At 40.5% G+C, this 261021-nt stretch overlaps 2 protein-coding genes across 2 annotated transcripts; both read left to right on the top strand.

Annotated features, from left to right (window-relative positions):
* The first annotated feature begins 22819 nt into the window (after window positions 1-22819).
* DTWD2 (DTW domain containing 2) lies at window positions 22820-138045 on the top strand. Its single transcript, XM_007527910.3, has 6 exons — window positions 22820-23071; window positions 49678-49768; window positions 58803-58897; window positions 65444-65636; window positions 126668-126796; window positions 136324-138045. The coding sequence occupies exons 1-6, from the start codon at window positions 22884-22886 to the stop codon at window positions 136492-136494; spliced, it is 867 nt and encodes a 288-aa protein (XP_007527972.1). The 5' UTR covers window positions 22820-22883; the 3' UTR covers window positions 136495-138045.
* A 1463-nt stretch (window positions 138046-139508) lies between these two features.
* LOC132536911 (uncharacterized) lies at window positions 139509-150865 on the top strand. The gene is made up of 7 exons (XM_060186385.1): window positions 139509-139646; window positions 140601-140762; window positions 143425-143574; window positions 144440-144481; window positions 145071-145155; window positions 147730-147796; window positions 150257-150865. Exons 1-7 carry the CDS (start codon window positions 139582-139584, stop codon window positions 150652-150654), a joined length of 969 nt encoding a protein of 322 aa, XP_060042368.1. The 5' UTR covers window positions 139509-139581; the 3' UTR covers window positions 150655-150865.
* The last annotated feature ends 110156 nt before the right edge of the window (window positions 150866-261021 follow it).

Below are 261021 nucleotides of genomic sequence, written 5' to 3'. Positions count from 1 at the left end.
CTAAACTTTTACTTTGCATGTCTAAATAAAGAATTTATAGGGGTCCAGCGGTAGCTCAAGGTTAAGAGCACTTAGCGCAAAGCACAAGGACCCGCATAAGGATCCTGGTTGGAGGCCCAGGCTCCCACCTGCAGGGGGTCGCTTCACAAACAGTGAAGTAGGTTTGCAGATATCTTTTTTAAAAAAATATTTATTTCCTTTTGTTGCTCTTGCTGTTTTATTGTTGTAGTTATTAATATCGTCATTGTTGGATAGGACAGAGAGAAATGGAGAGAGGAGAGAAAGACACCTACAGACCTGCTTCACCGCTTGTGAAGCGACTCCCCTGCAGGTGGGGGGGGGCTCGATCTGGGTTCCTTACGCTGGTCCTTGCGCTTTGCGCCATGCAGTATCTTTATCCCCCTTTCTGTATTCCCCTACTCTCTCGATTTCTTTCTGTCCTATCCAACAACAACGACAGCAATAACAACAACAATAATAACAACAACGAGGGCAACAAAAAGGGAAAAAATAGTCTCCAGGAGCAGTGGATTCATAGTGCAGGCACCGAGCACCAGCAGTAACCCTGGAGGCAAAAAAAAAAAAAAAAGAATTTATAAATTATACCCCTGAACTCGTGTCCCCTGGAAATTGTTTTTCATGGGTACCACGACAGACCCAGCGTGACCCTGCTCCCAAGTGTGACCACATGTGTGTCCCCGCCTATATCTGAGAAGTTCCAGATTACCTCTAAGTCAATAGAGAACATAATTTTTTATTTATTTTTGTCACAACTGAGACTTTACTACCCTGGGATATTTATTTATTTACTTATGACTTAATAATGAGTCTTAATAATGATGAACCAGATAATTCCACACAATTCCCACGATCAGACTTCTGTATCCCATCCCCTCCATTCCATATTCTTTATCCTCTTTAGGGGTATGGACCAAAATTCTTTATGGGGTGCTATAAATAATGTCCAATTAAAATTATTTGTTAAGGCAAAAGATAAGGAGTTGAAGCAAGGTGATTATTCTCTTTGCAAGAGGGCGTGCAGCCAACAGTGGCCATCAGACAGCAGCCTGTACCCCTCTCACACTTCTGGGGTCTTCTCTGGTCTTTATACTTGACAAAGAACTGTCTCTTCCACCCTTGGGCTGGGCTTCAGAGCTCACAATCTATTCATTGTTTAAATAAGGAAAGGAAGAGAGTCTGAGGATCTCTATTGGAGGATTAGCAAGCACTGCAAGTAAATATTATCTGACCTGAAGAATACAGAACTAGTGAGCACAGGTGGTTATAGATAACTATTTAAAAAAGTTTTTTTTTTTTGTATGAAACAATTGTTCTATTCATGTTCCTTTGAAGAGAAGACCTAATCACCTCTCAGGTAGACAGTCTGGCTTCTGTAATTGCTTCTCCACTGAACATGAACATTAGCAGATTGATCCATACTCTCAGCCTGTTTCTATCTTTCCCTACTGGGTTAGGGGTCTGGGAAGGTGAGATTCTAGGACACGTTGGTCAGGTAATCTGACCAGGGAAGTCAGGTTGGTATCATGGTCGCATCTGCAACTTGGTAGCTGAAAAGTGGTAAGATATCAAGAAGGACAAATTGTTTAATAATCAGGAACCTAAAGGCAAGATTAGAGCAGATGGAAGTAAGGGTCTTGGTGTGAAAGATAGGAAATCCATTTTAGGTACATTTCAAGAGGCCCATGAGTTTACTAATTATTTCCTGAGCCCAATAACTAACATGCAGCTGGGTTAAAAGTATTGTCTGGGAAGTTGGTGTCAGAGTTGATAATTAAGACTAGAAAGTTGGATTAGGGCAGAAAGTAGCTCTGGTCTCTCTCTCTCTGTCTCTGTCACCCTCTTTCCCTTTCCCTCTCTCCATTTTTATCTAAAATCAATTTAAAAAAATGAAAAGGTTCTCCCATAAAGCCTGGGAATTGAAAAGCTGGTCTGGGAATAGTGGACTTAAGCATGAGTTAGGACCAGGAACTGCACAAGTGGTGGGGGGGTGGGGGGAAGAAGAAAGAAGGAAAACAGATGGGATCAATGAAATTCCTGGATGTGTTGAGTGGAAAAGAAATTAGTCTTCACAGACAACTGGCTTCTGAGCTCAGACAACTTGGTGCTGTCAGGGAGCCAGACAGGCTGCTTTGATATGTGGGTAGGTACTGTTGAGTCCCAGGCCACTGGGACCCAGCTGACCCCAAAGGACTTTATTTTGCCTCTCCTGTAAATGCCTCAAGTCATCTAGATAGAGAGCCTGATGCAGGAATAATGCCCTCCCAAAAGATAACTACAGACCTATGGGCTGAATATGGCAGAGTCAGAGAGAAATGAGTAAGACATGTTTGTTCAAATTCTTCTCTGTGGCCCTCTGTCTCTGAGTATTTGATTACCAAAACATATGTTTTCAGTCTTTCATTTTTATTATATTTTATTTTACTTTGTGCAGAGACAGAAAAGTGAATGAGAGAGAGAGAGAGAGAGAGAGGGAGAGAGAGAGAGAGAGCGACAGAGAGATAGCACCTGTGAATTGTCCCTCCCTGCAGGGTCTTGAGGCCAGGTCTTTTCACACTGCCAAATATGTGCTCAGCCACTGCCTCCAAGCCCCAACATTTGTTTTCTCCATCTTCCTATGAATTGTCTTGCTCCTCTTGGAAGTTTCAGACTGTAGGGAAATTGTGAGGATATGGTTGAGCATAGTGTGAGACCTCCTGTTGAAAAGTGGGAGTCTGGATGACACAACTTTTCCTATTAGTCTCTCTCTACTTGAGATTGAACATGGAGGGAAAACGACCACCAGGAAATGTCTCTTCTGTAAGCCTCCCTGCTTCACAAAGAACTCTGCATGCAGCCCATTTCCTTGTTCTCAAACCAGTTGGTTTGATTACTCAGAAGTTAATAGAAGTCCATCTTCTTTGATCATACATGGCCCACACATCATTGTTCTGCTCTGTCAAACTATAACCAAAAACATCCTCTTTACTCATCCACCCACTCCGGACCTTCTAATCCTACATGATCTATCTCCTCTCTTAAGGCTCCTCTCTGTCTGCTAGTTATTGATAACCCTACTTTCTTTGTTCCTTTGATCAACTAAACCCCTTGTTCAATATTTACTAGGGATGCTCTGACCTTTTCTCAACCCCCTATTCTCTTTGTCCCTCTTCTCCAAAACCATATATGGAATGGATAACTTGCTTCCTCCTACAACCCCTTATAAATGGATTGTGCATAAAACATTCCCCTGGTGATCTCTAGTAACGTCTCTTGCTGCTTACACAGGGAAAGATCCGGTCTGCTCACTCCTACTGCCCCGGAACACTCCTTCTAGCCGCCCCCACACACACACACACTCAACAGAGCAGGTAAGCCAGAGGTTTGTGCCGGGAAGAGGCCTCCCCAAAAAGTCCAACATCAGATCTGTGTCCTCTTTTCTCTGGCTCAGGTCAGAGAAGGCCCACTTAGCAGACTGGCAGGAGCTTGATGTATTCTCTGGGTGTTTCTGACATTTAGGAAAATAGATTTTTTTTTTCTGCTGCTAATCTCTTGCAGGTTCTTTTAGTTATTTGGTCTATTGAAGGATCCAGAAGGGCAAAGGGACATGTTCTCTGCCCCCACAATCTTCAAGACTAGCCTGTATGTCCATTGTTTGCATGTCCACTTTCATCTTACCCATACAAGGAAGAGAGAGAGAGGAGAGGAAGAGGGAGAGGGAGAGGGAGAGGGAGAGAGAGTGAGAAAGAGAGAGAAAGAGAGAAAGGGAGAGAACAACAGAGAATGGGTTGCCTCTTTGAAACTCTATCCTGTTGTTCCTCTAGCAGCATTCTGGTCCTACTTAGTTCACCTCTCTGCAAGGTGCTCAGAGCTAGGACAGGGAGCCAGCTCACCATGTAGAATACACAGCTTGCTGTTCATGAAGCCCTGAGTTTTAGACTTGTCACTATGAAGGAGCACCAGGGAGTGATCTATGAAATGATGGAGCTGTGCTATGATGTCTCTTCTATGTCTTTCTTCTCAAGGAAATAAAAAAGAATAATGAGAGGTTTACAGTGAGTAGAACACCAGAGTTGGATGTGTTGAGGGCTTGTATCTGAGTCCATCCACCACATAAACCAGAGTGGTGTTCTGACACTCTCTTAAAATAAATAAATAAACACATAAATTGAAAGGTTACATTAAAATGGAAGGCAGCTATACTCACCGTTACACCACCAATGAGTACAATAAAATGGAAGGACAACTCTAAGAAAAAGCAAGAGAAGGCCAGGAGACATTTTTCTCTGTAGAACACAAAGACCTGGGCTCAAATGTCTAGCCAACTCATGGTGTGTGTGTGTGTGTGTGTGTGTGTGTGTGTTTGTGTGTAAGGGGGAATTTTATGAGCTGTGGAGAGGTGCTGTGGTATCTTTTCTCCACTCTTTTCTTTCTATCATTCTTTTTATCTCTATTTTTCACTAAATGAATAAATTATATATATACATATATATGTGTGTGTGTGTTTGTGTGTGTGTGTGTGTGTGTGTTCACCTGGAGTGAAGAAATCCTGCAGGCACAGAGTCTCAGCAATAACCTTGGTGAGGAGAGGGGGGGAGTTGGGGGGGAGAAGGAAAAGGGAAAGGAAGAGAAGAGGAGGAAAGAGAAGGGGAGGGAAGGGAGGGGAAGGGAAGGGGAGGGGAGGGGAGGGTAGGGAAGGGGAGGGAAGGAAACCCTGTTTTCATTCTCTGGTGCTTCCGTTTTTATTTTTATTTTGAAATAGAGGTATAGAGGTAGTAGAGAGAGTGTGTGAGATCACATCTTTGAAGCTTGATTCAATAAGGTGGGAGCCAAGCCGGAACCTGAATTGTACACACCACACAGCAAAGCAGTGCACTATCCAAGTGAGCTATTGCTATTTTTCCAGCTCCAGAGAATGAGGTGGATGTGTGTGTGTGTGTGTGTGTGTGTGTGTGTGTGTGTGTGTGTGTGTGTGTGTGTGTGTGTGGCTGGACAAGGGTCCTCTGCTGCCTGGGGCACATATCATGTGATTCCTATGTTGCTGGCTTCCACTGTGCTTGTGAACTTCTTTGACCCTTAGTTTCCTTCTTGGTGGAAAAGGAAAAAATACCACATAACTCACTAGATTACTTTTGAAAAGTTAAGTTTTTTTTCTCCATTTAACCAAGCCTGGATACACTTTGACACACTTCTGAGTTTGCTCTTGTATAAGTGCTTCCTGCACAGAGGAAGCAAAGTTGCCTTCACAAGAGTTGTGACCTCAGGCAGAGGAGATAACTTAATGGTTCTGCAAAAAGGCTTTGATGCCTGAGGCACCAAAGGTCTCAGATTCAGTACTCAGTACCATCATAAAGCTGGACCTGAGTGGTGTTCTGGAAAAATAAAGAGTTGTGACTTCAAGAAAGAAAGAGACTTGGGCCTTTGAGCTACTTTGACATAGGCTGGAATTTTCATTTCTGCTTTGATACTTTGTACACCTATATCCTAGAAGTAAACCCTCAACCCAGAACTTCAGTGAGGGCTTTAAATGAAGGGATGTCCCCATCAGGAAGTACACACTTGGTACCTAGAACATGATCAGTAAATAGAAATTTTCCTTCCTAGTCCCTTCTTCCCTTTTCTTTGTACTTCCATCAGTGCTTGCTTGCTTTGTAGACCATACTGACTTTTTTTTTTTATTCTGCCTAACTTAACCCTCTTCCCCTTGATTCCTCTCAAAATGATATGAAATGTTTTGCTAAATTCTTCAAAGTCCTAAGCCACTACATAGAATGCAGGAGTGACTCCTTGCCTAATGTAGGCAAGGACCTGAGTTTGTTCCTGGACCACACCATGGAGTGACACAGTCCAGGAGGAGGGCAATTAGCAGGGGTCTTGGGAGTAGTTGTTTCGAGTTCATCAAACAGTGTAGTTCACTATCACTGGGTTTCTATCTTCAGACAGTTCTTTGGCTTCCTTCTTCTGGTGAGTTTCTTTCTCAATTTCCTTGGAGTGCAGCTAAGACAGGAAAGGCTGTAGTAAGCAAACCAATGGTTCGAGAATAGCATCCAAACATGGGGCCAGGACATGGTTTACAGTCAACAGGAAAATTAAATAGTTTGTATATGTGTAACATTTTTTCAGTTTTCCACATAACAATTCAACCCCCTCTAGGTCTTCCTCTGCCATCATGTTACAGGACCTGAACCCCTCCCCCACCACCCCAACCTCAGAGTCTTTTACTTGGGTGCAATACACCAAACCTAGTCCAAGTTCTGCTTTCTGTTGTCTGATTTTTTTTTAGTGATTTAATAATGATCGACAAGATTGTGGGATAAGATGAGTACAATTCATAGAATTCCCACCACCAGAGGGCCATATCCCATCCCATCCTTTGGAAGCTTCCCTATTCTTAATCCCTCTGGGAGTATGGACCAAATATCTCTATGAGGGGCAGAAGGTCAGAGATCTGGCTTCTATAATCACTTCTCTGCTGGACATGACATTGACAGGTCTATCCATGCCCCCAGCCTGTGAGAGCTGCCACCATTATACTAAGCTTTTTGCTAAAATCTCTCCTATGTTTGGAAGTTTTTAAAAGAGCCTATTGATTGCCTTTTTTTTTTTTAAGTTCATTCTTTTTATTATTTTATTATTTTTTAAATTTCTTTATCAGGGATTAATGTTTTACATTCAACAGTAAATACAATAGTTTGTATGTGCATAACTTTTATCAGTTTGTCAGTTTTCCACATAACAATACAACCCCCATTTGGTCCTCTGTCATCCTTTTTGGATCTGTATTCTCCACTCCACCTATCCCAGAGTCTTTTACTTTGGTGAAATACACCAAATTCTTTTTATTTTATTTTATGTACTCATTATTGGATAGAGACAGAGAGAAATTGAGAAGGGGGGAGATACAGAGGGAGAGAGACAGAGAGACACCTGCAGCACTGCTTCACCACTTGTGAAGCTTTCCCCCTGCAGGTAGGGACCAGGGGCTTGAACCAGGGTCCTTACACACTTTAATATGTGCTTAACCCAGTGTGTGCCACTGCCTGGCCCAAAAACACTTTTTAAAAAAAAGTTTATTTCTTTATTGGGGAATTAATGTTTTACATTTAACAGTAAATACAATAGTTTGTACATGCATAACATTCCCCAGTTTCCCATTTAAGAATACAATCCCCACTATGTCATTTATTGTCCTTCATGGACCTGTATTCTCCCCACCCACCCCAGAGTCTTTTACTTGGGGGCAATATGCCAATTCCATTTCAGGTTCTACTTGTGTTTTCTTTTCTGATCTTGTTTTTCAACTTCTGCCTGAGAGTGAGAGAATCCCATATTCATCCTTCTGTTTCTGACTTATTTCACTCAACATGATTTTTTCAAGGTCCATCCAAGATCGGCTGAAAACGGTGAAGTCACCATTTTTTACAGCTGAGTAGTATTCCATTGTGTATATATATATACCACAACTTGCTCAGCGACTCATCTGTTGTTGGACACCTGGGTTGCTTCCAGGTTTTGGCTATTACCAATTGTGCTGCCAAGAACATATGTATACACAGATCTTTTGGATGGATGTGTTGGGTTCCTTAGGATATATCCTCAGGAGAGGGATTGCAGGGTCATAGGGGAGGTCCATTTCTAGCCTTCTGAGAGTTCTCCAGACTGTTCTCCAGAGAGATTGGACCAATTTACATTCCCACCAGCAGTGCAGGAGGGTTCCTTTGACCCCACAACCTCTCCAGCATTTGCTGATGTTACCTTTTCTGATGTATGACATTCTCACAGGAGTGAAGTGATATCTCTTTGTTGTCTTGATTTGCATTTCTCTGACAATCAGAGACTTGGAGCATTTTTTCATGTGTTTCTCAGCCTTTTGGATCTATTCTGTGGTGAATATTCTGTCCAAGTCCTCCCCCCATTTTTGGATGGGGTTATTCGTTGTCTTGTTGTTGAGTGTGGCAAGCTCTTTATATATGTTGGTTATTAAACTCTTATCTGATGTATGACATGTAAAGATCTTCTCCCATTCTGTGAGGGGTCTCTTGGTTTGGGTAGTGGTTTCTTTTGCTGTGAAGAAGCTTTTTAATTTGATGTAGTCCCATAGGTTTATACTTGCCTTAGTCTTCTTTGGAATTGGATTCATTTCATTGAAAATGTCTTTAAAATTTATGCGGAAAAGAGTTCTGCCAATATTTTCCTCTAAGTATTTCATAGTTTGTGGTCTAATATCCAATTCCTTGATCCACTTGGAATTTACTTTTGTATTTGGTGAAATACAGTAATTCAGTTTCATTCTTCTGCATGTTTTAACCCATTGTTTCCAACACCATTTGTTGAAGAGACTCTGCTTTCCACATGTAATATAGTCTGGGCCCCTTTTTCAAAGATTAGATGTCCATAAGTGTGGGGCCTCATTTCTGGGCTCTCAATTCTATTCCACTGGTCAGTGTGTCTATTCATGTTCCAGTACCAAGCAGTTTTGATGACAATGGCCCTATAATACAGTTTGAGATCTGGGAGTGTGATGCCTCCAGTTCTGTTCTTTTTTCTCAAGATTGTTTTGGCAATTCTAGGTCTTTTCTGGTTCCAGATAAACATTTGTAGCATTTTTTCTATGCTCCTAAAAAATGTGCTTGGGATCTTGATGGGGATAGCGTTAAATTTGTAGATGGCTCTGGGTAATATATTCATTTTGATGATGTTAATTCTTCCAACCCATGAACATGGAATATCTTTCCATTTCTTTGTGTCTTTTTCAATTTCTTTGAGTAATGACTCATAGTCTTTTACTTTTTTGATTAGGTTTACTCCTATATATTTTATTGTTTTTGTTGCTATAGTAAAAGGAATTGATTTCTGGATTTCAATTTCTTTTAACTTAGTGTTTGCATAGAGGATTGCCACTGACTTTTGAATGTTAATTTTGTAGCCTGACACCTTACTGTATTGCCTGATGATTTCCAAAAGCTTCTTGCTGGATTCCTTAGGATTTTCCATGTATACTATCATGTCATCTGCAAATAAGGAGAGTTTGACTTCTTCTCTTCCAATCTGTATCCCTTTAATTCCTTGCTCCTGCCTGATTGCTATGGCAAGAACTTCCAACACTATGTTGAATAGTAATGGTGATAGTGGGCAGCCCTGTCTAGTACCTGATCTGAGGGGAAATGCTTCCAGTTTTTCACCATTGAGTATGATGTTGGCTGTAGGTTTGCTATATATAGACTCCACTATCATCAGGAATTTTCCATCTATTCCCATATTTTATAGTGTTTTGATCATAAAGGGATGTTGTATTTTGTCAAAGGCTTTCTTTGCATCTATTGATATGACCATGTGGTTTTTGGTCTTGCTTTTGTTGATGTGGTGGATCACATTGATTGATTTACATATATTAAACCAACCTTGCATGCCTGGGATAAACCCCACTTGGTCATGATGAACAATCTTTTTGATATACTGTTGTATCTGGTTGGCTAGAATTTTGTTCAATATTTTAGCATCTATGTTCATCAGAGATATTGGTCTGTAGTTTTCTTTTTTGGTTGTGTCCCTGTCTGCTTTTGGTATCAGGGTGATGTTGGCTTCATAGAAGCTGGAAGGGAGTATTCCAGTGTCTTCAATCTTCTGGAAGACTTTTAAAAGTAGAGGTATTAGTTCTTCTTTGAAGGTTTTGTAGAATTCATTTGTAAAACCATCTGGTCCAGGACTTTTATTTTTGGGGAGATTTTTGATAACTGTTTCAATTTCATTAGCTGTGATGCGCCTGTTCATGTTATCCACTTCTTCTTTACTTAGTTTTGGAATTTGGTAGGTATCTAGGAAATCGTCCATTTCTTCCAGATTCTCTAGCTTGGTGGCATATAGTTGTTCATAGAAGCCTCTCATGATATGTTGATTTTCTGCAGTGTCTGTTGTGATATCTCCTCTTTCATTTACTATCCGATTTATTTGGGTCTTCTCCCCTTTTTGTTTTGTGAGTCTGGCTAAAGGTTTGTCTATTTTGTTTACTCTTTCGAAGAACCAACATTTACTTTCGTTGATCTTTTGTATGGTTTTCCTATTCTCAATGTTATTTATTTCTGCCCTAACTTTAATGATTTCTGTCCTTCTAGTTGCTTTATGGTTCCTTTGTTGTTCTTCTTCTAGGTCTTTAAGATGTGCAATCAGGCTGTTTATTTGTGCCTTTTCTTGTTTCCTAATGTGTGCTTGTATAGCTATGAACTTCCCTCTTAGGACTGCTTTAGCTGTGTCCCAAATATTTTGATAGCTTGTGTCTTCATTTTCATTGAACTCTCGAAACATTTTGATTTCTTCCTTGATTTCCTCTTTGACCCAGAAGTTGTTAAGAAGTGTACTGTTGAGCTTCCACATTTTGGGACTGTTACTAATCTTTTGTTGATTGTTAAGTGTTAGTTTAATTCCACTGTGGTCTGGGAAGATGCTTGGGATGATTTCAATGCTCTTGAATTGGCTGATGCTGTCTTTGTGGCCTAACATATGGTCTATCCTTGAGAATGACCCATGTCGATTTGAGTAAAATGTGTATTCCAGTTTCTTGGGATGAATGACTCTGAAAATGTCCAATAGTTCTAGTTTATCTATCTCTTCATTTAGCTCCCTTATGTATTTCTTGATTTTCTGCCTGGATGATCTGTCAAGTTGAGATAGTGGGGTGTTGAAGTCCCTTACTATGATTGTGTTACTGTTAATATATTGCTGTAGCTCTTTCAGTAGAAGTTTGATGTATTTAGATGGCTTCTCATTGGGTGCATAGATGTTAATAATTGTTAAGTCCTCTTGACTAACTGATCCTCTGAGCATTAAGTAGTGTCCATTCCTATCTTTTTTAATCTTATCTATTTTAAAGTCTATCGTGTCAGATATGAGTATAGCTGTTCCTGCCCTTTTTTGTGGGCCATTGGCTTGTATGATAGTTTTCCATCCTTTCACTTTAAGTCTGTGTTTGTCTTGTTGAGTTAGGTGGGTTTCCTGTAGACAGCATTTTGTTGGGTTGTGTTTTCTGATCCATCTTCCTACTCTGTGTCTTTTAATAGGTGAATTCAGGCCATTGACATTTATTGATATCAAAGATTGAAGATATTTTAATGCCATTCTTGTAGAGTTTTAGAGTGTTTTGATATATGTCCTATTTGTGGTGGTCTGGTTGTTCATAGGAGACCTTTCAGAACTTCTTTCAGGGCAGGCTTGTTGATGGTTGATTCCTTCAACTGTTGCTTGTCTGAGAAGGTTTTGATGCCTCCATCTAGTCTGAATGACAGTCTAGCAGGATATAGTATTCTTGGCTGAAAGCCTTTCTCTTTGAGCACTCGATAGATACCTTGCCATTCTCTTCTGGCCTGTAGTGTTTGTATGGAGAAGTCTGCTGCTAATCTTATGGGTTTTTCTTTGTAGGTGACTCCTTGTTTTTCTCTTGCCGCCTTCAGGATCCTTTCTTTATCCTTATTCCTTTCCATTCTAAGTATGACATGTCTTGGTGTCTTTAGGTCTGGGTTAATTCTGTTTGGGACCCTCTGTGCTTCTTGAATTTTTATATCTTTGATGTTGTCTAGACTAGAGAAGTTTTCAGCTACTATGGCCTGGAAAATGCTTTCTTCCTCTCCTTCTCTTTCTTCCTCTGGTATGCCAATAATGCGTATATTGTTTCTTTTGAAGTCATCCCATAGGACTCTGTTGTTGTTTTCAGCATCTCTTACTCTCTTTTTGAGATCTCTTACTTCTTTTTTAGTTGTCTTTAATTTGTCCTCGATCTTGCTAATTCTGTCTTAGTCTCATTGATTCTATTCTCTCTGCCCTCTACTGTTTTCTGGAGTTCATCTATTTTGTTTCCCTGTTCTGATACTGTTTTAGCTTGTTCAGCTAGTTGCATTCTTAGCTCAGTGATTTCAGCTTTCAGCTCTCTAATAACCATGAGATAATTAGTATTTTCTTCCATAGTCTCATTTGTTGTTCCTATATTTCTGATTACAATTTTTTCAAATTCTTTACTCACTCCTGTGATTATTTCCTTGGAGCTAATGTTTGGATGTTGAACTCGTTATTTTGTGCTTCACCCTCTGGGGGACTTTTAGCTGGACTCTTGTCCTGGTTCAATTCTCCAACATTTCTTCTTGTTGTTTTAACCATTTTATGTTATGCATTCCCTTTTTCAGTACTTTTCAAATTACTGATCACTATTGCCTGGATTGATTTGCGTCTAAGTAAGTTAATTAAAGGGTTCACAGTGGTGGAAGTTAACAGTTGTTTCAATAGTATTTTAATCCCCGAGTTGGAGCTCAGTGGTTTAAAAGCCTCTTTCTTTTTCTTTTTTCCTTCCCTGTAGGCTATGGGAGCCTGAGGGCTTTTAAACTATCAATAGGCTTCTTAGCTTAATCAATGACTCCTGACCAAGAGATAAAGCAGGATGTGGCAGAGATAATCCAGTGGTTATGCAAAGAGACTTTCACAGCCCCTCAGCTATGCCACCGTGGTATAGGTCTTCTGAGTTTCGTGGTTATATCTCTGTCCCCTGGTGTCCCTTCCTTTTGCTGCTCCAGATTCTGAGGGTAGTAGCAATGAAGACTCAGAGTTGCACTTGGTGAGTCTCTGGGGAGTCCTCTCCTCCCTTCAGCTGTCTCCTTGTTGGTGGAGCAGACTGGAGGTGGTGTCTCAACTGATAAACTGCTGGACTGTTAGCAGTCACTTAATCTCTCCCTACGCTCTCTCTCCTCTCTGTCACCAGCCACATGTGTTTGTACTCACTGGTGATTTAGTGGGTTCCTTTGGTCATTCTAGTCCTGTCTTGTTTCGGTCCCGGGTGGTCTCCTTTGGTATTCCTAGTTGATCCGGGAGAGGAGAGCAGAGGAGAGAAAGTGATCTGCTGCTCGTAGCTCCACCTCCGGAAGTCTAATTCAAAAACACTTTTTAATCAAAGCATCATTTATGTACAATTATTGCATTCATCTCAAAGGCACTAGTTGATGAAATTTGTCATATGTATAGTCCCTGTGAAGCTTCTAACGTTCAAGCCTCTCTAAAAGTTCCTTAAGTCACTTTGAAAACGCCCTTTTTACTACCCTTGACTCTGTGCAAATATTGATCTGTCTTCTGTCACTGTTTTGCAGGTGCCAGAATTTTATATATGTGGAATCATATGGTGAGTCTGACTTCTTTCACTCAGGATAGTGATGCTTAAACTCAACCATATTGCTGAATAAACTCAGAATTCATCTTTTTTAGAGAGAGAGAGAGAGAGAAAGAGAGAGAGGGAAAGAGAGAGAGAGAGAGAGAGAAAGAGAGAGAGAGAGAGAGAAGAGAGAGACTATGTCAGCATTTAGCTTTGGCACATATGCTGCCCTGGCTTGAACCTGCAATCATGCATACACATATTGGATTCTACCACCGAATTCTCACCACCATGCTCTGCTCTAATGGAAGTTTCTTGAAAGTTAAATAAATATTGGGGGCTGAGAGAGAGCACACCCAGGAGAGCACACACCTTACCACATGGAGGACCCAGGTTTGAGCCACTCACCACATAGAAACATCTGTACAAGGGAAGCTTCATGAGCAGTATCTGTCTTCTCTCTGTCTCTCTTCTTATCTCTCACTCTCTCCCTTTCTATCACCCCTTATCTAAAAATAACAATGACAAAATGTCTATTAACTGGCAGAATTGTACTACTTGAAAGCCTTAGCAAAAACTTTACTAGTGGGGATCGGGCAGCAAAATGGAATGGGGGGGAATGGCCTCCAGGAACAATGGATTTGTAGTGCAGGCACTTCTTCTAGTGTTTGCCAGTGCAGGCACTGAGCACCAGCAATAACCCTGGAGGCCAAAAAAAAAAAAAAAAGAAATATATATATATATATATATATATACCTCTACTAGTAAAAATAATTAAACTAAAGTAAGTTAAGTAACTACATTTATCTCTTTTACTTCTCCACCAAGAAGTATATGTTTACCCTCAGATCTGTATTTGAATGTTCATAGAGGCTTATTCAAAATATCTAAAAGCCAAGGGGAAAATAGGACCACTCATGAATAAATTAGTAAAGACACAAAGAAAGATATTCTAATGAAAAGAACAGAATAAGAATGACTCGTGCAGGGGAGATAGCCTAATGGTTATGCAAGAAAGACTCTCATGCCTGAGGTTCTGAGGACTCAGGTTCAACCCTCTTGCAACACTATTAGCCAGTGCTGAGCATTTTTCTGGGTATAAATAAATAAATGAAAATCTTTTCTAGACAAACTAGACTCTTTTCTAGACTGCCTGTGAAGCGATTCCCCTGCAGGTGGGGAGCTGGGGCCTTGAACATGGATCCTTACTTGGGTCTTTGTGCTTTGTGCCACCTGTGCTTAACCCACTGAACTACTGCCTGACTCCCAAAATGCTTTTCTGTGTACAGAAAAATTACAGATATTATAAACAGATCCAGTGCTCAGTTTCTCTGAGTATTAACATCTTACATTATTATCATACATTTGTTATAATGAGTAAGTCAATGTTGATACATTACTGTTAAGCAGAATTTGTTTTTGATTTTTATTCCAAATTCTAATTGTTGATTAAGATCTCACTCAAAGACCAGTGGTTCTCAAGTCAAGACACGAGTTAGTATCTCCATCTCTAAAAGAACTCTGGGTAGTCTGCGGGGGTTCTCTCACTACCCGCGACCCTCAGGTGGTTCCAAAGTAAGCCAGGTTGCAGAAGTACCGTGTTACATGATGTTGAAGTTATCACTCTGCTCTAAAGTCAATGTTTCTGCAGGCTGGGGGTATGCGTCAACCTGCCAATATCCACGTCCAGCAGAGAAGCAATTACAGAAGCCAGAACTCGTACCATCTGTGCCCCTAAAACAACCTTGATTCATACTCCCAGTGGGGGAGAAGTGATAGGAGGAAGAAGATAAGAGGGTTCTGAACTCCAGTTCCATCAGCACCCAGAGAGAGAAAGAGAGAGAGAGAGGAGGATAAGGAGAGGGACATATGGAGGTAATAATGTTGTGATGTGGAGGGGAAGAGAGGGTTGGATTAAGAAAAAAAAAGGGGGTGATTATGTATAAATGTAGACAATTGTGGAGACGATGGTTGACCCAAGTCTACAACCTTAGGGGAAGTGCGGTGGCTTGCAGTGGTGGGAAGGGAGTGAATTTATAACCCTGTTGATATGTAATTTTTTAAATCAATATTAAATTACTAATTAAAAAAGTCAGATGTTTTTGACAATAGAGATAATTTTTTGTCTCATTCCAATAGCTTGATAAAAATTTGTGCGTTGAAGTTTTGTGTTTTAATTAACTCTCAGTGGATTTATTTGACGCAAGATGTAAAAAATGTCTCCTGTTATAAAACTAACTGATAAAAACAAACAGAGCTAAGCAAATAAACTATTTTTTAAAAAAAAACTCATGAGGAGAGTATCAAAATGGCATGTGTAGATAGAGAATAATATATCTCCAAATTAATTAAACCTAGAACTTTAAGACACCATGAAAGAAAAACTGCTCAGCTAGAAAACATAAAAATTAGAGTATATCTCCATGGAAAACCAGGCAGAAAACAAGGACATTTTAATATGTGGTTTGTGTCTAGAGGCTAAAGAAAGAAAAAGACAAGCAATTTTATGTTGGTATGCTTCTGGTTCTGCTTCTGGGATCCCTTCTGTTACATTGCTTGATGTTGTGGTCTATTTACATGGTCCTTCTGTTACATTGGTTTGGTCTCACTCCCCCTGCCTCTGGGAGATTTTGGTTTAGTCTTTACCTTTTCGCTTCTTGATTCTCCCTGCCCCCTATCCTAAGTACTTACTTGGTTTCTGACGCTGCCGCTGCCGCTGGAGGAGAAGGATGCAGGACAGATTTGGGTTGTGATTAGATTAGATTAGTTTTTTGAAGTGTTCGCTCATGAATAAAGAAATACTGCTTCTCCGCTCAGCCGTGTGTCCCTGGTCTCTGTCTCCCACCCACGAAGCTAGCCCAGCATACTGGCACGCTGGACTTTGATTACATTTTTATTTTATTTAATTTTTAATTTTTTATTTATAAAAAGGAAACATTGACAAAGCCATAGGATAAGAAAGGTACAGCTTCACACAATTCCCACCACCAGAATTCTGTATCCCATCCCCTCCCCTGATAACTTTCCTATTCTTTAACCCTCTGGGAGTGTGGACCCAAAGTCATTGTGGGATGCAGAAGGTGGAAGGTCTGGCTTCTGTAATTGCTTCCCCGCTGAACATGGGCATTGACAGGTCGATCCATACTCCCAGCCTGTGAAAGACAAGCATTTTACTTTGTTATCGTATAAATGGTATAGGTGATCTGGGAAACAAAGCATGATACATGTACATATACCCTATCTTGTGGGTCCTGGTCTATATCTATGTTTTGAGGTTTTGTTAAAAAGTGTGTCACCTGAAACAGATTTAAGAAGTCTATGAGCTAGGAAAGGTCTCACCAGAGTAATGAAGCTGAATGGTTAACATTCCACACCTCAAGTCTCTTGACAGTCTGAAGTGAAGCATGCTGAGGTGGTACTCCATGAGTTGATTAGGTTGGGATCAGCAGATGCAGTATCAGTTGGTATGACTTGAGAGAAGCATACAAGAAAGTGAGCCCCACCCATGAAGTTCCAGGACTAGGAGATGTATGGCTTTATGGAGAAAAGAGAAGGTTCCTTCTGTCTTAGGGCTTAAGAAGGGAATAGATAGTGATTGCTATAACCAAATTATTTGGCAACTGGGTTAACTTTGAAAATCTCATTGTTAGGATTTGCTGTATCATACAAGACCTCACCATAATTAATATCTTTTGATGTTATTTATATATAGCTGTATCTTATAAATTAACATCACCAGTTGCTTCTGTTCTCCTTGGTTTAAGCTTTTAGGAGATTTAATATATTTAAAAAAAACAAGTAATTATTAGAAATGAATTAACAATTTGAGCCCACTGTTAAAATTCAGTCTATTAATTTGAAGTCGTAAGTGCTTAGATTGAAGGAACATATATATATATATATATATATATATATATATATATATATATATATATATACTCAGCCTATGGTCTATGCAACAAAAAGTTTGAGACATTCAATTTATTTTCCCCCTCTTATATTAATTAAATAGTTATATGTGAGACTGTAAGTTAATCGCAGTGTATACTAACACCATTCCCACAACCAAAGGCCTGTGTCCCTACCCCCCCCCACCCCTGCTATGAAGCTGAACATCTAACCTTATCCTCCACCCAGAGATTTTTTTGCTTTGATGCCCTACTCCAAACTCAGTCAGATCCTGCTTTGAGTTTCCCTTTCTGTTATTCTTTCTCAACTTCTGTTTATGAGTGGGATCTTCCCATACTCATCTTTGTCTTTCTGACTTAGCTCACTTAATATAATTCCTTCTAGCTCCATACAAGATGAGTCAGAGAAGGTGGGTTCATTGTTCTTAATAGCTGTGTAGTATTCCATTGTGTATATATACCACAACTTTCTCAGCCATTCATCTGGTTTGCTTCCAGGTTTTAGCTATTACGAATTGTGCTGCTATGAATATAGTTGTACACAGATCTTTTTGGTTGGGCATTATGGAATCCTTGGGGTATATCCCCAGGAGAGGAATTACTGTGTCACATGGGAGGTCTATTTCTAGTCTTGTGAGAGTTCTCCAGACTGCTCTCCACAGAGGTTGGACCAATTTACATTCCCACCAACAGTGTAGGAATATTCCTTTGTCCCCATAACCTCTCCAGCATTAGTTGCTGCTGTCCTTTTTCATGTATGCCATTTCACAGGGGTCAGGTGGTATCAATGTTCTTTTTATTTGAATTTCTCTGACAATCAGTGACCTGGAGTAATTTTTCATGTGTTGTTAGCCTTTTGGATCTTGTCTGTAGTCAATATTCTGTTTATATCCTCTGCCCATTTTTGGATGGGGTCATTTGCTTTTTTGTTGCTAAGTTTGCTGAGCTCTTTGTATATTTTGGTGATTAGTCTCTTGTCTGATGTATGGCATGGGAAGATCTTCTCCCATTCTGTGAGGGGTCTTTTTGTTTGTGTGATAGTTTCTTTGGCCGTGCATAAGCTTTTCAATTTGATATAGTGCCATTGATTTGTTTCTGCTTTAGTCTTCCTTGCAATTGAGTTTGTATTAGCAAAGATGTCCTTGAGGTTTAGGGTGGAAAGTGTTCCACCAATGTTTTCCTCTAAGTGTTTAATAGTTTCTGGTCTAACATCCAGGTCCTTGATCCATTTGTAGTGGACTTACGTTTCTAGTGAGATAAAGTGGTTCAGTTTCATCCTTGGGCAAACGCTAGTAGTAGTAGTTTCATCTTTCTGCATGTTTCAACCCAGTTTTCCCAGCACCATTTATTGAAGAGAGTCTCCTTCTTCCATTTAATACTTTGGACCCCCTTATCAAAGATTAGATGTCCATAGGTATAGGGGTTTAGTTCTGTGTTGGTCAGCATTTCTCCTTTGGCTAGTTCTGCTTCTGTTTCTATCTGTGTCATCCAGGTTCCCCTGCATTGCTTAACACTGTGGTCTATTTACATAATCATTGTTTTGTTTGAGACCTGCCCTGGTTTAATCCCCATTGGTTTAATCCCCACTGGTTTGGCTCTTTTTCCACCCCGCCCCCTTATCCTATGTACTTCCTTTCCCACCCTACCACTTCCATCTCAGAAGATATTTAAAGGCAGACCTGCTTCACTGCTTGTGAGGCATCCTTGCTGCAGGTGGGGAATCCCCCTGTTCCGCACCTGCCACCCATGTCTTTCTAAGTGAGAAGTCTATAAGACTCAACATACTTTGAATATGCCCACTTTTCCACTGGGTACAATTGCAGGGTGCACTTTTAGACCTTAGTCTTACGTTTGTTAAAGTTGTGTATGGCTTGGGCATGAATGCACTCCATTAGTCCTCTCTTCTGTTTTGTTTCTAAACAAACTCTGTTTGTTGTTGAAATTCCTCATTACTTTGGCTTGAGTTAACATGGGGGAAGGGAAATGTGCCTCCCCAAGAAGTCCAAGAACATGAGTGACCTCAAGAAGCCTGGAACAGGGTCGAGTCTATTGTCATCAAAATAAGGACAACCACAAGGAAGTCTATTAGCAGCTTGTATGAAAAGCTAGCAAATGGATTCTGCCTGAGAGGCTCCAAAGGAATGTTCCCTGCCAATACAAAGATTTTCAGTCCTCTGAGGTCGTAAGGTTTCTGACATACAAAATGGAAATAACAAAAGTGTGCTATTTTAACTCACTCACTCAGTCAGTGCTTGTTATAGTAACAAGAGAAAATGAGCATGGCAGAAATATTCCAACTTAACTTCACTTCCTTCACGTAATGTTTAATCTTGAGGACTGACAAAGTGGCTCTCTTGGAAAGTACACTGATTTACCATGTGTGTCACCCAGGTTTGAGCCTAGGCCACATTATATTGAAGGAAGCATCAGTGCTGTGGTCACTTTTACTCTCACTCAGTCTCTACATAAAATAATTTTGAATTTTATTTATTTATTTTTAAGTATTTTATTTATTTTATTTTTGAGAGAGATGCAGAGAAAGACAGACAGAAACACCAGAGCACTGCACAGCGCTGGCTTATTGTGGTGCGGGGCATTGAACCTGAGACTTTGGAGAGTCTCTTTGCATAACCATTATGCTATCTACCCCCACCCCGAATTTTAAAAGTGTTATTTCTTTTTAAATTTATTTTCAGAAGAGGGACTGGAACACCATTCATCAGCTTTGGTATATATGGTGTGGGGATCAAGTTAGGGCCCTTAGCCATAAAGTCCTGTGCTTTACCACTGAGTTATTTCCCTATACTCTTTATTTCATCTCAGTGAAAGTCTAGGGTCTGGGAGGTAGAACACCAAATAGAGCACACACTTTACTATGCATGGGGAAAGTGGCTGGAGCCCCATGTACCATAGGAAAGCACTAAGAACAGCATTGGGGCTTAGCTTCATGGATGATAGAACAGAGTTGTGGTGTCTCTGCTTTCTCTGTTTCACCCTTCCTCCATCTCTTGAATTAAAAAAGGAAAAGAAGGGGGAGTAATGTCTGACTGAAGTAGCAGAACTGCTCACCCATAGGTCTATGGTGGGGAAAATAACTCCCAAAATATTCAATGCCAGGTATCAGTCTGTTGGGCTAGCAGGGCATTTAATCCTAAATATTGAGTCTCCTTCCTCTATCACTGACATTCAAGGATCTAACTCTGTGCCAAAAAAAAAAAAAATCCTTTGTCATTATTTTCGACCAAAGACATGCCACATCCCTATCTCCTGTTCTCACATATTTTGGGTATGACAGCTGACTCTTTACAAGACCAGGAAATGTGGGAGATAGTTTCTCCACTCAAGGGACACCTACAGCCTTCCTTCCAGTCTCCAGTTTGTATGCCTATCATTTTAGGGGAGCACTGTGCACTCAAACTAGGGTGGGGCCTCATTCTATTTTCTACACTGTGAAAATATTTTTCTCTCTAGCAGTTTTTGATCCTACCCTGGGAATACATTCTTTTAAAACATATGTCTATGAGAGAAAAAGGTGGTGGGTTATTACAGCACGGCCCAACTTTAGTTTATGGTTAAACTGTGAATTCAACCTTCATTATTTCCTTAGTCTGGGAAATAGTCTCTGCAAATATTTTCCATCTCTCTCTCTCTCCAGATAGGATGTTTAGTTTTCCAGGGCACTTTATTATTGTTGAGCTCAACATGCCCAACTTCACTACTTCATAGAAGATGCGAAGTCTTGTAAATCAGTATTTCCCAGGTAATGTGATTAAAATATATGTACTTTTGATAGAAAAAAGGTATATAAATGTAAATAAATTAGAAACGCCAGAGCTGGGGGTCGGGAAGTGGCACAATGGGTTAAGTGCATGTGGCGCAAAGCGCAGGGACTGGCATGAGGATCCCGGTTCGAGCCCCCGGCTCCCCACTTGCAGGGGAGTCGCTTCACAGGCGGTGAAGCAGGTCTGCAGGTGTCTATCTTTCTCTCCCCCTCTCTGTCTTCCCCTCCTCTCTCCATTTCTCTCTGTCCTATCCAACAACGAACAACATCAACAATGGCAATAATAATAACCACAATGAGGCTATAACAACAAGGGCAACAAAAGGGGGAAAAAATGGCCTCCAGGAGCGGTGGATTCATGGTGCAGGCACCAAGCCCAGCAATAACCCTGGAGGGGGGAAAAAAAAAAACAACAACGCCAGAGCCATTTGATCTAAGTAAACATTTTCGATTTCACTGTTACTTGCATTTCCTTTGTCTTTTTTTTTTTTTTTTTTTTTAGAAAACTGTAGGCTATATTTAAGTTATCCAAGAACTGTAAAAAAAAAAAAAAATTCAGGTAAAATAGTTCTCTTTTCATGTTTTTTTTTTTTCCATCCAGAAGACCTGATATGTCAGTTCTGATATGGTCTCTTGGACTTGGAGGGCTTGAGCAGTTAAAAACAAACAAAACTAATTTAAAAAACATTTGATGTTTAGTGAAAAATAACATGCTTGATGTTAAGAAATGCAAGAATGGGGGTCCGGCGGCAGCGCAGCTGGTTAAGTGCACGTGGCACAAAGCACAAGGATCCGGGTTTGAGCCCCCCGCTGCCCACCTGCAGGGGAGTCGCTTCACAGGCGGTGAAACTGGTCTGCAGGTGTCTATCTTTCTCTCCCCCCTCTGTCTTCCCCTCCTCTCTCCATTTCTCTCTGTCCTAACAACGAACGACATCAACAATAACAACAATAACCACAACAAGGCTACAAGGGCAACAAAAAAGGGGGAAAAAAGGCCTACAGGAGCAGTGGATTCATGGTGCAGGCACTGAGCGCCAGCAGTAACCCTGGAGGCAAAAAAAAAAAAAAAAAAATGCCAAGAAGCACAAGACATATGACATGTGTCTCCTCCAAAGGAGGGAATCTGGGATCAGCTGTGAGCTCAGTTTGCAGGGACCTGCCTTTGCTAGACCTATGACATCAAGTACATCAGCAGCAGTCACAGCTTTGCAACTGAACTTTAGCTCAGCTAATTCTTCAGATGCTATTTCAAAAGCAGAAATCTCACTTTGTTTTCACTGTCAGTGCGGTGAAATTTAGGGAGGTACATTTGGATTTTCTTCTATGTATACATTTTATTTACTTATTGGATAGAGACAGAGAGAAATCCACAGGGATAGTGGAAGATAGTGAGGAAGAGAGACACCTGCAGCCCTCCTTCACCACTTGTTAAGTTTCCCCCCTGCAAGTCGGGCCCAGGGGCTCAAACCTTGGTCTTTCAGCACTGTAACATGTGCGCCACCACCCGACCCCTGGGTTTCTATTTAGAGTGATTTTAATAAGTGTCTAATTTTTTTAAATTAGTTATTTAACAGTGTTTTACAAGATTATGAAATATTAGGGGTGTAATGCCCGGCCACTCCTCACTACCAAAATTCTGTGCCCCCCCCACACTTGTGGTGCTTTCAAAGGCGACTCCTTTATTTTTAAAAGTTTAAAAAAAATTTATTAGTGGCTTAATATTGATTTACAAAATTATAAGATAACAAGAGGTATAATTCCGCACCGTTCCCACCACCAGAGTTGAAAGGCGCTTCCTTTACATCCCTGGGTGAACACACCTGTGACTAGCACCCCAGTTCAAAAGACATTTTCCTTCCTAGTTCCGGGTACAATGAGACTAGCCTGACTGACCAATAGGGGAGCGCCTTTTTCACTAGGGGCGGGACTTGGCGCCGGAGCCTCCCAGACCCGCCCCTTTACATCACGAACGTGCTTGCGTACGTGGCGCTGCGCCGACTATTTTCTCCAGCGTGTGGCGCCCCCCGGCGGCAGCGGGCTATCAATGTGACTGCCGGAACAGAGCGCACAAGCCATGGAGCCGCAAGAAGAGGCGCCAACACCCAGGGAACCCGTCGCGCAGCCGCCTGGGGCCTCCAGGTCCCAGATGCTGACGCAGGCGGAGCAGAGGGAGGGCGGCGAGGTCGACGACGCCAGCGCGGAGGGGCTGTGGGAGCTACCCGTGGAGCTGGTGGAGAGGAGGCCCGAGTGTGGCCGCTGCAGGTGAGCGCGGGGCGGTGGGCGGGGACTGCGGTGCCGGGGGAGACTGCTGCGCCCCCTGGCGGGGAGGCGGCTGCCTGCTGCTTCTGCCCCGGGGCCGCGCTGACAGCTGGCCGCTGGGGAGGCGGGGTCCTGGGTGCACCTTATTATCAGTGTCAGCAACTGGCACCGCTCCTTATCCGGTTCATGACTATTTAACATTCCCAACTGCGAAACTTTTTAGTGACAGGAGTTTTGCTGCCTAGAAACTTTGCAATCCCATGGGGGGGGGGAAGCACAACTATCCCATAGTTAGAGTCCTTAGTTAGCACTTTCACACCGAAATGGCTATTTTAATAGTTAAAGAGTGCATTGAGATCAACTGCTGTTCATCTAGCCAGAGTCAATAGTTAGTGACTGAAATAGAAAGTAAGACCCACGAAAATTCAGAGGTGAGTCCTCTGAAACAACAGTTAGAAAAATTTAATTTATTTTATTGTTATCACATAGAGACAGAGGGAAGTTGAGAGGGAAGGGGGAGACAGAGAGACAGAGAGGGAGAGAATGAGAGAGACACCTGCCGCACTGCTTCACCACTCATGAGGCTTCCCACTTACAGGTGGGGACCAGAGACTTGAACCCAGGTCCTTAGGCATGGTAGTATGTTTGCTCAATAAGGTGCACCAACACCTGGCCTCTGGAATTTTTTTTCTTTTTTTTTCTCCTTTTTCTTTTCTTTCTCTTTCCTCTTCTTTTTCCATTAGTATGGCTTCAGAGCCTCATACATGGGTAATACCAGAAGCACTCAGGCCAACATTTTATTCCATAGAGAGAGAGAGGGAAGAAGAAAGGAGAGAGTCCATAACGTTGCTCCACCATCTATAGAGTGTCCTTTTTGTGTCATGTTTCTCCCATGTAGTGCTGGGATTCAAACCAACCCATTTTACTAGGTGAGTTATCCACTAGACGAGGAAAAATTTTGTACTTATTTTAAAATCCTCCATGACTGTTGCCACAATGACTGTTGTTTCCCCCTTTCTATTATCAAATGTCACAGAATCCTATATTTCTAAAAGTTTTTCAAGACCAAGATGTAAGAATAAAGATGCCAATAATAATAAGAAAAAGACTGCATTGAGAATTCTGAATTAACTATTTTTTTTGTTGGCTTTTCCCTTTCCTGTTCTTTCTTTAAAATACATTCTTTGCGTATTACTAGATAGAGACTGTGAAATGGAGAGGGTAAGGGGAGATAAGGGAAAGAGATACAGAGACACCTGCAGCCCTGCGTCACCACTTTTGAGGCTTTTTCCCTGCAGGTGGGGACCAGGGGCTCAACCTGGCTTCTGGCACCCTGTAATGTGTGCACTTAACCAGGTGCACCACCTCCTGGCCCCTCTTTTTTTCTTTTTTGATAGGACAGAGAGAAATGGAGAGGGAAGGGGGAGTAGGAGGTGGGGGTGAGAGAGAAGAGAAAGGGAAAGAGGTAGATAGATAGATAAATAGAGAGACAGACCTGCAACACTGTTTCACCTCTCCTGAAACTCCCCACCCTGCAGTTGGGGACCCAAGGCTTGAACCCAGGTCATTGCACTTGGTAACACGTGAATTTACTTTTAAATATCTGAATACCTGCTGTATTCCAGGGCAGTGCTCTAAGCCCTAGGAACAGAGGGTTTAGAAAAACAGACTATCTTTGACCTCTTTGGGGCAATCCCCCCCCCCTTTATTATTTATTTCACCATTCCCATCACCAAAGATTTGTATCCCTAGCCCCACACCCGTAATTAACTGATATAGTTCTCCCACAATCTTTTGGGCAATTTATTGGTGTTAACCACTACCAACAGTAGATGGAGAAACTGATGCCTGAATTACCACAAAGGAAGGTAAATATGTTTATTCAGGACAGCAGCTCAGATAACACAGTAGTGAAAGAGGGTCCCAAGAGGATGCCGAAAGAAACATGTTTCAAATATGAATCCAGCAGTAAATTACTGTGTTTGGTCTATCATCTTGTTTCTAGCCTATTCAGAACAGGTAGTTAGAAATGCTACAGAATTTTTTTTTAAATTTAGTCTTCTTTATTTTTAGCTAAGAGTTCTGATTTTTGGGTTTGTGTTCCCTTTGCTCAATAGACTATTATTTTATTTTATTTTTGTAATATAATTTTTATTTATAAAATGGAAATACTTGTTGGGTAGTATGCCAGCTCCCCCGGCTTAAAGCCTCTGTCTCTAATCCTTCTTAACTAAGCACCACCATGCCTGCAGGGCATTGGTTTAATCCCACTTAAAGCTGCGGTCTGTTTACATAAACCACCGTTAACTAAGCACTACCCTGCCTCCAGGGCATTGGTTTAATCCCCACTGGTTCAGGATGTCTTTTTGCCCCCTCTAGTAGTCACCCTGATTTCCACCAGTCTCTTTTCACTCCACCCTCTCTACCTCACATCCTGTTTCCACCCTACTTGGTGAGTATATATACAGCTGCTCTTCTGTTTTAACACACTGGGAATTGCCTTCCTACTCCGAGAGTCCCAGAGTCACCTACGAAGCTAGTCCAGTCCGGCAAATGGCGCCCTGAACAGGGACTGGCAAATACTGACAAGACCATAGGATAAGAGGGGTACATGTCCACATAATTCTCACCACCAGAACTCCGTATCCCCTCCCCTCCCCTGGTAGCTTTCATATTCTTTATCCCTCTGGGAGTATGGACCCAGGGTCATTATGGGGTGTAGAAGGTAGAAGGTCTGGCTTCTGTAATTGCTTCCCAGCTGAACATGGATGTTGGCAGGTGGATCCATGCTCCCAGCCTGTCTCTCTTTCTGTTGTGGGTTAGGGCTCTGGGGAGGTGGGGCTCCAGGACACATTGGTTGTCTGCCCAGGAAAGTCAGGCTGGCATCATGGTAGCATCTGGAACCTGGTGGCTGAAAAAGAGTTAAGATATAAAGCAGAACAAATTGTTGAGTAATCATGAACCTAAAGGCAAGAATATTGCAGATAAAGATTTGGGGTCTCTGTTTTGTAGATAGTTAGTAGGTCTATTTTAGGTCTATTTTAGGTCTATTCCAAGGGGCCCATGACTTTACCTGTGCCTTATATCTAATATGCAGTTGGACCCAGGTTATTGTCTGGGGAGATGGTGTTATACTTGGAAAAAGGACTAGAAAGCTGGATCAGGGAAGATAGTAGCTCCCAAATATGTGAAAAGTATATAAATGTATATAAAAATGTGTTAACTGTAAACCCCATGGGTTTGATCTGGGGCCCATATTCAGCACAAGAGCTTATATAACCTCTGCATCCCTGTAGGTCTGAGCTCGCATTCTGTGATCATGGCTAGGAACATTCCAGGCAGCACTAACTTCAGGAAATAGACTTTATTTTTAAGCAGTTTTAGATTTCCAGTGACATGAAGTGGACAGTACATATATCCCCTGCAGCCATTTTCAAAATCTCCCACCAAAGTGGGACATGTGTCATAATTTGACCCTCCCTTGGCACATCCTCATCACTCAAAGCTAGTGTTTATATTAGGATTCACTTTTGCTACATAATTCAAGTTGGAACAAATTTATAATTACATGTATCCATCATCACAGTTTCACACCGAGTGTTTTTACTGCCTTAAAAATTCTCTTTGATCATCCTTTTCATCCATCCCTGCTCCATTACCTGACCTACTTTTAAAATAAAAATGGCTGGCTGTTTCTTGTTATATTTAGTGTTATAACCCATTATAGAATTTCTGTACTTTGACTTCTTAGGTTTACCTACTTCATAAGAGAGTAAGAAGGAAAGATCTGAACCAGTCTGCCATATGCAATACTGGAGGCTGAGCCTGGGGCCATAGAGATGCAAGCCCTATGCTCTACTCACCGAGTCTTCTCTCGGGCCACTCACTGTTCTTCTTTCTAGTGAAAAATTACATTTTCTAAAAATATTCCACTCCTTTAGGATGGTGGCAGTTTACTTGTTTGACTTGGTTAGATCATAGTTCTAGAAATATGAGGGCCATTTTGTGTTTTGAATAAAATACAAACTACTTGATGACTATATATATGTGTATGTGTATACACACACACACACACACACACACACACACACACACAGTGTTGTTAGGATTTTCTTTCTTGGGTAAATGTTTTTTTTCTAAATATATTTTTTGTCTTTTTTTTTTTTTTTGGTGATTTCATTTTGGTTTACAAAATTACAAGATAACAAGGAACAATTCCACTCCATTCCCACCACCAGAGTTCTTTGCCTCCATTGCCTGCATTGGAAACTGCAGTAGTTATCCCAAGGACACAGATACTGGGTTGACTGTTAATTCTATAATGATCTGTCTGTCGTTCTGTTTATCTTTTGGCCCATTTTTTTTTTTTCCTATGGTCCTTTCTTCTTTTCCTTTCTAAGTTACACCTACACCTATTACTAGTTCCGAATATCCTTCCTTTCCCCCCCTTTCTTCAGGTTCTGATGGGATTTAATTAAAAAAAAATTTTTTTTTTTATTTAAGACAGGATAAATTAACAAAACCATAGGGTAGAAGGGGTATAACTCCACACAATTCGCACCACCCAATCTCCATATCCCATCCCCTCCCCTGATAGCTTTCCCATTCTCTATCCCTCTGGGAGCATGCACCCAGGGTCATGGGTTGCAGAAGGTGGGAGGTCTGGCTTCTGTAATTTCTTCCCCGCTGAATATGGACGTTGACTGGTCGGTCCATACTCCCAGTCTGCCTCTGTCTTTCCCTAGTAGGGTGGGTCTCTGGGGAAGCGGAGCTTCAGGGCACATTGGTGGGGTCTTCAGTCCAGGGAAGCCTGGCCGGCATCCTGATGGCATCTGGAACCTGGTGGCTGAAAAGAGAGTTAACATACAAAGCCAAACAAATTGTTGAGCAATCATGGACTCAAAGGTTGGAATAGTGGAGAGGAAGTGTTGGGGGGTACTCACTGCAACTTTAGTGTACTTCTGCTTTCAGGTATATATTTTGCACTTGTTTATGGATACTTGTGAACATATGCTCTCTCTCACAGAAACTGGTATATATCTAGGTTTTGGGACTTTGTTAGAAAGTGATCCACCTAGGATGGAATTAGAGAATTCTATGAAAGGAAAGGTCTCACCCGAGTAATGAAGCTGAAGGGTTGTCATTCCACACCTGAAGTCTCTGGACACAGTCTGAGCTGAAGCATGTTAAGGTGGCAGTCTTTGCGTTGATTAGGTTGCGATCGGCTGATGCAATATTATTTGCTATGAATTGGGAGAGGCATGAGGAAAAGTGGACCCTATCCTAAGGTTCCAGGACTGGGGAAAATATAGGCTCTATAGTAGAGATGTGAGGTTCCTGTTGTCTTAGGGTTCAAAAAGACAATGGATAGTTAATGTTATTATCACATTATTTGGTAATTGGGGTAATTTTGAAAAGTCCTTTTGTTAGGGTTTGTTGTATAGTACCCAGTATCTTGTAAATAGCTATGCCACTGGTTGCCTCTGATCTACTTGGTCTAGGCTTTTGAGAGAGTCCGCATATCAAATACACAGCCTATATATTAAGAAGACTCAGTCTGTGTTTTAAAAACTTTGAGACATACAATTAATTTTTCCCCTCTTATATTAATTAACTAGTGATTTATATGACTACATTTTACTAGGAGTGTACATAAACACCATTTCCACTACCAAAAGACTGTGTCCCATCCTACCCACCCCCCCTACACCCTCCCACTGGTCCAGGAAGCCACATGTCTACCCCTCACCACAGGGTTTTTACTTTGGTGCCCTACTTTCAATTTAGTCAGATCCTGCTTTTAGTTTCCCTTTCAGATCTTCTTTCTCAACTTCTGTTGATGAGTGGGATCATTCCATACTCATCTTTATCTTTCTGACTTAGCTCACTTAACATAATTCCTTCTACCTCTGTCCAAGATGGGTCAGAGAAGGTGGGCTCATTGTTATTGATAGCTGTATAATATTCCATTGTGTATATATACCACAGCTTTCTCAGCCACTTATCTATTGTTGGGCATCTGGGTTGCTTCCAGGTTTTAGCTATTACGAATTATGCTGCTATGAACATAGGAGTACACACCTCTTGTTGGTTGGGTGTTATGGAGTCCTTGGGGTATAATCCCAGGAGAGGAATTACTGGATCATATGGAAGGTCCATGTCTAGCCTTGTGAGAGTTCTCCAGACTGCTGTCCACAGAGGCTGTACCAATTTACATTCCCACCAGCAATGCAAAAGGGTTCCTCTGTCCCCACAGCCTCTCCAGCATTTGTTGCTGCTGTCCTTTTTGATGTATGTCATTCTTACAGGAGTGAGGTGGTATCTTACTGTTGTCTTAATTTTCATTTCTCAGACAATCAGTGACCTAGAACAGTTTTTCATATGTTTGTTAGCCTTTTGGATCTCCTCTGAGGTGAATGTTTTGTTCATATCCTCTGCCCATTTTTGGATGGGGTCATTTGCCTTTTAGGTGCTAAGTTTGCTGAGCTCTTTATATATTTTGATGATTAGTCTCTTGTCTGATGTATGGCATGTGAAGATCTTCTCCCATTCTGTGAGTGGTCTCTTTGTTTCTTTAATAGTTTCTTTGGATGTGCAGAAGCTTTTCACTTTGATGTAGTCCCATTGGTTTGTTTCTGCTTTAGTCTTTCTTGCAATTGGGTTTATTTCATCAAAGATGTCCTTGAGGTGTAGGTGGGAAACTGTTTTACCAATGTTTTCCTCTAAGTATTTGATTGTTTCTAGTCTAACATCCAGGTCTTTGACCCATTTGGAGTTGATTTTTGTTTCTGGCAAGATAAAGTGGTTCAGTTTCATTCTTCTGCATGTTTCTACCCACTTTTCCCAGCACCATTTATTAAAGAGAGCCTCCTTCCATTTAATGCTTTGGGCCCCCTTATCAAAGATTAGATGTCCATAGGTGTGGGGATTTATTTCTGGGCTTTCAGTTCTGTTCCATTGGTCTGTGTGCCTATTTTTGTTCCAGTACCATGCTGTTTTGATGATGATGGCTTTATAATATAGTTTGAGATCTGGTAGTGTGATGCCTCCATTTCTGTTTCTTTTCCTCTAGATGGTTTTGGCAACTCTAGGTGTTTTCAGGTTCCAGATAAATGATTGTAGTGTTTGTTCTATTCTCTTAAAGAAGCTTGGTGGAACTTTGATGGGTATCACATTAAATTTGTATATGGTTCTGGGGAGAATATTCATTTTGATGATATTTATTCTTCTAATCCATGAGCATGGCATGTCTTTCCATTTCTTGGTATCAGTTTCTATTTCCTTGAATAGTTACTCATAGTTTTCAGTATACAAGTATTTCAATTCTTTGGTCAGCTTTACTCTTAGGTATTTTATTGATTTTGCTGCAACAGTGAATGGGAGTGATTTCTGGATGTCTTCTTCAGATTTAGTGTTAGCATAAAGAAATGCCACTGATTTTTGTACATTGGTTTTGTAGCCTGACACCTTGCTATATTGCCTAATAATTTCCAGTAGTTTTCTGCTGGATTCTTTAGGTTTTTCTATGTATACTATCATATTATCTGCAAATAGTGAGAGCTTGACTTCTTCCCTTCCAATCTGTATTCCTTTGATTTCTTTCTCTTGCCTGATTGCTATGGCAAGAATTTCCAATACTATGTTGAAGAGTAATGGTGATAGTGGACATCCCTGTCTACTTCCCGATTTGAGGGGGAATGCTTTCAGCTTCTATCCATTGAGTATGATGTTTGCTGTAAGTTTTCTATATATGGATTCCACTGTCTTGAGGAATTTCCCATCTATTCCCATTTTTTGTAGGGTTTTGAGCATGAATGGGTGTTGGATTTTGTCAAAGGCTTTCTCTGCATCTATTGAGATAATCATGTGGTTTTTGGCTTTGCTCTTATTGATGTAGTGAATGACATGGATTGACTTACGTATGTTGAACCAGCCTTGCATTCCTGGGATAAATCCCACTTGGTCGTGATGAACAATCTTTTTGATATGCTGCTGTATCCAATTGGCCAAGATCTTGTTTGATATTTTGGTATCTATGTTCATCAGAGATATTGGTCTGTAGTTTTCCTTTTTTGGTGTGTCCCTATCTGCTTTGGGTATCAGGGTGATTTTTGCTTCATAGAAGGTGGAAGGGAGTGTTCCTGTTTCTTCGATCTTATGGAAAAGCTTTAGAAGTATGGGTACTGTTTCCTGAAGGTTTTGTAGAATTCGTTTGTGAAGCCATCTGGTCCAGGACTTTTGTTGTTGGAGAGATTCTTAATAATGGTTTCAATTTCTTTGTCTGTGATTGGTGCATTTAGGTTTTGTAGTTCTTCTTGGTTCAGTTTTGGAAGGGCATATGCTTCTAGGAATTCTTTCATTTCTTCAACATTTTCTAGCCTGGCGGCATATAGTTCTTCATAGAAGTTTCGCATGATTCTCTGGATTTGTGGTGTCAGTTGTGATATCTCCTCTATCGTTTACAATTATATGAATTTGAGTCTTCTCCCTTTTTTGTTTAGTGAGTCTGGCTAGGGGTTTGTCAGTTTTGTTTAGTCTTTCAAAGAACCAAGATTTGGCTTCATTGATCTTCTGTATGGTTCTATAATTTTTGTTGTTGTTTATTTCTGCTCTTATTTTAATGATTTCTGTCCTTCTGTTTGCTTTAGGGTTCCTTTGTTCCTCTTCCTCTAAGTCCTTGAGGTGTGCAGTAAGGTCATTTATTTGAGCTTTTTCTTGTTGTTTAATATGTGATTGTATGGCTGTGAGTTTCCTTCTCAGTACTGCTTTATCTGTGTCCCAAATATTTTGATAGGTTGTGTCTTCATTTTCATTTGTCTCCATGAACATTTGAATTTCTTGCTTGAGTGACTCTCTGACCCAGTGGTTCTTAAGCAGTATGTTGTTTAGTTCCCAAATTCTTTGTCTTTTAATAATTTTCTGTTTGTTGTTAAATGTTAGTTTTACTCCACTGTGGTCTGATAAGATACTTGGGATGATTTCAATGCTCTTGAATTTATTGATGCTGTCTTTGTGGCCTAACATGTGGTCTATCCTTGAGTATGCGTTGTGTGGATTTGAGAAGAATGTGTATTCCAGTTTTTTGGGGTGAAGAACTCTGAAAATGTCCAGGAGGTCTAGTCTGACCATCTCTTCATTTAATTCTCTTGTTTCTTTGTTGATTCTCTGCTTTGCTCATCTGTCTAAGTGTGAGAGTGTGGTGTTAAAATATCCCAGTATTATTGTATTACTATTGATGTACTTTTGAAGTTCTTTCAGTCGGTGTTTGATGTATTTAGATGGTCCCTCATTGGGTGCATAGATGTTAATAATTGTTAAGTCTTTTTGGCTGATTGATCCTCTAATCATTATGAAATGTCCTTGCCTATCTTTTATTCCTTTATTTAATTTAAAATCTATTGTGTCAGAGATGAGAATGGCTGTTCCAGCTTTTTTTGTGGTCCATTAGCCTGTATGATAGTTTTCCATCCTTTCACTTTGAGTCTGTGTTTATCTTGTTGTGTCAGATGGGATTCTTGCAAGCAGCATATGGTTGGGTTATGTTTTCTGATCCATCCTCCCACTCTATGTCTTTTGATGGGTGAGTTTAAGCCATTGACATTTATTGATATTATGGATTTAATGTATTGTAGTGCCATTGTTCAATGAATTTTTATTTTCTCTGATATATGGCAAGTATTATAGTGAAGTTCTTGTTTATAAGAGGTCTTTTAGAACCTCTTTCAGGGCCAGTTTGGTGATGGTTACTTCCTTTAACTGTTGTTTGTCTAAGAAGGTTTTGATCCCTCCATCTAGTTTGAATTAAAGTCCAGCAGGATCTATTATCCTTGGTTGAAACCTTTTTTCATTCAGGGCTTGATAGATATCTTGCCATTCTCTTCTGGCTTTTAGAGTTTGAGTGGTGAAGTCTGCAGATAATCCTATGGGTTTTCCCTTGTATGTGACTTTTTGTTTTTCTCTTGCAGCCTTTAGGATCCTTTCTTTATCCTTACTTCTTCTCATTTTGACTTTGATGTGTCTTGGTTTCATTTCCAGGCATTCTGATAGGTGTGTGATTCCAACCCACAGGGCTGAGGTGGCTTCCCTGGTGCAGTGAGTGCATTGCCATACATGAGTGAGGACTTGGGTTTCTTCTCAGACCACCGCATGGAAGTACCATGCAAAGTGGGGATGTGGGGCAGCTTCAAGAATGGTAGAGTGGTTCTGTGAGGCCTCTCCTACTACCTCTTTTTATTATTATCATTGTTGTTGTTGTTATTGTTATTTTTGCCTCCAGGGTTATTACTGGAGCCCAATACCAGCTCTACAAATCCACTGCCCCGTGGCCTTTTTTTTTTTTTGGATAGGACAGAGAAATTGAGAGGGGAGGGGAAGATAGAGAAGGGTAAAGAAATGCAGACATCTGAAGACCTTTTTCACAGCTTCTGAAGTGACCCCCCTGCAAATTGGGAGCCCGGGGCTCGTACCAGGATTCTTGCATACCTTTGTGCTTCTTACTATGTGCACTTAGCTCAGTGCATTGCCCAGATCTCTTTCTCTTTTTATTAATTTTTATTAGAGAGTTAATATCGATTTTCAAAGTTGTAAGATACTAGGGGTGTAATTCCACATAGTGTCCAACACCTGAGCTTTGTGTTCCATCCTCTCCATGGGAAACTACAGTAGGTCTCTCACAGTTACTGATATGGGCTGAGTCTACAAATATCTGTATCTGTATTTATCTATTCCCCAGTTTTTTTTTTAATTTAAAAAAAGGAGACATAAACAAAACCATAGGATAAGAGAGGTACAACTCCACACAATTCCCACCACCAGAACTCTGTATCCCATCCCCTTCCCTGATAGCTTTGCTATTCTTTATCCTTCTGCGAGTATGGACCCAAGGTCGTTGTGGGGTGCAGAAGGTTGAAGGTCTGGCTTCTGTAATTGCTTCCCCGCTGAACATGGGCGTTGACTGGTCGATCCATACCCCCAGTCTGCCTCTCTCTTTCCCCAGTAGGGTGGGGCTCTGGGGCTATTCCCCATTTTCAACAGTCGTTCCTTTTTGTCAAGTTTACCCCTACACCTGCTACTGCTTCAGCGTGTTCTTTCTTTCTTTCTTTCTTTCTTTCTTTCTTTCTTTCTTTCTTTCTCTCTTTCTCTCTTTCTTTCTTTCTTTTTTTTCTCAGTGCCAGACTTCCTCTGGTGTTTTCTAGATTCGCTTCCCTTTCCGTGATAGTATAAAATCAAAATTCTTGGTGATCAGTAATTCAGGTCCTGGTGGAACAGGGGTATGACTCTCTGGTTTACCTCTTAAATCATTTATTCCTCTGAGAGTATGGACAAGAATTCTTTTTGGGGTGCAGAAGGGGGAGTTCTGGCTGCTGTAATAGCTTCTCCACTGGACATGTGTATTGGCATGTTGATCCATACCCCCAGCCTGTTTCTATATTTCCCTAGAGAGGTAGGGCTCTTACTTTCTCTTCCTCTTTCTTTCTTTCTTCCTTTCTTCCTTCCTTCCTTCCTTTCTCTTTCATTTATTTATTTATTTATTATTGCATAGAGACAGAGAGGAATTGAGAGGGGATCGGGAGACATAATGGGAGAGAGACAGAGAGACACCAACCCTGCTTCACTGCTCTTGAAGCTTTCCCCTGTAGGTGGGGACCAGAGGCTTGAACCTGTAGCCTTATGCACTGCAGTGTGTGCACTTAACCAGGTGCGCCACCACCTAGCCCCTCTCTTTCTCTTTCATCTCCCTTCCACCACCTACCCCCCTCTCTTTCATCTTCCTTCCTTCCTTCCTCCCTTCCTTCCTTCCTTCCTTCCTTCCTTCCTTCCTTCCTTCCTTCCTTCCTTTCTCTGTCATGAAAATGGAAACAGTGAGTTCACCAGGGTCAGTGGACTGGCATAGGCAGTGAAATCCCAGAGAAGCCATGGTGTCAATAAGGGGGGGGGGGAGAGGGAGAGAGAGAGAGAGAGAAACTTTCAAAGGTGAATAAAGTAAAGGCTTCAACTCTTTAGAACCTTACCATGTAGTGAAAAATGGGAAGCTAGTTGAGTAGGAAACACTTGTGTTAAAAATCTGATGATTTAGAACTTTTTTCAAATTGTTAGGAATGAGCAAGGTGTATGGTGTGGGCATGAGTGCACACATGCACATAGTACATGTTTATATAAATATGTATACACAGATGTTTTTAATACAGAATATATATATTTACTGTGCGTTATGGTCCAAATAGTTTAAAAACATTGCATTTTTGAGGCCATGAAGGAAATCTTTTGCATTTTCAAAGTAGACATACTTGCAAAGCAGTTTTGTTCAGATTACAAAATGTTCTGCTACTTAAAGAAATCTGATTACTGAGCTAGGGAGATCGATGAAGATTAGAGCACAGGACTTTCATGTCTGAGACCCAGAACACCCAGGAGCAGTGCCTGGCGCTGCCACATACCAGAGCTGAGTAGTAGTAGGCTCTCTTTCTCATAAAACAAAATAGAAAGAAACAGGCAAACAGAAAAATTGGTAAATCAATCTTTAAAAATATTTGAGGGCCAACAATATATATCTCTCACCTGGTAGCCCGGCTGTTTTACCATGTGTATGCCCTAGGCTTCAGTCTGACTCCCACTACACTGGAGGAAACCAGCATCGGTGCTATGGTTTCTTTCCCTCTTTCCCACTGTTTCTCAATCTCTTCTCTTCTCTCCTCTCCTCTCCTCTCCTCTCCTCTCCTCTCCTCTCCTCTTCTCTTCTCTTCTCTTTCTTTTTGCCTCTTAGCATTATCTCTGGCACTCCATGCCTGAGCTACAAATTCATCACTCCTGGTGGCCATATTTTTTTTTTGCTTTTTTTTTTTGGTTATTGGATAGAACAGAGGAAAATTGAGAGAGGAGAGAGGAGGGGGAGAGGCAGAGAGGAAGAGAGATACCTGCAGACCTGCTTCACCACTTGTGAAGTGTCCCTGCTGCAGGCAGGGAGCAGGGGAGGTGGAGGGGAGCAAACCCACGCCCTTGCACTGGCCCTTGAGCTGATCCTTGCACTTAGTACTATGTGGGCTTAACCGGCTGCACCATCACCTGGCCCCAGCTCCATGTCTTTCTCTATCTGAATTAGCTCAGAGTAGTAAAGCTCTAGAGATGACAAAAAAAAAAAAAGTTGTTGTTGTTAAGATTTGAGTGCTGGGGAGATAGATCAACATCTTAAAGCACAGTACCTGTGTTGCCCCAGGTTCCCAGGTTCAGTCCCTTGTACTATCACAAATCAGACCTGAGTGGCACTCTGGTATGTCACCCTCCCCAGTATATCTTTAAAAAATATTTTGAAGGCTGGAAGATAGTTCACATGCTAGGTATGTGCTGTGTCATGTGCTCGACCTGGGTTTGGGCCCTAGTATCACCGAAGAGTACTACATAGTCACTAAACTGGGTATTATTACATTGCCTGGATTTATACATCTCTTAATTGCAAGTTTCTTCTTTTTAAAATTTTTATGGTATTTATTGATTATTGGATAGAGACAGCCAGAAAATAGAGAGGGAAGGGAGAGATAGGGAGAGAAACAGACACATGCAGCGCTGTTTCTCCACTCACAAAGCTTTCCCCCTGCAGGTGGGGGCACCGGGGACTTGAACTCAGGTCCTTGCACACTGTAACGTGGGCTCAGCCAGGTGCACCACCACGTATCCCCCCCCCGTTGCATGTTTCCACCCTTTAGTAATATCTTAATATCTTTAGTAATATCATGTCTTAATCTTTTCCTTGTTCTTTAAATTAAAAATAAAAAAAAATTTAAAGGTGAATGTTTTTTATTTTTCATTTAAACCCTAAAGAAAAATAGGTGTATGGCTATAAAAATCATAATCAAGGGAAGAAAATTATAGATATTTAAGAAGAACACAGGAGTCCCCAGACTGATTGCAGGGTGCTTTGTTTGTAATTATATTTTACTAGTTTTAAAACTGCTTGCTGGTCATTGCTTATAGTTAAAAAGTTAATATGTTTTATATATATATATATATGGGCTTCTGTGAGAACAGGAAAATTTGTGAGCTTGAAGACTACCTTCCTGAGCAAAGGTGGACTGAGCTGAGTATTCATTCACACTGCTCTTCCATTGAGTTGATTTGTTCTTGTCACAAAAGCTGCAAGTTATTCCTGCTTCACTGCTTAGGTGCCAGTTTATGGTAGGTGTTTTTTTTTTTTTTTTTAAATAGTGATATAATAAGGATTAACAAGATAGTAGGATTAACAGGAACAAGGTTGTAGGACAACAGGGGTACGATTCCATGTAATTCCCATCACTAGAGTTCTGTATCCCATCTCCTCTATTAGAAGGTTCCCTGTTCTTTATCCCTCTAGGAGTATGGACCAAAATTCTTTATGGGGTGCAGGAGGTGTAAGGTCTGCCTTTTGTAATTGCTTCTGTGCTCAATATGGGCTTTGGCAGGTCTATCCATACCGCTAGCCCGTTTCTGTTTTTCCCTAGTGGGATAGGGCTCTGGGGAGTTGAGGTTCCAGGACATATTGGTGAGGTTGTCTACTCAGGGAAGTCACCACTTGGTGACTGAAAGGCAGTAAGATATAAAGCAGGACAAATAGTTTAATAAACAGGAACCTAAAGGTAAGAACAGAGCCAATGAAAATAAGGGTTTTCATGTGGGAAGAATCTAGGAAGTCTTTTAGGTATATTATAAGGGGCCCATAACTGAGCACTAAGGTCAGTTATTTTGCAAGTTGTGTTGGCAAAAGTAAAAACAAAAGGGGGGGGGAATTCCCAGAGCAATTAGTTTAGAATAATTATAGACTTTTGAATTGTCAACATTTACAATTAGAAAAAAAAATAGCAAAAACCTTTGGTAAATTTGGAATCAACTAGATTGTTAATGACATTTTTCAGGGTAAAATTTAGGTGTTCTACAAATGTAATTCTTTGTGCATATCAGAAATATCTTCTCAAGAGAAAATTATTAATTCATTCTATCTTGTTGATATAGAAAATATGTTTTCCTTTGAATGTTTAGTCTTTGAAGAAATTTATTCAAAATATATGTAGAAAACTAACTGATTTACAAATTACTTTGCAAGCAAATTGCATGTTCAAAGTTGAGCAAAGATGATATATGTCGAGAGGGAATTTTTTTCCTTAGTCTTAATTAAATCTCCAAAGAGGAGTGACCAACTTTAAAATTCACATTAGAGCTTTCTAAATGTTTGATTTACTTCCCCAAGAAAAATAATTATATCATTTCCCTCTGATAGATAAAAGTCTCTTTCAAAGAACATCAAAGCACACTAATTTCTCAAGTTCATTTGTCCAAAATTAATAATTCATAGTCCTTTTAATGCTTACACAGCTAGAGAATATTTTCAGAAATGTTCTAAAATTTGGTACTGTTTGAAAAAGAGTTCACAGGTTACAAACTGCTTTTCATGTACAGCTTCATTTGCTACTAAGACAACCTGGTGATTTATATAGCTATTTCCTTTTCCTGTGTTTTCAAGGTCAGGTTACTGGTAAGAGGAAATGTTGTTTTAGCTTTAATTTTTTTATAATTATGAATTTGCTGATATGAATATGTTTTCCTAGGCATTTCTTGACTTTCTTCTGTCTTCTGTCCTAGAGAATCTTTCCCTTATCTTTTTCCTTTTTTTTTTTTTTTTTTTTAACCAGAGCATTGCTCAGCTCTAGCTTGTGGTTGTGTGGGAGATTGAATTTGGGATTTTGGAGCCTCAGGCATGAGAATCTCTGCATAACCATTATGCGATCTCTCCCACCCCCCCCCTTTTTTTTCTTTCTGTTCATGGCTATTTTTAATAACTTTGGGGGGCACATTCAAGTTTTTGTCTTTTTTAAAGATATTTATTCCCTTTAGTTGCTCCTGTTTTATTGTTGTAGTTATTATTATTGTCGTCGTTGTTAGATAGGATAGAGAGAAACGGAGAGAGGAAGGGAAGACAGAGGGGGAAAGAAAGACAGACACCTGCAGACCTGCTTCACTGCCTGTGAAACGACGCCCCTGCATGTGGGGAGCCAGGGGCTCAAATCGGGATCTTTATGCTGGTCATTGAGCTTTGAGCCACATGCGCTTAACCCGCTGTGCTACCGCCAAGTTTTTGTCTTTTTTTAAATTTATTTATTTATTTATTTATTTTTTCCCTCAGAAAGATAAATGATGATATAAAATCAAGTAGTAGAAATGTAGCGGAAGGTCTACAAAATGTGTAGAAATTATCTAGGATGAAAGTAGCACCTTTTAGAGGGAGAGAAAGGGAAGTGGACTTTTTTTTTTTTTTTTTTTTGTTAATTAGTACATTTCTTTCTTTCTTTTTTTTTTTTTAATTTAAGAAAGGATTAATTAACAAAAACATAGGGTAGGAGGGGTACAACTCCACACAATTCCCACCGCCCAATCTCCATATCCCACCCCCTCCCCCGATAGCTTTCCCATTCTCTATCCCTCTGGGAGCATGGACCCAGGGTCATTGAGGGTTGCAGAAGGTAGAAGGTCTGGCTTCTGTAATTGCTTCCTCGCTGAATATGGGCGTTGACTGGTCGGTCCATACTCCCAGTTTGCCTCTCTCTTTCCCTAGTAGGATGGGTCTCTGGGGAAGCTGAGCTCCAGGACACATTGGTGGTGTCTTCAATCCAGGGAAGTCTGGCCGGCATCCTGATGACACCTGGAACCTGGTGACTGAAAAGAGAGTTAACATACAAAGCCAAACAAATTGTTGAGCAATCATGGACCCAAAGCTTGGAAAAGTGGAGAGGAAGTATTAGGGAGGTACTCACTGCAAACTCTAGTATACTTCTGCTTTCTTACTTTGGTGCCATACTCCAAACTCAGTCAATTTCTGCTTTGCGTTTCTACTTCTTTTTTTTTTTTTTTTACATGCATAACATTCCCCAGATTCCTATTTAGCAATACAACCCCCACTATTTCATTCATCATTTTTCATGGACCTGTATTCTCCCCACCCACCCACCCACCCCAGAGTCTTTTACTTTGGTGTAATACTCCAATTCCATTTCAGGTTCGACTTGTGTTTTCTTTTCTAATCTTGTTTTTCAACTTCGGCCTGAGAGTGAGATCATCCCATATTCATCCTTCTGTTTCTGACTTATTTCACTCAACATGATTTTTTCAAGGTCCATCCAAGATCGGCTGAAAACGGTGAAGTCACCATTTTTTACAGCTGAGTAGTATTCCATTGTGTATATATACCACAACTTGCTCAGCCACTCATCTGTTGTTGGACACCTGGGTTGATTCCAGGTTTTGACTATTACAAATTGTGCTGCCAAGAACATATGTGTACACAGATCTTTTTGGATGGATGTGTTGGGTTCCTTAGGATATATCCCCAGGAGGGGAATTGCAGGGTCATAGGGTAGGTCCATTTCTACAAGTTTTTGTCTTTGAGATAAAGCTTCTACACTCTGAATTCTCTTTACCTGCCTGTAGTCAGCTTCTTATCCACTCAGCTCTTCATTTTTTAGTCTGAAAGTCAGATTTGAAGATATTATTGCTAGTCACTTATTTTTGTGTTCTCTGCTGAGATTTTTGTTTATTTTTGACTGTTGGAAGTTTAGTAGAACTGTTGTGAGAAAAGGAGCAGTGAAAGGGAGTCGGGCTGTAGCACAGCGGGTTGAGCGCAAGGACCGCGAAGGATCCTGGTTCGAGCCCCTGGCTCCCCACCTGCAGGGGCGTCGCTTCTCAAGCGGTGAAGCAGGTCTAGAGGTGTATATCTTTCTCTCCCCCTCACCCTCTTCCCCCTCCTCTCTCCATTTCTCTCTGTCCTATTCAACAATAGTGATTACAACAATAAAAAAAACAAGGGCAACAAAAGGGAATAAATAAATTTAAAAAAAGGAGCAGTGAAGTAAGTAGAGATATGAGTATGGGATTGTGAACAGTTTATTTCTTGTGTTATAATACAATACTATTGCTATTTATCTTGTTATTTTTTTTTAAAGAATTTAATTATTTATTCATGAGAAAGATAGGAGAGAAAGAAAGAACCAAACATCATTCTGGTACATATGCTGCCATGGATTGAACTCAGGGCTTCATGGTGCTTTATCCAGTCCAGTGCTTTATCCAGTGTGCCACCAACTGGACCACTTGCTATTTATTTGTTATTCATACAGTCCCTCTTTGGTATTGGTTACTCAAATTAGCCTCTGGACTCTTACAACATGCTAATACTTTATTGAGAAATTTCTGTTTTTGTTGTTTGTTTATTTTTGGTAGAGGCAGAAAGGCAGAGAGATAGTAAAAGAGAGAGCACAACATCAAAGCTTCTTTCAGTGTGGTGGGAGGACGGGTCACACACATTGCAAAGCAGTGCTATCTCCAAGTGAGCTACAGTTTGCAGGCTTGGACTTTCTTACTTTCTAGCACCATAAGTTGTTCAGACTGATCTTGGATCTTCAAGATAAAAGCAAAATCCATCACTTCTCCAAGAGGTTTTGGCTTATTGCAGAATGGTCTTAGATACCAGGATCTGGATTCCAGGTGTGCTTATTACTTTTTGGAGGCTCTTACGTGGTCAGAGCTAGAATATAAGCATATTGCAGGGGTAGATAGCATAATGGTTATGCAAAGAGACTCTCATGCCTGAGGCTCCAAAGTCCCAGGTTCAATCCCCTGTACCACCATAAACCAGAGCTGAGCAGTGCTCTGGTAAAAAAAAAAAAAAATATATATATATATATATATATGCATATGTACGTATACACACACAACATACCAACTCACGGCTGCATCTACATTTCTGAATCTATGTGTATCACATATGGTTATGCCTCTGTGTGCATATACAGGGAAATGCATATGTCTGTCTGTCTGTCTATTTTTTTTTTTCTACAGGGTTATTGCTGGGGTACCTGCACTACGAATCCACTGCTCCTGGAGGTCATTTTTTTCCCATTGTTGTTGCTGTTGTTGTTGGATAGGACAGAGAGAAATGGAGAGGAGGGGAAGACAGAGATAGGGAAAGAAAGATAGACACCTGCAGACCTGCTGCACCCCTTGTGAAGTGACTCCCCTGCAGGTGGGGAGCTGAGGGCTTGAACTGGGAGCCTTGTGTGGTCCTTCTGCTTTGCAGTATGTGCACTTAACCTGATGTGCCACTGCCTGGCCCCCAAAACCCATATATTGTATAAGTTCCATTCAACAGGGAGCAAGAGGGAGAGGACATGCAAAGAATTTCTTTACCATTCATGAAACCTGTCCCCCCCCAACCCCTTTTTTTGTCCTTAGTGCAATCTACCCATGTTATTCCCATGCAGTACCAGGGATCAAACCTTGGGCCTCACCCATGGAAGGTATGTGCCCTACTGAATCTTTATAGTTCTGTACTGACTGAAGTTCTTTCCAGCCTGTGTTTTCATTATCTATTTAATTCACTTTCAACATAATTTGCTAGATTAAAAAAAAATTATTTATTTCCTTTTTGTTGCCCTTGTTGTTTTATTGTTGTTGTAATTGATGTCGTTATTGGATAGGACAGAGAGAAATGGAGAGAGGAGGGGAAGACAGAGGAGAGAAAGAGAGACACCTGCGGACCTGCTTTGGGGAGTGGCGGGGCTCAAACCGGGATCCTTAAGCAAGTCCTTGTGCTTTGCGCCACATGCGCTTAACCCATTGCACTACCGCCCGATTTCCAGTTTGCTAGATTTTTAACATTTGGTCTGCTCATAATCATTTTCTGGAAACCTTCTAAACTTAGATTTTAGGTGAAAAATGCAGCTCAGACTCCAGTATGGCATCCAAAGTCTTGGAGGTCAGACCTTAGACTGATCTGTATTATTTGTGGTTTCCTTTACAGCACCCCCCCACCCCCCAGCTATACTGACTGCTTCCCTGAACCGGGTGTTTTACATTTTGCTTTATAGCTTCATTTTGCAATTCCATTATCTCTGTTGTGTGAAGCCCCGAGCTATTTCAAGATCCAGCTCAAACACCAGGTATGGTGTGGATGAGGAGCTATTTCTCATCCTTCCTACTGTCTTGTAAATTTGTATTGTTTTTTCTAGTTTTTGTCTTTGTCTCCCCGCCCCCCACGTGGCACTCTGAGCTTTCTGTGGTGGAACTCTTTTATGTTTTCTTGTCTCAGTAAGCACATATCCTTGGTAGTCATATACCGGTGAGTTTTATGCAATTTTTAAATTTTACCTTTTTTTTATTTTTCTGATTCTATCTTGTGTTTCTCACTCTCCTCTTCCTCCTTCCCCTCCGCCTCTTCTTTCTTCTTATACCTGACCCATATTCTCTACACTCCTGAAAGTGGTTGAGATGAGTGAATACGTGGGTAAGGTAAAATAACAAGTTTTGGTGGGAGAGGATTGCTACTTACACTTGAAGTAGATATGCTAAATGTAATCTATCTTCTATTTATGAGATCGAAATTTATTAGTAATGGAAAGTTTTCTCCCTTCATTGCTTTTATTGACTGTAACTCCAGAAACTTAAAAAAACAAAACCAAAAAACCCTAGAATTGGTAACAGATTAAATTTCTTTAAAATGACAGCAGAGGGCACTATGGTATTTAATTTCATGAAGCTTTTAAAATGAGAAAGCTGTAGCATTTTTAGGTGTATCTATCTGTTCATCTAATCTACTGAAAATCTTTGATATGTTTTTGTGTGTGTTCAGTACAGTTTTTGTTGATTGGGAAATTTAAAGTGCATTGTTATTTTGGGCTTCACATTTGCTTTTGTTTGATAGGTAAAATAATTTCTTTTAAAATAACAGTTTTTGTAACCTATTCACTAATCTTTAAAGTTTGCCTAGGTGAAATTATCTTGATTCAAATCAACACATCTGAAGCCAGCTCATCTTGAATATTATATAAGAAATTAAATCAAACTTGTGAAAGCTTTTTTTTTTTTAGGCCCTGGCATCACTAGTTATATGTCAGATATAATTTTATTTGCCTACAGGCTGTCAGATATAGTATGCCCAAAGTAACAGATTACCTGTGTATTACACATTCATTTCAGAAGCCAGTCAATCTTAGCCTGACAGGAATCTCACATATTTATTCTTCTGTTTTTAATGAGAAAAGAAAAAAATTTCATAAAGTTCCTTCTAGGAAATTTATTGAAAGTTCTATTTGTATTTTAATATTATAATTAATATTCATAAGACTGTATATTGAAGAAGATAAGCCCCAATGATGAAAAGCAGTATGATAATACATTTACAGTGCAGTGTAAATGGACAGGAGGAGAAAAAAAAATCAGCTCCTACTTTGGTCATTGAATTGCAGATTAAATGAAAAAAAATAGTCATAAATGTTTATATTTCTACAACATTTGTCTGTGATTCAATAGTTATTTTCCAGAACCATCATGGTGCTTTATTAGAGGAAATTGAACACTATGACATGTTCAAGGTCACATAGCAAGACAAAGACATGACAGTGACATATCTTAATAGTTATTTCCCACACCTACACCCAACTGACCAGTTTATCTTTCTTCAGATATTAACTTTCATTCCTTGGATCTATGTACATTATAAAAAAAGTTTGATGTTTATTTTAAAACTAACCTCCATCATTGTTTACAAATAATCAGTTTTGATGTTTAGTTACCTTCAGCCATAATAGATCTTAGGAAGTAAGGAATATTTATTATTTCATTTCACCAGAGCACAGCTCAGTTCATGTTTTATGGTGGTGTCAGAGTTAGAACCTGGGACCTCTGGTGCCTTAGGCACGAAATTCTGTTGTGTAAATCTTTGTGCTATTTCCTGGCCAAGAACAGATAAGCTCCATGAGGGCAGGAATCTGTTTTCCTCATCTTCCTTCAGGTCTGCTACCTGACATATTAGTAAATTTACAGGAAATGTGTGAATATAATTTCTTTGGATTTAAACATTATTTAACCCATTATCAAATTGAAACAGTTAAACCTTCAAGAGTTAAGTTTGGGTGTGAGGAAATTTTTGTTCTTTTGGGGGGAAAATTTTTACAATGAAATTAGAGGCCAGAGAAATATTTTAATGGGTAGTGCTAGGCTAGCATGCCTGAGGCTTATGATTTGAACCCCAAGAGCTGCATGTACCAGAGTGTTGCTCTGACTTTGCCTCTTTCATAGGAAGACAAGAAAGATGTAATTTATATGGAATGAAAAAAGCTCCTAGGTACAGAGAAATGTAGAAGACAAATGCCATATAATCCCACTCATGTGAAAGATAAACAAACAAAGCAGATGAACAAACAAAACAACAACAGAAAGCCTCTTAGATTCTGACAACAGAATGGAGTTTAACATAGGAAAGGGTTTGGGTGGTGGGTTAATAGTAAAGGGGTATTTTTTTTAGTAGTAGGTAGAAAGTTAACTTTGGGGGGATTGTAATGTAGCTTATGCAGATGTTGAACTATAATGGTGTATACCTGACATCTATATAATGTTATCACTTCAGTAAAAACAATAAACCTTAATAAGAATGTAAAGATACTGTATATTTGAAAGTTCCGAACAAAGTCGACATTAAAGGTTTTTATCACAAGCAAAATGTTGTAACCATTTATGATGATTTATTGTGATGGTCATTCAACTCTCCAAACTAGCTCCCAACTCTCCTTAAAGTGAAAAATGTTTCCTTTAAGGAAATTACCATTCCAGGCAACTCACAGTCCTTTGACTCTGTTATGTGGATGCTTCTTGCATAGGTTATTCTTGCACTGTTTAATATTCCCGATACATAGAGTTTATAGAGATTTAAATTGATAGCCAACTGAATTATGAATTTTAAATGAGCTTTAGTTCTGTTTTGTAAAAGAATTCTGACATCTGATTGTACACTTCAGCTATAGGGACTCAATGCACAGTGGTGGAAGAGGATCTTGGGTGGTGGTGGGATTGATGCTGTCACAGAAAGATGAGAAATCAGAGGTGGGGCAGTAGCACAGCAGGTTAAGCACAGGTGGCACAAAGTGCAAGGACCCGGCATACGGATCCCGGTTCAAGCCCCCGGCTCCCACCTGCAGGGGTGGTCACTTCATGGGCGGTGAAGCAGGTCTGCAGGTGTCTATATTTCTCTCCCCCTCTCTGTCTTCCCTCCTCTCTCGATTTCTCTCTGTCCTATCCAACAACAGCAGCAGCGGTGACAACAATAATAAAGACAACAAGGGCAACAAAGTGGGATAAATGGCCTCCAAGAGCAGTGGATTTGTGGTGCAGGCACTGAGCTCCAGCAATAACCCTGGAGGCAAAAAAAAAAAAAGAAAAAGATGAGAAATCATACCTGTGTGACAACTGTCCTGCAAATCATTATTTCCTTAATAAAAAAACTAATTTTTTTGTTTTTGGTATATTGTATCAAAATAATGGACTTTGGGGTAGAGATGGGGTGCATGATGATGGAGGAGGGCCTGTGTGTGGGGGGGTTGGAGTGTTATGCAGAAAACAGAAGTTTTATTGTATTGACTGTCAACTGTAAGCCATTGACCCCCTCAAAAATATTTTAAATTTTTAATCAGAAAATTATATGACTATAGAATGTGAATAGATCTGTTCACCTGTTCATTCTTCTAAGAAGAGAGGACTTCTAGGACTTCTTTCTAATTGCAGTTGTTGATCTACTTGTCAGTATACCCAGTTCGAGCTATCACTGTCAATGCCTCTCTTATGTTTCCTCTTTTTGTGATCACCGAGATTCTTTTTCCATCTCTACAAATTTGTTCAGATTCCCGAAAGGGCAGCGTAAGACTGAACAATCAACCAAACCATGGGAAAGTGACTGAATTGTTTTCCTTAGGCTCACTATCCATTCTTTATAATCAGTAGGGGGAGGGGTGTGTGGTCATATTGTGCAGTGCATTTCTTCAGCGAGATCACAGATACGGCTTTTTAAAAAATTAACATGATGAGGTGACATATATTGCAGATATTTGAACTAGTTTATTCACATCTGTAGTTTTTTCTTTTTTTTTTTTTTTTTGCCTTCGGGGTTATCGCTGGGGTTCAGTGCCAGCAGAAGGAATCCACTGCTCCTGGAAGCCATTTTTTTCCCCTTTTTGTTGCTTTTGTTGTTGTTATTATTGTTATTGCTGCTTCTGTTGTTGGATAGGAGAGAGAAATCGAGAGAAGAGGGGAAGACAGAGGAGGAGAGAAAGATAGACACCTGCAGACCTGCTTTACCACATGTGAAGCGACCCCCCCTGCATGTGGGGAACTTGGGGTTCAAACCGTGATCCTTAGCCAGTCTGTGCATTTCACACCATGTGCGCTTAACCCACTGTGCTATGGCCTGGCTCCCATACTCTGTAGTTTTTTATTTATTTATTTATTCATTTATTTTTAATTTTTTTATTTATAAAAAGGAAACATTGACTAAACCATAGGATAAGAGGGATACAACTTCACACAATTCCCACCACCGTACCCCATCCCCTCCTCTGATAGCTTTCTTATTCTTTAACCCTCTGGGAGTATGGACCCAAGGTCATTGTGGGGTGCAGAAGGCTGAAGGTCTGGCTTCTGTAATTGCTTTCCCGCTGAACATGGGCGTTGACAGGTCGGTTCATACTCCCAGCCTGTCTCTCTCTTTCCCTAGTGGGAAAGGGCACTGGGGAAGTGAGGTTCCAGGACACATTGGGGGTGTTGGTTGTCTGTCCAGGGAAGCTTGGTTGGCATCCTGCTAGCATCTGGAACCTGGTGGTTGACAAGAGAGTTAACATACAAAGTCAAACAATTGTTGAATAATCATGGACCTAAAGGCTGGAATAGTGCAGATGAAGAGTTGGGGGTCCTCCATTTTGTAGATAGCCAATAGGCATATTTTAGTTATATTCCAAAGGGTCTGTGACTATACTAGTTTTTTTCTTTTCTTTTTTCCTCTGAGCCTGAAATCTGATATGCAGGTGGATCCAAGTTATTGTCTGGGGAGATGATGTCATGACTGGAAAAAGGACCAGAAAGATGGATCAGGGAAGAGAGTAGCTCCCTAATATGGGAAAGGGTTATAAATATTGTTCACCATAAACCCTATCAATTTGATGTGATCTGGGACCCATATTCAGCTTAGGAGCCTATGTGACCTCTGCATCCCTATAGATCTGAGCTCACATTCTGTCATACTCTGTAGTTTTTATTTTGAACATTTCTTCTTCAGGTTTTAGGTCTATATATATAAAATTGAGGAGAGAGTTGACATCGGTCAGTTTTATAGTAGTAAATATGCTATTGAAAATTACCTTTAACATTTATTTGTATACTGTTGTGATTGCATATAGTTTTTGCCTGAAATAGTGATCTGTTGCTATTTTTTTTTTTACTCCCATGCTATACTATATCTGGCCATTCAGTTTCACATTTGTACGCATGCATATTAAATATGGGATTTATGATAAAATATCTGCCCATATTCAAGGCACACAAGAAACTAGGCATTACTTTTCTCTAGAGAAAGGCATACACCCTAAGCTGGAAGAGTGAGATGGGAGATACACCTGTTTATTCCTCCTGAATTTTGTGTGCATGTGTTACTTGGACAATAGAAAAGCACTGAAGAGTAAGTAAAACCAAAGCAACAGTTAGACAATAACAAAAAGAGAACAGTATATGAATAGCTCAGGCTTGCTGGGGATAAACTAACTAAATATAATTTGACAGTCCTTGTTTGTACTTTTTTCTAATAATTGGCAAGCTCTTTACATTGATTGACAGCAAATTTTGATTAGTGCTTTTTTTTTTCAGATGGTAATTGTATTTTAATGTTTTATTATCATTTCATTTTCTCCAGACTTCAGATGATATAGGAAGGGTTCTCTTTGATACAAGATCTCTTCATGATTTGGAATGCAAATTTGTAGAAGGATTGCTTCACAGAGAGAAATGGCATGATGATTTATGAGTATTTTTCATGAAAATTATCCACAATACGACCTTTATGGGATATTTTACACAAATGTATAGAATTTGGTTATTGAATAGTCTTTTGCATTCTCATAGTTGAAGTTTGGCTAAATTCCTTCCTGGTGTCTCATTGTAAAAGTATGCAACTCCAGGGCCAGGAACTCCCCACCCTGTGTAGGGTGTGCTTCTTACCTGTTTGCGTGGCTCAGTCTGGGGAGTGAGCACCACATGGGGAACAGAGCAGCACCAGGGGGAGCTCTGGAGAAGTGATGTCTCAGTCTTTCTCTGCTTCCTTATCAGAGTGAAAAACCAGGCTTGAAGAGTACAAGATGGCACACCCTGGTTTGGGGGATAGGAGAGGGATATTAAACAAAAGAATACATTCTCAGCAAGTATATCTGCTAAATGGAATGGATTATGTCCAAGTTTTAGGTTATTTTTATATCACTGTATTTCTTTCTTTACTCTGCCTCCTGGCATCTCAACATATGTATGCATGAGCCCACTGATTCCAATGAAGGTCTTTTCCCCTTTCATATCAGGAGGGGAGGGGAGGGAGGAGAGAAGCACCACAGTGCTGTGGTACTGGTCACGGAGTTCTCCTGGTGGTAAGCATGGTACTTCCTTGTGACCCTCCAGGCACGGGAACCCTCACCTGAAAATGTGTGTGCTTTACCAGTGAGCTGTCTCCTGGTCCCTGCCATTATATTACAGTTTTTTTTCCAAGTGATCTTTTTGTTTCTCTTCTTTAGCCGGCCTCAGAAAGTGTGTTTGTGTCCATTTCTACCAGAACATCCTCTGCACATCTCTACCCACTTGTACATAATTCAGCATCCAGCAGAGGTGAGTGAGATCTGTAATATACACACTTTCTTTTTTTTTTCTTTTATTGTTGTTGTTATTGATGTAATTGTTGTTGGATAGGACAGAGAGAAATGGAGAGAGGAGGGGAAGACAGAGAGAGGGAGAGAAAGATAAACACCTGCAGACCTGCTTCACCGCCTGTGAAATGACACCCCTGTAGGTGGGGAGCCAGGAGCTCGAACTGGGACCCTGGAGCCAGTCCTTGAGCTTTGCCGCCATGTGCGCTGAATGCGCTGAGCTACTGCCCAACTCCCAATACACGCACTTTCAAACAGAGCATTAGTAGACAAGATGAAGACCCTCAGTCTCCCCAGCTCTTCAGCATTGCCGAAAACAAACACATGATAAAAGGCTTTCTCTTTTTGGAAAAACTGCCTCTTAGATACTATATGGTAGTATCAAGTTATATACTTTAGAGACAGATTAGAAACTGTTACTTCATAAAATTGTATTGGTTTTACTTCACAAAAGCTGTGTTATTGACTAGAAATTTAGGACCCTAGCAATTGCTGTATGAAGAACAAATTAAGAGTTTGTAATTTGGGTGCTAAGAAGATTATTGCACTCATTATTTTGCTTATCTGCTTTGCTGTATTTCCTTGCTAAAGTAGAAATAGCTCAATATTTTATTTAATGTCATGAGATGAATGTATAACATTAATTTTTTTCTCTTAGATGAATAGGACAAATATGTGCATTTTGTTGCATATATGTCATACATAAAGACTTAAATAAACATTTTTCTATATTAACTTATTCATATGTTATGCATATGTGCCTGTAGCTCTTAACAGCAAAACACGAGGAGAGTAAAGGAAACATGGAAAGTTGCAAATTGTAATTGTTACCATGCTAGTCAGTATACAATGCATGATACAAAATAGGTTTACTATAGCATGGCATTTAGACTGTAAGCATTTTAGAATCCAGAACATCAAAAGTCAAGTCAGGTTTTTGAAGAAGGAATTTTTTTCTTTATTTTACCTGCAAAGCCTGGAGAGAAGCCCAGGTTCATGTGTGATACACTCCATTGGCTCCCTTACCTGTTTTCTACTTTTATTTTCTTGAGAAAAAGAGGACATTGGGAGTAGGTGGGGAGAGAAGATGAGAAGGGAAGGGAAGGGAAGGGAAGAGAAGAGAGAGAAGAGAGGCCAGGTGGTGGTACCCTGGTTGAGCGCACATCTTACAATGTGCAAGGACCTGGGTTTGAGCCCCCAGTCACCATCTGCAGAGGGACAGCTTTGTGAGTGTGAAACAGTGTTACAGATGTCTGTCTGTCTCTCTCCCTCTGTATCTCTCCCTTCCCTCTTGATTTCTGCCTGTCTCTATCCAGTAAATAAAGATAAAGAAAAATTAAAAAAAGAAGAGAGGAGAGAGACTACAGAATCGCTACATGTCTGGTGTACTGCACCAAAGTAAAAGACTCCTGGGCGGGGGCTGGAGGAAAGAGAGTTCAGGTCCTGGAACAGGATAGCAGAGGACCTAGTGGGAGTTGTATTGTTATGTGGAAAACTGGGAAATGTTACGAATGTACAAACTATTGTATTTACTTTCGAGTGTAAAACATTAATCCCCTGATAAAGAAATAATAATAATAATAATTGCTCCATGTCCATGGAGTTTTCCCTAGTGCTTCCTGTGTGGTGGTCAGTGTGTCCAAGCTACAGTGTAACCTTTTTGAATCTATACCACTCTTAAGACTCTACCAAAGATGTGTAAGATAATAATTTATTTATTTTTCTTTTTACAAGTGAATTATTTTTGTATCATCTTATACAAAAAGTATAGGTCTTAATTATTCCATTTGTTGGGCAACTGCTTTTCCTAGAGTTAATAGCTACCTGCTTTATTACATTGCTTGATCATGGTCTTACTGTGTTTAAATCCTTTATACCTTAATGTTACTGATCCATACTATGGTAGCTTCAGTGTCCATAACAGTTTTGCCCAGAACTTGACTTTTGATGGCAAGTGTAGTTATTTATTTACTTCCTATTCCTATTATTTTTATTTACCTTTTTATTACTGTGTGGTTCTAGATGTAAAATAATTTTTCAAATTAATGGTGTTTTGTTTGATCTATGGTAATCTTACTATTTTCAAGTATATTTCTTTCTGTCCTCCTTCCACCTCTACTTCTTCTCTGAGCTGGGAATTAAACCTTTGTATCACATCTGGGTTTCATTCATTTTTCCTTCCATGGCTATATAAAAATTTTTTATTATTTATTTTCCCTTTTGTTGCCCTTGTTGTTTTATTGTTGTTATAACCGTCGTTGTTGGATAGGACAGAGAGAAATGGAGAGAGGAGGGGAAGACAGAGAAAGATAGATACCTGCAGATCTGCTTCACTGCCTGTGAAGCGACCCTATTGCAGGTGGGAGCTGGGGGTTTGAACCGGGATCTTTACGCAGGTCCTTGTGCTTCACGCCATGTGCGCTTAACCCCCTGCACTACCAGCCAACTCCCCCATGGCTATATTTATACAAATATATATTTATGTATATACAAGTCCATCTACCTTATTTTTCCTATGAAATGAGGATGTTGGCAATAATGGACTGCCATATGCCATAGTATTAACACACTATTTTCTTTCAAGTTCATATGTTTTCTTTATCTATATTACACATATGAGCAAAATCATCTATTAGCTGTCCTTCACCTCCTTACTTACTTCTAACATAATTAACACCATTTCTATCTGTTTTGTTCTAAAGGGCACAATATAGTCTAATTGCTGAATAGCACTCCATTGAGTACATGTCCCATGACTTTTTTTTTGTATTTATAAGACTTGAATTATTATTATCCCTTTGTGAAAGGCTTTTTTTTGACCCTTACTCTCAATCAAAGTATCCATCATGGGGGTGTTTATTTTTCCAGATATATATATTTTTAAAAATTTATTTATAAAAGGGAAACACTGACAAAAGCCATAGGATAAGAGGGGTAAAACTCCACACAGTTCCCACCACCAGAACTTCGTATCCCATCCCCCCCCCTGATAGCTTTCCTATTCTTTATCCCTCTGGGAGTATGGACCCAAGGTCATTGTGGGATACTTAAAGTGGAAGGTCTGGCTTCTGTATTTGCTTCCCCGCTGAACATGGGCACTGGCAGGTCGACACACTATTTTTTAACAAAAGAACATGTAAATTTGGTGACTTCCTGGCAAAGGTGATTAAAAAAGACTAGAATAACTAGTTTAAAGAGGGAGGTCTTGGACAAAACAGGCTTATTGGAAGTTGGTGACATCATGATATTATGCTGGGGGATTTTGCATGTATGAAGAAAATTACTCAAGCATAGAAGTAAAAATTATCTCAAAAAATACTGAAAAACTATAAGAAATATTCTGTTAATCTGTTTCATTTTTTATGAACAAGGTTATATAACCATGATGATGTAAATCCTACTTAACTGAAAATTTGGAAGACATATGAAGAAAAAGAATGATGGAAGAAGACTAACCCATCATCTATGATGAGAGACTGTGGTTATGGAGTACAGAAGCTGGAGTCAGGGCTGTGGAACCAGATTGCTTGAGTTCACATTCTTAATACCTCTTTACACTCTTTAACTTTGGGAATGTTAGCTGTATGCTTCATGTTCTACTTTAAAAAAAGTTTTTTTTTTATTACCTTTATTTATTAGATAGAGACAGCTAGGAATTGAGAGGGAAGGGGGTGATAGAAAGGGAGAGAGATAGACACCTGCAACACTGCTTCACCACTCATGAAGCTTCTCCCTTGCAGATGGGGACCACCAGGTGTTTCAACCTGGTCCTTGCGCACTATAACATATGTGCTTAACCAGATGTGCCACCACCCGGCCCCCATGTTCTACTTCTTAAAATTTCTTTAAATTATTATCTTTATTTATTGGATAGAGGCAGTCAGAAATCAAGGGATAAAGGAGAGATTGTGTGTGGAGGGGGAGATAGCATAATGGCTATGCAAAGAGACTCTCATGTTTGAGGCTCTGAAGTCCCTGGTTCAATTCCCCAAGCCACCATCAGCCAGAGTTGAACCGTGCTCTGACAAAGAGAGAGAGAGAGAGAGAGAGAGAGAGAGAGAGAGAGAGAGAAAGAGGTACCTGCAGACCTGCTTCACCACTCATGAAGCTTTCCCCTTGCATGTGTGGACTGGGGGCTCGAACCTGGGTCCTTGTGCATTGTAATGTGTGCGCTCAACCAGGTGAGCCACCACCCAGCCCCAGTGCTTCAATTTTAATGAGTAAAATGGATATGATAAAAATGAACTTTGCTGGTGCATTGTGAAGTAAAAATCAGCCAGTGTAGATGCAATGTACTTTATAATTATGTACATTAAAGTTACTATCATAACGTGTTAGTTTGTAGAGGATATGTGAAATTAATAAACCAAGAAATAGCAAGTAGCCAGAGGAACAGCCCAACTGGTAGGGCATCAGACTTACATACCTGAATCTACTGGTTTAGCCTCCAGTGTCCTATGTTTCAGGTAGTCTCTCTTTTTCTGTCTGATGTCTCTTATCTTTTATGTCATAAATAAAAACTAAATATTTAAAAAATGGAACAGAAGGGTGTAAATGAAAACTGATGTGCTCCTTTAGAAAACTTGATGGAGAATTCTTAAATAAAATGGAATTTCCTTCTAATCCGACAGTATCATCTTTAGGCATTTTTCCAAATGACATGCAGTCACTGGAAGAGTCATATGTACCTCTATGCTAACAGCTACATTATTCACAATAGCCAAGAAGTGGACACAGCCTAAGTGCCCATCAACAGATGACTAGCTAACCAGAAGTTATGGGGTATTTACTTCATGGAATACTACTCTGCAGTAAAAAAAAAAAATGACATTGTGTTCTTTGGGACAGAATGGATGGAACTAGATGATTATGCTTAGTGAAATAAATAAAAAGATGAAAGACAACTATCAGATGGTTTCACTTGTATGCAGAATTTAGAGACCAAGAGACCAAATCCAAGAGGAGAGCATGGATCCCAAGAGAAAGAGAATCCTGTTTCTGCAAAATGCTGGCTTAAATAATCTTCAGCTCTCTCATCATTACAGTTCATTTTCCCCCATGTTACATTGTGTGCTGATGCTGAAATGATGTCTGCTAATCACACCCATGTGGCTCTCCTTTCCTCTTAGTTTGCTGGCTTTGACAGTTAATAGGCATAATGAATATTCCCAACATTATATGAAAAATATGGAGATAACAGAAAGAAATGTCTAGGTGATTGCCTCTGAGAGGTGTATGGGGGAAGCATGTCTATGAACATTGTAAGTCTTTGGCATTATTAACATGACATTAATATATATGTGTTATTTCAGCTAAAGTTTGGGAGGTGATAGAAGTATGTGTCTTGAGTCTCAAAGTGCTGGTAAGACAGGCAGGAAACAGTATGCAATTATGGGAAATGTACTGAACTCTCCTTTTAGTCCAATTTGTCATACTAATTGCTCAGACCACTGTTTTCAGCCTCTCTCCTCCCACACATTATGTTGTGTTTTTCTTTTTTTTCTTTCTTTCTTTTTAGATAGAGATAGACAAGGCAAAGAGACAGAGAGAGGAACAGGGTCAGGGACACACACACACACGCATACACACACACACAAACAGAGGGGGCAGAGGGAGAAGGGGGGAGAGAGAGAGAGAGAGTGAGAGAGAGAGAATAAAAGAGATCAAAGCATCCAAGCTTCCTTCAATTTGGTGAGGGCTGGGTTTAAACCTGGGTTGTGTACATGACAAAGCAATCCACCTCCCAGTGAGCTATTTCACCAGCTTATGCCACATCTTTTTAGTTAAGATGCCAGAAAATTCTGACATTCCTCTTTTCATTTTTAACTGTTTATTTTGGGGGTGCCTGGGGTCATATATGGAAAACACAGGATTTTTTAAAAATTAGTTTATTATTTTTTTTATTTTACTAGGGAAAAGACTTGTACCACATCCTGGGCCCTTTCCCACCTTTCTGTTAACATCTGCTTAGCGGCTCTTAGTATTTTCAAATTATGTGGCATTCCTGCTTGGCCTGTGGAGAAGAGCCAGGCAGTGACTGAGCACTAGAGATAAAAATAATAATAAGGAAATATTGATATAAAGCTAATGGAGAATAGCTAATCACCTGGCATTTATTTCTCAGAATACTGAGAAATTCCTTTCTCATTTATTTATTTAATGTTTGTTGCCAGGGCTTTTGTGTCTGTCTGCATAATTCCACTGCTACCAGCAAACTCTTATTTATTTTTTAGGTAGAGGGTGAGAGGGAAAGAGAGGGACACAGAAAAGAGATACACGATGGAACTGCTCCACGGCTCAGATAATTCCCTTTTGCTTGGTGCTTGCCTGCAGTAGCTAAGGGTTCGAATGCAGGTCCTCATGCATAAGAAAATGTGTGTTCCATAGGGTGAGCAGTTTTCTGGCTCTCACAGATAATTTTTTTTTTATTTTTTGAGAGATAACACTCATTTTCAATACTGTATATATTTTAGGAATTCAGGTTCACCCTTCTACAAATGTATGTTGTCAAACCCCACCTACCATCATAGCACTAACTGTACAGGAGCACAGTCCATTGGCTTCTCTCCTCCCTTTGCTCCTACCCAACAATTAATCTTAGTTCTGTTGTAGAAGTCAAGGTTTTTGGCTTTATTTTCCTTTTTTTATTCTGTTTATTTGCTTTGTCTCTTTATTTTCCGCCTGGGCCCATGCCCATGGTAATGTGTATACTCTCCTAGGAGTGCCACCCCCAAACCCCGTCTCATTTGTTTTTATATGTTTTGGTTTTAATGCGATACTGAGAATCCAGTCCAAGTCCTTATACAGGTAAAGCAGATACTCTATCCCTGAGCCACCTCCATGACTTCTTGTTAAACTTCTTTTTAGACTTCTTGTTAGACTTCTTGTGATGGGGCTGGGATATGAAGCACTTGGTAGAGTGCATATGTTATCACAGGTAAGGACCCGTGTTCAAATCCCCAGTCATCACCTGTGTATCTATGTGTGAGGGAAGACTCAAGACTGGTGGAGCAATATTGCAGGTATCTCTCTTTTTCTCTATCTCTCCTGCTTTCTCCCTCTCTTCTCTGCCTTTCATTGCTATTACAAAAAGGGAGGAAAGATGGAGGAAGAAAAATGAAGGGAGGGTGGAAGGGGGGAACAAAGGTCATCAGTACAGATGGAGTCATGTGGATGTTAAGCCCTGGGGACAAAAAAAATAGAAAAAGAAAAGAATTCTTGTGACAGTCAAAAAAGATGTTTTACTTATTTATTTATATTTATTTATATTGCTAGGAGCTAAGACAGAATAAAACCACTCATGATAATTAATGGAATTTAGAGTAGTGGTCACTAGATTTCTTCATTCTAAAGCTTTTTTCCTTTCTTTTCCCATAGTCTGTTATTTGTATGTAAGGTCATAAATCCAGTCCATACTTAGCAGGGAGGGAAGATTAAGTTCCCCTTCCTAGAGTGGGAGTATTTATAGTTATCGCTTAGAACTCTTCTTACAGTAAGATTTGTCTCTTCTTTTTATTTATTTAGCCCTTCATCCCAGCCTGGATTCTGTTTTCTCCTTTGAGTTATAATCCAAATATAGTGTTACTTATTTTGTTATTCAAATTGTTCCAGTTTGTCCATTGGGAACTCCTTAAGATTGGTTTCTGAACCCCTTTGATCTGCTCCATAGTTCATTAAATACATTATATAATTCATTTTTAAGTAAATCATGGAAGGATAAATCCTGGCCTCATATATGCACAAACTTGCCAAGCAGCACACGAACTCAACTTTGCTCTCCTCCTCCTCCAGGAAGGAAGAGAGACAAACAGGCAAGAGAGCATACACTAAGTTTTTTTTTTTGTTAAAGCATTTTCTTGGCTTGTTTTCTGGAAACACAGATCTAGGCAATTGTATTTAAGTTGACAGACTACAAGATACTGCTACTCTTGCAATTAAAGGTTTATCAGAAGTACTAATTCAACTTCATTAATAATTCATATACATTTTTATGATCGCAACTGTTATGTAGATTCACGTTATTTGGTCAGTAAACTAAACACAGCAGACAGGGTAAATATACAGTTGTATTATACTTTAAACTGATAAACAAATGGTGGTACTTTTTATTTATAGATTTAATTTTTTAATTAGTGATTGAATAATGACTGATAAGATTGTAGAATAAGAGGGGTATAATTCCATACAATTCCCACCACCAGAGTCCCATATCCCATCCTTTGCATTGGAAGGTTCCTTATTCTTTATAAACCTCTGGGAGTATGGACCAAAATTCTTTATGGGGTGTAAAAGATGGAAGGTCTGGTTTCTGCAATTGCTTCTCCACTTAGACATGGACATTGGCAAGTTCATCCATATTCCCAGCCTGTTTCTGTCTTTCCATGATGGGCTAGGACTTTGGGGACGTAGGGTTCCAGGACACCTTGGTGAGGTCCCCTCTCCAGGGAAGTTAGATTGGCATCATGATAGCACCTAAACTTGGTGGCTTAAAAGCAATAAGATATGTAAAAAGTAGAACAGATTGTTTAATAATCAAGAACCTAAAGGTAAGAATATAGCAGATGGAACTAAGGGTCTTCGTGTGGGAAGAAGCTAGGAAGTCTATTTTAGGTATATTCCAAGGGGCCCATGGCTTCAGTGATTTTTGCCTGAGCCCAACAGCTAACATGCAGGTGTGCTGCAAGTATTGTCTGGGGAGATGGTGTCAGAGTTGAGAATTGCACTAGAAAGCTGAATCAGGGCAGAGTAGCTGCCAATTATAGGGAAAGTATATAAGTAGCATTAATTGTAAACCCCATTGATCTGACCTAGGGCCCATATCTATTCATATTTAGCACAGGAGCCTGTGTAACTTCTGATTGAACTGATGTGTCATATTAAGACTTGTGAAAATTATATATGTAATGCTGTGAATCAAATATTCGACAAGCACTTTTTAGGTGTATTTGTCTTAGTTGAGACCGTTTTTTTTTTTTAATTCATTTTTTTCTTTTAAGGAAAATAAAGTGTTACGGACAGTTCCTCTGCTAGCAGCATGCCTTCCCCGGGACAAGTGTAAAGTCAAGATAGGCCGTCGCTTCAGTGAAGAAAGGTAAACTGTCAGGGACATTTAGTTCTTTTCTACACAGATCTTTAAAAGTGGTTTCCTTCAGCTTATCCATTAGACCTAGAAGATGATACACTGAAAGTGATCAAAAGATTTAAGTCCCACTTGTACCCTTAGAGTGACAGGAGATAAAAAAAATACTAAACAGGGCTAAGGGTAGTACATACAGTTGAGCAAATGTTACAATGCATTAAGACCTGTGTTCAAGCCAGTTTCTCTTTTTTTCTCTCTTTCTTCTTCTTCTTCTTTTTTTTTTTTTCTTAAAAGTTCCTTAAAGAATGTAAGTGTTTGTTTTTTTTAATACTTGAGGTTCTTTATTACATTAAGCCATGATGCTATTCAAACAGGTTGTAACCCATCCTGAATTAATTATTCTCCATAAGGGTAGCTGGTAATCAAACATTTTAAATATAATCTTCTAGCTGAGATGAATCCATTCACTTAATATTACTAGGATCATTTTTTTTTTCCTTTTTGCCTCCAGGGTTATCGCTGGGGCTTGGTGCCTGCACTATGAATCCACTACTCCTGGCGGCTGTTTTTCCATTATTGTTGTTGTTGCTGCTGCTATTGTTGTTGGGTAGGACAGAGAGAAATTGAGAGAGGAGGGGAAGTCAGAGAGCAGGAGAGAAAGATATCTGAAGACCTGCTTTACCATTTGCAAGGCAACCCCCTGCAGGTGGGGAGTTTTGGGGAGGCTCAAACCCGGATCCTTGCTCCAGTCTTTATGCTTTGCGGTATGTGTGCTTAACCTGGTGCACTACTGCCTGGTCCCCAGGATCAGATTTTCAGCTCAAAGAACGACTAAAGTGACTTCTAAAGTACACATATCACAGTCTTAGACTTTCTTCTGCTTCCTATTCTGCAGTTGGCCTTATCTAGTAGACTTCAAAGAGACACTGAGTAATTTAAAAAAAATATTTATTTATTCCCTTTTGTTGCTCTTGTTTTATTGTTGTAGTTATTGATGTCATTGTTGTCAGATAGGACAGAGAGAAATGGAGAGAGAAGGGGAAGACAGAGAGGGGGAGAGAAAGATAGGGACACCTGGAAACCTGCTTCACCGCCTATGAAGTGACTCCCCTGAGATGGGGAGTGAGGGACTCAAACGGATCCTTAGGCCCAGTCCTTGCACATTGCGCCACGTGCATATAACCTACTGCGCTACCGCTCGACTCCCACAATGAATAATTTTAAAAAATTGATTATCAAACATTTATTAATTCTGTGTATTAATACCTTTTGAATTCTGTTTTTCTTTTTATTTATTGAGAGAATTTGTGGTTTAAAGTAAATACAGTTTTTGATACATGTATAAAATTTCTCAATTTTCTGCAAAACTCTCTCAACCCCAGCCAAGGTCTTCCTCCAACTTTATGTACCAAGACCTGAGCCCCTCCCCACCCCCCAAGATTCATTTACTTTGGTGCAATACACCAGTGAAGTGCTTTTATTTTCCTGTTTTTCCCCCCTATATTATGAGGAGTAGTATAGTGTTCACTCAGAAAATATTATTTACTGACGAATTTTAAACTAAACCTCATTAAGATTATTTATTTAAATTACCTTCAGTAATTGAATGACTAATTTAGGCTTTTGTTAGCTGATCTGATAAAGCCATGTAGGAATGGCTAAGAGATTTACTGCTTTTGGTAGGTATCCTGTGTAGATGAAATTTGAAAATGCTCATTTAAAATTTTTTTAAAAATTTCTTTATTGGGGAATTAATTTTCGGGGTATCTCTCTCTCTCTCTCCGGTGGGGTGGTCTCCAGGGGAAAGGTAACGGGCTGGTTCTTTCTCGCTCACGACAGGGGTGACACAAAGTAAAAGACACCAGGGGACTCTTAGCGTGCCTAGAATCTGAGTCCTAGAATCCCAGAATCCTAGAGTCCGTTTATTAGCAAAGTGGACATGAGTTAAATAGAAAAGCCATGAAGTTAATTATTGTTGAAATATGACAGAAATTACAGGTTTCTTAACTGGTCAGCATGCCCCTAAGGTAGGGGGCTGGTATGACAGGAATTGATGAGATATAAGACAGTTATTCTCCATGACACAAGCAACTTAATTATCCAAAGGTATTTGAGAGAAGCATAGGGGTTAAACCCGTAGGGTGAGACAGAAAGAAGACAGATATCAAAAGGCCATGTAGTTTGGAATTTATCTTGTCTGGGGTCTGAGGTGTGTGATGAAGTGTGTGATAAGGTGTGTTCTTCTGTGATCAAAAGGTGACTTTGAATGAGTGAATCTGCGGCCATGTGGCCTGCAGTTAATGGAGGGAAGTACTGGGGTTCCTGTGGGCCTGAGAGTCAAGAAGGAAAGAACCAAGTCTGAGTTTCCCCCTTATGCTCACCTCGGTTGAGAGAGACTTACCAAGAGGTTATCTTCTCAGACCTCCATCCAAAGATGGGGGTGGTTCTCCCTAAGCTCTATCAGGCTTACACATGTTCCTAACAATTAATGTTTTACATTCAACAGTAAATACAATAGTTTGTACATGCATAACATTTCCCAGTTTTCCACATAACAATAAAATCACCACTACGTCCTTTGTCATCCTTTTTGGACCTGTAGTCTCCCCACCCACCCCAGAGTCTTTTACTTTGGTGCAATATACCAACTCCAGTTCAGGCTCTACTTGTGTTTTCTCTTCTGATCTTGTTTTTTTTTTTTTTTTTTAAAGAGCCTTTATTATTTATTCTCTTTTGTGGCCCTTGTTTTATCGTTGTAGTTTTTATTGGTTGTTGGACAGGACAGAGAGAAATGGAGAGAGGAGGGGCAGACAGAGAGGGGGAAGAGAAAGACAGACACCTGCAGACCTGCTTCACCGCCTGTGAAGTGACTCCCCTGCAGGTGGGGAGCCGGGGGCTCGAACCGGGATCCTTATGCCGGTCCTTGTGCTTTGCGCCACCTGCGCTTAACCCGCTGCGCCACCGCCCGACTCCCTCTGATCTTGTTTTTCAACTTCTGCCTGAGAGTGAGATCATCCCATATTCATCCTTCTGTTTCTGCCTTATTTCAGTTAAAATAATTTTTTTCAAGCTCCATCCAAGATTGGCTGAAAATGGTGAAGTCACCGTTTTTAATAGCTGAGTAGTATTCCATTGTGTATATAGACCACAATTTACTCTGTTACTCATCTGTTGTTGGACACCTGGGTTACTTCCAGGTCTTGGCTATTATAAATTGTGCTGCTAAGAACATATGCATACACAGATCTTTTTGGATGGGTGTGTTGGTTTCCTTAGGATATATCCCCAGGAGAAGAATTGCAGGACCATAGGGTAGGTCCATTTCTAGCCTTCTGAGAGTTCTCCAGACTGTTCTCCACTGAGGTTGGACCAATTTATATTCCCACCAGCAGTGCAGGAGGGTTCCTTTGACCCCACAACCTCTCCAGCATTTGCTGCTGCTACCTTTTCTTATGTATGACATTCTCATAGTAGTGAAATGGTATCTCACTGTTGTCTTTATTTGCATTTCTTTGACAGTCAATGACTTGGAGCATTTTTTCATGTGTTTCTCAGCCTTTTGGATCCCTTCTGTGGCAAATATTCTGTCTATGACCTCTCCCCATTTTTGGATGGGGTTATTTGTTTTCTTGTTGAATTTGGCAAGCTCTTTATATATTTTGGTTATTAGCCTCTTGTCTGATATATGGCATGTAAAGATCTCCCATTCTGTGAGGGGTCTTTTGGTTTGGGTAGTGGCTTCTTTTGCTGTGCAGAAGCTTTTTAATTTGATGTAGCCCTATAGGTTTATACTTTCCTTAGTCTTCTTTGTGACTGGGTTCATTTCATTGAAGATGTCTTTAAAATTTATGCAGAAAAGAGTTCTGCCAATACTTTCCTCTAAGTATCTGATAGTTTCTCATCTAACATCCAAGTCATTGATCCACTTGGAATTTACTTTTGTATTTGGTGAAATATAGTGGTTCACTTTCATTATTCTGCATGTTTCAATCCATTTTTCCCCAACACCATTTGTTGAAGAGACTCTGCTTTCCCCATTTAATAGTCTGGGCACCTTTGTCAATGATTAGATGTCCACAGGTGTGGGGGCTTACTTCCAGGCTCTCAGTTCTATTCCACTGGGCAGTGTGTCTATTCATGTTTTAGTACCAAGCAGTTTTGAAGACAATGGCCCTATAATACAATTTGAAATTTGGGAATGTGATGCCTCCGGTTCTGTTCTTTCTTCTCATGATTGTTTTGGCAATTCTAGGTCTTTTCTGATTCCAGATAAACATTTGTAGCGTTTGTTCTGTTCTCCTAAAAAATATGTTTGGGATCTTGATGGGGATAGCATTAAATTTGTATATGGCTCTGGATAGTATATTCATTTTGATGATGTTAATGACCATCCAACCCATGAACATGGAATACGTTTCCACTTCTTTGTGTCTTTTTCAATTTCCTTGAGTAGTGACTCATAATTTTCAGTATACAAGTCTTTCACTTCTTTGGTTAGGTTTATTCCTAGATATTTTATTGTTTTGGTTGTTATAGTAAAAGGAATTGATTTCTGGATTTCAATTTCTTCTAACTTAGTGTTTACATAGAGGAATGCCACTGACTTTTGAATGTTAAATTTGTAGTCTGACACCATACTGTATTGCCTGATGATTTCCAAAAGTTTCTTGCTGGATTCCTTAGGTTTTTCTATGTATACTATCATGTCATCTGCAAATAGGGAGAGTTTGACTTCTCTTCCAGTCTGTATGCCTTTAATTCCTTGCTCCTGCCTGATTGCTATGGCAAGAACTTCCAACACTATGTTGAATATTAATAGTGATAGTGGGCAACTCTGTTTAGTACCTGATCTGAGTGGAAATGCTTCCAGTTTTTCGCCATTGACTATGATGTTGGCTGTAGGTTTGCTATATATAGACTCCACTATCTTCAGGAATTTTCCACCTAGTCCCATTTTTTTGTAGTATTTTGATCATAAAGAGATGTTGTATTTTGTCAAAGGCTTTCTCTGCATCTATTGATATGACCATGTAGTTTTTGTTCTTGCTTTGATTCATGTGGTAGATCACGTTGATTGATTTACGTATATTAAATCAAACTTACATCCTTGGGTTAAAACTTACATCCCCACTTGGTCATGATGAACAACCTTTTTAATACACTGCTATATCTGGTTGGCTAGAATTTTGTTCAGTATTTTAGCATCTATGTTCATCAGAGATATTGGCCTGTAGTTTTTTTTTTTTTTTTGGTTATGTCCCTGTCTGTTTTTGGTATCAAAGTGATGTTGGCTTCATAGAAGCTGGAAGGGAGTATTCCAGTGTCTTCAGTCATTTGGAAGAATTTACAAAGTAGAGGTATTAGTTCTCCTTTGAAGGTTTTGTAGAATTCATTTGTAAACTATCTGGTTTATTATTGGGAAGGTTTTTGATAACTGTTTCAATTTCATTAACTGTGATGGGCCTGTTCATATTATCTAGTTCCTCTTTATTTAATTTTGGAAGTTCGTAGGTATCTAGGAAATTGTCCATTTCTTCCAGGTTCTCTAGCTTGGTGGCATATTCATTTTTAATTTTTTGCTCAAGTATACAAGATAATATTTTGGGATTATATATATATATATATATATATATATAAATTTTGTCAATGACTTCCTAAATTTCTTTATTCATTCTAGCTTTCCCAGAACTTTTTTTAAAAAAAATCTATTTCTGGCTATTAACTCACAGCCTTGTGCTTCTATGGTACTGCTCAGAGGCCTCTCAGGTCCACATTTTTCTTTCTTTTTTTCAATATGAGGTGACAGCATAGGGTGGAGAGGGTGGGGAGAGCCACACATGTGCGAGCTAGGAGAGAGATGGAGGGAGAGCTAGAGAGTGGAGTGACACCACAGTACCAGTCTAGCCATCCATGATGCTCCAGTGTGGGGCTGAGATGTGTTGTTATGCATGCTAAGATATGCTGTACTGGGCCTGGTATTTCCCAGCCTCCCCTGGTACCTTCTTTATAAGTAGTATCAACATTTGCAAATTGGATCATTTATACTTCTTCCTTCATGCCACTTTCCCCCACCCCTACCCACACCCATTGCACTAAGTAGGCCTTCAGATTATATATATTAGGATTTGTGAAATTCAACATCTTAACCTTGATCCCAACCTCAAGGGACAACGTTAAAATGTGTTACTTGCCAACACTGTCGATGTGATTTGACAGTGAAGAAAATGCTATTTATTTTATCACGACTTTAACTTGTCTCTGTCCCCCCTCGGTGGTTTTGTTGCTTACAAAGTCTCTCACTCATTAGTACATCTCCAATGCCAAGATGCTTTTAGATGTATTTCTGAATGAAATTCAATTTTTTTTTTTTTAAACAAGAGCACTGCTCAGCTCTGGCTTGTGGGAATGACATTGATTGATCCAGGGACCCCAGAGCCTCAGGGTTAAGAATTATATGTATAACTGTAGGCTATTTTCTTGGCCTGTTTGAATGAAATTCAGTAAGAATTAAAAACTTTTCCTTCTGCATGCTAATACTTTTTTTTTTTTGACTTTTAGAGATCCTGAACTTTCAGCTATTTGTCGGAGTTCTGGTACATTAATACTATATCCAGGGGCTGAAGCTGCTAACTTGGAAGAATTTATAATAGATTCTCCTATTTACCCTTCCACAATTGTCATCATTGATGGCACATGGAGTCAGGCTAAGGATATTTTCTATAAGAATTCCTTGTTCCGACTTCCCAAACAGGTAAACTAGTACTCTAAAACAAACACACACAGCTATGTATGTTGTATGCTTCCCGTGGGGAGGTATACATACATTTTAATGTGTGAACTTGATGGCATCTGTATATGTGAATATGTATATATGTGTATATATGGATGTGTTTGAGTATATATGTAGAAAGTGTCAGATTTGCCATTCTCAGTTCCTGCTGCTAATCTTCATCATAATGGTGGGAGTTAGTTATATTGGGTCCTGAGACATTCAACCAGAGAAGTCTAGGATTAATGATTTCTGTATGTATTAATATTTTTGTTAAGAAGCATTATGTTTAAATTCTTTTACTAACCAAAATGCCCTGTTTTTACTAGGAATGACTAAATTTTTATGAAGGGCTTTTTTTTGTTGTTGTTTTGTCATTCATTATTAGATCTGTGGTTTACCCTTATCCTTGTTGATATAAGTAACCATTATACATTTTCTAATGTTAAATCATTCTTTTGTTCTAGGAATAAACTCTAGTTGATGATATTATACTAACATTTCAATATATTGCTAATGCTCAGTGCTTTACTTAATGGTATTGAATTACATAATTCAGGTATTTTAAAATCATTTTTTAAAGACTTTTTATTTACTTGTTATTGATAAGAGACAGAGTGAAACTGAGAGGAGAGGGGAGAGGTAGAGAGGGACAGAGGCAGAGAGACACCTGCAGCCCTGCTTCACCACTCGTGAAGCTTTCCCCCTTCAGGTAGGGACCAGGACTTGAACCCAAGTCCTTGCACACTGTAATGTGTGCACTTAATTCAGTGTGCCACCACCTGGCCACTAAGGTATTTTTTTACTTAAAAAAAAATCAGATTCATGTACTAATAATATCACCAAGTAAACTGGAAAGGTTTTAATATTTTTCTATGACCTATAATAGTTTAAATAATACTGGAATTCCTTCTAATTCTTGAAAATTAGGACTCAGGCATGACAAGTAAGCTCACTTGGCTAGTGCACCTGCATTGTTCTGTGTATGATACAGGTTCAAGAGCACCTCCCACTGCACTGGAGGAAGTTTTAGTGCTGTGGTATCTACCTGTCGGGGCCCAGGTTATTAGAGTATCCTGAAAAATGAGGGGTGTCGGCAAAAATGAGATGAGAGAGAAACATGTCAACTGCTTCAGGAGCAGGAGAGAGGCACCTCTGCCATGCTCAGGCAAAACTTTACTGTATAGTTTCATAAGGCTTAGATCATTCAAACAAAAATCACCAAGGTATAGATTATTAAAACAAAAATCACCAAGTAAGAACAGCACAGGTAGGGAACACCTCCTGCTTTGTGGAACATTCACACTCCAGGGGCACTTTTCTCCCTAGAGATCACATCACAGTTTCTATGTCTCTTGTTATTCCTATATCTGTGTGCTAGGCAGATGTCCTGTTGATTAAGATTCATATTCTCCCTGGATGTTTATGGCATCCTCTTGCCCCTATGCATCAGAAGTCATGGTTCATAGAACGTTCAAGCTTGTTATGTTTCTAGGGGTCTTAAACAAATTGAACAGCCCATTTTTCATAAAAATCTGTTCCATTGTTTGATCAAGGAATTTTGTTTTGTTCCTTACTGAGAAGGCACTAAGGTGGTGCTGACCTGGCCAACCTCTCCATAAAGTTAAGCTGTCTAGCTGGAATCCATCTTCTGTGTATGCTCACTATGTGACCTAGGTTTTTGTGTACTATTCCTGCATAAGGAAGTGGAAGCATAGTGGTGGGTGGTAGATTAAAAGGCCCATTGTATCTAGGTGGGTACCATAACTTTCCGTTTATTAATTATGCTATGTAAGGTGGCCCCACCACTGTGGGAAGCACCAATCTTTCCCTATATTTTGGTGGGAATACTAAAGGCAGTGGTGTAGATAAAGGGAGAAACAATTCTTCCTCTAGGAGTTCCCTGAAAAATTCTGCATTACTGATATTGCTTGTTCCATTATGATCAATCTTAGAGTACAGTGCAGGTTTTGTCATTATTTTTGTTATTGGTCAGGCTCTGAGTCTGGCCATAGGTAAAGATTATTAAGACCACACAGAGTTTAATCCCAACCCCTATACATGGCAAAAGGCAAGATGGTTTCAGTTTGACCTGGAGAGTCCAGCTGTGCTGAACTTCCTGCGAAGCTGGCACCATGTCAAGCAGTTCTCATGGCAGCACCTGTGCCATCTACCTCTTCTTCTGTCTGTCTCTGCCACTCTCTTTCTGTTTGAAAAAATCGACCTGGAGCAATTGAAGTCCTGGTGATGACGGAGAGGAAATAATAATGCAAGTCACTGGTGAAACCACTTAATGCCTGGTTACCTAAAAGATGCTACATTTTAGGGTTGGGAGATAGCTCACTTTGTGGAGCACGTGTCTTGCTGTGTGTGAGACTCTGGAGGCAAGGCCCATCACTGAATGGGAGCACCATGGACAGCACCACAGCACCAGAACTACTCCACGCATGTTGTAGTGGTGCTGTAGTGTCTCTCCTTTCATGTCTTTCTCTCCTTTCCTCACAAAAAAAAGAAAGAAAGAAAGGAAGGAAGAAAAGAAGAGAACAACAAATTGAGTCTGGGAGACTTCTCAGTAGTTCTGCACATGAATAGAGTCTTGGGTTCATTCCCCAGTGCCACATACAGAGTAAGATAAAACAAAGCAAAGGTGGTAAACTGTTAGATCCTTCTCTCACACTTCTTCATGGAAATTTTTCAAGCTTTCTACTTCTGTTTGGCTCAGCTTTCAGTAACTTCTGTATTTTATAAAGAATTATTCCTTTTCCCTGAGTTAGCAAATTGGTTGCTTTATACCTGTATTTATTTATTTATTTATTTTGTGAAACTGGGGCCTCAAGCATGCATGATTTCACTGCTTCAGGTGAATTTTTTTTCCTTTAGGGATAGAGATGGCATAGACAGAGAGGAGAGAGAGCACTGGAGCTTCTTTTTTAAAATTTCTTTATTGAGGGATTAATGGTTCACAGTCGACAGTAAAATATAATAGTTTGTATATATGTAACATTTCTCAGTTTTCCACATAACAGTTCAACCCCCACTACTAAGCAGTGGAGCTTCTTTACTGCCACAGCACTGCCCCTGTGGTGTGGGAACTTGAACCTGTGTCATATTCATGGAAGTTCACCTACCAGGTGAATGAATTCTCCAACTTCTACTTAATTTATTCTCACAGTGATCTTTTTCCTTTCTTTTTTTAAATTTACACACACACACACACACACACACACACACACACACACACACACACTTTTTTTTTGTCTCCAGGGTTATCGCTAGGGCTCAGTGCCTACATTGCATACAAATCCACTGCTCCTGGTGGCTACTATTTCCCCCCCCCCCCCCAATTTTATTGGCTAGGGTAGAAAGAAATTGAGAGAGGAGGGGGAGGGGGAGGGAGAGGGAGAAAAATAGACACCTGCAGACCTGCTTTACCGCTCGTGAAGTGTCCTCCCTGAAGGTGGGGAGCCAGGGGTTCAAACCTGGATTCTTGCATGGGTCCTGGAGCTTGTACTATGTGCACTTAGCCAGTTGTGCCTCTTCCTGCCCCCTCCCACCACTTGTTCTTTGTTTTAATGAGAGAGAAAGACACTGAGAGAAGGACCAGAACACTGACCAGCTATAGCTTATAGTGGTATTGGGTTTGAATCTGGGACCCCGGAGCCTCAGGCATGAAATTTTTTTGCATAACTATAATGCTATCTCCCTATCCTGTTTGTTCTCCTTTATTTTTTTAAAATTTAAAAATTTATTTATTTTCCCTTTTGTTGCTTTTATTGTTGTTGTAGTTATTATTGTTGTTACTGATGTTATCATTGTTAGGACAGAGAGAAATGGAGAGAGGAGGGGAAGATAGATATGGGGAGAGAAAGATAGACACCTGCAGACCTGCTTCACCGCCTGTGAAGTGAACCCCCTGCAGGTAGGGAGCTGTTCTCCTTTCTAATCAGACAGAGACACAGACAGTTTTTGTTTAACCAATGAGCAGTTTTGTTGATTTTTGAAGCTTTTATCCTTTAGGTTGTTTTTTTTTTAATGACTATTATACTTTATTATGTTTCATTAATTTGAACTTTTATCTTGATTGATTTCTTCACCTTTTTAAGCTTGTGCTTTTCAGATTTTGTGAGATTAATATTATAAGTACAACTTCCTTTTTTAAGGTCATTGAGTTTCTTCTTTAATAATAAAAGGAGAGAATGTCACTCTCTTTATTCTTAGTACAGTTTTGGGTTTTGTGTTCTTCTATCTGTAGCATTGGTATAATTTGTCATTGGTTCTGCTCTCCTGCATCCCTGTGTCTCCTGCATCCCTTGTGTAACAATGACGCCAACTCCAGTCCAAGTTCTGCTTTGTGTTTCCTCTTTCTGTCCTTATCTCTCAACTTGTGTCTATGAGTGAGATCATCTTATATTCTTCGTCCTGTTTCTGACTTACCTCTCTTAACATGATTCCTTCAAACTCCATTCAAGATGTGGTGAAGAAGATGGGTTCACCATTTTTAATAGCTGAGTAGTATTCCATTGTGTATATAGACCACGACTTACTCAGCCATTCATTTGTTTTTGGGCACCTGGGTTGCCTCCAGGTTTTGACTATTACAAATTGTGCTGCTACAAATGTAGGTATACACAGATCTTTTTGGATGGGTGATTCCTTAGGATACATGACCAGGAGAGGAATTGCAAAGTCATAAGGTAGGTCCATTTCTAGCTTTGTGAAAGCTCTCCACAGGGGTTGTACCTATTTACATCTCCACCAGCAATGCAAGAGGGTCCTCTTACTCCTGCAACCTCTCCAGCATTTGTGGAGTTTCACCTGGTGGTGTTCATGCTCCCATGTGGTATCAGGGCTCAAACACATGACTTCAAACATGGAAAGGCTAGTGCTCTACCTGTTGAGCTATCTCCCAAAACTCTAGACCAGCTCTTATCTAAGTGTCTCAGATCTATAATCTAGGGATTTTTATTAAAATTTTTATTTATTTATTTTGAGGTGTATCTGTGCATATGAGAGAGAGGAAGGAAGAGAGAAAGGGAGAGAGGAAGAGAGAGAGAGAGTGTGTGTGTGTGTGTTTTAGATATCAGAGCATTATTATTAATATAAATGCAATACTGAGAGACCTGCTCTTTACAGAGACACCTCTTTGACTGATAAGTTACTTAGGTTTTATTTTCAAATGTTATTTGGGATGTTTTTTGTACTACAATGAATACACTCACACACATGCTTTTTTTTGGGTCTAGCTTACCCATTGACTTGTAGTGTTGTGTGAATATTGCTCCTAATACAGGAGAGAAATGGCAGAGAAAAAACAAAAATCAGAACAACATCCACATTTTTGCCTTCTTTATAGATTTTTTTAAAAAAGATTTTTTTTTTCAAGTAAGCTAGTAACCATATGTGAACTTCATGCTTACATAATTGAGGACTTCACTTGGCCTTCTTTTAATCTGGATTTCTAATATATCCAGACCATTTGGCAGTAAATCTTTCCTCAGAGGAATTTGACACAAGAGACTCTTGACATTTGTTAGGAATAAATCCAAGGTGAATATGGAAATATTTGTGAAGGTTTCTGGCTTTCTTCATAAACAGATTTCCAGCAAGTATTTGCATATCCTTGCTGTACTGTTATTAAAACTTCCACTAAAGCTTAATTTCTCACTTGATGAACAGAGTACTATTGGGAACCTTTACTGGGTAGGACATTTTAATGAAAACTTTTCCTTGTGTACATGTAGAGCTATTATATACTGGTTTATATTACTTATCTAGTCTCTTGCCAAATTCTAGTTCATCGTTATCCTTTACTTATTATCTAAGACTTGAGTTTCTGTTACTGTCACCAGCACTGAAAGTCTGCTTGCTTTTTATTGCCCTTTCCCCTAATGATGTAATTCTCCACCCCACCCCCAAATATCACAGTTACCGCATAAAAAATTCTGGAAGAGGGCCAGGCTGTGGTGTACCAGGTTGAACACATATATTACCATGCACAAGAACCCTGGTTTGAGCCTCTGCTCCCTACCTCATCTCTGTCCCTCTCTCCCTCCCTCCATTTCTCTCTCTCTTCCCCCCTCCCTTATCAATTTCTCTCTGTTCTACCAAATAAAACTGAATGGAAAAGAACTCTGGAAAACTAGGGACTAATACAGCTTCACTGAGATGCTGATTCTGAAGAGCATGTTTTACTTTTTGTTTGTTAATTGACTCCAGTACTGCACCTTTCATTAATGTGCTTCAAGTTAGTGCCACAGCAAAATAACCATTTCATGTCACGAAAGCTCACTATTCTTGGGGCCCAGTCAGAACAATTGAATGTTAAGTGCAGAATGCCAGGGTTTTCCTTTGACCTTAGATTACTATATTCTGGATCTTCCTGTCTCAAGCGGGGTGTATGCACTCCTCACAGCCTGTGGCATGTATCTCCAGGCAAGAACTTACAAACTGTTTCCCCAAGATTGTAGAAAGAATTAATATTTACACATTGAGCTTGAGAGTTAACTTGTTTCTATTGGGTGTTAGAACATGATGTGATAGAGATGGTGGCCTTGCTGTATATAGAAGCATAATTCACAGGAAGTTATCAGAACACTTGATAGAGATTTTATTGCCTTTCTATTTCCATCTGCACTCTAGTGAGTTCTGAACTCTCAACTCACTTCTTTGTCTGGGTGGAATTCTCATATTCCTTGGCGACTAATAATATTATTTATTTTTTAAAATTTCTTTATTGGGGAATTCTTATTTTATATGCGATAATAAATATAGTAGTTTGTACATGCATAACATTTCCCAGTTTTCCATATAACAATACAACCCCCACTAAGTCCTCTGTCATCCTTTCTGGACCTGTATTCTGCCCCCCCCCCCCCCCCCGCCCCACAGTCTTTTACTTGGTGCAGGAAACTAGTAATATAATTTCTGAAGTGGAGAGAATCTTAAAGATTAATAAGTTTTCAGAATTCAGAAGTGAGGAAGTGAAAGGACAGCGATAAACAACTCTTTTGAAGTTATAGCCAGCTGGGGGGGTGGGAATGAAGCAGGAAGCAATCTGATTATTTTGCATTTGAATTCAGTGTATCACACTATACTAAAAATTCTAATTAAAATGTTTCTTCTCCTCCTCCTCCTTGTTCTTCTTATGATTATCATTATTATTTTTATTGCCATTGGGGTTATCATCGGGCTTTGGTGCCTGTCTGACAAGTCCACTGCTTCTGGCAACCATTTTTTCTATTTTTTCTTTTTTTATATTTGATAGGAAAGAAATTGTGAAGGGGAAGGGGAGGTAGAGAGGGAGAGAGAAAGACACCTGTAGCCCTGTTTCACTGCTTGCAAAGTTTCTTCCCTACAGGTGGTGATGGGGGGGGGGGAGTTGAACTCAGATAGGAACATGTGTGTTCGACGTGCTGTGCCACTGCCTGACCCCAAACATGTTCAATTTGTTTTACTTTAAAGTAGATGTAGGGATCAGGCATAGCTAATGCTATAGAATGCTTTCCTTACTACGCATTGAAACTTGAGTTAAAGCCCTGGCACCATATGGGATCACCATAGACAGCACTGGGGAAGATTCATGGATGCTAACACATGTACTCTGTCACAGAGCTACAATCCCAATTTTCCTATTTTTTTTAGATACTCTTTTTTAAAAAAAAATTTTATTATTTATTTAAGAAAGGAGACATTAACAAAATCATAGGATGGGGGGGGGGTACAACTCCACACAATTTCCGCCACCAAATCTCCATATCCCATCTCCTCCCCTGATAGCTTTCCCATTCTCTATCCCTCTGGGAGCATGGACCCAGGGTGGGAGGTCTGGCTTCTGTAATTGCTTCCATGCTGAACATGGGCGTTGACTGGTCGGTCCATACTCCCAGTCTGCCTCTCTCTTTCCCTAGTAGTGTGGGTCTCTGGGGAAGCAGAGCTCCAGGACGCATTGGTGGGGTCTTCAGTCCAGGGAAGCCTGGCTGACATCCTGATGACATCTGGAACCTGGTGGCTGAAAAGAGAGTTAACATACAAAGCCAAACAAATTGTTGAGCAATCATGGACCCAAAGGTTGGAATAGTGCAGATGAAGTGTTGGGGGGTACTCACTGCAAACTCTAGTGTACTACGCTTTCAGGTATAGATCTGCCCTGGTTTCTGGATATGTGTGAACATATGCTCTATCTCCTGGAACCTGGTCTATATCTAGGTTTTGGGACTTTGTTAGGAAGTGAACCACCTGGGATGGAATTAGAGAATACTATGAAAGGAAAGGTCTCACCTGAGTGATGAAGTTGAAGGGTTGTCATTCCACACCTGAAGTCTCTGGACACAGTCTGAAGTGAAGCGTGCTAAGGTGGCACTTGTTGCGTTGATTCGGTTGCAATCAGCGGATGCAATATTATTTGATAAGAATTGGGAGAAGCATACGGGAAAGTGGGCCCTACTCTAGGGTCCCAGGACTGGGGGAAGTTTAGGCTCTATAGTGGAAATGTGAGGTTCCTGCTGTCTTAGGGTTCAAGAAGACAATGGATAGTTGCTGTTATCATCACATTATTTGGCAATTGGGTTAGCTTTGAAAAGTCCCTTTGTTAGACATACAATCAGTTTATCCCCCTCTCATATTAATTAGTGATTTATATGACTGCAATTTAATAGGTGTGTACTTAAGCACTATTCCCACCACCAAAAGATTGTGTCCCATCCCACCCACCCAACCCCCCGCTGGCCAAGGAAGCCACATGTCCACCCTCCTGCTCACCACAGGGTTTTTACTTTGGTGCCCTATTTTCAATTTATTTCAGATCCTGGTTTTAGTTTCCTTTTCTGAACTTCTTTTTCTTTTTAAAAAAATTTTTTTATTTAAGAAAGGATTGATTAACAAAACCATAGGGTGGGAGGGGTACAACTCCACACAATTCCCACAACCCAATCTCCATATCCCACCCCCTCCCCTGATAGCTTTCCCATTCTCTATCCCTCTGGGAGCATGGACCCAGGGTCATTGAGGGTTGCAGAAGGTAGAAGGTCTGGCTTCTGTAATTGCTTCCCCGCTGAACATGGGAGTTGACTGGTTGGTCCATACTCCCAGTCTGCCTCTCTCTTTCCCTAGTAGGGTGTGTCTCTGGGGAAGCTGAGCTCCAGGACTTATTGGTGGGGTCTTCAGTCCAGGGAAGCCTGGCTAGCATCCTGATGGCATCTGGAACCTGGTGATTGAAAAGAGAGTTAACATACAAAGCCAAACAAATTGTTGAGCAATCATGGACCCAAAGCTTGGAATAGTGGAGAGGAAGTGTTAGGGAGGTACTCACTGCAAACTCTAGTGTACTTCTGCTTTCAGGTATATATTTTGCAGTAGTTTATGGATACGTGTGAACATATGCTCTCTCTCACAGAAACTGGTGTATATCTAGGTTTTGGAACTTTGTTAGAAAGTGAACCACCTGAGATGAAATTAGAGTGTACTATAAAAGGAAAGGTCTCACCCGAGTAATGAAGCTGAAGGGTTGTCATTCCACACGTGAAGTCTCTGGACACAGTCTAAGGTGAAGCATGTTGAGGTGGCAATCGTTGCGTTGGTTAGGTTGTGATCGGCGGATGCAATATTATTTGATATGGATTGGGAGAGGCATACGGGAAAGTGGGCCCTATCCAAGGGTTCCAGGACTGGGGGAAGTAGGGGCTCTATAGTGGAGATGTGAGGTTCCTGCTGTCTTAGGGTTCAAAAAGACAATCGATAGTTAATGTTATCACATTATTTGGTAACTGGGTTAACTTTGAAAAGTTCTTTTGTTATGGTTTGCTGTACAGTACCCAGTATCTTGTATATAGCTGTGTTATTCGTTGCTTCTAATCTACTTGGTCTAGGCTTTTGAGAGAGTCCGCATATCAAATACACAACCTATATATTAAAAAGATTCAGTTTGTGTTTTGAAAAACTTTGAGACATACAATTGATTTTCCCCCTCTCATATTAATTAACTAGTGATTTATATGTCTACATTTTGCTAGGAGTGTACATAAACACCATTCCCACCACCAAAAGACTGTGACCCATCCCTCCCACCCACTCCCACCCCCCACTGGCCCAGGAAGCTGCATGTCTACCCCTCACCACAGGGCTTTTACTTTGGTGCCCTACTTACAATTTGGTCAGGTCCTGCTTTTAGTTTCCCTTTCAGATCTTCTTATTCAACTTCTGTTGATGAGTGGGATCATCCCATACTCATCTTTATCTTTCTGACTTAGCTCACTTAACATAATTCCTTCTAGCTCTGTCCAAGATGGGTCAGAGAAGGTGGGTTCATTGTTCTTGATAGCTGCATATTATTCCATTGTGTATATATACCACAGCTTTCTCAGCCACTCATCTGTTGTTGGGCACCTGGGTTGCTTCCAGGTTTTAGCTATTATGAATTGTGCTGCTATGAACATAGGAGTACACACCTCTTTTTGGTTGGGTGTTACAGAGTCCTTGGGGTAGATTCCCAGGAGAGGAATTACTGGGTCATATGGAAGGTCCATATCTAGCCTTGTGAGAGTTCTCCAGACTGCTCTCCACAGAGGCTGGACAAATTTACATTCCCATCAGCAGTGCAAGAGGGTTCCTCTGTCCCCACAGCCTCTCCAGCATTTGTTGCTGCTGTCCTTTTTGATGTATGCCATTCTCACAGGAGTGAGGTGGTATCTCAATGTTGTCTTTATTTGCATTTCTCTGACAATCAGCGGCCTGGAGCAGTTTTTCATATTTTTGTTAGCCTTTTGGATCTCCCCTGGAGTGAATGTTCTGTTCATACCCTCTCCCCATTTGTGGATGGGGCCATTTGCTTTTTTGTTGCTAAGTTTGCTGAGCTCTTTGTATATTTTGGTGATTCGTCTCTTGTCTGATGTATGGCATGTGAAGATCTTCTCCCATTCTGTGAGGGGTCTCTTTTTTTGTGTGATAGTTTCTTTGGCTGTGAAGAAGCTTTTCAATTTGATGTAGTCCCATTGGTTTGTTTCTGCTTTAGTCTTTCTTGCAATTGGGTTTGTTTCATCAAAGATGTCCTTGAGGTGTAGGTGGGAAAGTGTTTTACCAATGTTTTCTTCTAAGTATTTGATTGTTTCTGGTCTAACATCCAGGTCTTTAATCCATTTGCAATTGATTTTTGTTTCTGGCGAGATAAAGTGGTTCAGTTTCATTCTTCTGCATGTTTCTACCCACTTTTCCCAGCACCATTTATTGAAGAGAGCTTCCTTCTTCCATTTAATACTTTGGGCCCCCTTATCAAAGATTAGATGTCCACAGGTGTGGCAGTTTAGTTCTGGGTTTTCAATTCTGTTCCATTGGTCTGTGTGCCTATTTTTGTTCTAGTACCATGCTGTTTTGATGATGATGGCTTTATAATAAAGTTTGAGGTCTGGTAGTGTGATGCTTCCATTTATGTTTCTTTTCCTCAAGATGGTTTTGGCAATTCTAGATGTTTTCTGGTTCCAGATAAATGACTGTAATTTTTGTTCTATTCTCTTAAAGAAGCTTGGTGGAACTTTGATGGGTATCACATTAAATTTGAATATTGCTCTGGGCAGAATATTCATTTTGATGATATTTATTCTTCCAATCCATGAGCATGGGATGTCTTTTCATTTCTTGGTATCAGTTTCTATTTCCTTGAATAATGACTCATAGTTTTCAGTATACAAGTCTTTCACTTCTTTGGTCAGCTTTACTCTTAGGTATTTTATTGATTTTTTTTGCAACAGTGAATGGGAGTGATTTCTGGATGTCTTCTTCTTCTTCAGATTTAGTGTTTGCATAAAGAAATACCACTGATTTTTGTACATTGATTTTGTAGCCTGACACCTTGCTATATTGCCTAATAATTTCCAGTAGTTTTCTGCTGGATTCTTTAGGTTTTTCTATGTATACTATCATATCATCTGCAAATAGTGAGAGCTTGACTTCTTCCCTTCCAATCTGTATTCCTTTGATTTCTTTCTCTTGCCTGATTGCTATGGCAAGAATTTCCAATACTATGTTGAAGAGTAATGGTGACAGTGAACAGCCCTGTCTAGTCCCCGATCTGAGAGGGAATGCTTTCAGCTTCTATCCATTGAGTATGATGTTGTCTGTAGGTTTTCTATATATGGATTCCACTATCTTGAGGAATTTCCCATCTATTCCCATTTTTTGTAGGGTTTTGAGCATGAATGGGTGTTGGATTTTGTCAAAGGCTTTCTCTGCATCTATTGAGATAATCATGTGGTTTTTGGCTTTGCTCTTATTGATGTAGTGAATGACATGGATTGACTTACGGATGTTGAACCAACCTTGCATTCCTGCGATAAATCCCAATTGGTCGTGATGTACAATCTTTTTGATATGCTGCTGTATCCAGTTGGCCAAGATCTTATTTAATATTTTGGTATCTATGTTCTTTTGGTATCAGGGTGATGTTGTCTTCATAGAAGGTGGAAGGGAGTGTTCCTGTTTCTTCGATCTTATGGAAAAGCTTTAGAAGTATGGGTACTGTTCTTCTTGGTTCAGTTTTGGAAGGGCATATGCTTCTAGGAATTCTTTCATTTCTTCCATATTTTCTAGCTTGGTGGCATATAGTTCTTCATAGAAGTTTCACATGAATTTCTGGGTTTCTGTGGTGTCAGTTGTGATATCTCCTCTACCGTTTACAATTCTATGAATTTGAGTCTTCTCCCTTTTTTGTGTAGTGAGTCTGGCTAGGGGTTTGTCAATTTTGTTTAATCTTTAAAAGAACCAAGATTTGGCTTCATTGATCTTCTGTGGTTCTCTTATTTTCGATGTTGTTTGTTGGTATGCATGAGACCCCTTCTGTTTCATTTGGTTTAAATCCCCCCTGCTTAACACTATTCTATTTACATAACCACTTCATTCTATTTACATAACCGCTGTTAACAAGCACTACCTTCCCTCCAGGGCATTGGTTCAATCCCCACTGTTTCATGATATGTTTTTGCTCCACCCTGATCCTCTCCTTTTCACACTCTGATTTTCACCAGTCACTTTTCTCTCCACCCTCTCTATGTCACATCCTGTTTCCACCCTACTTGACAAGTATATATAAAGACAGCATTGTGAGTTTTAGGGTACCTTTAGTTTAGCTTAGCTCGGCTTAGATTGTGCTACGTCCTGCATGAATAAAGAGATACTGCCTACAGCTCAACCATGAGTCCCTGGTCGTCTGTTACCCGCCCATGAAGCCAGCCCAGCGAAAACAACATAGCCCGTTAAAAACAACAGTTGTTTATTTCTGCTCTAATTTTAGTGATTTCTGTCCTACTGGTTGCTTTAGGGTTCCTTTGTTCCTCTTCATCTAAGTCCTGGAGGTGTGCAGTAAGGTCGTTTATTTGAGCTTTTTCTTGTTGTTTAATATGTGATTGTATGGCTATGAGTTTCCCTCTCAATACTGCTTTAGCTGTGTCCCAAATATTTTGATAGGTTTGGTCTTCATTTTCATTTGTTTCCAGGAACATTTGAATTTCTTGCTTGAGTGACTCTCTGAACCAGTGGTTCTTAAGCAGTATGTTGTTCAATTTACAAATTCTCTGTCTTCTAATAATTTTCTGTTTGTTGTTTAAATGTTAGTTTTACTCCACTGTGCTCTGAGAAGATAATAGGGATTTGTTGGTAATATGTGTAAGCCTGATAGAGCTTAGGGAGAACTACCTCCATCTTTGCATGGAGGTCTGAGAAGATAACCTCTTGGTAAGTCTCTCTCAACTGAGGTGAGCATAAGGGGGGAAACTCAGACTTGGTTCTTTCCTTCTTGACTCTTAGGCCCACAGATACCCCAGTACTTCCCTCCATTAACCACAGGCCACATGGCCGCAGATTCACTTATTCAAAGTCACCTTCTGATCACAGAAGAACACACCTTATCACACACTTCATCACACACCTCAGAGCCCAGACAAGAGAAATTCCAAACTATATGGCCTTTTGATATTCATCTTCTCTCTGTCTCACCCTACGGGTTTAACCCCTATGCTTCTCTCAAATACCTTTGGATAATTAAGTTGCTTGTGTTATGGAGAATAACTGTCTTGTATCTCATCAATTCCTGTCATACCAACCCCCTACCTTAGGGGCATGCTGACTGTTAAGAAACCTGTAATTTCTGTCATATTTCAACAATAATTAACTTCATTGCTTTTCTTTTTTTTTTTTTTTTAATTTTTTTTTTTTATTAAAGAAAGGATTAATTAACAAAACCATAGGGTAGGAGGGGTACAACTCCACACAATTCCCACCACCCAATCTCCATATCCCACCCCCTCCCCCGATAGCTTTCCCATTCTCTATCCCTCTGGGAGCATGGACCCAGGGTCATTGAGGGTTGCAGAAGGTAGAAGGTCTGGCTTCTGTAATTGCTTCCTCGCTGAACATGGGCGTTGACTGGTCGGTCCATACTCCCAGTCTGCCTCTCTCTTTCCCTAGTAGGATGGGTCTCTGGGGAAGCTGAGCTCCAGGACACATTGGTGGTGTCTTCAATCCAGGGAAGTCTGGCCGGCATCCTGATGACACCTGGAACCTGGTGACTGAAAAGAGAGTTAACATACAAAGCCAAACAAATTGTTGAGCAATCATGGACCCAAAGCTTGGAAAAGTGGAGAGGAAGTATTAGGGAGGTACTCACTGCAAACTCTAGTATACTTCTGCTTTCTTACTTTGGTGCCATACTCCAAACTCAGTCAATTTCTGCTTTGCGTTTCTACTTCTTTTTTTTTTTTTTTTTACATGCATAACATTCTCCAGATTCCCATTTAGCAATATAACCCCCACTAACTTCATTGCTTTTCTCTTTAACTCATGTCCACTTTGCTAATAAACGGACTCTAGGATTCTGGGACTCTAAGGACTCAGATTCTAGATTCACGCTAAGAGTCCCCTGGTGTCTTTTACTTCATATCACCCCTGTCGTGAGCAAGAAAGAACCAGCCCGTTACCTTTCCCCTGGAGGCCACCCTGCCAGAGAAGGAGAGAGACACCCTGAAAGGGATGATTTCAATGCTCTTGAATTTATTGATGCTGTCTTTGTGGCCTAACATGTGGTCTATCATTGAGTATGTGTTGTGTGGATTTGAGAAGAATGTGTATTCCAGTTTTTTGGGGTGAAGGGCTCTGAAGATGTCCAGGAGGTCTAGTCTGACCATCTCTTCATTTAATTCTCTTGTTTCTTTGTTGATTCTCTGCTTTGTTAATCTAAGTGTGAGAGTGTGGTGTTAAAATCTCCCAGTATTATTGTATTACTATTGATGTATTTTTGAAGTTCTTTCAGTAGGTGTTTGATGTATTTAGATGGCCCCTCATTGGGTGCATAGATGTTAATAATTGTTAAGTCTTTTTGGCTGATTGATCCTCTAATCATTATGTAATGTCCTTGCCTATCTTTTATTCCTTTATTTAATTTAAAATCTATTGTGTCAGAGATGAGAATGGCTGTTCCAGCTTTTTTTGTGGTCCATTAGCCTGTATGATAGTTTTCCATCCTTTCACTTTGAGTCTGCGTTTATTTTGTTGTGTCAGATGGGATTCTTGCAAGCAGCATATGGTTGGGTTATGTTTTCTGATCCATCCTCCCTCTCTGTGCCTTTTAATGGGTGAGTCTAAGCCATTGACATTTATTGATATTATGGATTTAATGTATTGTATTGCCATTGTTCAATGAGTTTTTATTTTCTCTGATATATAGCAAGTATTATAATGAAGTTCTTGTTTATAAGAGGTCTTTTAGAACCTCTTTCAGGGCCGGTTTGGTAATGGTTACAATTTTCCTAATTTTTTAGATACAGGTTAGAGTTGCTGGACAGAATAATCTTTAAATTCAAATGACTTGAGAAACTCCTTTGCTACAGAGAAACGTGTGTAAGTACAGCTTTATCATAACGGATACAATGGGCTGGTTTTAGTCGTATCTTAGCACACAGCCCTTACACTAAATGCCCTATTCTTGAGAATGCTTTCAGTTATGTTTGTTGTCTTGATAAATAGATGCTCTGATTCAAAATCTCTTGCCCTCTAGCCTTGTAGATGAAAAGGACTTGAGAATCTCTTACCTTCCCAAGATTCTTTTCACTAACAACTGCTAATCAGGACTGTATTCTCAAAGATAAGCCAGAAATTCCATTAGATATTTCTTGGACCAAAAACAGGAAGCCTGAGACACTTTATTGTTGAGGTAGTCTGCAAAAGTGTTATGATTACTCCTTTCTCTGCGTTCCTACTCTGCGATACTGTTACCTGTCAAGGGTCTTTCCTCTTCCTGGTTCTGTGTGTATGGAATGGTATCCTACAGTTTAACCCACATCAGTCACAATAGTCAATTTCTGTGTATACATAGTGGGCTCTGATGTATGTTTAGGTAGGTGAAGTGGCAGCAAGGGGGAGGCTTATATAAAGGTGAGCTATTTAGTTATAATTCTGTTGTGGGTGGCAGCAAAGTAGCTCACTTGGATAGTGTAACTGCTTTGCCACATATACAACCAGGTTTGAACTCAGTCCCCACCACATTGAAGCTTTGGTACTTTGGTCTTTCTCTGCCTTCTCTTTTTTTTTAGATTTTTTATTTATGAAAAGGAAACATTGACTAAACCATAGGATAAGAGGGGTACAACTTCACACAATTCCCACCACCAGAACTCTGTATCCCACCCCCTCCCCTGATAGCTTTCCTATTTAACCCTCTGGGAGTATGGACCCAAGGTCCTTGTGGGATGCAGAAGGTTGAAGGTTTGGCTTCTGTAATTGCTTCCCCACTAAACATGGTCGTTGACAGGTCAATCCATACTCCCAGCCTGCCTCTCTCTTTCCCTAGTGGGGAAGGGCTCTGGGGAAGAAGAGCTCCAGGATCCTTGGTCCCCACTTGCAGGAGGAAACCTTTGTCAGTGGTGAAGCAGTGCTGTAGGTGTCTCTCTGTCACTCTCTACCGTCCCTTTCCTCCTTGATTTCTTATGGTTTTTATCCAGTAAATAAATAAATAAAAATAACAGGGAGCCAGGCAGTGGCGCAGCAGGTTAAGCGCACATGGCGCGAAGTGAAGGGCCTGCATCCTGGTCTGAGCCCTCAGCTCCCCACTTGCAGGGGAGTCACTTCACAGGCGGTGAAGCAGGTCTGCAGTTGTCTCTCTCTCCCCCTCTCTGTCTTCCCCTCTTTTCTCCATTTCTCTCTGTCCTACCCAACAATAATGACAGCAATAACAACATTAATAATAATAGCCACAATGATAAAACAACAAGGGCACCAAGGTGGCGACTTGGACGCAGCAGCTGGCTGAGCTCCAACAAGCAGCAGCCTGTGACCGGGGATTCTCTGGATAGGGTAGGATACTGGGCCATCAGTAAGAGGGTGAATAAGGGGTCCTAAGAGTGATACCACTCTTGGGTTAGAAAACAGAGGCCAGGAAGAAAAAGAAAGGAAATCTTTCGATTATTTCTGAAGCTCACCCTCTCCCACCTCCCCCCAGAACCAGCCCCCAGGGGTGGGACAGCTGCTACTAGCAGGCTCTCCGCTGAGCTATTTTCTTTACCAAAATTCCTGGCTCATTAGGGATGTCATTCTAAGCCTTTTCCTTTCCTTCTCTTTCTCTCTCTTTTTTTTGAAGTGGCTGGAGCTCTATTTGAGTGACAAAATACCTGTCCAATCAGAGCCTCACCCCTGCCAGGGAAAGGCTACCTGGAGTTTTTTTTTTTTGGATATTCTTACAATTGGCTGTCTTTGCTCAGGCTTCCTAGAGCCAATCTGTCCGGAGCAGTCCAAGCTGCAGACTGACAGGGTTTTTTAAACTATATTCTATTATTACTGTTATTATATACGTGTATCCCCTTTGCCCTCTTCTTATTCAGGTTGACCAAAATTAACTGTTGTTTTTTCCATTGCTAGGTGACTGGGTGTCCTATCCAGTGTGAGAGGAACTTCCCTCCACTCTCTTTTTTCCCACCTCCTAGCTAATTAAAAAACAAAACTCTTTCCTTTCACTGCTCTTTTTTTCTTGTTCTTGTCTTCTTTTCTTCCTTCCTCCTTGTTTTGCTTTCTAAATTCATTAATACTCATTTGTGAATTGTTTTGGGGAAGAAATCTGACTAAGAGTGGACTCTGTGTGTGTATGTCTCTCTCTCTCTTCTCTATGTCCCTTTCTTCTCTTGCTATACCTAGAATTTATAGTAGACATTAGATTTGCATAATTGTCTATTCTTGCTTTCCCTTTTTTCCTTTGGATTTGGTTGCTATTTTTTTGTGGACTGGAGGTGTTGTTTGGCTAACTGGTATTGGTTAAACTGCATCAATCCTTGCTTCAGTTACTATTGTTGTAATTTCTGAGGTTGGGTGACTACATTTGTCATAAAGGTATTTAACATAGCATGGCTTGTACTCGAAACACAACAACTGAAGAATGAAAGAACAGAAAAATAAAAAAACACATCAATGAAAAAAAAAAGATTGAATCAATAGCAAATAAAATTGCTGACACAATGAATCAACACAGGAACCCAGAAGACATTCCAAATCAGTCAGAAGTAACCATAGATAAGAAAAATATGCAAGCAATAATAAACCTAAAAATCACAGAAATGAAGACAACTGAGGAAAGGGCTATCAGAATTAGGGAAACAACAGATGAGACCCTCAAGGAAAACACAAGCTACCTCGAGGAAATTAAAGAACAGAAAGCTGAAATTGCTGAACTAAAAGGTTGATTAGCAGAGTAATCTAATACTATAACTGAACTGAAGAAAGAAGCTGAGGGGAGGGAAAGCAGGCTAACAGAATCAGAAATCAGAATTAGCCAGACAGAGGATGAGCTAGAGAAAACGTCAGAAAGAGGTAAAAGAGCTCAAAAAAAGATTGAGAGACACTGAAAACAACAACAGAGACATATGAGATGATCTCAAAAAAAGTAACATTTGTATAATTGGCCTGCTAGAGGAAGAAAGAGAGGAAGGGGAAGTAAACATTCTAGAGGAAATAATGAAAACTTCCCAGACCTAAACAACAGAAAGGACATTAATATTCAAGAAACTCAGAGAGTCCCAAACAGAATCAACCCATACCTGAAGACACCAAGACACATCATAGTTACAGTGAAAAGAAGTGATAAAGGATCCTAAAGATTGCAAGAGAAAAACAAAAATTCACATACAGGGGAAAACCCATAAGACTATCAGCACACTTCTCTACTCAGACTCTAAAAGCCAGAAGAGAATGACAAGATATCTGTCGAGCCCTGAATGAAAAAGGGTTTCAAACAAGGATAATATATCATGCTAGACTTTCATTCAAACTAGATGGAGGGATCAAAACCTTCTCAGACAGACAACAGTTAAAGGAGGCAACCATCACCAAGCCTGCCCTGAAAGAGGTTCTAAAAGACCTCTTATAAAGAACAACATCACCATAATACATGCCATATATCAGAACAAATAAAACTTGTTGAATAATGGCATTACAATACATTAAATCCATAATATCAGTAGATGTCAATGGCTTAAACTCACCCATTAAAAGGCACAGAGTGGGAGAATGGATCAGGAAACATAGCCCAAACATATGCTGCTTGCAAGAATCCCATCTGACCCTTACAAGACAAACACAGGCTTAAAGTGAAAGGATGGAAAACTATCATACATGCTAATGGTCTGCAAAAAAGGGCAGGAACAGCCATTCTCATCTCTGACACAATAGTCTTTAAATTAAATAAAATAATAAAAGGTAGGCAAGACCATTACATAGTGATTAGAGGATCAATCAACTAAGAAGATTTAACAGTTATTAACATCTATGCACCCAATGAGGGACCATCTAAATACATCAAACACCTACTGAAAGAATTACAAAACTACATCAATAGTAATACAATGATAGTGGGAGATTTTAATACTCCATTCTCACACTTAGTTAGACAGATCAACGAAGCAGAGAATCAACAAAGAAACAAGAGAATTAAATGAAGAGATGGTCAGACTAGACCTCCTGGACATTTTCAGAGTTCTTCACCACAAAAAACTGGAATACATATTCTTTTGAAATCCACATAGCACATACTCAAGGATTGACCACATGTTAGGCCACAAAGACAGCATCAACAAATTCAAGAGCATTGAAATTATCCTAAGTATCTTCTTAAACCACAGTGGACTAAAGGTAGCATTTAACAATAAACAGAAAATTACTAAAAGTCACAGAATTTGGAAACTAAACAACATACTCTTTAAGAACCACTGGGTCAGAGAGTCACTTAAGCAGGAAATTCAAATGTTCCTGGAAGCAAATGAAAACGAAGACACAACCTATCAAAATATTTGGGACACAAGCAAAGCAATACTGAGAGGGAAACTCAGCCATACAATCACATATTAGAAAAAACTCAAATAAATGACCTTACTGCACAGCTTAAGGACTTAGATGAAGAAGAACAAAGGGACCCTAAAGCAACCAGGAGGACAGAAATCACTAAAATTAGAGCAGAAATAAACAACATTTAAAATAAGAGAACCATACAAAAGATCAATGAAGCCAGATGCTGGTTCTTTGAAAAATTAAACAAGATTGACAAACCCCTATCCAGAATCACTTAAAAAAAAAAAAAGAAGAAGAAGAAGACTCGCGAACCTTCTACAAAGAATGATACGCCACCAAGCTAGAGAATCTGGAAGAAATGGAAGAATTCCTGGAAACATATACCCTTCCAAAACTGAATCAAAAAGAACTACAAAACCTAAATGCACCAATCGCAGACAAAGAAATCGAAACAGTTATTAAGAATCTTCCCAACAACAAAAGTCCTGGACTACATGGCTTCACAAATGAATTCTACAAAACCTTCAGGAAATAGTTAATGCCTTCTCTGTCTGAAACCACAACAAAATAGTGTTCTTGTCTACAGGCTCCCAGTTCTTGTCTTTCACCTTTTTTTCTCTCTCTCTGCACTGCTTATTTGTTCCTATTTTCATTTTTGTCTCTTACCTTGCCACTACTTTCAAATTCAGGAAATTTAGGGCATGGTTTTCATTTATTTTCTGTGGTTAGTCTTTTGTCTAAACACAGGTAGAAACCTTAAGGCCATCTCTTTAAACAGGCAAAATTGTTTTTTTTTTTAATTTCTTTATTGGGCAATTAATGTTTTATATTTGACAGTAAATACAATAGTTTGTATATGCATAACATTTTCCAGTTTTCCATATAACCATACAACCCCCATTAGGTCCTCTGTCATCCTTCTTGAATCTATATTCTCCCCATTCAGCCACCCCAGAGTCTTTTACTTTGGTGCAATATGCCAATTCCAGTTCAGGTTCTACTTAAACAAGTAAAAATGTTTTGTTCCTAATACATAAATGTGTTTTTAAATAATGGTGCCAAATGTGTACATATACCCAAGGAATTGTATTTTGTTTTTGTTTTGTTTTCTGATCTGGGTCAGAAACTCTTCAGAGCTGGATAATGAAATCTTCTGAGCCAGGGAGATTCAGAGGGGCTCAGCCTGGGAGTGCCTATCCTGGAGTTCTGGGTCTGGGTGCCACTACACCAAGGGCTTAGGGTCTAAATCTGGAGCTGGATGACTGAGCCTTGAGATTTCATTTGGAAAGGGGCAGTATGGGAGCCTCATTGCCTAGGATTGGGGATATGGGCTAAGGGATCTCAGGACCTGCAGTGCAGCTGCTCTCTACTTCATAATACTGCTCCCCCCCCCCCCAGAGCCCTTCCAGTGCCTTACCACACCTCCACACGAGGGGGAAGGCACTGTTTGGGATGGCCAGCTGCCTTTTATCTTTCATTCTGGTAGCAGAGGATGCCATCCCCATGTGTGCAGGTTGAGCAAGTATGCGGGTGAGAGCAGCTCACTTCCCTGACTCCATCCCACCATCCTTGTCTGGGCCCAAACTGAAGCTAGGCCTATCCATCTTTCTCAGCTCACTCTCTGAAAAATATCCCATGCCTTAAAAGGGAGACTCCTCCCAACTATCCTCTTCCCCTTCTTCGCATCCATGGCCCTCCCACTGCAAGGCAGCCCACCTGCTACTCCTGACCTGGTGAATAGGCTGAAATCTCGAGCAGGAGATCTAGAGGCAGGAGAGGAGATAGGGAGGTTTAAGAAGCTTCTGTGATAGACTGGGTTAGGGATAGGAGCCTGGTTCAAGCCTCATGTCCCTTCTGCAGGGAGAAGCTTTGCATGTGGCAAAGCAGTGCTGCAGGTGTCTGTCTTTCTCTTTTCCTCTCTATCCCCTTCTTCTCTCTCAACCTTTTTCTGTCTCTATCCAATACATTAGATAAATGAAAAATTTAAATACAACTATAAGAAACAAAAATGAGAAAAAATGGCCCTCAAGGAGCAGTGGAATTGTGATGGAGGCACTGAGCCCTAGAAATAAACCTGGTGCCAAAAAGGTGAATAAATAAATAAAAGACAAGTAAGAATAAGAAGTTGTTTACTTTTCTTACAAAATATGGTGTAAAGTACCCATGTTTCATATTTTTGTACCCTTAACAATGAGTATTGCCACTCTTGATACCATGAAAACATGTTGATACTGCTACTTATATAGCAATTGATAATTTTCAAAGTTTTTCAAAGTTTATCTCATTTGTTTCCCAGAAAAATCTTCTTAAGGACTACTATTATCCTTACTTTGATCCAAATCTTAAGTATTATTACTTAGGGCAACAAACATTAATAACCAGATTTTTGGTGAAAAAGTTTAGGATATATTACTTTCATTATTGTTAATAATATTCAAGACATTTTAAAAGAAATATTTATTTATTTATTCCCTTTTGTTGCCCTTGTTTTATTGTTGTTGTTGTTGGATAGGACAGAGAAGTTGTGAAGCGACTCCCCTGCAGGTGGGGAGCCGGGGCTGGAACCAGGATTCTTATACCAGTCCTTGCGCTTTGTGCCACCTGCGCTTAACCCGCTACACTACGGACCTTCCATATGATCCAGTAATTCCTCTCCTGGGGTTATACCCCAAGGACTCCATAACACCTAACCAAAAAGAGGTGTGTACTCCTATGTTCATAGCAGCACAATTCATAATAGCTAAAACCTGGAAGCAACCCAGGTGCCCAACAACAGATGATTGGCGGACTCCCTTAAAGACATTTTAACTACTATTATTTGGTAGTAAAATGTAATTTAATAATATAGTACATACTGACTCAAAATCTGTAACATAATGTCACAGATAGAAAGATAATACATATGGGAGTCAGGCAGTAGCGCAGCAGGTTAAGTGCACATGGCGCAAAGTGCAAGGACTGGCGTAAAAATACCTGTTCAAGCCTCTGGCTCCCCACCTGCAGGGGAGTTGTTTCACAGGCAATGAAGCAGGTCTGCAGGTGTCTTTCTCTCCCCTGCCTGTCTTCCCCTCCTCTCTCCATTTCTCTCTGTTCTATCTAACAATGACAACATCAGTAACAATAATAACTACAATAACAATAAAAAACCAAGGGCAACAAAAGGGAAAATAAATATTTTTTAAAAAAATGAAAGATAGTATATTTTTATGGCATAAAAGAATGTCAACAACTTTTTAATGATTTATAAGGTTAAAGCATCTGGTTCTTTGAGGTCATTAACAACTTCATGTGTAGTGCAGATCTCAAGAGCCTTTTAGCAGTGGTTTGTGTATATGTGATAGAAGTTATCTCAAGATTTTTATAGATTCATAAGCTCTAGTAGATATTAAATGTATTGTGATTCATTTGTTGGCTAGCCATAGGAAATAATGTCCTTTCTCTAAATGGACTTGTACAGATCTCCTCATGTACAAAAATATGTAATTCTTGTGTTTACTCACAAACATTAAACAGAAATTAATTCAAAAACATTGATATGATCTATAAGTGTGCATAAAAACCACTAAGATAATTATATTGAAGAAATATTATGATAAATATTTTATTTATTATTTATTCCTTTTTGTTGCCCTTGTTCTTTTATTGTTGTAGATATTATTTGCTGTCATCGTTGTTGGATAGGACAGGGAGAAATGGAGAGAGGAGGGGAAGACAGGGGGAGAGAAAAACAGACACCTGCAGACCTGCTTCACCACTTGTGAAGTGACTCCCCTGCAGGTGGGGAGTTGGGGGCTTGAACTGGGATTCTTATGCTGATCCTCATGTTTTGTGGCACGTGTGCTTAACCCGCTGTGTTACCACCTGACTCCCGATGATAAATATTTTATGGACATATGAATTAAACAGGAAATATGCAGTCTCACCTGCAAGTATAATTCTTTTTTTTTAGAAATCTGAGTACTGCTCTCCTGGGGATATATCCTAAGGTACCCAACACACCCATCCAAAAAGATCTGTGTACACATATGTTCTTAGCAGCACAATTTGTAATAGCTAAAACCTGGTAGCAACCCAGGTGTCGAACAACAGATGAGTGAGTGGCTGAGCAAGTTGTGGTCCATATACACAATGGAATACTACTCAGCTACTTAAAACGGTGACTTCACTGTTTTCAGCTGATCTTGGATGGACCTTGAAAAAAAAATCATGTTAAGTGAAATAAGCAGAAACATAAGGATGAATATGGGATGATCTCACTCTCAGGCAGAAGTTGAAAAGCAAGATCAGAAGAGAAAACACAAGTAGAACCTGAACTGGAGTTGGTGTATTGCACCAAAGTAAAAGACTCTGGGGTGGGTAGTGGGGAGACTATAGGTCCAGAAAGGATGACAGAGGACCTAGTGGGGGTTGTATTGTTATATGGAAAATTGGGAAATGTTATGCATGTAGAAACTATTGTATTTACTGTCGAATGTAACACATTAATTCCCTAATAAAGAAATTAAAAAAATAAAATAAAATTAAAAAAAGAAATCTGAGTACTGCTATCATTTTATGTTACATTATTTAATCTGATTTAAGATTTAAGATAAACCAGTTTTAGTTGTCAAATATCCTTTTATTTTATAATTTAAGCTGAGTAGCCACAGCTGTACCAACTTTAAAAAAATTTATTATATTTATTTATTTATTTATTGGATAGAGACAGCCAGAAATCAAGAGGGAAAGGGGAGATAGAGAGGGGGAGAGACAGAGTGACACCTGCAGCACTGCTTCACCACTCACAAAGCTTTCCCCCTGCAGGTGGGGACTGGGTGCTCAAACCCAGGTCCTTGTGCATTGCTACATGTGCACTTAACCAGGTGTGCCACCACCCAGCCCCCCTACTTTTTTTTTATAATACTATACCATGTTCATTGAGTCTTGCACATGTGTGACACCACTACTAAGTGGCCTCCCTGGGCTGATTTTTGTTGTTGTTTATTTTAATTTGGAAAAAGGGAGGGCAGAGAAAGAGAGAAGGAGAGTTGCTAGAGCACTAGTCCCTCGTCCTTGGCCCTCCCACGGATGATCATGGTGTTCCCATGTAGTGCCAGGTCTTGAACCCAGGGCCACAGGTGTGGCTTTACTAGGTGAGCTATCTCTTGGCCCCAGTAATTTATGATTATTATCATTTGTGTTATTATTTATTATCACTCTGTCTTCATTGCTCAGGGCTGAGTTATTTGAGTTATCTGTTCATCTGTAGGTATAGGTAGAGACAGAGAGAGGGAAATAAACCATAACACTGATACTTCTCCCAGTGCAGTGGGATCTGGCCTCATGACAACACCACGTACTCTCCAAGTGAATGATTTTGGTAACCATGGATCCAATCTTTGTAATGATTTAAGTGCTATTCAACATAAAAGACTTATTTTTCTTGTTTCCTCTGAACGTAGATAAGTGATATTTTAAATAGCATCTTTACAGTTCTACATGATTCAGTGTCTCTACAAGTTAAATAATTATATCTTCATCAATTATTTAGTTTCTCAAAGGATTCCCAGATCTAATGACTCTTACTGATTAATACTATGACTCCACAATCATCCCAGTGGCCATTTTTCTTTTCTTTTTTCATTTTATTCAATAGGACAGAGAGAATTTGAGGGCAGAGAGAAAAATAAAGAGGGAGAGAGAAAGGTAGACCTGCAGACCTGCTTCACCACTGGTGAAGTGTCACCCGTGCAGTTAGGGAGCCAGGGCTTGAACCTGGTCCCTTGTGCAGGTCCTTGCACATTGTACTATGTGTGCTTAACTAGGTGTGCCATGGCCTGGTCTCCAACAATCTTTGTACGTTTCCTTTTCTTTTTATTATCTTTATTTATTTTTAAATTTTTTCCCTTTTTTTGCCATTATTATTGTTACTGCAGTCATTGTTGTTGGATAAGACAGAGAGAAATGGAGAGAAGAGGGGAAGACAGAGAGGGTTAGAGAAAGAGAGACACCTGCAGAACTGCTTCACCACCTGTGAAGCGACTCCCCTGCAGGTGGGGAGCCTGTGTCTCCAACTGGGATCCTTATGCGGGCCCTTGCATTTCATGCTGCGTGTGCTTAACCTGCTGTGTCACCGCCTGGCTCCCTGTTATCTTGATTTATTTACTGGATAAAAACCATAAGAAATCAAGGAGGAAAGGGACGATAGAAAGAGACAGAGAGATACCTGTAGCACTGCTTTACCACTCGCAAAGGTTTCCTCCTGCAGGTGGGGACCAAGGGCTCAAATCCGGGTCATTGCACATTGTACGGTGTGCTCAACCAGGTGTGCTACCACCTGGCCCCACAAATTTCTTTGTTATGCTTTTGTTTCTCCTAAATGCCTAGGGTTGGGCTTTCTGTATTCTGTGTTTAACTCTGTAAGAAATGGCCAGTGGAGGGTAGATAGCATAATATTTATGCAAACAGACTCTCATGCCTGAAGCTCCAAAGTCTCATGTTCAATCCCCCACACCACCATAAGCCAGAGCTAAACAGTGCTCTGGTTAAAAAAAAAAAAAAGAAATGGCCAAACAGTTATCCGAAGTTGCTGGATAAATGTTAGAAGTCTGCCTTTTACTTCCTCATCAGCTCTGTTATAAGAGTTCCAGTCGCTCCACATTCTTGCCAATCAGTCAGAAGATTTTAATCAAATCTAATTGTCATGTTGTGCTATCTCATTGTGGTTTATTTCCTTCATGATAAATGATGTTGAATACTTTTAAAATTTTTTTATCTTTATTTATTGGATAGAGACAGCCAGAAGTCAAGAGGGAAGGGGATCATAGAACTGAGAGACACTTGCAGCCCTGCTTCACCACTTGCAAAGCTTTCCCCCTGCAGCTGGGAACTGGGGGCTTGAACCTGGGTCCTTGTACATTGTAACATGTGTGCTTGACCAGGTGTGCCACCATCTGGCCCCGTGCTGAATACCTTTATGTGAGTTTTAGGGTACTTGAGTTTAGCTTAGCTCGGCTTAGATTGTGCTGTGTCCTGCATGAATAAAGAGATACTGCCTACAGCTCAACCATGAGTCCCTGGTCGTCTGTTGCTTGCCCGTGAAGCCAGCCCGGCGAAAACGACATATGGCGCTACAACGTGGGACTGGACCTGCGCAACTCCCAGATAAGTGAAGACTTTGCCACCTATGCACTATGGTCTTCTCTTCTACTTATGAAGAGGTTTGCCAAAGCCTCTACTGTTTCATTATGAGACAGTTTCTCTGTCTCTGGAACATTTTACTCTGGGCCACACTTCGGTTCCCTGACCAGGAACTTTGGTTTCTTATGACTGGGATCATAGAGCTTGGGAGATACACGGAGATTTCTCTTTGGACTTTCTGGATTCCCTCTCCCATGTTTCCTGAGGAAAAGGACTACATTTTGCTCCGGGCCACAGTTTGGTTCTTTATGACTGTGATCGTAGACCTTGGGATATGCATGGGGATTTCCCCTGGGACTTTCTGGACTTCTTCTCCAATGTTTCCCATGGAGAAGGACTACTCTAGTTTGAGGAGCATTCTCCAGTACCCTGGCAGTTCCCAAGTATGGAGACACGTGGTTAGTTCTACTCTCCTGATTGGATTCTTTCTTCAATAGGAAGACACTTTTAAAAATGGGTGCCTGAAGCAATCCAGCAGGAACAGTCAGAAGCACCCTAAATGGAATTTCGAGGAGCTTTTTGGACTAGGACGCCCTCCGGGGACTCTTAATCCTACATGGTGAGATCTTGATAATCTGGTTCAAGTTGCGTTTCATAAGAGAATGATTTCAATGACTGAATTTTTGTTTGACATTGACTTAAAAAAAAAAATGCTGGACGCAGCCATGATTTCTAGAGACATCCAGAAACAATCCAAAAAATTGTTTTTTCCCTCCTTTGATTTCTCTTTTACGTCTTGACATGAATCTGAAACGTTTAATCCTGAAAACTGTATGAGTTATGGGTGGGGCAGATAGTGCAATGATTATGTTAATTATTCTCATGCCTGAGGCTTTTAACCGTGGTTCTTCTGTTTACCTTTCCACATTTTATTGAGTTTAAACTGTCTAAACAACCTTAAAATCATACTAGAAAGGACTTCCAATTATAATGGAGTTATCAATTATAGTAAACTTCTAATCTGCTACAAGTTTTGTTTGACAAGTAAGTGAATTTCAGCTGTCAAAGTCTTCACATGAAAAAGCATCTACTCAAATGGAATTCCTGGAAATCCATTTGGATCCTGTTCTCTGACATCGCCCACAAGATGGAATGACTACAACACACCCCTGGAAACCAATGAGGTGACCTGGCACGACCTGAAGAAACAGATTCACAGACTCCAAAGCTCACTCTCTACAGAAAAGCAGAATTCTGGTGGCCGACATTCCCCATCGAGACAGACGTGCAGCGTTTCATCCTCTGGCATTTTCTTCTGTGGTCAGCTACTTTGGACTGACACCTCCATCGGACTTACTGGTACACGCTGCTGTGTTTCTCAAAGACTAACTTCAGCCAATTTCCTTGAGACTTTATAGACCATGTCCCCTCGCCTGCAGGCTCTTCCCCAGAGGCAGAAAATTCCCCCACCTTATTAGGTTATGTCCACAGAGGCATGAAGCGCCCCAAGAGGCAAGAGATGCCCACAGAGGCAGGAATCGCCCTTTGAGGCAAGAGATGCCTCCAGAGGCATGAAGCACTCCCAGAGGCAAGAAATGCCCTTTCATCTGCTAGGCCTTGCCCTTTGAGGCAAGAAATGTTCCCCTTGGCATCACACTGGTTATTGCTGCTCACCTATTTTGTTTTCCATGTCTTATGCCAGTTCTTTTGAAAACGCCTGTATGATATAGGTTTCTGTTCACCCCACAATCCTGATACTATGACCATTAGTTAAAAAGAAAGGGGGAATTGTTGGTATGCATGAGACCCCTTCTGTTTCATTTGGTTTAAATCCTCCCTGCTTAACACTATTCTATTTACATAACCACTGCATTCTGTTTACATAACCACTGTTAACAAGCACCACCCTCCCTCCAGGGCATTGGTGGTTCAGTGATAGGATTCTCGCCTGCTCTGCCCCCTCCTTGTCACACTCTGATTTTCACCAGTCATTTTTCTCTCCACCCTCTCTATGTCACATCCTGTTTCCACCTTACTTGGCAAGTATATATAAAGACAGCATTGTGAGTTTTAGGGTACTTGAGTTTAGCTTAGCTCGGCTTAGATTGTGCTGCGTCCTGCATGAATAAAGAGATACTGCCTACAGCTCAGCCATGAGTCCCTGGTCATCTGTTGCCCGCCCGTGAAGCCAGCCCGGCGAAAACAACACCTTTTCATGTTCTTATTTGCCAAACATAATTGTTTATCTAGTGAAGTGTCTATTCCTATTTGCTTTTATTTATTGATTGATTTTGAACTTCAAGATGGAAGAATTTTCAGTTTATTCTGTGGAAAATTTCTCAGACATGTGTGTGGCAAATATCTTATCCTGGTCTGTGTTTTGCTTATGCATTCCCTACTATTTTGTAGAGCAGAAATTTTAAATTTAAATCAAGACCAGTTAATCAGTGTGCTAATGTTCTGTGCATTTCACATCACAAGCAGCCTGTCTACACAAAGATCACAGAGATCTTTCCCCTACTTTAGAAATGATATACTTTTAGTTGAATAATACATTTTAGCTCATCTTTGTGATCACAGCTATTTGTGTGGTGGAAGAAAGTCAAATTTTACTTTAAATAAAATGATAAAAGAAAAAGAAATAATGGCTGTGTAGTTCAAGATGTTTTTTTTTTGTGTGTGAAAAAAATTTATTCTGTTGAATTATGGTGACTCCTGTTTTGAAAATGCCTTTTCCATACACATGTGACTTTATCTCTGGATTCTCTGCTTTAGTTATCTTCCATTTACCTGTGTGTATAGCTTTAGCATTAATACCACAGTAGCTTGATTGTTGTAGTTCTATAATACATGCTGTGGATGTCTTTTGCACAGCTGTATATATTTTAGAATCTACTTAAAATCTTTTTTTTTTTTTACAAGTCTGTGATTGTATTATGACTATATTGAATACAAAATGAAAGTATAGAAAAAGTGAAGCTGCCTTTCTGATCAGAGTCACATTAAAAAAAAAACCTCTTTTGACATAGTGCAAGAATGTATTTGAAGAAAGCACAACTGAAGACAGAACAATGCATAGTCCAGGTAATAGCTAAGGAGACAAGAGCAGAAGCACTAGGGAGTAGATGCTTTTGAAAACTATATCAGTTTTCGTTACTCCTCAAATTGCTACATTTTTTGTGTTTAAAATGATGAGCTTTTTAAATTTATATATCTGAAAGTTGGGAGTCTGATACAGTTCCCACACTAAAATAGAAGTATCAGTATACTGTTATTCTTCTTACTGTGTCACATTCTAACAGATTCTCCAATTTTATTTCCTGCTCCTTTGGGTCATTTTCGGGGTGTCTCTCTCCTTCTCCGGCAGGGTGTCCTCCAGGGGAAAGGTAACGGGCTGGTTCTTTCTCGCTCACGACAGGGGTGACACGAAGTAAAAGACACCAGGGGACTCTTAGCGTGAATCTAGAATCTGAGTCCTTGAGTCCCAGAATCCTAGAGTCCGTTTATTGGCAAAGTGGACATGAGTTAAATAGAAAAGCAATGGAGGTAATTATTGTTGCAATATGACAGAAATTACAGGTTTCTTAACAGTCAGCATGCCCCTAAGGTAGGGGGTTGGTATGACAGGAATTGATGAGATACAAGACAGTTATTTTCCATGACACAAGCAACTTAATTATCCAAAGGTATTTGAGAGAAGCATAGGGGTTAAACCCGTAGGGTGAGACAGAGAGAAGATGGATATCAAAAGGCCATATAGTTTGGAATTTCTCTTGTCTGGGCTCTGAGGTGTGTGATGAAGTGTGTGGATAAGGTGTGTTCTTCTGTGATCAGAAGGTGACTTTGAATAAGTGAATCTGCAGCCATGTGGCCTGCAGTTAATGGAGGGAAGTACTGGGGTATCTGTGGGCCTGAGAGTCAAGAAGGAAAGAACCAAGTCTGAGTTTACCCCCTTATGCTCACCTCGGTTGAGAGAGACTTACCAAGAGGTTATCTTCTCAGACCTCCATCCAAAGATGGGGGTGGTTCTCCCTAAGCTCTATCAGGATCACACATGTTCCCAACATCTCCTCCTAATTTCTTTAATTAATGAACTGTGTTTATGGATCAATGTCAGTTAGAGCATTTCTTTCCTCTAAAGGAATACGAGTGTAATGGTGAACTGAGACTCTCTGTACTGTAACATTAATTATGTCATGTATGCGTTTCTTGAGGAATTGAATGAGGCAAGGAATAATCAGCGATAGAGCTACCCTAGCTAGCAAAGGGCCTAGGAGAGGTAGAAGCCAAGCAGTTAAAGGAGAAGAGAACCAGGAGTTAGTATTGAAAGGGGAAAAGGAATTCTTAATATCACAGCTAAGTTTGTGCAAGATATTAACATTTCGGTTTTACAAATCTAATTTCATTTACAAAAGAAACAACATTTTTCTAGACAAAGATCACACTATTTAGCATAAATCAAGTCCAAACCATGGCAGTTCTGGAGTACCACCTTGGCAAGGGAGTTCATCTGTCTCTGGAGAGGCTCCAAGCTGTCCGAGGTGAAGGCAAATGGACTGTCGAAGTTGATTTTCAATGTGTCCAGCAGCATAGAGAGATTGTCCCAAAGTCCACCAGCAAGTTTAAGGGATGCAGTCAGTTGATGTGATGTTCAGGGGAAGAAACAGCAAGTCTGGTCCTCTGGTGGGTCAGCGCCAGCTGATGAAATTCTTCTTCTTCATAGAGGGTCAGCTGTGGAATAAGAAAAACTAGGAGGCAAGGACCAGGTAGAGAAGAACTGACACGAAAATTAGGTCAGCAGAAAGAGAATTGGGTAGGCTGGTGAGGTTAGCTGGAGTATATACTGGCATGGTGTCCTTTAATGGTAAGGACTTGCCAACAGGGACTCTGTGGATTTTCCAAGAGCAGTAATGTCATCCACCATAATAAAAGGAAAACAAACATTCCAGCATTGAAAAAAGAAAAAAGAAAAAAAATGTGTCTCTATGACTATGTGTCTCTATAAATTGGGTGGCTTTGTCAATAAGATATAATAAATGGACAATTCGGATTTCTGTAAATATTAAGAAGGTTTAGTAAAGTTACTTCATTGATACTTTAGTCAACTGAATACTGGGGGGTGCATTCCCCTTCTTTTTTATTAATTGAGCTTAAGGGTTATAGTTTTTCTTGTTTGAGTTGTAGCCCACATAAATTTAGAAAAAGTACCAATTGAGAAAAAAAATTGTTTATCAAACATGGGCAGGTGAGTTACATCAATCTGCCAGAGAGCACTGGATTTTATCAATGGGGATTAGTCTTCAAATTCTGAATAGCAGGATCTTAATTAAACAAAGCAGGAGCCAGTAAAGTGCTCTCACTATGGCAGGTCAAGCGTTAAAATTTAAGACGCCTGTAAAAAAATGAAAAAAAAAATTTTAGGATATGAGTGACTTTAAGAGTCATCACACACCCATAAATAAAAAAGAAAAATGTTTAGCTTTAAATCTTACCATATGAGCAGTCGGTTCTTCATCTGTAGATTGTACCTATAATTATTTACTTAAGAGAAAATAATGTGTACCAAGTTAGAAGTTTAATGGTTAGAATTGGCTTGAGTTCCTTCATATGATTTTAGAAGGCTCTTTATTAAAATATACCAGTATGTTATAGAAAGTCAATACCTAATGTGTTAACATGATAAAATGCTTACTATTTTTTTTTAATCACTTAAACAATTTTAAACTTAGTTTGTTAGAATCTTTGTTTATCACAAAGCTTATCACACCCTTAGGGCAGCTATAAACAAGGGTGGGTACACAACTTAATTGATCTTTCACTTAAAAAGCTAAGATAAACCTCATAGCTTAAATGTTTAAAAATAAATTTTTACTGTTACATTTATTTTAGATGACAATATTAGACTAAATAATTTTGTTGAATCACATCTGCCGAATAAAAAAAAATTTATCAGGCCAGGAATATCATGTTTAACCCTTTATTCCTGGCAAGGCCACTGTTCTACCCTGACTGGGTCATTAGAAAGCCAGACTAAGCACGGAATTTGTTACAGTGGCAGTTGGTATTAGGGTGCTGGTGATATTTAGAATATTTAGTGTGAGAGACTGCAGAGGCGTCTCACCACGCCTAGAGATCTCAGAAAATCTCTAATGAACTGATGCTGATATTAGCTATCAGAAGGATGAAACTGTCTTATATTTTAGTCTGGTAAAGGTGTGCCAACTCTACAAGTCAGGATCTTTAAAATCACATTCAGCTTAACTAAATCTTATTTAAAACTTAAAACAAAATCTAGTTATTTCAGAGGGTTAACACACATTAGTGAAAACAAAGTTAGCACACAAATTTAAAACAGACATTCTTGGTGAAAAAATTTTTTCCTTAGCTCACAGCCACTCCCCCCGCCACCCCGACCCCAGGAGGGGCGGGTGTGGCTAGAGGAATGACTGACTGCAGTCTTTGCCAATCTGTGGAGCAGGATCTCTGTGATGTGATTGGCTGCACGGATGGAACAAGCGGGCTTAGTTCACCACCCCGCCTAGAAAAAAAATTTAGGAAGTTTCTTTTCTGGGCTAAGGTACATTTTAGATTTTTAAAGAAACAAATCATTGAATTGCTATCAAAAGTGTGTGCTGGTTCTCTAATAACCTTTAAGTTAAAGAGACCGTCTTGTTTGATTGATTTCTTTCTTTCTTTAAAGAATAACTTGCTAGCCAGGTAATATCTCACTCAGAACTGGCTTAATCGTTTTCTGAGGGCTCTGGCTGTCACAAAAAAGCTTTATCTTTTGCGTTTTCCTTTTAAGCAGTAAATAGCAGTTTTAAGACCATGCCTAGGTCCACTTTAATGTCTGACTGACTCAGAAATTAGGAGAGGGTATAGAACAAAATGCCACAAAAGTGGGAGAGGAAAAAATTAGGTCAGACTCGTTTAAGATTAAACAGGGGAAGCTACATGAGGGGTAGACATGTAGCTTCCCCTGTTTAATCTTAAACGAGTCTGACCTAATTTTTTCCTCTCCCACTTTTGTGGCATTTTGTTCTATACCCTCTCCTAATTTCTGGGCCAGTGGGGGGTGGGAATGGGCGGGAGGGATGGGTCACGGTCCTTTGGTGATGGGAATGGTGTTTATGTACACTCCTAGCAAAATGTAGACATATAAATCAGTAGTTAATTAATATGAGAGGGGGAAATCAATTGTATGTCTCAAAGGTTCTCAAAAGACAAACTGAATCTTTTTAATAGATAGGCAACGTATTTGATATGCGGACTCTCTCAAAAGCCTAGACCAAGTAGATTAGAAGCTTCCAATAGCACAGCTATATACAAGATACTGGGTACTGTACAGCAAACCATAACAAAGGGACTTTTCAAAGTTAACCCAATTAACAAAGAATGTGATGATAATATTAACTATTGATTGTCTTTTTGAAGCCTAAGACAGCAGGAACCTCACATCTTCACTATAGAGCCCCTACTTCCCCCAGTCCTGGCACCCATGGATAGGGCTCACTTTCCCGTATGCTTCTCCCAATCCATACCAAATAATATTGCATCCGTCGATCACAACCTAACCAAAGCAACGATTGCCATCTCAACATGCTTCACCTCAGAGTGTATCCAGAGACTTCACGTGTGGAATGACAACCCTTCAGCTTCATTACTCGGGTGAGACCTTTCCTTTTATAGTACACTCTAATTTCATCTCAGGTAGTTCACTTTCTAACAAAGTCCCATAACCTAGACATACACCAGTTTCTGTGAGAGAGAGCGTATGCGCACACGTATCCATAAACTACTGCAAAATATATACCTGAAAGCAGGATTACACTACAGTTTGCAGTGAGTACCTCCCCAACACTTCCTCTCCACTATTCCAATCTTGGGATCCATGTTTGCTCAACAAATTGTTTGGCTTTGTATGTTAACTCTCTTTTCAATCACCAGGTTCCAGATGCCACCAGGATGCTGGCTAGGCTTCCCTGGATTGAAGACCCCACCAATGTGTCCTGGAGCTCAGCTTCCCCAGAGACACACCTTACTAGGGAAAGAGAGAGGCAGACTGGGAGTATGGACCGACCAGTCAACGCCCATGTTCAGCGGGGAAGCAATTACAGAAGCCAGACCCTCTACCTTCTGCAACCCTCAACGACCCTGGGTCCATGCTCCCAGAGGGCTAGAGAATGGGAAGGCTATCATGGGAGAGGGTGGGTTATGGGGATTGGGTGGTGGGAATTGTGTGGAGTTGTACCCCTCCTACCTTATGCTTTTGTTCACTAATCCTTTCTTAAATTAAAAATTTAAATAAAAAAAAAAAAAAAAAAGATTAAACAGGGGAAGGACACTCAGTTTCTCAGAGCCTGGCCAGGGTTCTGATCTGCTGAGGTTCCTTCTCTGTGTCCACTCCACGAGCTTCCCTGGAGCTTGAAGGATAGGGAGAAGGAGAGAAAGATCACAGGGACTCAAACGAGAGCCTCAGGGTTACCTTCCGATGTACTTTGGTACTGCTTCTTCATTCCTGGAGTCACGGTCCGATCCTCTACGGTTGGGCCAGCATTTTTTTCAACCGGGTGCTTGGGGTCGGGAAATTCTGCCCCACGCTATGGGCGCCAGATTTCGGGGTGTATCTCTCCTTCTCCGGCAGGGTGTCCTCCAGGGGAAAGGTAACAGGCTGGTTCTTTCTCGCTCACGACAGGGGTGACACGAAGTAAAAGACACCAGGGGACTCTTAGCGTGAATCTAGAATCTGAGTCCTTGAGTCCCAGAATCCTAGAGTCCGTTTATTGGCAAAGTGGACATGAGTTAAATAGAAAAGCAATGGAGGTAATTATTGTTGCAATATGACAGAAATTACAGGTTTCTTAACAGTCAGCATGCCCCTAAGGTAGGGGGTTGGTATGACAGGAATTGATGAGATACAAGACAGTTATTTTCCATGACACAAGCAACTTAATTATCCAAAGGTATTTGAGAGAAGCATAGGGGTTAAACCCGTAGGGTGAGACAGAGAGAAGATGGATATCAAAAGGCCATATAGTTTGGAATTTCTCTTGTCTGGGCTCTGAGGTGTGTGATGAAGTGTGTGGATAAGGTGTGTTCTTCTGTGATCAGAAGGTGACTTTGAATAAGTGAATCTGCAGCCATGTGGCCTGCAGTTAATGGAGGGAAGTACTGGGGTATCTGTGGGCCTGAGAGTCAAGAAGGAAAGAATCAAGTCTGAGTTTACCCCCTTATGCTCACCTCGGTTTAGAGAGACTGACCAAGAGGTTATCTTCTCAGACCTCCATCCAAAGATGGGGGTGGTTCTCCCTAAGCTCTATCAGGCTCACACATGTTCCCAACAGGTCATAGGCATAATTTGTTTCCTTGTACTTCTCATTCCCAGACTCTTGATTTCTTGCTATTTGTCAGCTAATGACTATTAGTTTGTGTGTGTTTTTCATTTCCACCAGGATTATTGCTGGGGCTTGGTGCCATCATTATGAATTCACCATTCCTGGTTGCCATTTTTTCCTCCTCCCCCCCCCCATTTTACTTGATTAGACAGAGAGAAATTGCAAGGGGAGGGAGAGATAGAAGGGGGAGAAAGATACCTGCAGACCTGCTTCACTGCTTTTGAAGCTCTATTCCTGTAGGTGGGGAGCAGGGCCTTGAACCCTAGTCCTTACACATGATGATGTGTGCACTCAACCATATATGCCAATGCCCAGGCTCCCTCTTTTTATTTGTTTCTAACAGGGTGATTTATGGTGGTGCAGGAGATTTAATTTGGAACCTTTGGTGCCTTAGGTATGAAAGTTTGTTATCCTACCACTGTTACTCATCACCTTAGACTGTGTGTTTTATTCTGTATACTTAGAAAATAGGCTGAGGAGAGAGGAGCAATGGAACAAGGAGAAAAAAGATGAGAAGAGTAGAGATGCCAAAATTATCACTCCCATCATTCATGAATTTCCTTGCTGCTGTCCATGGTGCTCCTTATCATTCAAGTGACTGAACCCAGGGTCTCATGGAGAGTAATGTGTGGGTTTTATTCATTAGTCTACCTTTCCAACCCGTCTCTAGCTTTGTAGAACTGCCCACTTCCTTGCCTTCTGGTCTTCTCTGCTGGGCTAGCCTGGGGGTGCCTCTTCCCAGGCACATACTCTCTGGGTTGGAGAGGACTCAACCGGAGCCAGCCTGGGCTGCTACTCACTCAGTGATGAGAAAGAAATGACTCAGGAACAGACTCGTGGCAGTGAGGCAATGCAATATCTTTATTGATGAGAGAGCCAAGGTTTTTTAAAGGACAGACCCGGAAGTGGCAAGTCAGAAATGGAAATGGCTAGGAAAGGGGTGGAGAAAGGCAAAAGGGCTAGAAAGGTAGGAACTTCTTTAGCAACTATTTCAAGGGTTTTAACTGGTAGGATTAATAATACCCTGCAGGCAGGGAGGGTTTTGAGGGTAGGAAGAAGATAGATAAAAGGAATGGGATGGGTGGTGATCTTTCAGGCAAAACAATGATTATGTAGATAGGCCATAGTATCAGGAATGCAGGGTAGAGCAGGGGGAGCTGGCTTAATGTTTTAAGGAATGCCAGGCTCTTGGAGGCAGAAACATGCAGGGTGCTTTGTGAGGATCCTCACAATTTCCTGACATCTCCCCCTCTCCTTTTATCTAATGGCCATAGTATCCAGAATGCAGGCAGGGAATCTGATAAGACAGGGAAAACCTTTGGGGTTACTCCTGTCCCTCCTTGCTCAACCTCTCGGTAGAGACTGACAGGATAGATGCACTGTTCAGGTCAAACCCTGCCAGGCTTTACCACATCCTCACAATTTCCTGACACTTCTCCATCCATTTTCAAAGTTGGTAGTTGTGGTTTGATTTAGTTTCACTCATCCATATTTTTCCACCAGTTTGTCTCTAACTGGGAAAAATTCTGCAATTATAAGAGGTCATATTGATAAGATTGGTGCCCCTTATATAATAAACAGTAGCCTCTCCTTAAGATTGTGTTTTAACAATGGTACAGAAATTTAAAACTATTAAATGTATACTCACAGAAATATCACTCCTTCTCGCAGGCCTTCTTTCTCATTTCTGATAAGCTCTATGGGTAATCACTTGAACTTCTCACTTAGTCTCAGCCTATATATAGTATTTTATCAAAATAAGGACAATGCATACATGTATATTCATAGTCTTATTTCCATTCTTTTTGGTATAAAACTACCTTACTATATATTCCTTTGCTTTTTACTTTTATATTATTTTAAAATATTTTTTTATTCATAATTGGATAGAGACAGAGAAATTGGGAGGGTAGGGGGAAGTAGAGAGGGAAAGAGAGATACCTGCAGCTATGCTTCACCACTCGTGATGCTTTCCCCCAGCAGGTGGGGAACAGGGGCTTGAACCCAGGTCCTTGTGCACTGTGATGTGTGCATTTAACCAGGTATACCACCACTTGGCCCCAAAGCACTGCTCAGATCTGGCTATTAATGGTATCAGGGATCAAACCGAGGAATTTTTGTTACAAACTCTGTGTGTACTACCACTATACTATTTCTCTGCCCCATGTGTTGTGTGTGTCTTCTTGTGTTGTGTGTTTATTTTTTCATTGAAAGTATTATCCTAGAAAACATTTATGTCAATTTATAGAGGTTTTCTTCCTTCCATCCTTTCTTGTTTAAGTTTTCTTACTCCTTATACCTTTTAAGTGGATGAACTATCAGTTATTCAACTAGTTACAAAGAAAAACATTTATATAGTCTCCAAATTATTCTTTAATGAATACAGTCCCTCCAGTGCCCCCCATTCAAAGGAGCTATATTTCATGATCTCTAATAGATGCTTAAAACCCCAGCTAATGTTGATGTGTGTTTATGTTCATTCTATCCTGTAATATGTACTTATTCTATCCTGTAATATGTACTTATTAATTTTTTGTGGGCCATTGGCTTGTATGATAGTTTTACATCCTTTCACTTTAAGTCTGTGTTTGTCTTGTTGAGTTAGGTGGGTTTCCTGTAGATAGCATATTGTATGTTGTATTTTCTGATCCATTTCCTACTCTGTGTCTTTTAATAGGTGAATTCAGGCCATTAACATTTATTGATATCAAAAATTGAAGATATTTTAATGCCATTTTTGTAGAGTTTTAGAGTGTTCTGATATATGTCCTATTTATGGTGGTCTGATTGTTTATAGGAGACCTTTCAGAACTTCTTTCAGGGCAGGCTTGGTGATAGTTGATTCCTTCAACTGTTGCTTGTCTGAGAAGGTTTTTATGCCTCCCTCTAGTCTGAATGACAGTCTAGCAGGATATAGTATTCTTGGTTGAGCCTTTCTCATTGAGCACTGGAGAGATATCTTGTCATTCTCTTCTGGCCTGTAGTGTTTGTATGGAGAAGTCTGCTGCTAATCTTATGGGTTTTCCTTTGTAGGTGACTCTTTGTTTTTCTCTTGCAGCCTTCAGGATCCTTTCTTTATCCTTCTTCCTTTTCATTCTAAGTATGATATGTCTTGGTGTCTTTAGGTCTGAGTTAATTCTGTTTGGGACCCTCTGGGCTTCTTGAATCTTTATGTCTTTGATATTGTCTAGACTAGAGAAGTTTTCAGCTATTATGGCCTGGAGAATGCTTTCTTCCTCTCCTTCTCTTTCTTCCTCTGGTATGCCAATAATGCGTATATTGTTTCTTTTGAAGTCATCCCATAGGACTCTGTTGTTGTTTTCAGCATCTCTTAATCTCTTTTTGAGATCTCTTACTTCTTTTTTAGTTGTCGCTAATTTGTCCTTGATCTTGCTAATTCTGTCTTAGTCTCATTGATTCTATTCTCTCTGCCCTCTACTGTTTTCTGGAGTTCATCTATTTTGTTTCCCTGTTCTGATACTGTTTTAGCTTGTTCAGCTAGTTGCATTCTTAGCTCAGCGATTTCAGCTTTCAGCTGTCTAATAACCATGAGATAATTAGTATTTTCTTCCATAGTCTCATTTGTTGTTCCTGTATTTCTGATTACAATTTTTTCAAATTCTTTACTCACTCCTGTGATTATTTCCTTGGAGCTAATGTTTGGATGTTGAACTCGTTATTTTGGGCTTCACCCTCTGGGGGACTTTTAGCTGGACTCTTGTCCTGGTTCAATTCTCCAATATTTCTTCTTCTTGTTTTAACCATTTTATATATTATGTTATGCATTCCCTTTCTCAGTACTTTTCAAATTACTGATCACTATTGCCTGGATTGACTTTTGTCTAAGTAAGTTAATTAAAGGGTTCACAGTGGTGGAAGTTAACAGTTGTTTCAATAGTATTTTAATCCCTGAGTTGGAGCTCAGTGGTTTAAAAGCCTCTTTTTTTTTTTCTTCCCTGTAGGCTATGGGAGCCTGAGAGCTTTTAAACTATCAATAGGCTTCTTAGCTTAATCACTGACTCCTGACCAAGAGATAAAGCAGGGTATGGCAGAGATAATCCAGTGGTTATCAAAGAGACTTTCACAGCCCCTCAGCTATGCCACCAAGGTATAGGTCTTCTCCTGAGTTTCCTGGTTAGATCTCTGTCCCCTGGTGTCCCTCCCTGTTACTGCTTCAGATTCTGAGGGCATTAGCAGTGGAGACTCAGAATTGCCCTTGGTGAGTCTCTGGGGAGTCCTCTCCTCCCTTCAACTGTCCCCTTGTTGGTGGAGCAGACTGGAGGTGGTGTCTCAACTGATAAACTGCTGGACTGTTAGCAGTCACTTAATCTCTCCCTTCGCTCCTCTCTCCTGTCTTTCACCAGCCACATGTGTTTGTACTCACCGGTGATTTAGTGGGTTCCTGTGGTCATTCTAGTCCTGTCTTGTTTTGGTCCCTGGTGGTCTCCTTTGGTATTCCTAGTTGATTTGGGAGAGGAGAGGCAAGAAAGAGATCTGCTGCAGCTCATAGCTCCACCTCCGGAAGTCCCAGTGATTAATTTTAATTTACAGATTAGGCATTGGAAGAAATTAACAAAAACTAATAGATTATAACACAGCATAATAAGTTGTATAAATATGTATCCTCTCATAAAACAAACCTCACTGTAGGTAATATTTTAGCATCATGGGTAACTGAAGTCACAACAAATAAAACTGTGCGAAAGAGGAGACTTTTATTTTTATTTATTTCTTTTCTTTTTTCTTTTTCTTTGCTTCCAGGGTTATTGCTGGGGCTCGGTACCTGCACCAGGAATCCACTGCTCCTGGAGGCTATTTTTCTCCCTTTTGTTGCCCTTGTTGTTTTGCCATTGTTGTGGTTGTTATTATTATTGTTGTTATTGCTGTGAATGAATAGGACAGAGAAATGGAGAGAAGAGGAGAAGACAGAGAAGGGAGAGAAAGATAGATACCTGCAGACCTGCTTCACTGCTTGTGAAGCGACCCCCCTGCAGATGGGAAGCTGGGGTTTGAACCAGGATCCTTAGGCTGATACTTGCACTTCGCACCTTGCGCTGCACCACCGCCTGACCCCCTAAGATGGGACTTTTATTTTTTTATATTTCTTATCTTCTTAGGTATAATAGCTAGTCATGAAAGATAAATTTATATCATGTGAACTGTGACACCCAGCTAAAATAGATAAAACATTCTAATTTTTAAAAAATATTTATTTATTTTTATGAGAGAAAGAAAGGAAGATACAGAGATAAAAACCAGAACACCTCTTAGCTCTGGCTTATGGTGGTTCTGGGAATAAACCTGGGACCTCAGTGTCTCAGGCATGAAAGACTTTTTGTATAATCATTATGCTGTCTTCTCAGGCCCAATAATTCTAATATGTTATAATTTTCAAATATTAAGTGATATTTGAATAGTTTTATTTCGTGATATGATACATGTTAAAGAGGTTTTTTTTTTTCGCCACCAAAGGAATTTCTGGGGTTGGGGGTGCCTGCACATGAATCCACGATCCCAGCAATAATTTTTCTTTTTTCTTTCCCTATTATATTAGCTAAGACAGAAGAAGTTGAAAAGGAAGGGAAGGATAGGGAGAGAGAAAGATACCTTCAGACCTGTTTCACAGCTTGTGAAACTTCCCCTCTAATGATGGGGAGCAAGGCCTCGAACCTGGATCCTTCCTTCCACATGGTAACATACTCTCAGTTGGGTGTGCCATTTCCTGGCCCCCAGAGATTTGTACCTTTGATTTCTAAAGCAATCTTTTTTAAAAAAATGTATTACCTTTATTTATTTGATAGAGACAGTCAGAAATTGAGAGGGAAGGGGGGATAGAGAGTGAGAGAGACAGAGAGGCACCTGCAGCACTGCTTCACCACTCACAAAGCTTTCCCCCTGCAGGTGGGGACCAGGGACTTGAACCTAGGTCCTTGTGCATATGTGCGCTCAACCAGGTGCACTACAACCTGCCCTCCCATTTTCTTAATTTTATTTTATAAAGGAGTCTTTATAAGATATGATATGATTATTATGGTATGTTAGAATTCCTGCAAAATAGGTGCAAATTCAGTAATGAATGTTTGTAGATTTATAGAACTATTGAAAATAATGAACTTAATAATTTTTTGTTATTTGCCCATGTGTGTTGACTATATAGTAGGAGTTTTACAAATAATTTTATGTACTGATAACACCAAGTGAAAATGTTTACAAAATGTTCAGCAAACCAAAAAAGGCATTAGGGTTTAAGATTTTTTTTTAAACCCCAGTGCTCACTTTATACAAATAAAGCAAGTCTGAAGCTCAAGGGAAGATAAACTAAGAAAAAATTGAGTGCTTTATTGATATGAATAAATATACTTTTCAATGTATGTAATATACCTTTAAATTTGACACTAATTAATTAACTGAGTGGACATAAGATTGAGTTTCCTCACAGATGTAGATTTTAAGCTAATGTTTTTGCTTCTGAGTTAAAGCAGATATTAAAAATATAATCCACTTTTGTTTATACAGATACAAAAATTGAAGTATTGTGTATGTTTTACATGGAAAAATTGAAATATGTTTGGAATAAAGACATGCAAATCACTTTTTTAACTTGATTGGATAAAATCTAAATTAAGTTAATTAAGTGTTTCTCTAATATGCTCCATTTGTAAAATACACAGTAGGTTTCAAAGTCTTATAAGATTATATAATCTTATTAATAATTTTTAGAGACTAAAGGTAGATTTTTAAAAATTTTACATTTTTTGTTTTAATAAAATGCATTATTAAAATTAGTTTCAACTTTGTAATTTTTACTTTTAAAATGTAGCTATTAGAACATTTAACAGTACTCATGTAGTTTACAGTAGATTTTATTAGCTAACACTGAACTAGACTGTTTTATCCTCACATGCAGGAAAGCTTGTGGCTGTTTTATTAATGTTTGAGGTTAATTAAGAGCAGCTTGAGCTGGGTACAGTTTGATCTTAATTTAGTCACTGGTAATTTCATGGTTAATCTGGTCACTTCAACCTGTCTCAGAATTTTTTATTTATTACATGTCAGTGCCTTCATCCAGGGGCTCTAACCGGATTACATTCCTGTGTAAAAGCACAAACTAACATTAAATCAATTTGTAGATAGAAATCACTGTACCTTCTAGTTGAGTGTATTATGATCCTGGTAGTGGATAAACCGCTAATTGCTCCCATTCTTTCAGAGGAGCACATTATTCAGAGATATTTTGCATAGCTATCATCAAGACTATACTGTGAGCGACACTGTAGACTTTCTTGCAACAGCTGTCACAATTGGCAGAGGCAGTGCTGGAGAAGCGCTGCATGAAATTGGCCCAGTGGACACAATTAATCCAGAGAAAGAAGAGCTGTTTGTATAGCAGGCACACTTGGCACAGTTATACGGCTGGTGTGATTATGTGCCTCAGTAACAGGGCATGGTGGGGAAAGCTGTCAGTGTATGAAGTGATATGGATTGTGGTGGGAACAGATGGCTAAAAAAATGCTTGACCTTCTAACACCTTGCCACACTAATAATGGAAATGGTCTTTTAAAAGAATTGGGAGATTTTTTCCCCCATAAATTTGGAAACCATCTTGAAGGCAAATGAAAAATTTAGCCAGGAGATACATATATATATTTTTCCCTCCAGGGTTATTGCTGGGCTCGGTGCCTGCACCATGAATCCACCGCTCCTGGAGGCCATTTTTCCCCCTTTTTGTTGCCCTAGTTGTTGCAGCCTCGTTGCGGTTATTATTGCCATTGTTGACGTTGCTTTGTTGTTGGATAGGACAGAGAGAAATGGAGAGAGGAGGGGAAGACAGAGAGAGAGGGGAGAGAAAGATAGACACCTGCAGACCTGCTTCATCGCCCGTGAAGCGACTCCCCTGCAGGTGGGGAGCCGGGGGCTCGAACCGGGATCCTTACGCCCGTCCCTGCGCTTTGCGCCACGTGCGCTTAATCCACTGCGCCACCGCCCGACTCCCTCCAGGAGATATTTTAAATAATCTCTTGTACCTAGAGTTGGCCAATTAAATCTCACTGTTGATAAAATAAAGTTATGTATACACATGTAAGAAGTTTACATCGGGGAGTCGGGCGGTAGCTCAGCCGGTTAAGTGCAGGTGGCGCAAAGCGCCAGGTGTAAAGATCCCAGTTCGAGCCCCCAGGTCCCCACCTGCAGAGGGGTGTTGCTTCACAAGGGGGTGAAGCAGATCTGCAGGTGTCTATTTTTCTCCCCACCTCTGTCTTTCCCTCTTCTCTCCATTTCTCTATGTTCTATCCAACAACGACATCAATAACAACAATAATAACTACAACAGTAAAACAACAAGATTAACAAAAGAGAATAAATAAAGTTTACATCATGCTTTGCATTTAGCCCATTCACATATCTTTTTTTTTTTTTTTGCCTCCAGGGTTATCACTGAGGCTTGGTGCTTGCACTACAAATCCACTACTCCTGGTGGCCATGTTTTGCAATTTTTTTTTCTGTTATTGTTGTTGTTGGATAGGATAGAAAGAAATTGAGGGAGATGCGGAAGATAGACAGGTGGAGAGAAAGACACCTGCAGACCTGCTCCACCGCACTGCTTGTGAAGTGTCCCCCCTGCAGGTTGGGAGCCAGGGGCTCGAACCAAGATCCCTACTCCTGTCCCTACACTTCACACAATGTGCACTTAACCCAGTGAGCCCGCCCCCATGCCCCCTTCACATGTATCTGCTCTACTCTTTGAACATTTTAAAATCTACTTTTGACCTATGCATTTGTTTGACCTCTGAATTAAAAGAGAGTAGTCTATGCAATTAGGACACAAATTGTGAAACCAGGGTTTTGTATGTTCTTGATTTTAATTTAATCCTTAGGTTTGTCTGTCTATAAGGTTCAAGATGGGGAAGGTAGCATAGTAGTTATGCAAAAACACTTTTCTGTCTGAGGCTCCAGACCCCAGCATTCAGTTCCTGGCGACACTATAAAATAGAGTTGAGCAATGTTCTAGAGTGGAATGAGAGAATAAAGGAATGAGGGAAAGGGACCCAGGGATGAAGGGACACTGGGATCCTGTTAAAAACTATACTGTAAAATGTTGCCCATCCCTGCCCCCATAACATTAAGGAAAAAAAATCAATAAAGTCCACCAGTTTTCAAAGATGCTTGGAAATTTACATGAACTAATTAAATTGATAAGATATAAAGTGTGCACTGCAGAAAAATAGCTATTTAGAACTTCTGTGTACTGGGGCTAGGTGTGGTACCCTTAGAAGAGCAGTTCCCCCTTGTGGAGTGGGGAGGAGGGAATCTTCACAAGCTGTGAAGCAGAGCTGCAAGTGTCTCTTTCTCTCCTGCTCTCTCTCTCCTTTATTTCTCTCTGTTTCTAAACAACAACAATAATACCACCACCGCCACCAGGAAATGGTGGTGGAGTCAAAAAGGTCTGGGCGATGGCACATCTGATCGAACACACACATTGTCGTGCACAAGGACCTGGGTTCAAGACAGTGGTCCCCACCTATAGGAGGGTTACTTTATTAGCATTGAAGCAGTGCTACAGGTGTCTCTCTCTCCATATCTCTCTCTTCTTTCCCTCTCAATTTCTCTATCCTATGAAATAAATAAAATTTAAAATCAAAACAGTCAAAAGGTCTAACAGCAGCTATTCTGTGTTGGGCCTAATGTATTATTATTATTATTACTATTATTATTATTTACTTTTGATGGAACTGGGGCGTGCATTGCTTATGTGAGGTTTCACTGCTCTGGGCCAGTTCTTTTTCTTTACTTTAGAGAAAGAGAGAAACAGCATAGCGCAGAAGCCAGGTACATGGCATAGCAAGCTCTCTATCTGATGCATTATTACTCTGACTTTGAGCTCCATTTTCTGAGCAGTGTACTGATCTGGATATAAGCAGAGCACCAACTCCTATGGCTAGGTAGACCCCATCTGCCTCAATTTTAAACAGTATGTGCTGCTTCCAAGCAGTGCACCAAATAGAGTACACAAATTACCATGGGCAAGAGTCCAGGCTCAAGACCCCTGTCCTGACCTGTGAGGTCAGGGAAGGAGAGGAGTGGATGGGTGGCAGCTTCACCAGTGGCAAAGCAGAGCTACAGGTGTCTCATTTTATCTTTCCCTTATCTCCTCCTTTCCTCTCAATTTCTCTGTCTCTGTCCAGAAAAGAAAGAAAAAATGTCTCCCAGGAGCCGTGGGTTTATAGTGTAGGCATTAAGCCCCAGTGATAGCCCTGGTGGCAATTAAACCGTATGCATGTGCTATGATAATATAGGTATGTGCTCTTGGTGTAAACACTGTCTTTTAATTGGTAACTTTACCCTTCCCAGACAGTCAAAATTGGTCCAAACCTGAGCTTAGTTACACCCAGAACAAGAATCAAATTAACTTGAAATCTCTGTAAGTAAGTCTAATAGACCCTTGGATAAAATTTTTTGGGGGGGATTTACCTTGTATTTGATATTTTTCACACATTACCTTTAAAAGACAAGATATTCTTATCACAGATTTTGAGCTAGCAGACTCACCTAGGAGGTTAAATAATTGGCAGCTCTAGGGTTTGAAACTGACATGCAAGCCTTATTTACAGCCACTTACACCAGCCAGAAAACTTTTTTTTGCTAGTAACAGCATTTTATATTGGTTTTCCTTAACTGCATCCTTTTAAGCAAGAGCCCAAATAGACAAACATGCTTTAAAATAGACAAAATCTTGGTTTTTCATTATTACTTTGAATTTCTTTTATATTTTTAAATTTTTTGATTATCTATTTATTTATTTGCATAGACACAGCCAGAAATCGAGAGGGAAGGGGTTGATAGAGAGGGAGAAAGACAGAGACATCTGCAGCCCTGCTTTACCACTTGTGAAGCTTTCCCCCTGCAGGTGGAGGCTGGGGGCTCAAACCCAGGTCTTTGTACACTGTGACTTGTGTGCTCAACCAGGGGCACCACCACTGGGGCCCCTACTTTGAATTTCTATGCTGCTACTGATTCCCTAACTTTTTCAGCCTGTAAAGATTATTGGAATTAGTATTGAAATGGTTAAATTTGCTCCAAAATTTAATTCTGATCTTAAAATACTTAATGTATAAACTACCAGGTGAGCTATTAATCTGACACTTTTCTTTTTTTTTTTTATATTTATTTATAAAATGGAAATACTGAAAAGACCATAGGGTAAGAGGGGTACAGTTCCACACAAATCCCCACCACCTGAGCTCTGTATCCCATTCCCTTCCTTGAAAGCTTTCCTATTTTTTTTCCTTTATTGGGGGATTATGTTTTATAGTTTTTAGTAAATAGTTTGTACATGCATAACATTTATGTTTTCCACATAACAATACAACCCATACTAGGTCCTCTGTCATCATGTTTCAGAACCTGAACCCTCTACTCCCACCCCAGAGTCTTTTGCTTTGGTGTAATAGAAAGCTTTCCTATTCTTTATCCGTCTGGGAGCATGGACCCAGCATCATTATGAGGTGCAGAAGGTTGAAGGTCTGGCTTCTGTAATTGCTTCTCAACTGAACATGGGCATTGACTGGTTGGTCCATACTCCCAGTACTCCCAGCCTGTCTCTCTCTTCGCCTAGTGGGGTAGGGCTCTGGAGAGGTAGGGTTCCAGGGTACATTGGTGAGGCCATCTGTCCAGTGAAGTCAGGTTGGTATCATGGTAGCATCTGCAACATGGTGACTGTTTGCATCAAACACTTTTTAAAGATTACTTATGTATTTGAGTATTGGGCTTTGGAGTTGTGTATCTATGACCAGGACTGGTCAGTAGTCTTCATATCTGGGTCTGGCACTTTTTCCACTGAAAAGCATCCAGGAGAAAGAACAGGCTAAGTGAAGTAGATGATCTGTGCTTTGTATAGCCGCACCTTTCCTGAGAGTGCTGGTGAATGAAATAGGGCCGCTCTGGCTTGCAGATGCTGACAGTCTGCTGAGTGGAGCACATCCTACTTACTGCAAAGGGGTGCCAGAGGTCATAGGTAATGAGAAAACAGTGATCCCTACTTGTGTCTGCGTTACGCTTTGAGCTGGCCATGAATAACAGCCTTTTGCCTGAACTAAATGAGAGGAAGACAAAGACTGAGAGATCTCCTCACATATGTGTGGGATTTAAGAAAAAGAGCTCATGGATATAGAGAACAGATTGAAGGTTGCCTGAGGTGGGGAGGGATAAATGTGTAAATAGAATCAATTGACAGATCTATTATATCATTAAAGTAATTTAAATTTGTGATTGAATTAAAATTCCAATTATAAAATAGTAAGTCATGGGGATGAATGTACTTTGTAGTGACTAGAGCTAATATAGCTATTTTTAATTTTTTATATTTTCCCTTTTGTTGCCCTTATTGTTTTTTATTGTTGTTGTTATTGTTGATGTCATCGTTGTTCAGACAGAGAAATGGAGGAGGGGAAGACAGAGAAGGGGAGAGAAAGATAGATACCTGCAGACCTGCTTCACCACCTGTGAAGTGACTTCGCTGCAGGTGGGGAGCCGGGGGTTGGAACTGGGATCCTTACGCTGTTCCTTGTTCTTCGTGCCAAAGCGTACACTTAACCCACTGCATTACTGCCTGACTTCCAGCTATTGTATTTTTAAAAAACAAAGTTAACATCTTATTAAGATAACATTGGCTTATAAGTTTATCTTTTTATTTTTTTAAATTTATTTTATTAGTGACTTAATACTGATTTACATAACTATAAGGCATATAATTCTGCTGTTTCCACCACCAGAATTCTGTATCTTCATTCCCTCCATTGGAAGCTACAGCAGTTCTCCTAAGGTCACAGATAGAGGTTGACTATTATTTCTGTAACTATCTGTCTATATATATTTGCCCATTTTTTTCCATGGTCCTGTCTTCTATTCCTTTCCAAGTCATAACTACACCTATTACCACTTCTGAATGTCCTTCCTATTTTCCTCTTCTTTCTCTGGGTCCTCATGAAGTTAGAATTAGGGAGCCCTCTGGTCATCTCCCCCCTATCATTTCTCCCCCATTGGGAGTATGGATCAAAATTCTTTTTGGGGTGCAGAAGGTGGGGGTTCTGGTTTCTATAATTGCTTATCCACTGGACATGGGCATTGGTAGGTCAACTTATACCCCCAGTCTGTTCCTCTCTTTTCTTAGTTCAGTAGAGCTCTGGAGAGGTGAGGTTCCAGGATACATTGGTAAGAAATCGTCAAGGCTGTAGTGCTTCTGTGGATATCTCAGTCATCGTTGGTGAGTTTTGTTAAGTTGGCTAATTGTAGATATTTGTTGTTTTGGGGGGAGATCAGCTCTGTTTCCTGTTATTCCATGGCCATGCCTCCCAGAAGTCCCATTAATATAGCTGTTGTATATTGATAACTGCTGTAAGTATGTTTTTAAAAGTTTTTATTGTAAGAAAAATTATAACTAGGTATGGTGATGACTTTTTTGTTTTGTTTAATTTTTTGGTGATGACTTATCTAGTCTTATTCTGGGGATTATGTCTCAAAATATACAGATACTGAATCATCATATTGTAAATCTGAAACTGATATGTGCTTATTATACCTCTTTTTAAATGGCCCAAATTCAATTGAGGCGATGGAAAAATAAATACTATAAGTGTTCTCCAGGTGGTGACATTACAGGGTATGGACACTTCTTATATTTTATATTTCTAAATCTTCAACTTCTTTTGTAACAGTTATGCAATTTTTAATCTCTAGTACAGATGATTATAGAAAGCAAAGTGGACAAGATGCCCCAAATATTTTTTTTAATTCATATACTTTATTAAGTTTTTATATTGATCATCTCATGAATTCATAAGGAATGGGTTCCAGCAGCTCTGGTTCCTTTGCATTGGTTCTCACAAAGTGTGCCTTTCTATGTGGAGCAGGCTGACACTTCAGTTAAACCTAAGTCCCCTTCTCTTTGGCTTCCTTTTTTTTTCTGATCATTTTCCTTCACACGTTTCAAGAAGCTGTCTCTGCTCTTACAGTGCTTAATATGCTCAATGTGAACATGAATTCTCTTGACAAGAATCTTGCCCTTGTTTGCTTACAGCAATACCCACAGCATGCTGGGTAATGTAGACTCTTCCAGTTTTGCCATGGTAAAATTTGTGGGGCATTCCTTTTTGAACAGTGCTCATTCCATTTATGTTTGCAATATCCCCTTTCTTATAGATCCACATATATGTGGCCAAAGGAACAACACCATGTTTTCTAAAAGGCCTAGAGAATGTATAGCGGGTTCCTCTTTTCCTTTCCTTTGTGATAGTCATTTTGGCGATTTCCTGGAAGATGGCTGCTCCAGCCGAAAGGTGCAAAGAGATTTTTCAACGTGTTGGTAACGAGGATGGTACCTTTGAGTTATATACCGTCCAGTTTAGTTGTCCTGCCAGACATAAGTCTGAGGATGTTTTTGAAAATCATTATGCCCATTTCATTTCAGACAGCCAAATAAGGATATTTATTCTTCATCATAAGTTTAATAAGTCCAAAATTGTCAGGTTGCATCTACCGGAGCAGAGCAGGAGCACAAATCTTTATTCACATGGACACCCCAGAGATGGGCGAGAGATGAGTGGTTTAGGCCACGTGGAGCTAGCAAAATGGCCGCCTCCCTATGCCTAACAGCCCTTCTCTGCTCAGGTCAGGGAAGAGAAAAAAAAAAAGGGAAACGCAAACAGCAGAGGCTTTTATGGGAGAATTCTGGAAGTGGCAAGTTGGGGCCAGATTGGCTAGAAAAGGGGGTGGAGAAAACAAGGCACTCTGGGACGATAGAAAGTTTCCATAGCAATGGTTGCTAGGGTTTTAGCTCACACAGGAATGGGCGATACCCTAAGGGGGTAATATGGTGGCAGAGGAGTCACTTTAAAACAAGGCAGAAGATTGATATGTAAATAATAATACTCGCATGGAAATATGGTGGTTTGTGGGTCTCCTGCCTAATTCAACCACATCTGTACAATATCCCAACACAAAATGGGGTAGGTTTTTTTTTTTTTTTTCAGTGCAGCTGAGGACGCATCTTGATAGTACAATGCATGGTTTATGTGTCTGAGGTCTGATGTCAATCCCAGGCACAGCTGTACTATAATGGTGCTCTGACCACTCAGTTCCTCTTGTATCTTTCTCTGTGTTATCTCTCATCAATTAAATTAAAAAAATATTTTCAGGAAACTAAATGCAACCTTTGAGTTATCAAAAGACAGCTAATATTCTAACTCTAGCACATAAGTATCTAATGTTATTGAATATTGTTAAGCAATTCCAAAGTCACAGCCTCTTAGTGAAACTTTATTTTGTAAGTCATGTAGCAAATATCCTTTGTCTATAATCTACATCATCTTTTTTTGGATAAGCATATTTACACTTGGAACCTGCGAATATAAGTATATTATGAGAATTTGAGTAACATTACAGACTTTTTTTCTTCACCTCCAGGGTTATTGCTGGGGCTGTAAATCCACCACACCTGGCAGCTTTTTTCTTTCTTTCTATTTTATTTGACAGGACAGAGAGAAATTGAGAAGTGAGGGGAGATAGAGGGAGAGAAATATGGACACCCGCAGACCTGCTTTACCACTTGTGAAGCTTCCCCCACTGCAGATGGGAAATGGGGACTTGAACCTGGGTCCTTACACAGGTACAGTGTGCGCTTAACTGAGTGATCACTACCTGCCCCCCCAACATTTTGTTTTTAAAGGAATATAATATAATATAAACCTGTGATTATAACAGTTTCTATGAATAATCTAAATAAAAATTAGATTATTGGGGAGTCGGGCAGTAATGCAGTGGGTTAAGTGCAGGTGACACAAAGTGTAAGGGCTGGCGTAAGGATCCCAGTTTGAGCCCGCAGCTCCCCATCTGCAAGGGAGTTGCTTCACAGGTGGTGAAGCAGATCTGCAGGTGTCTATCTTTCTCTCCCCCTCTCTGTCTTCCCTTCCTCTATTTCTAACGATGACATCAGTTCTTCTTCTAGCATTTGCCCTTCTTCCGTAGCCAGTCAACAGGTCAGGTTGAAAGCTGTCAGGAGCTGCTTGTTGCGGCTTTGAAAGTGACTGGGATCCATGTGGATTCAGTCGGCTAGGAAGGATCGTCAGTTTCCCCAATGAATGGGTACTCACGGGATGCACCACGAGAAGGTCGATCCAATGCATCCCACAACAATAAAACAAGGGCAACAAAAGGGAATAAATAAATATTTAAAAAATTAGATTGTTAAATATCTTAGAAACATATGAATAATATTACTTAACTGATCATGAAACACGGGCTCTCATGATCCCAAAAATATGCATATCTTTGGATTGACAGTTAAAAAGCTTTCAGTATCTCCACTGTTATTATAAAATAAATATGTGTGTTGGACTAATATAACTTCTAGTAAAGTTTTTTTTGGTTACATATACTGTCTTTGTATGACTATGTACTTAAAAGAATTGCATGGCATTTATCCCCTTTAGAATTTTTTTTTCCATCGGTGCTCTCAAAATGTCACTTTGAATTAAGGCACAAGGTTTGAAAAAGATAATTTTTTTATATTCCTGATGTAGATTTCAATAGCACACTGAACTTTGTTATGGTTGAATTTCTCTTGTATCTCTCTCTTGCTCTCTATTTTTTTTTTTTTTTTGGCCTCTAGGGTTATTGTTGGGGTTCAGTGCTGGCACAAGGAATCCACTGCTCCTAGTCACCACTTTTTCCATTTTGTTGGATAGGACAGAGAGAAATTGAGAGGGGAGGGGAAAATAGAGAGGGAGAGAGGAAGCTAGACACCTGCTGACCTGCTGTAAAGCTACCCCCCTCCTGCAGGTGGGGAATTGGGATCCTTGTGCAGGTCCTTGAGCTTCATGCTGTGTGCGGATAACTCAGTGCGCCCCTATTTCTCTTGTATCTCAAAAGAAACTGAGGACACTTTCAGTTTTTGTATTGTAGAGAGCAGTTAAAATTTCACAGAAGGGAGTCGGGCTGTAGCGCAGCAGGTTAAGCGCAGGTGGCGCTAAGCACAAGGACCCGCATAAGGATCCCAGTTCAAGCCCTGGCTCCCCACCTGCAGGGGTGTCGCTTCACAAGCGGTGAAGCAGGTCTGCAGGTGTCTATCTTTCTCTCCCCTCTCTGTCTTCCCCCTCCCCTCTCCATTTCTCTCTGTCCTATCCAACAACAATGACAACAATAATAACTATAATAAAACAACAAGGGCAACAAAAGGGAATAAGTAAATAAAAATAAATATTTAAAAAAAATAAAATTTCACAGAATAAAATAATCTCTTTACTATTCCTAGAAAAGAATAAGTACTACATATTTTTGTCAGCTTAAGCAGAGAGATAATATACCTTTGCTATAAATGAACAGTTGTCCACATTCTAGCTCTTGTAGGATATATGTACCATCTATGGGGTCTGCCTGGTTTGTGATCTTACTGAAATTCCCCCAAAGAGGCAAACTATGACTAATATCTGTTTCCTATTTTCAACTTTTCTGTAAAAGTTTTTTTTTTTTAATTTCTTTATTGGGGAATTAATGTTTTACATTTGACAGTAAATACAATAGTTTGTACATGCATAACATTTCCCAGTTTTCCATATAACAATACAATCCCCACTAGGTTCTCTGTCATCCTTTTTGGACCTGTATTCTACCCCAGAGTCTTTTACTTTGGTGCAATACACCAATTCCAGTTCAGGTTCTACTTGTGTTTTCTCTTCTGATCTTGCTTTTCAACTTCTGCCTGAGATCATCCCATATTCATCCTTACATTTCTGACTTATTTTACTTAACATGATTTTTTTCAAGGTCCATCCAAGATGGGCTGAAAACAGTGAAGTCACCATTTTTAATAGCTGAGTAGTATTCTGCTGGGATAGCCTGAGGGTACTTCTTCCCGAGCTAGTGCTCTCTGGCTTGGAGAGAACTCAACTGGAGCCGATCTAGGCTGCTGCGTGGGAGAGGGATCAGGAACTCGTGCTGCACTAACTTCCGCAGGAGATACACTCTGGAACTCTCAGAGCCAGAAAGCAATTTCCAAGTGTCTTTAATCAGAAGAGCAGCTGTTTTTATACTCTCCAAGTAGGGTGGAAACAGGATGTGATATAGAGAGGGTGGAGAGAAAAGTGACTGGTGAAAATCAGAGTGTGACAAGGAGGGGGCGGAACAGGCGAGAATCCTATCACTGAACCACCAATGCCCTGGAGGGAGTGCTTTATGTAAATGTAAAAGTGATTTATGTAAATAGACCAAAGCTTTGAATGGGATCAGTAAATCCCTATATAGGCGTATGGTTAAGCAGAAGCCAGGGGGAGGTGGCATACTACCCAACAGTATTCCATTGTGTATATGGACCACAACTTGCTCAGCCACTCATCTGTTGTTGGACACCTGGGTCTTGGCTATTACAAATTGTGCTAAGAACTTATGTGTACACAGATCTTTTTGGATTGGTGTGCTGGGTTCCTTAGGATATATCCCCAGGAGAGGAATTGCAGGATCATAGGGTGGGTCTATTTCTAGCCTTTTGAGAGTTCTCCAGACTGCTCTTAACAGAGGTTGGACCAATTTACATTCCCACCAGCAGTGCAGGAGGGTTCCTTTGACCCCATAACCTCTCAAGCATTTGCTGCTGTTACCTTTTCTGATGCATGACATTTTCACAGGAGTGAAGTGGTATTTGCATTTGCTTTATTTGCATTTCTCTGACAATCAGAGACTTGGAGCAATTTTTCATGTCTTTCTCAGCCTTTTGGATCTCTTCTGTGGTCAATATTCTGTCCATGTCCTCTCCCCATTTTTGGATGGGGTTATTTGTTTTCTTGTTGTTGGTTTGGCAAGCTCTTTATATATTTTGGTTATTAACCTTTTGTCTTATGCATGGCTTGTAAAGATCTTCTCCCATTCTGTGAGGGGTCTCTTGGTTTGGGTAGTGGTTTCTTTTGCTGTGCAGAAGCTTTTTAATTTGATGTAGTCCAATAGGTTTATGCTTGCCTTAGTCTTCTTTGTAATTGGATTCGTTTCATTGAGGATGTCTTTAAAATGTATGTGGAAAAGAGTTCTGCCAGTATGTTCCTCTAAGTATCTGATAGTTTCTGGTCTAACATCCAAGTCCTTGATCCACTTGGAATTTACTTTTGTGTTTTTGTGAAATATAGTGGTTCAGTTTCATTCTTCTGCATGTTTCAATCCATTTTTTTCCAACACCATTTGTTGAAGAGACTCTGCTTTCCCCACATAAAATATTTAATAATTGACTAAGGCAGTTGTTTATTATCATCATATATTTAAATTCAGACAAAATTATTAACCAATTTATACAGTCCCCTTTTCTACTTCTCATTTCCACATCACTGTTCCCATTAAAATCACACACACATTTAATGATTAACTTCTGGATTTGGAATAATAGGTTTAGTTATTTTCTGACTGTGATCATCCTTCATTAATTCAACTAAGATCTAGTAAACACCAGCCGCTGTATTAGTCACTTTTCTTGGCATGAGAGGAAAATCATAAGTAAAGTGGTGAGCTTGTGTCATAATGGATTTTACATCACGAGGAAATAACCACACATAGCAGTATACAAGTTAAATTCTGTGACTGAAAAAAAGGTGGGGATGCTTTAAAATGGGGATTTGAGGGTCCTGAGTCTTGGCTCACAGGTAAAGCACACACATTACCATGCATGAGGATCCCAGTTCAAGTCCCTTATCCTCAGTTGCAGTGCTTCAGGTGACCTTCCCTTTCTCCATCTCTGCTTCACATTGCAAAGTTGACAGGGTTATGCCATTATTTTTATTTATTAATAGTTTCAATCAGGACACTGCTCAGCTCTGACTTACTGTGGTGCCAAGAATTGAATTAGGAACCTCAGAGCCTCAGGCATGAAAGTCTTATATAGCCAAATACTGTCTCCCCAGCTAAAATCATGCCATCTCTTTTAGGGATATATATTAATATATGTACTATATTAATATATAATATATTATTAATAATATATATAATATATATTATATCTGTAATAGCTTTATTCAGGGCTTTATTCTGTCCAAACTGTGTTTTGAATGAGCTCATTTAAAAATATTTGATTCACCATTTGGATTTCACTAGCTTCCCTATAGTTCAAAAAAAAATTAACAGAACAAAGATAGGATTATCGGATCCTTCTTTCTTCCATTTCTCCTGTTTCTTCTTCTTATTTTTCAGTTTTTTTAAAATACATATTTTATGGGTATCGGGTGTTAGCGCAGCAGGTGAAGCACACATGATGCGAAGCACAAGGACTGGCTTAAGGATCCCAGTTCGAGTCCTGGCTCCCAACCTACAGGGGGGTCACTTAACAGGCGGTGAGCCGGTCTGCAGGTGTCTGTCTTTCTCTCCCCCTCTCTGTCTTCCCCTCCTCTCTCCATTTCTCTCCTATCTAAAAACAACCACATCAGTAACAATAATAATAACCACAACAATGAGGAAAAAAACAAGGGCAATAAAAGGGAAAAATATAGCCTCCAGGAGCAGTGGATTCATGGTGTAGGCACCGAGCCCCAGCAATAACCATGGAGACAAAAATTTACACATTTTATTTATTTATTATTGGGTGGAGACAGAGAGAAATTAAGAGGGAAAGAAACAGAGAGACACCTACAGTCTTACTTCACCACTTAATGAGGCTTTCTCCTTGTAGGTGTGCCACTCCCTGCATGTCCTTTCTTTCTTTCTTTGGTTCTTTCTTTCTTGTTGTTGTGCGCGGGCCGCGGAGAAGAGAGAGAGGGGGTCCGGAGCGAAGAGGAAACACAAATCTTTATTTGCGCTGGCACCTCAGAGTTGGGGGCTAGAGAAGCAGGTTGGGCCACATGGAGGTAGCGAAAATGGCCGCCTCACGCAGTAACCTTTCCTGCATCTGAACACCAGAGTGAAGTGCTGGCAAGAGAGCGAGGTGCAGAAGAAGAAGGGCTTTTATAGGAGTAGCTTTCGTGAGAATGGGAAGGGGGAGGAGTAACCATAGCACTCCAGGATAGGATGATAACTCTCCTGAGAATGGGAGGGGGTGGAGTGACCAAAGCACTCCAAATATCGCGGGGATATAGACAATGTCCTGAGGGCACAACATGGCTGAACAGGCACTCAGAGAATGTCCCAACTCTGCAGGAACTAGCAGTAGCCTGAGGGGACAACATGGGCACAATTTCCCAGCACACTCTTCCTTCCTTCCTTCCTTCCTTCCTTCTCCTCCCCCCCCCCTTTTTCTTTCTTTTCTGTCTTACCAGACCTCTGGTTCTGGTTTATGATGATGTGGGGGGATGAATTTGGGATTTTGGAACCTTGAGCATGAAAGGTTTTTTTCTGCATAACTATAATGCTGTCTCCCCCACCCATTATCTAGCATTTTGATATGTTGAGTATACTTGAATGGACAGTTTTCTTAGTAGATTAAATTCTATAACATCTTGAGAGCTAATTCATATTATACTTCTCTCTTTTTTTTTCTTTACTGGGGGGATTAATGGTTTATAAGTAACAGTAAAAAACAGTAGTTTGTACATGTATAACATTTCTCAGTTTTCCACATAATGATCTAACCTCCACTAGGTTCTTCTCTACCATCATGTTCCAGCACCTGAACCCTCCCTCCCGACCCCAGAGTCTTTTCCTTTGGTGTCATATACCAACTCCAGTCCAATATCTGGTTTGTGTTTTTCCTTTTCTTCTTATTTTTCAACATCTGTCTATGAGGGAAATAATCCCATATTCATCCTTCTGTTTCTGGTTTATCTCACTTAACATTACTTCTCTTTAACATCTTTAATTTGTTTATATTTCAAATTCCACTCCTACTTTCAGTTATCTTTTGCTGTTTCCTCCATGTCTATACTTACTCCACTTAGGTCTTGAACGCTTTAAAGTCATCTATGGCAGTAGGAGTAAATCCTTTCAAAATTCCATAAATGCTGATATATTTACCTCTTTCCATGAGTCACACATAAGTTTAATGGTATTTAGAATAGTGGATTCTTTCTAAAAAGTTAAAAGTAAATTTTTATCTTATGTTAATGGTTTTCCTCTCCTGAAAAGCCTGTGAATTTTCAAAAAGGTGCATCAATAAGTTATTTTTCTAGTCTTGCGCCTGTTCTCACTGAATCAAGTGTAGGTGCAATAGCACATAAGCATAAAAGGAGGAGTCATGAGAGGATCACATGAATTTGCTCTAACAGAGTATATGGGTGGTGGTGCATCTGGTTGAGTTATGTATTACCATGTACAAAAATGGGGTATGAACCCTGCAGTCCCCACCTACAAGGGGTAAGCTTTCCAAGTGGTGAAGTAGTGCTATAGTGTGTCTCTGTCTCTCTCCCTCTTTATCTTCCCCTTCCCTCTCAATTTCTCTCTATCCAACAAATAAAAAAAAAAAGGAATGACTCTTTAGAGATATGAAAAGATAAAGGATAATGACTTTATTTTACTTATTTTAGGTAGAGACAGGAAGACAAAGATGCAGGGAAGGGGAGGGGAGGACAACACCAAAGCTTTCTTTAATGAGGAAACATGACCAAACAGCACACTATCCACATGAGCTATTTTGTTGGCCTGAGAATACCTTATTTTAATAAGTTCCTCAGTGTTAAGACTTAGACACCACTTCCTGCAGGCTTTATGACTTTTTTTTTTTTATTACTTGAGTTTCATGTAATTAAAGTAGAGGAGTCAAGTGGTCAAAATGTTGACATTTGTTTTTGTTTTTTTTAATGTTTTTTTTGTTTGTAGATTTATTTGTGTGAGAGATAAAAAGACACTGTCTCATTCATTGAGTCTGAGCTAAAATACTATAGAGAAAAGTATGTATAGTTATAGTATACTTTTATTTCAAAGGAAAGAATGTATGTTACACATACACACGTGTGTGGGTTTATGCACTCTTAGAATTCCCCCCCAGACAGATCTTATCCGTTTATATTAAAAACAACAGTAAAACATAAAATAAACACAGTTGTCTCTTCTCTCAAGTGATGAAACCATTTTTACTACCACTGCAGTATGTGAGAGGTTCATTTGCTCCATAACCTCTTTTTGTGGTGGTGTTAAGTCTTTTGATTTTAGTTGTGGTGAGTGTGAAATGTTATCTTACTGTGCTAATAAATATCTTTCCAATGTCATTGGTTTACAATATGATATTGGTTTCAGGTGTCTGACTTTATAGTTCACCATCTGTCGACACTCCATTATGACTCCTATCAGAACTCTAGTTTCCCACCACCACTGTGCAGTTGATTCATTTGATAACATTCTATCTCTTCCCTTTTTGGTGACCACCACTTTGTTCTTATATTCTGAGTGGGTTTTTGTTTTGTTTTTCTTTCTTATTTTTTAAATATTTTATTTATTTTATTTTGAGAGAGATGCAAAGAGAGAAGGACACAGAGAAAAACACCAGAGCACTGCACAGTTCTGGCTTATTGTGGTGTGGGGGATTGAATCTAGGACTTGGGAGCCTCAGGCATGAGAGTCTCTTTTATAACCATGCTATCTACCCCTGCTATTTCTTTCTTTCTTTCTTTTTAAGCTTTAGGTATAAAGCATTACATTTCAGCATTGATGTCTACTCCATCATAATCACTGTAGCAAGTCTAATTTACATCAACTACCAGCTAGCAGAGAGAGAGAGAAGGGAGGGAGGGGAGGGGAGGGAAGGGAAGGGAAGGGAAGGGAAGGGAAGGGAAGAGAAGAGAAGAGAAGAGAAGAGAAGAGAAGAGAAGAGAAGAGAAGAGTAGGAGAGAGAGAAAGAAGATGACACTAAAGAATTCTTCCACCACTCTTTTTGTCTTTGGTGCTCTTTCCTGTGGTGCCCCTCTTATGTCTTCTGTTGTGAAGTATCTATTCATTATGTTGCCCACTGGAAGGGGGTAGTCTTTTTTTTTTTTTAATTTGTAGGGATCTGTATTAATGTTGGATGCATATTCTTAGTTGTATGTGTGTGATTATCTCCCTTCCTTGTACTATGCTATTTAACATTTAACATAGTGGTAATAAAAGGATGTTGTGTATAGAAGATACATTACATTTCATGTTTCTAAACTGGCAAATTTGGAAGGACAGTGGCTCATTTTTAAAATACAGACTTTACATTTTTATTTTTTTGAATATAGCTTTAAATTTAAGACAAAAACTGTGCTTTGTATTCTGCTTTGGTTTCAGGTGCAGTTAAATACCAGCATTTCTAGTCAGTATGTAATTCGGACACAACCAACTAATAGGTGCCTTTCTACACTGGAGTGTGCTGCTGTTGCTCTTTCCATCTTGGAGAAGAATATTTCCATACATGAGGTATGTCTTTGAAAGGCTGTAGATATACTTGAAGGTAGGAATTGGGACTTGACTTTAAATAGAAAATGTAGAAATGCAGAACTTGTTAAATCTGTAGTAAAGTGGCATGTACAAGGTTCTTTGATAGAAATCTATGTACTTGCATAACCTCTTTCCCCCCTCCTCTGCAGGTGTGTGTGCATGGGTGTGTACACACACCCATGCACACAAACACACACACCCATGCACACTAGCTTAGCATTCCAGATTGCATCGATTAAATATTCATTCTTAGCTGTACAAACAGCATTTGTAATATGCTAAGTTGCTTCTGAGTAGCACAGTACTAAATATAGTTTTTGCTTTGGCTAGATTTTTCTTGCTCTATTTTGTATTTCTCTTTTATATTTTATGTGCACTTTTGCTCAACTTTTGTCTTTTTAATTAAAAGAACATTTTACAGAAGCATTCTCTTTTATGCGCTTATCTTTGAGGTATACCAACTTTCTGTTTCTATTAAGTTACTTATTACAACGTAGAACTGATAGGTAATATTTATTTATTTATAATAATACCTGTGCAGGTTGGGCGGTAGCTGCCACAGTTAAATGCATGTATGACCATGTGCAGGGACCTGGATTCTAGCCTCCATTCCCCATGTGCAGGGGGTCACTTCTTGCACAATGAAGCAGTTTTGTAGGTATCTCTTATTCTCTTTTCTGCTCTCTCTCCTTTCAACTTCTATCAAATAAAATAGAAAGGGAAAAAAGAAAAAGAAAAAATGGCCACTGGGAGCTGTAGATTCATAGGCCAGGCACCAAGCCCCAGCAATAACCCTGGTGACAAAAAATAAGCAAAAACTACAGGTTATGAAAAGATCATACACACAATGATCATTTTATTTAATTTCCACTTAGGGAAATTAAAATAGTTATATTACTTTTTTAATCTTAAATCAAAAGATAAAAATAACAAAAAATGAGTTTAAATTGTCAACATTTTCTGATCATTGAAAAGTTTTGGTAAAGGCAATATAAGAATATGGTAGGCAGTAGTGCAGCGGGTTAAGTGCACATAGAGCAAAGTACAAGGACTAGTATAGGGATCCCAGTTCAAGCCCCCAGCTCCCCACCTGTCGGGGGAGGGGGTCACATCACAAGCAATGAAGCAGGTGTGCAGGTGTCTGTCTTTCTCTTTCCCTCTCTGTCTTCCCTTCCTCTCTCAGTTCTCTCTGTCCTACCCAACAACAACAGTAGTGATAGCAACAACAACAAGGGCAACAAAATGGGAAAAAATGGCCTCCAGAAGCAGTGGATTCATCGTGCAGGCACCGAGCCCCAGCAAAAAAAAAAAAAAAAAAACAAAAGAAGAAGAAGACGATGGTAGAGGACAACAAGAATTACTAGACAGAGTTTATGACTCCTAACTCATGCATGTGCGTGCGCACACACACACACACACACACACACACACACACACGTTCTGCCTTCTTTCTCTTTTCCCCATTATATGCTGTAGTTACTATTATAAGATTGTGCCTTAGGAATGAAATAAATTTGAATAATGGATAAAAGTTTAGGTCAGTTCCCAGAGGGATAGAGAATGGGAAAGCTATCGGGGGAGGGGGTGGGATATGGAGATGGGGCGGTGGGAATTGTGTGGAGTTGTACCCCACCTACCCTATGGTTTTGTTAATTAATCCTTTCTTAAATAAAAAAAAAATTAATTAATTAATTAAGATTTAAGAAAAGAAAGAAAACTTAAAAAGGAAAAGAAGTAGTCTGGGAGATAGTGCAGTGGATAAAGCACTGGACTCTAAAGCATGAGGTCAAAAAAAAAAAAAGTTTAGGTCAGAGTAACTGGATTAATTACCATGAAATGACCAAAATCTTCCGGAGCTGGGAGATTTGTAGATATACACCAGTTTCTGTGAGAGAGAGCATATGTGCACACCTATCCATAAACTACTGCAAAATATATACCTGAAAGCAGAAGTACACTAGAGTTTGTAATGAGTATCCCCCTAACACTTCCTCTCCACTATTCCAAGCTTTGGGTCCATGATTGCTCAACAATTTGTTTGGCTTTGTATGTTAACTCTCTTTCCAGTCACCAGGTTCCAGATGTCATCAGGATGCCGGCCAGGCTTCCCTGTGCTGAAGACTCCACCAATGTGTCCTGGAGCTCTGCTTCCCCAGAGACCCACCCTAATAGGGAAAGAGAGAGGCAGACTGGGAGTATGGACCGACCAGTCAACGCCCATGTTCAGCGGGGAAGCAATTACAGAAGCCAGACCTTCCACCTTCTGCAACCCACAATGACCCTGGGTCCATGCTCCCAGAGGGATAGAGAATGGGATAGCTATCAGGGGAAGGGGTGGGATATGGAGATTGGGTGGTGGGAATGGTGTGGAGTTGTACCCCTCCAACCCTATAGTTTTGTTAATTAATCCTTTCTTAAAAAAAAAAAAAGAATGCCAGAATTAAGCATTCAATGATTTGTCTTTTTCTTCTCCCTTACCCTAAGCCACAGAGAATGTCAGAGTTGTAAACTTTTCTTCTTTTGTAGATTTTCATGGTAGCATGTTTTTTGTGTGTATCTGTGAACAGATTTTTTTTTTTTCAGGGAAGTGAGAGCAAGCGATGCAGTTTCTGTTTTGAGAAAAAAGATTCATTAGATACTCTTAAGATCTTCCAGAAATGACCAGGAATTGTTCTTATCCCTTTTCTGCCTCTTGTAACCTTACCTCCTATTCCCACAGACCTGGCCATCAACATAGCACTTAATAGACCCTATACATGCCTTCCAGTTTTGTTTATACACCCTCATTTATCTGTACATATTTTTTTTTATTTAAGAAAGGATAAATTAGGAAACCATAGGGTAGGAGGGGTACAACTCCAGACAGTTCCCACCACCCAATCTCCATATCCCACCCCCTCCCCTGATAGCTTTCCCATTCTCTATCCCTCTGGGAGCATGGACCCAGGGTCATTGTGGGTTGCAGAAGGTGGAAGGTCTGGCTTCTGTAATTGCTTCCCCGCTGAACATGGGCGTTGACTGGTCGGTCCATACTCCCAGTCTGCCTCTCTCTTTCCCTATTAGGGTGGGTCTCTGGGGAAGCGGAGCTCCAGGACACATTGGTAGGGTCTTCAATCCAGGGAAGCCTGGCCGGCATCCTGATGACATCTGGAACCTAGTGACTGGAAAGAGAGTTAACATACAAATCCAAACAAATTGTTGAGCAATCATGGACCCAAAGCTTGGAATAGTGGAGAGGAAGTGTTAGGGGGATACTCATTACAAACTCTAGTGTACTTCTGCTTTCAGGTATATATTTTGCAGTAGTTTATGGATACGTGTGAACATATACTCTTTCTCACAGAAACTGGTGTATATCTGGGTTTTGGGACTTTGTTAGAACGTGAACCACCTGGGATGGAATTAGAGTATACTATGAAAGGAAAGGTCTCACCCGAGTAATGAAGCTGAAGGGTTGTCATTCCACACGTGAAGTCTCTGGACACAGTCTGAGCTGAAGCATGTTGAGGTGGCAATCGTTGTGTTGATTAGGTTGCGATCAGCAGATGCAATATTATTTGATATGGATTGGGAGAGGCATATGGGAAAGTGGGCCCTATCCAAGGGTTCCAGGACTGGGGGAAGTAGGGACTCTATAGTGGAGATGTGAGGTTCCTGCTGTCTTAGGGTTCAAAAAGACAATCGATAGTTAATGTTATCATCAAATTATTCGGTAATTGGGTTAACTTTGAAAAGCCCTTTTGTTAGGGTTTGCTGTACAGTACCCAGTATCTTGTATATAGCTGTGCTATTGGTTGCTTTTGATCTACTTGGTCTAGGCTTTTGAGAGAGTCCGCATATCAAATACACAGCCTATATATTAAAAAGACTCAGTCTGTGTTTTAAAAAACTTAGAGACATACAATTAATTTTCCCCCTCTCATATTAATTAAATAGGGATTTATATGACTACATTTTACTAGGAGTGTACATAAACACCATACCCACCACCAAAAGACTGTGACTCATCCCTCCCACCCACTCCCACCCCCCACTGGCCCAGGAAGCTGCATGTCTACCCCTCACCACAGGGCTTTTACTTTGGTGCCCTACTTACAATTTGGTCAGGTCCTGCTTTTAGTTTCCCTTTCAGATCTTCTTATTCAACTTCTGTTGATGAGTGGGATCATCCCATACTCATCTTTATCTTTCTGATTTAGCTCACTTAACAGAATTCCTTCTAGCTCTGTTCAAGATGGGTCAGTGAAGGTGGGTTCATTGTTCTTGATAGCTGCATATTATTCCATTGTGTATATATACCATGGCTTTCTCAGCCACTCATCTGTTGTTGGGCACCTGGGTTGCTTCCAGGTTTTAGCTATTATGAATTGTGCTGCTATGAACATGGGAGTACACACCTCTTTTTGGTTGGGTGTTATGGAGTCCTTGGGGTATAACCCCAGGAGAGGAATTACTGGATCATATGGAAGGTCCATGTCTAGCCTTGTGAGAGTTCTTCAGACTGTTCTCCACAGAGGCTGGACCAATTTACATTCCCACCAGCAATGCAAAAGGGTTCCTCTGTCCCCACAGCCTCTCCAGCATTTGTTGCTGCTGTCCTTTTTGATGTATGCCATTCTTACAGGAGTGAGGTGGCATCTTAGTGTTGTCTTAATTTGCATTTCTCTGACAATCAGTGACCTAGAACAGTTTTTATATGTTTGTTAGCCTTTTGGATCTCCTCTGAGGTGAATATTTTGTTCATATCCTCTGCTCATTTTTGGATGGGGTCATTTGCTTTTTTGGTGCTAAGTTTGCTGAGCTTTTTATATATTTTGGTGATTAGTTTCTTGTCTGATGTATGGCGTGTGATGATCTTCTCCCATTCTGTGAAGGGTCTCTTTGTTTGTTTAATAGTTTCTTTGGATGTGCAGAAGCTTTTCAATTTGATGTAGTCCCATTGGTTTGTTTCTGCTTTAGTCTTCCTTGCAATTGGGTTTGATTCATCAAAGATGTCCTTGAGGTGTAGGTGGGAAACTGTTTTACCAATGTTTTCCTCTAAGTATTTGATTGTTTCTGGTCTGACATCCAGGTCTTCGATCCATTTGGAGTTGATTTTTGTTTCTGGTGAGATAAAGTGGTTGAATTTCTTTCTTCTGCATGTTACGAGCCAGTTTTCCCAGCACCATTTATTGAAGAGAGCCTCCTTTTTCCATTTAATCCTTTGGGCTCCCTTATCAAAGATTAGATATCCATAGGTGTGGGGATTTATTTCTGGGCTTTCAATTCTGTTCCACTGGTCTGTGTGCCTATTTTTGTTCCAGAACCATTCTGTTTTGATGATGATGGCTTTATAATATAGTTTAAGGTCTGGGAGTGTGATGCCTCCATTTCTGTTTCTTTTCCTCAAGATATTTTTGGCAATTCTAGGTGTTTTCATGTTCCAGATAAATGATTGTAATGTTTGTTCTATTCTCTTAAAGAAGCTTGGTGGAACTTTGATGGGTATCACATTAAATTTGTCTATGGCTCTGGGGAGAATATTCATTTTGATGATATTTATTCTTCCAATCCATGATCATGGGATATCTTTCCATTTCTTGGTATCAGTTACTATTTCCTTGAGTAGCGACTCATAGTTTTCAGTATACAAGTCTTTCACTTCTTTGGTCAACTTTATTCCTAGATATTTTATTGATTTTGTTGAAACAGTAAATGGGAGTGATTTCTGGATGTCTTCTTCTTCAGATTTAGTGTTTGCATAAAGAAATGCCACCGATTTTTGTACATTGATTTTGTAGCCTGATACCTTGCTATATTGCCTAATAACACCCAGTAGTTTTCTGCTGGATTCTTTAGGTTTTTCTGTGTATACTATCATATCATCTGCAAATAGTGAGAGCTTGACTTCTTCCCTTCCAATCTGTATTCCTTTGATTTCTTTCTCTTGCCTGATTGCTATGGCAAGAACTTCCAATACTATGTTGAAGACTAATGGTGACAGTGGACAGCCCTGTCTAGTCCCTGATCTGAGGGGGAATGCTTTCAGCTTCTGTCCATTGAGTAGGATGTTGGCTGTAGGTTTGCTATATATGGATTCCACTCTCTTAAGGAATTTCCCATCTATTCCCTTTTTTTGTAGAGTTTTGAGCATGAATGGGTGTTGGATATCGTCAAAGGCTTTCTCTGCATCTATTGAGATAATCATGTGGTTTTTGGCTTTGCTTTTATTGATGTGGTGAATGACATTGATTGACTTACAGATAGATGTTGAACCCGTCTTGCATTCCTGGGATGAATCCCACTTTGTCGTGATGAACAATCTTTTTGATATGCTGCTGTATCTGATTGGCAAAATCTTGTTTATTATTTTGGCATCTATGTTCATCAGAGATATTGGTCTGTAGTTTTCCTTTTTTGTTCTGTCCCTATCAGCTTTTGGTATCAGGGTGATGTTGGCTTCATAGAAGGTGGAAGGGAGTATTCCTGTTTCTTCAATCTTATGGAAAAGCTTAAGAAGTATGGGTACTAGCTGTTTCCTGAAAGTTTTGTAGAATTCATTTGTGAAGCCATCTGGTCCAGGACTTTTGTTGTTGGGGAGATTCTTAATAATGGTTTTAATTTCTTTGTCTGTGATTGGTGCATTTAGATTTTGTAGTTCTTCTTGGTTCAGTTTTGGAAGGGCATATGCTTCTAGGAATTGTTCCATTTCTTCCAGATTCTCTAGCTTGGTGGCGTATAGTTCTTTGTAGAAGTTTCGCAGGATTCTCTGGATGTCTGTGGTGTCAGTTGTGATATCTCCTCTATCGTTTACAATTCTATTAATTTGAGTCTTCTCTCTTTTTTGTTTGGTGAGTCTGGCTAGGGGTTTGTGAATTTTGTTTAATCTTTCAAAAAACCAACATTTGGCTTCATTGATCTTTTGTATGGTTCTTTTATTTTCGATGTTGTTTATTTCTGCTCTAACTTTAGTGATTTCTGTCCTTCTGGATGCTTTAGGGTTCCTTTGTTCCTCTTCCTCTAAGTCCTTGAGGTGTGCAGTAAGGTTGTTCATTTGAGCTTCTTCTTGGTGTTTAATATGTGATTGTATGGCTATAAGTTTCCCTCTCAGTACTGCTTTAGCTGTGTCTCAAATATTTTGATAGGTTGTGTCTTCATTTTCATTTGTTTCCAGGAACATTTGAATTTCCTTCTTGAGTGAGTCTCTGACCCAGTGGTTCTTAAGGAGTATGTTGTTTAGTTTCCAAATTCTGTGACTTTTAATAATTTTCTGTTTGTTGTTAAATGTTAGTTTTACTCCACTGTGGTCTGAGAAGATACTTGGGATGATTTCGATGTTCTTGAATTTATTGATGCTGTCTTTGTGGCCTAACATGTGGTCTATCCTTGATTATGTGTTATGTGGATTTGAAAAGAATGTGTATTCCAGTTTTTTGGGGTGAAGGACTCTGAAAATATCCAAGAGGTCTAGTCTGTCAATCTCTTCATTCAATTCTCTTGTATCTTCGTTGGTTCTCTGCTTTGTTGATCTGTCTAAGTGTGAGAGTGGGGTATTGAAGTCTCCAACTATTATTGTATCGCTATTGATGTATTTTTGAAATTCTTTCAGTACTTGCTTGACATATTTAGATGGTCCCTCATTGGGTGCATTGATGTTAATAATTGTTAAGTCTTCTTGGCTGATTGATCCTCTAATCATTATGTAATGTCCTTGCCTATCTTTTATTTATTTAATTTAAAATCTATTGTGTCTGAGATGAGAATGGCTGTTCCTGCCCTTTTTTGTGGTCCGTTAGCCTGTATGATAGTTTTCCATCCTTTCACTTTAAGTCTGTGTTTATCTTGTTGTGACAGATGGGATTCTTGCAGGCAGCATATGGTTGGGTTATGTTTTCTGATCCATCCCCCCACCCTGTGCCTTTTGATGGGTGATTTTAAGCCATTGATATTTATTGATATTATGGATTTAATGTATTGTAGTGCCATTGTTCAAAAAATTTTTTTTGTTTGCTCTGATATATTGCAAGTATTATAGTGTTCTTCTTGTTTATAAGAGGTCTTTTAGAACCTCTTTCAGGGCCGGTTTGGTGATGGTTGCCTCATTTAACTGTTGTTTGTCTAAGAAGGTTTGATCCCTTCATCTAGTTTGAATGAAAGTCTAGCAGGATATATTATCCTTGGTTGAAACCCTTTTTTCATTCACGGCTCGATAGATATCTTGCCATTCCCTTCTGGCTTTTAGAGTTTGAGTGGAGAAGTCTGCAGATAATCTTATGGGTTTTCCCTTGTATGTGACTTTTTGTTTCTCTCTTACAGCCTTTAGGATCCTTTCTTTATCCTTACTTCTTCTCATTGTGAATATGATGTGTCTTGGTGTCTTCAGGTCTGGGTTGATTCTGTTTGGAACTCTCTGGGCCTCTTGAATCTTGATGTCCTTTCTGTTATTCAGGTCTGGGAAGTTTTCTTCTATTATTTCCTCTAGAATGTTTGCTTCCCCACCTCTCTTCTTCCTCTGGCAGGCCAATTATACGAATGTTACTTCTTTTGAGATCATCCCATATGTCTCTGTTGTTGTTTTCAGTGTCTCTCAATCTCTTTTTGAGCTCTTTCACCTCTTTTTTATTTTTCTCTAACTCAGCCTCTGTCTGACTAATTCTGTTTTCTGCTTCTGTTAGTCTCCTTTCCCTTCCCTTAGCTTCTTTCTTCATTACAGCTATTTCAGCTTTCAGTTCTCTAATTGCCTCAAGATAATCAGTATTTTCCTTGGGGGGTCTCAACTGTTGTTTCCCTAATACTGCCATTCCTTTCCTCCAATGTTGTTTTCATTTCTGTGATTAATAAGTTTATTATTGCTTGCATACTTTTCTTATCTATGGTTACTTCTGGCTGATTTCTAGTTTCTTCTGGACTCTTGTCTTCATTCATTGGAGTAGCAGTTTTATTTGTTTTTGATCTACCCATTGTTTTGATTTATGTGTTTCTTACTTTTATGCTCTGTTGCTCCTCAGTTGCTGTGTTGAGTACAAGTAGAGCCTATTGTTTTTCTTAGTTAAAAGCAAATAATAGGGGGTCGGGCGGTGGCGCAGTGGGTTAAGCGCATGTGGTGCAAAGCGCAGGGACTGGCTAAGGATCCTGGTTCGAGCCCCCGCCTCCCCACCTGCAGGGGAGTCACTTCACAGGCGGTGAAGCAGGTCTGCAGGTGTCTATCTTTCTCTCCCCTTCTCTGTCTTCCCCTCCTCTCTCCATTTCTCTCTGTCCTATCCAACAACGAATTGTGTCAACAAGGGCAATCATAATAACCACAACGAAGCTACAACAAGGGCAACAAAAGGGGGAAAAAATGGCCTCCAGGAGCGGTGGATTCATGGTGCAGGCACCGAGCCCAGCAATAACCCTGGAGGAGGAAAAAAAAAAAAGCAAATAATAATACTACTAATAAAAACAGTTCCTGTTTCAGAAGGAAAAGGAAGACTAGGCTGTCATGATTTGTCACGTTTTAACATCTCTTTTTTTCTTTGTCTTAACAGACTTTGCTTCGCCCTCTTCAAGCTTTATGCTCATTCCAGCTTCAGCATGGTGCTCAAATTCGTCTCAGCAAGGAACACCTTCTGAGAAATGGATTGTATCCTAAGCCGATGCCAAAGAACAAACGTAAACTCAGGAAGATGGAACTGTTAATTAATAGCGTCAAAATTTAATGCATGTATTTTTACAGTGCCAGGCAGTGTTTTTGACTGATGTTTCCAAGTTAGGTTTACATTCAGTTTAATTCTGTGAGGTTTTAACTGCCAGAATTCTGTAACTGAACTTGCTCAGAAATGAAAATAATCCAAATATAGCCATAAAGACAAATTCTACTGACTTAGTCAACAGTAAGATTTCTTATTACATTTATTTTTTAAATGTGTTTTTAAAATTACTTTTCCTTCAAATCTGTAATTTAAATGTTACAAGTTGTTAGGCAGTTATTTATAAAATGCAAAGAAATTATTTTACCCAGCTGGAAGAGTATTTGTTCCTGTTAATGTTTATGAATAGTTAGTGTAGCTGTTTAATCGAGAATACTTACATTAATTTGCAGACCTATACATAAACATTATAGTTTGAAATAAATATAAAAAAATAATGATAATCAAATAGTTTAGGTTGTAATTATTTCACAACACAGGGTAGTGGAATGAGGAGGAATTATTTTTAAGGGTAGAAATTTAACTTAGCTGATGCGTAAATGTTCTGCTCATTGCCCTAATTTTTGGAGAGCTACATATGATTTTGAAATAGCAGACATTTTAACTCTTTAATCATCATTAATAAGTTTTTTTCATTATCCATTGAGCACATTGACTTTTTGACAACCTAATTATACTGAAGCTTTCATATGGAAGTACAAAAGTATATTGTAATTTAATTGTGACTTTGACAACTTGTTTCTGTAATTATGACAATTAAAATCTTTTTGTTTTTTAATTGACAGTAAGGGAGTTACCTCAGGACCTCACATATGCTCAAGACCATTACTGAGCATACTCCTCAGGCCATTTTGTTGTTATTTTAGGGACAGGATAAATATCACAACACTTTTCCACGATCATGAAGCTTCCCTATTCCTACCATGGTGCCTGTGTCTGTGGCTAGGGCTGGAACCCAGTGTCTCATGCATGGTAAGACATGCTCTATACCAAGTTCCCTATCTCTAGTGTTTTCACCTGGCCTCTAATGTTAGGTGAAAACTTTTTTAATGGACAGAAACTTTCAATTTGAGACAGTTGAGTGTGAGTTTGGTACATAGCTACTGCAATTTTGTGCAGACTATGCAAACCATTTATATCTGACTTAATGAACTCTAGTTATGTACATGTCTTAACAAGAAGAAGAGATTTTGTTTTATTCTTTTAAAATGGTTTCTAGAGGGGCTGGGTGGTAGTGCACCAGGTTGAATGTACATATTACCATTAGCAAGGACCTGGGTTCAAGCCCCAGGTCTCCACCCGCAGGAGGTTTTACAAGTGGTGAAGCAAATATTGTAGGCCTCTCTCTCTCTCTCTCTATCTATCTATCTATCTATCTATCTATCTCCCCATTTCTATCTTTACCTCTCCTCTCAGTTTCTCTCTGTCCTATGAAATAAAGTGGGAAAAAAAAGGAAAAAATGGCTTCTGGGAGTAGTGGGTTCACCTGTAGGGACCAAGCTCCAGCAATAACCCTGGTGGCAATATAAAATAAAATAAAATAAAATAAAAAAAATAAAATGGTTTCTTGAGTTTCCTGTGTCCTGTCTTAATTTGTAAAGTGTAACTACATTTTCATTCTTTATTTCTTTGAAAGAAGGCAGAGAGGAAGAAATGCTCAGAAAGGGAAAAGATACCACAGCTCCTCTCCTCCATCCCAGGAAGTGCCTAAGCTCCTTCACTGGGGCTCCTGTGTGATGCCAGAACTTGAATTCATGTTTCTAGCACTCAGTACTGCTAAATACTCAAAGCACAGTATGTTATAAGCTTTACTGGTTGAGCTACCCCAGACCAGAGAACATTTTTTCCCTTTTTATTGCCCTTGTTGTTTTATCATTTTTGTGGTTATTATCATTGTTGTTATTGATGTCAGTGTTGTTGGATAGAACAGAAAGAAATGGAGAGAGGAGGGGAAGACAAGAGAGGGGGAGAGAATGATAGACACCTGCAGACCTGTTTCACCGCTTGTGAAGCAACCCCCCTGCAGGTGGGGAGCCAGGGCCGGTCTTTGCACTTCGCGCTATGTGCGTTTAACCCACTGAGTTACTGCCTGACCCCCTAGAGAGAACATTTTTAGCTTATTTCCTTTATTTGCAATTACTTGATTCTGCTAAGTATTTTGAATTCCTCTAGTGAGGGAACACCTGTGAGAAGTCTTTGGCAATTGACTGGGATAGAGGGTCATTTGTACCTTTTTGAATGAATGTGGTGTGGTAACCTGACTGGAAGCATTCTGAACCTATATTACTGAAGTAACCTTGTAAACAAATACTACCCCTCAGAAATAAAATTTTTTAAAAATTGATGACATGTCTAATACAGACACTTATTTATTTATTTTTGAGAGATGGAGTAGAGAAAAAGGCAGTTACAGCATTGCTTTATTACTTGTGAAGCTTGTCCTCTGCAGGTAGGGATAGGGTGGCTTCAACCTATGTCCTTTAGCATAGTGACTTGTACATTCTATCAGGTGCTCCATCACCTGGCCACTGTAGACACATTTTTAATGTCCTTAAAAACTTAGGAGGAAACACCAGCCAGATATTCAAATAACTATTACAGAGACTTAAAAAGAAACTTTTTTTTTTATCAGTGTTCAGCCCTCCAACTTAGAAGCTAAATATTAACGAGGGATTTATTTAAAGCAGCAAAGTGGTGGTTGAGTTGGCAAGGAAGCCTGGATGGTGGCAAAGGTGAGCTTCTTTGTGCTGATAAAAATGTTATACATTTGACTAGATCTCTGAATATCCTAGTCATGATGTACTATTGTTTGGAGAGCTGTTACCACTGAGTCAAAAGTTTATGAAACTTCTGTTGTCACAGACATTTTTTGTGAGTCTACAGTTATAAGTAAAAGGGTTAGTATTTAAAATTCAACAGCTGGAGCCCCAACCAGCCTACCAGTTTGTCAGTTATGGCATGAGCCTTAGAATGTGGACATCACAACACCAGTGGCCATGGCTACTGCGGAATCCTCAGTCTTAGAGACCGAGTTGGCAGTGCACTTCAGTGCTGTGTCCAGCTCTCTCTTCAGTGTCAAGGAGTAAAGAATAAAGGATGTCCGTGTCTACTAGAAAGTCCTCCAGGCTCTCTGGGTTTCTTGGCTGGCTTCCTTGTTTAAGGTAGTGTGTTAATGTCCTGTGCATGGTCATCAGAGGAGAAGGCCAGTCTGAAATAATGTTCTGCTTCATTTCCTCTGAAACCTATGAACTCACTCTGAACTTCAGCACTGGCTTCATGGACAGTTACTCTTGTTCTTAAGATTCAATACTGATGAATATTACAAAGTATCTTGACATCTAATTATTTTTTATTGTTGTTTACATGAAATCATACTGTAGAATTTATTGCTATTCCTAAATAAGAATACTAGAGTCAAAAGATAGTTCACTTGGTAAGGCCTTCTAGATCATGTGGGTGGGGATCAAATCATGTAAGTGCCACACACAGGGAGAAATTCTGATATATTAGTATATCTCTCCCTCTTTCTTTCCTTGTCTGTGGGTCTCTACAAATTATAAATATACTGGATTGTATAAAAAGTTGTGATTTTTTTCTTCTATACAAAAATGCATCCTGACTTCTGACAACCCATTGCTAATATATAATCAATATAGTATAATATAATAGAAGTATGTATAGTAAAAGGGATGAAGTCCGTAGATGTAAATAATGTATACATGGATCCTGGCATTAGAAAAATCACCATATCCTATTAGGTAGCCCATATTAGACTGAAAATTGACCTGTTTTTTTTTCTTTGACCCTTTCATAATTTTCTCTTCCTTTGTCCTAAGATTGTCCCCTTCCTAATAGCACCTTAACAGCTGGCTTTTCTGCTTTCTGTTTTCACAACTCTGAAGTGTCCTGGTCTTCAATCTGTTCTCCATCTCTGTGAACGCCTAAGTGACCTCATCTTTCCCAGTAGCTCTCTCTAACTCGGAGGCTTAGTGAATAGGAGGCCTGTTTTGGAGATGGATAGTAATTTTTAGTGTTATGTGACTACTGACACTTAGCCTAGAGCTCTGTCGTATATGTGCCCAGTATCTAACTGTTCTGTGTTTGCTGTATTATAGGAACTCTCCTGCGGATGAGGACATACCCCAAGAAGAGACGCCGTGGGAGGGTTCCTGTGGCATGCAGGTTCTAGATGGCCTGGCAAAATTCAAAATTGGCAGGAGGAGGCAGGCACGGCAAATATATTTATGTACAAATGTACTTCTAATCTCCAACAGCAAGTATGTATACACTCTGCATACTCCTTATGATTTCAAAGTTGGATTCTCTAACACACTGTTTTCACTATCCTTTCTTTTAATTTTCTTCATTGTCCTTTCATGATAACATATGAAGGTTTTAGCCAGGCAGTGACTCTATCTGCTTTAATTGTAGCACACAAATGATCTGACCCTGGGGTTGGGTTGGTAGCTCACTTGACTGAGCACATATGTTACAATGCACACGGACCTGGGTTCAAGTCCCCAGTCCCCACCTTCGGGGGGGGGACCTCAAGTGATGAAGCAGTGAATAAAAAATGTCTTGGGTTTATAAGTAGTAGTAAAGAGGATTTGAATGTTTGCTTTATCACAGATACATTGTTCTTCGTTCATATTTATAATATACTGATGGTGTACTTATATTTAATACAGTATATAATCACGAGAGTGATAGGAAAGTGGAAACCACCCTGTAGGCATCTGGATAACTCTTCAATTTGGTTTCAAAGGAGTGAATAATCTTAGTAGTTTATTGAAGTCAATGAGAGAATTATCAAAATAACTTTCTCCAGGTCAATGCACTGATGTTTTCCCATGCAGTTGCTTCCCTGTCTCCACACTGCTACTACCTACTGTATCTATGGAAGCAAACAAATAGATCTTTATTTTTTCATATGGTTATATATTTATACCTTGATACTCCTAAAGATACTGTGTAGAAACATTATTTACTAGGGATGTTGTTATTGTCTAAAAACCTTCCAATACTCATTCACACATTGGATAATAATGTTGAAATATAAGAATCACATTGTACCATAAAACATTTTATTTTACTTTATTTTAGCTTTTGTTTTTATACTTTATTTTTATTTATTTTGGGTTATTGCTGGGGCTCGGTGCCTGCACTACAAATCCAACTCCTGTAGGCCATTTTTTCCCCTTTTGTTGCCCTTGTTGTTTATCATTGTTGTTGTTGTTGTTGTCATTGTTGGACAGAACAGAGAGAAATCAAAAGAGGAAGGGAGATGGGGAAAGATAAGACACCTGCAGACCTGCTTCACTGTCTGTGAAGCGACCCCTACTGCAGGTGGGCAGCCAGAGACTGGCACCGGGATCCTTACACCGGTCCTTGTGCTTCGCGGCATGTGCACTTAACCCACTGCACTACCGACCGGCCCCCACCATAAAGCATTTTAAATCATATTGTGCCCCAAGCTTTGAATCTAGATTAACCATTAGGTGTATGTTATACAAAATGATTTCATTTCCTCTTTCCCACCATGGAGTTTGGAAATTAACTGTGCCCATGGATCAGCAGCATCACATATGTATTCTTGAGAAAACTTAAGAAACATGTGGCTTCATTTCTGATTTTGTGTTTCCTAGTGGAATTTTGAATAGTAGGGAAGCACAGAGGAGTGTGGCCAGGTTCCCAGGAATCCTTCTTAGGACTTGTAACTGTCTAAATGGTGTATTTCATTTTAGAGTCCATAGCAGATTATGTAGAGGTTTTCAGAAAACATTTTCACTGCTGACAAAAATGACCGCTTTCTGAGTGAGTCTCCTGAGATAAAAGGATTTCTCTGTCCTCCTTTGAATCCCTCCTTGTCACAAGTCTGGGGTCTATGATCTACTGTAAAGAAAAAAAAAAAGACTGATGGATTGATCGACTTAATGCTAAGATCAGTGTACAGGCAGGTTTTCAATTTTAGGCAATGTAGTAGAATGATATGAATAAAAATTTAAGAGAATTCTAATCAGGTAATTTTTGAAAGCAACATTTTTTAACAAGCTAAATATCTCATTTTAAAATCTAATTCAAGCTAATTTCTTTATTCTCTTAAGGGAAATTTAATATTATAAAAAACTGGGTTTTTTTTTTTTGAAATTACATCCTGGAAATACTTTCTGAAGTAAAGGAGACATGATAAAAGGGAGAAATGATAAAATTATCATGAATTTAATATATCTAATATATTTTAATAATTAAAAAACACGAAATAAGGAACCACGTTTAGAGAGCCTTTTTTTTTTTTGTTAGTATTCCTGTCTCACTGTTTTATTTGTTAGCAATTAAAATGGATCTGATCATATTTAACACATTCATTTTATGGTAATGTAGAGTGGTGTGCAGGTACCTACTACCATGGGAAGAAAAGAAATTGCTCTCAGGTAACCACAGCTATCTTGTAAACCATAATGACCTTAAAATGATAATTAAACATGAAGAAAGCTAACACAAATGGCAGTGGATAAGGAGATGGTTTAGTAAGCAGAGCACATTTCTTGTCCACATGAGCCTCTGGGTTTTGACCCCTGGAACCATGTGAGAGAATCAAAGACAGAAACTAGCAAAGCTCCACAAATGGTCAAATAAAGTTTTTGATGCCTGTTCTTCTACCTGTCAAAGTAAAAAGTGCAAATTAGATGGGGGAAGTGGCTCGGTGATAGTGCTCATATGTAACATCATGGGTTTAATTTCTAACACCTCATTAAATAAATAGATAAATAACTAGAAAATACCATATTTTCAGAAAAAGCTGTTTTCTGATATTTGGTAAATATTTTTAGGGACATGAGAGAGTTCTTCGAAAACCAGCATCATCTTACCATGAGTATAGCTGCCACCATGACAATGGAGATGCTAACTAACAGAACTCTTGCTTGATTCTCTTGCCAGGTTTAAGAGTAAATTCAAAATTGACCACTTTGTGCCCCTGCACACCATGTGGGTATCTGACTGCTTGGGGAAGTCTGGAAGAGCCAACAGCAGAGCCAGGAGATCCCTGGTTTTGGGCTGGTCCAGCATCAACTTCGTGGTCTCTTTTTTGTAAGATATAATCATTACTATATTTGCAAGAGTTTCACATGCAAAACATTTCCATCTGATTGCTTATTAAGCTAATGACTGACTTGATGTTCCATAGTGACAATTTTACGCCTTGCACATGCTTAGAAAGTGCAAATGTATGCACATTGACAACCAGTAATGGGAACTACCAAAGAATTAGAGGATTATAGTAATGGAGAATAAGTTTTGAGAACTAACAAAATGTTCTTCTAAAAGATTTATTTACTTCCTGATCAGTAGAGAGACTGAGAGAAAAATAAAAAGAGAGGCCTGGCTTGTAAGATGCCGGGGATTTAATTCAGACCTCATGCTTATAATTATAGAGCTCTTCCACTATGCCACCACCATTTGACTTGCTAACTTAGTGCTTTCAAACAGTTTACTATAGAAAGACATAGAAATATCCTGGTATTTGTTTCTAAATTGATATTCTTGTCTGTGGGAAAATACAGTTCCATCAAATGCCAAACCTCTTCAGTAGGGGTTCCTCTGATCTCCATTATATGAAATAGCACTTTCAGCTACAGGGAACTCTTCCCCAGTTCTAGACATGGAACCTCAAGAGTGACTGAGTAATTGGCCCATAATCATCTACCTTGCTCATCCAGTAGTAGGGAATGACTTCAACTCCAAACAGACTTCTCCAGTGGAAGTCCACTTTGCATCCCTTCCTCACTGTCTTTTGTAAAAGAGTAGGTTCCCACACAGGCCCAGTTATGAGGAGGCTCCACCTTACACATGCCTCCCTGTCAGTGACACCTACTGATGCTTTGAAGCTATCTTAGTTAATCTATCAGTCTAAATATTTTCTACAGTTTAATTTTTCTCTCTTTTTGTGTTGTAGTTCAGTGCGTCGCAAGGAAGAATGGTTTTACTTCCTTCACAGGTATTTTATTAATGTAATAGTTTCAATATTTAATCTATAATAAATGTATGCAATTCTCTACCAAGCAATGCCCCCTCTCAACTACTCCCTCTCTCCCTAGAGGAAACTGTTGAGCTCTCCCTCAAGTGAATTCTTTAGATTTACCCTGGCTTCTGTAGCAAGTAATGCTCTGACTCATGTGCAGAGTTTATTATTGAGGAAGTTATGTTTATCACTCTTGCTTTCCCGTTTCTTCAATTTGTGCTTGGAGTTAATTACTCTTAAAGCATGTAGTAAATTATTGGAATTGTGGGCTCTTTTATTGCTTCTTAAAACAATTGCTACTTCCTGCCCTTGAACCTAAGAGCTGGCCCAGAATTCAAGGTAGGAAAGCTTTGAGGACTGAATTTGCAATGCCAACCCTCTAATGAAATATTTTCACTAAATTGTGTTTGCATATACTTCTTTAAAAAATAATTTGACCTTGTTGAGTCTGCTTATATGGTTCCAGAAGTAGTGGTGCATATTGAAAACATTGCCTTCATAGATCAGTTTGAAAGTTCCTAATTAATCCATCCTACTGTCTTTTTGGGTTATTGAATTTGATTAGGTACATCATGCTTGCTAAAAGCAAGGCCCAACCTGAAAATACTCTGCAGGACACCGTCTCAGAAGATGTGGAGAACTGCGCCTGTGTAAGTATTTCAAAAGTCAAACCTTACATCCCTGGCCCTGATACAAGCAAAAAGAGGTCTTGTGAGGAGCTCCAGGGAGTGTGGGACATCCTTCTGGGACTTTCCAGTTCTTACCCATTATAGAAGAACCACTTGTTATCTGGATGCCAGGGAGCAGTTTCCTTCTTGTCTTATGGTTGAGAAGTCAACTTCATCACACCATTAGTAGTGAGAGAAAAGAGGTTTTATCAAGTGTTTCCCAGGTGGACACCATGAGGTTCTGGTGAAATGTCTCCCCCATGTGTGTATCCTCATCTGATGCCTGTATCTGCCTCCTAAATCTTCAGTCTCTCACATGAGCTCACTGTCCCTCTATATATTGGGTATGTATGCCTACGTTCTCAGTTACACAGTCAGGAATACCTAGGTGACTGGACACAGGCTCCCATGTGATTTTCTTTTTTGCCTCCAGGGTTATTGCTGGGGCTCGGTGCCTGCACTATGAATCCACTACTCCTGGAGGCCATTTTTCCCCCTTTTGTTGCCCTTGTTGTTGTAGCCTTGTTGTTATTATTGTTGTTGATGTCGTTCATTGTTGGATAGGAAAGAGAGAAATGGAGAGAGGAGGGGAAGACAGAGAGGGGGAGAGAAAGATAGACACCTGCAGACCTGCTTCACCGTCTATGAAGCGACTCCCCTGCAGGTAGGGAGCTGGGGGCTGGAACCGGGATCCTTACACGGTCCTTGCACTTTGTGCCACGTGCACTACCGCCTGCCCCCCACCCCCATGTGATCTTATATCAGATCTGAGATTCCACCTTCTCTGTCTCCCTTTTCTATTACCCTAACAGAGAAAGGGAGAGACAGGAAGAAAGAGAGTATTTAGAAAGTACCCTAGGGAAGCTGGTGAAATAGCTCATTTGGATAGCATGCTGCTTTGGCATGTGAACAACTCAGAGCTAAGCCAGGCCCCCACTTCATTGAAGGAAGCTTCATTGTTGTGGTCTCTCCACCCTCCCTTGCCTCTCTACCTTTCTCCCTCTACCAAAAGGGGAAAAAATATAAGTACAATGTGGTAAAATGTGTATAATATGTGTGTGTGCATACATGCTTGTATATTCATATACACATATTTTTAATAGTTGCAGTGCTTAAACATGGATATTGTATGTTAAATGCTACAGAATCTCTGTGGATACTTCTCTAATATCAATTATAGTGAAATAAAGTGAGACCTTACAATAAATGTTTTCAATTCCCATTATTGTGTAAAGGAAAAAAGGCTTATTTAGGCATGCTGTACAACAGGGGAACAGAAACCTTTGTCCCTCAGGTCACTTCAGCTCCACTGCCTTATGGCTGCTTTGTACATTACAGTCCCTGGTTGGAAGGTGGAACTGGCATCTTGTGACAGGAATTCTAATGTATTCTCTTCCTCTGCCCCTTTTCATGCCAAAGGAGAATTGACAGTACCAAAGGGCACCCTCACTAACCCAATTTTAATGCTTCTCCCTAAAAACTGTAATCCCTTTATGCTCTTTTCCAGTTTCTTGTGATTAAGTGACTTTTCACAAGGTGGCATCTCCCACCTTAGAATTAAATATTCTTTTGCAAGTAATTACTGCACTTATGTGCAATGCTTTCAGTAGTCTCCATAGACGGCCCCCAATAATGTTTTATTTGGAATAATTTTAAGCCTAGGAAAAGGCTGTAAAATTAAAAATAGTGCAAAGTAAACACTATATATACTTTGTTTAACTTTACTGTTTAGTAATTTTTTGCTTCATTTGTTACATCAGATTTTTTAAAAATTATTTATAAAAGGGAAACATTGACTAAATGTTAGGATAAGAGGGGTACAACTTCACACAATTCCCACCACCAGAACTCTGTATCTCATCCCACCCCCTGTTAGCTTTCCTATTCTTTAACCCTCTGGGAATATGGACACAAGGTCCTTGTGGGATGCAGAAGGTGGAATATCTGGCTTCTGTAATTGCCTCCCTGCTGAATGAACATGGGCGTTTGCAGGTAGATCCATACTCCCAGCCTGTCTTTCTCTTTCCCTATTGGGGAAGGACTCTGGGGAAGCAGAGCTCCAGGACACATTGGTAGGGTTGTCTGTCCAGGGAATTCTGGTTGGCTTCCTGCTAGCATCTGGAACCTGGTAGTTGAAAAGAGAGTTAACATATAAAGCCGTTCCATCATATTTTAAACCTGATTTTTCCTATGTCAAATAACAGGTTAGTGTAAGTGGGGGGGGGAAGAACACTAACATTTTCTTTTAAAATTTATTTGATGCAATACTTTGTTATTTGTTTACTAAGAGCTGCATTTGATAGAATTTATCTCTTGTCTATAAGGAAAGCAAGCATTATGTAGGAAGAAATACATATACTTGTCATTAAGTTAAATATGTTTCTATGTACAGAAAACCCAAAGAGGTCCTGAAATCAGCACTAATTCAAAAAACTTAGCCACATCAATGAGCCGAAGAGCACTTATGTGCTCTTTTTGAAAGATACAGGAGCTAAACCCGTGTTCTTCAGACAATTACTGTGAAAGATTTGTCACCCAGATTTGTTTTTCCTTAAGGACCCTGAGAAAGATGACCAGGTACCTATGAAGCCTGTGAAAAATGAGACCCCAGATGCAATGAAGGGTGAGTATCAGGGAAATATTAAAATGGGAGTGATTAGGTTCCAGCTAGCAACTTGAAAATTCCGAAGTATCAGTTAGATTTTACTCTTAAATACCTTCTTCATGGTGACAGTCTCATACAATATCTATTCTCACTTTCACCAAGCCATTACTTGGTCACAGGCACTAATAACAGCTCTTCATTCAGTGCCTTGTAGTCTTTTTTTAAATATAATTTTTATTTATAAAATGGAAACACTGACAAGACCATAGGATAAGAGGGGTACAATTCCACACAATTCCCACCACCAGAACTCCATATCCCCTCCCCTCCCCCAAAAGCTTTTCTATTCTTTATCTCTCTGGGAGTATGGACCCAGGGTCATTATGGGGTGCAGAAGGTGGAAGGCCTAGACAGCTTCTGTAATTGCTTCTCTGCTGGACATGGGCATTGACAAGTTGATCCATACTCCCAGCCTGTCTCTCTCTCTCTTTCCCTAGTGGGGCAGAGCTCTGGGGAAGCAAGGCTCCAAGACATGTTGGTGGGGTCATCTGCCCAGGGAAGTTTGGTTAGCATCATGGTAGCATTTGGAACCTGGTGGCTGAGAAAGAGCTAAGATATAAAGCAGGACAAATTGTTGACTAATCATGAACCTAAAGGCTGGAATATCGGGAATGAAGATTTGGAGTCTCCGTTTTGGAAAAAGCTAGTAGGTCTATTTTCGGTATATTCCAAGTCTTGTGGTCTTTTTTAGGGAAGAAAATGTCTACGTCTCACTTTCTGTAGACAATCAAAATTGTCTTATAAAGCCTCTGTTGATGTGTTGGTTGATGTTTGAAGGCAACACAGATTAGGTTTTCTTTTCCCCATACATTTTTTCATATTCCATTCTTGAATTCCTCTGTTGCACTTCCTAACCACCAAAGATCTGTTCCTGTGAATCTCCTCAGTTCTATAATTAATAGTTATATCTTAGAATCCACATACAAATATTTCCCTAACACCTGCCTTATAGCAGGACTTTTTTTCAGCAGCAGAAAAAAACATGAGGCCTTTACATTGAGACTCTAGTCTTCACTGACTGAACAACATCCACTTGCTTTTATCAGTCTGAGTTTCTCTGCCATATTATAGTCAATAGATTATATGTACATAAGTTTATCAAAACAATTAAGCTTAAGGTTAATTAGAATTATTGGATCAGAAATTTTGTTCTGGTTGATTAAGATAAGCAGCAGTTATCATGAGGGGAAGAGGGCCTGGAGAGACCAAGTTTCATAGTCTAGGGATCACAACTTCTACTAGAATTTCTAGCAGGATTTTTTTCCTTCATGTGGCAGGCTTCTTTTTAAATTCTTTATACAGTAGTGTGAGTGGAGAATTCCTTAGTTTAAAGTGATATAGAGAAGATTTTCAAGTGCTTCATATAATCTAAACCAAGCTGTTTTGGTGAAATGTATATTTCCTGTCTTAGTCACAAAGGGCAGAGGTGAAGGTAGAATTGCCTATTCATCTTTTTTTTTTTTTTTTAATTCTTTATTGGGGAATTGATGGTTTACAGTCAACGGTAAAATAAAATGCAATAGTCTATACATGTATAACATTTCTCAGTCTTCCACATAATAATTCAAACCCCACTAGGTCCTATCTTCCAGGACCAGTCCTCCCCACCCCACAATCTTTTACTTTGGTGCAGGACACCAATTCCAGTCCAATTTCTGCTTATTGTTTTCCCTTCCGTTCTTATTTTTCAACTTCTATGAGTGAGATCATCCTATATTCTTTCTCTTTCTGGCTGATCTCACTTAACATGATTCATTCAAGCTCCATCCAATATGAGGTAAAGGTGAATTTATCATTTTTAATAGCTGAGTAGTATTCCATTCCTCCTCCTCCTTCCTCTTCAGAAGGTGGGCCACACACACCAGTGTGGTGCAAGCATTCATAGAAAGATGGGTCTGATCACAGCCATTACACCTGAGTCTGTATTTGAATTCTTCTCCATATATATAGATTTAATATCCATATGAAAGTGAAAGGGGCCATATGCCAACCACTGAGCTGCAGTGCAACAAAGGTTCTACCTCTGCTTCCCCCCCTCCCCCCGCCAACCTGTAATTCTTAGATCTGGAGCAGATGGAGTGGTTGGATATTTGGCTTTGTGTCAAGGAGTAAACAAATGCGGCAAAGTGTTCTTCCTACAAAGTTGAATTTTGAAAAACATCCACATTCCTTTTTAAAATCATAAAATAAAGTACAAGAGGAAAGCAACAGGATTGCACATGCTCATTCATCTTTGAACATATCCATGTTGATATACAGGACTCTCTTCCTAAATTTCAGAATCTGCATTCTACCTCCTCTCCTTCTAAAATGGGCTGAGTTAGAATGTGAATTCATCCCAGACCCCTGCATTTGCAGACCTCTGTCTTCTTGCTGCCTCTGTTCAGACCCTTCATAAAACATGATTTGTGTTCACAGGTGTCTTTACTGAGGATGAAGCTACCTGGACCACTTTCAGATCCATCATCAGGAATCCCAAGAAACAGGGCCTTTTGGTGGCCATGAACCAGGAAATCAGCATCAAGGCCAAAATGGAAAACATCTGGCAATGTGCCATATATAACCATCTATGCAAGGCCCCCAGGGCGCTCCTAGAACCTACTCTGCTATTCCTCTCTGCCCCTCAATGTACCCTCAAATCTGAGAGAGGCTCAGGAGACAAGGTCACCCACAAGGTGCCACTCCACAATAACTATGCTCTGGGTCACCCCATCTTCCCAGTGCACCTAGCAGTAGAGGACATGATGGACTATGTCAATCTGGTCCTACAAAAGAAGAAAGTTATCACCATAAAATTTTCTCCCACTGTGGCCTAACTGTCCACCTTCAAATGCCTGGGTATCACCAAGTAAGATATGCCAGAGTGAGACCTTTCTCTCCTGGACCCCGCTTCTTTCTTTAGGTTATCACTTTTGGCATGATTGATTTCACACAAAAATATTCTCTTCTTTAAGTAAATATACTATTTTATTCCTACTATATTTCTATTTTATTATAATTATACAATAAATATCATTCTATAACTTTGTCTTAGATGGCCATTGTTTTTTGTTCTTGACTCAGCCTTTTTTAAAAATTTATTTCCCGTTTTGTTTCCCTTGTTTTATTGTAGTTATTGTTGTTATCATTGTTGGATAAGACAGAGAGAAATGGAGAGAGGAGGGGAAGACAGAGAGAGGGAGAGAAAGATAGACACCTGCAGACCTGCTTCACCACCTGTGAAGCAACTCCCTTGCAGGTGGGGAGCTGGGGCTCGAACCGGGATCCTTATGCTGGCCCTTGCGCTTTGCACCACATGCACTTAAACTGCTGTGCTACCACCCGACTTCCCCTTGACTCAGCCTTTTAGTGGAGGCTCTCTTGGGTAGTAAAATACTAATAAGAACAAAAATAAACTAATTTCAGGGTTCTGGGCAGTGACAGTGTGGTACAGTGAATATGTCATTATGTGCAAGGACCCAGCTTCAAGCCATTGGTCCCTACCTGCAGGGGAGAAACTTCACTTGTGGTGGAGCAGTACTACAGGTCCCTCTCTCTCTCTCTCTCTCCCTCTCTATCCTCCTCCCTCTCAATTTCTGTCTCTGTCAAGAAGAGAGAAAAATAAATTTCACCATCAAGGAATTATTTTTATAAGCTAACAAATTTTCTTTCAGATATATTCAATATTTTACTGTAAAATATATATAAGTACACATAAGATAAATATAGAATTTGATAGATACAAAATACTCACCATGATCCTAATGGAAGAATATAAAAGAATTTTTCAGAAGCTCCAATATATATCAGTTCAATGATTACTTTTCACCCATGTGTAACTTTTTTTAATTTTAAAACTTATCTTTATTTATTGGATAGAGACAGCCAAAAGTCAAGAGAGGAAGGGGAGATAGAGAAGGAGATAGACACCTGCAGCCCTGCTTCACTACTTGTGAAGCTTTCCGAGAGGCTCAAACCCATGTCCTTGCACTTTGTAACATGTGCACTCAACCAGGTGTGCCACCACGTGGCCCCTACCAACTTGACTTTTATGATCATTATTTCCATTGTGTTTAGTATAAATTTGTCACCTGAGCATACATCACTAAAATCATTTTAATTTTTTGATATTATATAAATGAAACATCAGGACCTCGGCAGTGGTACACCCAATTGAATATACATGTCACTGTAGGCAAATCTGGGTTCAAACACCCGGTCTCTCCCTCCCTCTCTCCCTCCCTCTCTTCATTTCCCCATTCCTTTCTTAATCTCTGTCCTATAAAATAAATAGCATCATTTATATATATTTTTTCACTGATCAACTCATAGGCAAAGAATACACATCATTGAATGTAGGTAAACTTCGTTTATTTTTATTGCTTTCTAAAATTCCATTTTGTATTATATGACAATTTATCCATTGAACTTAAAATGTTTATCTGGGTTATATCTGGTGTATTTCTTTAATCACTTCTTCCCTCTTGTACAACTATATCATCTCTAGAATTTATATTCTATTTGAATTATTTACCATTATCAATTATTATTCCTGATGTTAAAAACTATTCACTGATACTGTACCTAACATAACAGTTAACTGGAACTTAACCTTTCCACTAGGATTCTCATTTAGATTATTGTTTGTTGGTATGCATGAGACCCCTTCTGTTTCATTTGGTTTAAATCCCCCCTGCTTAACACTATTCTATTTACATAACCACTTCATTCTATTTACATAACTACTGTTAACAAGTTCCACCCTCCCTCCAGGGCATTTGTGGTTCAGTGATAGGATTCTCGCCTAATCTGCCCCCTCTTTGTCACACTCTGATTTTCACCAGTCAATTTTCTCTCCACCCTCTCTATGTCACATCCTGTTTCCACCTTACTTGGCAAGTATATATAAAGACAGCTTTGTGAGTTTTACAGTACTGTACTTTAAGTTTGACTTAGCTCGTCTTAGATTGTGCTGTGTCCTGCATGAATAAAGAGATACTGCCTACAGCTCAACCATGAGTCCCTGGTCGTCTGTTACCCGCACGTGAAGCCAGCCTGGCGAAAACAACATAACCCGTCGAAAACAACATATGGCGCCTGAACAGGGACTGAAATAAGCCCTGAAACATGGACCGGCATCAACGTGGGACCCTACCCACCCATCGTCCAGATAAGTAAACTTGGCTACCCATCCACCATGGGTTGCCTTTCTACTTATGAAGAGGTTTGCCAAAGCCTCTACTGTTTCATCATGAGACAGTTAGTCTGTCTCTGGAACATTTTACTCTGGGCCACATTTCGGTTCCCTGACCGGGAACTTTGGTTTCTTATGACGGGGATCATAGAGCTTGGGAGATGCACGGAGATTTCTCCTTGGACTTTCTGGATTCCCTCTCTCATGTTTCCCGAGGAAAAGGACTACATTTTGCTCCGGGCCACAGTTTGGTTCTTTATGACTGTGATCGTAGACCTTGGGATATGCATGGGGAACTTTCTGGACTTCTCGAATGTTTCCCATGGAAAAGGACTACTCTAATTTGAAGAACATTCTCGAGTACCCTGGCAGTTCCCAAGTATGGAGACACGTGGATAGTTCTACTCTCCTGATTGGATTCTTTCTTCTATGGGAAGACGCTTTTAAAAATGGGTGCCTGAAGCAATCCAGCAGGAACAGTCAGAAGCACCCTAAATGGAATTTCGAGGAGCTTTTTGGACTAGGACGCCCTCCGGGGATTCTTAATCCTACATGGTGAGATCTTGATAATCTGGTTCAAGTTGCATTTCATAAGAGAATGATTTGAATGACTGAATTTTTGTTTGACATTGACTTAAAAAAAAAATGCTGGACGCAGCCATGATTTCTAGAGACATCCAGAAACAATCCAAAAAATTGTTTTTTCCCTCCTTTGATTTCTCTTTTACGTCTTGACATGAATCTTAAACGTTTAATCCTGAAAACTGTATGAGTTATGGGTGGGGCAGATAGTGCAATGATTATGTTAATTATTCTCATGCCTGAGGCTTTTAACCGTGGTTCTTCTGTTTACCTTTCCACATTTTATTGAGTTTAAACTGTTTTAACAATCTTGAAATGATACTAGAAAGGACTTCCAATTATAATGGAGTTATCAATTATAGTAAACTTCTAATCTGCTACAAGTTTTGTTTGACAAGTAAGTGAATTTCAGCTGTCAAGTCTTTACATGAAAAAGCATCTACTCAAATGGAATTCCCGGAAATCCATTTGGACCCCTGTTCTCTGACATCGCCCCCGGAAACCAATGATGTGACCTGGCACGACCTGAAGAAACAGATTCACAGACTCGAAAGCTCACTCTCTACAGAAAAGCAGAATTCTGGTGGCCAACATTCTCCATCGAGACAGACGTGCAGCGTTTCATCCTCCGGCATTTTCTTCTGTGGTCAGCTACTTTGGACTGACACCTCCATCGGACTTACTGGTACACACTGCTGTGTTTCTCAAAGACTAACTTCAGCCAATTGCCTTGAGACTTTATAGACCATGTCCCCTCACCTGCAGGCTCTGCCCCAGAGGTAGAAAACTCCTCCTCCTTATTAGGTTATGCCCACAGAGGCATGAAGCGCCCCAAGAGGCAAGAGATGCCCACAGAGGCAGGAAACGCCCTTTGAGGCAAGAGATGCCCCCAGAGGCATGAAGCATTCCCAGAGGCAAGAAATGCCATTTCACCTGCTAGGCCTTGCCCTTTGAGGCAAGAAACGTTCTCCTTGACATCACATTGGTTATTGCTGCTCGCCTATTTTGTTTTCCATGTCTTATGCCAGTTCTTTTGAAAACGCCTGTACGATATACGTTTCTGTTCACCCCACAATGGCCATTAGTTAAAAAGAAAGGGGGAATTGTTGGTATGCATGAGACCCCTTCTGTTTCATTTGGTTTAAATCCCCCCTGCTTAACACTATTCTATTTACATAACCACTTCATTCTATTTACATAACTACTGTTAACAAGTTCCACCCTCCCTCCAGGGCATTTGTGGTTCAGTGATAGGATTCTCGCCTAATCTGCCCCCTCTTTATCACACTCTGATTTTCACCAGTCACTTTTCTCTCCACCCTCTCTGTGTCACATCATGTTTCCACCTTACTTGGCAAGTATATATAAAGACAGCATTGTGAGTTTTACAGTACTGTACTTTGAGTTTAACTTAGCTCGTCTTAGATTGTGCTGCGTCCTGCATGAATAAAGAGATACTGCCTACAGCTCAACCATGAGTCCCTGGTTGTCTGTTACCCGCACTTGAAGCCAGCCCAGCGAAAACAACATAACCCATCGAAAACAACAATTGTTATCTGTTACACATATAATATTTACAGTCATTAATGTTACATAAGAATCATCACCTGTTTATTCTTATCTGTTTCCATACACTTTCATAGGCCATTTATCATTATCATTATCCTTTCCTTTTTAAGACAGACTCAGAGATCAGAGAGAGAGAATGAGAGTGTGAGAGACCATGACAAAAATATTCACCATTTAAAATCATTTCTACTAAGTGTTCAAAGAAAAATTGAGCTTCATCTTGTTTTTTTCAATATTTTTAAATTTTTATATTTATTTATTTTCCCTTTTGTTGCCCTTGTTGTTTTTTATTGTTGTAGTTATTATTGCTGTTTTTGTTGTCATCGTTGTTGGATAGGACAGAGAGAAATGAAAAGAGGAGGGGAAGACAGAGAGGGGGAGAGAAAGATAGACACCTGCAGACCTGCTTCACTGCTTGTGAAGCAACTCCCCTGCAGGTGGGGAGCTGAGGGCTCAAACCAGGATCCTTATGCAATGTTGTTTTCGCCGGGCTGGCTTCACGGGCGGGTAACAGACGACCCGGGACTCATGACTGGGTTGTACGCAGTATCTCTTTATTCATGCAGGACGCAGTGCAATCTATACCAAGCTAAGCTAAACTAAAAACTACAAACAATCTTGTCCTTATAAATATACTAGCCCAGTAGGGTGGGAACAGGATGGGACGCGGAGAGGGTGGAGAGAAAAGTGACTGGTGAAAATCAGAGTGTGACAAGGAGAGGGGGCGGAGCAAAAACATACCATGAACCAGTGGGGATTGAACCAATGCCCTGCAGTGGTTATGTAAATAGAATACAGTAGTTATGTAAATAGAATACAGTGTTAAGCAGGGGGTATTAAACTAATGAAACAGAAGGGGTTTTTAGAAGCATACCAACAATGCAGGTCCTTGTACTTTGTGCCATGTGCGCTTAACCTACTGTGCTACCACCCAACTCCCCATCTTGGCTTTTTGTTGTTGTTGTTAGTTTGTTTATCTTGTGTTTTTAATTTTATGAATTTCAACCTTATGCATTCAGAATTTCACTGCTCCCAGCCTGACTTTTACTCAGAGTGCTCTCAACAACACAAGAGTCCCCCAGTTCAGTGACACACACACATGGTATTGAATCTCAAATTAGATTAAAAACATCAAGGCACAGGCCCTAGCTAGTGAGATACCTTAGAGCCATCTTAGAGTTTCTTCTATTTTTATTTTCATTTGTCCCCTACAGAAAACAAAAAGGGACTTTTAAGAAAATAGGAGAGAACTGAGTATAGTGCAGTCTTGGATAAGTTTATCTCCATATAATATAATTAAGAATATCAATGGGAATCAGTGATGACTATTAAAATGTAGTTAAAAACCTTCCATTTTCTGTGAAATGAAAATCACTCTTTAAATAATAAAAGCTGTCAGTTTACCCTTTACTTTAAGAAATCAAGAGACTGACTCAATGCATGAGTAAAGGCTTCCTCAGGACTTCTAAAAGAGCGAAATTTATGTCTGCAAAGAAGAAAGCTAGGAGGTATCATTTAGGGAGAGGAAATTGCTTAAGGTATTTCAGCACACATATGCAGAGCAAAACTGTGAGCCATCCAAGTATATAATACTATTCAGCATCATTATATATGGTAATTGAGAAACCAATAAGTGACTGCTAATGTTAAAAGTACCAGAGGTGGGTGGTGGCACACTTGGTTGAGCACACACATTACAACACATAAGGACTTGGGTTTGGGCATCCCTCCTCCCCCACCTGCAGTGGGAACACTTCACCATGCTCTCGAACTTCTGTTTCCTTCTCAATGTCTATCTCTAATAAAGTAAAAACAAAAAAGTTAAGCTACAAATAAAAAGTACACTTAAATATAATAAAGGGTTATAGTATTTGTTCACCAGATGGCTCTCCTTACTTGTTCTGGTTTCTTGAGTTGGTAAGAGAATTAACATATTCTAAAATTTTAACTAAGTCCTTCCTTGCTGAACAATATTACGTATTGTGCCTTCGGCTTTTTCCTTTTCTCTTTCTTATTCTATTTTTTTTTTGTAATAAGGCATAAGTGTTTATGATTAGAAAGCAATGAATCTATACCCTTTGCTGTTTGTGAGCTGAGTAACTGTTGCAAAGTTACCAATCACCAGCAGATTCTCAATGAGTTGTGTTAACTTGCCAACAATTACAATGCTGATATGTTACTTATAGGGACTGCTACACTGCAAACAAACAGCCAAGGTTTTAATACACTCTCAATACATTATGATTTCTTTTTATTTATTTATTTATTTTGCCTCGAGGGTTACTACTGGGGCTTAGTGCCTGCACTATGAATCCACTGCTCTTGGAGGCCATATTTTCCCATTTTGTTGCTCTTGTTGCCTTTGTTATTGTTGATTTTGTTGTTGGATAGGACAGAGAGAAATGGAGAGAGGAGGGGAAGACAGAGAGGGGGAGAGAAAGAGAGACACATGCAGACCTGCTTCACTGCCTGTGAAGTGACTTCCCTGCAGGTGGGAGCCGGGGGCTCGAACCGGGATCCTTACTCTAGTCCTTGCATTTAACCTGCTGTGCTACTGCCCGATCCCCACATTATGATTTATTAACATGATGTTTCATATTATTTTTGTGTGAGTATATGTCAATGATTATGCTGACCATTTTCTTTTATTTTCTTTTTTTCCTGCCAGGGCTTAGCTGGGGCTTTGTGCATGCTTGGTTCTACCAAAATAAGAGTTAGACTCTTATTTTGTTGTTCCTTTTTTTTTTTTTTTTTGCAGTTTAATATGTGTGTTCAAACAGGTGCACCACCACCCAGCCCCCCTTTTTTTGTTTTGCAGTTTAAAGAGTAAAAAAGGGAGAGAGAAAGAGAGATATTACAGCACTGCTCCATCACTCATGAAGCTTCCCTTTTGCATAGTAGTTTCATATGGTGTTTGGATGGTCAAATCCTAACCCCCCCACCCCCCATCCCAGCTCTCTGTCTCTCTCTTGCCTCTAGGCTTATTGCTGGGGCTTGGTGTTGGCACTATGAATACACTGTTCCTGGTTGCCATTTTTTCATATATATATAGATAGGACAGAGAGAAATTGAGAGGGATGGGGGAGATAGAAAGGGGGAGAAAAAGACACCAGCAGACCTGCTTCACTGCTTGTGAAGAAAACCCCCTGCAGGTGGGGAGCCAGGTGGCTCGAACTAGGATCTTTGCGCAGGTCACTGTACTTTGTGTGCTTAACCTAGTGTGCTACCACCATGCCCCCCAAAACCTGGATCCTTTCCTTATACCTGGTAAAATTTGTGCTTTACTGGGTGAAAGTAAAGTTTTTGGGTCCATGCTATTTATTTATTATTTACCTCAATTAGACTCTAAAAACTATAGTGCTGGTCAAAATTACAATGCTAATGAATATTGTGAAAGTATGCAGAAAGTATTTTAAAAATATCAAACATAAATATGGTCCTTAAATTCTACCATTTTTTATTCAAATGTCTAGATCATTTGTCATAGAAAACAAATATTATTAAATAGTCATCATGGTGTAATTGAAAATTAATCGCATTTTATATGTATATCGTTTTTAGCAAATATGTTAAAATCCTGCAAAAAAAATTTCAAGTTAAATCTCATGAATTTCCTTTATCCTACTTGAAACAGAAAGGTGCTACATAAGACATGATATCTCACTTTGCATATCTTAATCTGTGTTGCTTTTTTAGAATTGCTACTTTTATACTTTAAATACATTTAAAACTAGGCTAGTAAAACTTAAAGTTTAATTTGTGTAGAAATGTACACTTTTTTTTTTAACTGTAATAGGAAGTAGGTGAGGAGGGTATCTAAGTCTAAGTAGACACTATTTAATTATGAACTTGATACTGACTCACTACAGACTGTTGTGTACTTTTGCTTTCAGGTATATATTTTGCCCTAATTTATGGAAACGTGAACATATGCTCTATTTCACAGGACCTGGTCTATATCTAGGTTTTGGGACTTTGTTAGGAAGTGAATCACCTGAAATGCAATTAAAGAAAGGAAACGTCTCACCTGAGTAATAAGGCTGAAGGGTTGACATTCCATGCCTGACGTCTCTGGACACAGTCTGCAGTGAAGCATGCTGAGGTGATACTCACTCATTGTGTTGATTAGGCTGGGACCAGCAGATGCAATATCATTTGGTATGATTTGAAAGAAGCATGCAGGAAAGTGAGCCCCACCCTAGAGGTTCCAGGACTGGGGGAAATATAGGCTCTATTGAGGAAGCTGGAGGTTCTTACTGTCTTAGGGTTTAAGAAGACAATAGATAGTTATTGCTATAATCATAGTATTTGGCAATTAGTTTAACTTTGAAATATCCCTTTGTTAGGATTTGCTGTATCATACACAACATCACCATAATTTATGTCCTTTGACGTTATTTGTATATAGCTGTGCCACCGGTTACTTCTGTTCTCCCTGGTCTAAGCTTTTAAGCAAGTCAACATATCAAAGACTCAGTCTATGTGTTAAAAAGATTCAGTCTGTGCTTTAAAAAGTTTGAGATATTCAATCAATTTCCCCTCTCATATTAATTAGTGATTTATATGACTACAAATTAATAGGAGTGTACATAAACACCATTCCCACCATCAAAAGACTGTGTCTCATCCCATCCCCCCACACTGTCCTGTGAAGCTGAACATCCACCCTTACCCCAGGGTTTTTACTTTGGTGTCCTTCTCCAAATTCAGTCAAATCCTGCTAATGTACACTTTTTTTAAAAGAAAAAGTATTTATCACTTACTAACTTATTTTACTTGTCTTTTACATTATTTCATTTATTTTTAAATTTTGCTTTTGTTTTACTAGGGAATTGCTCAACTCTGCCTTATTGTGATGCGAAAGATTGAATTTGGGACTACAGAGTTTCAGGCATGAGAGTTATAAGCATAGCTATTATACTATCTACCCAGTCCAATTGTTTTTAATTTGCTGAGCTCTTAAAACAATTCCATGTAATCTTTAGTATATAATTTTCTCTCATCAAATATTGTTATCTTTATTTTCTAATAATTCACAAGTATTTGATATTATTTAAGGATTTTAACTGAAATTGTAATATGCCTTTTTTTTAACTTAATTTTTCATTTTATTAGTTGGCCTTTTTCCCCCTTGCCTCCAGGGTTATCATTGGGGCTCAGTTCCTGCACTATGAATCCACTGCTCCTGGTGGCCATCTTTTTTTCCCGTTGTTGTTGTTGCTGCTGCTGTTGTTGTTAGATAGGACAGAGAGAACTTGAGAGAGGAGGGAAAGAGAGGAGGAGAGAATGATAAACACCTGTAGACCTGCTTCACAGCTTGTAAACTGACCCCCTTGCAGGTTGGGAGCCAGGGGCTTGAACCAGGATCTTTGCTCTGGTCCTTGTGCTTTGCACTATGTGCGCTTAACTCGGTGTGCTATCGCAGTTGCTAAATTTTTGTGGACCAATTCAAGATTTTGTGGATTTGTTTCTGATGGTAGGGTTTACAGGTACATTTTTGTAGGGCAGATTGTTTTGTGATTTCCTAATTAAATCATAACTCAGATGATAGTATTCCTTCATATACAAGATGACCATATATGTTTGTGGGTTGAAAATCATTCTGTAATTACTTTTAAGGGAGTTTCTTGTACATGTGAATGTAGAGAATTAAGAGGTACAGTACATGATATAGGCCTGAAAACTTGCCAGTTGTCTAGGTCTTGAATAGTAAGTCTCCTTATGTAGAACTTTGAGAGGTGTTTTTATTTGAATGTTTTTGCCACTGGGGTTATTGCTGGGACTTGGTGTCTACAAAACAAATTCATCACTCCCAAGACCATTTTATCTTTCTTTTTCAAACTGCAGTCAAATGTTCTACCACTGTGCTATACCTTCTCTGCTTTCTTTTTATAATAGAGATAAAATTTTAAAGAAATGAGCAAGAGATAGGGTGAGAGAGAAAGACACCCGCAGCTCTGCTTCACCACTCATGAAACTTCACACCTGCATGTGGGGATTGAACCCAGCTCCTTGTGCATGTGTACTAGGTGCTTTACCAACTAACCCTAAAGAATACGAGAGTTATGTTAGGAGAAATTTCCCAATTCTAAGATGACAAACTCAGGTTTCCTTGTTATGACCATGGTTACGTGTAATATAATGGATTTTGCCCCAATATTTGAAAGAAAAAAGTTCCTCATTACGAGAATGTTATCAGAATGTTATATAGAAGTATTTCATCAACATCTTTTCTCATTTGTTGCCGTAATGTAGTTGTTTAAAGACATGACTGCATTAAGAGGAATAGGAAAGCTATTAGGGGAGGGGATGAGATATAGAGCACTGGTGGTGGGAATTGTAGCCCTCTTATCCTATGGTCTTGTCAGTGTTTCCATTTTATAAACAAACAAACAAATAGAGAGAGAGCACTTACCATTGGATGGTGGTGAATTTCAGGGAGGTCAACTGTTGACCTTTGGATACAATTCTGAGTGGTATAGAAGTAAACTTTAGTATGTTGTCTGCAATGGATGAGACCCAGCCCACACTGAATAGAAGGAAGTTGCAGTGCTATGATCTCTCTGCCTGCTCCTGTATCTTTTTGTCTTTTTCTAATAGTCAAATGACATTTTATTGACGCTTTAAGAAAAACAAAAGATGACTTATTATATGCAAAGGTTTCTTAAAATTTTCTAATACTATAGTTTTTAAAATATTTTTATTTATTGGATAGAGACAGCCAGAAATTGAGAAGGAAGGGGTGGGGATAGAAAGGGAGACAGACAGACACCTGCAGCTCTGCTTCACTACTTGTGAAGCTTTCCCCCTGCAGGTGGGGACTGGGAGCTGGAACCCGAGTTCTTGTGTATTCTAACATGTTTACTCAATCACCTGCACCACCCGGCCCCTAGCTTAGTTTCTTAAAATAGACTTGAGTGGATATTTTTACAGACAGGTATGGTATTTTAGATGTAAGGAAACTTTAAGTTTTCATCCATCAGCATAAGATGAATCATTACTCTTTTACCTTCTAATTTTAAAGTTTGCAACAAAAAACAAAACCCCCACCAGTATCCATTAGATCCCCCTTAGTCCCACCCTCCACCAATTTCCACTCTAGTTATGTCAGTTTTGTTTCTTCAGTCTGATTTTTTTTTTTTGCCTCCAGGGTTATTGCTGGGGCTCAGTGCCCACACTATGAATCCACTGCTCCTAGAGGCCATTTCCCCCGCTTTTGTTGCCCTTGTTGTTGTAGCCTTTTGTTGTTGATGTTGATGTCATTTGTTGTTGGATAGGACAGAGAAAAATCGAGAGAGATGGGGAAGATAGAGAAGGGGAGAGAAAGATAGACGCCTGCAGACCTACTTCACCACCTGTGAAGCGATTCCCCTGCAGGTGTGGAGCCAGGGGCTCAAACCAGGATCCTTATGTGGTTCTTGTGCTTTGTGCCACGTGCACTTAGCCCGCTGCACTACTGCCGGACCCCCTTCAGTCTGATTTTTTAGGGGGCTGGGTGGTGGTGTACCCAGTTGAGCACACACATTACTACGCATAAGGACTCAGGTTCAATTTCTTGCTCCCCACCTGCAGGGGGGAAGCGTCTCAAATGAAGCAGATCTGCAGGTGTTTCTCTTTGTATTTCCTTTTGTATATCCCCATCTCGCTCAATTTCCCTTTGCCTTATCGGTTCTTCTTCTAGCGTTTGCCTGCCTTATCGGTAAAACAGAAAGAAAGAAAAAAGAAGGAAAAAATGGTCATTGGGAATGGTGGATTCATAGTGCAGGCACAGAGCCCCATAATAACCCTGGTGGCAATTAGAAAAATAAACAAACAAAAACTTGTCTTATTTGTAAAGGAACAACATCTTGCATATATTTCTTTCACTGTCAGTGAGATAATATACATATTCCATAAGCAGACTCATGTATCTTGGTGTGTTTTTGTGTTCATCATACTTTAAGATATTAGGGATAGTTGACTATAAAATAATCTGTCCAGTACATAATGTTAGGACAAATGCAGCCCAAGAAGGGTGCTCCCTGGTGCCTACTGGCTTCTTGTCCCTCAAGTGGAGATCAGTGTGAGCAGATACAGGCTTGTGGTCAGGAGACCCTAGTAGAAGGGACTGTGGGAAGAGTTCTTTAATACTGAGGTCTACTCCAGGGCAGGAGAACTTCATGTCTTAATTTTGGGCTTCCTGGTAGGATTGGAAAGTCCTGTGATCTGGGGATTGCCCAGCTCTACAAGGAACCTGGGCTCTTTCTGCATCTCCATCATGTCCTCTTCTTGTTTGGCTTGTAGGAATCCCTGTTAATATAATTAGTAAATCAGAGAATTGAGTTCTTCCACTGATAGTCATCACTGTTCTGCAAGCATCTGCAAGGCTGGCGATGTTCAATGTTCTCCCTCTCCTCTGGCACTAAGGATGTTCATATCTCTGTCTACTACTCTTAAGTAGCTCTAAGCTTGCCAGTGAGTTGACATCTCCCCTCAATCTGTGCAGCCAGTGTGCGTGAGAACACCTTTTCCCATCGCACATGAAGATAACTTAACAGACTCATTCCAACTGAGCAATAAGAGGCCCACTTACAAGCCCAAACGAGTGGACACACCATTGTTTCCACCGGAAGAAGATTTATGTGGTGGGCACAGGAAGCTGAGCAGATACTCCACTTGCAACCACGTCAATCAATTCCCAAAGAGCAGCCCAAAGGCAGGAGCCACAAAGGCAAGCAGCCTCCTTGGTTTTGATGCATAGGACTCTGGATGGTTACCATGGTGTCATCTGTTACAACTACATCATAGAACACACCAACATTCTACCTGGAGCCTAGCTAGTAAGTAACACCCTGGATTGGTCAGCTTATTACATTATAAATATAAAACACACAGAGGATCTATTGGGGGTTGTATTGCTATGTGGAAAAATGGGAAATGTTATGCATGTACAAACTATTGTATTTACTGTTGACTGTAAAATATTAATCTCCCAACAAATAAATAAATAAATAAATCTAAATCAGTTGTTCCCCTGTCTTTCTTAATGATTTTACATCAATATAAAACTAGTGAAATTAAAAAATGATAATTACGGAGACTCCCGGGAGGTGTGGTTTATGGAGTAGCTGCGACCCAATCTGCTCTCTCCCCTTTAAAACAACAGTGTTCACAGTAAGAGATCAGACAGTGTGTTCACAGTAAGAAATCAAATTGGACACATAATCTACAGTTGAAAGAACTACAGCCTGAGGTGGGTGCTTGCGTGCGGTTGGGGCAAATAGGGGAGCAGGTTGGAAGACACAACCACATCCAGAGCACTGAGTGGGCAGCACACTGCCAACCTGCACCATCTTGGACAGTAGAGTAGTGTGCAGTTATCAGACCAGGAAGAAAAGAAATCAGAGCTTAAAAACTTCTCAGTCTTTGACTCAGGCTTTTTTTTTTTTTTTTTTCAGCCTGAATTTAAGGCAAGGACACAAAAAATCCGATAGCTTTTGCGACTACAAGATAGACCAAAACACCCCTCCCCCACACACAGCCTTGGGTTATACAAACAAGAGAAACCTAGAGGTCACAACAGCACCACCTGCTGGCCAACAATAACCAACACTATACATGTGGAAACAAAGAAGCAAACAACGTATGTCACAACAGAGAGAAACAAAGCACAGAATCCAAGGAATTCCAGATGCAGAGAGTCTATCAGTGACAGACTATAGAAAGCTTATAATGGGGGGGGGGGGTTGGGCAGTAGCACAGAGGGTTAAGCACAGGTAGTGCAAAGCATAAAGACCAGAGTAAGGATCCTGGTTCAACCCTCCCACCCCCATCTGCAGAGGGATCGCCTCACAAGCACTGAAGCAGGTCTGCAGGTGTCTATCCTTCTCTCCCTTTCTTTGTCTTCCCCTCCTCTCTCAATTTCTCTCTGTCTTATCCAACAACAACAACAACAATAGTAGCCACCACAACAATAAAACAACAAAAGGGAAAATAAATATTTTTTAAAAAAGAAAGCTTATTATGATAACTCTACAAGAATTTAAGCAAGAATTGAAAGAACATTTTACTTTGGAGTTAAGACACGCAAAAGAGGAACTCAGAATTTGATAAGAAGCTACAAAGCTTGAAAGAACTTCAAGGAGAGTTCACTAAGCAGTTAGGAGCCATGAAAGAAAAATTCAAACAGAACTGCAAGGACTGAAAGACACATTTAGTGCAGTTCAAACTCAGGTAGAAGGCTTAGGAAGTAGACTTACACATGCAGAAGAAAGAATTTTAATTAAAAAAATAGATGATCTTTATTTGGATAAATATTTAGGAGTGGAATTGATGGAACATAAGGTATTTTCATTTGTATTTGCATTCCCATTAGCAGTGTAATAGAGTTCCTCTCTCTCCACCCAATACTTATCCTCTCCTGTTTTGCCGATGGCCATTCACACCAATGTAAGGTAGTATCTCAATGGAGTTTTAATATACATTTCTCTAATAATGAATGAATTGGAGCATTTCTGCATATGTCTGTGTGTTATGTATATCTCTTCTTTAGAGAAATGTCTTCATATCTTCTGTTCACTTTTTTTATGGGGTTTTTCTTATCTTTTTGTTGAGCTGTATGAGTTCTTTATAAATGTTTGACATCAACCACTTGTCTGAAGTGTGGTGTGCAAATGTTTTCCCAGTGGCTAGGTTTTCTGTTTATCCTTATGGAATTTTCTTTTGATTTTTAGAAGCTTTTTAATTCGATATAGTCCCATTTGTTCAATCTTGTTTTTGTTTATCTTGTCCATGTGGTGGAGTCTCCAAATGCATCTTTAATCTTAATGTCTTCAAATATTATATATATATCCCCAGGGTTATCACTGGGGCTTAATGTGATAGGACAGATAGAAATTGAGAGAGGAAGGGAAGACAGAGAGGGGAAGAGACAGAGAAGACACCTGTAGACCTGCTTCACCACTTGTGAAGCAGCCCCCCTGCAGGTGTGGAGCCTGGGCTCAAACTTGATCCTTGAGCAGGTCCTTGTGCTTTGAAGCATGTACGCTTAAACCAGTGCACTACCACCTGGCCGCCTCACTGATATGTTCTTTTTTAAAAATATTTTTTTATTTACTAATTACTGGATAGAGACAGAGAAATTGAGAGGGGAGGAGAAAGATAGAGAGGGAGAGAGACAGAGAGACAGAGAGACACCTGCAGCCCTGCCTCACCATTCGTGAAGCTTTGCCCCTGCAGGTGGGGACCAGGGGCTTGAACCTGGGTCCTTGCGCACTGTAATGTGTGCACTTAACCATGTGCACCGTCTCCTGGCCCCTCTGATATGTTCTTTAATGTATTTTATACTTTTAGGTTTGATGTCCAGATCTTTGATTCATTTTTAGTGTATGGTTAATTGGTGGTCTAGTTTCGTCCTTTCTTTCTTTCTTTCTTTCTTTCTTTCTTTCTTTCTTTCTTCCTTTCTTTTTCCATGTGGCTGTCCAACTCTCCTAGCACCATTTGTTAGAGACCTTCTTTTTCCCATTGGGAAGTTTTGATCCCTTTGTTGTATATAAGGTGCCTATACATATGTGGGTTTAGTTCTGGGCTCTCTATCCTGTCCCATTGGCCCATATGTCTATTTTTGTCCCAGTATCACACTATTTTAACTACCATAAACAAAAGTTGAGAATTATGATGGTTTTACTATGTGTGTTTGTGTGTGTGTGTGTGTGTGTGTGTGTGTTTAATAGTTCCACATAAATGTTTGGATAAGTTGCTCAACTTCCTTGAAATATGGCACTGTGATTTTGATAGGGATTGCATTGACTCTATAGATTACTTTTGGTTGTGGCTGGGGCTTGAACCCAGGACTTGGGTTTGAGCCAGTTAAAGTGTCTATTGTATTGGATAAGCTATACCCTGGTTCTCTCTACCCGAAATTAAAGAGTGGTGGGAAGAGTCTCCCAGGAATGGTGGGATAGTGCAGGAATAAGACGCTGGTACCTCAAAACTATCAGGCAACTGAATTCTTTCAATTTAGCAAAAACAATGGAATTCTCTCAATTTATCTATTTCACTGTTCTTCCTTTTGTACAGAATAAAGTGTCCTAGATTGGCACTGTTCATTATTATTATTCACTATGCATTTTAGTGAGTGAAACATGTAGCATTATGTGTCTAGTCCAGGCTTTGTTGCCAGTCTGACTGATAACTTAATACCTTAACCCCTAAATCCCTTGACCTCCATGTCCTCGATGACTTCTCTCCTTCCCTTCACCTTCCAGTCTATGTTCTCATGCCTTCACTTATCATTTGTAGCTGCTGTATCTTGAAAATCACCTTTTAATATCTTTTAGCTTCTTTCATTTTATTCAGTTTCAATAAATCATTCTTTGAACTCATCCAGAGTTCCAGCTTATTGATCATTGCACTTTCCCTCACCTCATCATAACTGATGTTCCTTATTTTCTAATCCATCTTATTTATCATGAATTCAATAGATACAGCAGGTGTTGGGTACTGTTTAAACTACAATGATGTACATAAAAATGAGTATTTGGGTTTTCCAATTTTTTTAAGGTTGGGAAATTTGTCAGTGCTAGGACATTTTACATGAATTCTTGCTCCTCACATTCACCCTTCTTACAAGAAAAAAAAAAGTTGGAGGTTGAGTGATTATGCAACTGGCTAGGTGCATGCTTAGGACCTGGGTTCAAGTCCTGGTCTCCACCTATGAGGGGAGATTCACACGTGGTGAAGCACAACTACAGGTATCTCTCTTTTTCTCTCCCTATATCCCCTCCCCTCCCAATGTCTCTCTTTGTCCTATAAGACTAAAAAAACAGTAAGTAAGCCAGTATTAAAAAAGAAAAAAATGAATTTGTATAACTTGATTATACACTTAAATTTTATTTTTTGTGGTTATGTCTACTGGAAAAAGAAGTATCATAGGGGCTAGGTGGCAGTGCACCTGGTTGAGCACACATGCTGCAAGGCCCGAGGACCCATGTTCAAGCTCCCAATCCCCATCTTCAGGGGGAAAGTTTCACAAGTGGTAAAGCAGGGCTGCTGCTGTCTCTCTATCTTTCTCCCTTTCTATCTTCCTTTTCCCTCTTCATTTCTGGCTGTCTCTATCCAATAAATAAATGAGGATAATAAAAATTAATTACAAAAGAAGTAGCATACTTTAATCACAGTGGTAGGCATCAGCAGCCTTTATTAAACCCTTTAATTCTGTCTGTCTGAATCTTTACGAGGGCAGATACAACAATGTTATTATTTTACATAATCTTGCTTGATTTAAAATACTTGTCTCAATTCTTATGATGTAGTCATTAATCCTTAATTTGCCACTTTAGAAACCATGTCACATCCACTTCCTTTCTAAGTGGAGAAATGGAATCAGATTTTTTCCTCTTAAACTAAGGATGATGCTCTCAACATGTGGTCACTCCCTGTCAAAAGTGAATAAGAGTTTCACTGGATGTTTTTCATAAAGGGAATTAATTTCCTTTTCTTAACCTACTTTGCTTTTTTTTTTTTTTTTAATCATGAGAGTATTACTTAGGAAAAGGATTGTAATGTGTATTGTCCTCGCTTTGTCATGGAGAAGTTGTTCCAGTCGACTTGCTGATTTTTACAAGATGCCTTGCATGGTACATAATTTAGATAAAATAGTAGCAAGGGATTGGACTTGGCCAATAATTTCCCAGAGCAAGCCTTGTTGAGACCAAAATCTCCTATGTAAAATGTATGATATTCTTAATGCTTATCTTTAATATTTAATAAAAATGCTCCTGAAGGATAGGCTTTGAAATGCAAGTTCAGCTACCTGATTGGCATTTCTGTGAGCCACAATTAGAGCTGTCACAGCCATCTCTTATAAAGTAGAACCAGAAGAGCTCAAGTGCTTGTTGTTTGGCATTGTTTCAGAATTACTTGTTGTGAATACAGACTTTCTTCTAAAGGCGAGACAAAAAAATATTTCCTGATTCTAAGTGCAGCACCAAACAAAGCTTGCACCAGAGGAAGTGTCATGGCTTTCCCTGCTGATAGTGTGAAATTGTTTTTAAGAAAAAAAAATTTAGATATTGGAAGTAAATATACATGCAAAAAAAAAAAAACTATGAGAAGCATGTTGACAGATGTTTCTGAAATAAACTTCTGATGAGCTCACAGACATGATGTAATATGGCAAGAAAATAGGGTGATGTATGAAGAACTCCACAATAATTCTATGTTAGTGAATATTACATATCTGACAAAGCTGGTCTTAATTTTTTTATTATCTTTATTTATTGAATAGAGACAGCCGAAATCAAGAGGGAAGGGAGAGAGACTGAGAGACACCTGCAGCCCTGCTTCACCACTCGTGAAGCTTTCCCCATGCAGGTGGGGACTGGGGACTTGAACCTGGGTCCATGTGCACTATAAGCTGTGCGCTTAACCAGGTGTGCTACTGCCCAGCCCCCTGATCTTAATTTTTATGTTAGGACTGCATAGAGTAAGTCAGTGAAGTAAGATAAGAAATGGCCAGTTTTAATGTATTGGACCAAAGCAAAGGACTCTGGGGAAGGAAGATTGCAGAGGCGGAGGGGAAGGGGGAACAGATTCCCAGTCCTGGTATGTGATGATGGAAAGATACCTAAGCCCTGGGGCTGGGAGGTGGTGAACCTGATTAAGTGCTTATATTACCAGACACAAGGACCATGGTTCAAGCCTCCGGTCCCCACCTGCAGAGGGAAAGATGGATACACAATGAAACAGGCCTACAGGTTTCTTTTTCTTTTCTTTCTTATTTTTTTTAAGAACTCAGGACTTTATGTAGTTTTCATAAACACATTAATAAGTGTTAAACATTAATAATTAATAAGAAACTTTTAATTAACACTATTTACAGAGGAAAAGACCATTAATAAAATGAGTTATGTTCTAAAGTATATTATTGTTATTTAAATTATATTTTTATTTATTCTTGGATAGAGATAGAAACTGAGAGGGGAAGGAGGAGGCAGAAAAGAAAAGAGACAGAGACACCTGCAGCTGTGCTTCACTACTTATGAAGCTTCCCCCCTGCAGGTGAGAACCAGGGGCTTGAACCTGTGTCTTTGCACACTGTAATGTATACATTTAACCACTTCTTGACCCCCATATTATTCTCATTCTTTTTTTATTAGTGATTTACATAATTATAAAATAGCAGGGGTACAATTCCACACAGCTCCTACTACCAGAGTTCTGTGTCCCTCATTCCCTCCTTTGGAAACTGCAGTGGTTTTCCCAAGGTCACAGATAAGAGTTGACTAGTATTTCTGTCTGTCTATCTGTCTGTCTGTCTATGTATCTATCTATCTATCCATCTATCTGTATTTTTGCCCATTTTTTTCCTGTGGCCTTGCCTTCCCTTCCTTTTTATGTCATGCCTACACCTATTACTACATCTGAATGTCTTTCCTTTTTACCTCTTCTCTATCTGGGTCCAGATGGAATTGGAGCTCAGGGCCCTCTAGTCATCATCCCCCAATATTTCTTCCCTCTCTAGGAGTATGGATCAAAATTGGTTTAGAGGTGCAAAAGATAGGAATTCTGGCTTCTGTAATTGCTTCTCTGATGGACATGGGTGTTGGCAGTTTATTCACACCCCCAGCCTATTTCTATCTTTCTCTAGTGGGGTAGGGCTCTGGAGAGTTGAGGCTCTGGGACAGACTCTACTAGGATTCCACCCTGACGTCCATGGACAAACCACCTTGTCGGTTATTACGCCAGGCCCCCTGCATTGCTTAATGCTGTGGTCTATTTACATAATCATTGTTTTATCTGAGACCTGCCCTGCCTGCAGGGCATTGGTTTAATCCCCACTGGTTAGATGAAAACCTTGCTACCTTCCTGCTCTTTTTCCCCTCTGCCCTGTCTCCTAGTCATTTCCTTTTTTCTGACCTGCCACTTCCGTCTCAGAAGGTATAAAGGCAGATTCTCTTCTGATAAAAAAAAAAAAAAAGCATTCCATTGTGTTCCCACTCAGCCACGAGAGTTCCTGGTTCCTCTCTTGTGTCGCTGAGTAAGCAGCAGCCTAGGTTGGCTCTGGCAGAGTTCTCTCCAACCCAGAGAGCACGTGCCAGGAAGAAAACCCTCAGGCTAGCCCGGCACCACCTCACCAAAGTGTCCCAGAACTTCATCTATCCAATTTATATTCCCACCAGCAGTACAGGAGGGTTCTTCCATAACCTCTCCAACATTTGTTGTTGCTACCCTTCTCTGATGTATGACATTATCACAGGGGTGAATTGGTATCTCATTGTCTTTATTTGCATTTTTCTGGCAGTCAATGACTTGGTACATTTTTTATTTGTCTGCTGGCTTTTTGAATTCTTATTCTTATCCTCCTTGTGGTCACAAGGGCTTCACTTACCAAGAACTAGCTTTTTTTTTTTTCTTACTAAATTTGTTTATATTTATTTATTTTCCCTTTTGTTGCCCTTTTTTATTGTTGTTGTTATTGATGTTGTCATTGTTAGATAGGACGGAGAGAAATGGAGAGAGGAGGGGAAGACAGAGAGGAGGAGAGAAAGACACTGCTTGTGAAGCGACTCCCCTGCAGGTGGAGAGCCGGTGGGTCCAACCGGGATCCTTACGCCAGTCCTTTGCTTCACACCATGTGTGCTTAACCCACTGTGCTACCACCTGACTCCCAAGAACTAGCTTTTAAGGTCCCCAGGTTTCTCTCTCTCCCTCTCCCTTCCTATCTCCCCCTTCCTCTCAATTTCTCCCTTTTTTGTCAAATGAAATAAAGTTTAAAACAATTACAAAAGATAAAATAAAATAAATGCTGTATCCATGAGTCTTGGGAATATTAACCACTCCCTGGATCATGGATTCCATTATGAAATATCCTAGGATGAAAAATCTTAATGAAATTATTAAACTGATTTCTTTTTTTTTACTGTGGGATTAATGGTTCACAGTTGTCAGTAAAATACAACAGTTTGTACATGCATAACATTTCCACATAACAATATAACCCCCACTAGGTCCTCTGCCATCATATTCCAAGACCTGAACCCTCCCAAAAGTGATTTCTTTAAGAATAAATGTGCATATTATATACATTGCAAGAAGCACATTTCCCATCAGAACAATCAAATTTGGAGGCTATATATATTCCACAGTATTTTAGGAACCTTTCTTGAAATGCATCCAGAACTAAGAGGACTTTTTTTTTTTTCATATTCTTAAAGGTAAGGTAATTATCTCCTGATTGTTGATTTGATTTATTAAAGTATTTAGAAATTTAGCTCAGAATAAGGAAATGGAAATCAACCCACTTATGCTTGGAAAATATGGTGAAGAAATTATTGCTTGCTTCTTTTAAGAGTGTTTAAAAGAAAGCCAAAACACTTTATTTTTGCACATCAAGCCTGATTGCCCTGTGGTATGACTTCTACATCAGTAGTCCCACTGACTTGAAAGAAGTCAACATTTACATTGCTTATGAGGCAGGCACTTAGACATTATAAAGTCCCAGGGTATTGAGGATTTCATCTATTTTATTTAATTAATGATTTATAGTTACTGGAAATTAAATTTTGGAGCCCCAATAAAATCTAGTCTTCACTTTTTTTTTTTTTTGCTGAAAGTCTATGACAAAATAATGACTAATTATTTTTCATGTTCCTCTCCCTCTCTCACTATACCCTCTCTTTCTTTCCCTTACTCTCTCCCTCTCCTGGAGATTATCTTTTCTTTCGTATAAATTCTATTATTCTATTATTACTGCAGTAAACTACAGGCCTACTCCATTTTCTCTTAATGAACTCGATCTTTATTAAATTTTCACGTTGAAATTTTTTCATGGATTTTGTGGGCAATTTAGACAACATACCACTTCATGAATAATTGTGGGCTTCTTTCTTCTTTAAAACTTCTGAAGCGGGAGTCGGGCGGTAGCGCGGGCTGCGGTTAAGCGCACATGGCGCAAAGCGCAAGGACAAGCGTAGGGATCCTGGTTTGAGCCTCCGGCTCTCCACCTACAGGGGCGTTGCTTCACAGGTGGTGAAGCAGGTTTGTAGGTGTCTGCCTTTCTCTCCCCCTCTCTGTCTTCCCCTCCTCTCTCCACTTCTCTCTGTCCTATCCAACAACGACAACATCAATAACAACAGCAATAATAAAAAAACCAAGGGCAACGAAAGGGAAAATAAATAAATACAATAATAATAATAATAAAAAACTTCTGAAGGGGGTACTGGGAGGTAGCAAAATGGGTTAAGCCCAAATGGTGCAAAGTGCAAGGGCTAGCATAAGGATCTCAGTTCATGCCCACTGCTCCCCACCTGTGGGGGGTCACTTCCCAAGCAGTAAAGCAGTTCTACAGATGTCTATCTTTCTCTCCCCCTCTGTCTTCCCCTCTGCTCTCCATTTCTCTCTGTCCTGTCCAACACAACAGCAATGACAACAATAACAATAATAATAACATTAAGGGCAACAAAAATGGGGAAAAATGATCTCCAGGAGCAGTGGATTCTTAGTGCAGCCACTGAGCCCCAGTGATGACCCTGGAGGCCAAAAAAAAAAAAAAAATCTTCTGAAGGATCCACAAATCTCATTTTAACATAACTTTATATATGCTTCTTTTTGACAGAATATATATATATATATATGTATATATATATATATATTCTTCTATCTTTTTTTAAGGTAGAGAGAGAAACTGCAGTATCTAAGCTTTCTTCAGTGCAATGGAAGCTGAGCTTGAACCTCGTCAAATACATGACAAAGCAGCACATGATTATCAAAATATCTTCCAAGTGAAACTTAACATTTGTAGTCAGTGCGTCTTTTGGTGACCTCAAATAGCAATGAAGCCGTGAGTTCTGTGGCCTCTCACCTACACGCTGCCCCCGCCCATGCCACAAAAAATGATTGTCAGGAGCAATGGATTGTACAGGTGTGAAGCTTCAGAAAATAAAAAAAAAATCTGATAGTAAAAATAATAACAATAGTAATGAAATAAATGGAAAAAAAGAGTGCTATTTCTTCTAGTGGCTGGAGATATGGCTCAACTGGTAAAGCACTGGGCTTGCATCCCTGAGGCTTCTGGTTTGATTCTCATTACTGCACATATCAGAGTGATATTCTGATGAGTATCTTATCTCCTGTGAAAGCCTTGTTCTTATTTGTAATAAATGCAAGAAATCTTTTAAAAGTAGTATTGTTTCTCAGATTTTTTTTCAGGTTTTCCAGTGAATATGAAAATGTGCTAGGAATACTCACGTATATTTGGGGAGGAAATCAACCTTATTTCATTATTTCAGTCTGAATTGTGTTGGGTGGCTAAGATTGCTGTTCCTTGTCCTTGAGGCAGTAAGGATACATCTTGGTGTTAGTCTCTGCACATGAAACATTTTACACATACATGGATTCCAACTGGAATAACTAGGGTGGGGAGTTCAGTGTATAGGAATGGTGAACAAATCGCTTTAAAGGAATTGCATCAGTGCCGGGATAGCCTGAGGGTGCTTCTTCCTGAGCAAGTGTTCTCTGGGTTGGAGAGAACTCAACTGGAGCCAACTTAGGATGCTGCATGGGAGAGGGATCAGGAACTCGTGCCAGGCTGGAAGGCAATCCCAAGTGTGTATTATCAGAAGAGCAGCTCGCCAATTTATACTCGCCAAGTAGGGTGGAAACAGGATGTGACGTATAGAGGGTGGAGCGAAAAGAGAGTGGTGGAAATCAGGGTATGTCTAGGAGAGGGGGTGGAGCCAAAAGAGAGTTAGAACCAGTGGGGATTAAACCAATGCCCTGTAGGCAAGGCAGTTCTTAGTTAACAGTGGTTATGTAAATAGACTGCAGCGCTAAGTAGGGGGAAGCTGGCGTACTGCCCAACACATCAGCTTTAATCGTCACCAAGGACTTTGTGGGAACTGGAGGGCTCCCCAGTATACGTTCTCACATGTGAGGACCTGACTTTGAGCTCCCGGCCACCACCACACAGGATCACCACCTACATAAGGAAACATCAGGGATGACGAAGCAGTGCTGCAGTGTCTCTCTTTTCTCTGTGTCTCTCCGCATCTCTCCCTGTCTCTTTCTGCTTCTCTATCTCTCACTCTATGAGATGAGGCCCCTATGGATGATGTCCTCCTGGTGACCCCATACATGATTAGTAGAGAACTTGGTGTCTATGAGTTAGCCCCAAAATCTCATGCACCCTGTTTATGTAGCTAGTGCTCTGGCATATATATGTCTCCTCTCCTGCCTGAGAGAATGGATCTACTAAGATGAGATAGCCATCTTCAGTTAGCAAGCAATAAGCCCCATGTACATTCTGCTGACCCCTGTGGGTCCATCTTTGGGTAAAACTTTGGGTGGGGGCAGGGTGGAGGACTTACAATCCATTGGATTGGCCTCCTTGCATACTGGCTATCTTGAAAAAAAAAGTTCACTGTTGGCGGTGGGCTTTTGCAGGCACAACTGATTCTTCTAGATTCTGAAGCTGCATGCGTTTCATTATTATTATTATTGTTATATTTATTGTCTCCAGGGTTCTAACTGGGACTTGGTGTGCTGGGTGCCAGCACCAGGAATCTACCACTCTGGGCAGCAACCAATTTTTCCTTTTGAATTAATATTAGATAGAAATTGAGAAAGGATGGGGAAACAGAGAGAGAGAGATAGAAAGACACCTGCAGATGGTCTGCTTCTTGTGAAGCAGCCCCCTGCAGGTGGGATGCAGGAGCTCAAACCCAGGTTCTTACACTTGGTACTATGTGTGCTTAACTGGGTACACCATCCCTAGGCTTCTGTTTCCCTATTCTTGCCACTTTGCTAGGATGGTTACATCTCACTGGGAGTAAGAGATTTGGAAGATCCATGCCAGAGTTTCTTCCTTGTGAATTTGGATATATATATGTTCTCCTTTGGGATATTGATCCTTTGATTTATTTTATTTTTGACTTCGGAGTTGAGACAAAGTGTTAAAAGTCATACCTCACCCGAGTGAGCATCTGAAGAAGGCAACTAATTTTGTTAAACAAATGTGAAAGTGTTAAAAGTAGCTGGATTATTTGAAGAGCATCCTGAGTGGTGGTGTAGAAAGAGGAGGGAGAATGCAGGTGGGAGGTTGTGTGTGTGTCTCTCTCTCTCTGTGTGTGTGTGTGTGTGTGTGTGTGTGTGTGTGTAGGGCTTGAAGGGTTTCAGGGGAGAATTCAAACTGAATTGGAAGCAACTCAGAGCACCTGTGAGATGCAACTGAGTCTAGTGTTGAAATGCCAAGTGTCTTCATGTCAACTTTTCTACACACCTGCTCTCCCAACTGCGGCTGCTATCTGCATTATAAAAAATAGAAGTCTTTCAAGGGATTTCAAGGTAGAATAATTGGTAGAATCAGTGAGAGTCACTCCATGGGTGGACTAAATCACACTGTCACTGACCTTTGATGTCTTTGAATTTATATGGCATTGAAGAAGCAAATGGGGCAGAGCTGATGTCCAAGGTCATTTAGTGACTTCAGAGTTGCCTGAAATCTGCAAACACTGCAATGGAAGCACCTGCTTCTCTTTTATTTTTAACTTCTAACAGGTTGTTAACTTGCATTGCTGGAACAATCAATTGCATTTCACAGTGAAATAAAAAATATATAATTTGAGCTCTTAATATGCAAATTTGTGAAATAGCTCCAAAAACCTATATTCCTGCAAAACACTCCCATTTGTAGTGCGAAGATATATAGTAATAAAATTACTGATTAGTCACAAAAAAATCTAAAATGACAACACATTAGTGGCAAACTGTGTAATATAATGTGTCTCAACTTGATCTGTATATTTTTCTACTAAAATTAAGGAGAAAAGAGTTTAATTAGGATGTTTGGAAGACAATCATTAATTGAAATTGTTGTTAATCTAAATGTGAGTGTTTGAAAAGAAAATGTGAGATGGATAAAATTTTATAGACTTATTATGGCACATTGAAATTAGAGAGAAGAAGCATCTAATATTCTGGTCAAAGGAATTCTTCTGAAACCACATAAAGTAATTTTTTTGGCTTCGTATGTTAACTCTCTTTTCAGCCATCAGGTTCCAGATGCTAGCATGTTGCTGACCAGACTTCCCTGGACAGACACCCCCACCAATGTGTCCTGGAGCTCTGCTTCCCCAGAGCCTTTCCCCACTAGGGAAAGAGAGAGACAGGCTGGGAGTATGGATCGACTTGCCAACGCCCATGTTCAGCGGGGAAGCAATTACAAAAGCCAGACCTTCAACTTTCTGCACCCCACAATGACCTTGGGTCCATACTCCCAGAGGGTTAAAGAATAGGAAAGCTATTGGGGAGGAGATGGGATATGGAATTCTGGTGGTGGGAATTGTTCGAAGCTGTACCCCTCTTATCCTATGGTTTTGTCAATGTTTCCTTTTTATAAATAAAAAATTAAAAACTTAAAGTAATGTAGGAATTATCGTGGATAAGGACCCCATATTCAATAATAGTGACCAATCTATCTAAACCAGCCTCTAGCATAATGATTTAACCTTATTCAGTTGCAATTGTATCTTATATTGTCTCTCAATAAATCTTATTGAGATTCAAAGGAATGCCATGGAAAGTAAATGCTTTATTTAATGTTAATAATTACTAAAAAGAATTATTTTTTTGTCACTGCTAGGGCCTCCTGCTGCTCCTGCTACCTTTTTCAGATAGAGACAGAGAAACTGAGGAAGAGAGGAAAATATACCACAGCACAAAGCAGGTGGACTACTCAGATGCGCGATCTTCTTGATTCTGAATGTTTTGTTTAAATCCTAAGATTCTGCTTCAGTGCCATGGTAGCTATTCAATGAAATTAATAAGCCAACTATTGGATGTTCCAAACCCTGAGTTTATTAACTCGCCTAACCATTCATACAGTTAACTTAAAACAATTTTAAATCCTTCTCAAAGACCTTGTTTTGTTAAAATAGCATGTTTATCAGATATTTAATAATAGTTTATAAGATTTTAAGATTACAGGGGTACAGTTCCATACTCACTATCAAAATTCTGTGTTTCCCATAATCACACTAAGTCTGTAAGACACTTCGGTTACTCTTTTTTTTTTAAAGTTTCTGTGCCATAATTATCTATATTCCACATATGAGAAAACCACTTGATAATTGATTCAAAGTCTAACTCTTGAAGGGAGTCCTAATTGTAGAAAGATAGTCATCTCTGCTGCCTCATCGTGGATGGAACTAGAAGAAATCGTGTCAGATCAGCCAGCAGGAGAAGAAGAATAATAGAAGATTCTACTTGTAGGTAGATCTTAAGAAACAAGACAGAAAGCTAAATCATAGGGTGAAACTTGGACTACAGATAATCTGTTACAACAAGGCCAAGGCTGAAAGAGCACTAGGAATCCAGTGCAAATGGTGGGGGAGGAATTGGGTTGGCAATGGATATTATCTGACAACGTCTATGACTCGATGGTGAGAAATTCTACCTATGTGACAACACCTGTCTTGCAAATAATTATTTACATAATAGAGCAAAGAAAAATAAAACCTTTTTTTTTTAAAGAAGGAATGATTTTTTAAAATTTCTTTATTGGAGAATTAATGTTTTACATTCAATAGTAAATACAATAGTTTGTACATGCATAACATTTTACAGTTTTCCATATAACAATACAACCCCCACTAGGTTCTCTGTTGTGGCGCCCCATGCCTTGACCCACCGTGGAGCTTGACAAGGTCAACTGCCACGGCCTTGAGGATGACAGACTTCAAGGAAGCTGCATCCCCGGGAACGGGCTAGGACGCCGCAAAAGGAGTCTGTTAGAATGTTTTGACTAGAAGATGGCACCCCCCACACAAACATAAGAAACCTATAAACCCAAAAAGTATAGTTTCCATAGTCATGACTGACCACGGCCCTGCTTACAAAATAGGTGACATTTCTCATGATTAATATCAACTGTTTATAGAATTTGGATGAGGAATCATCCACAATATAGTCATGATCCATCAGCTGTTACTAGATGTGCACTCATAAGACTCATGCTCAAAAATCCTACCCAAAAGAATTTGCAGGACAAACAGTAAAGTCACTGATAGCCAGCTGATTATACAAATGTCAAGGGAAAAACAAATTAACTAAAAACAAATAGTGCTGCATGAACAGTACAGAGCAAGAATTATGATTCTAGGCAAAACTACAAACCCCGATACTTATCTTTTGCTTTTGTTTCATACCAATGTTTATGTAACTGTGAAACTATATAAAAGCAGAAGTCCTAATTAAGTAAAATTGAGTTAAATTTTTGAGATAATCATACTTGAGAGTGTGTAGATAAAACTAAAAGAATGTTACAGTAGAGTGAAAGTAAAAAGAAAACTGCCATGTCCCACTCAACTCCAGAATGACTGGTCTGACAGGGTCAGCACCCAGGAAAACTCTCTTCAAGAAGGAAGAATTCTGGGAGTGGGTCTTGGCATCCTGATCAGATCTAAATTGGAAACTGTTGTTTTCATTATGTACATGGTAATGATGCTGTGTAATCGGGGACAAACAGTCCCTGTTCCCAGATTAGATACAGATGAACAAGAAATGAGGTGGACAAAGTTATGGGTCATCAAATACATAAAAATTCTTAATAATACTTACTCACCTCCTCTTATGAAATATGTTAAAACTCTATACGTAAAATACTATCTGCTAAGCCTGTTACTCAGAAATACATCACCCCATGAAGTATGACATTTCTGTAAAACCACAAGGCCATTAATTTCTGTATTCAGATATTGTTTATGTAATGCTGAAGGATATATAAACTCTCACTTGCTAAATACAACTTGAGTTCAGATTCACCCTCCAACAGAGTGTGTTGTATTCTGTTCTCCTCCTGACCCACCCTGGTGGTCACCTTCAGAGTTCCATGATCCTTCCTGCTGCTCCTCTGCCTGAGTGGTCCGTCGCACTCTGTCATCCTTTTTGGACCTTTATTCTCCCCCACACCCACCCCAGAGTCTTTTACTTTGGTGCAATACGACAATTCCAGTTCAGGTTCTACTTGTGTTTTCTCTTCTGATCTTGTTTTTCAAATTCTGCCTGAGAGTGAGATCATCCCATATTCATCCTTCTGTTTCTGATTTATCTCACTTAACATGATTTTCTTCAAGATGGGCTGAAAAATGGTGAAGTTACCATTTTTAACAGCTGAGTAGTATTTCATTGTGTATATAGACCACAATTTGCTCAGCCACTCATCTGCTGTTGGACACCTGGGTTGCTTCCAGGTTTTGGCTATTACAAATTGTGCTGCTAAGAACATATGTGTACACAGATCTTTTTGAATGGGTGTTTTGGGTTCCTTAGCATATTTCCCCAGGAGAGGAATTGCAGGATCATAGGGTAGGTCCATTTCTAGCCTTCTGAGAGTTCTCCAAACTGTTCTCCACAGTGGTTGGACCAATTTACATTCCCACAAGCAGTGCAGGAGGGTTCCTTTGACCCCACAACCTCTCCAGCATTTGTTGCTGCTACCTTTTCTGATGTAAGACATTCTCATAGGAGTGAAGTGGTATCTCATTGTTGTCTTTATTTGCATTTCTCTGACAATCAGAGACTTGGAGCATTTTTTTCATGTGTTTCTCAGCCTTTTGGATCTCTTCTGTGGTGAATATTCTGTCCATGACCTCTCCCCATCTTTGGTTGGAGTAATTTGTTTTCTCGTGGTTGAATTTGGCAAGCTCTTTATATATTAGCCTCTTGTCTGATGTATGGCAAGTAAAGATCTTCTCCCATTCTGTGACGGGTCTCTTGGTTTGAGTAGTGGTTTCTTTTGCTGTACAGAAGCTTTTTTAATTTGATGTAGTCCCATAGGTTTATACTTGCCTTAGTAGAAGGAATGATTTTGAGGCTGCTAATCTGTCTATTTCACTTCCACACTCAGATTTATTTATTTATTGCTAGCAGAGTTCAGTGCTGGCACTACAAATCCATTGCTCCTTGTGGCCAGTTTTTTCCCCTCTTCTTTTCTTTTCTTTCTTCTTTTTTTCTATTTTATTAGATAAGACAGAGAAAAATTGAGAGGTGGGGGTGAGTTAGGGAGAGAACAAGATGGATCAGTGTAGACTTGCTTCAAACCTCCAGTTTCCTCCTGCTGGGGTTGGGGGAAGCTTCCTGACAGGTGAAGTATGGTTGCAGGTCTCTTTCTCTTTTATTTAATAAAGTTTTTGTATCATCTTTATTTAATTGATAGAGACAATGAGAAATTGACAGGAGGGGAGAGATAGAAAGGAAGTGAGACAGAGAGACACCAGCAACACTGCTTCACCACTCACAAAGTTTTCCCCTTGCAGGTGGGGACAAAGGGCTTTAATCCAGGTCCTCATGCACTGTAACATGTGTGCTCAACCAGGTGCACCACCACCCAGCCCCCCTTTATCTCTCTCTCCTCAATTTTTTTCGCTGTCTCGTCAAATAAACTAAAATGTAAGAAAAAAAAAAAGGAGGTGGAATGGCCACTGGGAGTGGTGGATTGTGCAGGCATTGAGCCTCATTAAAAACCCAAGTGGCAAAACAAATGTTTGGGGAATAGGATGGTGTTAAGTGCCTAAATAGTTAAAAACAATCAAAAGGAGAATGATATTTAGCCACAAAGTAAAAACTTTACAAACTCCCACTTTCAATATTCAGAATGGCTATATTCTTTAAAAAAATATCTTTATTTATTTATTGGCTAGAGACAGCCAGAAATCAAGAGGGAAAGGGGTGATAGGGAGAGAGACAGAGAGACACCTACGGCCTTGCTTCACCACCTGCAAAGCTTTTGCCTTGCATGTGGGGACCAGGGGCTCACACCCTTGTGCATTGTAATATGTGTGTTCAACCAGTTATGCCACCACCTGTCCCCCTGGAATGACTATATTCTTATATTCACTCATTTACACTTGGTTCATGGGTGCTTTCAAGCTACGACAACAGAGAGACTGCGATTGGTGAAGCTCTACATAATGCTTTGTGAATACACTCTTCTATGGAACTATGCAGTCCTTTTGATTGAAAATTCCTGCCAGCCCCTGCCTGCCCTGTAGATGTGGATCTCTGTGAGTGCATCCAGAAGTTCTTCCTCAGGATCTGGAAGAAGAAGAACAACAAAAATTACTTGTGGCAATTGTGAAAATGCAGATTCCTGAATGACAGTCCAATACAATCTACTGAGCAGAAATCCAGGTATTCACAAAGGTGTCAAAGCCAGCCAGTATTTTAAAGGAGGACATTTGATAGGCAGGATAAGGAAATCGGTCTCCTGCATATTTAGAATTGTTTCAGTGTTTCACCACCAAGTGTCTGTCCTTTATTGGTTATTTGTGATAAACTGGAGCACTGGATTCTACGTTTTGCTGATCCATTCTGATTGGCAGAACTCCTAGGGAACTTTGTTACTGAAATAAGATCTAAAGGGGCTGGGTGGTGGAGCACCTACTTAAGTGCACATATTACCAAGTACTAGGACCTGAGATTGAATCCCTGCTCCCCACCTGCAGGAGAGACACTTCACGAGCAGTGAAGGTGTGCAGGTGTCTCTCTGTCTCCCAGTTCTATCTCCCCCTTCTTTCACAATTTCTCTCTGTTCTATCTAATGCAAATTAGAAAGAAAATAAAACAAACACACGAAATAAAAGCTACTTTGCCTTCTTGTATTAAATGGAAGTCTCCAAAATGACTGTGTCCACTAAAGAGTCTTGTCCCAACAGTTCTAGGAAGAACATGTTCAGAGCTTAAACACAATACAAAACAAAATTTAACAGGAAAAGTACGTTCTTGTTACACCTTCACTTGTCACCTTCATTCTTTTCCCTTACAAGAGGTGTCTTTATTTACATATTCTGCATTTCTTTTTTTTAAAATAATTAATTTTATTTTAAATTTCTTTTTCTTTTTGACACTGCAGACCTACTTCACTGCCTGTGAAGTGACTCTCCTGCAGGCGGAGAGCTGGGGGCTCGAACCCAGATCCTTATGCCAGTCCTTGCACTTTGTACCACATGTGCTTAACTGCTGCACTACCACCTGACTCCCTATTTTAAATTTCTTTATTGGTTTACAGTCGACAGTAAAATACAATAGTTTGTACACAAATAACATTTCTCAGTTTTCCACATAACAGTACAACTCCCACTAGGTCCTCCTCTGCCATCATATTTCAGGACCTGAACCCTCCCTCACCTACCCCAGAGTCTTTTACTATGGTGCAATATACCAACTTTAAATTCTGCCTTTCTTTCTCTTTCTTTCTTCATTTCTTTCTTCCTTCCTTTCTTTTTTGCCTCCAAAAGTAAAAAAGGAAAAAAGACCAGAAAGCTGGATCAGGGAAGAGAGTAGCTCCCAAATATGGGAAACGTGTATAAATATTGTTGACTATAAACCCCATCGAATTTCTAAACAGTACATCCACTCTATTTTTTCATTTTTCTATTTTAGATATTGTCTGTTGAGATCTATTATCAAGGATGAAGATTTTGTTCTCTTATATTCTACTTATTTATACTCACTGTCTTAGATGACTCCCCCTCATCCCCACCACTATGAAAAATGAGAATTTGGGGGTGGGGGATTCCCTGAACAGTTTGCAGGTGGCTTGCTGTGGGTGGTATTTATCCTTGCTAGGCATGCAAAGAGGGGGCAGGCCAGTCTCCATCCAAGCAGTTCTTCTTCTAGCGTTTGCCCTTCTTCCGTAGCCAGTCAACAGCGTCAGGTTGAGCCTGATGTAAAGTTTCGAGACCTCCTTTGAATCTGGAGAGGTGGCAGTCATTGACTATGTGGGTCATAGTCTGTCTGTAGCTGCAGGGGCAGTTCGGGTCATCTCTGGCTCCCCAGCGATGGAACATAGCGGCGCACCGGCCATGGCCTGTTCGATAGCGATTGAGGAGGGCCCAATCATAACGTGCTAGGTCAAAGCCTGGTTGACGCTTGCAGGGGTCTGTGATGAGGTGTTTGTTCTTTACCTCAGCTGACTGCCAACTCTGTTTCCAAGAGACTGGAACAGAGAAGTTCAGTGTAGGCATAGGGGACCAGATTGGGTGACGAGACGTCAAGCACTGGACAGGGTGGGCGAAGATATCCGCATATATTGGCATGTCCGGTCGAGCGTAGACGTGGGAAATGAACTTAGATGATGCCGCATCCCGACGAATATCTGGCGGGGCGATGTTGCTAAGAACTGGCAGCCATGGAACCGGGGTGGAACGGATGGTTCCAGAAATTATCCTCATGGAGGAATATAATTTGGAATCGACCAAGTGGACATGGGGGCTGCGGAACCATACTGGGGCACAGTATTCTGCAGTGGAATAGCATAATGCCAGAGATGATGATTGTAGTGTGGAAGCGCTCGCGCCCCATGAGGAGCTGGCCAATTTTGCAATGATGTTATTCCTTGCGCCCACCTTTGCTGCAGTTTTTATGAGATGTTTGTGAAATGACAGAGTGCGATCGAGAGTAACGCCAAGATAGACTGGCTGGGCTTCATGCCGGATTCTCGTATTGCCAAGCTGCACATTAAGCTCACGCGAGGCTGAGGCATGGTGCAGATGGAAAACAGATGATACCGTTTTTGCAGTGCTAGGGATTAGTCACCATTTTTTACAGTAATCAGATATCAGAGACATGTCTTTCGTGAGTGTTTCCTCGAGGATGTCGAACTTGGATGCCTGAGTTGCACAGCAGATGTCATCGGCGTAGATGAACTTCCTTGAAGAAGTTTCTGGGAGGTCATTGATGTAAATATTAAATAGCGTAGGAGCCAGAACAGAGCCCTGGGGGAGGCCACTTGAGCTGTCTCCATCTGCTAGACTTGTCACCCAGATGCACCCGGAATCTTCTGTTTTGGAGGAGAAACGATATAGTGTTGGCCACCCATGGAGGCAGGCATCTTGAGATCTTGACTAGGAGACCATGGTGCCAGACGGTGTCATAGGCTGCTGTGAGATCAACAAAGACAGCACCCGTCTTTAAATTCTTCTGGAATCCATTTTCAATGTAAGTTAAGAGGGCCAGGGCTTGTTCGCAGGTAGATCTTCCTGGGCGGAAACCAGCTTGGGCGGGTGATAGGAATTTCTCTGTAAGATGAGAAATACGTGACAGAAGCATCCTCTCAAGGAGTTTGTAACACACGGAGAGGAGAGAAATTGGTCTATAGCTGGCAGCCAGTGTTGGGTCTTTCTTTGGTTTCAAAACCGCTATAATCTTCGCACGACGCCAAACTTTGGGCATAGACTCAGATTCCAAGATGTGGTACAGTAAAATCATTGGTTTAAAGATGGAGAGACATAGTTGGAGACTGTTGATTGGTCAGGAGATGTGTCCATCTTCTGTAAAGCATAGTTCTTCTAAGGGCGCATGCGTGAGACTCCTGCCTCTTCTGTCTGGGTTCCACATTAGATCGCGATTTTTGTGTAAACCTGTCCTGCAGGTAGTTTCCAGTCCTGGGCCCCCAAGGAGAGAAAGCGAGTTGCTTTTCCTGGGGCTTTTGTCTTGGTGAGTGATTACATTCATAAGTGCATATTTATGGAGTGTTCCTGAAGAGAGAGGAACACCTTTGTATTGGAGGAACTGTTGCAGTTTTTAGTTTTCCTGTGATTGGTTCCAGGGGTTGCAGTTGGAGGAGCTTGGAGATTTGAGGTGTCACCATTCTCAGGTCTTCTTGAGCCTCACTCTTTCCCAGTCTGTGGAAAAGATGGGTACACTGTTTCTGTGTCTGTCACAGGATGTTCAGTTGTTAAAAGGAGAAGTCATGCATCACATATTGTAAAGCGCTTCCTCCCGGGTGGCCTGCTCACTGGGTCTGTCTCTCTGACTTTTTAAAAAAATATTTATTTATTATTTATTCCTTTTTGTTGCCCTTTTTTTTTAATTGTTGTAGTTATGATTGATGTCGTTGTTGTTGGATAGGACAGAGAGAAATGGAGAGAGGAGGGGAAGATAGAGAGGGGGAGAGAAAGATAGACACATGCAGACCTACTTCACCGCCTGTTAAGAGACTCCCCTGCAGGTGGGGAGCCGGGGGGCTCGAACCAGGATCCTTACGCGGGTCCTTGTGCTTTGTGCCACCTGCGCTTAACCCGCTGCACTACCGCCCGACTCCCTCTGACTCTTTTTTTAAGCTCTGTTTTCTGCTATATTTTTGTCATCGTGCTCACCCAGTTTTTTTATTGAGTTGTTTATGTTTTAGCTAACAGTATTTCCAAGAGATTTTTTTCCCTACAAGTATTATTTTTATGATAGCACATTCTTTTAGATATTTTATTGTTCTTGGTGATTTAGTAGTGGGTTTACAGAATTGTAAGCTTTCAGGGGGTGTGGCTGCGGAAAACATCTCAACCTATAGAGCATTGGACTTTACAGGCCTGAGGTTCCTAGTTCCATTCCCAGCACCGCATTTATCCACCTGAGCCATTCTCTCTCTCTCCCTCTCCCTCTCCCTCTCCCTCTCCCTCTCCCTCTCCCTCTCCCTCTCACTCTCCCTCTCCCTCTCTCTCTCACATACGCTTTCTCAAATGTAATAAATGAAATTACTCTTGGAAAAAAAAAAATCAAGGAGCAGCATCAGGCAGTGGCGCACTGGGTCAAGCACACATAGTATGAAGCACAAAAACCCACTTAAGGATCCCGGTTAGAGCCCCAGCTCCCCACCTGCATGGGAGTCGCTTCACAAGCAGTGAAGCCAACCTGCAGGTGTTTATCTCTTCCCCTCTCTGTCTTCCCATCCTCTCTCGATTTCTCTCTGTACTATCCAACAACAAGGACAACAATAACAACAACAATAACAGCAACAATGATAAACAACAAGGGCAACAAAAGGGAAAAAATGGCCTCCAGGAGCAGTGGATTCGTAGTGCAGGCACCAAGCCCCAGCAATAGCCCTGGAGGCAAAAAAAAAAATCAGGTATAGTTTCACACTCATACATGGTGTGTGTGTGTGTCTGTTAATTACTACACCCTCCATTAAAGTCCTATACACCACCTGTTGGTTGTGGCCAGGTGTTGGGCTGCGCCGCAGAGAAGACAGAGAGAGGAGGTCCATAGCAAATGGGGTACACAAATCTTTATTATAGGATGGGTGGGGTGGCTCAGGCCACGTGGAGTCAGCGGACAATGGCCGTCCCCACTACCTGACCACAGGGCAAGAAGGAAGGGGCGCTGAGAGAGAGAGAGAGGGAGCGAGAGAGTCCAGAGAGAGCCAAGAGAGAGATGGGGGGAGTGAGAGAGATTTTATTGGGCAACAACCAGGGGTGACGTGTGGGGGCAGGATTGGTTGAAGGGGGGCACTGCTAGGATTTCGCAGGGCGTGGTAAAATCTGGGGGCAGAGACTGCATCAGAATAATTCCTCAGCATCAACCACCCTTTCCAAGCACCATAGTTCTCACATAAATTTAGGCACACTTTGGCTACTTTTATTATTATTTTTAATTCCTTTGTGTTAGTTGTCTATATTTGACCATCCTCGAGTTGTTTTTCAACTCGTTACTTACTTCCTTAAGCATAATCACCTCCAATGCTTCTATTTTTGTCCCCAAATATGATATCATCTTTTATAAATTGTAGAGTGATATTTCAGACCCCATTACTTATTTTTTATTTTTTTTATTACTTATTTACAAAATTATAAGATAATAGGGGTATTCTACACTGTTCCCACCACCAGAGGTCTGTGTCCCCATTCCCTCCATTGGAACCTTTAGTAGTTCTCCAAGGTCACAGATATGGGTTGACTTTTTAATCTATCACTATCTATCTGTATCTGTGTGTGTGTGTGTGTGTATATATATATATATATATATATTTATTTATTTATTTTTTACCCTAAGGTCCTGCTTTCACTTCCTATCTAAGTCATAACTATACCTATTACGGAGTTGGGCAGTAGCGCAGCAGTTAAGTGCACATGGCACAAAGCGCTAGGACCGGAGTAAGGTTCCTGGTTCGAGTCCCCGGCTCCCCACCTGCAGGGGAGTTGCTTCACAGGCAGTGAAGCAGGTCTGCAGGTGTCTGTCTTTCTCTCCCCTCTCTGTCTTCCCCTCCTCTCTCCTTTTCTATCTGTCCTATCCAACAACAATGACATCAGTAACAATAACTAAAACAATAAAGAAAACTAGGGTGGCAAAAAGGAATAAATAAATAAATATTAAAAAAAAAGAATAAACTAAAAAATAACTATACCTATTACTACTTCTGAGCAGTCTTCCTTTTTTTTTTCTCTACTTGTATGTTGATGGTTGCTTCCACTCCTTGACTGTTGCAAATAATGTAAATATGATCAAAGAATATATATCTTTTCAGATTAGTGTTTTTATGACGGTTGGATATAAACCCAAGATAAGTATTGCTGGATCGTGAAGCATTTCCATTTTTATTTAAGAATGCTCCAAACTGTCTCTGTCGACCGGGAACAACGACACGGACACCATAGTCTCCTTCCTCAATTTCCTTTATTTCCTTCTTATGGCCACCTTAAGTACCTTTCACTGTTACATAGTCAGCCAATGGGCATTAAGCAAGCATGCAGCATTCATAGATCATGCAGCCTTCTACCAGTCATAAAACAGTTCATGTGTACAGCACACAGTCTCGTCCAACTTCTGCAAAGTTGTTTACCACTTTACTGGTTTAGCCACCACGTGGCCAGTGCCATCTTAGGGGCGTGATGTGCAGTGTCATTATGGCTCCCGACACCAAACATTTCCGGAGAGGTTGCACAAGTTTGATTTTCCGCACATCCTAGCTAGCACTTGTCATTTCCTGTTTTGTTGATGTGAACCATTTTCACAGGTGGGAGGTAGAATCTTGTGGTTTTAATGTGATAAGTAATGTGGAGCATTTCTTCCTATGCCAGTGAACCATTTGAATATCTTCTTTGGAGAAATGTCTTTTCAGATCTTTTTGCCCAGTTTTTTTTTTTACAGGGTTGCTTGTAGTTTTTTGTTGTTGAGCTGCATGGTTTCTTTATAAATTTTTGATATCAATCCCTTGTCAGATGTGTGATGTGCAAATATTATTTCCCAATTGCTCAGTTGGTTGCTTTTCTTCTTCTTTTTTTTAATCCTTGTGGAAGTGTCTTTGTATTTTTTAATCTGATGTATTCCCATATGTATAACACTTTCTTACTTTGTGACTGTAGTATCTTCTAGAGTTCTGATTCTAGTTTGCTTTTAAATTTTATTTTGTACTCTCTCTCTTCTGAGTGTCCTTTTTTGTTTCCTGTTAATTTCTATTTCTGCTTTTCATGTCAGAACTATCCCTCAAATTTCTGGTGATCTTTTAGTTTTTTTTTTTATTCGTAGTAATAAAATGAGACATTGAACAGCTTACTGAAATTCCTGTGATTGAGGATGACCTGTTGGTGAGCTTCATAATAATGAGGCAATAGCGGAGGAAGATGGTGGACTGAGAAGTCGCTAACAGCGAGTGCTCTGATCGCATCGTCGGCAACGAAATGAAAACAACATTGGAAAGGAATGGCAGTATTAGGGAAACAACAGTTGAGACCCCCAAGGAAAATACTGATTATCTTGAGACAATTAGAGAACTGAAAGCTGAAATAGCTGTAATGAAGAAAGAAGCTGAGGCAAGGGAAAGCAGACTAACAGAAGCAGAAAACAGAATTAGTCAGACAGAGGATGAGTTAGAGAAAACGAAGAAAGAGGTGAAAGAGCTTAAAAAGAGATTGAGAGACACTGAAAATAACAACAGAGACATATGGGATGATCTCAAAAGAAGTAACATTCGTATAATTGGCCTGCCAGAGGAAGAAAGAGAGGAAGGGGAAGAAAACATTCTAGAGGAAATAATACAAGAAAACTTCCCAGACCTGAATAATAGAAAGGATATCAAGGTTCAAGAGGCCCAGAGAGTACCAAACAGAATCAACCCAGACCTGAAGACACCAAGACACATCATAGTCACAATGAGAAGAAATAAGGATAAAGAAAGGATCCTAAAGGCTGCAAGAGAGAAACAAAAAGTCACATACAGGGGAAAACCCATAAGACTATCTGCAGATTTCTCAACTCAAACTCTAAAAGCCAGAAGGCAGTGGCAAGATATCTATCGAGCCCTGAATGAAAAAGGGTTTCAACCAAGGATAATATATCCTGCTAGACTTTCATTCAAGCTAGATGGAGGGATCAAAACCTTCTTAGACAAACAACAGTTAAAGGAGGCAACTATCACCAAGCCGGCCTTGAAAGAGGTACTAAAAGACCTCTTATAAACAAGAACATCACTATAATACTTGCAATATATCAGAGTAAACAAATTGTTTTTTTAGAACAATGGCACTACAATACATTAAATCCATAATATCAATAAATGTCAACGGCTTAAACTCACCCATCAAAAGGCACAGGGTGGGGGGATGGATCAGAAAACATAACCCAACCATATGCTGCCTGCAAGAATCCCATCTGTCACAACAAGATAAACACAAACTTAAAGTGAAAGGATGGAAAACTATCATACAGGCTAACGGTCCACAAAAAAGGGCAGGAACAGCCATTCTCATCTCAGATACGATAGATTTTAAATTAAATAAAGTAATAAAAGATAGGCAAGGACATTACATAATGATTAGAGGATCAATCAGCCAAGAAGACTTAACAATTATTAACATCTATGCACCCAACGAGGGACCATCTAAATACATTAAGCATCTACTGAAAGAATTTCAAAAATACATCAATAGTAATACAATAATAGTGGGAGACTTCAATACCCCACTCTCACACTTAGATCAACAAAGCAGAGAACCAACGAAGATACAAGAGAATTGAATGAAGAGATTGACAGACTAGACCTCTTGGACATTTTCAAGACTCCTCCACCCCAAAAAACTGGAATACACCTTCTTTTCAAATCCACATAACACATACTCAAGGATAGACCACATGTTAGGCCACAAAGACAGCATCAATAAATTCAAGAGCATTGAAATCATCCCAAGTATCTTCTCAGACCACAGTGGAGTAAAACTAACTTTTAACAACAAACAGAAAATTATTATAAGACATAGAATTTGGAAACTAAACAACATGCTCGTTAAGAACCACTGGGTCAGAGACTCACTCAAACAGGAAATTCAAATGTTCCTGGAAACTAATGAAAATGAAGACACAACCTATCAAAATATTTGGGACACAGCGAAAGCAGTACTGAGAGGGAAACTTATAGCCATACAATCACATATTAAACACCAAGAAGAAGCCCAAATGAACGACCTTACTACACACCTCAAGGACTTAGAGGAAGAGGAACAAAGGAACCCTAAAGCAACCAGAAGGACAGAAATCACTAAAGTTAGAGCAGAAATAAACAACATCGAAAATAAAAGAACCATACAAAAGATCAATGAAGCCAAATGTTGGTTCTTTGAAAGATTAAACAAAATTGACAAACCCCTAGCCAGACTCACCAAACAAAAAAGAGAGAAGACTCAAATTAATAGAATTGTAAACGATGCAGGAGATATCACAACTGACACCACAGAAATCCAGAGAATCTGCGAAACTTCTATAAAGAACTATATGCCACCAAGCTAGAGAATCTGGAAGAAATGGAACAATTCCTAGAAACCCATGCACTTCCAAAACTGAACCAAGAAGAACTACAAAATCTAAATGCACCAATCACAGACAAAGAAATTGAAACCGTTATTAAGAATCTCCACAACAACAAAAGTCCTGGACCAGATGGCTTCACAAACGAATTCTACAAAACTTTCAGGAAACAGTTAATACCCATACTTCTTAAGCTATTCCATAAGATTGAAGAAACAGGAATACTCCCTTCCACCTTTTATGAAGCCAACATCACCCTGATACCAAAAGCTGATAGGGACAGAACAAAAAAGGAAAACTACAGACCAATATCTCTGATGAACATAGATGCCAAAATATTAAACAAGATCTTGGCCAACCGGATACAGCAACACATCAAAAAGATTGTTCATCATGACCAAGTGGGATTCATCCCAGGAATGCAAGGCTGGTTCAACATCTGTAAATCAATCAATGTCATTCATCACATCAATAAAAGCAAAGCCAAAAACCACATGATTATCTCAACAGATGCAGAGAAAGCCTTTGACAAAATCCAACACCCATTCATGCTCAAAACTCTACAAAAAATGGGAATAGATGGGAAATTCCTCAAGATAGTGGAGTCTATATATAGCAAACCTACAGCCAACATCATACTCAATGGACAGAAGCTGAAAGCATTCCCCCTCAGATCGGGGACTAGACAGGGCTGTCCACTGTCACCGTTACTCTTCAACATAGTATTGGAAGTTCTTGCCATAGCAATCAGGCAAGAGAAAGAAATCAAAGGAATACAGATTGGAAGGGAAGAAGTCAAGCTCTCACTATTTGCAGATGATATGATAGTATACATAGAAAGACCTAAAGAATCCAGTAGAAAATTACTGGAAGTTGTTAGGCAATATAGCAAGGTATCAGGTTACAAAATCAATGTACAAAAATCGGTGGCATTTCTTTATGCAAACACTAAATCTGAAGAAAAAGACATCCAGAAATCACTCCCATTTACTGTTTCAGCAAAATCAATCAAATACCTAGGAATAAAGTTGACCAAAGAAGTGAAAGACTTGTATACTGAAAACTATGAGTCGCTACTCAAGGAGATAGAAACTGATACCAAGAAATGGAAAGATATCCCATGCTCATGGATTGGAAGAATAAATATCATCAAAATGAATATTCTCCCCAGAGGCATATACAAATTTAATGCAATACCCATCAAAGTTCCACCAGGCTTCTTTAAGAGAATAGAACAAACACTACAATCATTTATCTGGAACCTGAAAACACCTAGAATTGCCAAAACCATCTTAAGGAAAAGAAACAGAAATGGAGGCATCACACTCCCAGACCTTAAACTATATTATAAAGCCATCATCATCAAAACAGCATGGTACTGGAACAAAAATAGGCACACAGACCAGTGGAACAGAATTGAAAGCCCAGAAGTAAATCCCAACACCTATGGGCATCTAATCTTTGATAAGGGGGCCCAAAGGATTAAATGGAAAAAGGAGGCTCTCTTCAATAAATGGTGCTGGGAAAACTGGGTTGAAACATGCAGAAGAATGAAATTGAACCACTTTATCTCACCAGAAACAAAAATCAACTCCAAATGGATCAAAGACCTAGATGTCAGACCAGAAACAATCAAATACTTAAGAGGAAAACACTGGTAAAACACTTTCCCACATACACCTCAAGGACATCTTTGATGAATCAAACCCAATTGCAAGGAAGACCAAAGCAGAAACAAACCAATGGGACTACATCAAATTGAAAAGCTTCTGCACATCCAAAGAAACTATTAAACAAACAGAGATACCCCTCACAGAATGGGAGAAGATCTTCACATGCCAGACATCAGACAAGAAACTAATCACCAAAATATATAAAGAGCTCAGCAAACTTAGCCGCAAAAAAGCAAATGACCCCATCCAAAAATGGGCAGAGGAAATGAACAAAACATTCACCACAGAGGAGATCCAAAAGGCTAACAAACATATGAAAAACTGCTCTAGGTCACTGATTGTCAGAGAAATGCAAACTAAGACAACACTAAGATACCACCTCACTCCTGTAAGAATGGCATACATCAAAAAGGACAGCAGCAACAAATGTTGGAGAGAATGAGGGGACAGAGGAACCCTTTTACATTGCTGGTGGGAATGTAAATTGGTACAGCCTCTGTGGAGAGCAGTCTGGAAAACTCTCAGAAGGCTAGACATGGACCTTCCATATGACCCAATAATTCCTCTCCTGGGGTTATACCCCAAGGACTCCATAACACCCAACCAAAAAGAGGTGTGTACTCCTATGTTCATAGCAGCACAATTCATAATAGCTAAAACCTGGAAGCAACCCAGGTGCCCAACACCAGATGAGTGGCTGAGAAAGCTGTGGTATATATATACAATGGAATACTATGCAGCTATCAAGAACAATGAACCCACCTTCGCTGACCCATCTTGGACAGAGCTAGAAGGAATTATGTTAAGTGAACTAAGTCAGAAAGATAAAGATGAGTATGGGATGATCCCACTCATCAACAGAAGCTGACTTAGAAGATCTGAAAGGGAAACTAAAAGCAGGACCTGATCAAATTGTAAGTAGGGCACCAAAGTAAAAACCCAGTGGTGAGGGGTAGACATGTAGCTTCCTGGGCCAGTGGGGGGTGGGAGTGGGCGGGAGGGATGGGTCACAGTCCTTTGGTGGTGGGAATGGTGTTTATGTACACTCCTAGCAAAATGTAGACATATAAATCAGTAGTTAATTAATATGAGAGGGGGAAATCAATTGTATGTCTCAAAGTTTCTCAAAAGACAAACTGAATCTTTTTAATATATAGGCTATGTATTTGATATGTGGACTCTCTCAAAAGCCTAGACCAAGTAGATTAGAAGCTTCCAATAGCACAGCTATATACAAGATACTGGGTACTGTACAGCAAACCATAACAAAGGGACTTTTCAAAGTTAACCCAATTAACAAAGAATGTGATGATAATATTAACTATTGATTGTCTTTTTGAACCCTAAGACAGCAGGAACCTCACATCTTCACTATAGATCCCCTACTTCCCCCAGTCCTGGAACCCTTGGATAGGGCCCACTTTCCCATATGCATCTCCCAATCCAAACCAAATAATATTGCATCCGCTGATCACAACCTAACCAAAGCAACGATTGCCATCTCAACATGCTTCACCTCAGACTGTATCCAGAGACTTCACATGTGGAATGACAACCCTTCAGCTTCATTACTCGGGTGAGACCTTTCCTTTAATAGTACACTCTAATTTCATCTCAGGTAGTTCACTTTCTAACAAAGTCCCATAACCTAGATATACACCAGTTTCTGTGAGAGAGAGCTTATGTGCACATGTATCCATAAACTACTGCAAAATATATACCTGAAAGCAGGATTACACTAGAGTTTGCAGTGAGTACCTCCCTAACACTTCCTCTCCACTATTCCAAGCTTGGGATCCATGATTGCTCAACAAATTGTTTGGCTTCATATGTTAACTCTGTTTTCAATCACCAGGTTCCAGATGCCACCAGGATGCTGGCTAGGCTTCCCTGGATTGAAGACCCCACCAACGTGTCCTGGAGCTCAGCTTCCCCAGAGACACACCTTACTAGGGAAAGAGAGAGGCAGACTGGGAGTATGGACCGACCAGTCAACGCCCATGTTCAGCGGGGAAGCAATTACAGAAGCCATACCTTCTACCTTCTGCAACCCTCAACGACCCTGGGTCCATGCTCCCAGAGGGCTAGAGAATGGGAAAGCTACCATGGGAGGGGGTGGGTTATGGGGATTGGGTGGTGGGAATTGTGTGGAGTTGTACCCCTCCTACCTTATGCTTTTGTTCACTAATCCTTTCTTAAATAAAAAATAAAAAAAATAAAAAAAAATAATGAGGCAATAGCATTGAATAGTCTCTACTTTCTTTCTTTCCTGGTTGACTTTCTTTTTACCAGAGCACTGCTCACCTCTGGGGGAATTGAACCTGGGACTTTGGAGCCTCAGGCATGAGAGCCTCTTTTGCATAATCATTATGCTATCTACCCCTGCCCTTTCTTTTTCTTTCCTTCCCTTCCCTTTCCTTTCCTTTCCTTCCCTTTCCTTTCCTTTCCTTTCCTTTCCTTTCCTTTCCTTTCCTTTCCTTTCCTTTCCTTTCCTTTCCTTTCCTTTCCTTTTCTTTCTTCTTTCTTCCCCCCTTCCCCTTAAGCTTGCATAGTCAAATAGCATAGTTATTTGTTAGAGCAGGTCCATTTTTTCAGAGGACTCTCCAGTGGTACAGATGGAATGGACTTAGCTTCTTAGTACTCTGATAGTGGACTGAAGGGTCTCTGCATGTGGAAGCTAACTTAATCATTGTAGTGTTTCTTCCTTCCTTCCTTTCATTTTTTTTTTTTCTCTTTCATTGTAGTGTTTCACTAAACCATGTAGAACATTCCAGAAAGTAAACTTGCTATTTTCTACTGGAATGTGTAGGTTGGGTTTGAGGTGTAAAGGGGGTCATTTAACTACAGAGAATCAAGATGGGATTTTCCATTCAGTCGTCATGTCTGTAGCCAAGACTTCTACAAGGCATGTCTACTTTCTAAGTTTTTTTTTTTTTTCCTGGAAATTTGTGTTGTGAGATGATCTTGCTCACAATCACAACTTTTCTCAGTTACCGTATTTACACCCCTGTTCCCTAGTACTTGTAAGGTTTCATTTTTATGTAATTTCTAAATATTTTCTCATCACCTCTATGTGGCTGAAAAGAGAGTATTGATGACTATGTGCAATAATATTTATTAAGTGGTGTAGAGCTATTTTATTTTACTGAATTATCTTGTTGAAAATTCTCATTGATGTGCTGGGGAGATAGAAACTACTAATAGCTCATTGGACTTTCATGCCTGAGGCACCAGGGTCCCAGGTTCAGTCCCCTGTACCACCATAAGCCAGAGCTGAGCAGCGCTCTGGTTCAAAAAAATTGTGTTGATGTACATATTATACTGTATGCTAAAGAAACATGTATATAATTTGTAAGTGCGTATGTTTGACATCGTGTTAAAATATTTGCTGATATAGTGTGGGATCAAACACGTGGGAATTATGGTATAAAGTTCATTTCTTAAGAACATAACTGCAATTAAAGGGATACATTGACCTGAAGTGCCCTTAAATCAGAAATAACAAACATTGTGCTAGCACAGACATGACAGAGTTGTTACATAGCTCTATGTACACACACACACACACACACACACACACACACACACACACACACAGACACATGTACAAGGTTGACCACTTGTTTTTCCAGAAAGTGTCAACAGGTTGAAATTCTAAGAATCATATTTAGCCTCAGTGAATAGGAGAATTTTCATGTGATTAGGATTTTTCCTGCTGAAATGTGCTCCTTTGAATTTTTATTTTAATGATCTGTCTTTTTTTCTCTTTCCTTTTATCATACACATTTATGCTCAATGTCCAAAGTCATTGTACATGATATGTATATGATCTTTTTCTTTTGTTTTTTTTTTGCACTATAAAAATTCTAAAGCTCCTCCTAGCTCAAATATCTATTATTTAAAACTTTATCTGAAGCTATAAATCACTGCACTAGAATTGGTTCTGAATAAGCAAAACAGAATTCAGATGAATGAGTATATACTGTTGTGGTACTTCTAACCTCATCTTTGCTGTTTACAGCTGGCACCTGTCTCATTGGCATGACAGATGGAAGGTTGCCCTGAGTAGACCTTACACAGACCTTCTTGACATTTTCAAAGCAAGAGCTTGTCTTGATGGAAAAGATACCCATCCATTTCTCTGGGCTCTCTCTCATGCGGAACAAAAGTAATTAAATGTCTAGCTGTAGCGAGATAGTACTCAATCTTATCTTGAGGATACCTGAGGTTTATGTAACACCTAGGCATCAGTCAATTAGACCAAGAAAAACAACAAGTGAATTTTATGAGTCTACATGAGTCAGGCATTTGATTATCCTGTGAAAATTGGGGCTAGCTCCTTTCACATGAGCTTTCCTCCTGTAATCAATTAACTGCTGACTCCTGTTCCATTGACCCCACACTTGTTTTGCTGCATGGCCTGCTGTTCCTTATCTTGAGCGAGAGGGGGATCTCCTCTGTAAATATCAACAACTGATGTGCTTAATAATGGGCTCCATTTATTCTAGGGCCAGTTAATGCTCAGAGGTTGTGCCCTGCTGCCAATTCAGTTACGAATGACCTCTCTTTATTTTACAAGCAGAATTAAGGTCACACGACCAGTACCAGTGTGGGTGGAAAGAAGATTAAAATTGGGTTCTGTCTTTCCTATATCCTTTTACTTGTTACACTATATTCTTACTAATGTGAAGAATCCTGCTTTTATGTGGATATGGAGTCTGAAGACCTAAATGCATCGATTACTCTTTGCCAGCTGAGGATTAGCTGGTGCTGTTTTCATTTTCATACTCAGTTTCTTCATATTCAGAAATTTAATGGCATGTTTGAAACAACTTTGGACCTAATCTTCCCCCCTAACCCCCTTAAATATAATGCCAGAGAGTATACCCTGGGCCTTGTGTATGTGCTATGCCTCTTAGTGGTCTCCAGGGTCCAGTTCTTTCTTTCTTTTTCTTTCTTTCTTTTTTTCTTTCTTTCTTTTTTTCTTTCTTTCTTTCTTTCTTTCTTTCTTTCTTTCTTTCTTTCTTTCTTCCTTCTTCCTTCTTTCCTTCCTTCCTTTCTTTCTATCTCTCTCTCTCTTTCTTTCTTTCTTTCTCTCTTTCTTCCTCTTTCTCCTAATTTACATTTATTTATTAGTTATTTATTTTGGGGGGGGGGAGAGAAGGCAGAGAGTCAGAGAGATAGAAGACACTGTAACACTTTACTGTCCATGGATCTACCTGAATGTCTTCCATGGTGCTCCTGTATGCTGTTGGGGCTAGAACCCAGGGCCTTACACATGGTAAAGTACATGATGATCTAGTGGATAAGCCATCACCAGCTCCTGGATCTAACCTTGCCCCCCCCTTTTGTCACCAGGATTATCATGAGGGCTTATTGTTTGTATGATTCCACTGTTCCCTGTGGTCATTTCTTTTCTTTCGTCTGGATAGAAAGTGAGACTCAGAGGAAGAGAGGGAGTGAGAGGTGTTGGGCATTAAGCCAGCCCCCCCACCTGCTCCATTCTGCATTGCTGATAATATGGTCTATTTACATAATCATTGTTTTGCCTGAAAGATCCCCACCCATTGATCTATCTTCTTTCTACCTTGAGACCCACCCTGCCTGCGGGGTAACATTAATCCCACCGGCTAAAACCATCAAAACAATTGCTAAGGAAGCTTCCACCTTCCCAGCATGCCTTTTGCCTTTCTCCACCCCCTTTCTTAGCCATTTCCATTTCCAACTTGCCACTTTTATAGGTTTTATCCTATAAAAGCCACTTCTGTTTCTGGGTTCTCTCTCTTCCACGTCCCGACCTACAGGAAGGCAGGTGTGCCCGGAGAGGCGGACTCTGGGGCTCCCGCATGAATACAGATTTGTATTGCTATCACCACGAGCTTGGTTCCTGCATCATCTCTCTCTCCTGCCTGCCATGCTAGCCCAGCAGAGAGGGACCGAGGAGAGACACTAAGATACCCTTCCACAGACTGTGAAGCTTCCCCACTGCAGGTGCTCTCATATGGTACCCCCAGGTATCCTGGGGCTCCAACCCATTTCCTCTTGCATGGTAATGTGTATGCTCTTCTGGTGAGCCACCTGCCAGTCTCTAACTCTTTTAATTATTAGAAATAAGTAGAGTATGTATTATATAATAAAAATTAAAAAAAGGAAAAAATGCTCACTAGGAGCAAGTGGATTTGTAGTGCTGGCACTGCACCCCAGCCATAACCCTGGTGAAAATAAAAGAAAGAAAAGAAAAGAGAGACAGAGATATCTGTAGCACTACTTCACTATTTGCAATGCTTTTCCCCTGTAGGGCTTTGAACCCAGATCCTTGAACATTATAACATGTACACTCAACCTCTCCCCATTTTTGGATGGGGTCATTTGTTTTGTTGTTGCTGAGTTTGGTGAGCTCTTTATATATTTTGGTTATTAGCTTTTTGTCTGATGTATGGCATGTTAAGATCTCCCATTCTGTAAGTGATCTCTTTGTTTGGGTGGTGGTTTCTTTTGATCTGCAGCTTTTTAACTATATAGTGATTTTTATTAGTATATGATTCTCTCTTTTAGGATGGTGTAGTCTGAGTACTCAGTGAATGTTGAATGAATTCTATTTTTTATGCCTAAAATGGGTTGACTCTGTTACCAGTTACACAGGAAAACCCCAGATATAAGGCCAAAAGCAACATTGATCTGTACCATTTTTTTTTCTTGGCCTTTGTTCAGCTCACACCTTGGCATCTTCACTGGGCCAAGAGGGTCTGTTATGTTCTCATTTATCCGGTTTCTGCTTGAATAGTTGGGGTTGATAAATATCCTAGTGTTATTTCATTGGACTTCTCACCCTGATAGTGGGGAAGGCCTCATGGATGGACATTATTTATAAAGTGTCTGTTGTGCCGTGTTTGCTGATGTTGGTCTGAGCAGGTCATGAGGCCAAGCTCAGAATCACTATGGGAAAGGTTTCTAGGGGGCTGGGGGTGGGTGAGGGTGTACCAGGTTATGTGCACATAGTACAGAACATAAGGACCTGAATAAGGATCCCGGTTTGAGCCCCCAGTTTCCCACCTGCAGGGGGGACACTTCACAAGTGGTGAAGCAGGTCTGAAATTGTCTGTCTTTCTCTCTCTCCTTCTCTTTCTTCTCCTCCTCTCTCCATTTCTCTCTGTCCTATCCAACAACGAATTGCGTCAACAAGGGCAATAATAATAACCACAACGAAGCTACAACAAGGGCAACAAAAGGGGGAAAAAATGGCCTCCAGGAGCGGTGGATTCATGGTGCAGGCACTGAGCCCAGCAATAACCCTGGAGGAGGAAAAAAAAAAAAAGAAGGGGAAAAGGAAAAATAATGAAAGAAAGAAAAGAAAAGGATGACCACCGAGAGCAGTGGGTTCGCAGTGTAGCCACTGAGCCCTAGTGTTAACCCTGGATGCAAGGGGGGAAAAAGAGGAAAGGATTCTATGAGGATGCAGATGCCAGGAGGCTTGGTCTCCTTGGTAGGGGAGCACTAACACTGTCATCTAGCACTTTCTCCATAGTCTTAACTGTTGAAGAAATTCTGTTCTCAAATCTTTTGGATCACTTTTTTTCCCCCACCTCTAAAAAGCCTTCGAAGCCCTCTGCAGAGATTTTCTTGTACATGGTGGTGTCTTCAGTGATGTCTCCAGAGCACAGTGGTGAGGCTCTCACCCAGAATTTGAGGACTGTTTATGTCTACTCCACCTTTTACCAGAAAACAATTCAGGGCCTCAGCCTTATCTCAATGAGATAAGGTCCCCTTGAGAACTTTCACTGTGTTACACGTCAGAGTCAATTGATTTTGTATCCCAGGCCAAGTCAGTCTTTACAGAAGGTATTACTGTATTCCAAAAAAGAAATATATATACATACATACATTGTTTCTCAGATTTCAGTTTTGAAAAGATAAAAGCAGAAAAACCCCAATCCTCTGTGGTGGGAAGGGTTCGTGGAGGTCACTCTTGCCTGCTGTGGGAATGGAATTGCAAGTATTCTGTAAAGCAATTTGGCTTTCTGTATTGAGACTTTAAAAAGTTCGTATTGAGTCAAGCCCACTTTTCCTACTTCTAGAAGAATCGTTCTAAGGGAAATACTGCATAGGATTTTTGTAGAAAAGTGTTTGTTGCCGTATTATTTATCCAGAAGAAAGGGGGAGAATTCCAGCCTGGGAATGATGAAATTATGGAACAGTTGCATGTATGGAATACTATGCAAGCAACAGATGACCTGAAGGAAGAAATTGTTAGACCGTGTGATTCAGCAGCAGATAATGTGATTCAGCAGCAGATAGAAGACTCAATTCTGTAACCCTCTGCATGTGTAGGTGTGTGTGAGAGAGTAGTGTGTGATCAGTGACCACCAGATGAATTCAGTATCCTCTGCTCGACTCAGGAGCTCAGTTGGAAAGAAGATATTGTTCATTTTCTCACCGAGCTTGCAGGTTAGTGAGGAAAAAAGATGCTAAAAGTCATAGATGCTGATGAGGTAGTGGTCAGACCTGTACTGGTAAAGGACCAAGAGACTAGGGCAGTTGAGAGGTTTTTTTTTTGGTTAGAAAAGACTGATCCAGGGACCAGGTGGTGGTGCACTGGGTAGAGTGCACAGGATATCATGTGCAAGCACTTGGATTCAGCCCCCCATCCCCCCTGCAGGGATGGAGCTTCACAAACCATAGAGCAGTGCTACAGTGATCTCTTCACAAGCAATGGTGCGGTGCTACAATTATCTCTCTCCCTCACTTGCTTTCCTCTCCATTTTTTCCCTGTCTTTGTCTGAAAAAGAAAGATAGGAAGAAAAGAAAGTAAAGGAAAGAAAAAGAAAGGAGAGAGAGAGTGGGAGAGAGAGAGAAAGGAAGGAAACAAAGCCGGCCACCTGGAGTGGTGGAATCATTGTTGTGTAGATAACTGAGCCCAGTCATAATGGATGGCAAAACAAACAAACACTGGAACCAGGTTCCATGGCTGCCAGTTCTTAGCAACATCGCCCCGCCAGATATTCGTCGGGATGCGGCATCATCTAAGTTCATTTCCCACGTCTACGCTCGACCGGACCTGCCAATATACGCGGATATCTTTGCCCACCCTGTCCAAAGCTTGACTTCTCATCACCCAATCTGGTCCCCTACGCCTACACTGAAATTCTCTGTTCCAGTCTCTTGGAAACAGAGCTGGCAGACAGCTGAGGTAAAGAACAAACACCTCATCACAGACCCCTGCAACCCGGCTTTGACCTAGCACGTTATGATTGGGCCCTCCTCAATCGCTATCGAACAGGCCATGGCCAGTGCGCCGCTATGTTCCATCGCTGGGGAGCCAGAGACGACCCGAATTGCCCCTGCGGCTACAGACAGACTATGACCCACATAGTCAACGACTGCCACCTCTCCAGATTCAAAGGAGGTCTCGAAACTTTACATCAGGCTCAACCTGACGCTGTTGACTGGCTACGGAAGAAGGGCAAACGCTAGAAGAAGAAAATTTTTTTTTTTTGTTTGCCTCCAGGGTTATCTCTGGGGCTCAGAGCCTCCACTGCTCCTGGAGGCCATTTTTCCCATTTTGTTGCCCTTGTTGTTGTTATTGCCATTGTTGTTATTCCTATTGTTGTTGGATAACACAGAGAGAAATGGAGAGGAGAGAAAGACCTTGCATACCTGCTTCACCACTTGTGAAGCGACCCTTCCCCCCCACCCCCGCAGGTGAGGAGCCGGGGGCTGGGATACTAACGCCAGTTCTTGCACTTTGCACCATGTGCACTTAACCTGTTGCGCTAGTGTCTGGTCCCCACTGAACCAGTTTTGAAGAGGTATTTTTTTTTTTTGGGGGGGAGGTAGAGTGTGAGATATGAGAGAGATTCAGGGAATAAATCAAATAAGGTAAAAGTAGTTGAGAGAATTTCCTTCCAAATAAGTTCCTACTCGATCCTTTTCTTTCTGGCGAGAGTTTATTGAAAACACTTAATTCTCTGTTATTATAGGTGCTGCACTGAGATGTCTTTGGGGGTTGCACCATACTGGCATGAAACTTTCCAGCCTATTATGTGATACATATATGAATATCTACTTCCCATATTTTCATTATTTTTTTCTACCTGTATATCCTTCCCTCGCTGCTTAACTACTTACATATCTGTTTTTCTGGGTAAATATGATAAGGATTGGGAGAAAAATACATTTAAAAATCTAGAGAGCTATTACAAGTATTTTTTTATTGCTACCAGGGTTATTGCTGGTGTTCACAGGCTGCATGATGAATCCACTGCTCCCAGAAGCCATTTTTCCTTTTTGTTGTTTGATAGGACAGAGAGAAATTGAGAGGGGGAGTGGGATACAGAGGAGAGAGAGGAGAGAGAGAGAGAGAGAGAGAAAGAAAGAGAAAGAACGACACCTGCAAAGCCGCTTCATCACTCATGAAGCTTCCCCCTTCCAGAAATAACCTTGCACCTGGGTGCTCCACTGCCTGGTCCCAAATATTAATTTTGATTTTGTTCTTAACTTGTCTACTTTCAGAAAAAAAAACATGCCCACACATTGAAATTACATATATTAAAATTTGAGTTCCTAAGTAGGTTGGTGGGATGCATTGGATCGACCTTCCCGTGGTGCATCCCGTGAGTACCCACTCATTGGGGAAACTGACGATCCTTCCTAGCCGGGCAAACGCTAGAAGAAGAAGAGTAGGTTGGTCAGCAGGGAATCTGTGTTGTTGCCTGAGAGGTGGGGGTGGGGTGACTGTTGTCTTAATTACTCAGAAATCCCCAGCAGTGTTCACAGGTGTGGCAATAGCTGCCTCATGTTGTCAGAGTCTAAAGTCATCAGGTGTGCGTTTCATTATAACAGTCTCCCTGGTGTTGACTCTCCCCTCATCTAAACACTCTTCTGTGTAATAACCAGGCTGGAGGAGCAGAATGATCTGGCTGTGTCTTCCCAAGCCCTCTTCCCACAATCCTCAAGACAATGTAGATTCATTGTAACCAGTTAATTAGAGCCGGAATTCTGGGTTAAGTAAGACTTGTTGGCAAACTCAGGTCACGCATGTTAATTTCTCACACTCAGATTCACGCTGACAACATCGGATTTCTGAGCTGGCCAGGGGACAGAGATCTGGCCATACACACGAATGTACCAAGGGGCAGGCCGTTCTGACAGGTTTTGTTGGCACTTAGCCCTGTGACTTGTTAACACTTTTAGTAAAAAAGATGCTCATTTTCTTTAATATTCTATATCATGCTTGGGGAGAAAACTTGGTTAGGGGGAGAAAACTTTGAAGGCAGTTAGCCCTTCATTTTTGTGTGTCCTTACCACAGTTCCAGGCACAGGACATGTATTTAATTTTTACCAATTGAAAACATATCTTGAGGTTGACCAGCAGATTTATTTAACCATCTAGCAAGGGCAAATGTAATTACATTTTCCTCTTTCCTGTGATTTCCACTTTACTTTTCATGCTTCAGTCCAGTAAATCTGCATTTGTGAACTGTGACTTTAAATCTCCTCATCTCATCCCTGTATTATTCCTTTTGAGTATTGTGTCAGGTGATTGGCGGTGGGTGACATTTAGGGTGTGTTCTGTGGTAAATCCAGCCATGCTTCTGTTCTGACATAGCGTCCTTTGTAATGGCAGGATAGGGTGGCTGTACACCAGGGTGGCTAAGAAATAAATCAGTCTCTCCATGGAGAGAGAGCTGAAGGCCTATGCCTGTGACATTTTCTTTTGTTGTCTTAAAAGCCTGCCCCTCTGTAAACCTCCCCACAGAATGAATGTGCTGAGAGGACTCAACAAAGAGGAGAGCCTTGGCATTTTCTCTCTTTCTCCTTAAGACAAATGGGAACCACTGGGAAGGAAGATAAATGCCTGTGACCTCCTTCCCTCAGGCCTGGGCTGGAGTGGTTGGGGGGTGAAATGAGGCCTGCAGCAAGGGGACTTCAGGAGAGGCCCCTCAGGTTTCCCCTCAGCTGCATGATTTCTCTTTATCTCTCAGTGTCTCTTTTGTGGCTAATAGCTTAGAGGCCAACAACGGCTCCACATGCACGCTGCATGTTTCTCTCAATTTCTTTTGCACAGAGCTCCGACTGACATTTCCTCTGCTCAAGCTACTTCCTGCCTCTGGAGACAGGGGCCCAGAAGCCGGCCAGCCCAATAATGAGGAGACGATAGAGTTTCAGTCATACTCATTCAAAGAGGAGCCCTTTGAAGGCTGTCTCCCTCTCTGCTGTGCAAAGAACCAGGCTAGGCTGAGCCAGGGGACTGAGGCTCCTGCAGTCCACAGGTTTCAGTGGTAACTTGGGTTTGAAGCTGACAACCAAATGAACAGTTGGCTTGAAGCAGGTCTGCAGGTGTCTATCTTTCTCTCCCCCTCTCTGTCTTCCCCTCCTTTCTCCATTTCTCTCTGTCCTATCCAACAACAACGACATCAGTAACAACAACAATAATAATCACAGCAACGATAAAACAGCAAGGGAAACAAAAGGGGGAAAAGCCTGTTGTGTTGGAGTTGGGTGGTGGCACACCTGGTAAAGCAAACACACCGCCATAGCCAAGGACTTGGGTTCAAGTCTCCATCCCTACCTACAGAGTGGGGAGCTTTGCAAGTAGTGATGCAGGGCTGCAAAAAGAGCAGTCAGTCTCTCTCCCTCCCATCCTTCTCCCTCCCTTTAAAATCCCACCACTCCCAATTATAGAAGCCAGACCTTTCACCTTCTGTACCTTATAATGATCCTGGGTCCATCCTTCCAAAAGGATAAATAATAGGGAAGCTATCAAGGAAGAGGATTGGATATGGAGCTCTGGGATGGGCAATGTGTGGAAATGTACCCCTCTTATCCTATGGTCTTGTCAATATTTCCATTTTATAAAATTAAAGAAAAAACCCACCATTCCCTCTCCATTTCTCTGTCTCTATAAACAAGCAAGCAAGCAAGCAAACAAACAAACAAGTGACCCAGTTTCTCCCCCTCTCTACCTCTCCCTTTGCTCTTGATTTTTGCCTGTCTTTAGCCAATAAATAAATAAAGATAATAAAAAAATTAAAAATATCCATTGTACTAGACACATGGTGGCAGGTATAGGGTCTGTGTAGGAGACCTTTGACTTTTAGTTACAGGCAGGATATGTCTTTTGGTTATTTAATTTATTTATTCATTTATTCACTTTCCTGTTTTATTGACTTGACAGCTTTACAAAATTATAAGATTTCAGGGGTAAAATTTCATACCCATATGTGGTGTGGTCAGTTTAAATTACCACATTCTCCACCATACTTTGTGCTTCCCCTGCCCCTCCCACTCCCATCACCATAGTGCTCAAAAGTCCATGAGGTGGTTTGATCACCAGTGTTTTTTGCAAGTTCATTGGTTTCAGTCATCTATATTCCACACGTGAGCACAACCATCTGGTAGTTATCCTTCACCTCTTTACTTATTTCACTCAGCCTAACCACTCCAGGCCCATCCAAGGGACATTTGAATGTTTATAACAGCTTCATAGGTCATCCAAAATGATCAACTTAAAAATGAGCATGTAATATTGTTGTGAAAAAAAAAGTTCCTAGATTGAATTTCTAGTCCTGAAGTTACCTTGGCAGGGCAAGATCAAATGATTTCTCGAGCTGTATGTTCCCCATCCCTGCTGTCAACCTTCTGGATTCATTTTGAGTTAGGTCACATGCTTACCTCTGGACCTTGACTATGATATGGGGAGATAGTAGGCAGCGATTGACTTTGACTTGGGGTGTTGAAGCTTTTCCTGGAGTCCATGGAGCTCCAAACAGTACATCAGCTTAAAAGAGAACAAGGGATACATTCTCATGTGACAACTAAGGGCATGAGAAGGTAGAATAGGAGCTGGAAGGGCAATGAGAAATGTCTGGCAGATTCATAGAAATTTGTCTTATTTAAAAACGTATGATTTTCTTGTCATCTTATATAGTTTATTAAAAAACAAGTGATAATGTGTAAAAGCCTGTTCTGGGTCAATACAATTTCTCAGTACTTGATAGATTTTCAAATGTTCTTGCTGAATTGTGTGGGGGCTAATCACTTTTCATATTCTTTGCATATCAGCTTTTCGTTTTTCTTTTAAGTCAATATTTATTACAACTTAAAAAAACAGAATGCCTCTTGGACACCTCATTTCCATTTGAAAAATGTGCTTGAGTTACTTTTTTTTTTTTTTAACTTTTATTTATAAAAAGGAAACACTGACAAAAACCATAGGATAACAGGGGTACAACTCCACACAGTTTCCATCACCAGAACTCTGTATCCCACCCCCTCCTCTGATAGCCTTCATATTCTTTATCCCTCTGGGAGTATGGACCCAGGGTCATTATAGGGTACAGAAAGTGGAAGGTCTGGCTTCTGTAATTGCTTCCCCCTCCCTGAACATGGGCATTGGCAGGTCAATCCATACTCCCAGCCTTTCTCTCTCTTTCCCTAGTGAAGCAGGGCTCTGGGGAAGCAGGTCTCCAGGACATATTGGTGGGGTCTGCCCAGGGAAGTCCGGTTGGCATCATGGTAGTATCTGGAACCTGGTGGCTGAAAAAAGAGTTAACACATAAAGCCAAACAAATTGTTGACTAATCATGAACCTAAAGGCTGGAATAGTTCAGATGAAGAGTTGGAGGGTTTCCGTTTTATAGCTAGTTAGTAGTCCTATTTTAGTTATATTCCTACAGGCCCATGACTGTACTAGTTTTTTTTTTTTCCTGAGCCTGACATCTAATATGCAGGTTACATTTTTATACAGCTTTGCAACATACCTAGGTAGGCTTATACTTTTGCTCTTCTAAATGCTACCACCTCCACTACTATTATTATTTATCACCAGGTTAACTGCCAGGAGTTAGATGGATGATTGTACTATTCTCTGGGGCCATTTTTTCCTTTTTTTTTTTTTTTATAGAGGAGGGAAATGGGAAGAGGAGATGGAGAGGAGGAGAGACACTTGCCACATTGCTCTACTACTTGTGAAGGTTCCTCACTGCGGTGGGAGCCAGGAACTTGAACCCTGGTCCCTGTACATGGTAGTGTGTGCAGTCTTTCTGTGTCTTTTACTCTCTGACTGAAATAAAGACAGTGAAAAAGTTGACTTGGAGGGGCTGGGTGGTGGCACACCTGGTTGAGCACACATGTTACAGTGCATAAGGACTCTGGTTCAAGCCCTTCATCCCATCTGCAGGGGAAAAAGCTTTGGGAGTGGTGAAGCAGTGCTGCAGGTGTCTCTCTGTCTCTGTCTCTCTCTCTCTCTCCGTCTATTACCCTATTCCTTCTCAATTTCTAGTTGTCTCTATCCAATTAATAAATAAAGAATAAAAATGAATTTTAAAAAGTTGACTTGCCCTTGGTTAGGGCCCACTTTCTCGTATGCCTCTCCCAATCCATATCAAATAACATTGCATCCACTGATCACAACCTAACCAACGCAACGATTGCCACCTCAACATGCTTCACTTCAGACTGTGTCCAGAGACTTCACGTGTGGAATGACAACCCTTCAGCTTCATTGCTCAGGTGAGACCTTTCCTTTCATAGTGTACTCTAATTTCAGCTCAGGTGGTTCACTTTCTAACAAAGTCCCAAAACCTAGATATACACCAGTTTCTGTGAGAGAGAGCATATGTTCACACGTATCCATAAACTACTGCAAAATATATACCTGAAAGCAGAAGTACACTAGAGTTTGCAGTGAGTACCTCCCTAACACTTCCTCTCCACTATTCCAAGCTTTGGGTCCATGATTGCTCAACAATTTGTTTGGCTTCATATGTTAACTCTCTTTTCAGTCACCAGGTTCCAGATGCCATCAGGATGCTGGCCAGGCTTCCCTGGATTGAAGACCCCACGAATGTGTCCTGGAGCTCCGCTTCCCCAGAGACCCACCCTACTAGGGAAAGAGAGAGGCAGATTGGGAGTATGGACCGACCAGTCAACGCCCATGTTCAGCGGGGAAGCAATTACAGAAGCCAGACCTTCTACCTTCTGCAACCCACAATGACCCTGGGTCCATGCTCCCAGAGGGATAGAGAATGGGAAAGCTATCAGGGGAGAGGGTGGGATATGGAGATTGGGTGGTGGGAATGGTGTGGAGTTGTATCCCTCCTACCCTATGGTTTTGTTAATTAATCCTTTCTTAAATTAAAAAAAAAGAAGTAGTAAAGCTGGTGTTCATTAACAAAAAAATAAAGTTGACTTGGGAGCAGTGGAATTATAAAGATACTAAATAATTTCAGCTACTAGAAAGACACTACTATGGCCTTCAGATGATAAAGGTTGTGAGGCCTAATTGGAGACAAAGTCATTGAATCTCCCATTCTCTTTTCTTATTAACTTTGCTTTGATTGTGGACTTTTAACATTGTGTTTCCTCAGAGGTCTTGAGACAGCTGGAGCTCTGTCTCTCTGTGTACATGACCCCAGGTTCTTATACTTTCTTAGTTTTATGGTGTTTCTCCACTTGTGATGACTATTATTTGTGGAACTCTCAGTGTATCTTTTTTTTTTTTTTTTTTTAGAAGCCTTCTGGGCTTCCCTCTTAGTGCGCATTTCTATCTAAAAGGAGGGTCCAACACTCCCCTGTGTTTCTATTGCATGTGTTTAAGTGCACAGACAATAGAGCTTTGAGTTTGGCCTCTTGGGTGTTATGTATCTGCATCTCCCTCTTATTTTGTGTAGGGCATGAAAAACATAGCATAGTGAACAATTGAGTCTCTGCATTTTGCAAAAGGCAAATTCTGATTTTTAAAAAATATTTATTTATCCCCTTTTGTTGCCCTTGTTTTATTGTTGTAGTTATTATTGTTGTTGTTGGATAAGACAGAGAGAAATGGAAAGAGGAGGGGGAAAACAGAGAGGGAGAGAGAAAGACAGACACCTGCAGATCTGCTTCACCACTTGTGAAGTGACTCCCCTGCAGTTGGGGAGCCGGGGGCTCGAACTGTGACGGGGGCTCGAACTGTGACCTTTAATCCAGTCCTTGTGCTCTGTGCCACCTGCACTTTACCTGCTGTGCTATCACCCAACACCCCAAATGTGTGATTTTTTACTTTGAAAGTTCACAGGTAAAATATCTGAATCTTTGAGACCTCATGCATTGTGAGTGAACAAGTGACTTCCTCTCAGCTGTTTTGTTAGAAATACTTAATTTTGTTTTTATTTAGATAATTGAAGGAAATCACTGTGTTAGTGCATGTTCATTTGGCAGGTGACAAAGAGATGTGAAAGAAGGCAGCTGTAGTTGGTCCTGGCACTAACCTGAACACTGATGTGGGTGAGTCAGCCTTCTGCCAACCCGCCACTGAACCCTGGGTGGGCCTTATCCATGTCTTTGTCTGGACAGCCACTGTTCTGCTCTTCCTGCTCCATCTGCTAAGGCTTCCGGAAGAGAGAGAGAGGGAAAGACATTATAGCATTGCTCCATCATCCTTGGACTTCACCCCCTGCTCAGTGCTGTGGTACTACCATGTGGTAGTACAGGGTCTCAAACCTGGGTCCTCACACACATGATAAGGCACATTTTACAGGGTGAGCTATCTCTGTGCGCCATTTAGGTCTCTTTGGGTGCCAGGCATGGAACACAGGCTCTATTACATGCAAAGCATGTACCTCAACCCGGGACTGTATCCCGGCCTTAATTTTGCATTCTGGACTCCAGCTAGCCACCACTATTGGAAATGGTGCCACTACTAGAGGTCAGCCTCACTAGGATATAAATGCTCAGTGATGCTTAATGTGTTATTTCTACCAAGGACACTGACTTTTTTTTTTTTTTTAAGAAGCACTGAAAAGCCACTTCTGTTTGAGCAAAGGGGTGGTCATCCTAGAATGGAATTGCAGGTGTGTCTGTGCTCCATTAAGTGTAGAGAGGGAACAGCTTCCCGCATCTCCTCTGGCTGGGGTAAAGAGATCCCCTTCTCCTGGGCTCTCTCTAGGTCATGCTTCTTCAGTGAGGTTTAGGGGAGCCAGCAGGGATTTGCTTTCTGGCTCTGTTCCTACAAGCTCCACACCCAAGATTCAGCCCCCTTTACTCTTGTCGCCACCAGTTCTTGGAAGATTCTCCCTTAATACAGCACAACCCCAGATCTGGCCTTCCTCCCACCCCCACCTCATTTGGCCACTCTGATGCCACATTCTCTAGGCCTCCTCCCATCTAGAATTGCTTCAAGGTGCTCTCTTGAGAATATGGACTTACTTTGTGAATGGCAACTCCTCCATGGGGCTGCTAATTCTTCTCCAGTTTTCTAAATCTTTCCCCTTCCTTTTATTTCCTCTCTTTCTGTTTTGGTTATCAGTCTTTATGCTTCCTGCCATTCCAATCCTTCTTGGTAACCTATCTCTATTTCTTTCTCCCTTTCTTTCTTTCTCTCTTCCTTCCTTCCTTCCTTCCTTTCTTTCTTTTTTCTTTCTCCTTTGCCAGGCTAGCGTGGGGACATCCTCACAATTTCCCAACACTCCTTTGTTAATTATTACTATTATTTGCCAGAGCACTGCTAAATTCAGGCTTACAAATTGTATGGAGTGGGTGAGCACAGAGGGCGAGGGTGGGGTTAGACCTTAGAAATAGTATTAACCTTTTCTGAACCTCAGTTTTCATCATCTGTAACCCAGGAGTAACAAACAGTCTCCCACAATCAATGGCAGTATTGCCATAAATCCTAGCGGCATCTTTTCAACACAGATAGAGATTTCCCAGCATGCTGAGGAAATAGCAGCTCACTCCCTCCACCACTGGTCGATTTTACAAAGTATAAAATTTCCCCTCAATACAATCATTTTTCTTCGAGACATGCTTTTATTCCCCTGTGGAACCTGCTTTCCTCTCTTCCTGACAAAACCCCGTCACTCACCGTAAGCATCTTCCTTCCGCTCTCTCCCCTGGGGACCCAGAGCCCCATGTCCCTGCCTTCATCATGTTGCCCCTGACAACTGGGAGAGGCTCTGTTTGGAGGCTTGCTGATGTCAGCTCTGAAGATGTGCAAGGTGGACTCAGAGAAGGCCTTCAATCATTTTCACTTCTCAGGAAGCCAAATGGTTTTCATATCAGAAGCAGAAGGATACCACACCGTCAAGGGAAGGACAACTAAGCTTATTCTCACTTCCCTCTCTCTCCCAGCCTTCGTGTATTTCCCGCTGGGCCTCCTCTCCTGTCAGACTATAAGCCTTCCCTTTCTGGCCTTCCTCTCACAGCCTCTCAGAGGACCTTGCAATGCTGTTTGTCCAGAGTGCATGTGGGGACAAAGCCAGGCAGAGCAGAGAGGTCCTCTATGGCAGACAGGTGGCTTTTTTGGGGGGGTGGGTGATTAATGGTTTACAGTAAATACAATTATGGGTACATGTGTAAAATTGCTCAGTTTTCTGCAAAGCACAATCACCCTCAAGCCAGGTCCTCCCCTACCAGGACCTGAAAACCCCTCCAACCTTATCCAGAGTCCTTTACTTTGGTGTAATATACCAAAACCCAGTCCAAGTTCTGCTTTGTGTTTTCCCCCTCTGTTCTTATTTCTCAACTTCTATCAGTGGGATCATCCCATATACATCCTTCTCTTTCTTCTCACTTTACATTATTCCTTCAAGTTCCATCCAAGATGAGATTAAGAAGGTGAATTTATTATTTTTAATAGATGGGTAGTATTCCATTGTGGCTGTGCATCTCAGCTTTCTCATCCACTCATCTGTTGTTGGACACCTGGGTTGCTTCCAGGTTTTGGCTATTACACATTGTGCTGCTGTGAACATAGGTCTACATAGATCTTTTTGGATGAGTGTGTTTGGTTCCTTAGGAGAGGAACTTCAGGGTCATAAGGTAGGTCCATTTCTAGCCTCTGAAAGTTCTGAGGTTGCTTTAGTTGCTGGGCTTGTGGAGGAAGACTCCTCTCTCCTCCAGATTGTAGGCACCTCCTCTATTTACCAAGTTGTATTTATTCAACAAGAATTGCAAAACAAAATAACAATTGACTTGCCTGCCAATTGTTAGACCCTAAAACACTCTCAAGGTGTGTGTATATGTGTGTGTGTGTGTGTCTGTGTGTTTGCAAAACAAAGTAACAGTTGACTTGCCTGCCAATTGTTAGACCCTAAAACACTCTCAAGGTGTGTGTTTGTGTGTATATGTTTGTGTGTCTGTGTGTTTGCAAAACAAAATGACAGTTGACTTGCCTGCCAATTGTTAGACCCTAAAACACTCTCAAGGTGTGTGTGTATGTGTGTTTGTGTGTCTGTGTGTTTGCAAAACAAAATAACAGTTGACTTGCCTGCCAATTGTTAGACCCTAAAACACTCTCAAGGTGTGTGTGTTTCTCTGTGTGTTCATGTGTGTGTGTTGGCAGCCTAACCAGAGAAACCTGGTCCCAAATCCAGGACTCCAGTAGGGCTCCCAGTTCTATTATGGGGCAAAATGCCTCCCTTGTGACTAATCATCTTTCTTCATTATCTGCCTTTTTTCTAGCTATGACTCAGCATGGGTAGAGTGGTGAATGAGTGGAAGTTTAATAGTCTAGTCTCTCGCAGACAGGGAATTTTCAGCCTTCCGGAACCAAGAGATAGAATTAGGCATTTATGCGATCTTGCATTGTGACCGCACTGTCATCTCAAGGAAGCACTGGCAGTATTTGTAGTCAGTTGACAAAGGCACTTTCTTGTGAGGTATCCAATCTATAAAGATTCTGTTAAGATCTCTTTATCTGGGAGCTCATGATTCTACTAAGAACTTGACTCTTTCACTGAGGGAAAATGAAGCCACGCTGCAACTAGGGGCATGCAATAGAGCCAGGTACCAGTAGGTGGCGCAAGCGGCACGTATGAGGAGCCTCAACGGCGCATTAGGTAGCTAACACTGTAGTACTTGCTTCCTTCCAAGGGGCTAAAAGTGAAACAACTGTGTTTTGTTAACACCATGCTACAAAGAGCACTCTTTGTGGATTCCTTTTTACCCAAACCATCGCAACCCACTTTCCTGCTGTGTTAGGCCCATTACTGACAAGGAATTCAAAGGCCATGAAGGCGGTGTTTGTTGAAAGTTTTCCTTTGTATTTATGATGCTTCTGAAGCATTATGTTCTCTGAAGATTTGACAAGAACATTCCCCACCTCCCCCAACCCTGAGAAATCAGAGAGCCTGCTTGCTTAGCAGCTGCTCGCTCACTTTGGGACTGTTCCAGAGGTCTAGATGCAAGGTGGTGATGGTTCAAGCCCGTCACGTTTTCTGCCGGCCGAGGTTTTTTTTTTTTAATATGCTGTGTATGAGTTTCATGCAAAAGGCACCAAATTAGTGCTGCCCTTACATGGCAAATCAGTGGCCTTAATGAATAAGGAACTCTGCCTCTCTCTCTATTCCATTGTTTAAGAACTTACTTAAAAGGAATCTGACAGCCACAAAAACACACCTAAGGAGAAACTTGGCAGGAGTCCTCCCTGACTGTGTCTGAGTCTCAGGTGGAGGGACGTGGTCCAGAGAAAGTAGTCCTGTTAGTGGCAAATCCCAGCCTGTCCTCTTACCCACATGGTTGGAGCTGTCTGAAACATGGCGTTGTAGGGAAAGGGACAGTTACTGTGGTCGTGTAGTTTTCTTTTCTTTTCTTTTCTTTCTTCTTTTCCTTTTTCTTTTATTTCTTCCTTTCTTCTTTCTTTCTTCCTTTCTTCTTTCTTTCTCTCTTTCTTTTTTTGCCTCCAGGGTTATTGCTGGGGCTCGGTGCCTGCACGGTGAATCCACTGCTCCTGGAGGCCATTTTTTTTCCCTTTTTGTTGCCCTTGTCATTGTAGCCTTGTTGTGGTTATTTTTGTTGTTGTTGATATCATTCATTGTTGGATAGGGGCAGAGAGAAATGGAGAGAGGAGGGGAAGACAGACAGGGGGAGAGAAAGACAGACACTTGCAGACCTGCTTCATAGCCTGTGAAGCAACTCCCCGGCAGGTGGGGAGCTAGGGGCTTGAACTGGGATCCTTAGGCCGGTCCTTGCACTTTGCGCCATGTGCACTTAACCTGCTGCGCTACAGCCCGACCCCCTCTTTTCTTTTATTATATTATTTTATTGCTGCCAGGGTTATTGTTAGGACTTGGTGCCAGCACTATGAATCCATTGTTCCCGGTTGCCATTGTTTTCATTTTTTTCCCCTTTCTATTTTTGTTTTTGATAGGACAGAAAGAAATTGAGAAGGGAGGGGAGGTAGAGGGGGAGAAAGAAAATGAGACACTTGCAGACCTGCTCCACCACTTGTGAAGTGTCCCCCATGCAGGTGGGGAGCAGGGGCTTGAACCTGGGAATTTGCTTATGGTAATGTGTGCATTTAATCATGTGTACCATCACCTTGCCCTGGCTATGCAGTTTTCTGTAAAGATTCAAGCAGTAAGTAAGTTAGATTTTGTAGGCCATAGGGTCTCAACTGCAACCACTTCTCACCACCCTCCTGGCTCCAAAGCTACCATAGACAGTGTGTGATTGAGTGGGCTTGTTGTGGTCCAGTAATAACACTTTATTTATGGACAGGAATGCATGGCCAGTGGCATAGCACATGCTTCACATGCCTGAGACCCTGAGTTTGATCCCTGGCACCAAAAAAAAAAAAAAAAAATTAAACCCTAACTGAAAAACTGTATTTACAGAAATGGACCAGAGGGTGGCCTGGGCAAATACCATTCATCAGTGAGGTCACAGTATGTGAATCCTGAGCTAGAGGAGGGGGTGGTGGTGGTGTTCCTTCTGTGCTGTCACTTTTCTTCTGTTCCTCTTGTTTTGCTAGGGCGTGCTCCTGGGCCTGTTCAGGTCTGTTTGACTTTGCCATAGATTTCCCACTATTCTAGGAACAAGAGTGGAGGCCTGGATTCTGTAATTCTGAATTCTGTGGCCACTACAAGTAGGGCAATTCATTAACAAAGAGATTAGCCATTTGTTACATCTCTTCCTCAGTTGTCAAAATCAGGAGTTATGCTGCGTTAACTGGACTTAGTGCGGTTATCCAGTAGCCTCACATTTGGCTCACAGTCATCCTTTAAAATAAGAGTTGGCATAGGATGGACTGTGGATTAAATATCACCCTCCACCTGTTCTGTCTGGCTCACAGTGTTTATTGACGCACAGCTGTCCTCATCCACACACACACCCTTCATTGCTACTTTGGCTTCACAGTGACAACTCAGGGGCTAGGGGTGAGGCCTAGCTGGACAGCCCTTGCATGAAGTCCTCAGTTTGATCTCTGGAACCATGTATAATATAGTACTCTGGTTTCTCTCTTTCATAAAAGAGATAAATACAATGAAAGCTGAGTAGCTGCTACAGACACTTTATGACTTCTGGTGTTTAAGATGTTAATTAACTGACATTCCTTCTCCACTTCCCTTCTTTAACCTCTCTCTCTTCCAGATCACTGCGCAGCTCTGGCTTAAAGTGGTGCCAATGATTGAACCTGGGACCTTGGAACCTCAGGCATGAGAGTCTTTTACATAACCATTATGCTATTTCTCCTACCCTGTGACCCTTTCTAAAAAGTTTTTCTGACCCTTGTTTTAGTGTAGTCCTTTTTAGAGTTTGCGGTCAAAGTCTAGTTTTTCTTTTCTTTAAAAAAAAGAAAATCCCACATGATTTCCAGTCACACAAGATGAAAAGAACACAGGGAAACAGTACGGAAGGCCTTGAAGACTTAAGATGGAAATCCTATATGAGCCAGTTAGTCCACTTATTCATCGAAAGAACACAGAGGCACCAATTCGAAGAAAACTGTTCTCTTCAGAACAGTCAAATTGGAATCTGCTGAAGTGCCCAAGAGTGGTTACTGGATCAAAGAGCTGTGGTATCCTCCAGGAGGCTCTATGGATGGTGGAGCAGTGCTTTGGTTTCTCTCCATCAATCTGTGCTCTCTCTCTCTGCTTCTCCCCCCCTTTCCTCTCTCTAAGGAACTAAAATGAAAAGAAAATTGGGCCAATCATCTGTATCACACATATTTTTTGTGACCCTCTCTCTATTCATTCTCTAGTGCCACATTTGAACAGAAAGAAGTGGTATATAGACACAGTGTCATCCTATAGACAGCTATTTAAAAAGATGAAATTCTTCTCTCTGTAAAAACTTGGAAAGAATTTGAAATCATGCTAGAAGTAAGTAAAGAGTTGAAAGACAACTGCCGATAGTTTGACTCATATGTGGAATCTAGAGATCTGATACTCATGAACTTGGAAAAAAAAAGGAAGCAAGCAAACAAACTGTTTATAAGTCTTGTGAGAACTATGGCGGTTATTTCTGGGATTAGGGAACGTGGGGATATAGAACTTTGGTGGTAGGTGTGGTGTGTAACACTGTAATCTTACAGTTTTGTAATCTATTAATCAAAAATGAAAAAAACTGAAATTGCTTGAAAGAATCGTGTTAAGTAAGATAAGTCAGGAAGAGAAGGATGACTATAGGATCATCTTACTCATAGACAGAAGTTGAAAAATACTACCATGACACCAGCCTACCTTCCCTGGGCATATGACCTCACCAATGTGTCCTGGAACCCCACCTCCCCGAAACCCTACCACACTAGGGAAAGGTAGAGACAGGCTGGGGATATGAATTGACCTGTTAACGCCCATGTTGGGAACATGTGTGAGCCTGACAGAACTTAGGGAGAACCACCCCCATCTTTGGATGGAGGTCTGAGAAGATAACCTCTTGGTCAGTCTCTCTCAACCGAGGTGAGCATAAGGGGGGAAACTCAGACTTGGTTCTTTCCTTCTTGACTCTCAGGCCCACAGATACCCCAGTACTTCCCTCCATTAACTGCAGGCCACATGGCCGCAGATTCACTTATTCAAAGTCACCTTCTGATCACAGAAGAACACACCTTATCACACACTTCATCACACACCTCAGAGCCCAGACAAGAGAAATTCCAAACTATATGGCCTTCTGATATCCATCTTCTCTCTGTCTCACCCTACGGGTTTAACCTCTATGCTTCTCTCAAATACCTTTGGATAATTAAGTTGCTTGTGTTATGGAAAATAACTGTCTTGTATCTCATCAATTCCTGTCATACCAACCCCCTACCTTAGGGGCATGCTGACTGTTAAGAAACCTGTAATTTCTGTCATATTGCAACAATAATTACCTCCATTGCTTTTCTATTTACCTCATGTCCACTTTGCTAATAAACGGACTCTAGGATTCTGGGACTCAAGGACTCAGATTCTAGATTCACGCTAAGAGTCCCCTGGTGTCTTTTACTTCGTGTCACCCCTGTCGTGAGCGAGAAAGAACCAGCCCGTTACCTTTCCCCTGGAGGACACCCTGCCGGAGAAGGAGAGAGACACCCCGAAATGTCCAGTAGAGAAGCAATTACAGAAGTCAGGCCTCCCACCTTCTGAGCCCCATAAAGATCTTTGGTCTGTACTCACAGAGGGATAAAGAATAGGGAAGTTTCCAATGGAGGGGATGAGATACGGCCCTCTGGTGGTGGGAATTGTATGAATTGTACCCTTCTTGTCCCATAATCTTGTCGGCCATTATTAAATCACTAATAATAATAAAAAAAAGAAGTTGAAAATAAGAAAACACCAAGCAGAACTTGGACTGGGTTTGGTGTGTTGCACCAAAGTAAAAGACTCTGGGGTGAGGGGGAGGGTTCAGGTCCTGGAACATGATGGCAGAGGAGGACCTAGTGGGGGTTGAATTATTAAGTGGAAAACTAAGAAATGTTACACATGTACAAACTACTGTGTTTTACTAGCGACTGAAAACCATTAATCTCCCCTGTAAAGAAAAAAATACAAAAAAAGTTCTGCAAAGCAAACTAAATCAAGAGAAAGACAAATACTACTTGATTTTGCTGCTAAGTGAAACATAAAGAATCTGACAGAATAAAAACAAAATCAAGAACAGATTGGTGGTTACCACTGAAGGTTGAGGGCTGAGGTAAAGTAGTTCAAGTAAATGGGGATGAATGGAAACTAGATTTTTGTTGGTCATGTTGCTCTGATTAGTGTTACAAACCAATGCTACCTTAATAAAAAATCATCAAAGATAGTACAACATATGATGGTGGCAAAGGACTCATATTGGTTGTGAGAGTGTTTTGTAGACATGTATCATGGTGAGATGAGAAATAGTACCCATGTGCCAAGTTATACTGTAAACCACTCACCCGCTGATAAAGTGATAAAAAAAATTTTTTTTTAGCACAGTGCAAGGAAATAAGGAGGGGTAAATGCAACACACTCATGGAAGAACACCTGTCCTGCTGGTGTGTGGTTCCCTTGTCCCAAACTGGTTACAACTTTTGTCATATGGGCAGCCCACAGCAGTTCTGACACCCACACGGGGGCCCTTCCTGCGGGAGGGTTAGAGTTTACTGCTTACCTGCTTGGAAGTGGTCTCAGAGTCATGGGATAGTGGTATTTTGAAATGCTCACACCTGTCACCCACTTGAGCACACACTTTGCCAACAAGCAAAGCAGGAGGATCCCAGTTTGAGCCATAGCCACTACAGGGCAGCGCCACACAACGGGGAAAGTTACAAAGTATGGAATCGTGCAGGCATGAAGTCCCAACAAAAACCCCAGTAGCAAGCAAGCAAGCACAAACAACAACTGCAAACACATTATCATCATTATCATTACCAACAAATGCTTATGCCTGAATTGTGGACTGATCCAGTAGTGTACTGGAACTGGCAGTTTGTAGACAAGCAGCTTGACTCTAGGGCAGCACTACTGAAGTTCAGTGGACTTCATGTTGAAGTACAGATCTGGGACCAGGAGAGAGCTTATCCAGATGAATGTGCACCTTTGCTTGAGTCCCTGGCTTCTAGTCTCAGTACCACATGGGACCACTATGGTTGGCACAGGGGAATTGCCACGGTATTGGAGCAGTGGCATAGTATCTCTTCCTCTCCCTCTCCCTCTCTCTCACTGAAATAAAAGGAATGAACAAGTCACCCTGGGAGTGATGGTGTAGCAAATGCATGACAAAGCCCTGGTGTCTCTCTCTCTCTCTCTCTCTCTCTCTCTCACACACACACACACACACACACACACACACACACACACATGGTTTCTGATTCATTCATTAAGTTGAGTGTGGGGTATACCATTCAGAATTGCTAGCAAACTTCTAGAAGATGTCACTGCTCCACATTCATGGGCTGACCCCCATGTGGGACCGCTCTGGAGGTTTTGCTAAAGCAGGTACATTAGACACCAGACACGGCCTCTGCCCCTGAGATTGTGCTGCTCCCACTCCTCCATTCAACTGATGACGACCTTGTTACTTTGAGAAGGGAAACTGTTGTTTTCTCTGGAGTGGCTTCATGGGTGTGTAACAGACAACCAGGGACACATGGCTGAGCTGAGAACACAGTTTAATATTTATTCACAAGCGGGCAAGTAGTCCAAAAACCTAATCACAACACAATGGGCTCCTCCATCTCTCTCCTCTGGTCGCAGAGTCAGGAACCCAGGAAGTGAGTCAGAAGGGCGAAATAGCAAGGACTAAACCAAAATCTCCCGGAAGCAGGGGGAGTGAGACCAAACCAATGTAACAGAATGACAATGTAAATAGACCACAATGTCAAGCAGTGTAACAGAAGGTATCCCAGAAGCAGAACTAGAAGCATACCAACAGGAAACAATTTTCTCCAGGCAACCAAGTATGAAGTGTCTATGTCTATGTCCAGGGGCATCTAAGAAATGTAGATATGAGGGCCAGGTGGTAGCTCAGTGGGTTAAGCCCACATGGTGCAAAGCTCAAAGACAGGCTTAAGGATCCCGGTTTGAGCCCACGGCTCCACACCTGCAGGGGGGTCGCTTTGCAAGCAGCAAAGCAGGTCTGCAGGTATCTGTCTTTCTCTCCCCCTCTCTGTCTTCCCCTCCTCTCTAGATTTCACTCTGTCCTGTCCAACAACAACGACAACAATAACAACGATAAACAACAAGGGCAATAAAAGAGAAAAAATGGCCTCCAGGAGCAGTGGATTCTTAGTGCAGGCATTGAGCCCCAGCAATAACCTTGGAGGCAAAAAAAAAAAAAAAAAAAAACAAATGTGGACACATATTCTCTCTTTCTTATATCATGTTTTAACCTGGAACCCAGCTTTCCGTGTGCTGACACCAGCATTGCTTGCAACTTTAGCAGAAAACCAAATCATAGCGGTATTGATTATAGCCTGTTAAACAAGTGCGGAGCATATAGAGAATGACAAATTGCTCTTAACCCCTCTTTCCTTCCTGCTCCACCTCCTTCCTCTCCTTCCTCCTCTCACATTATTATATGCTGTTTGGAGAGTCTCCAGATCTTCATTTGGGCCTGCCAGACACTGGGAAAGAACATGTCAAGCAGGAAATGGAATTTTTATTACATTCTTGTAACGTTAATGTGCGAAAAATATACTTAAGATCAGGCAAGTGCCTTTTGTGTCACTTGGGGAGCATTGTTGCAGCCACGTGTGCCAGTCTTTGGATTTGCATGGTGGTTAGTTTCACTGGAGTTGAATTTTTCTAGCATTCTGCCCTCCCTTAGCTGCACTTTTTGTGTATTTCAACTATTGCTTATCAGCTAAAACATCCCCTGGGTCACTGAGAGGAACAGAAACAGGCTGATAAGGGGAGCTGAAAATCTGGGCTTGCTTACCATGAAAAGTATATTTAGGAGGCAAATCTTTGAAACGATTCTCTCTCTGTAGAATGTTAAAAATGCTGATGATGTTTCCTATCAGCTATGCAACAAACATTGCTTTGTCTTTATTTATATACTGTTGCAACACAGTATTCCTTTTTCAGAAATGTTTCCATGGGAAATAGATTCATAATGTGTCAAGTCAAAAAAGTTGAAGTTCTGTTCTCTTCAAGATAAGGTACTCACCTGAGGCAAGAACATTTGTATTTGTATCAGATTTTTGCTTAGTAACTCCTTCTTCTGACAGTACCTTGGCCTCTCGTATGCTTTCTCTATAGTACTTTCCCAGAGAAAATATTAGAACCATGACAACTGTCCACTGGTAGTTTGGCCACTGTGAGTATTATGTCCCCATGGCATTTGAAATGAAGGATTTCCCCTTCATCCATTGTTGGTGAATATGTAAACTGGTCTAGCCTCTCAGGAAATCAGCAATGGAGGTTTTTCAAGATGCTAAAAAAATAGATTTGCTGTAAGATCCAAACGGTTTTACTCCTGAATACCTATCTAAAGAAACTTAAGAACACTGATTTGAAAGGTTATATGCACTTCTGTGTTCATTGAAGCAGTATTTACAATAGCCACAATATGGAAACAACCCAACTGCCTAACAACACATGAGTGAATAAAAAAGATGTGAGACACACACACACACACACACACACACACACACACACACACACACACACACACACACACACACACTGGACTCCTTCTTAACTATAAGATAAGATGAAATCGGTGAAGATAGTGACAGACTAGCAGCTCCAACTTTCTCTCACTGCTACCACTACAGCAAGAACTATAGTACACCTTTAAAAACTAGCATAGAACATCTTGAAGATCAGATAAAATAATAGCAAAGGCAAGAAAATTGCTAAAATGCAGCAGTGAGGGTAGAGAGACTTTCACAACATAGGCTGTGATCCGTGCCCTGAGGTGTTCCAAACCACTCAGCCAGACTCCTTCCATGGGAACTGTTGGTGCGTCAGCTGCTGCCACTCATCCCAGGACCACCTCTGATGCCATCTGAAGAATCAGCTCCAACTGTTGACTGACAACCCTGTCATCTTCCTCCACTGCCTATTGATAGGCCCCACTCCTGCTTATCTTATGAAGCCGAACTTGGCTCTCACTTCTGAGATCAACTACAATGATGGGCCAAAACAGCAGCTGGAAGAAAACCCCAAATTCCTCAGAGTTATTGAAATCTCCTACTGGAGATTTCAAAACTGTGGTCCTGGGAAAAACTTTCAAGAAGATATATGGAGGAGGACTGCAACAAATCCAGAGAAATAATGAGGAATATAGAAAAATTCATAATAATGAGTAGAGGAATGAATCATTCAGTGATTGAGCTAAAAAGCAAATCAAAACAAACAACCAATAAACCAAAAATATAGCAGATGAGAATACCTGCATGAAGACAAACCCTCAAAGGTGGAAGTAGAGAACAGGAGGATTAAGTACAGGTAGAGAAGGCTGACTGCCTCTCCTCTACCTCCCCTCCCCCCTCCAAAAAAAAAAAACCACTAGAATAAATTTTATAGGCCAAAGATTTATGGGACAATATTGTGAGGAACAGAATTTTGCATCATAGGGGTATAAGAAGAGAGAAGGGGAAGGAATTAACATTTGAAGGACAGTTTCACTGAGTATTTCCCTCAAATTAAGGTATACATACTTCCCAGATCCAAGAAGTTTGCAGAGCCTAGAGAAAAATAAATCCAAAATTTAACAAACTACATGATAATTAAAATGACAAAGAACAAAAGGTAAAGAGAGGATTCTGAAGGCTGCTAGAGAAAGGCAGGAGATGCCTACAAAGGAAATTTAATGAAATTATCAACTGATTTTCCCATAGAAACTCTAAAGACTAGAGAGAAATTGCAGAATATATTCAGTAATTTTTAATGGGAAAGATCTCCATTGAAGAACACTTTATCCTGCTTGGTTATCAGCCATTTTGAAGGAGGGATCAAGAACTTTCAGAAAAGCAGTAGCTAAAGGAATTCATAACCACTAAACCAGTCCTACACATAGAACTACCTCACCCATAAGGGACTAGCCAACAAATCAAGGAAGACACACAAAACTCAATAGAAATGAGGGACTTGAATTGCAAGTTAGCAAAAAGTTCTTGTGTTGGCTTAGTGGGGGAAGGTGACTTAAGGGACTTTCCTGGAAGGAGAGTGATACTATGGAGGAACTAACTAACAATTTTTATTAGTGATATAATACTGATTTACAAAATTACAAGATAGCAGGGGTACAGCTATGCTCTGTTCCCACCATCAGAGCTCTGAATCTTCAGTACTTCCATTGGAAGCTACAGCAGTTCTCCTAAGGTTGCAGATATATTTAACTATTATTTATACAACTATCTGTCTATATTTATATATTTTCACCTATTTTTTTGGTGGTCCCATCTTTTCTTTCTTTCCAAGTTACACTTGTTATTACTTCTGAATGTCCCATTCTTTTCCCTTTTTCCTCACTGGGTCCTGATGAGGTTGGAGTTCAGAACCCTCTGATTATCTTCCCCCTTTCATTTCTCTCCCACTGGGAGTATGGACCAAAATTATTTTTGGGCTGCAGAAGGTTGGAGTTCTGGCTTCTGTAGTTGCTTCTCTGCTGAACATGGGCATTGATGATCGATCCATTATCTCCAGCCTGAAATAAATAGAAATATAATTATAATAATATATATAATAATAAACAATCTATAAAACATTTATCTTGTAATATTTACAAGGTAATCTTGTAAACCAAGGTTACCTCAAGAAAAAAATTATGATAAAAGATGAAATCCTGTTATTTGCAGCCACATGAGTGAAATTGGATAATATAATACTCAGCAAAATAAGCCAAAAAGAGAATGACAAGTAACTGGATGGTTTCATTTATATAAGGAGTGTAGGTAAACAAAGAAAAAGAAGAGTCAAGTCTAATTTAAAACTCTCTCTTGGATTCATACCATAGAACTGAGGTTATCAGAGGGGGAAGACATATAGGGGTACAAGGCTGTTAAGGGGTTCAATAGATGGTAGTGGATAGATTGTGTCACTTTTCTGGTGGGTTTGTTTGGCAAATTACTTTTGGAGAGATATGAAAAAACAATGATGTGAACCAATGTTATCAAATAAAAAAAGGGAAAGAAAAGAAACAAGGGATTCTAAGCTACTGACAGAGCATGAATGTTGTTTGTCATGCTTTGTGTGTTGAGCAAGTTACCTAAGGTGGTGGTGATGACAGTCCAAATATAAGTATCCTTACTGATCGAATGTACAGAACATTTCATTATTGGGAAATACAGCAAATTGTCAAAATGCAAGAGATTTACATAGGCTGAGTTCTTAAATTAACCAACAAGCCCAGAAAGGAAACACACACACAACTCAACACATGCAAATTCTTTCCCATCTCCTTTCCATGGTCCCTGCCTTGGACCCTCTCCTCCTCACAGTTTACAAAGGAAAAGGCAAGAATTCTCTTAACTTACTCACATTCCTATGGAGACGATACTTTCTTTTCCCTAGAAAAGTAGAAATAGAAATTTCAAATAGAAAGCTCAAAAGAAATTCTGTTAGACCTTGTAAGCATGAGGTTCTTAGTTTGATCCCTGGAACTAAATATTGCCAGAGTTCTCTGGCCCCTCTATGTCACTCTGAAGTCTTTTCCTCTCACAAAATAAATAAATCTTTAAAAATTTTATCTATTTATTTATTTATTTATTTATTTATCTCTCCTTTATTGGGTGGGGGATTCATGGTTTACATTCTATAGTAAAATACAGTATTTGGTACATGTGTAATGTGTACCATACATTAGACAAAAAGCTAATAAGCAAAATATATAAAGATCTCACTCAGCAGCACCAGCAACAACAATAACAAAACTACAAATGACCCCCACTCAAAAGTGGAGACAGGATATGAACAAAATATTTACCAAAGAAGAGATACTAAAGGTCATCAGACATATAAAAAATGCTCTAAGTTATTGAGTGTCAGAAAAAAATGAAAAAAAAAAGACAACAATGAGATACCACTTCATTCCTGTGAGAATGTCATACATCAAAAATCATAGCAACAACAAATGCTGGAGAGGTTGTAGGGGCAAAGAAACACTCTTGCACTGCTGGTGGGAATATAAATTGGCCCAGTCCTTGTGGAAAGCAGTTTGAAGTGCTCTCAGAAGGCTAGAAATGAATCTACCTTCTACCTTCTGACCTGGCAATTACCCTCTACTGATGTAACCTAAGGAACTGAAGACACCCACCCAAAAAGATCCATGTATGCCTATGTTTATAGCAACACAATGTGTAATAGCCAAAACCTGGAAGCAACCCAGGTGTCCAACAACAGATGAGTGGCTGAGCAAATTGTGGAATATATACACAATGGACTACTACTCAGCTATTAAAAATAATAAATTTACCTTCTTCACCTCATCTTGGATGGAGCTTGAAGGACTCATGTTAAGTGAGATAAGCCAGGAAGAGAAGGATGGATATGGGATGATCTCACTCATGGACAGAAGCTGAGATATAAGAAGAGAAAGAGGAAACACAATGTAGAACTTGGACTTAGTTTGGTGTAATGCACCAAAATAAAGTACTGTGAAAGGGTGAGGGTGAGGTTTTCAAGTCCTGGTGGGTGATGGTGGAGGAGGACCTAGGTGGGGGATGAGATGTTTTGCAGAAAACTGAGAAATTTTACACATGTACCATCAACTGTATTTATTATAAACCATTAATCTCTCACAATATTAAAACCAAAGAATGTTAAAGAAATATTAAAGGCCCCATTTTGGTACAGTTCAAGGTTGGTGAGGCCTTCACACTACTGGAGGACAAAGTCTAGGACAGGAAAGACCTGAAGACCTGAGACCCTGCCCTGCTTGCTCCCAGATCCAGCCCCTGGCCCTCCAGCCACTCCCTCATGTCTACAGAAATGCTCACATTCTTTAAAAGGAGGGAATGCTTTATATCAGTAATGCCATCTTCTATTTTGTGTTCAAGTATCCATAAACAAGCATTTCCCCCTTTTTGCTAAAGCTGTGTGACAGTGTATAACTTTCTTCTCCTTTGGCCCCACCCCTTACCTTTGTCACCCTGAGGCCTCACACATACGCTGTTTTTCTACTCCCAGGATTTTTCATAATTTTTATTCCAGAGAGAAGGAAGATTGTTGTATGCTTTACATTGGGTTGTTCTAGCTCTCCCCCGCCAAGAAAATTGGATCAGTCCTGCTAATTTCGTGGCCCGCTTGGCCCCGCCCCAAAGAACCCCGAGAGAATTCCAGAGTTCCAGAGTTCGAGAGTGCTTGGCGCTGTCGCGGGGGAAAGAAGCAGCAGAGTTCTGTTTGGAGATAAGTTTGGTTTAGTTTATGAATCGTTGTTCCTGAATAAAGAAATACAGCTTCCCTGCCCAGCCGTATGTCTCTGGTCGTCTCTGTTACCCCCCCGTGAAGCTAGCCCAGCCAGCCTCCGAATTATAACAACAGAAGATGATGATGATGAGGAATCTCATAACACCACTATCCATAGAGCTTCTCCAGGTGTCATTCCTAGGGTTCCTTCCATGTGGTGCCAGGGATCAAACCTATACCAAAGCAGAGGGAGCCTGTTTACTGACTTTTGGAAACCCTGCTGGTTCATGGTTTTTACCTCTGCTTGTCCTCATGGTTGTCACATTCAGTTGTCCTCTTTGTTAGCAGGAAGCTTTACTGGCAGGTCACCCATGCCCAAGAGTCTGGTTATTCATGCCATGACATTCTCCCCTTCCTTATCTTCTTTTCTTTTGATTATTCCTTGAAAAACATTTCTTAACCCAATGCAATTCTTAGGGCTAAGTAGAAGACTAAAAATGTTATATCATGAACAGTGTTTTGCTATTAATATAATCTGTCGCTAGATTTCAGAGGGGGAGGAGAGGGGCAGAGCTTTACTTTCCTATTCCCACATCACAAAATAGAGGTCAGGTAAACAATAAGGAGTGAAGATGGTTGCTGTATCATTTTGATTCAGTGCTTTTTCCTCTCATAACATCTGTATTTAAAAATACTGGAGGGAGTCGGGCTGTAGCGCAGCGGGTTAAGCGCAGGTGGCGCAAAGCACAATGACCTGCATAAGGATCCCGGTTCGAACCCCGGCTCCCCACCTGCAGGGGAGTCGCTTCACAGGCGGTGAAGCAGGTCTGCAGGTGTCTGTCTTTCTCTCCTCCTCTCTGTCTTCCCCTCCTCTCTCCATTTCTCTCTGTCCTATCCAACAATGACAACAACAATAATAACTACAACAATAAAACAATAAGGGCAACAAAAGGGAATAAATAAATAAAACAAATAAAAAAAATACTGGAAACCCCATCATCTTTTTTTTTCATAGAAGTTCTTCTGTATATTTACAATATTAACCTTTTTATTTATTTTTTTATGTAAACAGAGAAATTGAGAGGGGATGAGGAAATGGGAGAAATGAAAGAGAAACACCTGCAATATTGTTTCACCATTGGTGAAGCCTCCTCTTTCCAGGTGGGGATTGGGTATTCAAACCCAAGTCCTTGTGCATGGTAGTGTGTGTGCTTAACTGCCTCATCCCTTATTAACCATTGTCAACTCAGTGCAGCAAAGATCCATTGAGTACTAGTTTACAGAAGTTTCTGTGTTGTAAGAAACAATAATGAAAATTCTCCATGCTTATAACCTAGTAGAAAGGGAGGTGGGAATGAGTTAATGCCATCTGCTCTGTTTCTACAGTGTCTCTCATGACCAACCTTCAGAGCATTGAAATTAGGTGGGAGTGTAGGGATATAGCACACACAGTTGAGTGCTCATATTACCATGTGCAAGATCTAGATTTAAGCCCCAGGTCTCCATCTGCAAGGGAGAAGCTTCACGAGTGATGAAGTAGGTCTGCAGGTTGCTCTCTTTCTTTCTCCCTTCCCATCTCTCTCTCCCCTCTAAATTTCTCTCTGTACTATCAAATAAAGAAACCAAAAAAGGGGGGAGGGGGTGGGAAATGGTCACCAGGAGCAGTGACTTCATTTTGCAGTCACCAAGTTGTAGTGATAACCCTGATAGCAACAAAAGAGAAATGGAGAGAGGGAGAGAGGGAGAGAGGGAGGGAGGGAGAGAGGGAGAGAGAGAGAGAGAGACTACAGTGGTGCTCCTGTGTGCTATTAGGGCTCAAACCTAGGGCCACATGCGCAATCTATTTCTTGGATCAGTCTTGGGGGTCTGAAAAGACACTAGCAGCACCTTTCACATTCTTCCTTTATGCTAATTTGTATGTGGCCAATGGTTTAATTAGGTCAGGAGCTGGCATGCTAGAGCTGAGAGAGTACTGTGACACCAGTCTCCACACCATCTCTGGGGGCTAGCTCAGAACTTCGTTAATGAGAGATAAGATAAGAATTTATACTTTTTTTTTGTTATTGCTAGGGATTCACTCCTCTGGATTGATATTTATTGAATATAAAGTTTTATGAGAGACAGAAACAGAGAGGCAGAGAAAGGGAAAGACACCATAGCACAAATCTTCTCCCAATGTGGTAGGCTGGGCTTGAACCCAGTTTATGAGCCTAGTAAAACAGCTGTATAATCCAAGTGAGCTCTTTTTCTGTCCTCCAGATTTGTCTTTTTAAAGGTCATCATTGTTTTGAGATTTATGTTATAATCCTAGCTGGGTCTTCACACTTTCTCACCATTAGTAATGTTCTAGAATCCTTTATCTGTTCCCTGGGAATCACAAATTAGACCTCTTTATATTTTTGGGGCTTGGGGGTTAGTCCCAGGGATAAGACATCATATACCATTACTAGAGAGAGGAAGTAAGATAGAAATGCCTTTTATTTTGTTTTAGAGAAGAGAAGGCAATGGAGTTAAAAGGAAAAATGAAATATACTCTGGGGCATAAGATGACAACTTAAGAGCTGGGAAAGAAATTCAGTTTATAGTGTCACTTAGTAGTGAAGAGATGAACTCTATGAAAAGCAGGAGTAAGAGCCTTCCTAGCATGGGATGGATAGAGAAAAGGGTAGGTGGAGCCATTTCCTCCCTCAGAGATGAAGAGCATTCATGGTCACAGTAAAATTTCAGCTCTGCTCTATTTAAAAAAAAATTATTTGTAAAATGGAAACACTGACAAAACCATAGGTAAGAGGGGTACAACTCCACACAATTCCCACCACCAGAACTCTGTATCCCATCCTCTCCCTTGATAGCCTTCCTATTCTTTAACCCTCTGGGAGTATGGACCCAAGGTCGTTGTATGCAGAAGGTTGAAGGTCTGGCTTCTATAATTGCTTCCCCACTGAACATGGGTGTTGACAGGTCGATCCATACTCCCAGCCTGCCTCTCTCTTTCCCTAGTGGGGTGGGGTTCTGGGGAATCAGAGCTCAAGGACACATTGGTGGGTTGTCTGTCCAGGGAAGTCTGGTTGGCATCATGCTAGCATCTGGAATCTGGTGGCTGAAAAGAGAGTTAACATATAAACAAGTTGTTGACTAATAATGAACCTAAAGGCTGGAGTAGTGCAGATGAAGAGTTGGGGAGGGGTCTCCATTTTGTAGATAGATACTAAGCATATTTTAGTTATATTCCAAAGGGCCTGTGCCTATACTAGTTTTTTTTTTTTTCCCTGAGCCTGCAATCTGATATGCAGGTGGATCCTAGTTATTGTCCTGGGAGATGATCTCATGGCTAGAAAAAGGACCAGAAGGCTGGATCAGGGAAGAGAGTAGCTTCCAAATATGGGAAAGGTGCATAAATATTGTTGACTGTTAACTCCATCAATTTGATCTGATTTGGGGCCCATATTCAACTTAAGAGCCTTTATGACCTCTGCATCCCTGTAGATCCGAGCTCACATTCTGTGGTCATCAGTAGGGACATTCCAAGCTGCCCCAATATCAGGACCCATCTTCCTCAGGTGTAGCATAGAGTATATTGTCCAACCTCCCTTCAGAGGATGGAACATTCTCTACCATTGTTGATCCAAGTTGAGTGCAAGGTCCAATGGGGGCCCACAAGGAGGCCTGTTTTGTTGTTTCTGATATAGATGACTGGTAACAATGGAGAGAGGGATTTATTTGAGGTCTAGGCTGATCATGTCTGTTTGGGAATCTCAGGATTCCCTGACTAGGGCCCCAGCTGATGGAGTGGCCTGATAGTGATTAAAGAGTCATCATTAAAGTATGCCAGTCTCTTGCCCTTATTCAGCTTTTGCAGTCCTTGCTATGATAAGGGTAGCTTGGGAGTGAATGAGGGAAGTATAATAGGAAATAGGTGAAGAGTGTATCTAAGTCTAAGTAGACACTGTTTCATTATGAACTTCATACTGACTCACTGTAGACTATTGTGTACTTTTGCTTTCAGGTATATATTTTGCCCTAATTTATGAATACATGTGAACATATGTCTTATCTCATGGGACCTGGTCTATATCTAGGTTTTGAGACTTTGTTGGGAAGTGAACCACCTGGAATGGAGTTAGAAAATCCTATGAAAGGAAAGTTCTCACCTGAGTAATGAGGCTGAAGGGTTGACATTTCATGACTAACGTCTCTGGACACAGTCTGCAGTGAAGCATACCGAGGTGGTACTCATTGTGTTGATTAAGTTGGGATCAGCAGATGCAATATCATTTAGTATGAATTGGAAGAAGCATGCAGGAAAGTGAGCCCCACTCTAGAGGTTCCAGGACTATGGAAATAGAGGCTCTATAGAGGAAGTGGGAGGTTCCTGCTGTCTTAGGATTTAAGAAGGCAGTAGATAGTTATTATGTAATCATATTATTTGGCAATTGGGTTAACTTTGAAAAATACCTTTGCTAGGATTTTCTGTATCATGCACAACATCATCATAATTTATGTCATTTGGTATTATTTGTATATGTAGCTGTGCCACCGGTTACTTCTGTTTTCTGGCCTAAGCTTTTAAGAAAATCAACATATCAAAGACTCAGCCTATGGTCTTTGCATTAAAAAGTTTGAGAAATTCTATCAACTTTCCCCCTCACATTAATTAAATAGTGATTTATAGGAGTAAAGATTAATAGGAGTGTAAATAAACACCATTCCCACCACCAAAAGACTATGACATTTATTGATATTATGGATTTAATGTATTGTAGTGCCATTATTTAATAGTTTATTTTCTCTAATATATGGCAAGTAGTATGATAATGTTCTTGTTTATAAAAAGTCTTTTAGAACCTCTTTCAGTACAGGCTTGGTGATGGTTGCCTCCTTGAACTATTGTCTGTCTGAGAAGGTTTTGATCCCTCCATCTAGTTTGAATGAAAGTCTAGGAGGATATATTATCCTTGGTTGAAACCCTTTTTTATTGAGGGCTTGATAGATATCTTTCCATTCTCATCTGGCTTTTAGAGTTTGAGTGGAGAAGTCTACTGATAGTCTTATGGGTTTTCCCCTGTATGTGACTTTATGTTTTTCTCTTACAGTCTTTAGGATCCTTTCTTTATCCTTACTTCTTTTCACTGTAATTATGATGTGTCTTGCTGTCTTCAGGCCTGGGTTGATTCTGTTTGGGACTCTCTGGGCCTCTTGAATCTCAATTTCCTTTCTGTTGTTCAGGTCTGGGATGTTTTCTTCTATTATTTCCTCTAGAATGTTTACTTCCCCTTCCTCTCTTTCTCCCTCTGGTAGGCCAATTATACGAATGTTACTTCTTTTGAGATCATCCCATATGTCTCTGTTGTTGTTTTCAGTGTCTCTCATTCTCTTTTTGAGCTCTTTTACCTTTTTCTTAGTCTTCTCTAGCTCATCCTCTGTCTGACTAATTCTGTTTTCTGCTTCTGTTAGTCTGCTTTTCCTTCCCTCAGCTTCTTTTTTCAGCTCAGTTATAGTATTAGCTTGTTCTGGTAATTGACCTTTTATCTCAGTTATTTCAGCTTTCAGATCTCTAATTACCATGAGGTAACTAGTAATTTCCTTGAGGGTCTCATCTGTTGTTTCCCTAATTCTGGTAGCCCTTTCCTCTATAGTTGTCTTCATTTCTGTAATTATTAGGTTTGTTATTACTTGCATACTTTCTTATCTATGGTTACTTCTGACTGATTTGGGGTTTCTTCTGGGCTCTTGTCCTGATTCATTGTGGTAGCAGTTTTATTTGCTCTTGATTTACCCTCCATTTTTTTTTTAACTGATATGGTTTTTATTTTTCTGTTCTATCATTCTCCAGTTGTGTTTTGAGTACAAGCAATGCTTCACTAAAGCCTTTTCACAAATGCAGTCAGAAACCTCAGAAATTACAACAATAGCAAAACAGCACCACCAGTCCAAGGAAAAATAGTGACCAAAACCAAAAGAAAAAGAAAGAGAGAGGAAAAAAGGGAAAGCAGGAATAGAAAATTATGCAAATCTACTGTCCACTGTAAATTCTAGGAATAGCAAGAGAAGAAAGGGCAGTAGAAAAGAGAGACCTGCACACACACACACACACACACACACTCTATTCTAAGTCAGGTTTCTTCCACAAAACAATTCCCAAGCAAGTATCAGTGAATTCAGAAAGCAAAAGAAGGAAGAAAAGAAAAAGAAAAAAAAGGAACAGTGAAAGAAAAGAGTTTTTTTTTTAATTAGCTAGGAGGATAGAAAAAGGAAAGTGGAGGGAAGAGGGAGAGAAATAAGTTCCTCTCACAGTGGATAGGACACCCAGTCACCTATCAATTTAAGAAACACTAACACTTAATTTTGGTCAACCTGAAGAAGTAGGAGGGAAAAGGGACACGTGTATATAGTAATAATACTACTAGTAATAAAATAAAATATAGTAAAAAACCTAACAGTCAGTCTGCTGCTTGGACTGCTTTGGATTGTCTGCGGGTAGCCTGAAAAGACAGCCAATTATAAGAAGTATCCACAACAAACAAACAAAACCTCCAGGTAGACTTTCCCAGACAGGGCTGAGGCTCTGATTTGTTAGTTATTTTGTCACTCAAATAGCTGCCTAAAATAAAGAAGAGGAAAACAAAAAGAAAAAGGCTTGGAATGATACCCCTGGTAAGCCAGGAATCTTGGGAAAGAAAATAACTCAGTGGGAAGTCTGCTAAGAGAGGCTTCCCAGCCCCTGGAGTCTGTTTCTGGTATGTGTGTGTGGGGTGAGTTCAGAAATAATGAAACCTGTGGCCTGGGATGTGGTGCAGTGGATAAAGCATTGGATTCTCAACCATTAGGTCCTGAGTTTGGTCCCTCACAGCACATGTACCAGAGTGATGTCTGGTTCTTTCTCTCCTCCTGTCTCTCTCATGAATAAACAAACAGACAAACAAATAAATAAAAGAAATAATCAAACCAAAAAGATTTTCCTTTGTTCATCCTTTTGGCCTCTGTTTGCCAGCCCAAGAGTGGGTTATAGGACTCTTTTTTGGTGTCACCTTAACCACCCCTTGTTCACCCTCCTACAGACAGCCCAGTATCCTACCCTATCCAGAGAATCCCAGGTTGTAAACTGCTTCTCTTTGGAGCTCACGACAGTTGTTGTTTCCAAGTCGCCATCTTGGCTCTGCCCCTTTTCCCTTTTTTTTGGAGGGGTCCTATGGCTCTTAGTGACTTAGTTAAAATAGTGGAAGGAGTGATAATCTAAAATTATGACGTTGCATTTCTCAGAACATTTGCTGGTGTGTGGAATACAAGGGAATGTTCTGTTTCTTGCTCATCATAGAAATAGATACCCCAAATCTTCATCTGTCGGGCTGAGCTTCATTGATGGGAGACAGATGACCAGGGACTCATGGTTGAGCTGTACGCAGTATCTCTTTATTCATGCAGGACGCAGTGCAATCTATACCAAACTAAGCTAAACTAACAACTAACTAAAATGAACAATATTGTCTTTATATATACTTCCCAAGTAGGGTGTGAACAGGATGTGACACAGAGAGGGTGGAGAGAAAAGTGACTGGTGAAAATCAGGGTGTGACAAGGAGAGGATCAGGGTGTGACAAGGAGAGGGGGTGGAGCAGGTGAGAATTCTACCAGTAAATCACCAATGCCCTGGAGGGAGGGTGGTGCTTGTTAACAGAGGTTATGTAAATAGAATACAGTGTTATGTAATAGAATGCAAGGGGGATTAAACCAAATGAAACAGAAGGGGTTTTTAAAGCATACCAACAATCCCCCCTTTCTTTTTAACTAATGGCCATAGTATCAGGATTGTGGGGTGAACAGAAACCTATATCATACAGGCGTTTTCAAAAGAACTGGCATAAGACATGGAAAACAAAATAGGCGAGCAGCAATAACCAGCGTGATGCCAAGGGGAACGTTTCTTGCCTCAAAGGGCAAGGCCAAGCAGGCGAAAGGGCATTTCTTGCCTCTGGGAGTGCTTCATGCCTCTGGGGGCATGTCTTGCCTCAAAGGGCGTTTCCTGCCTCTGTAGGCATAACCTACTAAGGAGGGGGAATTTTCTACCTTGGGGACAGAGCCTGCAGGCGAGGGGACATGGTCTATAAAGTCTCAAGGCAATTGGCTGAAGTTAGTCTTTGAGAAACACAGCAGCGTGTACCAGTAAGTCTGATGGAGGTGTCAGTCCAAAGTAGCTGACCACAGAAGAAAATGCCAAGGGATGAAACGCTGCACGTCTGTCTTGATGGGGAATGTCGGCCACCAGAATTCTGCTTTTCTGTAGAGAGTGAGCTTTGGAGTCTGTGAATCTGTTTCTTCAGGTCGTGCCAGGTCACATCATTGGTTTCCGGGGGTGTGTTGTAGCCATTCCATCTTGTGGGCGATGTCAGAGAACAGGGGTCCAACTGCATTTCCGGAAATTTTCATTTGAGTAGATGCTTTTCCATGTAAAGACTTAACAGCTGAAATTCACTTACTTGTCAAACAAAACTTGTAGCAGATTAGAAGTTTACTATAATTGATAACTCCATTATAATTGGAAGTCCTTTCTAGTATGATTTTAAGGTTTTTTAAACAAAAAAATAAAATGTGGAAAGGTAAACAGAAGAATCATGGTAGAGGCCTCAGGCATGAGAATAATTAACATAATCATTCCACTATCTGCCCCGCCCATAACTCATACAGTTTTCAGGATTAAACATTTCAGATTTATGCCAAGACGTAAAAAAATAAATCAGAGGAGGAAAAAACTATTTTTTGGATTGTTTCTGGATGTCTCTAGAAATCATGGATGCGTCCAACATTTTTTTTAAGTCAATGTCAAGCAAAAATTCAGTCATTCAAATCACTCTCTTACGAAACACAACTTGAACCAGATTATGCAGATCTCACCATGTAGTATCATGAGTCCCTGGAGGGCGTCCTAGTCCAAAAAGCTCCTCGAAATTCCATTTAGGGTGCTTCTGACTGTTCCTGCTGGATTGTTTCAGGCACCCATTTTTAAAAGTGTCTTCCCATTGAAGATAGAATCCAATAAGGAGAGTAGAACTAACCACGTGTCTCCATTCTTGGTTACTGCCACTGTACTGGAGAATGCTCCTCAAATTAGAGTAGTCCTTCTCCATGGGAAACATGTGAGAAGAAGTCCAGAAAGTCCAAGGAGAAATCTCCGTGCATCTCCCATGCTCTATGATCCCGGTCATAAGAAACCAAAGTTCCTGGTCAGGGAACCGAAGTGTGGCCCAGAGTAAAATGTTCCAGAGACAGAGAAACTGTCTCATAATGAAACAGTAGAGGCTTTGGCAAACCTCTTCATAAGTAGAAAGGCAACCCATGGTGGATGGGTAGCCAAGTTTACTTATCTGGGCGATGGGCGGGTTAGGTCCCACATCGGTGCCGGTCTCTGTTTCAGGGCTTATGTCAGTCCCTTGTTCAGGCGCCATATGTCAGACTGAGCTTCATTGACGGGAGACAGATGACCAGGGACTCATAGTTGAGCTGTACACAGTATCTCTTTATTCATGCAGGACGCAGTGCAATCTATACCAAGCTAAGCTAAACTAACAACTAACTAAAAAGAACAATATTGTCTTTATATATACTTTCCAAGTAGGGTGTGAACAGGATGTGACACAGAGAGGGTGGAGAGAAAAGTGACTGGTGAAAATCAGGATGTGACAAGGAGAGGATCAGGGTGTGACAAGGAGAGGGGGTGGAGCAGGTGAGAATTCTACCAGTAAATCACCAATGCCCTGGAGGGAAGGTGGTGCTTGTTAACAGAGGTTATGTAAATAGAATACAGTGTTATGTAAATAGAATGCAGGGGGGATTAAACCAAATGAAACAGAAGGGGTTTTTAAAGCATACCAACATTCATCTGCAATATTCTTGCCTTTAGGTTCATGATTAGTCAACCATTTGTTTGGCTTTATATCTTAGCTCTTTTTTGGTCACCAGATTCCATATGATACCATGCTGCCAACCTGACTGCCTTGAGCAGAGGACCACACCATATATCTTGGAGCCCTGCCTCCCTAGAGCCCTGTCCCACTGTGGAAATAGAAAGACAGGCTGGGAGTATGGATCGACCTGCCAATTCCCATGTTCAGTGGGGAAGCAAGACCTTCCACCTTCTCACCCCACAATGATCCTGGGCCCATACTCACAGAGGGATAAAGAATAGGGAAGCTATCAAGGGAGTGGATTGGATTTGGAGTTCTGGGGGTGGGCATTATGTGGAGTTGTACCCCTCTTATCCTATTCTTGTCAATATTTCCATTTTAAAATTAAAAAAAAAGAATAGCCTATACTAGTAGGGTTGCGTCATGGGGGAGAGAGAAGAGACCAGGAATTTGTGGTGGAGTGGGAACACAAATCTTTATTCACACGGAGGGTCCAGAATGGGGTGTCAGGATAGCCGTTTAGGCCACATGGAGCTAGCAAAATGGCCACCTCCCACTATACCCACCAGCCCTTCTCTGGGTTGGGTTGTGGAAGAGAAAAGAGAAAAAAAAGAGCAAAAGCGGAAACAGGAGATGTTTATCTCTTTTTGTAGCTTTCCTCTCAAGCCCACAAGATATCTTCCCATTTACAGTGTTCGTGTTTCCTCCTGCATCATTGGTGAGAGTGTTTTGCAGACAACTGAAAAATTTTACACATGTACCAACAACTAACTGTATCTACTCTAAACCATGAATCCCTCCCCCCAATAAAAAAATAAAGTGTATTCATTCCAGTATTCTCAGTGCCAAAGCATTTGGGTTAGACTTCCATAGCAGCGGATTCATTACTTGATAAAATGGAATGAAACTTTGACAGGCACTATTATGGCTCTTTGGGACTCTCAGAGGAGTCTCTAAAATGCCCACCTTCCTTAGAGCATACCTTCTAGCTGTTGGACAGAAAATGAACACAGCATACTAGTGCTCTTAGTGGGCTGCTTAGTAAGGGATCTCAGAGTGAAGAGACAGTCTACATTTGTTTTCTGAGGACAAATGAATCTGTCTGCATTAGTGGAAAGGTACCAAGTGAGAGCCTGAAACCCAGCCATTTTTTTTTTTTTCTAAAAGTGGTCCTTTCGAAGCTTACATAGAGAATATCTGAGATCATCCAAAAAAAAAGTCTGAGGTATTACTTAAAATCCTGTCACAACTAGCAGATTTGAGGAGCAGACCTTTGAGCCCAGGCATTCTGCAACCTATAAACAGAGCAGCACCTTGACAAGAGATACAGAAAAAGTACAACAGATAAATGATTTTCTTGCTTTCCTAAGGACTGTGGTGACCTTGGAGCTCCATTGATAGTCTCCAAGAAGAGAGTTGTTTCTGCTGACCTCTGATTTTTTTCCTGTTACAGCAAACCTCCTGAGATGTGTGCTGTGTAGACTGAGAACGAATTTCATCCAGTGGTTTAGGCGTGATTAGACAGTGTGTTGACATGAACATAGGTCAGTATCTGTAAAGAGTGAGAATGGCTTGGTAGCACTTGTTGAGCTGGCTCTAATATTACTGCATTTGGAGTGTTGGTCTTAGTATACAGTTAGATGCTATAGAAAAGATGGAACAGGGCTGGGTGGTGGTGCACCTGGTTGAGTGTGCATGTTACAGTGTGCAAGGACCCAGATTCCACCTTCAGGAGGAAAGCTTTGCAAGTGGTAAAGCAGTGCTGCAGGTGGCTCTCTGTCTCTCTCCCTCTCTGTCTCCCCCTTTCCTTTCAGTTTCTGTCTGTCTCTATTCAATAGATAAATAAAGATAGTAGAACAAAAAAGAAAAGATGGAACAAGGACTATTTGGAGATAGCAGGTAAGCTTCACTTCTTACTGTGCTTGAGGCACTGGGTTTGATCACACGAGTGGTGATCCAGGGAGCACAGTGGACAGCATCAAGATGGTGGGGCTTTGCTTTGGTGTTGCTCTCTCTCCTCCCTTTCTTCCATCTGTTTCTCCCACTCTTGCTTACTCTAAGAACATAGGATTAAAATAATGGGGTGGGAAGGGCACTCTGCAGTATTGCCCATGTATGTACAAGGTCCTTGTCTGTTCTCTGGTGTTGTGTTAAAAATTGAAAAGATAGGGACTGTTGCTATATCTCACCTAGTGGGACGCCTGCCTTGCTGTGCGCAAAGGCCAGGATTGAACCCTCAGCAAACCATGTGTGAGCACTGTGGCAGGAGTGGGAGCTTTGGTGCTGTGGTGTCTCTTCCTATCTCTGTGTCTATCTAAAAATGTTGGCCCAGAATGGCAAAATTGTGCATGGCAGACCTCAGTGTGTCAGTACAAAAAAGTTATTAAAAAGTGTAATGATGGGGCTGGGTGGTGGTGCATCTGCTTAAGCCCACATGGTGCAATGTGCACGGACCCTGGTTCAAGCCCCTGGTCCCCACCTGCAGAGGGAAAGCCTCACAAGTGATGAAGCTGGTCTGCAGTTGTCTCTCTGTCTCTCTACTCTCTACCCCTCCTCCCTCTCAATTTTCTACTGTCTCTATCCAATAAATAAAGATAATTAGAAAAAAAGTGTGATGACATAGGGGGAGCTTTAGGAAAACCCCAATCAGGAGCATTTTGGAAAATGGAAGATGAGAGGACTGACAAAGGGGAGGTAAGAATAGACACTTAGTATGTGCATTTTTCAGTAATTTTGTCCTCTGCTGAACAACCAGAATATGAAAAATTCAGGATTTGCCGGGATAGCCTGAGGGTACTTCTTCCCGAGCTAGTGCTCTCTGGCTTGGAGAGAACTCAACCGGAGCCGATCTAGGCTGCTGCGTGGGAGAGGGATCAGGAACTCGTGCTGCACTAACTTCCGCAGGAGATACACTCTGGAACTCTCAGAGCCGGAAAGCAATTTCCAAGTGTCTTTAATCAGAAGAGCAGCTGTTTTTATACTCTCCAAGTAGGGTGGAAACAGGATGTGATATAGAGAGGGTGGAGAGAAAAGTGACTGGTGAAAATCAGAGTGTGATAAGGAGGGGGCGGAACAGGCGAGAATCCTATCACTGAACCACCAATGCCCTGGAGGGAGTGCTTTATGTAAATGTAAAAGTGATTTATGTAAATAGACCAAAGCTTTGAATGGGATCAGTAAATCCCTATATCGGCATATGGTTAAGCAGAAGCCAGGGGGAGTTGGCATACTACCCAACAAGGATTCACTCTTTCCTGTCAATTTGTGTATGATAAATGATGCAAATAAAGTGATAAGAAATACATAAGTATAGTTATACATATGAATAGTGATAAGAAATACATATGAATATACATATGAATATGTATATTCATATATACATATACATTATTTATATACATATGAATATATGTAAATAAAAGTATAAAAACATACATGTAAAATTGAATATATAGAGTTAGAAGCATTTCCTCACTTTGACATATTAGTGTATATTTATTTATTATTTTCTTGGCACCAGACCTTTGTGCCTGTGTGATACAAATTTTCCTGGGAAAAATTTTTTCCCCTTTTAATTTCAGAATAGACAGAAGCAGGGGTGGAGAGAAAGAGGGACACACACACACACGCACACACACACACACACACACACACGAACGCACGCACACACGCACACACATACACACACACGAACACACACGGAGAGAGAGAGAGAGACAGACACCATAGCACCACTCCACATACCATATATATTCCCTGATGCCATGTGTGTTGTGCTTATGTGGTGTTTGGGACTCAAACCCTGGCCCTCAAACATGGTAACATGTGCACTCTACTGGGTGAGAGACCTCCTGGGCCTCACATGCTTTTAGAAATACTCAATTAATCCTTTCAAAAAGCTAGACTGGGGATTTGGGAATGCCATCAATCAATGAGAGATGCCTGGTGTTTAAACCGCAGGAATGAAGTTCATGTGAGGTTAGTTTTCTGTCCAAACTTCAGCCATAGTTTTCTTTCCCTCTCTCAGTAAGCAAGTATATGAATACAGAAATATATGTGCATAGGTAGAAGTGCATATGGACACTTAAACATATGAATACACACTCAGATATACATATTTAAAATATTTTATTATTGGATAGAGATAAATTGAGAGGGATGGAGGGTTAGAGCAGTTTTGCTTCACCACTCATGAAGTTTTCCCTGGGGTGCTTCGATGTGGGCTTTTGTGCGTTTTAATATGCATAATCAACCTGTGAACCACTGCCTGGTCCCTGTATATACACATATTTAATAAACCACTGTAACACTGGAAACAATAATTTTTTTTGCTTCACTATGTTTAAATTCAGTATTTGAGAGGAATTTTCTAATGAAATAATCCAGCATGTTTTCCACTAACCTTTTATCTGTCAGCACTTTAAATTTTTTTTTAATGTATTTCACACTCCAGACTGCAATTACCAAACTGGATTTCAAGCTCACTTTGTCTCTCTTCTTGGGGCGGTTCATGAAGCAGGAACATCAAGCTCCAGGATCAGAGCTTTGCCACCTCTTGGCAGTTGCATAGCTAGTTTGGAGAGAGCACTTTGAGTCCTCCTGAGCTCATCAAAGGGGTGCTAGTTTGCTTTCTCACAGCAGCCCTTCTCTCAGAACCTTTGCTTCCTGTCTCCACAGGTAGGAGCCTGATGGGAAGGAAACTGTTGAGAGGGCAGATGCTCACCTGACTAGGTCTTCTCCATCAGAGGCCTTTTGCACATGTTACTCTTGATAAGTGGATGACTGCCACCTCTCCAGATTAAAAGGAGGTCTTGAAACTTTATATCAGGCTCAACCTGACGCTGTTGACTGGCTACGGAAGAAGGGCAAACGCTAGAAGAAGAAGTGGAAGGACCACTGCTCAATCCCGAGGCCAGGCAAAGAGTCAGGTTGTCATAATGAGAGTCCAGTTCTTTACAAAGCAGTTGTGTCATACTGGGCAAATCATGGGTTCTTTGAGTCTCTATTTCAAGTTTATTGGCAATTTTGTGTTTTTTTCATCATTTCATTAGGCAGCTAATGGTTTACAGAACAAATACAGAGAGGTAGAAAGAAAGAGGTGGGGAAGTGGGGTGGGAGAGAGACCATACCACTGTTTGTGAAGTAACCCCTGGTGCTGTGCATGGTGCTTCCATTTGGTGCTGTGTTATCAAACCAAGATAGGGCCTCCCACATGCTAAAGTGTTCTGGATGAGCTATTTCTTGGATCCTGGAACAATTTATGGCTGCTGTTGTTCTTTTTATTATTAATAACCAGAACACTGCTCAGTTATAGCTTATGATTGTGTGTGTGTGTGTGTGTGTGTGTGTGGTGGGGGTTTGAACCTGGGACTTTGAAGCCTCAGGCATGAGAGTCTCTTTGCATAACCATTATGCTATTCACCCCCACCTCATTATAGATTTTTCTACTGAACACCTTTTTCAGATGTTTGTTAAAGCACTGATAATACTATGAGTATATGTTAACGTGCTGATATTTTGAGGGCTTGATCATAGAGTGATTTTTGTTTTCCTTTGCTTTTTAAATCTTTTTTAAAAAAAGATTTTATTTATTTATTAATGAGAAACATAGGAGGAGAGAGAAACAGCCAGACATCACTCAGTCCATGTGCTGCCAGGGATTGAACTCGGGACCTCATGCTTGACAGTCTGATGCTTTATCCACTGTACCACCTCCCAGACCACTTAAATCTTTTTTATTAGTGATTTAATATTGATATACAAAATTATAAGATAACAAGGGTATAATTCCATACCTTTCCCAGCACTAGAGTTCTGTGTCCCTATTCCCTCCATTGGAAACTGCATTAGTTCTTTCATGATCACAGATAGAGGTTGACTATTATTTCTGTAACTATCTCTCTATGTTTACATATACTTGCCCATTTTTTCCTATGATCCTGCCTTCTCTATCTCTCTCTTTTTTTCCCCTCCAGGGTTATTGCTGAGGCTCAGTGCCTGCACTACAAATCCACTGCTCCTGGAGGCCATTTTTCTCTTTTGTTGCCCTTGTGGTTATTATTATTGTTGTTATTGCTGTAGGATAGTACAGAGAGAAATTGAGAGATGACAGGAAGACAGAGAGGGAAAGAGAAAGATAGACATCTGCACACCTGCTTCACCACTTATGAAGCCATCCCCTTGCAGTTGGGTAGCCGGGGGCCTGAACTTTAACACTGGTCCTTGAGCTTCATGCCATGTGTGCTTAATCTGCCATGCTACCACCCAGCCTCCTTTCTCTTCTTTTCTAAGTCACACCTACTACTTCTGATTGTCTCTTCTTCTCTCCTCTCTTCCCCCACACCCCTTCTCTCTCTAGGTCCTGATGGAATTGGAGTTCAGAGCCCTCTGGATATCTTTCCCTAAAATTTACCCCTCTGGGAGTATAGTCCTCTGCTTTTTTGACCACAATACCACTTAGCTTTATTGGTGGTGCTGGCATAAAGCCTGCCTGGGATCTCCGGTAGTTTGCAAGTCCTATGCAATACTGTTGCACTATCTCGCTGGTTGGTTGTGAGAATCTACTACAGTGTTACAAGCTATCCTTTGAAATTTATACTAATAATAAGTAACTGAGTTAGTTTTTTGTCACCAATATTATTACTGGGATTCAGTGTCTGTTAGATTCCTTATTCCAGGAGGTCATTTTCCCCTCATCTATCTTATCCTACCTTTTTCCTTTACTTTTTTTGTTATTATCTTTATTTATTTATGAATAGAGACAGCCAGAAATTGAGAGGAAGGGAGAGATAGAGAGGGAGAGAGACAGAGAGACACCTGCAGCCCTGCTTCACCACTTGTGAAGCTTTTCCACTGTAGGTGGAGACTAGGGGGTTGGACTTGGGTTCTTGCACACAACAACACGTGTGCTCAGCCAGGTGAACCACCACCCAGCCCCTCATACTTTTTTTTTAATATAATTTTTATTTATAAAAAGGAAACATTGATAAAAACCATAGGATAAGAGGGGTACAACTCCACACAGTTCCCACAACCAGAACTCCATATCCCATCCCCTCCCCTGATAGCTTTCCTACTCTTTATCCCTCTGGGAGCATGGACCCAGGGTCACTATGGGGTGCAGAAGGTTGAAGGTCTGGCTTCTGTAATTGCTTCCCTGTTGAACATGAGCATTGGCAGGTTGATCCATACTCCCATCCTGTCTCTCTCTTTCCCTGGTGGGGCGGGGCTCTGGGGAAGCAGGGCTCCAGGACAGTATAGTCATGGGCCCTTTGGAATATAACTAAAATAGGCTTACTATCTACAAAATGGAGACCCCCCCAACTCTTCATCTGAACTATTCCAACCTTTAGTTTCATGACTAGTCAACAATTTGTTTGGCTTTATATGTTAACTCTTCTCTCAGCTACCAGGTTCCAGATGTTACCGTGATGCCAACTGGACTTCCCATGGCAGATGACCCCGCCTACCTTTTTCTTTTCTTTCTTTTTTTAAAAATATTTAATTTATTTATTATTGGATAGAGACAGAGAGAAACTGAAAGGGGAGGGGGAGGTAGAGAGAGAGACAGAGTGATAGAGAGACACCTGCAGTACTGCTTTACCACTTGTGAAGCTTTCCCCCTGCAGGTGGGGACCAGGGGCTTGAACCTAGGGCCTTGCACACTGTAGCATGTGCACTAACCAGCTGCGCCACCACCTGGCCCTCCTACTACATTTTTCTATATTTATTTTTTAAATAGAGGTTAAGAGGTAGAGACACAGAAAGGAGAGACACCTATAGGACTGCTCCACTGCTGGTGAAGCTTCCCTTCTGAAGATAGGGAACAGGGTTTGAACGTAGGTCCTTGTGCATGCTAACGTGTGCTCTACCTGGTGAGTTACCACCCAGCATCCTCAGTGATTATTTTAATAAATGCAAATGTGGTTTTCCCAGAAACACATTTTTCCCAAATGTGTTTTGGCTGGACAGAATAATAAAGGCTTGGGAACTTCCAGCTGGAGTGGAGTTGAGGACATGGGAGTGGGGCAGGGACCTTAGGAAAAGTGCAAGCGACCTCAGGATATCTCTCTCATCTCCCATTCTCATTCTCTCTCTCTCTCTCTCTCTTTGCTATCAGGGTTATCACTGGGGCTCAGTGCCTACAGAAAGAATCCACTGCACTTGGGGGACATTTTTTCTTCTTTCTTCTTTATTTGATAGGATACAGGGAAATTGAGATGAGAGGGAAAGATAGAGACACTTACAGATAGACATACTGCTTCTGAAACTTCTTTCTTGTCAGTAGGGACTGGGGCTTGAACCCAGATCTTTGCACATAGTGATATGTGCATTCTGCTCACTGCACTAATACCTGGCTCCCTCTCAGTTTTTTTTTTCTAATTTGAATAGGAGCATTATAGAGTTTACTTTTATTGCTATATTTGACAGGCTTTTCTTCTGCAATTCCAATATGAGGTGCACTTTTAGGTGCTTCTTGGGGTGTAAACATGAAAGTACCATGAAGCCAGGGAGCCCATGTCATCACTACCAAGACTGTGGTGGTTGGCTGGGGTGTATTTTGACACATCATCCTCTGACATTGAAAAGCTGTAATTTTGTCTTAGTGCTTGAACTTGCTTTACCTTCTTTGTCCCTAATAACCTGTGTATTTCTTCTCCAAAAACCTGGTATCACCTAAATCACTGTAAAATTGTTCTTTATAGATTCCTGGTTGTGAAACTAAATGCTAATTTAACCAGTCACTCCTTTTGCCATGAGTGTCCCTGGTCTGGACAGGAGCAAAGCTGAGGAGGGTGTGTGTGTGTGTGTGTGTGTGTGTGTGTGTGGTGTTTCAGAGGAGAGAGGAAGAATTACTGCACCTTTTATCACAGTGGTCCACTGACTTTCACCTGAATATATTCTGTTATGATAACTGGGAGTGGGTGGGCTTTTTTTCTTTTTCTTTTTTCTCTCCAAGCGGTGGCCTTGCATATATGAGATTACATCACACACTGGATTCTCTCTTTTAAAAAAACCATTTTTATTTATAAAATGGAAATACTGACAAGACTGTAAGATATGAGGGTTACATTTCCACACAGTTCCCACAACCAGAAACTCCATATTCAATCCCCTCCCTTAATAGCTTTCCTATTCTTTATCCCTCTGGGAGTATGGACCCAGGATCAATATGGGGTGCAGAAGGTAGAAGGTCTGGCTTCTGTAATTGCTTCCCCACTGAACATGGGCAGTGGCAGGTCAATTCATACCCCCGGCCTGTCTCTCTCTTTCCCTAGTGGGGCAGGGATTTGGGGAGGTGAGGCTCCAGGACATATTAGTGGGGTCATCAGGCTAGTATCATGGTAGCATTTAGAACCTGATGGCTGAAAAAGAGTTAAGATATAAAGCAGAACAAATTTTGGCTAATAATGAACCTAAAGGCAAGAATATTGCAGATGAAGATTTGGGGTCTCCATTTTGGAAAAAGCTAGTTAAGTCTATTTTAGGTATATTCCAAGGGAAGCCAGGATTCTTTTTCATTCAGAGAGAGCGAGTCAGAGGTAGGGTAGGAAGGTAGATAGACACCACAGCATCTGATCTTCCTCTGGTCCCATAGCACCTTTTATGTGGTACCTGGACTTGAACCTGGGCCACATGTATGGCAAAGCCTGCTTCCCACCCAGTGAACTCTCTCTTCAACATTACGTATTATTATTATTTTATTTTGAAAGTGTCCCTTTTGAGGTTAGAAGTGCTAGAGCAACTTCTCACTTGTAGTGACCTACCCACAGGTAATCACCAAGGTCTTTAAAATCTATGTGAATGACTTCAGAGTTGTCACAGTTCAGCTGACTGGTGTAAATACGGGGGAGGGACTGGGGTGCTGAACACTCTCCATCACCCCAACTCTTACCTTTTTTACCCCACCCCATGGAGATAAAGGCTCTGAGGGACTGGGGGACCCCAGCCTTTTAATATAACTCCAGCAACCCCTGCCCTCACCCCCATCTCTGCTGTGTCTTCATGCTCCAGTTTTTTAAAAAATATTTATTTATTTATTCCCTTTTGTTGCCCTTGTTGTTTTATTGTTATAGTTATTATCGATGTCGTCATTGTTGGATAGGACAGAGAGAAATGGAGAGAGGAGGGGAAGACAGATAGGGGGAGAGAAAGATAGACACCTGCAGGCCTGCTTCACTGCTTGTAAAGCGACTCCACTGCAGGTGGGGAGCCAGAGGCTGGAACCGGGATCCTTGCGCTGCTCCTTGTGAGTTGCACCACTTGTGCTTAACACGCTGTGCTACTGCCTGACTCCCATCATGCTCCAGTTTTAAAGGAATGGGCACAAGGGCTCAGTCACTGTCTTTATTGAGAAAAATCTGTTTAGAAGTTCTGTATGCTGCAAACAGTCCTTGTTCAGAGGTCAAGGACACTTTGACACTCTCTAAACCATTCCCCCTACCACCATCGCATGGAGCTCTGAGAAGGCAACATGGCTGCCACCATAACGTACCAGGAAATATCTGCATCTTTAAAAAAATTTTTTTTAAATTTTATTATTTTTATTTATTTATTTATTGGATAGAAACAGCCAGAAATTGAGAGGTGGAGGAGGTAGAGAAGGAGAGGGACAGAGAGACACCTGCAGCACTGCTTCGCTGCTCGCAAAGCTTTCCCCCCCCCAGGTGGGGACTGGGGACTCAAACTTGGATCCTTGTGTACTGTAACATGTTCACTCAACCAGGTGTGCCAACACCCGGCCCCAATATCTGCATCTTGAACTAAGCCTTGGAGTGACCCACTAGCCGTCTTGAACTTAATATAGGGCTTGACTTTCCCCCAAGATTCTGTAGAAAAAAACCTTTGATCCTTAGCTAGCTGGCGAGCACTCTGCCCGGTGAACTATCTCCTGCCTTATTCTGTCCTCTCTCATTTCCTAGTGTCTTCTTCCATTGGTCCTGATGGCCTGTGGTCTCAGGCTGCACATGACTTAGGTGAGTGAGAAAAGTGGGCTTTTGCTGGGCTGGTTCCACCCCCTGATCAATTTCCTATGCAGACAACAGATATCAACACAAGCCTCTGTGATCGAGGGAGGAAAGCTTCCCTCTTAACCAGCCTTACAGCACAGGGAGAACCTTCTTCCTGCCATACTATGCCATTCCTCCCCTTCGCTACCCCTTTGAACTGTTTTGTCAGCTATCCCAACATCTGTGCCTCAAGATCAACCATCTGACACCATCTACAAACAGTGTCTTAGAATTTGAGCACATTTAAATCCCAGTGGTAGGGTTTGGAGGTAAACAGATGTGAACGTTGGCTTTACCCAGCACAACAGCTATTCGTATGAAACATTATTTGTCAGTTGAATTCTTATAACTATTAATGTCTTAAATGCTTCCAGGAAAATTTTAACTTTAAGGAGTACAGGAAGTAAGACTTGCAGAAAGTAGTGGCACTGTTTTGGGGGCAATATAAATAGCTGCAAACTGTGAGATCAGTCTTTACAGGTGATAATCAGTTGTATAGAAACTGGGGTTGTATTTACACTTTTGGAGTTTACTTTCAAGTTATGGGATGATAGTTTACAGTATAAACCTGAATTCTCAAGATTATAAATCAGTCTCTGTTTCTGCACACATACACAACACATACACACACACACACTTGTGACAGAAATGTAAACTAGATTGCTGTCTTAAGTGTGGGAAAGAATATAGTCTAATTTTGAGTGTTGCAGGAGACTGACAAACTTGATGCATTTTGAAGATTGGAAGTTGTCAGTGACAAAATGATTTTCAGATCTTAATAGGGTTTTATTTTTTCTATCTTTTTCTCTTTCTTTTTTCTTTTTTTTTTTTTGCCTCCAGGGTTATTGCTGGGCTCGGTGCTTACACTAAGAATCCACCACTCCTGAGGCCATTTCTTTCCATTTTGTTGCCCTTGTCATTATTATTGATGTTGTTGTTGTTGGATAGGACAGGGAGAAATTGAGAGAGAAGGGGAGACAGAGAAGGGGAGAGAAAGACACCTGCAGACCTGCTTTACTGCCTGTGAAGTGACCCCATGCAGGTGGGGAGCCAGAGGCTCGAACAAGGATCCTTACATAAGTCCTTGCACTTTGCACCACGTGCACTTAACCTGCTGCACCACCACCAGACCCACCTAATAGGGTTTTCTTCAGAGACTGTTTTGCCTCTGAGTATTAGATAGTTTTATTTTTTTATTTAAATGTGAATTTTAATTTTATTTTCTAATTTTTCCCATCAGGGTTATTGCTGGGGCTCAGTGAATGCACAATACTCTCTATTCCTGTGATATTTTTTTTCTTTTTTGACAGAATTGACTGAGAGAGGGAGAGAGAGAGAAAGAGAGAGAGAGAAGTAGAGATAATTGCAGACAGTCCCACTGCTCATGAAACTTTTCTCCTGCAGATTGGGGTGGGGGTTTGAACTTGGCTACTTGAGCATGGTAATGTATCAATATGTTCTGTGTAATGCAACCACCACATGGTCCCAAATCTTTTAAGTTGTGGTGCTTTAATATATATATATATTACTTTTGGTACTGTCACTTTGTGCTTAGTATTCCATTTATTCTGTAGAGTTTGTCTGGAAGTCAAAGGCCATTTATTTTTCTAGCTGATCTTTCTGCCAGAGTGCAGTGATATTGCTATTGATGTCTCTGTTCAGCTTTTTTTAAAAAAATCCCTAAAACTAACAACTGTGCTTAAATCTAGTCTGGATTCCATTTGTGGCACCTTGGAGCTTCTGGTGGAGGTGAGATAGAAATTTCTTAAGGAATAGTATCTTTGATGCATTTTATTAGGTAAAATGATCATTAATATTTATATTTTGATAGTGGATGAGGAAGACTATAGGCTTTCTAAAATTCTCATTGATTTTAAGTTCTCAGGGTAGATTATTTTATATAGTTTTTAAGAATACTATTGCCTTCATTATACTTAAAAATGGCAATGGGATGTTATAAGCTGATGGAAAAAGAGCAAAATAATTCAAAAGCATTATGGAGATGTCAGATTGTGAGAGAAAGCATCCTGTACCCATCTTCCTGTACCTCTAGAGGCTGCATGTATGATCAAGCATACCGATAAGTGAATAAAATGGGAGAGGTTTAGTTCCTACACATGTCTCTCCCATATGTGAGAAAGACCTAGAAAAACAAGTATCTCACCCATGTGGCTGCAGAGGCCATCTGTAAGTAAGGTGAGTTTGCTTTGGCAGAAGGACATTAGAGAGAAGGGGAAGGTTACTGAGGGAGTTTATGAAAGAAGGCTCTGTAAGGCAGAGATTTGAGGATTAAGTTCTGCCTTCTTCCAGGAAAGAGATAAGGAGATCAGCTCTTCCAAGGAGACACCCTTAAGGTAGATGTTTCCATCTAAATACTTTTTAAAAGGCCATATCTATTATGCTTTCAAGCTCCCTCCTATAAACCTTATCTTTTGTTAAAGACATTTTGGGTGGCAGATTTTTGCTCCTTATAGGGAAATCAGTAAAAGCTAGTTTTCTTCCTTCCACCTCATAGAGAGGAAAAAAAAAACTTAGAAAGTTTAAAGCATTAAGTATAAAGTATGAGCATATAAACAGAGAAGAAGATTCTGGCAAGGAGATAAACAGGGTTTACATGTCAGAATTACCAGCTTCAATCCCAACATCACATAACGCCATAGGTGAACTGATGTTCCGACTCTCTCATGAAAATGGACATGTCAATCTTTAACAAAGAAGGCAATGCAGGTGACTAATTTGATCAGGTTGCTACTACAAAAACAAACCAGATGGCGTGTCTTATATAATAAATATTTCTTTCTCACAACTGTGGAGGCATTGGCAGATTCTGTGTGTGGTGAGAAGTTGTTCCTTTCCTTGTCGACTGTCTTCCTCTCTGTCCTCACAAAACATAAGAGGGAAGTGAATTGTGTGTTCTTTCTTTGGAAGGTCATTAATCTCATTTATGACTTCATGACCTTCTAAAAGGTCACCTCTCTTAATACCATCACATTGGGGGTTAGGATTTCAACACATGAATTTTGTGAGGGAGTAAACATTCAGTCCATTGTATTGTCAGACTAAAGGGGCAGACTTCTGTGCATTGAACTCCATAGGAAAAAAATAGACAGTAACTTTTGACCTGATTTTCATTTAGAAGTTCTATTTGGTTTATGGGTCATGGAGAAACTGCTCCTCTTGTGACCTTCAAGGACATAATTCTTAGAGCCTTTGCTAGTGTAACAAATAAAGCTAAAGTGCTTGTCCTGGAATATGAACTGGGAGAAATAATCATGTCAGCTTTAGAAGTGAGTTTCAAGGGGTTGGGGGTGGCTAATATAATGGTTATGCAAAGAGATTCTCATACCTGAGGCTCTGAAGTCCCAGGTCCAATCCTCTTGCACCACTGTAAACCAGAGGTGAGCAGCTGTCTAGTAAAAAAAGAAAGAAAAGAAGTGAGTTTCAAGTCTGTCAGCTTTTGTTTTTGAAACCATGGAGGAGTAGCACAAAATATACTCCAATCCTCTTTGGCACTTCTGTCTCTATTCTATTATTCCTATTCGAATAATGTGTCCTGATTTAACATTTATATAACTATAGCAATAAAAAGTGTAAGTGAGGGGTCAAATGGTAGCGCAACGGGTTAATTGTACATGGTACTAAGCCTTGTGTAAGGATCCCAGTTCAAGTCCCCGGCTCCCCACCTGCAGGAGCTTCATAGGTGGTCTGTCTTTTTCTCCTCCTCTCTGTCTCCCCTCCTCTCTCCATTTCTCTCTGTCCTGTCCAACAACAGTGACATCAATAACAACAACAATAATAACCACAACAACGATAAGGCAACAAGGGCAATAAAAAGAGAAAATGTAGTCTCCAGGAGCAGTGGATTTGTGGTGCAGGCACTGAGCCCCAGCAATAACCCTGGAGGCAATAAATAAATAAATAAATAAACAAATGGTCTGGGAAGTGGCGCAGTGGCTAATAAACTAGACTTTCAAGCATGGGGTCCTGAGTTCAATCCCCGGCAGCACATGTACCAGAGTGATGTCTGGTTCTTTCTCTCTCTTCTATCTTTCTCATAAATAAATAAATAAATAAATAAAATCTTTAAAAATAAATGAAAGTGGGAGGGGACTGGGTACACCTGGTGGAGCTCATATGCTACAATGCTAAAGGACCCAGGTTTGAGCCCCTGGTCCCCACCTGCAGGGGGAAAGCTTTACAAGTGGTGAAGCAGGGCTGCAGGTATCTCTCTGTCTCTTTCTCTCTCTATCACCCCTTCCCTCTTGATTTCTGGCTGTCTCTATCCAATCAATAAATAAAGATAATATAAGTACTATATGTGCATAACTGAGTACACCACTGCCCGGCCCCTCCATAAACATAGACATAGCATTGGTCCCTAAAACACATTTTTGAAAGGCAAGTTGTAACTCCTACATTTGATGACTTGTAATTATCATGTTAAAATCATAAAATTCTTTTTGCATTTCAGGAAGAGTTTGGCTGTGACACCTCTGACTTGCTTGTGTGGCTCAGCTATCAGTCGTGACTTCATAAATGTGAGTTTCTGTGTCATAATCTATACACAGACAATTAATACTTAGGGAATGTGTAGTATCGGGCTGAGCTTCACTGACGGGAGATAGATGACTAGGGACTTATGGCTGGGTTGTACGCAATATCTCTTTATTCATGCAGAACGCAGCGCAATCTAAGCCAAGCTAAGCTAAACTAAAACTAATATACTTGCCAAGTAGGGTGTAAACAGGATGTGATGTAGAGAGGGTGGAGAGAAAAGTGACTGGTGGAAATCAGGGTGTGACAAGGAGAGGGGGCAGAGCAGGCGAGAATTCTAAGACTGAACCACCAATGCCCTGGAGACAGGGCGGTGCTTAGTTAACAGTGGTTATGTAAATAGAATACAGTATTAAGCAAGGGGGATTAAACCAAATGAAACAGAAGGGGTTTTTAGAAGCAGAATTAGAAGCAGTGTCGTATCATTAAAACTTACTAGGCCTTTTAGTGGAAAGAAATCGACTGGTGGCAATTCTATCTATTCTAGGCTAAATGGCTTACTAGAAACTCCTCTCTCATTTCAGGGAAATAAATTCTAACACAGAAGTTGAAGAGTGACTGGGAAACAGACAGGACTTGAAACAGGAAAGAAAAAAAATCCTGACACCATGTACAGACTTCTTTTAAATTTAGAAGATGCTACCTGGCAAATGACTGCCTAACAAACCCATTTTTGTGTTAGGCTGAACTTCATGCACTAACTTGCCATTTCACCTGGCTCAGGTGCATGGTCAGTGGGAGCAGTCACGCTACTTTTTGGCATGGCCTTTAGTGGGGGACACGACGGGGCTGTCAGCTACCTCAAGAGTGGGACATGCAATTTAAAACAATGAATTTTTAGGAAGTCTGCATTTCTCATCAGATCCCGCATACTTTTGCTTTTATGAGCCTGTCAAAGTTGATGTTTCAAATTTATCTGTTTTGTGAGGGAAGACTCATCTGTTAGGGTGAAGGGTGGTTTCTTTTCACCCACTTTGTTGCCAATGCTAATAACAGCTGTGGCAAAGAATCTGCTGGCAGGCAACCCCCAGTTCCACGAATGGCTTTGACTTTTCTCTTCTCCTGCCAGGGTTTCACTGGGCCTCTGCACCTGCATGACTCTACTGCTCCCTTGGTTGGTCAGTCTCTCTGTCTTTCTGTCTCATTCAGTATTGAGGATGAAAGAGACCAAGAGAGGAGCAGGAGACACACCACAGCACTGTTCCACTGCTTGTGAAGTTGTATCTTTGTATGGTGCTCCCAGGTGTCTGGCAGGGGCTCAAACCCAGGCCATTGCACAGAGTAAAGTGTGTTCTCTTATTAAGTGAACTCTCTCTTGACCTCTCTGAATGGGATCTCTTATTTATTTATGCCTCAGGGTTATCGCTGGGGCTCAGTGCCTGCACTATGAGTCCACTGCTCTTGGTGGCCATTTTTTTTTTAATTGGATAGGACAGAGAGAAATTGAGAGGGGAGGGGAAGATAGAGAGGGAGAGAGACAGAGAGACACCTGTAGACTTGCTTCACTGCCAGTGAAGCGACCCCCCTGCAGGTGGGGAGCCGGGGATTTGAACCGGGATCTTTGTGCTTCACATTATGTATGTTTAACCTCGTGTGTCCCTGTGGGCCTCCTTGGTTTACTTTTGGTCAGAGGACTTGTTATCCCAGCCAAGTGGAGTTTAGTAGGTTAAGCTTTGATACGCATACCCAGACTAAGAATGCCTTGAATTTTTAAAATATTTACTCATTTTCCATTTTTGTTGCCCTTGTTGTTGTTTTTTATTGTTGTGATTATTATTTTTGTTGTTATTGATGTCTTTGTTGTTGGATAGGACAGAGAGAAATTAAGAGAGGAGGGGAAGACAGAGAGGGGGAGAGAAAGACACCTGTAGACCTGCTTCACCATTTGTGAAGTGATTCCCCTGCAGGTGGGGAGCCGGGGGCTCGACCCGGGACCCTTATGCCAGTCCTTGCACTTTGTGCCACCTACACTTTACCACTGCGCTCCAGCCCGACTCCCAAATGCCTTGAATTTTACTCACCAAAGGAACAGAAGTACCCTCATCACCACTTGCCCCCGCTTGCAAAGCTTTCCCCCTGCAGGTGGGGACCAGGGACTTGAGCAAGGTCCTTGCACATTGTGATATGTGCCCTCAATCAGTTGTGTCACCCTCTCCCCCTACCCCCCGGGACTGATGTTCAGGAGCTTTTGTAGTATTCTGGAACTGTTACCTGCATTCTGCACTGCGGATATCCAGGACAGGCACATAAAAGGCAGGACAAAACATTTCTTTTGCTCTACCCAGTACTACAAGTACCAGAGAAAGCCTGTTTTGATTAAGATGCATGGCCATACTCTGGAAGACTTGATTTATAGCTGGTTCCTGTAATCTACATTTCATCTCCCTTAAGTGAAGAGCCATGCTCAAATTTGCTGAACTTGAGTGGCAAACTAATCCCAGTTCTAGAGAGACAAGCTTTATATTTGCAGAAGACTGATGACTACTATGAATATACTAAACTTTGTTGACTTGTATATTTGATTTATTTTATTTTTTAAAAGTTTATTAGAAACTGAGAGAGGGAGAGGGAGAGAGAGAGAGAAAAGGGCTAAGCACTTCTGAACTCTCACATATGCAGTGCTGGGAACTGAATCCATTGCTTCACGTACTCAAATCCTTTGCTTTGCTACAAAACTATCTCCTTGACTCCTGATTGTTTTTTTTTTTTTGTATTATCTTTATTTATTTATTATGTAAAGACAGCCAGAAATTGATAGGGAAAGGGATGATAGAGAGACAGAGAGACACCTAAAGAACCTGCTTCACCACTTGCAAAGCTTTCCACCTGCAGATAGGGACCAGGGACTTGAACCCAGGTCCTCGCACATTTTGACACGTGCGCTCAATCAGTTGTACCAATACCCAACTCCCCCCTCTTCTTTTTTGACATCAGAGTTATCACTGGGGCTCATTGAAGATGATTCTGCAGCTCCCAGTGCCCTTTCTTTCTTTCTTTCTTTTTTTTTTTTAAACAGTCTTCCCATACAAATCCTTCAGCATGGAGTTCTTGGTGGTCTTTAAGAGGACAGACTGTTTCTTTTTTTTTTTAATATTTATTTTATTTATTTATTCCCTTTTGTTGCCCTTGTTTTTTTATTGTTGTAGTTATTATTGTTGTTGTCGTTGTTGGATAGGACAGAGAGAAATGGAGAGAGGAGGGGAAGACAGAGAGGAGGAGAGAAAGACAGACACCTGCAGACCTGCTTCACCGCCTGTGAAGCGACTCCCCTGCAGGTGGGGAGCCGGGGTTCGAACCGGGATCCTTATGTCGGTCCTTGTGCTTTGCGCCACCTGCGCTTAACCTGCTGCGCTACAGCCCGACTCCCTTTCTTTCTTTCTTTGTTTCTTTCTTTCTTTGTTTCTTTCTTTCTTTGTTTCTTTCTTTCTTTGTTTCTTTCTTTCTTTGTTTCTTTCTTTCTTTGTTTCTTTCTTTGTTTCTTTGTTTCTTTCTTTCTTTGTTTCTTTCTTTCTTTGTTTCTTTCTTTGTTTCTTTCTTTCTTTCTCTTTCTTTCTTTCTTTTTTTTAAATTTAGAGTCAGAAATGAGCGGGGGTGGGGGGTTGGTGGACAGAGAGACTTGCAGCATATCTCTACCCTTGATGAAGCTTCCTCATCCTGCAGGTAGGGACTAGGGTCTTTAACCCAGGTACTGGTGCATGGTAATGCGTGTTATTTACCAGGTGTGCCATCACCTGGCCCTGCAACTTGTATATTTTTAAATAAGATATCATTGAAGTTGGTATAAAAGTAATTACAGTGGTTGGTCAGGTAGCTCAGGTTGGGAACAAATCTACTTGGCCTTGAGCCCAGTCCCCACCACACCATTGGGGAAAGCTTTGCATCTGTTGCTCTACTTTCTCTCTCTCTTTCTTTCTGAATTCTCTTTCTTTGAATATTTTATTTGATTTTTTATTGTACAGAGACAGAGAGAATTTAAGAGGGGAGGGGAAGATAGAGAAAGAAACAGAGATACCTGTAGCCCTATTTCACCGTTCGTGAAGCTTTCCCCCTGCAGGTGGGGACTAGGGACTTGAACTAGGGTCCTCGTGCACTATAATGTGCGCACTTAACCAGGTGTGCCACTGCCTGACCCCTCAGCTGTGGTGACTTTCTTTCTCTCCTTTACCCCCTCTCTTTCTGTCTTAAAATGGCCTGGAGTGTTTGAACCCTGGCAATGAAAACAAAATTGTCATCTAATCATTTAATAATTCAGGAAACACAACATTTATTGGATTTGTTTTAATAGTCACTCTTTATGCCAGATGACACTGGTTTTACATTTACTGCAGTCATATGAAATCTTTCTAAGTGAAGTCAGGGAGCTGAGTGAGCTTGACAGTGTGGTGGTGTGCAGAGGTCTGGAGTTGGGGAGCCCAGAGTACGCCTTATATATTATTAGAGTGCATCTGCTTTGAGAACCAGCTTCTGTTATTTCTCCACTTATTTAGCTTTTACATACCTGGTGGTTGTGCTAACTGCCTTTCGAGAGCTCACGGGTTAGTACATTTCCAAAATAATCAAAGTCAAAACAAGGTCCAGGGAGCAAATAGTCGCTGTCTGTTTGCTTAGGCCTACTAAAATGACAGCTACATTTAAAAAATTCAAATTAAAAGTATAGACTAAAATTATGCATTCAGCTATGTGAATGTCCCAAACATTTGTCAAAGCTCAAACTTGGTTTATTCAATCAATCAACAAATGTATATATATATTTAAAATTTATTTATAAAATGGAAATATTGACAAGACCATAGGATAAGAGGGGTTCAAGTCCACACAGTCCCCACCACCAAAGCTCTGTATTCCATCCCCTCCTTTGAAAGCTTTCCTATTCTTTATCCCTCTGGGAGCATGGACTCAGGATCATTATGGGGTGCAGAAGGTGGAAGGTCTGGCTTCTGTAATTGCTTCTCTGCTGAACATGAGCGTTGGCAGGTCTGTCTATACTCCCAGACTATCTCTCTTTTCCTAGTAGGGTAGGGCTCTGGGGAGGCATGCTTCCAGGACATATTGGTGAGGTTGTCTAAGGAAGTCCGGTTGGCATCATGGTAGCATCTGGAACTTTATGGCTGAAAAAGCATTAATATATAAAGCAGAGGGGGTCGGGTGGTAGCGTAGCAGGTTAAGTGCACATGGCACGAAGCATAAGGACTGGATTTAAGGATCCCCCGGCTCCCTACCTGCAGGGGATCACTTCACAAAAGGTAAAGTAGGTCTGCAGGTGTTTTTCTCTCCGCCCTCTGTCTCCCTCTTCATCTCTTGATTTCTCTCTGTCCTACCAAACAACAATAACAGTAACAACAAAAATAACAACAACAACAACGATAAACAACAAGGGCAATAAAAGGGTAAAAAATAGCTTCCAGGAGCAGTGGATTCATAGTGTAAGTGCCAAGCCTCAGTAATGACCCTGGAGGCAAAAAAAAAAAAAAAAAAATATATATATATATATATATATATATATATTTATAAAGCAGAACAAAGTGTTTAGTAATCAGAAACCTAAAAGCAAGAATATAGCAGCTGAGATTTGGGGTCTCCATTATGGAGAAAGCTAGTAGGTCTATTTTAGGTATATTCCAAGGGAGTCAAGACTTTACGTCAGCAAATATTTATTGCATTTTTGCTGGATATTGGAAGTGAGGAAAGTTCCAGAGCTGACCTCTTCTTTGTTGTCTGGCTTTTCCCTTCTACTTCTTTATTTCTGTTCATGATTTTTCTGTACCTGGAAGCTCACTCTCATTTGCAGAGCTGTATCTAGTGAGGATAGTTTCAAATTCATGTATATGCCCACCTTTCATGTTCCTTGACTTTATCTTCAAGTTAGAAGGTTGGCACCTTCACCAACAAGATGGTAAAAGTTAATGCACTCAGTTCCAGTGACTTGGATAATTGGAAATTCTGCACTGGGAGGTGGTGGGGGGGGTTTGGACCGGAAGCACAGCACAGAATTTACAAGTGTGAGGTCCCAGGTTTCATCCCTGGAACTATATATGCCAAAATTGAGCAGTGCTTTGGTGTCTCTCCTGCTCCTAAAAATAAAAATTTTTTTAAAAAAGCATATGTTATTATTATCACAGCTTTTTATTATCTTTATTTATTTGATAGACACAGCCAGAAATCAATAGGAAGGGTGTGGGGCAGGTGGTGGTGCACCTGGTTGAGTGCACATGTTACAGTGCACAAGGGTTTCCTGGTTCAGGGTCTGTGCCTATTTGAAGCTGTTTGCTTTCTTATTTCTGGAGATAGTCTTTAAGAATCCCATCATCAAATCCTTTAATTGGCCTAAAATTCATCCGAGAACTGTATTCTCACTTCTGGGAACTCAGAATCAGCAGCGGTTGATTGCACATGATTTGTTAACTGTTTTAGTGTTCTCCAATAAACAGTAGTTTGTTAAGAAGCTCCTGAGTTGTCACTTACATTTAGAAGGCTTGTTAGGCCAGCACAGTGGTTTTCAGATTTGACCTATATTAGAATTATTTAGTAGCTATTAAATCACAGTCTGTTTGGGTCCATTCCCAGGATGGAGCTTTTTGTTGTTCTGAGGAAGAGCCAGATAGTTTGACAAGTTCTCAACTGATGTGGCCATGGAACCACACTTGGAGAACCACTGCCAAATGCCAGTAGAGCAGAATTTCAAATATGACTTTTACTCAAGTTTTCTATTCATATATTAGGAAAAATTAAAGAATTCAATGTGTATTCTTTAATGTTTTTTCTTATTTATTAGAAGATGGAGAATGAATCAGAACATTACTCTGGCATATGTGGTGCCAGAGATTGAATTTAAGACTTTATGCCCATGGGTCCAGTGCCATCTCCAAGGACCCCAATGCATATATTTAATTTGTCTTCTTGAGAATAGATGCCCTTTTATTAATTTAATCTATGTACCCTCTACTTTAGAACTCAGAATCAAAGAGAATGAGAAAAGTCAAGTGTAGCTACATTATTGGTTTCCTTGCAGCTAAGGTGTCATTCTTCTGATAAAGTCAAAGAACATAAGGGGTGTGTATGTGCATATGTGCATGAATTTGGTATTAATCTGACTGGTTCTCCAAGTGAGAGGGAACCTCCAGGTACATAAATTTGGCTGATAATATCTATATCCATGCAGATAATGAACAGCCTCAGAATTGTGTGGGGTCGATCTTACTCAAAGGGAACTGAGATTAACCTTGCCATTAGTCAATTTCCCCTGTGATGAGTGTTTTGATCATTTGTATTTCCTCTTCACATATAGATGAGATCATTTGTGTTGCAAATGAGGTTTTTTCCCAGTGGATAATTTGAGAACAGTTTAAAGCACTCACTACACTAAGTGGATAGGAATAAAGTCTATTTATTTATTTATTTATTATGAAAGAAGATAATTTGAGAAGAGAAACAAGAAAATTTATCTACTACTAGAACCCCTCACCACACAACCAGGGAGACAGGGGTCTTGGGTTTGGAGGGGTCAACCTAAGCCAGCAGTTTTTTTTCTCAATTCTTCTCACCTGGAAAAAAAATGAAGAAACATTTGACTCCATGGTCAGAATTCTTATTGTTCTCATTCCTGAAAGATTCTATAGTTAGTTACTGAGATGGGTAGTTTTAAAGTCAAGCTGAGCTATAGAGCAGGCTTTGTTGATTAAGAATTTATTACCTGTCCTTCCCTTGCCATCAGCTTGGAAGATGCTGAATCTTAAAAAATGGAACTGAAACTTTGGGATTGTTGTCATTGTGTTAGGCATCATATATTGTTTAGAGGAAGTAGAGCAGACAAAGGAGGACTCCAAATTGAAGGAAGGAGATTAGGGAGGGGGAATATTTAGGAAATGGAGATTTCAGGTTATTGAAATACACAACTTTGAACTGTGATATGGTAAGTTCTACAAGATACACTGTAGAAGGGTAAAGAAGATTCTTTCCTGGCACTTGACAGCTTTGGTCAAAAAGAATTTCAAGAGAATACATGTGACAGGTGTTCTAAATTTGTCTTTAACTACAGTCTGAGATAAGTTACAGGTAAAAGTAAAGTTAGAATAAAAAAACTCAAGGGACAGTTTCCTGAGAGTCTCTGGACCTAGTCCAAAATGGCAAAGACAGAGACCAAAAGACCCAAGACCGTACAAGCTCCTTTCTCT

The sequence above is a fragment of the Erinaceus europaeus genome, chromosome 2 (genome assembly GCF_950295315.1).
Source record: "Erinaceus europaeus chromosome 2, mEriEur2.1, whole genome shotgun sequence".
NCBI classification, from domain to species: domain Eukaryota; kingdom Metazoa; phylum Chordata; class Mammalia; order Eulipotyphla; family Erinaceidae; genus Erinaceus; species Erinaceus europaeus.
The sequence above is the reverse complement of the archived record's forward strand: the minus strand, read 5'-3'. Positions and strand labels throughout refer to the sequence as shown.

Excerpts from the sequence above, each read along its gene's own strand:
- DTWD2 (XM_007527910.3), top strand. The coding sequence starts at position 22,884 with ATGGAGCCGCAAGAAGAGGCGCCAACACCCAGGGAACCCGTCGCGCAG. Across the intron at positions 23,072-49,677 it reads CCCGAGTGTGGCCGCTGCAG|CCGGCCTCAGAAAGTGTGTT; the intron begins GTGAGCGCGGGG and ends TCTCTTCTTTAG. Across the intron at positions 65,637-126,667 it reads TGTTCCGACTTCCCAAACAG|GTGCAGTTAAATACCAGCAT; the intron begins GTAAACTAGTAC and ends CTTTGGTTTCAG.
- LOC132536911 (XM_060186385.1), top strand. The coding sequence starts at position 139,582 with ATGTCCGTGTCTACTAGAAAGTCCTCCAGGCTCTCTGGGTTTCTTGGC. Across the intron at positions 139,647-140,600 it reads GGCTGGCTTCCTTGTTTAAG|GAACTCTCCTGCGGATGAGG; the intron begins GTAGTGTGTTAA and ends GCTGTATTATAG. Across the intron at positions 144,482-145,070 it reads TGGTTTTACTTCCTTCACAG|GTACATCATGCTTGCTAAAA; the intron begins GTATTTTATTAA and ends GAATTTGATTAG.